This window comes from Hemiscyllium ocellatum, chromosome 12 (genome assembly GCF_020745735.1).
Source record: "Hemiscyllium ocellatum isolate sHemOce1 chromosome 12, sHemOce1.pat.X.cur, whole genome shotgun sequence".
Lineage (NCBI taxonomy): Eukaryota > Metazoa > Chordata > Chondrichthyes > Orectolobiformes > Hemiscylliidae > Hemiscyllium > Hemiscyllium ocellatum.
Window position 1 is genome coordinate 52,245,438 of NC_083412.1, and position 288,358 is coordinate 52,533,795.

A 288,358-nucleotide genomic window follows, 5' to 3' on the forward strand; every position below is an offset into this window, starting at 1 on the left:
AAAAACCAGAGGTTGTCTTCCATGTCAGTACCAATAATATTTGGTATTTGCATGCAGAATATAGAGCTAGGAAATAAATTACAAAACAGGAACGCAAAGTTAGGAATTTCAGGATTACTACCAATACATCCTTGGTTAGAGACAACTAAAATTCAGAAGTTGGAATCCAAGGTAGACAAGCAGGAGGCTGGGAGAACACAGCAAGCCAGGCAGCAACAGGAGATGGAGAAGTTAACATTTCGATCCACATCCTAGCAAGATCAGGAAAAGGAGAATTGATTCTTTGAGGCTGATGTAGGAGGAAGGGTTTAAATTCTTGAGGCATTGGAATAAATTTTGCGGATAATCTGTCTAAACTGGACAGATTATACCAGGTTTGATTCCAGTGTGGCAGCAGGCTGGAGGATGATCAAACTAGAGGGTAGGGTGACAGGGAACTGTACAAGAAGACAACAGTGAGAAAAAAAGATTGAAGTGGAACATAGAAAGGCAGAAAGCAACAGTGAAAATCAGAATAGGTCAGGACAAGCAGCAGACAGGAAAGATTGGAGGATAGCATATATTTTAAAAAGTAGGGAAGAAAATGGAATTACAGAGCAGTTAGCCTAACAATCGTGGAGAAAATAAAATGCTGGAGTCCATTATAAATTATAACTGGACAATTAGAAAATATCAGGGCAGCACGATGGCTCAGTGACTAGCACTGCTGCCTCACAGCACCAGGGTCCCAGGTTCGATTCCAGCCTCGGGTGACCGTCTGTATGGAGTTCGCACATTCTCCCTGGGTCTGTGTGGATTTCTTCTGGGTGCTCCAGTTTCCTCCGACAGTCACAAAGATGTGCAGATCAGGTGAATTGGCCATGCTAAATTGCCCATAGTGTTAAGTGCATCATTCAGAGGGAAATGGGTCTGGGTGGGTTATTCTTCGGAGGGTCGGTGTGGACTAGTTGGGCTGAAGGGAATGTTTCCACACTGTAGGTAATCTAATCAAATGGGATTACAGAGCGAACAATGACAGGGAGGTTGTGCTCGACAGACTTGGAGTTTTTTGACAACATAACTAGTAGATGTAGGGTGTGTCCAGAACAAGGACTTCTGAAGGTTAAAAATGTCAAGTATATATATATAAGATAAAGGGTCAGCGATGATCATGATCACATTGAAAGCTGGAGCAGGCTTGAAGGGCAGAAATGGCCTACTCTTATTTTCCATGTGGCTGTGACCCCAGACATCCCAAAGTAAATTAGAGCCAATATGTACCTCTGAAGGATAATCTCTAATGTAACGTAGGAAATGCAAAAGCTAAAAGGCTGCTGAAAATAGGAAAAGGGCCCCTTACTGGTAGTTAGTGAACAGAGTGAAAATCCATCTGTTAGTAGTGACCAGACCAACAAAAACCTAGACCATCCAGTATAAAACCAGACATTTGGGCACCTTAACTGTGGCAATGCAACACTTGCTCTCAGTAGTGCACTAAAGTGTAACGTCAAGATCATGTGTTCAAGACCAGTGAGACTTGCATTCTGATCCTTCTGATTTTAGAAGTGAGAGCAGTGTCAACACAAGTGACTCAGTGAAAAAGCAAGCTGAAGTTAAAGATTCAAAAATAAATGAAAGAAAACCCCTGACAACAAACTAGGGGTTAGATGCATACTTCACCCAAGAGAAAGGCTAACCTTCCTCCCACTAACCTTTCATGAACTCTAATGGTTGAAAATATGTTGATTCACATTAAAGGATGATACAAAACTATGCTAATTACAGGAGATTATCTTTCTAATGTAAATACTTATTTTAAATAATATAAAACCTGTAAAATTTCAGCAGAACATTCAGTTCATGAGATACATCTAGTGTTGCCCCCTTTCCATTTTGAAAACTTCAACCTTCTTTGAAAAGTTTGAAGATAATTTTATGCACTATGACAAAATAGCACAAAAATAAGAATGAGAATATGATATTAATCAGCACTGACAATCTGTTGGCTGAAACATCCTAAGTTTGGTCACCACCAACATCCCCCAGAGCTAGGACAGAGGATACATCAGGTCCAATTACCTGTGCTCTAGAGAGCCCATTGTTCTTGGATAGGAGCAATACCAGGGCACATTATTTCTGTTCCTGTCCATGCCACCACCAAAATCAGCTCCACAATCTCTACAAGCAGAAAAACACCAATACTTTCACCAGCAGCATTCAACATCTGTGGTACCTCACCCAGTGGCACCAGAGTCACTACCTCCACCAGCAACACTTCCACAAGTGGCACTTCTTCCACCACAAGCAACAATATCACCATTTTCTACACCAGTAGTAACACTGCATTTTAAACTACTAGTAGAGTAACACCCCATCTCCATCAGCATCAGCATCAGCACAACCTCCACCAGCGCAGGTGTATCACCACCTACAGCAGGAGCACCTCCAACAGCAGCATTGTCTCTTTAAGCCAGCAAAGAAGCAATGCCAACTATCTCTAGCATTAGCACTACCGCCACCAGCACCACTTCTTCCAAACTAAGCCACCAACAGCAATACCCTCACCTTCCCCCTCCACAGCAGTAGCTAGCCCTCACTTTTCCCCCTCCACAGCAGTAGCAGTAGCTACAGCAGCACTCCCCGCACCTCCCCCCTACAGCAGTAAATAAAACAGCAAACCCCCTCACCAGCCGTTGCTAGAGCAGCTATACCCTCCCCCTCTCCTTCAATAGGTAGAACTACACCAACCCCATTCACAGGCTGTCCTTGTCAATCAAAATAAAGGCGCAGTCTGTCGCCAGGGTTTCCAGTGACGTATCTGGCCTGGGGCCGTTGGCTACATTTCCACTTATTAGCATAATGATCTCACAAAGGGCCCACGCCACCATTGGTCCACACGGAGAGGGTGAGTGCGGACGTCACGACACCGGCGGCCCCCTGATTTGTTGCCTGGTGATAGGGCGTGTCCCGGAGAGCGCGCACGGACGCACGGCGTGGTCTGCTTTGCACTGCGCCTAGAGTTCCTCATTCACTCACTTCATTTTGTGGCAATGGGAGCATGAAAGCAGCGGAACCACCCGGAAGCAAGAAAGGGAGGTGCTTGTCAGATTTCGGTCAGTTTCCATCTTGCTTTGCAACGTAAAAAAAGAAGCCCCGCTGCCAAGCAACACCTTTATAAGTCCGCTGAGGAAGTGAGTCGGTTTGCAGTGTGAAGGGCAGGTCCACACTGCAGGAGGAAAGTTGCTGCAAAGCTCCAGCTGAAGGGATTCCATCCGGGAAGGGCGAAACACAACGTCAAGCAAGATGATGCAAATTATGGATACTTATAACCAGAAGCACTCCCTGTTCAATGCCATGAACAAGTTTATCGGTGCGGTCAATAATATGGACCAGACAGTCATGGTGCCCAGTCTCTTGCGGGATGTCCCTCTGGAAGATGAAGGCAAGAGTGAAGTCAACGGCGTCTCCAGCACCGGAGCGTCTAACTACTACTCGGATAAGCGAGACATGTATAACTACTACGTCTTGCTGAAATCCATCAAGAACGATATAGAGTGGGGTGTGGTGCAGCTGGACGATAGGAAGAAAGATAAACCCGTCACCATGGACATTAGAGTGGACGAGGCGGAAGGAGAGGAAGACTTGCAGAAGCAATTCCACTATCATCTCAATGGGTTATACACCGTTCTGTCAAAACTGACTAGAAAAGCGAACACTCTAACTAACCGCTACAAACAGGAAATCGGTTTCGGGAGCTGGGGTCATTGAGCTCTGATCGAGTTACCAGGACTAATGAAGTTAAGCCAAGCCTAACTGAAGTTGCCAGGTTACTTTCTGTTGTGCTCCAAAATCGGATTTAACATGATCACTTAATAAGCCCTTTTCTGTGTTTTCGTCTTATTGCTGGGAGAAGGGAAGGCTTTGTAGGACGTGCTTAAGAAATAAAACTTTCATGGAACTGAAGCGTGGTTGTGAGCGGCAGTGCCGGTGGATTACATCATTTTACTTTGCACTACTTTGTACGGTGTGTGTGTGATGTATAAAACTGTAACGTGTCTGTATACCGTTTACTTATTGTATAAACGCACGAGATAGACGCGTATCCTTTTACAATCTCCATGGTGTAAGAGTTTGTAAAATACGCCTCTCGATAGGGTTGAGATCCCTGACAAAATGAGGGTATCGAAAGGGCCAATGAAATGACTGAAAGCTGCATAGTTACTTCTGTGTGCAACTTACTGTATAGGAACCATCTGAAAATTTCTGCTGAAGAATAATGACGAGGTTCCTCCTGTGTCAATCTATTTTTCTTATTAAGCCCTACTTTTGTACAGGCTGGTATATTAAACCTATGTGGTAAAGATATATGAAACTCTGAGATTTTTCACGAACTTGTGATCAATTTGAAATTTACAAAAGACAGTCAATGATGAATCGTTCTACGGGCAGGGTTACGCCTATTTTCTCTCCGTACCATGTCAAGTATTAAGCTTTAATTCATCCGGTTGAGGAGAGAATACAGTATTTCTGTCTCATTACTCAGCACTGGGTTCTAGAAGAACTATTGCACATCCTGTCCCCCAGAAGCTTCAATAGTCTGGCTGGATAACTGCCGGATTGAGTAGATTAGTTCAGGGTGTGGAAGCAATTTTTCTGTTCCACCACATTTTTCCCCCGCCTTTTGCAACTACCATAAATTCTTGCTGGGCCACCTTTTTTTTTAATACTGCTAACCTTTCGCTGTAGAAGCTTGCTTTTTTTTGTCGTTTTGATCGTTAGTTTAATGTTTCCAGTTTCAAGTCAAGACTTATAATTTTTTTTACAAATTTAGAATCTATAGATGCACGTTTGATATGAAATTCAATGCTGACGTGCCAAGAGGCTGTGAGAAATTTAAGTGAAGCAGATACACTACACTTGGAAAATTTACCAATAGCAAAACATGCAAGATAAATAAAAGGAAAGATTTGTACGGAGTGTAACTACTTGTAATATTCAATATGGCTACAATATTTCATATGTAAAAGACATTGTGCATATCAAAACTAATTTTAAAATGGACGATATTTAGGAATTTGGTAATAAACGCATGGTCTTTAAAATGTGTCTGACAAAGGATTCGAAGTCTAGCTGCGATTTTCAGCGGTAATCGCAAAAAAAACTGGTAAGTTTTTAATTTCTGATTAAAACTTCAGTCATAAGAAATAATTGCCATTCGTTATTGTATCATGCCGTCTTACTGTATTAATTGATGGCGGGCCAGTAATAATGTCTTCTCTCTGTCCCAACTCCTCCTCGCCAGCACTGACGTGATTATCTTTAACCACACCAACCCCCATGATTAGAATTTTTGGTCAAATCTCTCCACCGCCCTCTTCATTCTTACACTCCTTCAAGTCCACCTCTTTAACGATTTATTTTGTAAGCAAAGAATATTTTAAGTGTATGATAAATAGAAGATGTTAATCTCTGTCGCTTTGCACAGATGCCTTCTCAAATACATGCAAAAGGGATATTTTCAATGAACAAAGCGTGCATCGAATAAACAATCTGCGTAAAATTTAAGCAGCGTACATGTACGAACTGTAGTATCTGTGTTATCCATTGCCTGCCTTCTGTTTCTAGTTTGTGTCCTTCCAGATTTGTGGCATTTTCAGTAGTTTGCTTTACAGATTATTTTTTTAAATTGCTGCGGTATTTTCAAAGTTTAATATTGCAGTTGCTAAAAACTAGTTAACAATTTCCGTGTTGAAATTTTTGTCATAAGATTGAAGTTATATAAACTGTTCCATTTAATTGTAATGTCGTACATTTTAACGAGTGCCATTTGGCTGAGTTGATCATACATTTAGTCCAGATGGGTTTGAGGGCAACAGGCTAATACTTTCACGTAATGCTAGGTGCTTTAACAAAGGTCTTGCCTATCTGATGTGATATTAAACCATGCTCTGACTGCCCACCTAAAAGTAAGATCCCATTGCACAATTTAAAGAGCAAGACATTCTCACAGAGTCCTAAACAACAATTCTTCTTAACCTATTTGGTCAATAAGTATTTTATTATTGTTAGTTCATTCACAATTGATCCTAATTAATTCTAAATCATTGTATGACATTACTAGAAAAAGTTGGGATTCAGACCCATCCCATTTGTCCCAATGAAGTGGTGTTGGGGCTGCCTTGAAACACTGCTTTCCCTGCAAATGACTGCTTTAACTGAACTCAGAGGTGTGTGGGCAGGCTGGCTCAGTATGAGAAATTTCCTCCATTCAACAATGTAACTGAACCAATTCAATATCATGCTACTTTTTAGAATTTTAAAACAGCTGTAAGATGGAATCTTAACTATTCAAATTACAAATTTAGTATCAGAATTACTTCACTAATATCCATCCTCTGCATAATAGTGATAGTACTAAAGTGGTGTTAAGTGTTTTGTGACATAAGGTTGCAATCTAAATGTTTTACTTTAATCATTTTGCAACTTTTCTTTAAGAATGAACAATTGAGTTGACAATGTAATTAAAATACTAAATTTTGGGGATTGGCTTTTTGTTGCAGGATAAATACTTTAAATGCTTCGCATTTCTTAAGTCCTGGGTAGTGAGTTTCTTGCAATTACTTCACTTCCTACCCCAATGAAGTTACCTCAAGTCTTCGATAAATCTCTTCTCTACTCAACTTCTCCCTGCTTAACTAAGTCCAGATCCTTGGTTATATCTGCTGAAGATGTACCAAGTTGTACTTTATACTGATCGTCGCCATCACCTCTTCTGAGATGACCCCTACCATGGCTTGTCTAAAGTTTCCTTTTCTTAAATAAACAATAGAAAGATTAAAACTTTTGCTAATGGCCCAATATGTTACGGTGAACAGCAAAAATAATCCATAAAGTCTTGAGTATCTAAGCTTCAGATTTAGGCCAACAATCCACTTGAGGGAATGTTACATTACTCCAAAGAAGTCTGTTTCTTCAGGAAACATCTGCTTGTTCCACCACTGAATAGAAATGGCATAACATTATTCCAAAAATATTAAATGTTTAAGACCATCAAACGTAGGAGCAGAAACAGGCCATTCAGCCCTCGAGTCTGCTCTACCATTCATTGTTTATCTGATAATCCCAAACTCCACTCTTCTCTCTCCTCCAGAACTCTTGATTCATTTACTGGTTAAATGGGTCTCTCAGCCTTAACTGTACTTAATGACCCAGCCCTCTGTGGTTAAGCATTCCACAGATTCCCTATCCTCAGAAGAAATTTCTCCATCTGTGCCTTAAATGTGCAACTCTGAGATTATACCCTCTGGTCTTAGACACTCCCACAATGGGAAACAATCTTTCTGTGCCTACTGTGTCAAGTCCTCTAAGATTCTTGTTTGTTAATAAGGTTGCCATTCCATTCTTTTATATTCCAATGAGTACAGGCCCAATGTCTCGTAAGACAGACACTTCATAGTTGATATCAGCCTAGTGTAGTATCTAAACTGCCACCAATACCTCTATATCTTTCCTTCAGATAAGGGACACAAACTGTTCACATTAATCCAGCATGGTCAACAACTGCCTTCCTTAGTTTTAGCAAAACTTCCCCACTTTTGTATTCTACTCCTTTGAAGTAAAGTCCAACATTCCATTACCCTGAAATTGGATGCTAACTTTGTGATCCATGCACAAGGACCTCCAAATCTCTCTCTTCGATAGTGAACTGCAGAAAGCTAATTAAATAATTTTCAGCTCCTCTAACCTTCTTGCATAATCTGCCATTTTTCCATATTATATCCCATCTGTCAAGTTTTTGTTCACTTGCTTAACCTGGTCTATATCCCTTTGCAGACTACCATCCTTAGTATTTGCCTTCCCACCTATTTTTGTTTCATCGACAAGCTTGGCTGTAGTCCATTTGATTAGACTTACAGTGTGGAAACAGGCCCTTCGGCCCAACAAGTCCACACCGACCCACCGAAGCGCAACCCACCCATACCCCTAACATTTACCCCTTACCTAACACTACGGGCAATTTAGCTTGGCCAATTCATCTGACCCGCACATCTTTGGACTGTGGGAGGAAACCGGAGCACCCGGAGGAAACCCACGCAGACACGGGGAGAACGTGCAAACTCCACACAGTCAGTCGCCTGAGTCGGGAATTGAACCCGGGTCTACAGGCGCTGTGAGGCAGCAGTGCTAACCACTGTGCCACCGTGCCGCCCACAATTTGCTTTTGGTCATTAATATATATTTGTCAATAATTGCAGCCCTAGCATTGATTTCTATGGCTCTCCACCAGTTGCATGTTTCTTTCCTGGAAAGGTCTTCCTCATCCCCTAACTCTGTCATCTGTTAGGTAACCAATAGTATGCTACCTCCAACACCATGGGCTTTCATTAGCCTAATGTGTAGTACCTTATCAACTGCCTTCTGAAAATCCAAACAAATCCACTGCTTCCCTTTAAGTTGCCTGCTTGTATCTCCTCAAAGAATCAAGCACGTTTTTTTTAGCAAGATTTCCATTTCACAAATCCATGCTTAGTCCTATTTTGCATTTCTAAATGCTCTGCAATTTCATCCTTTTTATAGTAGACATTTTCCCAATAGCAGCTGTTAAGCTAACAGGTCCATCGTTGTCTTGTTTTGTTTATCTCCTTCCCTTTTTAACTTGACAATTTTCCAATCCTCTGGGACTTTTCCAAAAACTAAAGATTCTTGGAAGATTACTACCATGGAGGGGGTAAACTGGTTTTGTTTCCCTTCACTCTGTTTGACTGCCAGCAGGTGTTTTGAGTTTTTAAGAGTCCTGACTTGATTATTCAGTATGTACTTGACTGTTTGCAGTTTATAAGAACTAAAATTGACAGGTATTCTTGAGTTAAACACAAGGAATTAGTAGAAAGTCTTGCTGCTGTTGGGATGTACTCGGTCACTCTCAGAGAAACAGAGCTCAGAACTTGGAAGGAATATTGTGGGGCAAGAGGACCATACTAGTGCAGTTAGTATTAATCTCTGCAAGTTCAAATGCAGTGCTGACAGAAGCAAAGAGCTGGGCCATGCAGTCTCACTCTAGCTTGGTCAATAGCAGTTCAAAGAAGAGTTGAAAATGTGTTACTGGAAAAGCAAAGCAGGTCAGGCAGCATCCAAGGAGCAGGAGAATCGACGTTTCAGGCATGAGCCCTTCTTCAGGAATGAGGAAAGTGTGCCAAGCAGGCTAAGATAAAAAGTAGGGAGGTGGGACTTGGGGAGGGGTGTTGGAAATGCAATAGGTGGAAGGAAGTTAAGGTGAGGGTGATAGGCCAGAGTGGGATGGGGGCGGACAAGTCAGGAAGAAGATTGCAGGTTAGGAAGGTGGTGCTGAGTTCGAGGGTTGGGACTGAGACAAGGTGGAGGGGAGGGGAAATGAGGAAACTGGAGAAATCTGAGGTTTTGTGGTTGGAGGGTTCCTAGGTGGAAGATGAGGCGCTCTTCCTCCAGCCGTCGTGTTGCTATGGTCTGGCGATGGAGGAGTCCAAGTACCTGCATGTCCTTGGTGGAGTGGGAGGGGGAGTTGAAGTGTTGAGCCACGGGATGATTGGGTTGGTTGGTCCAGCGTCCCTGAGGTGTTCTCAAACATTCCGCAAGTAGGCGGCCTGCCTCCCCAATATAGAGGAGGCCACATCAGGTGCAGTGGATGCAGTAAATGATGTGTGTGGAGGTGCAGGTGAATTTGTGGCAGATATGGAAGGATCCCTTGGGGCCTTGGAGGGAAGTAAGGGTGGAGGTGTGGGCACAAGTTTTGCATTTCTTGTGGTTGCAGGGGAAGGTGCCAGGAGTGGAGGTTGGGTTGGTGGGGGGTGTGGACCTGACAAGGGAGTCACAAAGGGAGTGGTCTCTTTGGAATGCTGATAGGGGAGGGAAATATATCCCTGGTGGTGGGGTCTGTTTGGAGGTGGCGGAAATGACGACGGATGGTACGATGTATATGGAGGTTGGTGGGGCGGTAGGTGAGGACCAGTGGGGTTCTGTCCTGGTGGCGATTGGAGGGGCAGGGATAAAGAGCAGAGGAGCGGGAAATGGAGAAGATGTGGTGGAGGGCATCGTCGACCACGTCTCGGGGGAAATTGCGGTCTTTGAAGAAAGAGTCCATCTGGGTGTCAGTATTGGAACTGGTCCTCCAGGGAGCAGATGCAGCGGAGACAAAGGAATTGGGAATATGGGATGGTGGTTTTACAGGGGGCAGGGTGGGAGGTGTAGTCTAGGTAGCTGTGGGAGTCGCTTGGTTTATAGTAAATGTCCGTGTTGATTTGGTAACCCGAGATAGAAATGGAAAGGTCTAGGAAGGGGAGGGAGGAGTCTGAGACGGTCCAGGTAAATTTGAGGTCTGGTTGGAGGGTGTTGGTAAAGTGGATGAACTGTTCAACCTCCTTGTGGGAGCACAAGGCAGCGCCGATACTGTCATCGATTGTAGCGGAGGAAGAGGTGGGGAGTGGTGCCAGTGTAGCTGCGGAAGATGGACTGTTCCACATATCCTACGAAGAGGCAGGCATAGCTGGGGCCCATGTGGGTGCCCATGGCTACTCCTTTGGTTTGGAGGAAGTGGGAGGATTGGAAAGAGAAGTTGTTCAGAGGACCAGTTCAGTCAGTCAAAGGAGGGGGTCAGTGGAAGAGTACGGGTTGGTACGGCGGGAAAGGAAAAAGCGGAGGGCTTTGAGTCCTTCATGATGGGGGATGGAGGTGTACAGGGACTGGATGTCCATCGTGAAGATAGAGTTGGGGACCGGGGAAGTGAAAATCATGGAGGATGTGGAGGGTATGGGTGGTGTCCTGAACGTAAGTGGACTAAGGGGGACAGGACTGTGTCAAGGTATGCAGAGATGAGTTTGGGGCAGGAGCAGGCTGAGACAATGGGTCAGCTGGGGAAGTCAGGTTTGTGGATTTTGGGCAGGAGGTAGAAACAGGTGGTGCGGGGTTGTGGGACTATGAGGTTGGAGGCGGTGGATGGGAGATCCCCTGAGGAGATGAGGTTATGGATGGTCTGGGAGATGGTTTGGTGGTGGGAAGCGGTGTCATGGTCAAGGGGGCAGTAGGAGGAGGTGTCCGTGAGCTGGCGTTTAGCGTGCACCAAACTACCACCGCGCCTCCCTTGTCTGCCGGTTTGATAGTGAGGTTGGAGTTGGAACGGAGGGAGTGGAGGGCTGCATGTTCCAAGGGTGAGAGGCTGGAGTGGGTGAGAGGGGTGGAGAGGTTGAGGCAGTTAATGTCACGGCGGCAGTTTGCTATGAAGAGATCGAGGGCAGGAAAGAGGCCAGCACGGGGTATCCAGGTGGATGGGGTATGTTGGAGGCAGGAGAAGGGGTCATCAGAAGGTGGGCGAGAATCCTGGTTGAAGAAGTAGGCATGGAGGCGAAGGCGGTGGAAGAATGGTTCGATGTCTCGCCGAGTGTTGAACTCGTTAATCAAAGAGCGTAGGGGAATGAAGGTGAAGCCTCTGCCGAGTACTGATCGAAGAAATCAAGTAAGATTTCTAGAACAAAGTTGATTGTCATAGAGATGTACAGAATGGAAACAGACCCTTTAGTCCAACCCGTCCACGCCGACCAGATATCCCAACCTAATCTAGTCCCACCTGTCAACACCCGACCCATATCCCTCCAAACCCTTCCTATTCATATATCTATCCAAATGCCTTTTAAATGTTGCAATTGTACCAGCCTCCACCTCCAATTTTGGTGTCATCTGCAAACTTACTAACTGTACCTCTTATGCTCGCGTCCAAATCATTTATGTAAATGACAAAAAGTAGAGGACCCAGCGACGATCCTTGTGGCACTCCACTGGTCACAGGCCTCCAGTCTGAAAAACAACTCTCCACCACCACCCTCTGTCTTCTACCTTTGAGCCAGTTCTGTATCCAAATGGCTAGCTCTCCCTGTACTCCATGAGATCTAACCTTGCTAATCAGTCTCCCATGGGGAACTTTGAAACCTTTCTTTGGGGTTTGGTCATTGTAGGCATAGTGGGTAATTTTCTATTTCCCTGCAATTTACACCCAAATGATCCATCCTCTACCTTAATGAGTGTGAAGTAATTCACACCTTCAGGGATGCTATTTTATCTTTGGGTTCTCTGTGGACTTTCTGTCTTGCTGGATAGTATGTGGCTTTACAGATGCAATTGAGTTTTGGACACGTTAAAAGTTTTGCCATTTTTTTTTCCCCAGTTCATTTTAAAATGTCAAATGTATGAAGCCAGTTAATATTTGATATAGCACATCGCCATGATATCTGTTACCAATTCAAGATGTGACTTCAGCTGTCTCAGCCTTAATCTTCAGAATTCTTTTCCACACCCTGGCTGCCTCTCCTTTTTTCTTCTCCTTCAAGATGCACCTTTTAAACCTATGTCTTTGGCCAGGTTTTCAGTTAATATCCCCTCTTAACATTTCCTACATCTTGGTGTCAGATTTTGGTTGATTATGCTGTTGTAAAGTTTCCTCATGTTTTACTGTGCTGAAAAGTATATTAAGAGGAGTACTGGATTGGAGAGATATGAAGGTGCAAATCTTTGCAGGTGGCGAGAGAAATTGAGCATTTAAAACATTACTTGCAATCAATGAATTTAAAAATGCATAGAATACAGAAAGAAGGAAGTTATTCTAAACATTTGTGAAACATTGATTTGGACCCAGCTGGAGTATTTTGTCTGGGAGCCATACATTAGGAATAATGCCAAAAATTCCAAGATGGTGACAGAGTAGCAGCATTCAGGCACCTGCTTGGCTGCTGCTTTCTTCTGTCAATTTCTCATTTCCACCCCCCCCCCCCCTCCTTTTTATTTCTATCTTTTTTTTGTCTGCCATTCTCTCTTACTTTTTGACCTTGAGGAGCTTGACTGTGGCGGTGAATGTGGGCCCTGCAGCAAGGGATGACACCGAACTTCGACTTTGGGTCTGGAACAGGACTTGAGGCAGCGAGAGGGAGATGGACATTTTGTTTATCCTTTGTTTCTGTTTCTTTAATTTCGGCTTTGGTTTTTAATCCTAACTGTTGTATTCTAGGATGGGTCTGGAGTGTAGTGACTCTTAACACTTTACACTGTACTCCTGTACTCTGGTACATATAACAAAAAAATCTAATCTAATCTAATCTGAAGAGAGTTAGCAGAACTACACCAGGGCTGAGGTTCTCCAGTTGTACAGAGAAACTACATAAACTGGGACTGTATCCTTTTTGCAAAGAATTTTAAGTGTAGATTTAGTGGAAATGTTCGGCATCAAAACCTGTGACAGTAGAATAGATAGGGAGAAATTGCTTCCAATGCCATGACCACTTGAATTTAAATGATACAGATACAAAATAATTGTCAATAAATCCATGGAGGAATTGAGATTGTTTTCTCTGAATAAGGTGGCTTATAGAGTCGTAGAGATGCACAACACAGAAACAGACGTTTTGGTCCAACTCGTCCATGCTGACCAGATGTCCTAAATTCATCTAGTCCCATTGGCAAGCAGCTGGCCCGTATCCCTCAAAACCCTACCTATTCATATACCCACCTAGATACCTTTTACATGTTGTAATTGTACCAGCTTCCACCACTTCCTCTAGGTTAGAGATAGAAAAAAACTGCAAATGCTTGAATCCCCTAATTCCTGCCTCCCCCCACCCCCACCCTACCACCGTCCTGAAAAAGGTTTACACCCAAAATGTTGACTTCTCCATTTCCTAATACTACCTGGCTTGCTGAGTTCTTCGTTTCCTGCTTGTTCACAACTTCCTCTGGCAGCTTATTCCATACATACACCACTTTGCGCAAAAAAAACTGCCCTTAAGTCCCTTTTAAATCTTTTCCCTCTCACTCTAAACCTCACTCTAGATCTGGACTCCTCCATGATAGGAAGAAGACCTTGTATATTTACCCTATCCATGCCCCTCATGATTTTATTAACCTCTATAATGTCACCCCTCAGCCTCTGACAGGTCCATGGAAAACAGCCCCAGTCTATTCAGCCTCTCCCGATAGCTCAAACCCTCCAACCCACTTTTTCAAAGTTCATTCCACATGTAAACCATCCTCTGTATACAAAATGTGTTGTGTCTTTTTTTAAGTCTCTTTCTTCTCGCCTTAAAAAATGCCGCTACTGTTGAAGCCCTCCGTCCTAGAGAAAAGTTAACCCTATCTATGCCTCTCTTTGAAGTCGCCTCTCAACCTTCGACATTTCCATGAAAAGATTCCAGCCTATCCAGCCTTTCTTTATAACTCAAACCTCCATACGTAGCAATATCCAGGTAAATCTCAACTGAACAATTTCTAGCCTCACATCCTTCCTGTAACAGGGCAACCAGAACTGGACAATTACCGCAGAAGAGGCATCACCAACATTCTCTCCTCAAAGGGCTGAGCAATGAAGGCAAGCGTGCTAATGCCTTTTAAATCACCCTCTATATGTGATGCAACCTTCAAAGAATTCTGCTCCTGAACCCCCAGGTCTCTCTGTTCTACACTACTACCCAACACACTACCAATAATTCTATAAGTCTTGCTATTGTTTGTATTACCAAATGTAATACCTAGCATTTATCCAAATTGAACTCCATCTGCCATTTTTCAGCCCATTGACCCATTTGATAAAGATCCCTTTGTAAATCTTTATCTTGAAGGTTCATGTAATTTCCCTCAGACCAATTTACATTTATATTGCAGCCCTCTGAGATTAACATGCATTTCTCCTCAGTGTACCAGGTATTCTTGGAGATTTCAAGGTAATCCATCCAATAGCTTCTAGTTAAGTGATTCTCTAATATTTCACAATTGAGTCAAGATTAGAGTGGTGCTGGAAAAGCACAGCAGGTTAGGCAGCATCTGAGGAGCAGAAAATCGATGTTTCGAACAGGAGCTCTTCATCAGGATTCCGCGAAACGTCAATTTTCCTGTTCTTCGGATGCTGCCTGACCTGCTGTGCTTTTCCAGCACCACTCTAAACTTGACTCTAATCTCTAACATCTGCAGTCCTCACTTTCGCCGAGTTGATTTCATAATTGTGGACTACTCAGCTCAAATTTAACCTTCACTGAATTGTCCAAACTAACTGCTTGCTTTTACTGTGTGGACCACAGTAGATTTCTTCCTGTCATTTCAAGCTAGGCAAATCTTCAAATTTCTTTTTCCTCACAAATTGTTAAGTGAATTGCATCCTACATAAGACCAAACTTTGTCTTTTGTGAGGTAAGTTCCAGATAAATTAAACAAAAAAAATCTTCTAACTCCTACGACCCATCTCCATTACAATGTGGTATTGTTGGGATGTACCGATCAAAAATGTAAGTTAACTATCTTTTACCTTCAGAGTAAAACCTTTTGGTTCTGTGATCCATATGTGTAAGTTATGCCTGTATTGGAAGCTTTACAACTCTCAAACCAGAGTTGTTAACTTTTAGTTTTGTTGTCTTCGAATAATGTAAATTACTATTTTTTTCATTGAGACAAGCATTCTGACTCCATTAGAAGCCTAAAGATATTGTTCATTAGTTCTTTAAATTTGACACTTCTGTCTGACCTACTAAGATAAACATGTTTTGGAGATGCTGGTGTTGGACTGGGGTGTACCAAGATAAACATAAGGTGCTTTTTAAAAATAATTAACTCAAACATGTTTAAGTTGCATTTGGGGTTATTTATTTTGCAATTACTGAGGTTTTCTGTTTATCTTATATATGACACGTTAATTTCCACTCTAAAATATATTCCTAAAACTAAAGTTTATACCACCAAAATGTGTGAATTATGGAATCAGACATGGTAATATTTCAAAAGACTACACTGTAATGATTAGGAACATGCATTAATTGTGTGAACTTTTAGAATAAATGAGCAAGTTGATTGTGAGCTAGTGTTTTATATTTTATAATTACTGAAATGAAACTACATTCTGGAAAGATGTATAATGGACAGTCTAATATTGTTTTATTTACAACAAGAGTTAAAATTATCTCCACACTTCTATTGGAGTGGAAAATGTTTTACATGGATGGGAAGCATACTAGATTGATTGCAGCCTTTTAATATGCACTAAATAACAACTGAAAAAGAAGAATGTTAAAGCACATGGAGAGATATCAGGAAAATGTGTTTTCAATATGGGTGCTCAGAGGAGGCTTAAATTGACCACTGAGTTAAAATGTATGTGCTTCTGTACTGTGAGTTACTTTTATAATTACATCACATATTTCACATACAATAGATTATTTTGAAATTTTGTATATTTTATATCAGCAAATATGACAACTATTTCCAAGCAATAAAGAGGCAAAAGAACATATATTTTGTCTTTGGTGATATTGGTTCTGAGAATGTTAGCTAGAACATCTTGTACTTCCTGTAAGTGCCATGACATTCTATCTTCAATTGCCACTGAATAGGCAGACAAGACCTTAATTTAAACTTATCTAAAGGATAGGATGTCTCTAGGGACAAAAATATTGCTTAATCATTGCACAGCTGTGTAAGGATAAACCAAAAGAAATGCCTTAGTAGACATTGAATCCAACAACAATTAAAAATTTTCCCTCTTATTTTAACAACTAGTTTTGATTTCTAAGTTCACTCTCTGTGTTGAGACCATGATAAATATGCATTCTGTTTGAGTCAACTACCTAAAGATCTTCATCTAACTAGCTTCACAAAATACGTTATTTGATTTTTCTGGTACATCCCATGAATATTATCTGATTGTACATATTTTTTAAACTTTTTTTTCTTTTACATAAGCTGATTTCAAATTTTATTAATGTCGGGTTGGCATAATAATCAAACTTTCACTACTAAGTTAGACACTTAAGCTTAAACAAATTAATTGGCTGCACACTGTGGCATCTTGAGATGATGAAAATAGCTAGAAAAGTGCAAATTTATTTTTTCATCAGAAACATGTTTGCTGTTATTTAATTAATATTTGATATTGTGTCAATTTGATTCTCTTATTTAAAATGGCTATTGTGCAAAACAGGAAGTAGAGACAGTGAATTTCTAGTGCACACATCAGCTTGGAAACACAGGAAATGTGGTCAACCCTTCAACTGACATTTTTTAAAAATGCTGTCATTTCCTTGCACAGTGTGCAGCAAACATGTAAACCTTATGTCGGAGAAAATTACTGCAGGTGCTGGAATCTGAAGTGAAAACAAAAAATACTGGCGGTCACAGCAGGTCAGACAGCACGCGTGGAGAGAAAGAGCAAGCTAATGTTTTGAGACTAGATGACTCTTGAGTGCTGAAGTGTGGAGGGGGCAGTATTTATGCTAGATGTTGTTGTGGCGGGGGGTTAGAGTGCTGGGGAGAAAGGATGTTGATAGATTAAGTGATTGGAATGTGAAAATGGAAGAAGAATAATGTGTCTAACTGACAAACTGGAAAGAACAGACCGTCGCACTGGGGTGCAGGGAGGACAGAGAGAACATGGTGACAGAGAAGGTAGCAAGCAAACCTAAAAGAAAGGGAAGGAATGGGTTCACCATTTGAAGCTGATGAATTCTACACCGAACCCAGATGGTTGTAAAGTGCCTGGTTTGAAGATGAGATATTGGTCTTCCAGTTTTCCTTACTCCACTCAGGGGGAAGAGTAGGTTGGTGCACACTATCAATTTTTCCACAACGGTTGCTGTAAATCCAATTTGTAGTTCGCTACACCTCATCCATCCAATCCCTCACAGCATTGAAGTAATTCCTACAATGACAGTTATGTGATGGCGTTTAGGAAATGCGGGATGCTGAGTTGGGGATGGGGGGAGTTCTTGGTGTTGATAATGGGGATGTTTGGATACATTGGCTGAAAACTGAATCATGGAATCTCACTTTTTGGCTATAGACCAGCCAAATTACTTCTATAAGTAATTTATTGTACTTAAGTTTTACTGTCAGTATTTATCACTTGTCTCAATTCTTTCTACTGATTTTCACCTCCCAGTCATTACTCTGCGTTGGCCTGTGATTCCACCTGAGAATGTTGATAGTGATAGTCAGTGAGTTTCAACGAAAGGGAGGACCAGAGCCGAACTCCACTCTGTCCTCGACATCCTAAGTGTACTATTAGTGTTACCTTTTACATGCCAGTATGGAATCTGACTGACTTTCCGGTACCTGACTCACAGCCATGCTGGGAGTAATTGAAGGAACGACCTTCGCTGTTACAAAGTGACACTGCACAAGTTGGAGATCAAGGCAGCAAAATTTACTGAAATCCACAGATGGCTGCTCGGATCACAACGAAAAATTAAACAATGCCTGCCCCTTCTGATTGCAGACAGCAATCTAACTTTGTGTTGTCCACTCATTTCTATGATTGTAGTAGCTGCATGTTGGATGCAGTGCAAGTTCCTGAGCAGCTAGCACCACTTCAAAGCCAACCAGTACCTCTGAAATAGGAAATGCATTTTGACTAGATCATGGGCTGAAGTTGGTTGGAGAAGAGCCACCGACCAGGAAGACGACGGAAAGAAGGTTCTGCAGGGAATGGTAGATTATCCAAGGTTCTGTGGCACAGTATTGAAGACTGTGGTGCAGTCTTGGTGAACAGGATGATCGATTTGACGAGTATCAGGATGCCCTGCAGGCACACACTGCAAAGACAGTGGAACAAGATAACTTTGAGGTCAATGCACCAGTCCATAACATATAGAAGCAGAATTAGGCCATTCAATCTGTCAAGTCTGTTCCGCTAATTCAATCATGGCTGATGTGCTCCTTATCCACAATTTCCTGCATTCTCCCCATAACCCTTCAACCCATTACCAATTAAAAGTCTGTCTAACTCCGCTTAAATTTACTCACTGTCCCAGCATCCACCGCACTTTGGGCTAGCGAATTCCACAGATTCACAACCCTTTGGAAGAAATAGTTACTCTTCAACTCCGTTTTAAATTTGCTACGGCTTATCATAAAACTATGACCTCTTGTCCTAGAATGCTGCACAAGAGGATGCATCCACTCCACATCAATTTTATTCATACCTTTTATCATCTTGAATACCTCAATTTGATCTCCACTCATTCTTCTGAATTCTAGAGAATATAGGCCAAAACTATATCAGCCTAAAATACAATGCAGCTCTGAGAACCAGGATGCAGTGCAAGACATTCATTAACCTCACACAAGTGGTCAAGGCAAATGAACACATTTTGAAATATCATTTCCTTACAACTGAACCACTAGCCTTGTAATTCTCAATTTCCCCATGCACTTCTCTCACCAAGCAACAACTGCTATCAACCACAACTCATATCTCATGAATCTCCTAGCTTCAGCTCACTAAGACATTTAGCACTGTTGTAAACCTCATGTGCAAATTTGCCAGCTTGCACAAGTTGCCAGCTATTTGACCATGACAGCCATATAATTTGGCATATTGCACCACACTCACTGACATGGTTACTGACATGGGTCTCTCTCTCTCTCTCTCTCTCTCTCTCTGTTTCTGGAAGGATTGGAGTTGGAAAGTCTTGTTGCAGCTGTACAAGACATTGGTTAGGCCACTTTTGGAATACTGCATGCAATTCTGGTCTCCCAACTATGGGAGGATGTTGTGAAATTTGAAAGGGTTCAGAAAAGATTTACAAGATGTTGCCAGGGTTGGAGAGCTTGAGCTATAGGGAGAGGCTGAATGGACTGGGGCTGTTTTCCCTGGAGCGTCGGAGGCTGAGGGGTGACCTTATAAAGATTTCTAAAATCATGAGGAGCATGGATAGGGTAAATAGATAAGGTCTTTTCCCCTGGATGGGGGAGTCTAAAACTGGAAGGTATGTGTTTTTGGTGCGAGGAGAAAAATTTAAAAGGGACCTAAGGGGCAACTTTTTCATGTAGACAGTGGTGTGTGTATGGAATGAGCTGCCAGAGAAAGTAGAGGAGGCTGGTACAATTACAACATTTAAAAGGCATTTAGATGGGTGTATGAATAGGAAGGGTTTAGAGGGATATGGGCCAAATGCTGGCAAATGGGATTTATTTTGGATATCTGGTCAGCATTGATGAGTTGAACTGAAGGGTCTATTTCCATGCTGTACATTGCTATGGCTCTATGATTAGGTAATACAAAATCCCAGGCAGCAGAATCTAACTGGAGGAGACAGGCATGTCATGCTGCTGGAAAGAAGTGTTCATCATCACTGAAACAGCCATGACTGAGTCTATGGACAGTTGTTGAACTGAAAGGATCAAAGACAACGGTACATTCATGACTAATCCACATAGAGCTAGACTGCCTCACTGTCTTGAATAATGAAATTAATATAGAAGGAGATAAATAGCAACATTGATTACAATATGAATATTTCGGAAAATGTTTGACTTTTGATGCGGTTTTAGGCATGATATTTATACATATGAATTTTGTCTCTTTGCACTAAGTGTGTACTGAAGCTATGTAAGTTAGTGAAGCTGTGAATATGATAGTTGCTATAGAGTGTAGAACATAAACTGAAGTACGCAAGCAAGTACCTGATTGTAATCTGCACCATGACAACCAATAAATTCATGCCAGCCATGGAACCTAACAACGATTAAAAAGAATTCAGAAATCTGTTATTAATGTAAAACAAAAGATAAGAAATTTGAACAGTCACTGTTGCAAACAGTCATCAAACAAGTTTATTTGCCACTTCATGCTTTTAGTAAACTTTTGTAGCATGGTTTAGATTTCATTATGCTTTAGAACTCATTTAATTACTGACAACAATCAATTAAAGAAAGTAATTCAAAACGTGATCTTAAAATGTTCCACTGTTTAATGACGTAAGCCTACAATGCACTACTCATTGCATTTGCCATGCAAACAATATGGCATTTCTGTTTAACTCAGCAGATTATTTTATTCTTAGGCAAAAATGCATTGCTTTCACAACTCCCACAATTTCTAGAAGCATCTTGGCTCAGCCGTGATAGCTCTGCAGCAATCCTAGGAGCTTACAAAAAAATGTTTGTGTGAAATCTGGAGAGCCTTTTTGTTCATTCATTAACCCAAAAGGATCTCCAATGTTTTATTTTGTTAATGCAGAATCTGTTCAATTGAATTGATGACTTTAAACAAATTACTTGAAAGAATTACAAATTTAATGAGTTGTGGTTCTAGCTCCACTAACTTTCTAATAACATTTCGAGAAGGCATCTCTAATACGAAATGCATAAAAGAACGCTGGAGGTTTACTCAACTACTAGTCAGATTGAAGTAAGTGGAAATGAAGTATTCAACTGACTACTGGTGAATTTGCTCCATGCAGTGTTTATTACTGCACCGTGCTGTGGTTATGATGACAATACCTGTAAATGTGGTTACTTCTGTGCGCTAAACACTATCAGTTCATATTAACACAATATAGTGGTGGTAGCAGGATGTGGCAGACAACTACGCAGATCACAGAGTACTTTTCTGATCATTCCACTATTACATCTTTAAATTACTTTGTGCTTTCAAATGAACATTTAGGCAGTTCTTATTTTATCAGAGAGCTTACGGAATGCATTACCTGCCTCTGCAGTTTGAAGTGGATCTTGTTATGCCTTCAAAAAGGTATCAGATAGTTCCTAACTGAGACAGAAATCATAAAAAGCTAAGTTGTTTATCAACTAGCATACAATTAAGGCTGGATATCAACATGGTGGCTGGGCCTATTTAATCATGGAAGATACTCCATAACAGTCTTCCAAAGCTAGCAAATCCTCCTCTAATTACAGAAGGTTCCTAGCTGCTGGGTGTTGCATAAAATGTTTAAGCTTTGACATTGCCCAATGATGATGTCTTCGAGCTTGGGTGGGTCCGGATCTCAAAGAAGACAGACCTACCTATCCATTTTTCCCTCATAGTCTTAGTAATAATGTCTAATGTATTAATATAACTTATATCCCCATGCAATAAACTACATGTTGTTTCGGGAAATACCATCTTCTTGTTATACTACCAAGTGTTTTTCCTTGACCACATTAGCCCTGTCAGGCCCTTTAGATCCCAATCTAAAAGGAGGTTGGTGGCAGCAGCAAATCTACCCTGTTACAGATTTCACCAAAGGTGACAGTGGTGAAGATCCATGATACAACACGCACAGCAGAAGTTCAGATGCCAGTGAGCTTTGAAGGAACTTTCAGATAGAGCTTTACTCGTGTGGTCAGTAAACATTTGGGAAGGTTGACCATTTAAAGAACCTGTAGAAGAGCAATTCATGGCAAGATTCAATGAGACAGAATCAGCAACTGATGGTAAAAACATTTCAGATTTGAGACATGCAGAAGTAAGTGTAAGTTCAAGGCTATGTGGTGCTGAAACAGTGGTTGCACTAGCCACTTATAGATTGCATTAAATGTCGATAATCTTAAGGAATAGTGCCAAGTTGAGGTTTAGTTGATGAGTGAATGGACATCAGAGGCTCCATGGGGAAATGTTGTACTTCCTATTAGGCAAGGGGAGTGCTTTTCACAATGGCATAATTACATGCTGAGTACCGTGAAGCGTGGTTACTATGAGGTAAATCAAGATCCACAGAAGGAAATGAAAATGATGTTGCAGACCCAAGAGTAACACTAGGCCAAAATTAAAATGACAAAAGGGGTGAATTTGAAGCCTAAGTGAATGAATTCTAATGGTAAGAAGAAATTTGGTAGACTGTTAAGACTCTGAAAAACACAGGAAAGCTAACATTTAAAACATGGTAAAAACAGGAGGCATTTATTCAAATATCAGACAGCAGGATTCATTTAGACAATGGTGATTATTTGTAGCACTGTAGACAGCAGGAATTGTCCAAGGAAATAAATTAAAGAGAACAGGATTCACCTTACAGAACTGTAAAGAATAGCATTCATTCAGTAAAGCTATTATAGAGAGTGGAAATTATTTATTAGGCCATGAAAAGGCAGAATTATTCATTGTGCCCATAAATGAGCAGGAATCATTAACTTTATTCGCAGAAGGCAGAACTTTACTGTTTTGACTGCATTTATCTGGTCAGCACAGTGGCTCAGTGGTTAGCACTGCTGCCTCATACTGCTAGGGACATGGGTTCAGTTCCCACCTTGTGAAGTTTGTATATTCTCCTTCTGTCTGTGTGGGTTTCCTTGCACAATCCAAAGATAGGCAGGTCAGGTGAATTGCCCATAGTTTTAGTTGGGGTAAATACAGGGTAGGGGAATGTGTCTGGGTGGGTTACTCTTTGGAGGGTTGGTGTGGACTTGTTTGGCTAAAGGACTTGTTTCCAAACTGTAGGGAATCTAATCTAAATGAAAGAAAATACTCCAAGATCTTTTTGAAATATGAGAATAAAGCAGGATTGTTATAATGCAGGACTAAAGTCCTTTAAAGCAACGAGAATATATATAGTCACATTAAAAAGACATGAAAGCAGAAGCAGTACTGCCAGGAAGATTTAATTTCAAAGATGGACAAAATAGAATACATAGTCAGATATCTTGAAATGAGCAGCTCTTAAAATACAGAGCTCCTTCCAAATTAAATACTAAATCAAGAGCAGAACAAGTAAATACATGTTTGCATTCATTCAGACTGTAGCTGATGATGTTATAGTTGACCAAGAATTTAGTCAAATTGTCTACAAGTAGAATATCACTGAACTCAATGCTAACAATGGGTTCTGGCAGATGCATTAGGCCAACAAGCAAGACTGCTTACCATGTTTCTACCTGCATTACATTAAGCAATGTCCAATGTGATGATGTAATAGAGATTTGGAAGGTAGAACAGCGCTGGATCTCAGAGGAGGTAGCCCTCCCATCAAGATCTTCTTCACACTGTCTGTCATACCAAGTAACTTGCAGCTGATTGCTACCATGCAATAAACTACATCCTATTTAAGATAAGAGCCTCTTCTTGTTAGATTAGCAAGTGGTATTGATCTTGTACCACAGTGGTAATGTACCTACCTCTGGACTAAGAGGCCAGGATCCAAGTCCTATTTGCTCCAGAGGTTTGTAATAATATCTCTGAACAAATTGATTTAAAATTATCTGCAAGACCAGTCAGACCATTTAGATCTTAACCGAAGAAGAATGAAAGCAACAAAGGTGAAAGTGGTGAGGATCTATCATACAATCCTGGAGGTGAATGTTATTCCGGCTCATTAATGAGTGAATGAGTCCCATTGTCCATGAGTCCACCACATTTTAATTTGTTTTTAATGCTCTGCCTTGCTCCCACTGTTATCTTTCTGTCTATGACCTGCTATAGTGTTCCACTGAACCTCAACACACAATCAAGGAACAGCCTGTTAGCTTCTGATATGGTACTCAACTTTTGGTTTCAACATTGAGTTCAACAACTTTAGAAAGCTGTCAAAAAGTGTGATGCTGGAAAAGCACAGCCAGTCAGGCGGCATCCGAGGAGCAGCAGGGTCGACATTTCAAACTTCAGTTACAACTTTGACTGACACAGGGAGAAATCTCAAAGTAATCACCCAACTCTGGTTATTATTTTCAAATTGACCAGCTCAGAAATGTTATTACAGGTGGAACCTGATCCTGGATCACCTGCCTCAGAGGAAGGGACATTACACCTGCACCACAAAAGCCCTGAACAATTCTGATGAGTTCCTCACAGGAATATTTCTTGATATCTCTGATGGATGGGGCATATGTTGTAACATCAGTTAACCTTTCAAATACTAATTGCTTTATCCACTGTTCTACAATAGGCCTGTGGTATTTATCTACTAGGATGCAACACGGTTTATCCTTTTTCTCTTTTTCTTCTTCCCAGTGGTTTTTCTTTTTTCTCTTTTTGCCTCCCAGCCTCAGGCGACCATTCCTGGCCTCTGGAATTTCTCCCTGCCAAATGACTCTGAGAAGCAAGGAATTTCAAGGAGTAACTGAATAAATTGATACATTTTAATTCAACTGACACCTTATATATTTTCTTACAAGGATAATAAAAAGATCATAAAGCAATGAAAACAACATACATTTTTTCAATAAACAATTCTGAGTGTTGTAATTGAATCACTGTTGTAAATTTCAAATAATCGCCAGTGATTTTTATTTTATTTCTAATGTTTTGACTTGTTTTTGATTCAGAAGAACAGAATACATTGCCCATGTGTGAAGTATTCAGAGTAATATTTCCCCAAATTAAAGTGTTACACAACATGGTATGTAAAGGGTTATTGGCAATGCTGATATCTCCAGCGTCTGCGGTTCTTTACTTCATTGACAATGTTTAGGATTTGTTTTAAAGAAGGGCGCGATTGTTGCACTCTTGAGTTTATAGGAAAGTTGAGAGAGAGAGAGAGAGAGTGCTGCTTGTTTATACTGAATGCCTCCTGCTCCTGCAGTGGGAGGCCGCCTGTGTTGTGTTCCGGTGCTGATCCCTTTCTCCCTTTCCACAGTAAGGGAGCGGCGGTAAAAGCAGCTTTCATATGCTTGGTTACCATGGGCAATGGGCCTTTGCAGATTACCAGTCCAGCCGCCAACATCACTGGAGTGCTGAATTCCCGCTGCACTCTGTTCAGTTCCGATTCGGAGGATTATAAATGTGTGAGTACAGTAATGCTGATCAGACACAAACAGCAGAGTCTGCAAGCGAGGCCTGCATGACCAGCCACCCTCAACATTAAAATGGATTGAATAAATGCATACGTCGCTTTAGATATTGCTTTACTGTATTTTATTTTGTTTAAGTTTCATTTTGGCCCTCGTGCAAATATTACTTAATTGTATAATGTTCAGTAATGGTTTTTTTTTCCGTAATACAAACACAACACCACTAGCTTAATGTCTGGGTTAAAATGTTAATATTGGTGCCCCACATGTAGAATTGTGGCCTTGAATATTGTTTCTTCGTTGGCAAAATGCATAATTCAGTATTAACAAGGCCGGGAATGGTACACTGTACCGTTTTGTTAGTGACTCGGTGTATCTTTTTATGTCCTAAAGGTTCAAGTTATGTCCCTTTTTGTCACATGATTTATCGGAAGAACAATCTAATCCCAGATGTGGTGATATTTTTGTGAGGAGGAGCCTGATTTAGAATAATTGAGAAGTGCCTGTTGCAGTTTTGATATATTGGTTCAATCAAGATTTGAAGATGCCGGTGTTGACTGGGGTATACAAAATTAAAAATCACACAACACCATGTTATGGTCCAACAGATTTATTTGGAAGCACTAGCTTTCGGAGCGTTGCTGCTTCCATCAGGTGGTTATGGAGTACACAATTGTAAGACACAGTTGTGTACTCCACAACCACTTGATGAAGGCGCAGCGCTCTGAAAGCTAGTGTTTCCAATTAAACCTGGTATTGTGTGATATTTAACTTGGTTCAATCAAAATCTTGAACGGTGTTAGCAGATATTGCAATCCACCTTCAAGAAAGGAAACTTAATGACAGTAACACCACATCTTAAAGTGATATTATTGTCAATTAATTGAACTGAAACAAACAACTCAGAATTATGTGGCAGGCTGATGGAATAATGCAGACATTTAATATTTTGCATTGGAATTCAGATTCCCAACAGGGTAATTTAAAATGTGTGTGTATACACTGCCATTATTGATCACTTGTAACTGGTGGAGAAAGGCAATGGTTAATTCATGCAATGTAAAGAAACATACAGTTTCAAAACTATAAGTGAAACATTGGAAAAGTTAAATAACCAGACAAATAAATGAACTATCCCAGTATAATTTCAAATCGCTCAACTTTTAAGCCCTCTTGTAAGCTCAATTTTTTTCCCTGTAAGCTCACCTTGCTTGAGGGACTTTGTTGCACCTTGACACAATCCTGACCAAACAGTGCAGATTCTGGTCCTTGTGCTAGTGAACCTGTAAATGGATTCTTTGCCTCAAGCACGATCAGCCTCCCTTTCAAAACCACCATTGTCACTCAGTGCTCAAGTCCAACATGCAACTTCTCCAACAGCTTTCCTGCCAATCTCTGAAAATGTTGGGAAGTTTTACTGACCAGTATGCTGGAAAAACTGAGGACAGGTGTTTTCGGGGGTTGTACTAGGAAATTCCAGAATTTAAATAAATTTATATGCTGTTTAGTTTTTAACTTGACAATGTATAACTTTTGGTCCTGACAGGTTTTCTGCCTGGAACTCAGCTTGATTATTGGGCTGCACTTCCAGTCATCAGGAGGCACTCTGAAAACCACATGTTGGTCTGATCACTAACCCCATGGAAATGTGGGAATATTCTTCCCAGAAATAGGCTCTGATCCCTAACCCCAAGGTGGGTGAGAGGCTGTAACATGGAGCTAAGGATGGTTGAGTAGAAGTGGGGTGGGGAAGCAAAGTTTCATGGTGGAAATGGTGGCTTAGTGTTTAGCATTGCAGACTCACAGCCTCAGGTGATTGTCTGTGTGGAGTTTGCACATTTTGTTCATGTCTGTGTGGGTTTCCTCTGAGTGCTACAGTTTCCATCCAGAATCCAAAAATGTGCAGATTAGGTGGATTGGCCTAGTTAAATTGTCCCATAGTGTCCAGGGATGTGCAGGTTAGGTGTATTAGTCATAGGAAATGCAGGATTACAGAGATAGAGTAGAGGTGTGAGGCTGGGTCAGATGTTGTTTGGAGAGTTGGTGTCGACTTGTTGGGCTGAATGGCCTGTTTCCACACTGGATGGATTCTGATTCTCTGAACTATTTCTACTCTTCCTGGCCCACACTCAAATCATTTGCAATCTCCCTGAGGCTGTGTTCCCCTTCACTGCAGACACCTGATTCCCCAAAGCTTGGGAAACTGGGCAAGCAACTATTAAACCTGCAAAGCAGGTTACATCTGAAGCCTCTAGCCTCATTAACATATTTTAAATGCTATCTGCCTCTCTCCTACCTCCTGTAATGATCTAGAAGTTGGCAGTTTGCAGCTTCCCAATGTTTTCTAAACTTTTGTTTGTTTTGTTAGCTCCTCTCCCATACAATCTGCTCACCGATATTAAATCAATAGCTCTCTGTAACTCTTTATTTGAAGCTCTCCAGTCAGAATTTTAACCCTGAAATAACATTGATCAAAGTCACAAATAATGATTTTGTGACCAACTATCATGTCTCATTTGATCTGATCCTCTGACACAGTTGGTCACACCATTGTTCTTGAATGGCTCCCTTCCATTGCCAAGGTAAATGGGATTCTTATCATGGCTGTAGTATTGACCAGTAATGGCTTCTTTTACCTCTGGAATCCCTCCCTTTATGGATCTTTCCTGCCCTCCCACCACCTCCTGTTCTCTCAATCCCCGCCCCAAAATTATAGCATAAATGCTGCCCTTCCACACTTCACTTCAGCTCTGATGAAGAGTCACCTAGACTCGAAACTTGCTGTCTCTCCATGGATGCTGCCTGACCCACTGTGAACTCTCCAGCATTTGTTGTTTTCTGTCCATATATACGTGCTAGTCTGGGGTGACATCATTCAAGTTTTGGGATTAACATGCAGATATGCACTGACAGCACTCAATTCTATCTTGTCACTACCTCCCTTGACCTTTCCACTGCCTTTGTTGTCAGACTGCATGGCTTTCTGCTGCTCTTGCCTTCAGTTGAACACTTGGAAGAGAGTCCTTGGATTTTGCAATTGGTGTTACAGTGTCAGCACTCACTGTTGATTTTGATTTAATCTTCGCACAAGCCTACTGAAATCCCCATGGTGAGAATTTTATTTGCTTTAAGTGAGGTTACCCTTCGAGAGTCGGCTGCAGTACAGCCGAGCAGCACTGCCTGGGACAAATGAAAGTGGCAAGCGGTTCCAGGCATAGCTTCACCATAAAGTATTGAAAGGCTCAAGGAAATAAAATGGTTTTGGTTTAGATGTGATTAATTTGCAAAGTTAAAAATGTAACAGTAATAATGGGTGGCACGGTGGCTCAGTGGTTAGCACTGCTGCCTCACAGCGCCAGGGGCCCAAGTTCAATTCCCACCTCAGGCATCTGTCTGTGTGGAGTTTGCACATTCTCCCCGTGTCTGCATGGGTTTCCTCCGGGTGCTCCAGTTTCCTCCCACAATCCAAAGATGTGCAGGTCAGGTTTTTTGGCCATGCTAAATTGCCTGTCGTGTTAGGTGCATTAGTCAGAAGTAAATATAGGGGAATGATCTGGGTGGGTTGCTCTTTGGAAGGTCGGTGTGGACTTGTTGGGCCGAAAGGGCCTGTTTCCACACTGTAGGGAATCTGATCTAACCTAAAAAGTTGAGTTGTCAATACTTTTTTAAAGTACCATAATTTTATTCAAATGTCAAATTCTGATTTGTGGGTTGAAGTGTGCATGCAATCCAAAAGTTGTAGGCTTCCTCTTACATTCAATCATGATAAATTCTGAACACATTTTTGTTACCAATGCCACAGTATCCCTGTCCATAGTAATTGGATCTTAGAGTCAGAGAGATGTACAGCATGGAAACAGACCCTTCAGCCCAACCTGTCCATGCTGACCAGATATCCCAACCCAATGTAATCCCACCTGCCAGCACCCGGCCCATATCCCTCCAAACCCTTCCTATTCCTATATCCATACAAATGCCTTTTAAGTGTTGCAATTGTACCAGCCTCCACTGCTTCCTCTGGCAGCTCATTCCATACAAGTATCACCCTCTGTGTGAAAAAGTTGCCCCTTAGGTCTCTTTTATATCTATTCCCCTCTCACCCTAAACCAATGCCCTCTAGTTCTGGATTCCCCGACCCTAAGGAAAAGACTTTGTCTATTTATCCTATCCATGCCCCTCATAATTTTGTAAACTTCTATATGGTCACCTCTCAGCCTCCAATGCTTCAGGGAAATCAGCCCCAGCTTGCTCAGCCTCTCCCTATAGCTCAAATGCTCCAATCCTCGCAACATCCTTGTATGCTTTCAAGTTTCACGACATCTTCCCGATAGGAAGGAGACCAGAATTGCACGCATTTATCTAACAGTGGTCTAACCAATGTCCTGTACAGCCGCAACATGACCTCTCAACTCCTGTACTCAATTCTCTGACTGATAAAAGAAAGTATACCAAATGCCTTCTTCACTATCCTATCTACCTGCGACTCCACTTTCAAGGAGCTATGAACCTGCACTCCAAGGTCTCTTTGTTCAGCAACACTCCCTAGGACCTTACCATTAAGTGTATAAGTCCTGCTAAGATTTGCTTTCCCAAAATGCAGCACTTTGCATTGATCTGAATTAAACTCCATCATTCACCTCTCAGCCCATTGGCCCATCTGGTCAAGATCCTGCTGTAATCTGAGGTAACCTTCTTCGCTGTCCACTACACCTCCAATTTTGGTGTCATCTGCAAACTTACTAACTGTACCTCTTATGCTCGCATCCAAATCATTTATGTAAATGACAAAAAGTAGAGGGTCCAGCACTGATTCCTGTGGCACTCCACTGGTCTCAGGCCTCCAGTCTGAAAAACAACCCTCCACCACTCTCTGTCTTGTACCTTTGAGCTAGTTCTGTATCCAAATGGCTAGTTCTCGCTGTATTCCATGAGATCTAACCTTGCTAATCAGTCTCCCATGGGGAACCTTGTCGAACGCCTTACTGACATCCATATAGATCACATCTACTGCTCTGCCCTCATCAATCTTCTTTGTTTCTTCATAAAAAAACTCAATCAAATTTGTGAGACATGATTTCCCACGCACAAAGCCATGTTGACTATCCCGAATCAGTCCTTGCCTTTCCAAATACATGTACATCCTGCCCCTCAGGATTCCCTCCAAATACTTGCCACCACCAACACCAGGCTCACTGGTCTATAGTTCCCTGGCTTGGCCTTATCACCCTTCTTAAACAGTGGCACCACGTAAGCCAACCTCCAATCTTCCGGCACATGAGACTATCGATGACACAGGTATCTCAGCAAGAGGCCCAGCAATCACTTCTCTAGCTTCCCACAGAGTTCTAGGGTACACCTGATCAGGTCCTGGGGATTTATCCGCCTTTATGCGTTTCAAGATATCGTTATTGTTATTTCTGTCCCCTCCCTCGTGCTGCCCTTGTATCTTACTGAACCCCAAGGTGAACCTCCAGTTCCATTCACATTTATGATTCACAAAAGTCTTTCATTCCATCTACATATGTACATTAAAATATCTTAGACACAAAAGTTTACCTGCCATGCTTGGTTGTGATACCTCCTCCATCATTATGAAAACACTTTATCTCCTAGATCTTTCTAGTTTCCTGGGAGAGATGCAAAAACCATAAAAGCTGAAAGCAAATTAGAGGGGAAAATGGGAAATTGTTTCCTAAATTCCCTCTATGATCAAAACTATTCCAGGAGCTAATATTGATTATTTCATATGAATTAGTACATGCTTCTTGTATGATGCTCTCGATCCTCATTTGTGTGAGGAACTGCCCCGGCTTTCTTTAGGACATACAAGGTGAGTTAACACTCATATTTAACTGACAACTTGTTTCAAATGCATACTATTATTTACAGAACCATCACTTAAAAAATGTGCATTGGCAGAAGTAGTTGAAGTATGACCTCAGTGGTTACCACTCAAATGATTTGTTACTATTAACTCAGTCTGGACCATTCACTTTTACAGACCCCAATCAAATTGTCTTTATGTGAAGTCAGGTGAATTGGGCATGCTAAATTGCCCATAGTATTCGGTGCATTTGTCAGAGGAAATGGGTCTGGGTGTGTTACTCTTCGGAGGGTCGGTATGAACTTGTTGGGCCGAAGGGCCTGTTTCCACACTGTCGGGAATCTAATCTAAAAAAATTTATTTCCTGAAGTGTGAAGCCACAGCATTTTAAGGTTATTTGAATTGTTAAAGTATTTTGAAACTGGGATCATATCTTGTGCCCCTTTTGTTAAAGCCTTATTTATCACCCTCTTGTAATGGGTCTAGAATAGGGGACACATTCTAAATAATGATCTGCCAATGTTGCATAAGACAAATGATTATGTTTGTATTGATTACAAATATTTTTTGTAATCAGTTTGGTGGTGACTTAAATGTCTCACACAGACAACACATAAGTAAAACATCTTTATCACGTGTGCAAGACTACAAAATAAATTTAAAGGGATAACCTATTTAAGTGTTTTAGCAGTCCTGTAAAAGAGAATGTTACTGAACTGCCTTGTTTAATAACAATACTATTATTAAAATAAGAACAGAAATTTATGGAGAAACTCAGCAGGTCTAGCAGTATCTGTGGAGAGAAAGTAAAATTAACGTTTCAAGTCCAGTGACCCAGTTTCTGTTTTTGTTTCAGATCTTCAGTTCTTTGTTTTATATCCCATTATTTGAATTGAACTGAATTTAATTTATTGTCATGTGTACTGAGGCACAGTGAAAAGCTTTGTCTTGTGAGCAATACATGTAGGTCACATAGTTAAGTGGCTTAGATAGTAAATAATAGGTAAGCAGCGGCAAAAACAAAAACAGGTACGGGTGAATGTTAAGAGTTTGTGAGTCCAGTCAGTATACTCACAACAGTAGGGTAGAAACTGTTTCGAAACGAGCTGGTGCGTTTATTCAGGCTTCTGTACCTTCACCCTGATGGTAGAGGTTGTAGAAAAGCATTGCTGAATGGGATGGATCTTTGAGAATGCTGGTGGCCTTTCCTTGACAGTGGGCATGGCAGATGGATTCTATAGTTGGGAGGTTGGCTTTTGTGATTGTCTGGGCCAAGTTCACCACTCTCTGTAACCGTCTCCAATCTTGAATGCTCCTCGGATGCTGCTTGACCTGCTGTGCATTTCCAGCACCACTCCAATCTTGACACCAAAAGTTGGCAAAGGTATTCGCTGTCATGCCAAATTTCCTCAGCTGCCTGAGGAAGAAGAGATGTTGTTGGGCCTTTGTAACTAGTGCGTCCACATGAAGAGTCCAAGAAAACTTGTTGTGGATGACCATGCCCAGAAGCTTGACACTCTCCACTCGTTCCACCTCAGTGCTGTTAGTGTGTGTGTGTGTGTGTGTGTGTGTGTGTGTGTGTGTGTGTATATGTGTGTGTGGGGGGGGGGGCGCCGGCGGCATGAGTAACATCCCATCAAAAGTCAATAATGAGTTCCTTGGTTTTGCCAGCATTGAGAGCTAGGTTGTTCTCAGTGCACCATTTTTCCAGGTCTTCCACCTCCTGTCGGTAATCTGTTTTGTCTCCATCTGAGATTCGACCGACTATGGTGGTGTCATCAGTGAACTTATAAATGGCCTTAGTCTGGTATTTGGTGACGCAGTCATGGGTATACATTGAGTACAGTAGGGCCCTGAGTACACACCTATGGGGGGCTCCACTGTTGAGTGTTAGTGAGGATGAAGTATAGTTCCCAGTCTTCACTACTTGTGGCCTGTGGGTCACAGCATAATTTAAGAGCATAGTTTTAAGATACTGATTGTAAACCTTTGAAGAATTATAATATCAATAACTTTCTTCATGCATCACAGGCTTCAGTTCAATTTCTTGTAAGAATTATGACATATATATCTTTAATCCATCCCAAGTGTATATGATTGCATTTATCTACATTAATTAGCATATGTCAAATGTCACCTTACTTCCCTAATGCACTGAGATATACTTTTAGTAATTCTGTCTCCTTTATAGTCCTGGAAAAGCACAGCCGGTCAGGCAGCTTCCAAGGAGCAGGAGAGTCGATGTTTCGAGCAGAAGCTCTTCATCAGGCTGGCTATGCTTTTCCCGCACCACACTTTTTGACTCTGATTTTTAGCGTCTGCAGTCCTCACTTTCTCATTCTTTATTGTCTTAACAATTACACACAGTTTTTTAATCACGTGCTGCCTTGCAAATCATTCCAGGACACACACGTTTAAGTTATGAATAAAGATAGCACAAAATAATGGTCTTAACACCACTTCCTCGGGATTGATGCAGGTAATCTTTCTCCAAGCAGATCCAAATCCAGAATCCAAATCTGTCTATGAAGATGCAACTGATTCTTAAATCACTATAACAAATCATGACTAATTTTCAAGATTCTACCTTGTAAAAATTCATTGTAATCCACAATCCTTATTCAAAACATGGGTATTTCCACAACATGGCCCAGTTCCACATCTAACCACGGCCTACCTGCTGCTGAGATTCTACTCCATTCTTTTGCTATCTCAGTATTTGACTATCTCAATGTTCTTCTGGCTGGCATTCCATCTTCTCTCTCCTGCAAATTTGACTCCAGTCTAGAGCCAAGAGTCAAAGTGTCCCCATAAACCTGTACAAGTGCTCGTACGTTGGGTACTTCCTATAATTTTTAAAAATCTTAAAGTGTGTAAGTGCTTTGGAGAGAATGCAGAACAGCTTTACTGGAATGGTACCATGCAAGAGGGATTATAGATATGTGGATACACTAGTGGAACTGGGGTTGTTCTCCATTCAGCAGAGGAGTCTAAAAGGAGAGATTTGATAATCATGAAGAGTTTATATTTTAGGTAGGAGTGATAAATAGAAATTCTTTCCAATGTTTGAAATGTCAAAACAAGAGGGCACAGAAGTGATTGACAAAAATAGGTAGAGATAATGATAGAAAAAACACTCCTTACCAAGATAGTTAGGAACTGAAATGAACTGCTTGATGTAGTAACCTTCAAAATGGGATTGGATAAATATTTGAAGCTATTAACATTGCAGGGACATGCAATCCGAGACTATCTGGGTAGCTTGTCAAAACAGCTGATCCAGACACGATAGGCTAATTGGATTCCTTAATCTTTTGCTGCACCACAGTAACTATGGATATCTTGGTTTCCATGGTGAAATGCTGGTCATGTTGCCAAATTTTTTTATCAATTCCATATGGGAGAAACTGGATGCACAGTGAACAGAATGATGGCTGATGACAGGATCTCCATGACCTATGCTTGAATCCAATCCAACTTAAAGTCAGAGGTGATAGAGAATGAAGCAGCCAACTGCTACACACTGCATTTGAGTAGGCATTGCCGGCCAAGTGTGGCCTTTAGTGTCCTTTCTGTCCCTTTCTATAATCACTCCTGTTCTTCCCCACACCTTACTCTGACAGTATGTGTACTACGTCACCTTTTCAGTATTCCCTTCTCTTTATATTGGTTCCTTTAGTCTCTGCACTGCCGAGCCTACTTTCTACAGTCGCTACATATTCAACATCTGTATTCTCCAACTGTATGCTCTCATCTCCCCACTCACTCTTTGCATCCTTGTTGTAATCACTAACGAGCAGGTAGCAAGAGGCCAGAGTCCCATTGTTCTTGTTATCTTCTTTCCGACACTTTCTTCCTCTTTATTTCCTTGAGGAGTCTTGATTGTTTTCAAAATTCAATTTATGCGTTTGAACACTTTCTGTCTCCTTGCAGCTGAACATAGCTTGGATTTGAAAATAAATTGCTGCAAAAACATAGTGTTAAAGGTTTAGATGGAGAGGAATTTCTTAAGTGTGTACAAGACAATTTTCTGATTCAGTATGTGGATGTACCTACTAGAGAAGGTGCAAAACTTGACCTACTCTTGGAAAATATGGCAGGGCAGGTGACTGAGGTGTCAGTGGGGGAGCACTTTGGGGCCAGCAACCATAATTCTATTCGTTTTAAAATCGTGATGGAAAAGTATAGACCAGATCTAAAAGTTGAACTTCTAAATTGGAGAAAGGCCAATTTTGACGGTATTAGGCAAGAACTTTCAAAACCTGATTGAAGGCAGATGTTCGCAGGTAAAGGGGCGGCTGGCAAATGGGAAACCTTCAGAAATGAGATAGCAAGAATCCAGAGAAAGTATATTCCATTCAGGGTGAAAGGGAAGGCTGGTAGGTACAGGGAATGGTGGATGACTAAAGAAATTGAGGGTTTGATTAAGAAAAAGAAGGAAGCATATGTCAGGTACAAACAGGATAGATTGAGTGAATCCTTAGAAGAGTACAAAGAAAGTAGGAGTATAATTAAGAGGAAAATCAGGAGGGCAAAACGGGGACATGAGGTAGCTTTGGCAAATAGAATTAAGGAGAATTCAAAGGGGTTTTACAAATATATTAAGGACAAAAGGGTAACTAGGGAAAGAATAGGGCCCCTCAAAGATCAGCAAGATGGCCTTTGTGTGGAGCCACAGAAAATGGGGGTGATACTAAATGAATATTTTGCATCAGTATTTACTTTGGAAAAGGATATGGAAGATATAGACTGTAGGGAAATAGATGGTGACATCTTGCAAAATGTCCAGATTACAGAGGAGGAATTGCTGGATGTCTTGAAACGGTTAAAGGTGGATAAATCCCCAGGACCTGATCAGGAGAATTCTGTGGGAAACTAGAAAAGTGATTGCTGGGCCTCTTGCTGAGATATTTGGATCATCGATAGTCACAGGTGAAGTGTCGGAAGATCAGAGGTTGGCAAACGTGGTGCCACTGTTTAAGAAGGTTGGTAAGGACAAGCCAGGGAACTGTAGACCCTGGTGAGCCTGACCTCGGTGGTGGGCAAGTTGTTGGAGGGAGTCCTGAGGGACAGGATGTACATGCATTTGGAAAGGCAAGGACTGATTCAGGATAGTCAACATGGCTTTATGCGTGGAAAATCATGTCTCACAAACTTGATTGAGTTTTTTGATGAAGTAACAAAGAAGACTGATGAGGGCAGAGCAGTAGATGTGATCTATATGGATGTCAGTAAGGCGTTCGACAAGGTTCCCCATGGGAGACTGATTAGCAAGGTTAGATCTCATGGAATACAGGGAGAACTAGCCATTTGGATACAGAACTAGCTCAAAGGTAGAAGACAGAGGGTGGTGGTGGATGGTTGTTTTTCAGACTGGAGGCCTGTGACCAGTGGAGTGCCACAAGGATCGGTGCTGGACCCTCTACTTTTTGTCATTTACATAAATGATTTGGATGCGAGCATAAGAGGTACAGTTAGTAAGTTTGCAGATGACACCAAAATTGGAGGTGTAGTGGACAGCGAAGAGGGTTACCTCAGATTACAACAGGATCTAGACCAGATGGGCCAATGGGCTGAGAAGTGGCAGATGGAGTTTAATTCAGATAAATGCGAGGTGCTGCATTTTGGGAAAGCAAATCTTAGCATGACTTATACACTTAATGGTAAGGTCCTAGGGAGTGTTGCTGAACAAAGGGACCTTGGAGTGCAGGTTCATAACTCCTTGAAAGTGGAGTCGCGGGTAGATAGGATAGTGAAGAAGGCGTTTGGTATGCTTTCCTTTATCGGTCAGAGTATTGAGTACAGGGGTTGGGAGGTCATGTTGCCGCTGTAAAAACATTGGTTAGGCCAATGTCGGAATATTGTGTGCAATTCTGGTCTCCTTCCTATCGGAAAGATGTTGTGAAACTTGAAAGGGTTCAGAAAAGATTTACAAGGATGTTGCCAGGGTTGGAGGATCTGAGCTTCAGCATGAGGCTGAACAGGCTGGGTCTGTTTTCCCTGGAGCGTCGGAGGCTGAGTGGTGATTTTATCGAGGTTTACAAAATTATGAGGGGCATGGATAGGATAAATGAACAAAGTATTTCCCCTGGTGTGGGGAGTCCAGAACTAGAGGGCATAGGTTTAGGGTGAGAGAGGAATAGATATAAAAGAGACCTAAGGGGCAACTTTTTCACGCAGAGGGTGGTACGGAATGAGCTGCCAGAGGATGTGGTGGAGGCTGGTACAATTGCAACATTTAAGAGGCATTTTGATGGGTATATGAATAGGAACGGTTTGGAGGGATATGGGCCGGGTGCTGGCAGGTGGGACTAGATTGGTTTGGGATATCTGGTCGGCATGGATGGGTTGGACTGAAGGTTCTGTTTCCATGCTGTGACTCTATGACTCTAAATACAATAAAAGGAAGCAATGTTTTGTCGAGAGGAAGCAACGTAGATAAATGTAACTAAAATTGATCTTCAGTGTTAGCATGTAAGAAGTGCTGACAGATGTTGAAGTTATTTTACACTCTGCTTCGTTATCATTTTTCCAGAATACATTAACATTACTACACAGATATTTTAAAAATGTTTTGAATATTTGTATTCAGTGTGAACTTAGTTTTGATACTCATAAAACAGTGAGCAAAAAAGGAAATTAAGATAGAAATATAAAGAATATTTAAGTGTATGATGACACTGATGATTACAGACAGCAGCTCAATGTGGTGTAAAATATCATGGCAAAGTAATTTTAAAAAAACTATAATTTACAGGTCACTATCATTGCTGTGAAGCGAGCCTCTGCTGCCTTCTCGCTACTTGGATGGTAAGTTTTGTTTAACATTTGTATCTGTAATTCATAATCAAACCTTCATAGTGTTATACTTGGCTGTTTCTATGACTAGACCCCTGGATAGGTTTCCCCTGTTATTATGATTTGAGATGGGCTTCCCCAAATTGTCATGCTCCCAGTGAGGAGGGATTGACTGGCTCCCTTTCTTTTTTCACCTGACACCTCGGTTCGTTGCAACAAGATTAATTTACAAAGAATCACTTCTCTTTTGGGTATCTTTTTTTCAGACCAAATGAATTTATGTTTTAAATGGAGTCAATTTAACCTGGCTGTCTTGCCTTAACAAAAGCGTGAGTTCATTTATTACTAAAAATGAGTAAAAACAATGACACTACACGTATTCTGTACAGATAAGGAATAAGAAGTCAATGTAAAAAAAAGTTTTAAAATGAAACACGGCTCAGTCTGAGTCATTTGTGAAGAGTTGATATAAGAATGTTGCACCTGTTACAGTTGTTGCTATCAGTAGCTTTGGTGTTGGTAGGTAAACAGATTTTGAGATTCCTGGCTTTGTGAGTTGATTGAAATTCTTTGGTCCTGCTTCCTTCTGACAATGATTAACTGATAGCACTCTGTGAAAGAAAGCCTTTTCCCTTTCTTTACTTATGCTGTAAGGGTTTTAATGGTTGTCTCAAAGCTGTGAACTTTATAGTCCACACTCTAGGACATCAGGCCTCTTACACACACAGATCAGTGTTGAAGCTAGATTTTAATTGTTGTCCCTATCTATTTTTGAAGGGGAACATGCTAAATTTTCCCTCACTCAGATTGCCCTTTTTTTTAAAGCCATTATGTCACAGTCACGTTTGCTGGTAATTACTGTCCAGTTTGTAGTGCATTTCACCCTTTGCAGCTTCTTTGACACTTGATCTGGTGTGACATTCCACTCTATCTCTCCAGACAGCCACTGAGTATGTACTGTTTAGCAATGATATCTGTAATTTTGACTGTATAAATCCTATTTTTAAAGGAAACCATGTTGGAATTTGAAAGTTCAATACGTTCTTTGATCCAGAGTTGTGATCTTGGTTTGTATCTTGATCTTATTATTGAATATTCAGTATATATTACTGAATAAGTGTATGGATCAATCATGCATGTAAGAATATCCAATGTTGTCCAAGCAGTGAAGTTCCCTACTTCCTACTGAGTTGGATTTTTCCATTCTTTCATGAGATGCCAACATTCTAGTTGTCTTTGAGAAGATGGTGGTGAACTGCTAGCTTGAACAGCTGTTTCCATATTGGTGTTAAGATGACCAAGGGCTGTTAGGCGGCGAGTTGTTGGATTTTGACCCATGGACACTGAAGGCACGGTGATGTTGTCTCAAGTCAAGATGGTGTGTGGCTTGATGGAGAACTTGCAGGTGTTGGGTTTTCCTATGTATCTTCAGCTCTGGTCCTCCTCCTGCTAGAGGCTGCAGATATAGAAGATGAAGTGCCAGTCAAGTGGGCTTTTTTGCCCTGGATGGTGTCCAGCTTCTTGAGTTACACTTATTCAGGCAAGTGGAACATATTCCATCACACTCCTAACTTCTGCCTTCTAGATGGTAGTCAGGCTTCGGAAAGGCAGAAAATGAGTAGCTTGCCACAGAATTCCCAGATCTGCTCTTGGAGCAACAATATTTATGGCTGGTTCAGGATACTAGCGATTAAACCCCCTCCTACTCTTCTTTGATATAGTGCTGGGAGATCGTTTTACATTCAGTCTGCAACGAAAGTGGCCACTATTTAACGTCAAATCTGAAAGATGGAAAAGTGTTTCTTCTTATACATTCTGTCATAACCCTTCATAATTGTTTTTAAAAATCTATAATATTTGGTGTAGATTCAATCTCTGGTAGAAATAGTCTTTGAATATCTTCTCAGTTAAATTTTCCATTCCTTGGCCTGTTTCTGATAAATATAAAGCGACAGGGTGTACAACTTATTTGGCTGCATGTAACTATCATCCAAGATTGTCAACAGTGCTCTTAACTATGACCGAAATGATCAAGTGTCAAAGTTTATCGTTCAAAATGTACCATACTCATAAACTTTGTAATTGCTGTTGTGCTTTTTATGAATATAAATCATGGAATTATGTATTTAAAACCTATGATCTCTCTCTTCATCCATAACTTTCAATGTTTTTCTGATAAATGTAAGTTCTTGGTCTTGTTCCTGAAAAATTTCCAATAAATCCACATTAACTTGCACTTGTCCCTTATCTGCTTTTGTTTTACACCTTCCTCACTTCTTCTCAGACCTCCTTGCAATTTTAGAATTACCTTCCCTAGATTTAATTCCAAAATATTTTTTTCTCTGTCAGAAATAAAAATAGTTCAAAATTTCTGAGATGAACCATGTCTAATCTTTCTCTGGTGCAAAGGACACACATTTAATCCATTTCCTTACTTGTTAGGTCAGTTTTTAAAATCTATAATGTAACATTTATTACACATTCACCTGAGTTTTCTTTACGTGCATACTCCTGTATTATTGAACCATAAAACCAGTGACTGCATGAGAAGCAATAAGTGAGTGTTTGCTTTATTGCTGCCTCTGAAAATGTTCACTAATGATTTTCTTGTTCTCATGTAGCTCCTTTATGCTTCTCGTGATATGGTTATTTCGAAAGTACAACTCTTTAGCCCAGGTAAGGAAGCTATTTAAAGTTTAAAGTACGTAATAATTGATAATGAGGGTGCTCTCGCAACTGGTTTTTCGAAAAACTGAAATGTCTTTGTGCTTTTTATTCTGATATGATCATTGAGATATATGCTCGTTGCCCTTGAATGGAAAAGATTGAATGGTTGCTGAAGAGAACAGACATATATCCACCAGAGATTCTATACTCCTAGTTAAGCATTTATCTATTTTATTTTGCCGGCATCAAAAATAATGGAAAAACTTTGATAGTTGATGTGTTGCTTGTACTGGTTTTTAGCTGAGGGTAATATCTTTTCTTTGTAATTTGTATACACTTAATATGCAAAATGCCGCAGGCAGTAATTGCTTATTCGGAAGGAAGATTTGCTCAGACAGAAGCCTGTGTAAATTCAATTTTCATAACACAAAAGCAAAATTTTATAGATGCTAGAAATCAAAAATAAAAATGGAAAATGCTGGAATATACTCAAATGTGGCAGCATCTATGGAGAGTGAAGCAGAATTAGTGTTTCACACAAAATAGGAGCAGAAGTAGCCCATTTAAACCTTTGGCTCCTACTCCATCATTCACTAAGATATGTCTGATCTGTTTGCATTGTGAATCGCAATGGCTATCCTCCGTAACTTTTGATTCCCTTGCCTATCTACCGTTGTCTTAAAAATATTTAATGAAACCGCTTGCACCTTCCCCTGAGGCGGAGCAGTCCAACAATCCTCTGAGAGTTTAAATTTCTTAAGGTCGATGACCTTTCATAAGAAACTTCTGATCAAAGGTCATTGACCTAAAACATCAAAGCTGTTTCCCTCCACACAGATGCTGCCAGACCTGGAAAATATTTGGGGAACATTATGTTTACCTTAAGTTTCTTTTAACAACAGCAGCTGTGAACAGTTATGTATCTCTCAATCAAGATTATAGATATTTTCTAATTAACCTGTTCAGAGATTATACACCTCAGAAGCAGGTGGAATTTGAGCCTGGGTCTCCAGGGACACTGCCACTGTGCTGCAACAGCTCCTTTATTAAGTATTTAATGTAACAAAGGTTTTTAAAACTGACTTATGCAGGTTTTTAATGTATAGGTCTTAGGAAGTTTATGTTGAAGTAACTATATGCATTCTTTCTATATTTTTATTATTTGGTGTTGATGGTAGATAAACTATTTTAAAGAAAATTTTGGTGAAGGAACATGATTAATCCATCCACTTGAAGTTGTATTGTCACAACTTGAGCTAAACTTGAGTTTAACAAGCTTAGTTCATTCCCTCTAATCTCCTCAATGCCATCAGCAGTCTCTATGTAATTGAAACATTAAGGAAGGTTATATTGGTCAAAGCCTTGTTGTCTTGAAAGCTGATCTCTGCTGGCACTGCTCATAGGGTGTTGGAGACAACTCTGTTGCATTGCATCAATAGTGTTACCAATAAAGTAAGGACAGGGAAAGTCTAACAGGAAGTCATTATGACTCATACAGAAAGTACTTCCTATGTACAAAATATTTATCTAATGGCATGCCTGAGTTGAATGATATAAGGATCCTTCATGGAGAAATATTGTTTCTTCCCAAAGTATTGTTCCCTCTTTAATGCTAAGTTGCCAGGGTTACAGCAGTGGTGCTGAGTAAAGTGTTTCCTGTGCAAAAGTGTAACTACAGTGTTACATTTGTCATTTGAATCATTTGTTTCGATCAAATGTTATCACTTTTTAAATCTTAAAATCCTAGTTTTAAACTTTTAAATCAGCGTTCAACTATTCAAGTCTGAGTTGAGCCTTAAAGGCAAGGAAGGTTCAAATCTAATCCCAGATTGTGTTTAAATCACTTGCCAAACTTCCAAGCAAGATTTTCAAATTAAATAATGATTACCCGATTGAGGTATTAAAGGGTGTTTAGCATGTGTGTCTTAGAGTCATAGAGATATACAGCATGGAAACAGACCCTTTGGTCCAATTTGTCCATGCTGACCAGATATCCCAACCCAATCTAGTCCCACCCCCAGGACCCGGCCCATATCCCTCCAAAACCTTCCGATTTGTATATCCATTCAGATGACTCTTAAATGTTGCAATTGTACCAGCCTCCACCACTTCCTCTGGCAGATCATTCCATACACGTACCACCCTCTGCATGAAAGAGGCCCCTTAGGTCTCTTTGATAGCTTTCCCCTCTCACCCTAAACCTATGTCCTCTAGTTCTGCTCTCCCCCACCCCAGGGAAAATACTTTGTCTATTTATCCTATCCATGCCTCTCATGATTTTATAAACCTCCGGGGCTCCAGGGAAAACCGCCCTAGCCTATTCAACTTCTCCTGATAGCTCAAATTCTCCAACCCTGGCAACATCCTTGTAAATCTTTTCTGAACCTTTTTCGAGCTTCACAACATCTATCCGATAGGAAGAAGACCAGAATTGCACGCAGTACTATATTATTACGTTCCTGCTGTTGAAGACTTTCAGGAGAAAACAGAAAGAAGCAATTAAGGAGAGTAGACAGAAAAGGTGCTGTGATGGTCTTCCCATTAAGATAGCAGGAATGTTTTTAAAAATCTTTTGTCTCCCAATGGAGAAGAATTTCTATTGGTACCTTGCCTGATACTTTAACTTAATTCAGAGATTATCTTTTGAAGAATTGAAGGTATTAATCTAAGTCCTGCCACTTCATATATTTTATAGCACATTGCTGAGCCCTAACTGGCAGATGGCTGCAAAATGTAATTTTTAACTCTTTGTTATGAAATATGAATGTACAAATAAAGACCAGATGATCCATCCAGCTTATCCCGTTTGTTATGGTTCAGCTTCCCATTAACAACCTCCCCTCTACTGTCTACTTCAACATGCTGCAATCTCCTGACAAAGGCAAAAACGAAGGAGTGGTTTTGTGAAAAATAACTGGGCAAAATTCCCTCCATCCCTGACGCTTCCACTTTGATGACAATAGACAAAACAGTTTTCCTTTTTGTAATAATTCCAGTGAAAATTTAATTCCTTTGCATACCTAACTATGAAAGGCAGAATTTGTTAATTCAAAACAAGCTTGATAATTTAGTCACGACTTCCTCATTCATCAGTGTGTTATCAGGTTCTGTCACCTTGTTCAATAAATTCCCTAGATAGCCAAGTCTGAGTTTGAACTGAGATTTCTAACAGTACTGATGGTTTTGAAAATAGAGACTAATTGTCTAGTTAAGTCATCACATTGGCATGAATATTACATAAGTATCTTAGAATATATTATCAAAATGGGTTGCAAACCTGAAGAGTTCCTGTCAACCTTGAGCTGGTGTTCGCAAATGACTTGCATTACCTATGAACTGAAAACTGAAAGCCTATGTATGATATACACCACAGAATAATCCAAGAACTATGCACTGGCGACTGTATGAGGCTGCCCACAATATTCACCACATTCGTATTGTAGGAGTTAAAAACTAATAATGAAATTGATTTAGAAAAAAGCTAATTAAACTAAATTACAAGGCCCACATGACAAGTAACTGGTAAAATAATTCACAGGTTGAAAAATATTAAGACCTTTTAAACAGAAATAACAAAGGTCAGCTTTTTGATGAGTGCCTATATGTCCCAAGGTGCTTTAAGGAAGAGGTGAAAACAATAGAGGAACAGGATCCACAATGACTTTTATTCCTATCCACACTTCACTGCTCAAGCTGTGAAGTTGAAAATCCCCCACTCCAACAACTTCCCTGTGTGCAAGTTTTAAGGCTCATAAACCTTGTGAACTTCAACCTTACCAGGTAATAAACAAGTTCCCTGACCTGTGCTACACATAATTGTGCGAAATAATTAGATTGCAGTTCCCAGGATGAAATGTGCATGCTTTCCAATACAGTGCATTCTTATGTTTTTGCAGAGAATACTGCCCCTGGCAGTCCCTGAATCCTGATATGCTACTTTGCTGTCTAAGCACATATCAGCACAGGGGTCTGGATGCAATGCATTCAGCACAATGGGAGCTGCCAGAGAATTCAATAACAATTAACTACTAGTCTGAGCACAGCTGTAGGTGGAGAAATATTCCTAAAACACTAAACCTTTTGTAGGTCTCCTGCATGTGTTCTCTGACTGGGCCTTTTAACTGCCAATCTGTGATTGCTGCTGCTTTCCCACTCTACAGAGTATTTCTGTCAAGTGTTTTCAAGCCACAGCTTCACAGCACCATCCCCCAACTCTGTCCCTCTCAATTCACCAGACCTTTGCAATCTATTCAATTGCAATCAAACCTAAGCCCCTCATACCTCATTAGGATGGATCTGCATTTTTGTGTACAAGGAAAATACTGATTTGTTAATGTTATGAGGGACTTTATATTTGGGAAAGTAAGGGTTCAAAATTAACATTTATTAATATCCTGTTGAAAAAGCAATCATGCGTTACATTCTGTGAATTATAGTCCAGTTATTTAACAGAATTTTTAGAAGTTTATTCAAAATGCAAAACATGTATTTTTACAAATGAACAGAGTTGTTCCAAATACTTTAGAAACTGTACAGCTCATTATTGTTCTTCTACTTGTCATTGAAATAAATTTTCCATATTTCCTAATGGAGAGCGGGTTCCTAATTGCACTGGCTCTCTAGATTCAATGGGCTGAATTCTCAACCGAAGTCATATTTCTTTCTTGAGGTTAGATCCCACTTCTGGTAAGAAACTGACTAACTCACATTTGCATGAGGATGTGCCAGTAATTGATTGTTTGTCCACGTAAAGCAATGGCTGAGAATGGAGGTGGGTCAGATGATGTGTCGGTCTTAATCAGAGGCCCCAGAACAGTCAGTGCTGAAGCTGTAAGTTGTCTTCAGCGAGAGGAAGTCTTTGTCTTTGACTTCACTCAAAGGAAGCGTAATGTCACAGGGGAGCCAGAGACCTGATACCTGGGACTGAGCAGTCCCTCATTTCATCAGTACCACACTGGACCTGGTGCTGGGGGCCACTAAGGAGGTCCTGTTCCTGGGTTTTTGGAAGGAAGTGTGAAGAATAAGAGGCAGAGAAAATTGCCAAATTAGCTTAATATGTCATAAACAAAAATTCGGGCAAATTTTCAAAATGAGTTCATATATGCCAGTAACCCATCTATCAAATACAATAGAATTACAAAAACAGTTCAAAAAACCTTTTCTCCAATAAAGAAATTGTTAATTTAAGTGCTGTTCATATGTAGTTTAAAATGTTATAATTGAGAGCACAAATACACTTATGCCTTGAAAGGGCTGTATTTAAAAAAAAGTTTGTTACATATTTGAAACCCAGGAGTACTTTATAGATTGTAATTGTTTTGAAATCTGAAGTTTGGCATTTGAACTCAAAACATTGGGTCCTATTGCTTAATTGTCATGTCATAATTCTGCATTATAATCCAGACATCCTCATAAGATGACAACATTATTATAGGTTTGGGATATGTGGGGCCCCTCAGGGACTGAAAATAAGAAAGGGACTGGGAAATACCAGCACCACGTGTCAAATTGATTTCAAGGTATCAAAGCTGTTTCTGTAATTCTGTTGTATTTTACAGGCTACCAACATCAATAAATCCATTTTGAAAATGCTTGAATTTTTAATGTTTTGTGTTAAACATGTAAAATTGATGAAGGAATTTTCTCTAATGGGTGTTGTTTTGAATATTGGGTAGTAGGTTTGGGTATTGGGGTGTTCTTGTAATTAATCATTTTGGATCAGAGTCAAACCCCCCCCCCCCCCCCCAATCACTGGAGCATTAGCCTGGCATTCTGCATTGTTAGATGACAAACAATGTAAAAGTTTGAATACACGTACAAACAGATTCAAAAACAGCTTCTTCCCGTCTGTTATCAGACTTTTGAAAGAACGTCTCAAATAGTAATTTTGATCTCTTCATATCTTCTCCATGGTATGGTATTCTACACTCTGTTCTGCTACCTTGATGCACATGGTATGGTACAATTTGCTTGTAGCATGCAAAAAAACATTTTTTGCTGTATCTCGGTACATGTGACAACAATAGATCGAGCTCAATGACATTCCCACTCCTCCACTGCACCACTTCATGTCCCATCTGAAGTATAAAAAATAGGATTCCTTTATCGTTAAAGCTGATGGTAACTGTGTTCCTACTTCTGTTACATTACTCATGTCTTCTGTGCTCTCTGCACCATCTTGTACACAATCTGCAAGTGATTCAGTAATCCTCTGAAGATTGTATTCATTTATTCCCCAACTCCTCTGCTCCAGCTGCACTCACCCTCTGGTGTCGCCTCAAAGAGATCCATCTCTTATTCTTTTGAACCTCTCTTCACTCTAATAGAACATAGAACAGAACAGGGCCCTTCAGCCCACGATGTTGTGCCGACCACTGATCCTCATGTATGCACCCTCAAATTTCTGTGACCATATGCATGTCCAGGAGTCTCTTAAATGTCCCCAATGACCCTCTTCATTACCCAGCTAAGCTTCCAAGACTTGATGTTTCCCAACATTTCTAGTGATTCCATTACTTTGGTGTTATCCCTATTCCCTTGCAAGTACAGAACTCACCATCTCAGAGAAATCTATCAGTGCTGTACAATCATGTCTATAATTTACTTTTCCTCATAAGGATTTTAAGTGTGTCCCCGAAAAGTTTGCATTTAAATTCTTTCAGTCCAGCTTCTGCCCTGTTCATGACATTAAAAACACTATGCTAAAGCTTCAAATGACTTTCTGTCACTGATTGTTATGTATCATTCCTGTTTGCCTTCTTTGGCTTTGCTGGAGAGTTTACATAATTGGCTATGCTACCTTCATCTAAGGATTGCCTTTGGTTTCACTATTACTTGCCAACCGTTACTAGCTTGACCATAGAAAGGATTTCTATTTTGAAACTTGTCAAGAGTGAATCCATCTTCTCTCCAAGTGAATGTCAGGAAGATTGATGCCTTGGTTATAGCTTCATAAATTTGCTGTATCTAGTTAAAATTAGACTCTTTGATTTCCTGAGTCAAGATTAGAGTGGTGCTGGAAAAGCTCAGCAGGTCAAGCAGCATCTGAGGAGCAGGAAAATCGACGTTTGGGCAGGTGCCCTTCATCAGGAATGATGAGGCTCTCCTGATGAAGGGCTCCTGCATGATACATCGATTTTCCTGCTCCTTGGATGCTCCCTGACCTGCTGTGCTTTTCCAGCACCACTCTTATCTTGACTCTGATCTCCAGCATCTGCAGACCTCACTTTCGTCTGTTTGATTTCCTGTTCAAACCAGAGTTAAGCTGTCACCAAAACAACTTCCTTCTACTTCATTGCTGTCCATAACAATCATCCACACTTTGGACATCTCTAGTCTTCAGAATTCTCCTTTTTCTGGCAATCCACTCTCATTAAACTGCCAATGTTCAAAGCTTGGCCAGTCATTATCTAGCCCCCAATACGAATCTCTTTTCTGTCCATTTTATCTTTGATCCACTGATGTTTTCTCTCCCCGAATAAATTGAATTTAACATTTTTGCCGCTATATCCAAATCTCAGTATAGTCTTGCCCACTTTGACCCTCCAACTGCTATAGGGTTATGTAGTCTCAGAACTTGGGTTTTTATGCAACAGGTCCTCCTTTCACCCAGCAATTATTTTATATTCCTCAGTCACATGGACTCCACTCCTTGGAACTGCTGCTTGGCTTTTCTGTCCACCTTTTAATATTCTTCTGGAAACACAAATCTTTGAAGACAGAGTTCTCAACTCTCCACCCAATCTGTATTCCTATGTGAGCTTTTTATTGTTCCTTCTCTAAATTCCATGATCTACATTAAAGACACTGTGTAAATGCAGGCTATTATTTCTGGTTATCAATGAGTTAAATTGTTCCAAGTCTTTTCTCATGACTGCTCACTGTATAAGAAATTAGTGGCACCTTCTCATGTGAGGACAATGGAAAGGAAAGGAGACAGTAAACATGTTTTTAAAAAGCATAACACCCCATGGGGCCTTTGAAAGCTGCAGATTTGAAGTTTGGCTTTTTTATAGGACAGTTGGCATAATTCCCTAATTACTTTTAAGTTGTGCAATTAGGAGAGTGGGAGGGGCAAGGAGGTCTTAACCAAAGATTTCGCCAATGCAGTCTTTCTAGCTTAGTTTCACAGGAGACAAAAGATCAGTTGTTGTTTCCTTTTGTTAGCATTGATGGATAAACAAATAGAATGAATACAACGTAGGAGAAATATATGTCTGTTGTACAGAGTGTTGTGCCTGAAAATATAAATCCTACCATGACAGTTTCAGGAGTTGTGAAGATTAGTTCTGTTAGAAAAATGCTTTGTATATTCATTAACAAAATTGGCTTAACTGTTACAGTAGGCATGCTCATTTATATGAACTATCTGTCTCCTAGGTTCAGTTTCAGATCTGTACTGGACTAAATGTTCAGCTGGGAAAGCTAAAAGAACTCTATAATTTGGTTTTATCATCCCTACGGTTTGGGAAGGAAAATTTGCCTTAGTTCCTGCATCTGATTATTAGCCAATCAATCATACTGTTGATGCCCATTAACAATAATTTGTATTTTTATTGCACCTTTAATAAAATAAAATGTTCCTAGACACTTCATTGGAGCACTATAAAGGAAAGTTTTGACATCAAGCCACATAAGTTGATGAAAGTACAGATAGCCAAAAGCTTGGACAGAGAGGGTAGATTTTAAGGAGTGCCTTAAGGCGGAAAAAGGGTGGAAAGGTATGGAAAGGGAGTTCCAGAGTTCAGGGCCTAGGCAACTGAAGGCATAGTAGTCAATTTCTTTATTTAAATTCTTTAATATGATATGAGGATTAAAAAGGTAATGAGTTGTCTTTTTAAATCACTGCATTTTATCTGCTGTTGGCACACCCATAATATTGTTGCTTTTTATTCATTCACGGGATGAGAGCATGGCTGGCTAGGCCTGTATTTATTGCCCTTCTGTAATTCCCCATAGGGCAGTGTAGAGTCAGCCACGATGGTTGTGGATCTGAAGTCAAATGCAGGCCAGACTGGGTGAGGATGAGTTTCCTTCCCTAAAGGACGTTAGTGAACCAGAGGGATTTTTCTAACAACCAGCAACAATCTCACAATCCTCATAAGACTCTTAATTCCAGATTTTTATTGGATTCAATTTTTACCATCTTCTATGGTGGGATTCGAACCTGAGTCACCAGAACATTATCTAGGACTCTGGAAAAACAGTGATAATACAACTAGTCATCGCCTTCCCACTGAAGGTAGTTATGAAAATAGTTCCAGCATTTTGACACAATAACAGTGATGGAAGAAATTCATTATTCCAGATTAGGATGGCTTGAAGGAAACTTATTTTGGGTGAAGTTAACTTGAATTTGTTGCCTTTTCTCATTGATTTTGAGTTTAGAAGCTGCTTTTGAAGAATTGGTGAGATGTGAGATGCGACGGTACCTCTTGTGTTTGTACAGACTTCTGCTACTGTGTGCGCGTAATGGGCGGATGATCAAGTGGGCTGCTTTATCCTGGATGATGCTGGGCTTCTTGGGTGTTGATGGAGTTGTGCCCTGCAGTCAAATGAATAGTGTACACTCTCACTCCTGACTTCTGCCTCGCAGTTAATCGATTTGTTTTGGGAAATCATGAAGTGAGTTAGCTGTCTCACCGATTCTAGTTTCTGATCCATTCTTGTCACAGTATTTAGATGGCTGGTTCAGTTAAGTTTCTGGTAAATGGGCATAATCTTTATGGTATGGAAGATGTGGCCATAACAGCAGTGAGTCTGGATGTTGATGGTGGTACAATTTAAAGTCAGATGCTGAAGAGGCCAGATTAGTTGAAAGCTGATATCTCTAAGAGTTCTGGGGCGAGCTGATGTAACAGCGAGGGGTTAGTATTTTCAAATCAAGGTTGAGATTGTGTTGCTTGAAAAGCACAGCAGGTCAGGTAGCATCCAAAGAGGAGGAAAATCAATGTTTTGGACCAGAGCCCTTCATCAGGAATGAGGCTGAGAGCCTCGCAGATGGAGAGAGAAATGGGAGAAGCTGGGGCTGGGGAGAAGGTAGCTGAGAGTGCAATAGGTGGATGGAGGTGCAGGTAAAGGTGATAGGTTGGAGAGGAGGGTGGGAAGGAAGATTGACAGGTGGGACAGGTCATGAGGGCGGTTAAATCAAGGCCTTGCTTAACTGATGTCAATATAGACCTGTGAATATAATGCTGATAGATGGTTGAAACCTGATGCGAATAAGGAGCAAAGTTTTACTTGCAAGTTGACTCAGGGTAGAATTTGGGAGTCTAGCAAGAAATATATTAGAACAGTCAAGTCTAACAAAGGCACGACTGAGATTTTCAGCACCAAATGATCTGAGGCAAGGGTTGAGTGGATTGATGTTATAAATGTGGAAATAGGTAAGCTCAGTAATGGGGCAGATATATGGTTATAAACTTATCTTGGGGTCAGATCTGATACCAGGGTTATGAACAATTTGATTCAACTGCTCACAGTTGTCAAGGTGGGACTTAGAACTTAATGCTTGGGACTGAAAACAGTCTTCCCTACAGTTCATCGCAGGAAACATCAGTACTGGATAAGCAGTTCGATAATTTAGTCAAAGCAGTAGAGTTGAGAGAGGTGATGATGAGGTAGATATGACCTACAACAAGAAACTTAATGCACTGTTTTTGGACATCTCACGAAGAATCAGCCTATTGACAAGAACTTATAGCAAGCTCAAGCAACAACTGAGGTAATGATGGGTGGATAGGAAAGGAAGCCCTTTCTGGTGACACTCTACTTAAGGCTGCACAGACAAAAATGGAACTAGGCAAGGGCATTTTGTTTTAGCTGAGAAATGGTTTTTATAGATGTGGTCAACATTGTCAATGGATGAAGGAGAAACTGAAGAAGTTGGTTTCTTTGTCAGTCACAAAGGCTGGTCATTTCTGACTTTGAGAGTTATTTGGCATTGTAAAAGGGTTGGGAGTTTGATTAGATGTTCTAGAAGATATGGTCATGAATTTGGATGGTGACAACATACTTAAAGACTTTGATAGAGAAAACAGAATCTGGAGAGATGGTCATTTGTCAGGATGGTGGAGTTGACAGTTGAGATTGGTATTACTGCCCTCCTTGAAGGAGGAAGGTAGCTGAGAAACAGGAGTTATTAACAGTATCAATTAACATAGGGACCATTTTGAGAGGTTGAATAGTCATAGGTTTTGTGGGAATAGGTTTGTGGGAAGAGGGAGTCGAAGGGTGGGTCAGTAAATTTGCAGACGATATGAAGATTGGTGGAGTTGTGGATAGTGAGGAGAGCTGTTGTCGGCTGCAAAGGGACTTAGATATGATGCAGTACTGGGTTGAGGAGTGGCAGATGGAGTTCAACCCTGTCAAGTGTGAGGTTGTCCATTTTGGAAGGACAAATAAGAATGCGGAATACAGGGTCAACGGTAGGGTTCTTAGTAAGGTGGAGGAGCAAAGGGATTTTGGAGTCTATGTTCATAGCTCTTTGAAAGTTGCCACCCAGGTGGATAGAGCTTGTAAGAAGGCCTATGGTGTATTAGCGTTCATTAGCAGAGGGATTGAATTCAAGAGTCGTGAGGTGATGTTGCAGCTGTACAGGACCTTGGCAAGGCCACATTTGGAGTACTGTGTGCAGTTCTCGTCGCCTTATTTTAGGACAGATTTGGAGGCTTTGGAGAGGGTACAGAGGAGATTTACCAGGATGTTGCCTGGAATGGAGAATAGGTCGTACGAGGATAGGTTGAGAGTGCTAGGCCTTTTCTCATTGGAACGGCGAAGGATGAGGGGTGACTTGATAGAGGTTTATAAGATGATCAGGGGAATAGATAAAGTGGACAGTCAAAGACGTTTTCCCCTGGTACAACAGAGTGTTACAAGGGGGCATAAATCTAAGGTGAAGGGTGGAAGGTATAGGGGGGATGTCAGGGGTAGATTCTTTACCCAGAGAGTGGTGGGGGCATGGAATGTGCTGCCTATGGGAGTGGCAGAGTCCGAATCATTGGTGACCTTTAAGTGGCAATTGGATAGGTACATGGATAGGTGCTTAAGCTAGGACAAATGTTCGACACAACATCGTGGGCTGAAGGGCCTATTCTGTGCTGTATTGTTCTATGTTCTATGTTCAAGGAAACAGGAGGAAGCAATGTACTAATGACTGGTCTTGACCCTGAGATGAGCTTACAACTGCATATCCATCCCCATCGCCAGGTTTACCTTCCACCCCTTACACCAGTCCCCTCCACCCCAACGCAGATCAGTTGTAACTGAAGTTTGAGAATTCTGAGGAAGATTGCTTACCTCTTTACTCTCAAGGCCCGCCAACCAACATGAGTCTGGAGTATGATAATACACTCTTCATGTATCTGGATGAGTGCAGCTCCAACTGTACTCTAGAAGCTCAGCTTGATTCAGGACAATAACCATGAATAATGGCAACTTTCAGCAGTTAATCTGTTTTGAGTTTAAATACTGTCTGAAACAGTTGAACATCAGTGAAGGTGACTTGTGCAGAATCTTTTATCCTTTAATGAAGGAGGCTGGTGCAGTAGGAGGAAGGAAGGCTCAGTCAGTGAGCAACTGATCTAAAGTTCTTCATTTTGAGTACATTGTAGTTTTTCAGATGAGAATATGATTTTAATTGAAATTTTAAAAGATTTGGATAGTGTTTTAAACCTGAGTATCATTGGTCAACCTGTCAGGTTTTTCTCTCTAATCATGTTGTGATTTGGACTTTTTATTCTGGCTCAATATCTACTGTTTGGCTTTACATACAAGTTCATGAGGGTTTCCATCAATATGGCATTCTTTGACGTGATCTTACAAATGGTAGTTTGTGTCACAATGATAATGTCTCTGCCTCTGAGCTAGAGAGTCTAGGTTCAAATCCCACCTACGCTGACGGTGTTTCATAACAAGACACAAGTTGTAACAAATTGTTTAAAATAGCTGTAAGTAATCCCAGTGTATATGGGGTTAGGCCCATGATCTTACTGAATGGTGGAACCGGCTTGAGAGCTTCTGTTTTTGTATGACAACTAATATTGTTTACATCATGAATTAATGGGGCAGTGTTACACTTTCAGCCTCCTGAAATACTTGGCAGAGGAGGGTGGCTTCCACCATACAAATAAGAAAATGTTAGCAGGGGACTAAGGAAAACTGCGAAATCTTATGACGTCTGTCTTCGTTTGTAATTTGTGAACATTTGCCCCAGGGTTGTTTTTGATTAGTATGTATTGCGATGGTTATTAAGTTGAATTCAGCACAGAGCCTTCTGGGATAGGTTTAGAGTCATGGAGTTATACAGCAAGGAAACTGACCCTTTGTCCAGTCCCTGATGAAGGGCTTTTGCCAAAAGGTCGATGTTCCTGCTCCTCAGATACTGCCCGACCTGCTGTGCTTTTCCAGCGTCACTCTAATCTTGACTCTAATCTCCGGTATCTGCAGTACCCACTTCTGCCTTCATCCAACTTGTCCATGCCGACCAGATATCCTAAACTAATCTAGGCCCATTTGCCAGCACTTGGCCCATATCCCTCTAAACCCTTCCTATTCATATGTCCATCCAGGTGCCTTTTAAATGTTGTAATTGCACCAGCCTCCACCACATCCCCTTGCAGGTCATTCCACATACACACCACCCTCTGTGTGGAAAAAAATTGCCGTTTAGGTCCCTTTTAAATCTTTCCCATCTCGCCCTAAACCTATGTCCTCTTGTTCGAGATTATGAAATGTTTTATGCAGTAATTAAAAATTACTGATGTCGTGCTACTTGTTTTAAATCTATGTTAATAAGCAGCCAGTTGGCTTAAAAATCTATCTTGTATCACTGGTGTTTATCAGTCCACTTTTCAGGAGAAGGGAGAAATGCACAGGATCTTGCCTGTTATTGTAAGGAACATCAATCTTTTGGCAAACAGGGTTAAGGAGAATCCAAAAAGATGCTATAAATACATAAAGAGCGAAAGAAAATCTAGGGAGAGAATAGGGCCGTTTCAAGATCAACAAAGTTGTCTATGTGTGGAACTGCAGGAGATGGGTGAGATACTAAACGAGTAAGTATTTACTATGGAGAAGGATGTGAAAGCTAGAGAGTGTGGAGGAAATAAATAATAATATCTTGACAGGTGTCCATATTACAGAGGAGGAGGTAATGGGTGCCTTAAAACACATAAAGGTGAATAAATCCTTGGGACCTGATCGAGCGTATCCTAGAACTTTGTGGGAAGCTAGGGAATTGATTGCTGGACTCCTTTGCTGACATATGTGTATCATCGAGAGCCACGGACAAGGTGCTGGAAGACTGGATGGTGGCTAATGTGGTGCCGTTATTTAAAAAAGGTGGTAAGGAAGAGCCAGGGAATTATAGACTGGTGAACCTAATGTCAGTGGTAGGTAAGTTGTTTGAGGGGATTCTGAGGGAAAGGATTTACATGTATTTGAAAATGACTGATTAGAGATGGTCACCATTGTTTTGTGCATGAGAAATCGTGTCTCACTAACTTGATTGAATTTTTTGAAGAAGTGACATGAGATTGATGAAGACAGACTGGTGGGCATTGTCTATATAGACTTGAGCAAGGCATTTGACAAGATTCTGCATGGTAGACTGGTTAGTAAGGTTAGATCACATGGAATCCAGGAGGAGTTAGCCAACTGGATCCAAAATTGGCTTGAAGGTAGGAGACAGAAGGTGATAGTGGAGGGTTGCTTTTCAGACTGGAGGCCTGTGACCAGTGATGTGCAACAAGGATTGGTGCTGGATTTATTATTCTATAACTCGTAATGTCATATGACGAATATTGATGAAAAACTGCTGTTTATGGGGATGTTGGACCGGCTTACAAGAGCAATCAATGCACTGAATGTGCAAGGATATCAAAATGTAGGCCAGAAATGTGAAATTATCTGAAGTGTTTATTATTGCATATCTTGTACAGGAAGTTTTAAAGGATTGTCATTTTCAATTGAAAGTCCTTGTGACCCAAAGTATCTAATTTATATTGTGTTTCAATCAATAAAGCTATCAAGTAGTCTATTAGAAAACTGATATCTGGTATCAGGCAATTGAATTACATGGTCAAACTGGAAAAGCGTGCTGCTTAGCTCTGATAGGTGATTTGGAAGTATATAAGTGTCATAGAGTCATAGAGATGTACAGCATGGAAACAGACCCTTTGGTCCCACCTGTCCATGCTGACTAGATATCCCAACCCAATCTAGTCCCACCTGCCCATTTCCTCCAAACCCTTTCTATTCATATACCCATCCAAATGCCTTTTAAATGTTGCAATTGTCCCAGCCTCCACCACTTCCTCTGGCAGCTTATTCCATACATGTACCACCCGCTGCGTGAAAACGTTGCCCCTTAGGTCCCTTTTATATCTTGCCCCTCTCACCCTAAACTTATGCTCTCTACTTCTGGACTCCAGCACCCCAGGGAAAAAGACTTTGTCTATTTATCCTATCCATGTCCTTCATAATTTTGTAAACTTCTATAAGGTCAGCCCTCAGCTCCGATGCTCCAGGGAAAACTGCCCCGCCTGTTCAGCCTCTCCCTATAGCTCAAATCCTCCAACCCTGGCAACATCTTGTAAATCTTTTCTAAACCCTTTCAAGTTTCACAACATTTTTCCGATAGGAAGGAGACCAGAATTGCATGCGATATTTCAACACTGGCCTAACCAATATCCTGTACAGCTGCAACATGACGTCCCAACTCCTGTACTCAATACTCTGACCAATAAAAGATAGCATACCAAGTGCCTTCTTCACTTTCCTATTTATCTGCGACTCCATTTCAAGGAGCTATGAACCTGCACTCCAAGGTCTGTTTGTTCAGCAACACTCTCTCAGATCTTACATTAAGTGTAAAAGTCCTGCTAAGATTTACTTTCCCAAAATACAGCAAGGTGAGGAATCGTGTACAAAAGGCAAGTTTGAAGCATAGATTCAAATTAAACTACAGTACAAAGGGAACGTTATTAGATATAGATATAATGGGACAGGACCCTGGAGCTCTGAATATTGGGATGGAATAGTTGGGTACCACTGAGAAAGACACAATGAGCCAAATTTTACTAAAGATCAGCGAAGGTGTGAATTTTGGGGAGCTTCATGGACAGTTTCTCTTCCTGAGCTGTAGTGACTTTTCTCAAGCAATTCTCTGCTGCTCACCTCATTATGTGCACACCACATCACTATGGTGCTGTGCTCTTGCTGTTGTGGATATTTAAAGCCCCATTGTACACCAGGTCGCTCACTACCAAACATTAATGGCCCTTCACTGTTGCACTGAGGGAAACTAAAGAAACAAAGGCTTCTGAAAGAGCATAGGTGGCACAGATATGCTGCATAGGAAACATCTCTTTGGAAGGCCTATTTTCAGCTCCATGATAGCTGCACTGTATCTACACTCAGCCCCGTGGTTTGCATCATCAGTCGCAGAGTATAGCCCTTGTCTCCAACAACCATCCTCGCAAGGTAACCAGGCCTTGAAATGAAGCCCTAACTTAACAGTTCACAAGGATATACGAGTTGCTCTGTAACATGCGTTTCGCCAACACAAATTTGCTGTAACATGATTGATGAACTGGGGGCACTGTTTCTAAGGTGCAAATGTTTCAAATGTGTGTTGGTTGTAACGTGATCACATCACGAACATTATAAGTGCTGTTTGTAAAACACAATTTTTCTATAACACATGGTTGCACAAAAATACAACCATCACATCATAGAAGAACATGACAGCTCCAAAGGTACCTGATTCAGGTTTCTAAAATGTGGTACCAATGACTTACACATTGATGGTATAGAATATTCTTCGGTGATTAAATTAATCACATTACAATATAGTATTCCTAATGCAATGTGTATACAGTCTGCAGTGCCCTACACCAGGATGCCAGCTATGTTAGTAAAGCTCACTGCCTAGGCTTCAGCACTGATCCCATCTCATGGAAGCAAGGTGAAGTGATGTGATCTGTCACTAATTGATTTGGTAACAGCCTTGATACATTTGTGGCTGACAATTGTGAAATCCCATGACAGCCATTTGTATAATTCCTGTGCACCTTTGTATCATCACAACCATATTAAAAATGACCCCAGCTGTAGCTGGATCCATTGGTTATGGTTCCGAAGAACCTATGTGGGAAATATCAGAAACAGAACAGGTTCTTCAAATATGGCAGTCCACATTCACATTACTTGCAAATGAATGTTCAGACATGGAGGACTCCAACAAAGAGGGCCAAGGGATGTGCCTATACATGGACCTTTTACACAAGTGGACACTATTCCAGTTTATGCAAGACAAGGTATGCCTGCAGTTGAAGTAGGAGATTGTAACGACAGTAGGTTTACTAAAAAGTTGCAAACACTGCCCACAATATCATCCAAGGGTACACAGAAGAGCATGGTGCCAAATGCTTACAATTCAAGGTAAGAGGAAATCAGCTTTGTGCCATTGTGCAGCCTAGAAACCTTACAAATGGTACAATGGTATTTTGCTGGATTAGAAATCCAGGGAGCCAGTTGGTACTCTGGGGACACAGGTTCGAATCCCAGTGCAGCAGATGGTGGAATTTGAATTCAGAAGAATGTGCAATTCAGAGTCTGTTGATGACCATTAAACCATTGGTGATTGTTGTAAAAAAAAATCTGGTTCACTAATGCCCTTGAGCGAAGGAAAACTGCTGACTTTACATATCTTGTTATCCCAGCCTACATGCCCAGACTCACCACAATATGCTTGACTGTAACTGTCCTTTGAAATGGTCTAACATGTCACTCAGTTGTATAAACCACTGCAAAGGAAAAAAGGGAATTAAACTTGGATCACCCGATATAAATTAAGATACCAGAAATGATTTAGGCGAACACACTCCAAACAACCCTCCAAAGATCTTTTTATCAACATTGAAGGTTAGTGCCAAATTTGAGAGTAATCAAACAGCAGCTTGACATTATCTGTCAGATATGATTTCATGAGTATAACAATGTCCCTGACAACACTATCACCATCCCTGGTATGTCCTGGACAGACAAAGTTGACCTATGTCCTCTATAATGTTTCCTGCCACTGCGGGCTCCAGAACGGAGAGAGACCCACGAGTTCAAGTACATAATTCTTTGAAATTTGCATCAACGTAGACAGAGTGGTTAAGAAGGTGTTTGACATGTTTACCTTCATTTCTCAGATCTTTAAGTATTGGGGTTAGGATATCATGTTGACGTTGCACAGGTTGTTCTGTTATAACGTACATTTTGTCAACGTGAATTTGCTGTGATACAATTGACGAATTGTGGATACTGTTTCTATAGTGTGAAGTTTTAAGATGTGCATTGGCTGGAACACCAACACTTCAAACACTGTTTCTAAAGAGTGGATTTTCTGTAACATGGGGTTGCACAAGAACGCAACCATCATATTATAGAAGAATTGACTGTACAAGATATTGGTGAGGCCTCTTCTGGAGTACTGTGTACAGTACTGATCCCCTTTTTATAGGAAGGAATTTAATAAAATTAGAACAGATTCAGAAAAGATTTACCAGGATGTTTCTGGGAATGGAAGGTTTGGGTTATAAAGATAGGCTGCATAGACTGGGACTTTTTTTACTCCAGGAGGTTGAGGGGTGTCCTTATGGAGGGTTAATAAAATCATGAGGGGCACAGATAATGTGAATGACAAGGATCTATTTCCTAGGGTGGGGGAGTTAAAAATATGCCCTCTAGTTTTGGAGGTGAGAGTGAGTTATTAAAGTTTTCCATTTCATCCCCATATCTCATTTCCAGATTGCCTCCTCTGCCTCCAAACATTTATCTATGTCCCAAATTCCACCCAGCAGCCAAATTTCATTTCCCAAATTTTTATTGAAGCATCCTGACAGACGCTTGAACCATTCCTCATTTTGGGGGTCATCCAGGCATAACCGATGCAAAGGGATCCTGACCCCTGATTTATCCAACGTTTGTGCCATTTTTTTGTTTTAAGGTCTGTACTTCCTACTTATTTCTATAAGTGTTTTTTAGTCTCTACACACACTCCAGGGTCCTGACCTTTGCATGGAGGATTTCCCCTCTTAAAAGCTGGTCTAAGGAAGGGTGATAGAATTAGACACAGCAGGTTTTTTTTGTCTTACACTATATGTTCTGGAGCCTCAAATCTTGTGTCTGTCGTCTCCACACCCACTTCAGCGTCCAGGCCTTCAGGAGGGAGATCTCCCCTCTTAACGACCAGTCTAAGACAGAGTGATAGAGGCAGACACCAGTTTTGTTTACACTATGCTCCTCATCCCTAGAAGACTCCAATCTCCTTTTTCCAGGGGACTTTAACCTCCGGATTCCCAGTAATTTATGATTCTGAAAGCAAACTCATTGGCATGCAAGTGCGTAAGTTACCTCAGAGATTCTGTCACCACAGAGTCCTAGGGGATGAGGGATCAACTCAGTGGTAGGTTAAAGAGAGAAATCAAGATAAGTCTTAATGTCTGGACTCCTCCGTCTTGCACAACCAGCACTCAAATGATCACTTATTCAGTCCACCTGAAAGTTCTGTGTATGTTGAAATCTCACTGCTGCCACCAAATGTTGAGTTCTTTTTCCTGAGATTCTTATAGACTTGATGCAACTGCAACATGCCAACTTCTGTAAACAACCAAAATTTTATTAAGCACAGTACAGTACAAACTTTCTTGAGGAACTTTTAGCACACACCTCACAGGGCTTGCAGAGTCGTGTCAAAGGTCTCCCTGAACAAAGGAAACAGTCCTTCCTTTATCCAAAATCTTTACATCACAGTCAGTAATGCCCACAAGACAATCCCCAGCCATGTCCCCACAGTCACATGCCACTCAAGACACAATGCAGCGACATGACCATCTCTAGAAACAACATAATGTAAATCATCCCATAATGGTCAAATCTGTTGTAAATCATTTTTTTTAATTACAGGGACTAGTCAAATTCCATCTGTAAAGTTCTTATTGATTTCTGAATAGGGGATGAAAATGTGAGTTGTAGGAGATGACTCTGTAAATGGCTTTTGAATAACTAGGAAATGGCCATGCAAATGGCTGTGAATGGCAAGGGATGGGAATGTAAATTCCTTACATTCTACTCGTAAGTCAGTGGCATCTCACTTGAGCCTCAGGATATCCAATTTCCTGCATCCACCAGAGCAAATTAACTCTAATATCTCAAAAGGAGAAAGATTTAAAAAGGACACGAGAGGCAACTTTTTTATACCAAGAGTAGTTCGTATGTGGAATGAACTGCCAAAGGAAGTGGCAGATTCAGATATAGTTACAACATTTAAAAGACATTTGAATAAGAACATGAATAGGAAAGGTTTGGAGGATTGTGGGCCAAATGCAGACAAGTGGGACTAGTTTAGTTTGGGAACATGGTCGCTGTGGAGTAGTTGGACCGAATGGTCTGTTTCCATGCTGTGTGACTTTATGGAAGTCTAGTCTTGCTAGCAGAAAAACTGTGTCCCTGCCATCACTGGCAAAGGTCATGGTTGTTTGTGAGCTGAGGATGTAGTTTTTGCACTTCCCAGCTGGAGAACAGTGTTAATGCCTTTTAATTTAATGTGGAGAATGATGAACTGAGACTATTATTGAACCAACTTGAGAACGTGTGAGAGAGAGAAAGAAGCAAAGAATTGGACAATGGAAAGTGCAGCAATTGGAGCTTGCCTAATACAGGTGGAAAGTAATACTACAGTGCCACTGAGAAAGTTTATAGCCTTAAAACTTGTCCTTAAACATTTAGACTAAATGTAATATTGAATTATAGAACCCATTTGCTGCACACTAGAAAATTAGCCGACAGGCAGGGAAGGTCAGGCCACAAAAAGGGGGAACCCAAGTTATGCAGAAGATAAAGACATTTGTTCTCACCAAGTGATAACAGGATGCTCTAAGGCAATTAAGAATTTTTGCCTTAGCATCAGTGAATCTGTGTAAACAGGACACCAAGTAATAACATTCACAGCTGTCCCCTTGTGAAATTAATGACCGTGTTTAATTTTGACCTCGAAACGAAACTCAGTACTATCATAGGACCTGACCATAGATTTACCAGGCTTATCAATGATAATGGATTCTTATTATCCCTTGCAAGCTAGGCAGTCACAGAAGGAAAAACATCTTTTCTGTTACAAGCCCCTGACTTGAGAGTTCAAGAGGACACTAGAGAGAGTGAGAGAGAGAGAGAGAGAGAGAGAGACAATCTTAGTGCTGGAGTTTAGATCAGAGTGGTGCTGGAAAAGCACAGCAGGTCAGGCAGCATCTGAAGAGCAGGAAAATTGACGTTTCGGGCAAAAGCCCTTCATCAGGAATCATCTGAGTGCTGGGGCTGCCAAAGCCAGTAGAAAATTAACTCTTTGTACTTACTTGCTATGGATTGAATTTAATTGCATTTTGAGACTTTATGATGATTTTGAGTAGCTATTACTGGTTATGAAATGCAAACTCTGTAAAAGTTTGCTGTTTTTACAGACCATGACTGCCCCACTGTCAATTCTAACTAATCAGATCTTATGTCTTATTTGAATTTAAATCACAACCCTGAAAAGAAAACATTTTTAATTCAAGACTAATGATTCAGTTTAAATGCAATCATACAGTAACATTTCAGCCTCAGGTACAAAATGGTTCTGTGCTTAAGATAAAAAGCAGGAACCTGCTCCCAGCTTAAAATTATTCTAAACTTAACATTGAAGAGATTCTGGCACAATCTGTTTGGAAGCCATCTTATGGTCAGAAGTTTGCCCACCTTGCTAAGAAACCATTTTGTAAAACAATGGTGTCAGACATGCGAGCTGTGCAAGGTTAACTGATGAATGAGGATCAGATCAGAACGGAAATGTTTGATGTCAGTGTTTCTATAGGAAAAGAATACCATATACTCTCAATGTTAGACAATAGAAATTTATTGTTACAGCGTAGAGATTAAAAACAAATGGAATTAAGTCAAAGTTTAATTGAGAAGGATTTAACACTTTATGATTACAATAGAAAATGTAAACCTACAAAAGTCTGTGTAGACCATCTGCTCTGCTACTGACTGACAGCAAAGAAAGGTTCCTGATGAGCATTAAAACATAACTTAGCAGCCTATTCATTATTCATTGGAACATTAGGTACAATTGACTGACTAAATTCATAGATGAATTCAAGAGCACTGAACATTTTAAAAAGTGAAACAATGTTCATTAGTGAATAATTAAAATAATGGAGAAGTGAGTACCAGTGAATTTAATAAGTGCAGAACAGATCAAGAGATTGGTGACATGGTAAGCATCCATGAATTAATACCATCTTCCTAACTTGGTAATGCTATCTCCTTGCAGAGTTAAAAATCACACAACACTACATTATAGACCAACAAGTTGATTTGGAAGCACTAGCATTCGAAGTCCTGCTCCTTCATCAGGTGGTTGTGGAGTATAGAAACATAACAATTAATGTTTTATTTATTTAGTCTAATGAACTGAAGTGTTTGTTGTTACTGTTTAAAAGTTAGAGAAGTGGAACTAGCTGAGTTGGCCTTTTCAGAGAATGGACATTGACATGGCAGGCCAAATGGCCTCCATGTGTGCTGAGACTATTCTGTGATTAATTGATGGCTTAACTGCCATGAAGGAAGATTTCTGTGAGGGAAGCTTCTAGGGAAAAGGATTGGTGTGGGCAATTTGGAGGATTTGATGGATTTGCACTCAGAGTGCTAGTAATGAAGTAAATAATGGTACTAAAGAATGACAGACCCCAAGACTAAGTGGTTTCCATCTCAGGGTTTTAAAGAAAGTAGGTGAGAATATTATAGCTGCACTACTAAACTACTAAGCTTTTTTAGATTAGACTTACAGTGTGGAAACAGGCCCTTCGGCCCAACAAGTCCACACCGACCCGCTGAAGCGCAACCCACCCTACATATACCCCTTACCTAACACTACGGGCAATTTAGCATGGCCAATTCACCTGACCCGCACATCTTTGGACTGTGGGAGGAAACCGGAGCACCCGGAGGAAACCCACGCTGACACGGGGAGAACGTGCAAACTCCACACAGTCAGTCGCCTGAGTCGGGAATTGAACCCGGGTCTACAGGCGCTGTGAGGCAGCAGTGCTAACCACTGTGCCACCGTGCCGCCCACTAAATCGAATTTGGGAACAGTTTCTTTAGAAAGTAAAATGGCAGGTCACTTGACTAATTAAGAAAGGCAAAAAAAGGAAAGGGAAAATAAACTGATTAGTTTAACATTTGTTTGTGTTAAATTTCTAGAACTATAATTAAGCAAGCAGTGACTGAACACCTTTGAAAGTTTTCAGCTGATTAAAAATCATCAGCAAGAATTTATAAAGATAGGTTATGTTGACAAACGTGATTGAACTTTTGAAACAAAGTAGATGACAACATAGACCCATAGAATCCCATAGTGTGGAAGCAGGTGATTTGGCCCGTTGAGTTCGCAATGATTCCTCAAAGAGCATCCCACCCAGATCTCCTCCCCCACCCCCCCCCTCCCCGATCTTATCCCAAATTTCCCATGGCTAATCCATCTAGCCTGCTTATCTATAAACACTCTGGGTAATTTAGCATGGCCAATCCACATTACCTGCATACCTTTGGACTATGGGAGGAAACCAGACAGACCAGAATGTACAAACTCCACACAGACAGTGAGGCAGCAGTGCTAACCACTGAGGCACTTCTTTTTTCTGTACCCCATTCAATCCCCTCCCACTGTCCCATGTACAGTGTCCTGTATCATAGTCTGTACACCACTTTTCGTAATGTTTATGCATGCTAGAAGAACTTCCAGAAAACCCCTCAACTTGAAACTTACTGAATTGAAGATAAATTATTAACCTGTTCAGGGAATATGCTAAGTGGTGGGACTCAGAGCAGACATAATGGTAGATACTCTAATTAACAAGTTGTGACCAGTAGTGTTCAGCAAGAATCTGTGTTAACATCTTAACTCATTGTATTTAATAAAGATTTAGATGGTAGTGTAAAAGGTGCACACCCAAGTTCCCCAATGCCCCAAAGATATGTGGCACTGTAAACAGTGTTGATGGAAGTAGAACATTACGAAGGGATAAAAATGGATAAAGTAGGTGGCAAAATTATGTCAAATAGTTTACAACATAGGAAATGTAAGACGAACTATTTCAGACCTTAAAAAAATGGATCTGTATGTTTCTAAATGATGCAAAGTTGGAGGCTGTGGAGATACACAGGTGCAAGTGGGTCCAGCTGCACAGATGATTAAAATGTCAGGTTTGAAAGTAACCGCAGAGACTCGTGGAATGCCAGCCTTTGTATAGAGGACTGGAGTACAAGGGAGTGGAAATAATGCCATGGGCATACAATACTCTAAAAAAACACTTGCAGTACTGTGAGCAATTCTGGGCACCACATCTTAAGAAGGATATAATAGTCTTGGAGGGAATAAAGTGTAAATTTACTGGAATAAATGTGAATTCCAAGGGTAAAGTTGTGAGGAAAGGTTACATAAACTAGGGTTGTATTTCCTGGGTTTTAAAATGTTAAGGAGTGGTTTCAAATAGACCTCTTGCTGTTCACTTCCAAGAATCTTGCCTTACTGTTCAAAACTTGATTTGAAAATGGGGCTGATTTCTCTTGACATCAAGAAGCTCCTTCCTGCCCATCTCACACAATTTTCACAAATTTCTTGCCAATGCCCAGTCATTCAATGCCTGGAAATACTCTACACAATGTGTTCTTAAAACACATTTCACCGAGAGAGCCATCATTTATTGCCCGTCACTAGTTGCTCTCGAAGATGCTGGTGGTCTGTTTGATTAACTGTTTGAAGGGGCTTCCATAATAATGTTAGGTAGGGAGTACAAGAATGTCAATGAACACGGTGACAAATTTCAAAGTCACAATAAAACGTAACTAAGGGGGGAATTTGGAGATGATGGCATTCCCATCCATCTATCTACTACTTGTCTTTATAGCTGATGGAGTTTGAAGATTTGCAAGTTACCACAAAAATGTCACTAACCATAATATTCCCCTTAATGATCTGGAACTCTCAAAGGACCTTCTTATTGCAGCAGATAAAAATGCAGGAAGAAAACTTAATCAAACTCAAAACAATAGCATGTACTCTCTTGGTGAAAAATAATTGTTTGAAGAATTCTTGGGAATGTGAGAAAGTAAAGGTTGTCACTGACAGTACAAAGGGATATTTCAGATGATGTTCAAAAGCTTAGTCAAAGAACTGGACTATTAGGGAGCCTCTTAAATGAAGAACGAGAGAGTGAAGTGAGAGAATTAAGTAGGGGATCCCAGATGAATTGGCAGCAGAATGCACAACCGCCAATTATGAAGCAACTATAATTTGGGATGGTCAAGAGGCCAGAATTGGAGGGTTGCAAATATCTCAGGATTGTGGGATGGAGCTGCCAAAATTGACACTAAAGTATACCTGTGAAGATGGAAGCATGCATCAATTAGTATATGGATAAAATGATGTGGAGGTGTCAGTGTTGGACTGGGGTGAACAATGTCAGAAGTCACATGACACCAGGTTATAATCCAACAGGTTTATTTGAAATCACAAACTTGCAGAGCATAACCCCTTTGTCAGGTCAAGTGAGAGAGAAGCACACAGACACAGAATTTATAGGCAGAGAGAGATCAAGGGCAGTGAGATCAAAAGATCATCTAAATGGAGTGTGAGTGGCATGTCAAATAATAAGCCTGTGATCAAAAGTATCAGATGGTGTAGGTAAAGTGTCACCAGCTGAGTGACAAGCTAAGATACGATCTAAACTCTAATTAAATGAGGCAGAGAGATAATAACAAACAATTAAAAATAAGGTGGTGTAGAGACAAACAAAATGCCGGGAATTACATGAAAGGTATAAAGTTGCATGCTGAAGGTCTAACCAAACTAATAAGTAATCCATAACCATACAAACTAATTAGGATAGAGAGATCATAATAATTTATCCAGGCGATAGTGTCAAAATAGGACTGTAAGGAAGATTTTACAGATACGGAACAGTATGATGAGGTGACATTTAGCACGACATGAACCCAAGATCATGGTTGAGGCCATCATTATGGGTACAGAACTTGGCAATCAGTTTCTAGCTTGGCGATTCTGTGTTATGTATCTTGAAGGCCACCTTGGAGGACGCTTATTCCATAGATCCGAAGTTTGACCGCTGATGTGTTCCCCAACTGGGAGGGAACATCCCTATCTGGCGCTTGTTGCACGGTGTCCATTCATTCATTGTTGTTGTGTCTACGTAATCTCACCAGTATACCATGCCTCAGGGCATCCTTGCCTGCAGTGTATGAGGTAGTCAACATTGACCGAGTCTCATGAGTATCTGCCATGTACGTGGTGGGTGTGTTCCTGTGTGTGCTGGTAGTATCCATGTTGATGACCTGACATCTCTTTTAGAGGCTGCCACGACAGGTTTGTGCAGTGTTGTTGTCGATGTTGTCCTGAAGGCTGGGTAGTTTGCTGTGGGCGATAGTCTGTTTAAGGTTTGGCACCACCTTATTTTAAATTTTTTGTAATTCTCTCTCTGCCTCATTTACTTGGATTATAGGTCATCCCATTGCTTGTTATTCAGCTGTCGATAATTCACTCACACATTCTAACACTTCTGATCACCAGGTGAGACTTACTATTCAACACTGTACTCAGATAGAGTCATAGAAATGTGCAGCATGGAAACAGGCCCTTCAGTCCAACCCGTCCATGCTAACCAGATATCCCAACCCAATCTAGTCCCACCTGCCAGCACCTGGCCCATATCCCTCCAAACGCTTCCTATTCATATACACATCCAGATGCCTTTTAAATGTTGCAATTGTACTAGCTTCCACCACTTCCTCTGGCAGCTCATTCCATACGCGTACCACCCTCTGCGTGAAAAGGTTGCCTCTTAGGTCTCTTTTATATCTTTCCCCTCTCACCCTAAACCTATGCTGTCTAGTTCTGGACTCCCCCATCACAGGGAAAGGACTTTGTCTGTTTACCCTATCCATGCCCCTCATAATTTTATAAACCTTGAGAAGGTCACTCCTCAGCCTCCAACGCTCCAGGGAAAACTGTCCTAGCCTATTCAACCTCTCCCTACAGCTCAAATCCCCCAACCCTGGCAACATCCTTGTAAATCTTTACTGAACCCTTTCAAGTTTCACAACATCTTTCCGATAGGAAGGAGACCAGAATTGCATGCAATATTCCAACCGTGGCCTAACCAATATCCTGTACAGCCGCAGCATGACTTCCCAACTCCTGTACTCAGTACTCTGACCAATAAAGGAGAGCATACCATATGTCTTCTTCACTATTCTATCTACCTGCAACTCCACTTTCAAGGAGCTATGAACCTGCACTCCAAGGTCTCTTTGTTCAGCAACACTCCCTAGGACTGCTAAGATTTGCTTTCCCAAAATGCAGCACCTCGCATTTATTTAAGTTAAACTCCATCTCCCGCTTCTCAGCCCATTGGCCCATCTAATCAAGATCCCGTTATACTCTGAGGTAACCTTCTTTGCTGTCCACTACACCTCCAATTTTGGTGTAATCTGCAAACTTATTAACTATACCTCTTATGCACACATCCAAATCATTTATATAAATGATGAAAAATAGTTTGATCTCGCTGCCAATAAACTCTGTGTCCGTATGCTTCTCTCTCACCTGTCGAAGGGGCTATGTGCCAAAAGCCTGTGCTTTCAAATAAATCTGTTGGACTGTAACCTGGTGTTGTGTGACTTTTGACTATGTGGATAAAAGAACAACATAACTTCTAGGCTGAATTGTTGCCAGTTTTGTTTGTTATAAACTGTCACAGGAATTTTAGTCGTTTTGCAAAACTAAAAGTTACAAAGTAATTAATTTAACCCGACCTTGTTCAAAAATATGATCTCGGATTCAAGTAATCATGAAAACAAGCAAAACCATTTGTGAAATGAAATATAAATATTTTCTTGCTTTTTAGTGAGTGAAAGCAGATCCACATCTTTCTCATGAATGTATGCAAGGATTGCTTTTCTCATCCCCAGTCACACTGGACAATTTACCTTGTTTACACAAGCTTTATTAACATATTATGATCGTATGCATATCTGTGAAGCTGATAAATTTGATATGTCATGAAATTGAATGGTCTGTCCCTTCAAGTTTTGGTTTACCACGCCTTCCTCATCTTCACCTCAAGGGAACTCCTGACTTCTTTGTCACAAAGACAGGGCTATTGATCAATGCCACTTCTGTCTTTCCCTTAATCCACTTAACCAATCTTTCTCTTAGGTTCCTGTTGCCCTTGTTTTGAGTTCAAATCTTTCTCTTGTTTCTTTCTTATCTTCCGTCATGCTCTTTCAGCTCATCTTGTCCACTCCTATCTAATCCCATATGTCAGTTTCTCTTCTTGGCTCCAATGTTAGCTCAAATTGTTAATTGATTTCTATCTTCAGATGCTGCTGGCTTTGCTTCACATCTGCTGTCACCACCTTTATAATAGAAAAAAGTTTAAGTGCTCTGTCCTTGTATCTTCAGCCCTCCCTTCTTTTCCAAAGTCCTTGAACATGTTGTGGTCTTTGTCCTTCTTTCCTGGAATAACATTGAGGAAGGCAGTGGTCTAGTGGTGGTGTCAGTAATCTACAGTTCCAGGTTCATGCTCTAGGGATTTGGATTAAAATCCTACCATGGCAACTGCTGGGATTTTGAAATGTTGAATTTTAAACATCTGGAATAAAAAGCTAGTCTCAGAAACAGGGAATTGTCAGCATTTACTGTACTGGGACTGCATGCAGCAGGGAACAGCTAATTTTTTAAAAAGTCTAACTAAGCAGAGGGTAATCATGTAGAGAGTGGTGCATGTATGGAATGAGCTGCCAGAGGAAATGGTGGAGGCTGGTACGATTACAACATTTAATAGGCATGTGCATGAGTACATGAATAGGAAGGGTTTAGAGAGATATGGGCCAAATGCTGGCAAATGGGACTAGATTAGTTTGGGATATCTGGTTGATGCAGATGAGTTGGACAGAAGGGTCTGTATCTGTGCCATACATCTCTATGACTCATCTAAGATTTGGTTGATGCATAAAGAAAGGTGGTTGACCACGCCTGAATAAAAATCAACTATTTAGGAGAGAAAGAAAAGGTGATTACAAAGCTGAAAATATTTCAATACCTTTACATCGTTTCAGTTTGATAAGATCAATTTAACCTTTCTGTGTCACAAATGGTACTACCTGTAATTGAGACGCATAGCTAACTATGAAGCAGTGGATATGTTAAAAATAATGACTTTTTTTAAAAACCTGTTACTGCATCTTGGTAAAATGGTAAGTAATTATCAGAAAAGCTGTCTCACTGGAGAAGCAGAAGGCTTATTCTGTGGTTTAAAGGTCCATGATTCTCCTAATCTGCTATTCACATTATGTTGGGATTGAAGTTCTGTTCAATGCCCAAGCTGCTATTCAGTTGAAGAAGAATGGGAATTGAACATCTCCCCATGGCTTTTGCCTGCTGCCATTGTTAATTGAGCCCTTTGAAGAAATTATTTTCCTACAACAACAAAATCTTGCATTTATCTAATGCCTTTAATGAAGTAAAATGTCCTGTGGGCAATTTTGAGTGTGATTGCCAAAATGGGACAGTAGTGAAAACCGAGGACATGACTTATCCAGAAACGGAAGAGCACAGATTATTTGGAGAGCTGCAATGCTGGAGGAGTTTACAGAGGTGGTGAGGGGCAAGTCCATTGAAAATAATGGTAAAATATTTAAGACCTAGGTGTTGTAGGACCAGAATCAAAATAGGTCAGCCAGTACAGGAGTGATGAATGAAAGGGCCTGGGCATGACTTAGGCAACCTGTTGCATATTTTTGGATGAGTCTAACTTTACATGGTGTGCTTGATTGTAAACTACTCATTATGGCATGATTTATGAAGAAGTGAAACTATACAAAGTCCATTTTAAAGGGCAGACTGAGTCAGTCTCAGAAGCAAGCACTGACTTTTTTCTTTCATGAGTATTGTTCAGCTGAGCTTCTAGCTCCTAATGTCTTTCAGTTGGAAGTATGGCAACAGATTATCCAATCACACAGCCCAAGGCATGGTTCTGGGTTCCTGGTGTCATGATGACTCACTGCCCTGATTGCCTCACGTTCCTCCCCTGAGGGTCAAATTGATCAAATGGAAGAACATTGGCTTCCTGCATTTCTGTGATGGCTACCAGCCTCTCAAGTCAGGTTTGTTCTTGAATTGACTTACTGATGATTTGTATCTTAAGTCCATCCACTTGACTTGATTCCAAACTCTGATATGTCCTGGCCCAGCAAAAGGTGTTCAGTTTCACTGTGGACATTTTCAGTTTTTTATTTGCACATGGGATGTGGATGTCACTGGCTTGGCCAGTATTTATTGTCAGTTCCTATTTACCTATGAGAAATTGGCAGTGAATTGCCCCCTTGAACCACTGCAGTCCTTGTCAGGCCTCAACGTTTTGGGGAGTTTTTGGGGGAGAGAATTCCAGATTACCACTACCCTTTGTGAATAAGTGTTTCCTGACATCAACCTTGAATGTCCTAACTCCATGTTTTAGGATTATACCAACTATACATGAGTCCTTTCTACTCCATTACAGCTCGTGTTTTAATGAAATTGGTCAAGTGAAATGAAAATAGAAAATGCTGGAGATGCTCGAGTAGTCAGGCAGAGCACCTGTAGAGAAAAAAGCAAAATTAACATTGTAGATCTGTGACCTTTCATCAGAACATTGAGTGAATTTAGTTTACCCATGGCACAGACAAGCTACAGTTGCGAGAAGTGAAGTGCAGTTTGAAGTTATAAAATTGAATTTCTAATCGAAATGTGGCTGCTTTCCATTTGGTGTTCTCTTTAAACATTTTGAGGTAAGGTGTATTCTCTTCTTACTGGTTAGTGGCCTGTAATAGGTGATGACGTTGGGTGTCAAAAAGCCCTATTATAATATCTGCCAATGAATGGTGAACTTTATAGTGGTTCTTTAATTGACTATATTAAATTGCCAAATATATCCTTGTGGGGTTTTAAGTTAGAATTAATTCTTCCAAAAGATAACTTTTTAACACATTGTTTGAATGGTGAAATAATTGAGTTGAATTGATTTTATAGCCATTTTATATAATTTAAGTCACTACTTTGCTGCCAAACTCATACCCGAGTTTAACCATTAAGAATAAATCTCTGTGCAGATTACTGGCCTGCTAAAAATTAATAACATTGGTGCTCAATGAATATGTTCATTGTAATTGCTGTTAGCTAGGTGCCGTTAAATTGTCCTTTTGTAAATCTGTTCATTGCAACAATATAAGGCTCAAAGAGCCCTGGTGTTCAGAATCTGAAACGACTTTGTGCTTCCATATGCACTCCACCAGATTAATCAGCACATCAAGAATTGCAAAATCGTAATGCAACTAATTAGAAAATTCAACAAATTTTGGATTTTTAAAAATGCAATTTCATTTTTTTAATTGTTTAATTCCTGATGAGGGGCTCTGGCCCGAAACGTCAAATTTCCTGTTCCTTGGATGCTGCCTGACCTGCTGTGCTTTAACCAGCAACACATTTTCAGCATCTTTTAAATATTGTAATTATACCCCACTCCACCACTTCCTATGTCAGCTCGTTCTATACACATACCACCCTCTGCATGCAAAAGTTATCCCTCAGGTCCTTTTGAAGTCTTTCCTCTCTCATCCTAAACCTATGTCCTCTAGTTTTGGATTTCCCCACCCTAGGAAAAGGACCTGGGCTATTCATACTATCCATTCCCCTCACACCTCTGTATTTGGATGTGATGAGCAGGAACTCATTTACTTATTTTTGTCATCCCCTTTCTATAAATCTTTCCGTATCTCTTTCTATATCTCAGCTTAATACCTCTCTCCTAAAGAGTCCAAGAGTTATGAAGACAGGATGATTGTTGAGTTGAATATTAAAAATTGGACAGAATTGTCATATGCAGTCCCAAAATATTAATAAAAATTACTTAGGGGGAGGGAGCTAACGGAATTTGAGTTAATCAGCCACCATAAATCACTGGCCTGCAGGTGTATTATGTAACATAGTAATTTGATGCAATAGCAAGCTGATTTATAATTGCAGATCTGTTGATACTATATTTAATATTGATTCAGAGTTTGCTGTAACTCTTATAAAATATTCCCTACTGACCTACGTTCAGTGTATCCTTTGTAGTCATTTCCTTTTGCCATTTTACAACCATGCACATTTTATACTGGAGCATGCCTAATTCTATGAGATTGATGGATTTTAAACATATAAGAATGGCATCAGGAATAGCCTTAAAGGTAATTCCTTACCACATGAAACCACAAGAAGTTATGTTATCTGCAAAACAGGGAAGAGCCTGTGTCTTTAACAGCCTAGTAAATATTCAGAACCCACATCTAAGCCTGTTAGGGGCCACAATGCTTACAATGCTAAAAGGCTAGATTATTAATGTTTGGGTGACCTGGGTTTGAATCCACACTCTGGCATATGGTGGAATTTGAAATCAATAGAGATCTGGAATGTAGAGTCTGATGATGACCTTGAATTGATTGTTTGGAAAATCCAGTCTGGCTCACTAATGTCCTTTAGGGAACGTCGTTACCTGGTCTGACCTATAGCTTCTTCCCTGCCATAAAACAGAGAATATAACAGCGCAGTATAGTCCCTTCGGTCTTTGATGTTGTGCCGACCTGTGGAACCAATCTGAAGCCTATCTATATTGCATTATTCCATTTTCATCCATATGTTTATCCAATGACCATTTCAATGGCCTTAAGGTTGGCAAGTCTACTACTGTTGCAGGCAGAGCATTACGTGCCCCTACTATTTTCTGAGTAAAGAAACTACCTCTGACAACTGTCCTATATCTATCACCCTGAATTTAAAGCTATCCCCCCTAGCACTAACCATCACCATCCGAGGAAAAAGGTTCTCGCTGTCCACCCCATCTAACCCTTTGATTATCTGATATGTCTCAATTAGGTCACCTCTCAATTTTCTTCCCTTGAACAAAAACAGCCTCAAGTGATAGAGTTGTACAGCATGGAAACAGACTCTTCAGTCCAACCCTCCATGCCGACCAGATATCCCAACCCAGTCTAGTCCCATTGCCAGCACCCAGCCCATATTCCTCCAAACCCTTCCTATTCGTATACCCATCCAAATATCTTTTAAATGTTACAATTGTACCATCCTCTGGCAGCTCATTCCATACACATATCACCCTCTGTATGAAAACGTTGCCCCGTAGGTCTCTTTTATATCTTTCCCCTCTCACCCTAAACCTATGCCCTCTAGTTCTGGACTCCCCAATCCCAGGGAAAATACTTTGTCTATTTTTCCTATCCATTGCCCCTCATGATTTTGTAAACCTGTATGAGGTCACCCCTCAGCCTCTGACACTCCAGGGAAACCAGTCCCATCCTGTTCAGCCTCTCCCTATAGCTCAAACCCTCCAACCCTGGCAACATCCTTGTAAATCTTTTCTGAACTCTTTCAAGTTTCACAACATCTTTCCGAGCCTTTCCTCTTAAGACCTTCCCTGCATACCAGGCAACATCCAAGTAAATCACCTCTGAACCCTTTCCAAAGCTTCCACATCCTTCCTATAATGTGGTGGCCCGAACTGTGCGCATTACTCCAAGTGCAGCTGCTCCAGAATTTTTTACAGCTGCAATATGACTTTGTGGCTCCGAAACTCGAACCCTCTACCAATAAAAGCTGACACACTGTATGCCTTCTTAATGACCCTATCAACCTGAGTGGCAACTTTCAGGGATCTATGTACATGGATCCCAAAATCTCTTGGGGTTGAGAGTATGTTACTGGAAAAGCACAGCAGGTCAGACAGCATTCGAGGAGCAATAGAATCAATGTTTCAGTCTTAACCCTTCATCAGGAATTATGCCTGTGGGCTGGGGGTCTGAGAGATCATTGGGAGGGAGGTGGGATTGGAAGGAGGTAGCTGAGAATGCTTCAGGACGTGGCTGAAGAGGTCTCTCTGCTTATCTACAATGCCAAGAATCTTACCATTGGTCTTTATTCCTGTTGCTCCTTCCAAAGCAAATCATCTCACATTTTTCCACATTAAACTCCATTTGCCATCTCTCAGCCTAGCCCTGCAGCTTATCTATGTCCCTCTGTAACCTGCAATATCCTTCGGCACGATCCACAACTCCACCGACCTTAGTGTCATCCGCAAATTGACAAACCCATCCTTCTACTCCCTCATCCATGCTGTTATTAGGTTGCTGAATGGACACTTTAACTTCAAATAATGTTGATCTTGCTAATGCTGATCTTGGTTTCTGCACCTCCTATACAATGTAAACGGTATGCTTTGCTCTATCTATGATCTGTCTGTCCTTATTTGCTATGGTGTGCCTGTACTGTTCGCAAAACAAAGCTTTTCATTGTACGTAGGTACATGTGACCACAACAAAGCAAATCAACTCAGGCCCACAGTCATGTTGTTGATTTTTGACTGCCCTCTTGGCAATTAGGGATGCACAATAAATGCCAGCCTGACCATCAATGCCCATATCCTGTTCATAATTTAGAAAAAAATGTGACACTGGACTTGAAACTTTTTTTTATTAAAAATGTTAAAGTTGGTTGTTGCACACAAGCTTCACCCCACAGTTTCAGCCTTGTATTGTTCTATATTGGTGAATCTATCTAGTGCCATATGTAGGACATGTTTGACACAAGATGAGCCATTAATAGTTCTTCCAACATAAATGTGATTTGTGTTACTATGATAGGTCAAATCATCTCACTTGTGTAGTGATTAGCCATGAGTTTGACTTTGCCTGCAACCTGGAGGAGCCTACAGCTTCCCCTTGAAGCAGAAATAGTGGGACAGCCCATGCTGTCCTCCTGTTCTCCCAGAATTCTGATTAAAGTGAAACATCAGCAAAGACTTGGACCAGTATATCTGTCAATACACTTTGTTTGAGCAGTAATGTGTTGGGGTGAGAGGGTTTGCCGTCTGACTTTACATTGAGATTTCTGTGTAGCTTTTTCTTTTTTTTCTGTGCATTCTGGAACCAATGGCATCAAATTCGTAAGATCTTTGTTCTTGCAATGTTTGCTCTGGATGTACATCATGTAACACTGCTTAGCTCAAAAACAAAAACGGAAATATACTCCCCATGAAAGTGCACACTATCCTAAGAATTAGGACCAGAGTAGGCCATTATTCCCTCTAGGCTGCTGTGTCATTAATTAAGAATATGGCTGATATGTTTGTGTTTTGAATTCCATTTTTCCATCTACCTCCATTATACTTTTGATATCCCTGCCAGCAAAAATATGTCTTCTCCTTAATAATATTTGATGACCTGGCCACCATTTTGTTTTTATTTAGAGTATGTGGCCATCACTGGCACTGTCAATTTTTTATTCATACCGAATTGCCCAGAGAATGTTTTAAAGGACACCTATCTTGCTGTGGATCTGGAGTTGCATATAGGCCAGGCTAGGTAGGGTCGGCAGATTCCCTTCCTTAAAGAACTAACCATGTTAGCTTAGATGGCTGGACAGTTGGTTTATGCTGCAGAGTGACACTAATCGTGCGAGTTCAATTCCCACACCGATTGAGATTACCATCAAGGATCCATCTTCTTAACCTTGCCCGTCAACTGAAGTGTGGTGACCCTCAAGTTAAATTACCATCAGTCCTCTCTCTAATGAGAGCAGTTCTCTGGTGCTGTCGGGCTATGGTTACTTTCCTTTTGAAATAAGCAGACCAAATCTGAACATAGTATTTGAGGTGTTGTCTCAACAGTATTCTGTATAAGTGAAACATAACATCCTTATTTCTATGTTACATTTCTCTTGCAATAAAGGATATTGTTCAAATAATCTTGATTATTTGCTGTACCTGTAAACTAACTTTATTTGATTCGTGCACGAGTTCATCCAATCCCTATGCATCTCAGAATTCTGCAGTTGTTCTCTGTGTAAATAATACTCTTTTTGTTAGTTTTCCTGCCAAAGTGACAAACGTCATATATTATAATATTATGTTCTATCCAGGAAATTTTGACCCACTGACACAACATATCTTATATTTGTCTGCATCCCCTTTACAACATGTTGTCCTACCTATCTTGGTAGGATCTCAATGCAGGTTCACCTGCAAAATTGCCTACCATGTCATTGCTCTCCTCACCTAAGTTATTGACTTAGTAAATTGTAAGAAGCTAAAGGCCCAGCACAGACTCCTGTGGGACTCCACGCATAGCATCCTGCCAACGAGAAGATCATCATCAGTTTATGCATATACTTTGTTTTCTTCCAGCCAGCCAATCTTCTGTCTGTGCTGATATAACAAGCAATGCACAATAAACTCTCACTTTGTACAATAACATTTGATATGGCAATTTGTCAAATGCTTTCAGGAAATCCGAGTAGCATTAACGTGACTTGCAAGATCCCAATCTCTGCATTAAAGGCTTTGAGGATTATAGTTATGTCTCCTCTAAGGTAGCAAGTAGAGTCATAGAGATGTACAGTACGGAAACAGACTGTTTGGGCCAACTTGTCGATGTTGACCAGGTATCCTAACCTAATCCAGGCCCATTTACCAGCACTTGGCCCATATACCTCTTAAACCATTCCAATTCATATACCCATCCAGATGCCTTTTAAATGTTGTACTTGTATCAGCCTTCACCACTTCCTCTGGCAGCTCATTGCATACATGTACTAACCTCTGTGTGAAAACGTTTCCCTTTACGTCCCTTTTAAATTGTTCCCCTCTCACCTTAAACCCATGCCATCTAGTTCTGAACTCCCCCACCCCAGGGAAAAAGACCTTGTCTATTTACCCTGTCCATGCCCCTCATGATTTTATAAACCTCTATAAGGTCACCCCTCAGCCTCCGACGCTCCAGGGAAAACAGCCTCAGCCTATTCAGCCTGTCCCCCTAGCTCAACCCTGGCAACATCCTTGTAAATTGTTTTTGAACCCTTTCAAGTTTAGCAACATCTTTCCAATAGGGAATCCAGAATTGCACACACTATTCCAAAAGTGGCCTAACCAATATCCTGTACAGCCGCAATATGACTTTACAACAGACATTTGGAAAATACTTTCTTACAAATGTCTTTGAGGGTGAGATTAGTTTGTGAAAAATATAGCCTAAAATGGACTTGTGACAAATTGGCAGCTAATTTCACACCATGTGAATTTTTGTTTCCCACTGAATTTTAATTTCACACCAAATAAAATTGAAATTAATCTCCAAAAGCGTTTGAAATATTGTTCTGTAGAAAGAAGACCAGGTGAGTGAACATTTGGCTGTTTGTTCATTTTGGATTTGTGCAGCTGGCTGGGTTCGATTTAATTCCCTTAATGTCCATATAGTTTAATTGAGAATGGTTTACACAAACGTCAGGAGAGCACTTTCAATCAATGGGTGGGAATTGGGACTCTTACCGGCCCCTCACTCCTTTTCTCCTGTTGTGTGTTGCACAGAACCCTTCATCAAGTCCGCCAGGCTCAGTGGTTAGCACTGCTGCCTCACAACAGTACTGAGGCCCTACCTATCTCCATTGTTGTAAAGGATGGATCTAGTGGTTTGTCAGTCCTATGGCAGTGTTGTACATGGACATGTCTGTACAGAGAAACACCAGGGAATACAAGTCCATCATGTAGCGGTCACTACATAAGGTCCTAAAGACCCTGCAGGAAAAGGAGAGGGTAGATCCTGTAAATTTGTTCCCAAACAGACTTGGTAGAATATTTCATCACCAGAATTTGCAAATAAGCACCGAGATGTAACCTGGCTGGCAGTGAGAAAGGTCCTTTCTGACAGATTCTTTCTACATGCCCAGAGTCTTAGCTCCTCTGCAGTTACCCACATGGTGGTTTTGTTCTCTGTTCTCCACCTCCTTATGGAATGTGTCTTTGCAAAAAATGTCTGAAGAGAGATGCAGTGGTTTCTCGTCAAGGCTTTATTTGAGCAGCTTCATGACACGGGACGGTGCGGTCTATGGCCTATTCCCAAGAGTGCACACCGAGACAAAATCTGACCTGAAGGACCATAGTTGAAAAGTGCACTTTGATCTTTTGATGTTTGTTTCCAGCATAAAGAGTTGCCCTGCAGATTGGCACATTACAATGTCCAGGACGATGTGCTGAGGCATGCAATAAAGCCTGGGGCAATCATTGCAAATGCCACAGTCATACCGTACCAAGATTTGGAAACTGTAGAACCCCTCAGGCTGTAGACCTATTAAAGATTATGCTTTGTGAGCATCAAGAGCATTGAAATTGTAATGAGATATCTCAGGGTGGAACATGGTGCAGGAAGAAAGATTTATTTCTGGTGCACTTTCTAAAGTCGTCCATTTAAAAGGTTTCTCCTTTGTGCGATATGCCTAACACGCAATATATGTTGTAAGTTATTAAGACTATTATAATTGTGTTGAGACACCTAAGAATGCAACATGATGAATGAAGACAAGTTGAGTTTTGTTATAAAATCTGTAATTTTCACATGAGAATTGTTTGCATTGTACTTTTACAAATTTTGTGAATAAAGTGATTATTTTGAAACAAAAGGTTACATTGGAATTTAGTTACAGCAAGTAGCCAATTGAAAGTGGAGGTCAAATAACAAAATACTGCACATGCTAGAAATCTAAATTTAAACAGATGTTGCTCGAAATGTTTAGTAGGTTAGGCAGCAGCTGAGAAGGTAGAGGTCAGTGGTGTTGGTAATGATTTGGTTGAATGACCTTTTGTCATTGCAATAATTCTTAATGTTTACTGTAGTAATGGTGCTTTAAACAGCTGATCAATCGATTGCTTAAATGTTCCACTTTTTTATGTCATAGTCATAGTCATAGAAATGTACAGCACGGAAAGAGACCCTTCGATCCAACTCGCCCATGCCGACCAGATATCGTAACCTAATTTTGTCCCATCTGCCAGCACTTGGCCCATATCCCTCTTAGTCGCTTATTATTTGAATGGTAAAAAGTTGCGGCATGCTGCTATGCAGAGGGACCTGGGTGTACTTGTGCATGAATCACAGAAGGTTGGTCTGCAGGTACAACAAGCGTGGGCGGCACGGTGGCACAGTGGTTAGCACTGCTGCCTGACAGTGCCGGAGACCCAGGTTCAACTCAGGCGAGTCTCTGTGTGAAGTTTGCATATTCTCCCCATGTCTGCATGGGTTTCCTCCAGGTGCTCCGGTTTCCTCCCACAGTCCAAAAATGTGCAGGTTAGATGAATTAGCCATGCTAAATTGTCCATAGTGTTAGATGAAGGGGTAAATGTAGGGGAATAGGTCTGGGTGGGTTACGCTTCGGCGGGTCGGTGTGGACTTGTTGGGCTGAAGGGCCTGTTTCCATACTGTAAGTAATCTAATCTAACCAAGTAATTAGGAAGGCAAATGAAATGTGTCCTTCATTGCTAAAGGGATTGAGTTTAAAAGCAGGGAGGTTATGTTGCAGCTGTACTCGGTGCTGGTGAGGCCACACCTGGAGTGCCACATGCAGTTTTGCTCTCCTTACTTGAGAAAGGATGCACTGGCACAGGAGGGGGTGCAAAGGAGGTTCACTGGGTTGATTCCAGAGTTGAGGGGGTTGGCTTAACAGGAGAGACTGAGTAGATTGGGATTATATTCACTGAAATTCATAAGAATGAGGGGGGATATTACACAAAACGTATAAAATTATGAAGGGAATAGGTAAGATAGAAGTAGAGAGGATGTTTCCACTGGCAGGTGAAGCCAGGACAAGAGGGCATAGCCTCAAGGTTAAAGGGAACTGATTTAGGACTGAATTGAGCAGTGCTTAGTGATTTGTTTTTGTTTCAGTCATTTCCAGCCCACAACCAGCACTTTTGTCAGCGGAATGCTACTTAGTGCTTATTTGGTGCAGCTCAGTGCCAGCTTTGGCTTGAAATTAAATGGGCTAGAGAAACACAGTACGGTCGGTAGGAAGGATTACGCAGTTAATTGATTCGCTGTTCACATCTCAGCTGCTTGAAAGGCCAGTGACCAGCACTATTCATTTCTGTTCTGAGAATTTCTGAAATACAAAACTGATCTGTACAGTTGATGAAATTTGTTGAATTAATTAATATTGAGCAATATAGAGGATTGGCATTTGCAAGATTTCCAAAACTACTCCACGATATAGGGCAAAGGAGATTCATTGGAAAGGTAACAAGGTGAGTGGCTTCAGTTATGAAAAGGCAATACCACATAGCTCTCCTTAGAGGAGAGAGATTTAGGAATTTTTGATGGAGGTATAGTTATTGAGAATTACGGAATGTTTTATAGAATCAGAATCCTACAGCACAGAAACAGGCTCTTCAGCCCAACTCGTCTGTGCTGACCAGACATCGCAATCCGACCTAGTCCCATTTGCCAGCACTTGACCCATATCCCTCTAAACCCTTCCTATTCATGTACTCATCCAGATGCCTTTTAAATGGAACTTAATATCATTTCTGAAAAATAGTCACACTATTGACCATCAAAAAGGCCCTTTATACCCAAACAGAAAAATGTACAATTAAGTACAATCATCAGTGCTTTTAACTACCCTAGAACAGGATTTAACTACACCAACCATATATTTTAATACCTGGCTGTTCAACTGAACTCCAGTTCAGTTTTGAAAAATATAGCCTGCATGCACTGTCTGTTATGAAACTCATTTCCTATGCCAGAGAAAAAAATCTGCATACTCTATGATTGACAGGAATAAGATCCAGTTAATGCAAATGTAAATGTAAATTTAAAAACAAATTAATTTTTTTAATTTAAAAGGGCTAAATGGAGTTTGTTCATGATGAAAAAAGTGTGATGTCCTGGGGAGAGTATTTGATGGAATGAATTGGGAGAAAAGCTTCCATGAGAAGAAAGGTGAATGATCAGAGAATGCAGGCTCAAATTGGGAGATTTCATTCTTCAAAGGAAGCTGCTGTCATCTCGAATACACCACCAGGAGTAGAATCAGATTCAGAAGGTAATGGGACATCTACTTAAAAGGTGAAAATAACAAAGCTATTCATGGGGAAAGCAGGAGAATGCAACCATTTAGATTGGAATCATAGAATCATACAATACAGGATAGGCACTTCGCCCATTGAGTCCACACTGTCAATAATTCACTACTACCTACACAGGTTTCACTTTCCCGCAGTACACTTCATGCTCTTTGAAAGAAGTAGCATAGGAACAGCTGGACAATCAAGTCAAAGAGTCCAACCCGTCTGTGCTGACCAGATATCCTAAATTAATCTAGTCCCATTTGTTAGCCCTTGGCCCATATCCCTCTATTCATATAGCCATCCAGATGCCTTTTACATGTTGTAGTTGTACCAACCTCCATCACTTCCTCTGGCAGCTCATTTGATACATGTAACACCCTTTGCATGAAAATGTTGCCCCTTAGGTCCCTTATAAATCATTCCTCTCTCACCCTAAACCTCTGTCTTCTACCTTTGAGCCAGTTCTGTATCCAAATGGCTAGTTCCCCCTGTATTCCATGAGATCTAACCTTGCTAACCAGTCTCCCATGAGGAACCTTGTCAAATGCCTTACTGAAGTCCATATAGATCACATCTACTGCTCTGCCCTCATCAATCTTCTTTGTTACTTCTTCAAAAAACACAATCAAGTTGTGAGACATGATTTCTCACGCACAAAGCCATGTTGACTATCCCTAATCAGCCCTTGTCTTTCCAAATACATGTAAATCCTGTCCTTCACGATTCCCTCCAACAACTTGCCTACCACTGATGTCAGTCTCACCGTTCTACAGTTCCTTGGCTTGTCCTTACCACCTTTCTGAAATAGTGACACCACATTAGCCAACCTTCAGTCTTCCGGCACATCACCTGTGACCATCAATGGTTCACACATATCTCAGCAAGAGGCCCAGCAACCACTTCCCTAGCTTCCCCAGAGTACTGGGGTACGCCTGATCAGGCCTTGGGGATTTATTCACCTTTGTGTTTTAAGACATCCAGCATCATCTCCTCAATAATATGGATATTTTTCAAGATGTCACCATCTATTTCTCCACATTCTGTATCTTCCATGTCCTTCTCCACAGTCAACACTGATGCAAAATACTCGTTCAGCATCTTTTCCCAAGTCCTGCCATTTCACATATAGGCTGCCTTGCTGATCTTTGAGGGGTTCTATTCTCTCCCTGGTTACTCTTTTGTCCTTAATGTATTTATAAAATCTCTTTAGATTCTCCTTAACCTTATTTGCCAAGGCTATCTCGTGTGCCTTTTTTGCCCTGCTCATTTCTCTCTTAAGTGTACTCCTACTGCCTTTATACTTTTCTAAGGATTCACTCAATCTTTCCTGTCTATACCTGACATAGCTGAAAATGTGTTGCTGGAAAAGTGCAGCAGGTCAGGCAGCATCCAAGGAGCAGGAGAATCGACATTTTGGGCACGAGCCCTTCTTCAGGAACCTGCAGTCCTCACTTCCTCCTATACCTGACATATGCTTCCTTTTTTTTCTTTCACCAACAGCTCAATTTTTCTTGTCATCCAGTATTCCCTACAACTACCAGCTTTACTTTTACTCTAACAGGAACATTCTGTCTCTGGACTCTCATTATCTCATTTATTAAGGCTTGCCATTTTCCAACCATCCCTTTATCTGCAAACATTAGCTTCCAATCGACTTTTGAAAGCTCTGTCTAAAACCAATTTAGAACTTTAATTTTTAGACCTCGTCTATCCTTTTCCATCACTATTTTAAAAATAATAGAATTACGGTCGCTGGCCCCAAAGTGCTCCCCCACTGATATTCAGTCACTTGCTTTGCCTTATTTCCCAAGTTTTGCATTTTACCTAGTCGGTACATACTGAATCAGAAAATTTTCTTGTCCGCACTTAACAATTTCCTCTCCATCTAAACCCTTAACATTGTGGTAGTCCCAGTCTATGTTTGGAAAGTTAAAATCCTCTGACATTACAACCCTATTACTCTTACTGATAACTGAGATCTCCTTACAAATGTCCCACTGACTATTAGGGGTCTATAGTATAGTCCGAATAAGGTAATCATCTTTTTCTTATTTCTCAGTTCCACCCAATAACGTCCCTGGCTGTATTCCCAGGAATATCTTCCCTAAGTATAGCAATAATGTTATCACTTACAAAAAACCCCACTCTCTCTCCTCTCTTGCCCTCCTTTCCATCCTTCCTATAACATTTGTATCCTGGAACATGAAGTGCCAGTCCTGTCCATCCCTGAGCCACACCTCTATAATTGCTATGATATCCCAGTCCCATGTTCCCAACCATGCCCTGAGCTCACTGGCCTTTGCTGTTAGGCCTCTTGCATTAAAGTAAATGCAGTTTAATTTATTTTGTTCTCTGTTTTGTTTCTGCCTACCATGACTGGTTGACTTGTTTCTTTTCCCAACTGTACCAGTCTCAGACTGATATTTCCTCACTGTCTCTTTTTGTATGGTCATAAAACTAGTTTTCTTCTAATAAATAACAAGTCATTTTAAATCTGAGGAATTCCACAACAGAATTCTGGGTAATCCAAGATAGAGGACAGGAAAAAATTGTAGCTGTAGGAGCTGCTGCTTTTTAATTTGAGGCATATTAGGATGTGGAGGTGATTTCCTCAAATTCCAGGATCAGTAATTACTGTTTTATATGCAGAGTCATTGTTTTGGAACTTTGGGGAAAAAGGATTAAAACAATGGCACTTTACAAAGGAGGAAGAGAACAAAGGTAGAGACCACAGAGTCAGAAAAAGAAACCTACACTGCTCTCTGACACAGCAGTGAATCTGCACAGCCACTGCCTTTGCTGTTTGAGTTCAAGTATTTCTGGACATTCGAGAGCGTCTATGAAAAAAATGGCCAACAATGAAATTCACAGCTGACCTTGGAGGAACCTATATGGGAGAGCTCATAGCACAGGAGCAGATAAGTGCATGGCTTTTAAGTGTAACCTTGCAGTCTTTTTTAACAGTGGGTAGAGTTGCTTCTTTTTGGTTATATACATTATTGAGATTTGTCTCTTGATTAAAATGTAAAAATAAAAAACATAGGTACTAAGTTAGGCTGGACTAGTGTTTTTTTTTACAGAGCAATAAGACTGCTATTTTCTGTAGATTGTTAAGGTGCAAAGATGGCCTTTAGTAGAGTGATGTGCTCTTCCTGTCAGATGTGGGAGGTTAAGGAGAATTTCCATGTTACTGATGGTTACGTCTGCGGTAAGTGTGTGGTTGCGATTCTTATCAGATTGCGTGGATCAGTCTGGGCAGCAGTTAGGGGCAATGAGGAATTTACCGGAGCTAGGGGGTGTAATGGATGGCAGTTATAGGAAGGAAAGAAAACCATACATACTGTCAGGTAGATAGGTTATCTCCAAGAAAAGTAGGAGGTGTAGGCAGAAGTCTCCTGTGGCTAGCCCCATCTCAAACAAGTATGTTGATTTGGAAAATATAGGGGGTAATGGACTGTCAGGGGATGTAGCACAAACAGCCAGGTTTCTGGCACTGACACTGGTTCTAGTGTAATGAGGGAGATGTCAGGTTCCAGACAGTTAATTGTGACAGGGGCTTCTCTAGTCAGAGGAACAGACAGATGTTTCTGCAGTTGACAGCAAGAAATCAGAATGGTCTAATGCCTCCCTGGTACCAGGATAAATGATATCTCTGATTGAGTGCAGAATATTCTCAAAGGGGAGAGGGACCAGCAGGAGGCCATTGTACACATTGGAACTACCGAAATAGAAAGGGTAAAGGATGACCTTCTGAAGGGAAACAATAGGAAGTTAGGCAGGAATTTAAAAAGGAGGTATTCGAGGGCAGTAATATCTGGATTACTCCCAGTGCTACAAGCTAGTCAGAGGAAATGAATGTATGGCTGAGGAGCTGGTGCAGGAGAGAAGAGTTCATATTTTTGGATCATTAAAGTGCTAATATCTAGAGTCTGTGTGATTTCTATGTATATGGAGTTACATTAATGGGATTCAGAAATATCATTGCACATGTTGTGAAAATGGGAAGTTTTGTTTATAATGTGCATTAATCAATTCTGTTAGATTTCTAGTTGAAACACAATCATACCATACTCTATCAATATATAATGTATTTTCCAAGTGATCAATAATGCCTTACCATGGTAGGTTGGTTATTCCTGATCTCAAGCTATGCATGTTAATTAAATTCTGTTTCTAATGGAGCAACGTTTGTGGAAAATCCCAGAAATATTGACCATGGGAAATTGCCTTAGGATTGTTTCTTTAGCAAAAACTTAGGGTCTGGATCACATCAGAACTAAACCATAATGGTTTATGGTTAATCATGGTTTGGTCATACAGAACCAGTCCTTTTTTTTAGCTATATACAACAGTCAAATCTTGCATTCATTAGAACAATTGACAAGAATGTCGAAGCCTGGCTTTGACATTCTGTGTGCTATGGCTGAATTGTTATCAGTCATTACCTCACTCATGTAAAATATTGTTCCCCTTTACATTAGTATTCTTATCAATTGATAAGTACAAGATGAAATGATTTAATAAAATGTCTTTTTCAGCAATAAATCATATTCGTCAATTTGGTCCTGTTTCTAGCTAGTAGCTGTACTATGCTTTAGTTGGAAACAGGCTGACTTTGAGGTATGTTTGATAGTGTGAATATAAAATATTGCATTTCCTCTTGCCTTGACAAAAGAAATCCCAAATATCATTAGGAGGGAGAAAAGCAGCCAAATGACTTTTAATATAATTTGTACTGTGTTCAGAAGGCAGTTGGGTAGAGAATAATGAATAGTGATTGCAATGTAGAATGCAATCAGAGATGCTTAGATGATGTCATCAACCAACAGTACTAAGTGTGAGTAATTTCTAACCATTATCTGAACTCTCAGCATTAGATTGCTACATTGAACCACTCCAGGGTTTCATTCATTATCAACTGTTGATTTTGTTGAGAATCTTGGGCTGCTTTTTATATCAGTCAGGTGGTATGGAGAGTGTACGTGTCTAATTTGAATTCTGTTGAACTAGTCAGCATTTCAGTTGTTCAGCTAATCAAAATAAAATGGGCAAGAACAAGGTTTGGTTGCATTTCCTGTCCAACTTTCGTGTGTATTAGGGGGTGGGGTGGGGAAGGGGGTGGGGGGTGGGGTTGGGGCTGGGGCGGCTGGTATGGAGTTACAGCCTGGTGTTGTGTGTGTAATTGAGAAGAGAATTTATTGTGAAATGTTGCTGCTGGTCGTGCAAGACTGCCCAACATAAAATGGGCATTTTCTTTTCACATTGGATGCTTACTAAATGGAAATAAAAGCTCTAGAAAATCCTTGGGAATCATTGTGACATGTTTTAAGGATGTATAAAACCTGCTTCAGCAGGTGCAATGCGAAAGGGATTTCTAGCATCAGTTGACTTTAGAAAGAATTAAAGGAATTAAAATAGTTTAATGGGATAACGCATTCCCTAATGTTCTGGTCTGTCTCTCCCAACAGAAGATGATCTTGAGCCTTACTATGGCTGCATTGTTTGACAGTATTGCCTATCTCATGGTAAGTGGATGAAAACACACATACAATCTAACAAACGTGTGTGATCTATTTAGTTTAAAATTTTCGAAATCATAGTTCTATAATTAAATGTTTTTGTTCTAGTGCATTATGATAACATCAGTTACATGATCACTTGCTTACTTCCCATTGTACATTTTACAGAAACATGTAAGTAATGTTTTAGTAATGTATCCTTTAACTGTATTCTTTAAACCAAAATTACTTAATATAAATGATTGCTGCTGACATATTTCTGGTTAATAATACTAGAAGGTAACTTCGATCAATATAAGAGACATAACAGGTAAGGCAGATGAACTCAGGGCATGGTTGGGAACATGGGACTGGTATAGAATTTAAAATTAGATTCCCTACAGTGTGGGAACAGGCCCTTCGACCCAACTGACCCTCTGAAGAGCAACCCACCTAGACCCATTCCCCTACCCTATATTTACCCCTGGCTAATGCACCCAACCTACACATCCCTGAACACTATGGGCACTTTAGCTTGGCTAGTTCACCTAACCTGCACATCTTTGGATTATGGGAGGAAACTGGAGCACCTGGAGGAGAATGTGCAAACTTCACAGACAGTCACCTGAGGCTGGAATTGAACCTGGGTCCCTGGCGCTGTGAGGCAGCAATGCTAGCTACTTAGCCACTGTGCCACCCTAATCATAGCAATTCAGAAACATGGCTCAGGGATGGACAAGACTGGCAGTTTAATGTTCCAGGGTATAGACGCTATTGGAAGGAGGGCAAGAGAGGAGTGGGAGTGACGTTTTTGATTAGAATTGACGTTAGGACTGTACTGAGGGGAGATATTCCTGGGAGTATGTCCACGGAAGTTATTTGGGTGGAACTGAGAAATAAGAAAGGGATGATCAACTAATTGGGATTGTACTATAGACCCCAATAATCAGTGGGAAATTGAGAAGCAAATTTGTAAGGAGCTCTTAGTTATCTGTACGAATAATAAGGTGGTAATGGTAGGGGATTTTAACTTTCCAAACATAGATTGGGACTGCCCAAGTGTTAAGGGCTTGGATAGAGAGGAATTTCTTAAGTGCATACAAGAAAACTTTTTGATTCAGTGTGTGGATGTACCTCCTCTAGAAGGAGCAAAGTCTGACCTACTCTTGAGAAATAAAGCAGGGCAGGTGACTGAGGTGTCAGTGGGGGAGCACTTTGGAGCAAGTGACCATAATTCTAATAGTTTCAAAACAGTGGTGGTAATGAAGAGACCAGATCTAAAAATTTAGGCAACAACTTTCAACAGTTGATTGGGTGCGGATTTTCGTAGGTAAAGGGACGGCTGGAAAATGGCGAGCCTTCAAAAATGAGATAACAAGAGTCCAGAGACATTAGGTTCTTGTTAGAGTGAAGGGTAAGACTGGCAGGTGTAGGGAATGTTGGATGACTAGAAAAATTGAAATTTTAGTGAAGATAAAGAAAGAAACATATGTCAGGTACAGACAACAAAGATCAAGTGAATCCTTAGAAGAGTATAAGGGCAGTAGGAGTACAAAGTGAGGTCTGCAGATGCTGGAGATCAGAGCTGAAAATGTGTTGCTGGTTAAAGCGCAGCAGGTCAGGCAACATCCAAGGAACAGGAAATTCGACATTTCGGGCATAAGCCCTTCCTAATGAAGGGCTTATGCCCGAAACGTTGAATTTCCTGTTCCTTGGATGCTGCCTGACCTGCTGCGCTTTAACCAGCAACACATTTTCAGCAGTAGGAGTACAGTCAAGAGAGACATCGGGAGGGCAACAAGGGGACATGAGATAGCTTTGGAAAATCGGGTTGAGAATCCAAAAGGATTCTCCAAATACATTAAGGACAAAAGGGTAATGAGGGAGAGAATAGCAACACTTAAAAATCAATGAGGCTGCCTGTGTATGGAACCGCAGGAGATACTAAATGAATATTTTGGGTCAGTGTTTACTGTGGAGAAGGTTATGGAAGCTAGAGAACATGGGGAATTAAATAACAACATCTTGAGAAACGTTCATATTCGAGAGGCAGAAGTGCGGGATGTCTTGCAATGTAAAGGTAGATAAATCCCCAGGATCTGATCAGGCGTACCCTAGAAATCTATGGGAAGCTGGGAAGTGACTGCAGGGCTGCTTGTTGAGATATTTGCATCATCGATAGTCACAGGTGAGGTGCTGGAAGATTGGAGGTTCGCAAACGTGGTGCCACTGTTTAAGGAAAGTGGTAAGGAAAAGCCAGGGAACTATAGACCGGTGAGCCTGTCCTCAGTGGTGGTCAAGTTATTGGAGGGAATCCTGAGGGACAGGATTTACATGCATTTGGAAAGGCAAGGACTGATTAGGGATAGTTAACATGGCTTTGTACATGGGAAATTGTGTCTCACTAACTTAATTGAATTTTTTGAAGAAGTAACAAAGAGAATTGATGAAGACAGAGTGGTGGAGGTGATCTATATGGACTTCAGTAAGGCATTTGACAAAGTTCCACATGGTAGGCTGGTTAGCAAAGTTAGATCATGTGGAATACAGGAAGAACTAGCTATTTGAATACAGAACTGGCTCGAAGGTAGGAGGCTGAAGGTGGTGGTGGAGGATTGCTTTTCAGACTGGAGTCCTGTGATCAGTGGTGTGCTACATGGATCAGTGTTGGGTCCACTGTTTTTTGTCAGTTATATAAATGATTTGGATGTGAGCCATAGGTGGTATAGTTGGTAAATTTGCAGATGACACCAATATTAGCAGTGTAGTGGATAGCAAAGAAGGTTACCTCAGAGTACAACGAGACCTTGATCAGGTGGACTGGTGGGCCTAGGAATGGCAGGTGGAGTTTAATTTAAATAAATGTGAGGTGCTGCATTTTGGAAAGGCAAATCAGGGCACGACTTATATACCTTAATGGTAAGGTCCTGGGGAGTGTTGCTGAACAAAACGACTTTGGAGCACAGGTTCATAATTCCTTGAAAGTGGAGTCGCAGGTAGACAGGATAGTGAAGAAGGCGTTTGACTTGCTTGTCTTTACTGATCAGTGCATTGAGTATATGAGTTGGGATGTTATGTTGTGGCTTTACAGGACATTGTTTAGGACCCTATTGAATACTGTGTTCAAATCTGGTCTCTCTGCTATAGGAAGGATGTTGTGAAACTTGAAAGGGGAGCGTCGGAGGCTGAGGGATGACCTTATTGAAGTTTATAAAATTACAAGGGGCATGGAAGGGGTGAATAGCCAAGGTCTTTTCCTCAAGGTAGTGGACTCCATAACTAGAGGGCATAGGGGTTTAAGGTGAGAGGGGAAAGATTTAAAAAAGACCTAAGGGGCAACATTTCCACGCAGAGGGTGGTGCATATATGGAATAAGCTGCCAGAGGAAATGCTGGAGGCTGATACAGTTATAGCATTTAAAACGCATTTTGATGGATATATGAATAGGAAGGGTTTAGAGGGATATGGCCCAAAAGCTGGCAAATGGGACTAGACTAATTTAGGATAGTTAGTCGGTGCAGATATGTTGGAATGAAGAGTCTGTTTCCTTCATTCTGCATTGGATTCTGTATCCAATCCTATACTACTATATGTAAAAACTGTTTGGAGGCCCGATATTATGACAAACCCTCATTAATCCCAAATATTTTTGTTGCAATTGTAATCATTTTAAATAGTTTATTTGTCAAAGTTCTTGAGAAGATTTGTCAAACTTATTAAAATACAGATTTTTTTGCCAAACAGAAAACCTGTCCTTTAGGAGTGTTTATTTTGCAGCATAGAAATATTGTTGATGGTTTTAGAAGCATTAATATGCAGTTTTCTTAGTCTTAATGTGTGGATTATCTTTGTTTTAATGCCAGAATAAATATGCAGGTGATGGAAAGTGTAATATTTTAAATAATCAAGTTACATATTTTGGAAATTGATTTGACTTCTGCTGAGCGATTTAAAATTTGCCTTTTGTAACAGGGAGAGGTTATCCCAGATGGTGTCCTTTGTAATTTTCAGGCTTGGTGGCTTACGTACTTTGGTGAGTGCTTTGTTTCTTTTTCTGTCTAGTAAACCCAAAACACATTATGCTGATTTCTAGGATGATGAATGCTGAACATCAAGCAACAATTGAGTATTTCCTTTCTTTGAAATAAAATTGTCCATTTATGCCACACCGTTCATAACCTTCGGATGTCCCAAGTGAAGTACTTGAAGTCTCATCACTTTTATTGGAAACTGCTAGTTTTGTGAATGTATTCTCCAATTTTGTTGGAAAGAAGCTGGCAGATGGGACTAGATTAGGTTGGGGTATCTGGTCGGTATGGACAAGTTGGACCGAAGGGTCTGTTTCCTTGCTGTACATCTCTAAGAGGCTTTTCAGATTCACCTTGCTTAATGTGTTTGTTGGAAACCTGCCAACGTATTCTGTACTATTGCCTGTCTAGCCTATCGTCATGGGTAATTCACATTCCTATGGTTGCAAGCACAAAAAGATTGGCATTATTAGCAATATATATAGCTCACACTAAATGTTTTCTCTCTGCAAAGAAGGTAGAGCTGAAACAGAGCACATCAAAATAATCTTGCTACAGTAATGGATACCATGATCGGATCATCTCTCACTGTATATCATAAAAACCTATGAATGGGATTTTGGTCCTGAAAATTACCCAGTGTACCTTGGGATACACTTGAATATAAAGTGTGTCAAACATTTGAGTAACTGGTGAAGTGAATTGTTTTACAGTGCTACTCTGCAGCAGCAAGCAACTCTCAGACGAAAAAAGCATTCTTCCTATCACGCAAATCAATAATGTGCCATATGAATTCCAGTGTCAGGGCAATATGAAGTATGCAGGCCATACATCCCAAAGACTGGTGGATTGTGTAAGACATCTTGTACCCTCAGCTGTTCACAAAAAACAAGGTACTGAGCATATTCAACCACATTCCACTCTCTGTCTCAGAAAATTGTTAACAGATGAGCACTCGTGAATGGAGAGTAAGAATGGTCCTTTTAACCTCTCGACTTTCAATCAATCACCTCTTCAATCAATGGGCTGAATTAAGTGCCCTCCCATGTAACACTATTGGTGTAGGAAGCTTTCAGTCAGTTGAGAGGATGTTGGGTGGACACTGACAACTTCTCCTCTCTGTCTCGATAAGTCAGTGGTTGGAAGGCATTGGAAAGGCCATGCTAAGGCCAAAGTACATGCCTTTGTTGCTGATATCTTTGATAACTACATATAAATGTTACAAAATAACAGCAAGAAACATTAAATATTCATTAGAAGCTGATATATATTAGCCTGAGCATAACTCCTCATCATGAATGACCATTTGAATATTGGAAATGTATTGAAAGAATAAAATATTTGGCAAAGAAAATCAGTACTTTTAAAAGATTCCCATGGTAAGTTTCACGTGAAGCTTAATTTAGAATAGATGCTTTTAAAAAAACACTTTTTAAAAGGTTGAGAATTATCTTGAATAATGTGGAGGCCTAGGTGATAGCACAACAGACCATGGAAGAATTCAAAGCAAGGATTGGAGTCTAGAATTAGGTTTGAAGGACTGACTTTCAATCAGACACTGCCACTGATCCAACACTGTCTGTTGTGAGAGCTTGAATTCTGGTGAATTGGATTTATTGGGCCAAAGGGTCTCCCCTTGTTCTTAGAATTTCCTAATTTCTTAGATAACCTATCCTTTGCCAATTAAAAGAAAAACATTTTATATCTGGATAATGACAGTATTAGAATTTCTAATATAAATGTATACTGTAAAATATCTTGTACTTATGAGTATAAGAATTCCATAATTTTAAGTTTTTATGTTAATGAAATACCTTTTGCACATTTAGAACATGGACTATCTATAATAAAATATATTCTCAGTTGTTATTAGTTGATATTAGAGGCAATAGTTTGGAACATTTGCTTGAATTCATTTGATGTCTTTGTGGTTCCCAGTCTTTGAAGGTGCAGTTCGAATTCTCAATGATCACTTCATTGACTAAATAGTTCCCAGTGTTCTCTAAGCATTTATCCAATTTCCACTTGAATAAGTGATCGACATCATGGCAAAAATAATTGAGACAGTGTGATTTGAGAGTCATCAAATAAAATTTTGTAATGAAATGAATTTAATTGTAACCCCTTCCACACTATGCTATGGAAAAACCTGTATGTCAATTGTGCCTTATAGAAACAGTTACTTTGAACAACTCAAAGTATAAATTCAGTGATCTCATGTTTCCAGCATGGAAATGACTGACAGAAGATCTGGGCTAAGCTGTAATAAATCTATTAGAAACCCATGCTAGCTTTGACCACAGTTCTTAAATGTTGCTGATGCGGCTGCTTCCACCATCTCCACTGCCACCCTCTGTGTGAAAACTTTTACCTGCACTTCTCCTTTAACCTTCCCCTGTCTCATCTTGAACTAGTATCCTCTTGTAGTTGACCATTCCACCCTGGAAAAAAGCCTCTGGTTGTCCAAGCTATCTATGCCGGTCATAATTTTATAGACCTCTAACAGGTCACCCCTCAGCCTTTATCTTTCCAGGCAAAATAAACTGAGTTTTGTATTATAAATACGTGATTACTAAATTCACTGTCCAATATGTATGATGCATGTGTACTGTTGGCTTTATTGTAATACATGCTGCAGTAGGATGTTGAGTTTTTGAACCAGTTGAGCATTTGATCATGTCAAACAGCTGTGTAAAAGCAGTATACGTTTACAAAATAATGGAAGTCACTCCCAACTCCCCATACGAACTCCATTCCTGTAGCCCAGTCCCAAATGGTGGGTTCCAGCTAAACATTTGGGGTCTGAGCTTTGATATAGAGGTGGAGTTCTGACTGTGTGCTGCAAGCTGCAAGGTCCCCTTTAAACCAGTGCAGTTGTCTTTCATAGTGAGTACAGCATAATGACCCAATCTTCTACGCCTGAATTCTGTCCTAAAACATCCTAATGAGAAAGTAGATGCTTTTTATTTAAAAGCCTTGTGGATTAAACATTTTATTTATTTCCCAGGCTACACTCACTGGTATCTCACTCTCTCCATGCCATCCTCACTGCTCTCATAGGCATTCCAGCCCCCTCCGCTCACAATCCCCACTGCCCCCTCACAGGCATCCCTTCACTCTTCCTCTCTCAAGCATCTTCCCCACCTACTGCTTTCACCTGCAGCCCCCTAGCCCTCTCACCCAGCTCTCATAACTCTGAGCTCTCGGCACATTTTGAGCACCGAAATGGAGTCAGCCTGAGAGAAAGATTTGGGAAGCAGTCATGCAGTATTTGCTAAATAATGTACTTCAAGTTTGTTTGACAACCATTGCAAGCAGCTTTTAGTATGAGATCCTCTGGCAAACTCACACAAAGAGGAAAAAATATAGCATTGTTTTATAAACTTCCAGTCGTCAAAATATATTGACTGCAAGAGTGTGTGCAGTATGTTTATATCCCCTGTCTATGTAATATCACCGCAAGTGCATTGAATGTTATATATAATTGTATCATGTACAAGTAAATAATTCAACTTTGGAGTAGGAATTATAAATCTAAAGTTTGGAAAGGTTTTTTTTTCTGTGACACAGTGATCTGAATGAAATTTAAAAAAAGGACATGACCCCTTGAATTCTGGGATCCAGATTTTATTAATCGAATTTAATTTCCACCAGCTGCTATGATGGGATATGACCCTGTGTCACCAAAGCATTAGGTTTGTCCCTCTGGATTAATATCCCAATAACGTTAACATTACACCTTCCTTTGTATTCCACAGAGAATACTTGGTGAAGATTAAATTTGAACTGAACAGTTCTGCACTAGGGATTGCTTTCTGGGGATTATTTTCAACTTGTTGGTGATCTGGTGGAGTAGATAGCCTGCCCTGGAGAGGATTCATCTGGTTTTCAGCCTGTTGTTTGAGAATGGGATAAAGTAAAAAAAAATCACTTTTTTGTTATCTTTATGCAGGATGCTTTTTACTGCACGGTAACCCTTATTTTAAAAAAAGCACACCTTTGTGTAACAATACCTACAAAGCTGCCTTTCTGCTGTGATAGAGTGCTTGCACTTCTTGCAGCCATTATGATTTATTATCCAGGAGCAGAGCGGCTTTAAAGGTGAACTGAAGCCTTTCAGAGCTGCCTGTGCCAAAATAGCTGCTTCTTAATCCTGTGATGTTGACTGCTAAGTGTAGGAAACAATGAAAATGTACTTAAATGAGTTGTGTGCGTATTTTACCATTTGCAGGGCATACTGAGTATTCAGAGCGGTGAATTAGCTATCTCTCTGCATTATCATTACTGGGTTTGTGTGTATTTGTACTGTTCTGAGAAGAAAAGACAGTTTTAACCTGAAAAAGACAGTAATTAAACTTTCTATTTTATAGAATACTATTAGTAGACCTATTACCCTCATTTAATTTGTATTTGCCATCATTTTTATGATCGTGTTGAGAAAATACGCCGGCCAATATTAAGGCTGTCTGTGAAGCCCTGCACTATTATTCCCCCGTGCTGCAACTGGAAAAATCAGAAGTCACATGACACCATGTTACAGTCCAACAGATTTATTTGAAATCACAGGTTTCAGAGCGCTGCTCCTTCATTAGGTGAAGTCACTTATAACCTGGTGTCGTGTAATGTCTGACTTTGTCCACCCCAGTACAACATCGACACCTCTACGTCATAGCTACTGAAAAGAGAAATGTCATTGTCGTTGTCTGCCGAGGACCTAAACTGACAATCTGGTCATAACTAGAACAACTTGTATTCACACTGCACCTTAATATAAGAAAATGTCCTGAGGCAGTATAGTACACATATTTGACCCAAGACAGTATAAGAAGTAATGTAAAAGAAAAGACGACACCATAATGATGAACATATTTTTGTCTAAAAGGTAGACTCTAGGAACTGTCTTCAAGGTGCGAAGTGAAATGAAGGGGTGGAGATGTGCAGGGAGGAAATCATGTAGCTTGATGCCTAGGCAATAGATGACACGGTCAGTGGTGGTGATTAAGGTTGGGAATGCTCAAATGGCAAAAATTATATATTTTGAGATACCTTGGAGGATTGTGGGGTTTGAGGAGATTACAGGGATGGGGAAGATAAAAATCTGCAGTGATTTGACAACATCGATCAGAATTTTAAAATGAAGATGTTGCTTTGCCAGGGTCCACAGTATGGGCCATCAGTCATGAGGTGGTAGAAGTGCAAGACTGGGTGTAGGTTTACACAAGGGCAGTAGGGTTATGGATGGTTACATTGGTTAGAGTGTGGGAGGTCAGCCAGGGGTGTATTGAAATGGTTGAATCTGGATTAAAACAGAGGCATGGTTTACAACAGGATCTGGACCAGATGGGCCAGTGGGCTGAGAAGTGGCAGCTGGAGTTTAATTCAGGTAAATGCGAGGTGCTGCATTTTGGGAAAGCAAATCTTAGCAGGACTTATACACTTAATGGTAAGGTCCTAGGGAGTGTTGCTGAACAAAGAGACCTTGGAGTGCAGGTTCATAGCTCCTTGAAAGTGAAGTCACAGGTAGATAGGATAGTGAAGAAGGCGTTTGGTATGTTTTCATTTATTGGTCAGAGTATTGAGTACATGAGTTGGGAGGTTATGTTGCGGCTGTACAGGACATTGGTTAGGGCACTGTTGGAATATTGTGTGCAGTTCTGGTCTCCTTCCTATCGGAAAGATGTTGTGAAAATTGAAAGGGTTCACTAAGTTTTACAAGGATGTTGCCAGGGTTGGAGAATTTGAGCTACAGGGAGAGGCTGACAGTCTGGGGCTGTTTTTCCTGGAGCGTCGGAGGCTAAGAGTGACCTTATAGAGGTTTACAAAATTATGAGGGGCATGGATAGGATAAATAGACAAAGTTTTTTCCCTGGCATCAGGGACTCCAGAATGAGAGGGCATAGGTTTAAGGTGAGTGGGGAAAGATATAAAAGAGACCTAATGGGCAACATTTTCTTAGAGGGTGGTATGTGTATGGAATGAGCTGCCAGAGGATGTGGTGGAAGCTGGTACAATTGCAGTATTTAAGAGGTATTCGGATGGGTATATGAATAGGAAGGGTTTGGAGGGATATGGGCCGGGTGATGGCAGGTGGGACTAGATTGGGATATCTGGTCAGCATGGATAGGTTGGACCGAAGGGTCTGTTTCCATGCTGTACATCTCTAGGACTCTATGACTCTATTAATGTTTACAGAATATGAGCTAAATTGGGTGATAACGAGGTGGAAACAATGTGATTTTAGGGAGGACACAGACGTTTAAGTGGCAGTTTATCCTGGTAGCAGATATAACACTGATGTTGCAAGCAGTTTGTTTTAGTTTCAGAAAATCAATTGTTGGGGGAGAAATAGAACAGGTAGTGAGGGAAGGAAATTTGCAGCGGAAAGCAAAAGCAATGACTTCCATCTTCCCAATGTATAATTGGAAGAAGTTTCTATTGATCCATGACTGGGTATCAGTAAGGAGGCTGATAATTTAGAAACGGTGAGGCAGTTGTTGGTAAAGTAGAGATTGAAGGCCCTCGGTGTCATATGATGCTGTGAGGGGCAGCATGTGGATGAGAAGTAGGTGTGCTCTCAGCATTGATGCATGAAGGAACACCAGAAGTGATGGTGTGGGAGCAGAAAGGGAAGCCATTTTAAGTGATAATCTGTAGGAGCGTGTGCACAATTCATTCAGTTGCATGCAAATTTATTTAAACCTTACCTCAGCAGATGTAGGGAAATCAAATGGAGTGCATTGGAACCTTACTCATTTAGCATCTATTTGGTTTGTCAATATAGAGAAAGTGGCACATTTTACAGCATCAGAAAAGTGGATGTATGTGCTGGTGTCTGAGGAGGATCAAAGGTTGACTAGCAAAAACAAAGTGTAGTGGTTGCTACGTATACAACTTCAATATAGTAGCTGTACCCCTGCAAGTTAGAGTCATGCTCATGAGAGGGACTTTCGAATGGGCAGTTCAATATATTCTGATAGGGGGTGGGGGAAGCGAAGGTAATTATATGCTTCTGCTTCAGATAAATCCAGATATTACAGTGGTCTGAGAGTTATTGGAGCAGTGCAGAAAGAATTCTGCTGAACTCCTATCACAGCTGACTCTGAGGGAATTCCCTGGGCAATTGAAAACTCCAATGGGCTTTCCCCTGCCTCTGAAATCCTTCAGAAAAGCCCCTCAGAGTTGGAGAATTCCAAGTTCTGACTTGCTTCTGGAAATTAACATTAAAAGCTTGCTCTAACTCCTCAATGAGTATGAACTGAATATCTGATATTCACCATTGTTTACCCCTCCTCCCACCAACACCATCACCCACCCACCAACCCACTACACCCTGCTGACCCCTGATGTCCCTGGACACAACACCTGCCCCCTCTGCTAACCTGACTCAACATACTTACTGCCTTCCCATCGAAACTGACACTTCCCAGGCTGGATTCAAAATCATTCCGACCACCTATCCCGCACCCACCCATTCTTTTCTAACAATCCTGCCTCTTTTCCCACGAGGAATCATACTTCCCCAACATCCCTCATCCATACTCTCTGAGCCACTGCTCCCATTCTAACCCCTCATGTACCTTATGTTCTTGCTGTCTCACAGTAGCTGTCAAAGTATCTGCTGGACATTGGAACTACAGAATTCAGCACTCAGTGCAGTAAAAGGTGGCATGGTTTCTATGGCGGTTTTGTGAGTTTCTAGATTCTTGTACAGGGGACTCCTGTCCAGAAATCCCAAGTGCAAAAGTCATCTAAACATAAGTTGGCATTTTCTAATCTGAAAAAAATGGGCCACTGGACTCTAAACACTAAATCTGCTTTCTCTCCATAGTCGCTGCCATACCTCAGTTTCTCCAGCAATTTCTGTTTTCATTTTCTAACCTGGCTCAGGTTTCCAACCCTGATTGGGACTTTAAAATCATTTTTAAAATTAAACGTTCAGGCAACCTTTGTGAAGTATTATTTGGTAGTAAGAAAGAAAGTACACACCTAATGCTGAGTTGGCAGGAATGAAGTAATGGAAGTAATTGTGTCTTGTCAGAGCAATCTACAGAAATAATTTTCCAAACTTCAAGTTCCTGTTTAGAAAATAGGTCTGCCAGTTCTATAGAGTGAAAATTCAAATATGTGCTGTGCACAATCTTCCAGCCATTCATTTAAAAGTGCATTTGAATTTTGGATATTTGAAAGATGTGAGAGAGAGAGAGAGAGACACTATCCCTTGGAATCTTGAAGTTGGAAAAGGATCCTTTTAAATCTGTGTTTTTGTGCAATTTATCTTCTAATATTAGGCTCCATTTCCTGTTCACATGCAGACTGGTGTTCCCTGGCATGGGTTTGTTGCATAACCGTCAACCTTTACTTCAACTTGGTGAAAGAAATCAGAACAGATCACTTTGCAGTGTGAGTATTGCTCCAAGTATTGTTCTCTTTTGGACTGTTCTTTGTAGGTTGTTGATTGAAGAACAACAAAACAAACCTTTCTCTGCACTTATTATGGTGCTGTATATAATATTTATCTAGAATATCTGAATAGTTATGTGCATCATTTGGAGATCTCTTGGTTGTTTTCTTCATCTTCTCTTCCGGAGTACTGTGACTAATAACTTCCCATTCAGTTTGATGTCACAATGAGTATTTGTAACACAGTGTTCTTGGCAAGCAGAAAGAACGTGTACAGGAATTGCACCAGTTTCAACTCAACAAAATAGGTGGCACCTATTCTCTGGTTCATTTCTCAGCATGATGTCTTGACCAAACATGCCAAGTTTAAATTTAAAGCCTGGCCTTTAACTGTCAATCATCATCAATGCAATCTCCATGGCAGTGCTTGTACCAATCAGCACCCACTTGTTAACATACAGTGCTGCCCTCTCATGCAGACAAACGCTGCAACAAAATGTATCTTTTTCCAACAAAATTTGTAAAATCTTATCCTCTGGCTTTTGCATTTATCAGTAATCTGTTTCCTTTCTTTAAAAACAAATTTTAATATCTAAATGAACTGAATGTGCAAATAGATTGATGAATTATTAGACAATAAAATTATCTGGTTCTTACTGATTACCCCAAGCCTGAGTTTATTAGCTCTCCTTGCCCTCTTCTTGTTAAAATATCTTCACAAAATATTCATATTGTTAGTGCAGTAGATAGGAATTCCTCCTTTCTGTATCCTGTTGAGTGCAATAATGTAAGGTGAGTCGGAAGTCCTATTATTTTCTATTCTCAGAGCTACTCTTTGCTGGACTCAGTTAACACCCCATTCTGAGATTTTTACAGTTTGTAGACCAGAACATTTAATATTTATGGTTTACCTGACCACCTCAAAAACTTGAGAATTTTAAGACTGAGATTTGAGTTTTAGTTATGTTCTGGAGCCGAAAGACTGTAATGCAGATTAGAAATCGCTACTATGTATCAACCAAAAGTGCAGAGTTGTATTATCCATTTCAAAATCGAGAACACTCCAAAGTGACTTGCATTTCAGAGAAGAGCTATATAATTTATTGATCAACTTTAATAGATTAAAATGTGTTAGAGACTCCTTGGAATTGTAATAGACCAAATTGCCGTCACCTTAGAGAAATGAGTCCTTTCGTTTTGCACTGAAGAACTGGTGAGTGACTGTAGCTTTAAGAGCCAGGACACCGTATGATTCCAGAGATAGATGTGAACAAGAGCTTAGTTGTGGTTTCAGCTGATGTACTTTATTGTTTAAAATGTGTTCTTCCTGTATTGGATTGTTAAATCATTACAAAATAGTTAATACTCACTGGAAGAAGATTTTAGTAGCTTATTGAAAAGCAGAATACTGTGGATGCTGGAAGTCTAAAATAAAAGCAGAACATGTTTAAATGTTCAGCGGATCTGGCAGCATCTGCGAAGCGAAATAGTGAATGTTTCAGATTGTTGAAATTTTTTGACTTAAGTCAACTACTCTCACATCAATCTTGTTGCTGTCTGCACTTAAGAATCAATTCTGGTGAAGTAATCCTTTTCTAAATTGGCTCTCCTTAAAGCACTGCATAATATTCTTTCCCCCCCCCCCCCCATTATGCCAACCCTAACCCCAATCCCAGTCTTCACCCCATCTCAGTACCCAGTAACCTTGTGGATAAGAATAGCATTAGAAATCAAGCTGTACAGCAAGGTCAGTGATACAGTTCCTACTGGACTCTGCTTGTTAAATGGAGAAGTGACTGAATGCTGTAATTGCATATCAAATCCCTAGGCTGGGGAGACGGAGCTAAAACTTTGCTCCCACCACTGTTTATAACTTTTTTAGAAAATACAGCTGTAGAAGTTGGGTGACAAGAGTTTGACCTGTCTCTGATAGCTTCCAGAGGCTGTTAACCTGCCAAAGATCACTCGATGGCTTGCACGTGAAGAATGCTGACTTGTGAGAGTTACAGGAGGCTTGATACCAGTAGAACCATACCCTCACATAAGCCTGAAGAGGTAGGGAACCGTGGTTTAGGCACTGCAATGTATTTTCAAACTTCAGAGTTGCAGTAATATTTTGACCGTTGAATACAGGAAGTCTAAATATGTTTGCTGTTTATGATCAATATTGGTGAAGTTGTAAACAGAGATAAGCACTGAAACCATTGGTAAACAATCCCATTGCTGATGTTGTAACAGAGGGCTATATGCAGCCTCTCAGGTGGATGTAATAAGGTGCAAACTACTAAAGTTAAATAGGCAGAAAAGTATTTGGTTCTGAAAATAAATTTGGCATTTAATCTATGTAATGATAATGCTGTCGAGCACCTTGAGATTAAACTTTATATTTTGAAAATGTCATCAAACTGTCTGGGTTTTAGTGAAGTATTGTTTAAGCATTATGATTTTTTTCTTTGTTGTTTATTACTTAGAAACAGAAATCTTTCCACGTGGATCAAGACTCCTAGATGCACGCTTATGCTTATGGCCTGTTTAATTGAAATTGCAGAATTATGAGCATTTTAATGCTTAGGGCTTCTGTCCAAGAGGAGCTCCATTGAAACTGACCAGTTCATTTTACACAGGGCCTTAGCCAGCAAGGATTGAAACTTGCATCATGTTATTCTTCACCAAGATACCCAAGGAGAAAAGATAGTGTGCTGAAAACACAGTGGGCCTGGCAGCGTCCATGGAAATAGAGCAAGCTAACATTTTGAGTCTGGATGACTCTTCAACAGAGCTGAAGCTGAAGTTCTGCTGAAGAGTCGTCTAGACTCGAAACGTTAGCTTGCTGTCTGTCCTCGTGGATGCTGCCTGACCTGCTGTGATCTCCAGCGTTTGTTGTTTTCAGTACAGATTCCAGCATCTGCAGTAATATGCTCCTGGAAAAGATAGTGTGGTGTGATATGCAAACCCTACTCTGCAGGGGGAGGTGACAGAATGTTCTGTAATCAATGCCAAATCCTGTTTCCTGTGCGGAGGTGAGTGTCACTTCTGGTCAGGTTGGATCAGCTTCTGTCAGGAAAATACTCAGTTCTCAACTCCTCACGTATACATGACAAATCATGTGGGGGGGTGGACAGAAAATTAACATCCCCACCTTGACCTTATGATGTTGAAGCTTCTGACATCATATTCCCTCCCAGTCAGGCTCTCGGTGTGAGTGTCAGCAGCTAAACTTGCTGGCAATTCCACCCTTCTCCTGTCTGCCTGCCTGCCAACCTTGGCCACTCAGGCTTCCAATCTTGACCAGCCTCCTCGACTGAAGTCCATTGCCCTCCAGGCTGTTTGCTTTGGCCATCCTCTGTGTCCCAAGCAACATAGACTGCTGCCATCTGATCTCAGTCATAGCATGGCATAGACTACGGCTTTTAACGAGTATGCTCTGACAACTGTCTAAGTGTGCCATGGAAGTTTGTACTAAGGTAAAAAATCAATGTAAAACTAATATTATTTCACCTTAAACAATATTTTATCCAGTAAAAATTCCAACTCCTAACACTCATGAAAATTAATCTTCAAATCAAATTATTGGTCAGCTATTGCTTTACTCTTCTTGTTACTGGCAACATACCTCTGCAAATTAGCATTTTCAGCCCTGGTATATGTAAAAACCAGCAGGAGGACATGTCTGTCAGTGAAACTGGTTTTATGGGTGACCCTTTCATCAATTCCTCCCCAGATTAAAAGGCTCTTTACGTACTGGCAGGTCCAGATTACCCACTAACCCGGTAAATTACAATTTATTCTGCCTTGCGGTCTGTTCAGTTCCATTGAATGTCAATTATGTCTGGCTTCAATTTTTTTTTTAAAAATTACTTTTAAAGTTGCAATTATGAAATGGCATCTGCAAAAATTCAGACTTCTGAATCACATGCAGAGTATGGAACAGACTCAGGCCATGAAAAGTTTGAAATCATTGAATTGAGGAGACTTTGAAAAGTATGTGTGCTTGCAGTTGAAGATTTTTTTTCACTGGGTCTCCAAAACAAATTAAATCTTTTGATCCTTCTTTAGCTTGTTGTTTGCACGGTATTGCGAACCCCTTCAGGAAGGCTGTAACCATAGTAAATGCGAGTAAATGTGATGTTTCCGAGAAATCAATTCAGCTGAAAAAGTGAGTGTGCTATGTAATTGTTTGTCTCATTGTGATATGCCATGTTACTGAAAAGGCTGGGAACCACAGGCATGGATCAACACTCCCAAAGGGAACAAGCAGCTACTCACTCTAACATCAGCAAGTACAGTACCACATCAGCTGCATATCACTCGTATGCAGTTAGAAATTGGAAGGTATGCATTATTCATTTAGGGAAACTTAATTGGGATTACGTCTGGTAAACTAAACTCTTAATCCGCATGCATAACACAAAAAATGCCCTCTGTCCCAAAACTTGATTTGCTTTTAAGATTCTGAGAATGTCATTGTAAATGTTCATCCCACCATTGGGAACCTGATTGTTGGCCTCCCAAGCGAGTTCTCACACTGCACATGCTTAAGAACACAATCACTTGCAAGTGGAGGGGACGATGGCCTAGTGTTATTATCACTGGGCTATTAACACAGAGACTGGGGACTTTGGTTCGAATCCCACTACAGCAAATAGTGGAATTTGAATTCAATTAAAAAAAACTAAGAGTCTGGAATTAAGAGTCTAATTATGACCATGAGTTGATTGTCAGAGAAACCCATCTGGTTACCGAATGTCCTTCAGGGGAGGAAACTGCCAGCCTTGCTTGGTCAGCCCTACATGTGACTCCAGATCCACAGCAATGTGGTTGATTGACATCAGTGGTGGGCAAGTTGTTGAAGGGGATCCTGAGAGACAGCATTTGCATGTATTTGGAAAGACAAGGATTGATTAGGGACAGTCAATGTCACTTTGTATGGGAAATCATGTCTCACTAACCTGATTGAGTTTTTTGAGGAAGTGACACAGAGGATTGTTGAAGGCAGAATGGCGGATGTGATCTATATGAACTTCAGTAAGGCGTTCAACAAGGTAGACTGGTTAGCAAGATTAGGTCATATAGAATATGGGGAAAACTAACCATTTAGATACAGAACTGCTTCTAAGGTAGAAACAGTGGGTGGTGGTGGAGAGTTGCTTTTCAGACTGGATGCCTGTGCCCATTGGTGTGCCACAAGGATCAGTGCTGGGTCCACTACTTGTGTCATTTATATAAATGATTTGGATGTGAGCAGAGGAAATGTAGTTAATAAGTTTACAGATGATATTAGAATTGGAGGTGTAGTGGACAATGAAGAAGGTTACCTCGGAGTACAACGAGATCTGGGTCAGATGGACCAATGGGCTGAGGAATGGCAAATGGAGTTTAATTTAGATAAATGTGAGGTGCTGTATTTTGGCAAAGCAAATCAGAGCAGGACTTATACACTTAATGGTAAGGTCCCCTGGGGTATGTTGCCGAACAAAAAGAACTTGGAATGCAGGTTCATAGTTCCTTGAAAGTGAGTCACAGATAGATAGGGTAGTGAAGAAGGCATTTGGTACGCTTGCCTTTATTGGTCAGAACATTGAGTACAGGAGTTAAGATTAAGTTACTTCGGAAAAATTGCGTTAAATTCTGGTGTCCCTGCTTTGGAAAGATGTTGTGAAACTTTAAAGAGTTCAGAAAAAATTTAGAAGATGCTACCAGGAGGGTTTAAGAAGAGGGTGATTAGGCTGGAGTTGCTTTCCGTGCAACATCGGAAGCTGAGGGGTGACCTTATTAAAGTCTATGCAATCATGAAGGGCATGGATAGGGTGAATAGCAAAGATCTTTTCCCCAGGTTTGGGGAGTCCAAAACTAGAGAGCCTAGGTTTAGGATGGGAGGGGAAAGATTTAAAAGGGGCCAAAGGGGCAATCTTTTTATGTAGGGGGTGCTGCCAGAGGAAGTGGTGGAGGCTGGTGCAATTAAAACATGGAAAAGGCATCTTGATGGGTAGTTGAATAGGAGGCGTTTTGTAGGATATGGGCCAAATGGGGATTAGATTAATTTAGGATGTCCAGTCGGCATGGAGTAGTTGGAGCAAAGGGTCTGTACCCATGTTGTACATCTCTATGATTCCATGACTCTTACCTGCCTTCTGAGCAATTAATGCTGCCTTGCCAGCAGCACCCTCATCCTGTGAATGATTAATGCTAAAATAAAATACTCCCCCTACAAGTCACAGACCATCCTATCTTTGAATTTTATAATTACTCATAGAGTCATAAAGATGTACAGCATGGAAACAGACCCTTCGGTCCAACCTGTCCGTGCCGATCAGATATCCCAACCCAATCTAATCCCACCTGCCAGCGCCTGGCCCATATCCCTCCAAACCCTTCCTATTCATATACCCATCCAAATGCCTCTTAAATGTTGCAATTGTACTAGCCACCACCACATCCTCTGGCAACTCACTCTATACATGTACCACCCTCTGCGTGAAAAATTTGCCCATTAGGTCTCTTTTATATTGTTCCCCTCTCACCTTAAACCTATGCCCTCTAGTTCTGGACTCCCCGACCCTAGGGAAAAAACTTTGTCTATTTATCCTATCCATGCCCCTCATAATTTTGTAAACCTCTATAAGGTCACCCCTCAGCCTCCAACGTTCCAGGCAAAACAGCCCCAGCCTGTTCAGCCTCTTCCTGTATCTCATTTCCTCCAACCTTGGCAATATCCTTGTAAATCTTTTCTGAACCTTTTCAAGTTTCAGAACACCTTTCCGATAGGAAGGAGACCAGAATTGCACGCAATATTCCAACAATGGCCTAACCAATGTCCTGTACAGCTGCAACATGACCTCCCAACTCCTGTACTCAATACTCTGACCAAAAAAGGAAAGCATACCAAACGCCTTCTTCACTATCCTATCTACCCGCGATTCCACTTTCAAGGAGCTATGAACCTGCACTCCAAGGTCTCTTTGTTCAGCAACACTCCCTAGGACCTTACCATTAAGTGTATAAGTCCTGCTAAGATTTGCTTTCCCAAAATGCAGCACCTTGCATTTATCTGAATTAAACTCCGTCTGCCACTTCTCAGCACATTGGCCCATCTGGTCCAGATCCTGTTGTAATCTGAGGTAACCCTCTTTGCTGTCCACTATACCTCCAATTTTGGTGTCATCTGCAAACTTACTAACTATACCTCTAATGCTCGCATCCAAATCATTTATGTAAATGCCGAAAAGCAGTGGACCCAGCACCGATCCTTGTGGCACTGCACTGGTCACAGGCCTCCAGTCTGAAAAACAACCCTCCATCACCACCCTCTGACTTCTACCTTTGAGCCAGTTCTGTATCCAAATGGCTGGTTCTCCCTGTATTCCATGAGATCTAATCTTGCCAACCAATCTCCCATGGGAAACCTTGTCGAACGCCTTACTGAAGTCCACATAGATCACATCTACTGCTTTGCCCTCATCAATCTTCTTTGTTACTTCATCAAAAAACTCAATCAAGTTTGTGAGACATGATTTCCCCCGCATAAAGCCATGTTGACTATCCCGAATCAGTCCTTGCCTTTCCAAATACATGTACATCTGTCCCTCAGGATTCCCTCCAACAACTTGCCCACCACCGAGGTCAGGCTCACCGGTCTATAGTTCCCTGGCTTGACTTTACCGCCCTTGTGGGCGGCACGGTGGCACAGTGGTTAGCACTGCTGCCTCACAGTGCCGGAGACCCGGGTTCAATTCCCGACTCAGGCGACTGACTGTGTGCAGTTTGCACGTTCTCCCCGTGTCTGCGTGGGTTTCCTCTGGGTCGGTGTGGACTTGTTGGGCCGAAGGTCCAGTTTCCACACTAAGTAATCTAATCCTAAACAGTGGCACCACTTTTGCCAACCTCCAGTCTTCCGGCACCTCACCTGTGACTATCGATGATACAAATATCTCAGCAAGTGGCCCAGCAATCACTTCTCTCGCTTCCCACAGAGTTCTCGGGTACACCTGATCAGGTCCTGGGGATTTATCCACCTTTAACCATTTCAAGACATCCAGCACTACTTCCTCTGTAATCTGGACATTTTGCAAGGTGTCACCATCTATTTCCCTACAGTCTATATCTTCCATATCCTTTTCCACAGTAAATACTGATGCAAAATATTCGTTTAGTATCTCCCCCATTTTCTGTGGCTCCACACAAAGGCCGCCTTGCTCATCTTTAACGGCCCTATTCTCTCCCTAGTTACGCTTTTGTCCTTAATATATTTGGAAAAACCCTTTGGATTCTCCTTAATTCTATTTGCCAAAGCTATCTCGTTTTGCCCTCCTGATTTCCCTCTTAAGTATACTCCTACTTTCTTTATACTCTTCTAAGGATTCACTCAATCTATCCTGTCTATACCTGGCATATGCTTCCTTCTTTTTCTTAACCAAACCCTCAATTTCTTTAGTCATCCAGCATTTCCTATAGCTATCTGCCTTCCCTTTCACCCTGTCAGGAATATACTTTCTCTGGATTCTTGATGTCTTATTTCTGAAGGCTTCCCATTTTCCAGCCGTCCCTTTACCTGTGAATATCTGCCTCCAATCAGCTTTTGAAAGTTCTTGCCTAATACCATCAAAATTGGTCTTTCTCCAATTTAGAACTTCAACTTTTAGATCTGGTCTATCCTTTTCCATCACTATTTTAAAACGAATAGAATTATGGTCGATGGCCCCAAAGTGCTCCCCCACTGACACCTCAGTCACCTGCCCTGCCTTATTTCCCAAGAGTAGGTCAAGTTTTGCACCTTCTCTAGTAGGTACATCCACATACTGAATCAGAAAATCGTCTTGTACACACTGAAAAAAATTCCTCTCCATCTGAACCGTTAACACTATGGCAGTCCCAATCGATGTTTGGAAAGTTAAAATCCCCTACCATAACTACCCTATTATTTTTACAGATAGCTGAGATCTCCTTACAAGTTTGTTTCTCCATTTCCTCTGACTATTGGGGGGTCTATAATACAATCCCAGTAAGGTGATCATCCCTTTCGTATTTCTCAGTTCCACCCAAATAACTTCCCTGGATGTATTTCCGGGAATATTCCTTCACTCTTTGGGGTCAGTATCCTGGAACTTGCTTCTTTGCACTGTGGAAGTACATTTACCAGGTGGATTGCAGCATTCAAGAAGATAGCATCATCTCAAGGCAATTAACTATGGGTTAAAATGCAAGCTTGGCTAGCAACACGCACATCCATGACCATATAACAATAAAACAGAGATTGAAACCCTTTACATCACATGATCAAACTTTCTCCAGTTAAAATGCAGTTAGACATTTCCACCAAGAGCAAAAAGAGCCAACTAAAAAGGGCTACATTTTATGGTGTATTTGACTGAGTGAACTGTTCAGTTTTCTGAAGGGATTCTCGTGACATTTAAGCAATATTTCTCGCCATATCTTGCTCGCTGTGTGCCATCAACTTCCAACCCTGGCCCTATGTCATTCCTCATATTTGTGATCTATCTGTCTTCTCATACGCCATCCTCAGAACAACTTATCACTCATTACATTGTTGGATATCTGCTGAAAGACCAGCATCCCTGGCACCCATGACATATTTCCAAGGCCACTATATGCACCCGGATGAACAGAGGAACCTGAAGCTTCCCTGCTTAGTCAAGGATGAAATCTGAACATATTGGTGAAGGGGGAGATGTATTGCAATAGTCCAATCAGGCCATTACCAAGGGGGTTGGTACAAAAGTGGACAAGCAGAGGAGGACACCTTACCAGACCCTGGCCACCTGGACTGAAATTGTTGTCCAGGTCAGTGGTATCTCAGTGGTACAGAGGAATGGTCAACAATAAGAAAGTCAATGACCATCTCTGCTCCATCTGCCACTTCACGCTCATTCTCTCTCAGTTACTGCACCCACCTCCCACAAGGCTCAAGCTCTGCCACTCTCAACGTACCTGCAGCATCTTCCCTCACTCACCCTCCCAACTTCCCTCACCACTGTGCTGCCTATGCACTTCCACTGAGCAGCTTGCCACCTTTTGACCACCTGCACCAGCACTAACAGCGATGCCACCCACTTTCACCTCACTCTCAGAGAATCGGCCACTCTGCCAGGAGCCACCTTTTCAACCTCTGAGAACAAGAGTATTGATGGCTCACAGGAAGCAACAGCCAGGCTGTCTCCTGCAACATTCTGCAGCTCAGAAATTGTTCCCTTAGAGGAAATATCAGGTTTAGAAAGTATAGTGAGCACCTCGCTGTGCCAGCTTTAAAGCAGGCCGAAGAGAGAATGTATCATAAATAAGGCAATTAACAAGCTATGATGCCCCCCCCCACCCCACACTTCATTGGCAACTTACCACTGCCCAGGAAGAGGGTCGCCTTGCTACTCAACAAAAATATACAAGATGCAGTGAGATGCTCTCGATGGCCCTCATGTGACTTTTCATCTGATTCTGCCACAAATTTCGCTGCAGTCTATTCCGTTAAGGTTTGCCCAAGGTATCCTACCCATTAAAGAGAGCAAGTTTTCACCTTGAGAAAAGTAATGAACAGAACATGTTCTCATGATGGTGTAAATTAGGTAGAGATGAGGAATTTTTTTGTGCCTTTTGAGGTGTTGACTAGTTCCATGGTCTCCAAATAAAATGTTGATTTTACCTCGCCTGCCTCTGATCTAAACTATGTTGGTTCTGTGGCACTTGGCTACTTGTGATTATTTTATGTCAGTAATTTTAATCCCTTCTTCAAAGCAATTTAGTTGGGAAAATGTTTGATTTCCAGCATCCGCAGTATTGTATCTTGCTTTTGTTCATTGTTAAAAATCCCAGATACAAAATCGGGCAGTTCAATTTGATAGTCAGTGGCTGATATTTTATACCGTTGTGACACCTTATTCTTAATGTGATTGTTTTGTTTAACTCGAACAACATAAGTGACATTTCACAACTTACAAAAATAGTGTTTATTTTCTAGAGATTTTCATGAGCTGCAAGTTCATTGCTAGAACCAATGACTCTACTCTTCTTTGCATTAAATATTTCTATTTATTTGTTCCTGAAAAACTGTCCCACTTGCTCTTTCTACTAATATTGACTGTCGCAGTGTTTCCAGTATTCTTTTTTTATTTCAAATTTACATAATTTGTGGTTCCTTGCATTTTACTTGATTCAGATCAATATGCATTCTTAAAGTGGCTTTAAAAGTGCCAATAATGTTCTTTGTTAATACACTGGCTGCTTGAATAGACTTCATGACAATCGTATTTTATTCCAGTCAAGTGTCAGTAAGCTATTTCTATGTAGGATAACCTTGATCTCCCAGGAGTCAATCTCATTTCCATTTGTTGCTCAAAAAGTGTTTGTATAATGAAAACTGCTTTGAAACAGTGGTACTGTGGTTGTTCCAAGGAAAGCAAGCATCCACGAGTATAATGTGACACTGCTACTTACATTATAGTTTACACGAATGTAAAATTCTTTCCTGTTGGTATAAATGATAACAATAAGTAAAGGATCATGTTGGTATGATTCATGATTCTTTGAAAATTCAGGAATACTAACATGTTGCCACAAATTGACTTCGACAAGGAGATGCAACATCTAGTGTTAGTCACTTATTACTTCTTGGACAGAACAAAGTTGCTACATGCATGCATGCATTATGATCTGCATTTCGCTGACTGCATTTCTGGTGTGGGAATACAAGATTTTTAATTGCTTCATGGGATATGATGTCACTGGCTGGGCCAGCATTTATTGCCCATCTCTAATTGCACTAGAGATGGTGCTGGGGAACTGCCTTCATGACCCACTATAGTCTTTGGGTAATCAGGCCTCCTGAGTAGCAAACAATCTCTTTATGGCTCTCTTGAAAAAAAATCAGGGGAATTCCTATTGTGAAACCCCTTATTGTTCTCCATGTGAATAGTGGAGAAAACCATCATAACTTATAAAAAATCAGCATTAATACAAAAAGCATAAAGAGAAAGCATTCATAGTATTTTGCTTTTACATAAGACAAAAGTGAAAGTAGTTGATGACAATGATAAATGCAAAAGCTTTCCTCAAAGACAGGTTGGAAGTGAGCATTAACTTTATGCTTTCTATGTTAACTCTAGCACTTGAATGCCTTCTATTAGGAAAGACCTTGCAATTATTTAGTCCCTTTGCTGATCTTAGAACTCCAGTAGATTGCAGATTATTGGGTCTAACTGACTGAAAGTACTATCCAAGTGATGCTCTCTAACATTATCTTGCACTAGAAAAATATCAAAAAAACTGCAGATGCTGTAAATCAGAAACAAAGGCAGAAATTGCTAGAAAAGTTCAGCAGGTCTGGCAGCATCTGTGAAGAGAAATCAGGGTCACCAGACCGAAAACATTTATATTGATTTCTCTTCACGGATTCTGCCAGACCTGCTGAGCTTTTCGAGAAACTACTGTTTTTGATCTTGCAGAAGAACCTGGTTTTGGAGTGTTCTTCACACTTGCAGTATTATTTTGTCTATCAACATAATCTTCAGCCAGTTTTGATTTAATTCTGAGAATATTGCCCATGTGCATGTGTGTGGTTCTCAATCTGATTTATATCGTTCGACTCCACTAATTCATGATACATGTTTTGTAGATTTAATGACTTATAAATAACGTGCATTTTGAAAGGCACCAAGAATACAGAAAGTTATGCTTATAACAGATGGTTACGCAGAAACTCAATTTTATGCTTTGGATAAATTGGTATTATCACTCAGTTTTATGGCATTCCATAACATGAGTGAACTTTATTCTCCTGCGTAATCTGTACAACTGCTGTTCTCATGCGTGTATTATCTCTTTTAGCATTATTCTTCCTGTGGAAATATCGTTATTATAAATTAGAAATTCTCCCAAGTCTGAAAGATCAAAGTTTCCCATTTAAGTCTGTGAATCAGATTTTCTTTTAATATCTTTCAATGACTGAGCAGCCACAGCAATCTGAGGTGGACAATTCCAAAGCTTCACAACTTAGAATGAGGAAATTTTGTCTCAGTCCTAAATAACTGATACCTTCATCTGGGACATAGTTTGGATTGAAATGCAATCATGTACATATGGCCTTCCACGTTTCTTATAGTCATGAGAGCTCTTACATTGACACACATGCTGCAAGCAGCTGCTTTACAAGTTCTTCAATAAAGATCGAGTAACAACATATCAAAATTAGGCAGGAGCTGGGAAATGTGGATTGGACACAGCTATTTGAAGGAAAGTCCACATTTGAGATTTGGGAGGCTTTCAAAGATAGGTTAACGGTTGTGCAGCATAGGCATGTACTGTTGAAGGCAAAGGATAGGAAGGGCAAGGTTCGTGAACTGTGGATTGCAAGAGAAATTGTACGACTAGCCAAGAGGAAAAGGGAAGCGTACATAAGGTCTAGGCAACTAAGAACAGAACGGGCCCTGGAGGAATATTGGAAGAGTAGGACAAGTCTTAAACAAGGAATCAAGCGGGCTAAAAGGGGTCATGAAATAGAGTTAGCAAGCAGAATTAAGGAAAATCCCAAAGCATTTTATTCTGATCTAATAAGCAAGCGAGTAACTAGAGAAAGGATTGGTCCACTAAAAGATAATGAAGGAAGGCTGTGTGCCAAACCTGAGAGACTTGGTGAGATTCTGAATGATTACTTTGCATCTGTGTTCACTGAGGAGAGGAACATTGGAGGTAGAAGTTTGATTAGGCTGGATCATGTTGGCATAAGTAGGGAAGATGTGTTGGATATGCTAGAGGTTATTAAGGTGGACAAATCCCCAGGACCAGGTGGGATCTATCTGAGGTTGCTGAGAGAGGAGATAGCTGGGGCCCTGACAGATATCTTTGTGGCATCCTTAAATACAGGTGAGGTGCCGGAGGACTGGAGGGTTGCTCATGTTGTCCCCTGTATAAGAAGGGTAGTATGGAAATTCCGGGTAATTACAGACCAGTGATGGGGAAGTTGCTGGAGAAGGTACTGAGAGATAGGATCTATTTATATTTCGAAAAGAATGAGCTTATCAGTGATAGGCAACATGGTTTTGTGCGGGGGAGATCGTGCCTTACCAACTTAATAGAGTTCTTCGAGGAAGTGACCAAGTTATTAGATGAAGGAAGGGCTGTTGATGTCATATACATGAACTTTAGTAAGGCGTTTGATAAGGTTCCCCATTGTAGACTAATGGAAAAAGTGAAGTCACATGGTGTGCAGGGTGTTCTAGCTAGGTGGATAAAGAACTGGTTGAGCAACAGGAGACAGAGAGTAGCAGTTGAAGGGAGTTTCTCAAAATGGAGAAAGGTGACCAGTGGTGTTCCCCAGGGATCAGTATTGGGGCCACTGTTCTTGTAATATAAATAAATGATCTGGGGCACTGTTGGTATGATCAGCAAGTTTGCAGATGACATGAAATTGGTGGACTAGCAGAAAGCATAAGTGACTGTCAGAGAATACAAGTGGATATAGATAGACTGGAGAGTTGGGCGGAAAACTGGCAGATGGCTTTCAATCCAGACAAATGTGAGGTGATGCAATTAGGCAAGTCTAATTCTAAAGCAAATTAGATGAATGGAAAAGCCTTGGGAAAAGTTGATGGGCAGAGAGATCTGGAAGTGCAGGTCTATTGTACCCTGAAGGTTGCTGCACAGGTGGATAGGGTGGTCAAGAAGGCATATAGTATGCTTGCCTTCATTGGATGGGGTATTGAGTATAAGAGCTGGCAAGTCATGTTAAAATTGTAAAAGACTTTGGGTCGGCTGCATTTAGAATACTGTGTACAGTTCTGGTCGCCACATTACCAAAAGGACGTGGACGCTTTGGAGTGGGTGCAGAGAAGATTTACGAGGATATTGCCTGGTATGGAAGGTGCTAGCTATGAAGAGAGGTTGAGTAGGTTAGGTTTATTTTCACTAGAAAAAAGGAGATTGTAGGGGGACCTGATTGAGGTTTACAAAATTATGAAGGGTATAGACAGAGTGGATAGAGACAAGCCTTTTTCCAGAGTGAAGGATTCAGTAATGAGAGGTCATGCTTTCAAGGTGAGAGGTGGAAAGTTTAAGGGGGATACACGCAGTAAGTACTTCACAAGGAGGGTGGTGGGCGATTGGAACGCGTTGCCAGCAGTGGTAGTAGAGGCAGGCAAGGTAGATTCATTTGAGATGCGTCTGAACAGATGCATGAGTAGGTGGGGAGCAGAGGATACAAACGCTTAGGAATTGACCGACAGGTTTAGACAGTACATTTGGATCGGCTCAGGCTTGGAGGGTCGAAGGGCCTGTTCCTGGGCTGTAAATTTTCTTTGTTCTTTATAGTTGTGACAGATTTACTTAAGCCACTGCAGTTAAGAGTGACTAAACTCCTCACTGTTAGGGATAGGCTATTTCAAAGCATATTCCACCCTACTCTCAGAAGAATGAAGAAAAACTGCATAAATGTTAAATGCCTTGAAAACTGTTATGGGCCAGACCAAATCCCCTCAAAATATATTAAGAAATGCTTAAGAAAATAATATATATAAGCTATTACAGATTAACTGTTCCAATATAGTAACATCCAATAAACATTACTTGGCAAAGGCAAATTCAATAAAATAGATTGTCTCACATGGAAATCCAGCAGCAGGACGAGAACCCCAGCTTTTAGCTGTAACAGAGAGGGGAATAAGAGCTTCCACATCCAGCTTCAAGACTCCAGCAACTGTTAAAAGTTAAAACTAAAATCTTGGTTGTGTGGGAGTTTGACTCCATTCCTTCAGGCTGCTGCTGTTCTTCTCACCTTTAACAGAACAAGCCCAAGATCTCACAAGCTATTTACTTTTTTGGCTTTGAGCAGACCACTCTATACCTCTGTCTCAACCTTGCTTCATAAATTAAACAGGACAAAATACCCATTTTAAAGCCATAATATCACCACAAGTGAACCCCTGATGAAAGTAACTTATAAACAGTATATGCTGAATTTTTGAACTCAAGCTGAAAAGGAGCAAAATGATTGATATGCTATTCTGTGAACACAGCATGCAGAAATCTATGAATTCAACAGCTGAAAGATGATCTCATCAAAGATAGAATTATTTTAGATATAAGCGATCTTACTATCAATATGTGACTGCTTAGAAAACAGAATCTAACTTGAACAAGTTATAGAACTGTGCAGACCCTGATCCTGTAAATCCAACAGTTACAGCGCATACAGGGGACAACGACAAGTTAGTCCACAATGTAGAAAAACAACCCAGACCTATCCATTATGTTGAAAAACAATCTAGAGATTTCAAATGTAACAATGTGGAAAAAAAGCAATGAGTATCCACAGAAAGGCCAACAGAACAATCGAGGCTGAACGACCAGTTATGGATACAGCAGATATCCATCATTCCATACACTAATGAAGGTGTGTCCCATGTCGGGAGAACAGGGTTTTAACTGCAAGAAGCCAAACCAGTTTTCAGGCTAGTGTTTAGCTAGGGAGCAGACAAACAAACGGATAACCTTATCGAGGAGATTGCTGCACAGATGCTGAATAACAATTCCATGAGAATTAGGCCATTCAGCCCATTATGTCTGCTCTGCCATTTGATCATGGCTGATATGTCTGTCAACCCCATTCTCCTGCCTTCTCCCATCGTCCTCGATCCCTTACTAGTCAAGAACCTAGCTATATCTGGCTTAAATATGCTCTGCGACAACGGGTTCTACAGAATCACCACCCTCTGGCTGAAGGCATTCCTCCTCCTCTGAGTTCGCAAAAGTCGTCCCTTCACCCTGAGGCTGTGCTCTGGGGTCCTAGTCTCTCCTGCTAGTGGATAATCCAGATCCAACATGTCCATGCCAACCAGATATCCTAAATTAATCTAGTTGCATTTGACCCAAATCCCTCTAATCCCTTCCTATTCATGTACTCATCTAGATGCCTTTTAAATGTTATAATTGTACCAGCTTCCACCACTTCCTCTGGCAGCTCATTCCATACACGCACCACCCTCTGCATGAAAAAGTTGTCCCTTAGGTCCCTTTTTCCCTAAACCATATTTAGAAAACCCATACAATCAGACTTGAATAATTTACTACATTAATGAATTTATTAAACAAATCAGCCATTCAAGATGAGAATGATATTAAATATTCATACAGATAAATGACTAATAATAAATGTCCTATCAGATAATTGATCCATTTTGCTTCTTAAACTTGGCTGGTTTTAACTGAATTGTTAAAGCTTTTTAAACATAGTTATGTTTTAAGTGAGACATTTAGTAATGGCACGTATCAGCTCCAGCCTCCCAGCCTGCCTTGGTCCACTACAATTCACCTACCATCACAACAGATCCACAGCAGACGCCATCTCCCTGGCCCTATACTCATCCCTGGAACATCCGGATAACAGGGACACCTATGTCAGAATCCTATTTATTAACTTTAGTTCCACCTTCAACACTATACTTCCAACCAAAATCATCTCCAAATTCTGAGACCTTGGACTCTGCTGTCCCTCTGCAACTGGATCTTTGACTTCTGAGCTGCCGACCACAATCAATGACAATAGGTGAGAGCACTTACCTTCATGATGATCCTTGGCACTGGTACCCTGCAATGTACTCAGGCCCCTTACTATACGCTTTGTGGCCAAGTTCAGCACCAACTCCATTTACAGATTTGCTGATTACACCACCATATGGGTCAAATCTTAGACAACAAGACAGAGTGCAGGAAGGAGGTAAACAGTTTAGTGGCATGGTGTAAAGACAATAATCTCTTCCTCAGTGTCACCAAAACAAAGGAGCTGGTAGTTGACTTCAGGAAGTGGAGTGAAGGACATGCCCCTGTCTGTATCAATGCTGCTGAAGCAGAGGTGGTTGAGAGCTTCAAGTTCCCAGAAGTAAGTATCACCAATGATCTATCCTGGTCCAGCTATGTTGATGCTTCAGTCAAGAAAGCACAGCAATGTCTCTACTTCCTCGGAAAGCTAAGAAAATTCAGCAAGTCTGCTGTGACTCTTCCAAATTTTCAAACGTGCACCAAAGAAAGCATCCTATTCAGTTGGATCACAACCTGGTGTGGCCACTGCTCTGCCCAGGACTGCAGGAAACTGCAAAGAGTTGTGAACGTAGCCCTGCTCCATTACATAGGCCAGCCTTCCTTGCATTGACTCCATCTGGACTTCCCACTGCCTCGGAAAAGCAGCCAGCATAATCCAGTTATACTGTCTTCCACCCTGTTCCATCAGGCAGAAGATACAAAGTTTGAAAACACATACTAACAGATTTAAGAATAGCTTCTTCCCAGCTGTTATCAGCCTTATCAACGAACCCCTCATACATTAGAGTTGGTCTTTCTCTGCAGCTCGAACACTATATTCTGCATTTTGTTCTGTTACCCTGATGTACTTATGTAAGTTACGATTTGCCTGGATAGCATGCAAAACAATGCTTTTCACAGTATTTTGGTTCATGTGTACCAATAATAAATCAAATCAAATCGAATTTGGATAAAATTAATTGTTAGTGGGACTATTTGGTTTGAGAACATGACCAGCATGGACCAGTTGGATGGAAGGGTCTGTTTCCATGCTGTGTAACTCTATGACACTAAATGCTCTTAGAAATGGTACACATTTCTATTCCAGAAGTTTGTGATTTTTATATTTGCATAAAGTTATAGTTGGCAGGAAAGACCTCTTAAACAAAGACATTGGAGTAAACGTAAAGTAAAAGTGCCAAAGTCCCAGGGGATGCTCTAACATTAAACTCACAATGGGGCTGCTCGCTCACCACAGAGAGAGAGAGAGAGAGAAAGACGACTGGTGATGGTCTAACCTGCGGGTCACCACACCCCAGCTGAGAGCGTAAATGTCCTCCCAACTGTTGCTATCTAGTGATGCAATATAGGGAGCTTGAAAGTTTTCTCCTTCGTCACTGGGCCAGTGTCACAAATGAATCATGATATTCTTTCACTCGCTTTTAGGTCTGCTTGGGTTTGGTGAATGTTCAGTTTTATGATGAGAAATGCTATACTTCCGTTCTATTCAATGTGTACTTTTTTTTAAATGAAAAATGTCATGGCAACAAATTCTAGTGACTAAGCTGCAGATTTTGAGGGGGAAGGGCTTGAAAGTTATTACGAATACAGTGTGCACCTGAGCTTGATCTTGTCCTCTGATTTACAGTTGATTACACAGAGCTGCTGAGCATACACTCATGTTCCTAGTAGCTGATTGGTTCCTTTGCAGGATCGTGCTGTGTACAATTCATGCTTAAATGGTGGGCAGAACCCTGAGTTGCCTCTAAAAACACAGGTAGCATGAACGAAGCTGAAGTCTGGTAATTTTCCTCCTGGGAAGCATGCCAGAAAAGGCATCTGTAATGCTGGGTGGGGAAATGACAGGTGTGAGCAGCTATTAAAATCACAAAAGTATTCTCTCCTGCATTCACAATGCTTGTTACATGTTGGGCAGGATAAAATGCAAGTGAAGAATTTCTGAGAGTTATTGCTTAAGGCATTTTCATTTGGCAACCATTCATGCAGTAAAACTGGTGGCACTCTAGAACAATCAATACAAATCGTTCAAATAACGTACATCTATCCTGTACTAATGATTCTAAAGTTTAACTGAACTTGTGAAGGCATTCATTTTGTCCTGTCTTTAATTATTTGACAAGATTATTTAATTGTTGAAATGTATGTGTATGGTTGTTTTAAAAAGGTTCTGTATTGTTGGAGAGGTTATCCGATGTCCTGTAATTGAAGCAGGGAGTAATGTGGGATTGAAGGGTCTCTGGTGAGAACACCAGTTGGCTGTTTTATGGGCTGCATTTGCCATTCCACTGGGCTGCAATATGACAGGGCCATCAGGCATGAGGTGGGGTGGTGGGAAGGGGTTTTGTTGTTGGGGATTGTGGATGGGAGGTGGGAGCTGGAGCAAGGCTCACAGCAGCTGGCTAAGGAGGTGCTCATTATCTCACAGCTTCCCAGCAGCAGTATAGGCTGGGTGACTGACTTATACCAGGCTGGTGGAGAGTAGTGAATGTGTAAATATTCTTATCCTGGTTTGTGTATCACAGAACCACTGTCCGTCTCAAAGCCAGTGCCACATCAGTGTTGATGGTCAGCTGTGACACAGGTTTCTGGGCTGCTGCCTGACCCTGCACAACCCTTTTGAGCATGTTTTCAGCGCCCAGGTAGAACCATAGAATCCCTGCAGTGTGGGAGCAGGTCATTTGGCCCATTGAGTCCACACTGTCCTTCCAAAGAGCATCCCACCCAGACCCCCAACCCTATCCCTGTAACTCTGCATTTCCCATGACTAAACCACTAAGCCTGCACATCCCTGGATACTATTGGGCAATTTAGCATGGCCAATCCATCCAACCTACACATCTTTGGACTGTTGGAGGAAACCCGTGCAGACACTGGGCGAATGTACAAACTCCACACAAACAGTCACCTGAGGATAGAATTGAACCCGGTTCCCTGCTATTGTGAGGCAGCAGTGCTAACCACTGAGAGGTGTTGGATAGTTTCTGCTTGTGCTGCAACAGAAGCTGAGACGTTGACCATTAAATACTCAACACTGCTAGATCCACTGTGCGCATCACTGGAAAGGATGGACCCCAAACTCTAAACAAAGTCCTGTGCCAAGTTAGAGACAAGCCCTTCCACGATTGTTGCTAGTGATATTAGGCTGTCTGACAGGTCTATTAATGCACCAAGTGTTTCTGTGTGTATGTCTGTCAGCTGTTTCCTGTTCATACCCCATTGAACTTCACATCGAAATCCTCAGCAACACAACTCAAAGCAGCCTAGCTCTCCAGGGTACATGCAAGACTCAGCCTCAGCTTTGCAGCTGCCACTCATGTCTAGTGCAGGACCTGCCTCAACACTGTCCTCAAAAATACACATGAAGCCAGTGTCTGAGCTGGTTCCTGAGATTGTTAGATCACATATTTAAAGCTTTCCACCAAGGTGTGCCTGCCATTTGGTAGCACCTCTGCTATCTGAAGGTTTAAATGCAGAGAGGCATGTGGGGCTGGGTAGTGTATAAGTGAATGTGTTGCATTGTGTTAAAATATCATTGACTGAATAGCTGGAGGCTTGCAGAAGTTGTGAAATGTAAGAATGTGGCTTGCTGCAGTGTTTATTTATGAGAGTGCACTGACACATGTAAATGGTGGGATTAGTTCCTAAGTGCCAAAGGTGAATCATGTGGCCAGGGTGCATTGAGCAACTTGTGAGGTTGGTAGTAGCCATAGTAGAATTGAGCATTTTAAGGTGCATTCATTGGCCTTGATTGCTTATTGTGACATCATTGAACTACATTTTTTATTTGTTCAGGTTATGGGCCATGGCTGGCATTAATTTCCCTTTCCCTTGTTACTCTGGAGAAGGTGGTGCTGTGCTGCCTTCTTGAGGTACTGCATTCCTTGGGGTTTATGATCACCCACAATGCTTTTAGGAAGGAAGTTCCAGGGTTTTGACTGAGTGATGGTAAAGGAATGGTGATATATTTCCAAGTCAGGATGGTTTGTGGCTTGAGGACAAGTTTGCAGATGATGGTGTTCCAATGTTTTTATTGATGTCCTTTCAGCTGGTAGAGATCATAGGTTTGGAAGGTGCTGTTGAAGGAGCTAGTGTGAATTACTGCAGAGTATCTTATGAATGGTATGTACTGCTGCCTCTGCACATCAGTGGTGAAGAGCAATATTATTCATGATGCTAGAAGGAGTACTTACTTATATTCATTCATTTGGGATTTGGGAGTTGTTAGCTGGGCCAGCATTCATTGCCCATCCTCAGTTGACCTTGAAAAGGTATAGTGAGCTACCTTCTTAAACTACTGCAGTTCATTAGGCGTAGTGAGAAAGTACTAGGATTTTGACCCAATGACCTATAAGATTGGTAATATATTTCTAAGTCTGGATGATAAATGGCTTGTGGAGGAACGTGGAGATGGTGATGTTCCAGTATATCTGCTGTCCTTGTCTTTTAAGATAGCAATGATCATGGATTTGGAAGGTGCTGTTTAAGGAGATTTGGTGAATTTTTGCAGTGTATTTGATAAATGCTACACACTGCTGTTACGGAGTGTCAATGGTGGAGGGACTGGATGTTTGTGGATGTGGTGCCACTCAAGCAAGCTGCTTAGTCCTAGATGGTGTCAAGCTTTTTGAGTGTTGTTGGAGCTATCCCGGAAAGTGGGAAGTATTCCATTACATTCTTGACTTGTGCCTTGTGGATGGTGGTTAAGCTTTGGGGAGCAGGACATGAGTTACCCGTTACAGGATTCCTAATGTGCTGTTGTAGGTATAGAACTTAAGTGGCAAGGTCAGTTCAATTTCTGGTCAATGGTAACGCCCAGCCTGTTGTTAGTGAGTGATTTCAGTAATGCTCGTGCCATTGAATGTTATGGGGGAATGGTTAGAATCTCTCTTGTTGGAGACAATTATTGCCTCGCACTTGTCTGGTGTGAGTGTTAGTTGCTACTTGTGTATTGTCCAGGTGCTCCTACATTTGAACATAGACTGCTTCAGTATCAGAGAAATCATGTATTGTTCAATTATCACTAAACTTCTCCACTTCTGACTTTATGATGGAAGAAGGTCATTGTATGAAGCAACTGAAGATGGTTGGCTTCCTTTTTTTTGATAGTGTCAAGCTTCTTGAGTGTTATTTGAACCACACACATCCCAGGCAACTGCTGATTGTTCTATCACACAGTTGACTTCGAGTCATGGATTCATAGAGCTGTACAGCATGGAAATACACCTTTCAGTCCAACTCATTCATGTCGAACTGATATCATAAATAAATTGAGTCCCATTCGCCAGCATTTAGCTTATATCCCTCCAAATCCTTCCTAATCATATACTCTTTCAGATGTCTTTTAAATGTTGTAATTGTACCAGCCTCTCCCATTTCCTTTGACACTTCATTCCACACATGCACCACGCTTTAAGTGAAAAAGTTGCCTCATGATCCCTTTTAAATCTTTCCCCTCACATCTTAAATCCATGCCCTCTAGTTTTGGACTCCCCCACCTTTGTGGAAAAGATCTTGTCTATTTACACTATCCATGCCACTTTATATTCATCTATAAGGTCACTCCTCAACCTCCGATGTTCCAGGGAAAATAGACCCAGCCTATTCCACTAGCTCAAACCTTCCAACCCTGGCAATGTCCTTGTAAAACTTTTCTGAACCCTTTCAAGTTTCACAACATCTTTCTGATAGCGGGGAGTTCGGACCTGAAAACAGTATTCGAATATTGACCCAACCAATGTCTTGTACAGCCGCAACATGACCTGCCAACTCCTATACGCAGTGCACTGACCAGTAAAGTAAAACATACCAAACGCCTTCTTCATTATCCTATCTGCCTGCGACTCCACTTTCAAGGAGCTATGAACCTGCACTCCAAGGTCTCTTTGTTCAGCAACACTCCCCAGGACCTTACCATTAAGTGTATTAGTCCTGCTAAGATTTGCTTTCCCAAAATGCAGCACCTTGCATCTATCTAAATTAGACTCCATCTGCCACTTCTCAGCCCATTGGCCCATCTGATCAAGGTCCTGTTGTAATCTGAGGTAACCTTCTTTGCTGTCCACTACACCTTCAATTTTGGTGTCATCTGCAAACTTACTAACCATACCTCTTATATTTACATCCAAAAAAGTAATATAATTGACAAAAAGCAGTGGACCTAGCACTGATCACAGAGTCGTAGAGATGTACAGTGTGGAAACAGTCCCTTCGGTCCAACATGTCCATGCCGACCAGATATCCAAACCCAATCTCGTCACACCTATCAAAACCCAGCCCATATCATTGTACTAGCTTCCACCACTTCCTCTGGTAGCTCATTCCATACACGTACCAACCTCTGCATGAAAAAGTTGCCCCTTAGGTCCCTTTTATATCTTTTCCCTCTCACTCTAAACCTATGTCCTCTAGTTCTGGACTCCCCCACCTCAGGGAAAAGACTTTGTCTATTTATCCTATTCATGCCCTTCATAATTTTATAAATCTCTATAAGGTCACCCCATTAGCCTCCGACGCTCCAGGGAAAACAGCTCCAGTCTGTTCAGCCTCTCCCTATAGCTCAAGTCCTCCAATCCTGGCAACATCCTTGTAAATCTTTTCTGAACCCTTTCAAGTTTCACATCTTTCTGATGGGAAGGAGACCAGAATTGCACGCAATATTCCAATAATGGCCTCACCAATGTTCTCTACAGCCACAACGTGACTTCCCAACTCCTGTACTCAGTACTCTGACCAATAAAGGAAAGCATACCAAATGCCTTCTTCACTATCCTATCAATCTACAACTCCACTTTCAAGGATCCTTGCAGCACACTGCTGGTCACAGGCCTCCAAGCCAAAGAAACAAACCTCCACCCGCACCATCCTCTGTCTTCTATGTTTAAGCCAATTTTGTATTCAAATGGCTAGTCCTTGTAGAAATTGGACAGGCTTTGGGGAGTCAAGATAAGAGCTATTTGATTGGAATTTCTAATCTCTGTCCTGGTTATTTAGCTTTAGTATGACAACTCATGTTTAGCTAATGATCCCACAACCATTGGATCTGATCTCCGCTCTGCATTCCTTCCTGATCTAGTTGTGAATGCTGTTGGACAATTAACCAACTCACTGGGGGAGGGGGCTCCACAAATATCCCCATCGCCAATGGAAGGGCCCAGCATATCAGTGCAAAAGACAAGGTTGAAGCATTTACAGCATCTTCAGCAGAAGTGCTGAGTGGACGATCCATCTCAGCCTCCTCCAGTCGTCCCCAGTATGACAGATACCAATCTTTAGCCAATTTGATTTACTCCACTTGTTATCAAGAAACAGTAGGAGGTGCTGAATACTTCAGAGACTATGAGCTTGACAACATTCTGGCAATAACTTGTGCTCCAGAACTCGCTGCTCCCCTAGCCAAATTGTTCCAATACAATTACAATGCTGCTATCTACTTAATAATGTGGAAAATTGCTCAGTTATGTCCTGTACATTTAAAGCAAAACAAATCCAACCCAACCAATTACCACCCCATTAGTCTACTCTCGATAATCAGTAAAGTGATGAAAGGTGTCATTAACTGTGTTTTCAGGCAGCACCTGCTCAGCAATAACCTGTTCAGTGACGCCCAGTTTGGGCTCCACCAGGGCCACTCATCTCCTGAGGAGAAAGTGAGGTCTGCAGATGCTGGAGATCAGAGCTGAAAATGTGTTGCTGGAAAAGCGCAGCAGGTCAGGCAGCAAAAAAGGAATAGGAGATTCGACGTTTCGGGCATAAGCCCTTCTTCAGGGCTTATCTCATCTCCTGACCTCATTACATACAGCCTTGGTTCAAACATGCACTAAAGAGCTAAATTCTAGAGGTGAGATGCAAGTGATAGCCCTTGACCTCCAGGCCAGATTCGATCGAATATGGCATCAAGGAGTCCTATCAAAACTGGAATCAGTAGGTATCAGGGGTAAGTCTGCTCATTGGTGTCATACCTGGTACATAGGTTGTGGTTGTTGGAAGTTATTCATCTCAGCTCCAGGATATTTCTACAGGACTCCCTCAGGCTAATGTTCTAAGCCCAACGATCTTCAGCTGCTTCATCAATGATCTTCCCTCTATCATAAGGTCAGAAGTATGTATGCTTGCACATTGATTGAATTGAACTGAATTGAATCATTTATTGTCACATATATTCAATGTAAAATACAATGAAAAGTTCCCATCACCATGAATCGGTACAGTTCTCATTAACTTAAAGAGAGTCCAACTTTTCCTCCTCCACCACAATAGCATCTCCCACCTCCCCCCCCGGATGTTGCCTCCTTCGCCATCATCATCTTGAAGGAGAATTTCAGCATAATTCATGACTCCTTAGATACTGAAGCAATCCATATTCAAATACAACGAGATCTGGACAATATCCCAGTCTGGGCTGGCAAGTGGCAAGTAATATTCACGCCACGCGAATAACAGGCAATGACAATCTCCAATAAGAGATAATCCAACCAATGTCCCTTGACATTCAATGGTGTTACCATCAATGAATCCCCGACTATCAACATCCCAGGGGTTACCATTGATTCGAGATTCAGCCAGATTCACCACGTTAACACAATGGCTACAAGAGCGGGTCAGAGGCTCGCAGTACAGTGGCAAGTAACTCACCTCCTGACTCCCTAAAGCCTGTCCACCACCTACAAGGCACAAGTCAGGAGTGTGACAGAGTATTCCGGACTTGCTTGGATGAGTGTAACAACAACAACAGTCAAGAACCTTAACATCACCCAGGACAAAGCAGCCTGTGCAATATGATTTGCATCATATCCACAAAGATCCACTCCCTTCACTGCCAAAGCACAGTATCAGCAATATGTACTATCACCAAACTGAAATGCAGAAATTCACCAAGACTCCTTCGACAGCGTCTTCCAAACCTATGACCATTTCCATCTGGAAGGGCACAGTGATAGATATGTGGAAACCCCACCACCTGCAATTCCCTGGCACACCACTCACCATCCTGACCTTGTATTATTGTTTCTTTCATGTCACTGATCAAAATCCTGGAACATCTTACCTAGCAACATTGTGGGTTGGCTTACACCAAATGGACTACTACTGTTCAAGAAGGCAACTCCCCTCCACTTCTCAAGAAAAACTAGGGAAGGGAAATAAATGTTACCCAACCAGCACTGTGCGCATGCCATCAATGAATGAAACATAAAGGAAACAAGCTCTGATTTTAAACAGAGCAAGCTATCAACAGAATAGTTCCGACCAATTTATTCCTGGGTACTGCTATTCCTCTAAACAATTGGATGCAGAATTCTATCATAAAATCTCTCAATGTGATAGCGATTAAAACTACATTGAATACATGAAAAACAATAATTGGCAGAAGGCACATTCATTGATGAATCAATCCATGTGTAGCCACTCCCTTGTAAATGTCAATAATGAACTGCATCAGAAAAGGCTATTCATCTATCAGATCAGCAAATAACCTGTGACTTTATCAAGGAGGAAATTATTAAAGGTACTTTCATAATGAACGCCACATTTTTTTAAAATCTAAAACTACTGCAGTGTCACCTTCTGACAATAAGAGGTACTGCAGCCAGATACTGTACTTGCAGCAAGGGAAGTTGCAGGCCCATTTGGGCAAGTACCAATTCCACTCAGAACTTTCATTGAAACTTCAGTTCGCCTGTTTATTGGCCAGTATTGAAAACTGTTTCCAGAGCCACTTAATGAAACGTATGACTGCAAAATTCTCCACCCTCAGGTGGTGAATTATGATCACACTTTTTTTGATTCCATTCACAGGAAATGGGCATTGCTGCCAAATGTTTATTGCCCATCTGTAATTGCTCCTGAAAAGCTAGCGATGAGTCACCTTCTTGAACCACAGTACTTCATATGGTGCAGTTACACCCAAAATGCTGTGAGCGAGGGAGTTCCGGGATTTTGAACCAGCAACAGTACAAAAAAACAAAGTTAAAAATCACACAACACCACATTATACTCCAATAGGTTTATTTGGAAGCACCAGCTTTTGGAGCACTGCTTCTTCATCAGGTAGCTGTGGGGCAGGATCATACAACACAGAATTTATAGCAAAGGATTACAGTGTCGTGCAACTGAAATAATATATTGAACATTGGCAAGACCAAGCAGATGCTACAACAGCTGATGAATCGGCACTGTAAATCGCCAGACAGGGGTGTTCCCTCCCAGTCGGGGAACACTTCAGCAGTCCAGGACATTCGGCCTCGGATCTTTGGGTGACCATTCTCCAAGGCAGACTTCTCGATATGCAACAACACAAAGTAGCCGAGCAGAGGCTGATAGCCAAGTTCGGTACTCAGGGGGATGGCCACAACTGGGACCTTGGGTTCATGTCACACTACAGGTGACATCACTACACTATACACTCTCTCTGATACAACACATGCAAGCACACATACACGCACATGCTTACATAATCTCACACTCACGCCGACCCTCTTTCGTACTAATGCTCTCTCTCATACACGCACACATATGCCCCCTCTCACTCACACCCATGCATACACCCTTTCACAGGCTTATACTCCATCACAATCGCACACGCACTTTACCAAGTCTGACACATGCAAATGTACACTCTCTCACGTGCACTCACACTCACATGAACACACTCACATATAAGTCTATGGGGTGAATTTGCATTTGCGGAATGCAAAAGTGCACAATCTGCAGGCAGTCAATCCACGTAATATTTTATAAATTGTACTTTGGAAATAGAACCAGTCTGACTCAAGATTGGGATGCAGACAGACTTTAACCTCGCACCTTTAGTGCATTGTCTGGGCTGAGATGTCACCTTTTTAAAATAAAATCTTAAGTTATCTCAAGAATGTGACTTAAAAGAAGTTCTGGGATTTACATATTAATGAACCGAAACTGGCAACCCCATTCTAAAAGATGAAAGACTTAACAGCAATCTAGGTTTGTTCAACATATCATTTCAGTTGTATGACACTATAATCTTTTGCTGTAAATTGTATGACTTATGGTCCTGCTCCACAGCTACCTGATGAAGGAGCAGCGCTCCAAAAGCTAGAGCTTCCAAATAAACCTGTTGGACCATAACCTGGTGTGTGTTTTTTTAACTTTGTCCACCCCAGTCCAACACCAGCTTCTCCACATTATGGCTAAAAGAACAGTGATATAATTCCAAACCTGGACAATAAGTGACTTGGAGGGGGACTTGCAGCTGGTTTTTGCTGCCCTTGTCCTTCTAGGTGGTAGAGGTTACAGGTTTGGAAAATGTTGCCATAGGAGCTATTGTGAACTGCTGCAGAGCACCTTGTAGATAGCACGCACTGTTTCTAATGTGCATTAGTGGTGGGAGTGCATATGGATGAGATGCCAGTCAAGCTTGATCCTTTATGGCATGGAGCTTATTAAAGTGATGTTGGCTCTGCACTCATTCAAGCAATTGGTAAGATGTTCCTTCACAGTCCTGATTTTTACCTTGTAGTTAGTGCGCAGGCTTTGGGGAGTCAGGAGGTGAATTACAGTTGGTAGGATTCCTAACCTTTGACCTGCTTTTGTAACCACAGTATTCATATTATTGTCTAGTTCAGTTTATGGCCAATGGTCACCCCTGGAAGTTGAAATTGGGAGATTCAGTGATGGTAATGCCATTTAATGTCAAGGAGTGGTGGTTAGATTCTGTCTTGTTAGAGGTGGTTATTGCTTAGCACTTGTCTAGTGCAAATGTTACTTGCTATGTCTTAGCTCGAACTTGGATATTGTCCAGATCCCTCAGCATGTGGGCACATACTTGCTTCAGTATCTGAGGAGTGATGAATGGTGCTGTGAAATGTGCACTCATCAGTAAACATCTCACTTCTGACCTTATGGTGGAGAAAAGGTCATTGATGAAGCAGCTAAAGATGGTAGAACCTAGGACAGTACCCTGAGGAACTCCTGTAGCAATGTCGTGGGATGACTGACCTCCAACAACCATGGCCATCTTCCTTTCTGCGAGATATAACATCAAGCAGTGGAAACTTTCTCCCACTTCTCATTGACTGCAGTTGTGCTAAAGTCTGTTAACATCCCACTTGGTCAAATGTCGCCTTGGTGTCATGAGCAGGCTGTTTCATTCCACAGCTGGAGCTCACCTTTTTTCTGTCCATATTTGGGATAATGAAATATGGAGCAAAAAGGTCCCAGTGGGATGTGACTTGATTTGTCAGTGAGCAGCCTATTGAAAGCAGATGCTATTTGATAATGCAATGAAGGAGATCATCCATCAGGTTGCTGATGATCAAGAGCAGGGTGATGGGGCTGTAATAAGCCAGGTTGAATTTGTCCTCCTTTTTACAGACAAGGCATGGGAGGTGCTTGTGTTCTGGCTGTACTGAACAGCTTAACTAAGGTCGCATCTGGATCTGAAGCACTAGTTTTCTGTAATATTACTTCAGTGTTGGCAGGGCTCATAACCTTTGCAGTATCATGTGCAATGGGTGGTTCCTTGAAATCAAATTGAGTAAATTGATTTGGCTGAACAATGGCATCTGTGATCTTGTAGACTTTGTGGGGAGTCAGAGATGGATTAGTCAATCAGTACTTCTGGCTGGAGATGCCTGCAATTGCTTGAGCCTTACGTTTTGCATTGATGGGATGTAGATGCCGCCATTTGTACAAAGATCTACCTCAGCAACTGGTTTGCTCATGATGTAGAAGGTAAATAGCATTGAGAAAAAAAAACACGTGATTACTGCCACTGAACAGTATCAACACTTCCCCTTTTAGACCCACACTGAGTGACATTTTCAGAAATTCTGTTTCATTTGGGACTTTTACCAGACAGTGAGACAAATCAGAAGCTTCAATAGTTTCAAACATGCGCATTTCAAATTTAGTTGATGAGCAATTTCTCCTCACCAATCATACATCAAAATATATAGTAGAAAAAGAGGTGGATCACGGAATGACATGACAACTTATACAACCAAGTAATTCTGTAAATAGACAATACTGTCATAAATTCTGAGAAATGTGAAAATAAAACACTGGGAGAAATTGCAAGTGGAAAACAGAAGAAAGAGAACTGCAGAGTTATTCAGTGTTGAATTTAAGTGTTTTTGTGGAATGTACAATGTGTTTAATTCAGTAAATGTTTCAATTTCTAGTTAAACTTGTATCTCATGTGGACAACATATGTCCATTTTCAGCTAAAGCTTGTGGTACACTCAGGTCTACTCAGTGCAGAGGTGCACTCACACATCTCCCACTCACACCCTGAATCTGGGCCATCGCTTTCAAAGCAGATCTGGGGGAGTGTTTACAGTCCTCCATGGCGTGAGGGATTCTGAAGTCCAGCAATCTTTGAGTAAAGCAATAGACTAGCTGGCTTTCTGGGAAGGCATTATTCCCATGAGGACTAGAGCTTTGTGGGAGTTTGCCTGGGCTATCCACACATCAGGCAAACTCTCCCAACTGGCAGGGCTCTGCAACAGGAGTTCCCTGTTGGTTCTGCTGCACCCTATGCTGCTTCATCCTTCTGTGAACTGATCCAGTGGAGTTGTCCAAGACCAATGAGCTTGCCTTTGGCTTCTTGCCTCCAGCTTTGGAGAGATCGATTTTATTGCGATGAGAACATGCTGGCTCTTGGTGGGCTGCAAGAAAGTTTGTTCTGCACCAACAACAAAAACAGAAGTTGCTGGGAAAGCTCAGCACGCCTGGCAAAATCTGTGAAGAAAAATCAGAGTTAACGTTTCATGGCCGGTAACCCTCCGAACTGGACCCAAAATGTTAACACTGATTTTTCTTCACACATTCTGCCAGGCGTGCTGAGCTTTTCTAGCAACTTGTGTTTTTGTTCCTGATTTACAGCATCCACAGTTCTTCTTGGTTTTTGTTTGTTCTGCACCCTCTGGGATGGAAATTTCTTCTATTTGTCCTGTGTGTCTGTCAATGCCAGTGGGGATGGGCTGTAAAGGAGTGTTCCCCTCGGATTTCCAGGCCTATAGCTGATTTTATAACTACTACAACAACGACTGTGAGGACTGCATTTTCAGTCTGCGGTCTAGGCATTTTTATCTTTTTCCATCAACATCTGCTTGTGTAATATATCATGGGTGCTCTGAATTTTTACAGATTGGATGCACCAGTCTTCCTTTGCCTTTTTAAACTGCAGCTATCTCTGCATGGCTCCTAAATTGCTGGTAATATGCTGCCAGTTCGTATGCTGTAAGGATGGGAGCCTCAATCCGTTCATAACTTCGGCACATTTCAAGCATTAGCCTGGAATAAACCTCTTGACGAATCCTGGTAATTGAACTCCGAATCATGAGGATCCACATTTCTTGTGAATATCTTAGCTGCCCTGCTACCTTTTCAGAGATGACGAAAAAGATTCCGGTTTCCCCTCTTTAAATTTAGGCGCAAACTTAGTGTCTTTTGAAGTCTCAAGTCTCAGTTCCAGATTAGGGAATTTGTTGCCAGAGGTGGGGGAGGGATATCCGGAGCAGCTTCTCATTGGTTCATTTTTTTTTGCTCTGGACGTATAATTTCAGTTCCGGTTTTCAGAGCCAGAGCACCTGCCCTTCTCCTCTCATTGTATCTGAACTCTAGCTGCAGCCTTGGCTTTGCAGTTTTAGCTGGGTGACGCAGCATTGCTCAGTTTCCATTGTAAACCTCCTTGTAGCTGTTCCGATTGTAAACTGAGGTTAAGATGCCTGAACAACATTTGTGGTGTTTCGATCCTTTTGGCTTGACTGGGTAATTTTAACTCTGCTGTCTAATGCAGGCCGTTCAGAGGCAGTAGCTAAGCGATGTTAGTGTTTAGAAAGTCAGTCAGTTTTAAAATTTTGGACAAGGATCAAATGTTTGTACATTTGATCAACTTTTTGACTGGTCTGAATGGGTCAAATCTCACACACATATTCCCAATTCTGTTGTAGGCAAAGGGAGAATGAGGGCTTTGTCAGCAGATGATTTGCTGGAGTGGAATTGAGTTATGTTGCAGAGGTGAAAATACATGGTCTTAGTCATGGTGTGTTGAAAGTGTTAAATATGGTACCAAGATTGCAGATAGTCTAGTTTGACGTCAGGCAATCACCAGTAAAACTTTTCAACCTGAATGTTATGAGAAAATTAATAATGTTCCTTCTCTGTCAAGTTTCCCAGTGCAGACTTGTACACGTTCTGAAACAGCAGTTTGTAGATTTGGTATAAAAGAGGAAGGAACAGGAAATGGTAACTAACCTATCCAGTCAAAACAACTACTGTATTTGGCTCAGATTGATTTGAGCAGACCATATGTGGGCTGTTCCATTGTGCAACCTGATAACACATACAGACGTATGTACAAACACATTAATCAGGAGCAGGAAAAGGCCACTCAGCCCATCGAGCCTGTCCTGCCATTCACTAAAATCATGACTGATCTGATTGTAACCTCAAATCCATGTTCCTATCTATCACTGATAACTTTTCACTTCTGTCTAAAAAATATTCAAGGACACTGTTTCCGCAACCCTTTCAGGAAGAAGGTTCCAAAGTTTCATGACCATTAAAAGATGGTCCAGTCACTGTTTTAAATGGGTGACCCCTGGTTCTTCATAAGAGGAAACATCCTTTCCACATATACCTGTCAAGACTCCTCAGGATTTAATATTTTCAATCAAGTCACAGCTTACTCTTCTAAACCTCAGCAGATACAAGCCTGTGCTGTCCAAATCTTCCTCATAAGACAACTCTTTTATTCCAGGTATTAATCTAGTAAACTCCCTCCAACACATTTATTTCCTTCCTTAAAGGAAGCAATATAATGATCAAGTCCCACCAATGCCCTTTGTAATTGAAACAATACCTCTCTACTTATATGGTTGAAAAGTGTGGTGCTGGAAAAGCACAGCTGGTCAGACAACATCCAAGGAGCAGGAGATTCGACGTTTCAGGCAAGAGCCCTTCATCAGGAATAAGATCTCCAGCATCTGCAGTCCTCACTTTTTCCCCTCTACTGCTTTGTTAATTTCCCTTTGCAATAAATAACATTCTATTAGCTTTCCTAATTACATGCTCTACTTGCACACTAACCTTTCATGATTCATGCATTGGGGACACCCAGGTCTCTCTGTATCCAAAGTTTTGTGTACTCCCACCTTTTAGATAATATGTTTCTTTCCTGCCAAATGGACAGTTTCACCTCTTTCCTAATCTTACCTAATGGAGTGAGAAATGAAAGCTCGTATACAGCCCAAATGTACAGATGTGAGTGATCATTTTAAGTTAATTAATTACACATGGGGAGAATATTGATTGAGTGATACAGAGATTAAAAATGGAACTTCATATGCTGTTAAACTTTGCCAAAGCAGGTGATAACATTGGCTTTGGCAAGAATGAACTATTAGATAAAATTGAAGTTAATGGATGCCATAGAGTCTGTGGCAAATGGTGGAGAGGCACAGCCCTGAAACTCGTTCTTGATAATGACCATGGTAATTGTAATGCAGTTTATAACAAATTTTGCAGCCTGAGGCTTCATTCCTGGTCCAAGCCTCATTCATGCCCTATCCTGTTACACTGTGCTTACATAATAGAAACATAAAAACGTGGAAAATAGGCACAGGAGTAGGCCATTCAGTCCTTCAAACCTGCCCCACCACTCAGTACAATCATGGGCTGATCATGTAATTTCATTATCCCATTCCCACTTTCTGTCTGTACCCCTTGATCCTTTTAGCTGCAAAGGCCATGTCCAGCTCCCTCATGAATATATCTAATGAACCATCCTCAACAGCTTTCTGTGGTAGAGAATTCCACAGGTTCACAACTGTCTGAGTGAAGAAAGCCTTCCTCATCTCAGTCCTGAATGGCTTACCCCTTACTTTTAGACTGTGAACCCTAGTTCTGGACTTCCCCAACATCAGGAACATTCTTTCTGCATCTAGCCTGTCTAGTTCCATCAGAATTTTATGTTTCAGTAAGATTCCTCCTCATTCTCTTAAATTTCAGTGAGTACAAGCCCAGTCGATCTTATGTCACTCCTGCCATCCCAGAAATTGATGAACCTTTGTTGGACTCCCTCAAAAGCAAGAATGTTCTTCCTCGGACTAGATTTAGATTTTTAAATATTTTATCATCACATATACTCATGTACAGGAATACAGTGAAAAATGTATAATTTTGCCACACACAGCATCATCTTAGGTACCAAAGTACCTAGGCATAAAAACATCTTAGGTACAAAGTAGTAAGAGAATCAGATGTAAAAAAGTTATGCATTACTTCATAGGATAGGAGAAAATTGAAGGGATAGGTTATAGTTTACATTAATGTCTTTCGTAGTTTAAACAAGGAAAATAAGGAATAAATTAAAAGTTCAACAGTCTTTGATGGTCCTCCACTTATCATGATCTGCTGTCTGTTTTCGAAGCTGCTGTCAGATACTGTTGCTGACACTGCCATCTCTCTGATCTCCCCGATGCCTCAGGAACATGCCGAGGTGAGACCCACTCACACGCTGAGCTGAAATACCGCCAGGAGCTGACAAGAGACAAGGCTGTGACCTGTCACGGGAGCCGCTGAGAGACCAGGCGGGCAACTGCCATGAGCTTACAAGAAACCAGACTTAGAGCTGCTGTGAGACCAGACCAAGACCAGGCGAAGACCCACCATGAGCCAATGAGAAACCAGGCTGAGAACTGCCGAGAGACCAAAGAGGGGATAGAAGAGAAAGAAACAGAAGGAGTGAAGGAGCTCCAGTTGGAGCATCCTACTTTACCACCACCTTGACTAGAAGAGACTAAAACTGCACACAATACTCAAGGAGTGGCCCCATCAAGGCCCTGTATAACTGCAGTAAGACATCCTTACTCAGATACGCAAATCCTTTCATTATGAAGGTCAGCATGCCATTAGCTTTCCTCACCACCCACAGCACCTGCATGCCAACCTTCAGCGACTCTTCCACCATGACACCCAAGTATTGTACCTTACCTTTTCCGAAACTGTCACCATTCAGATCATAATCTGCTTTCCTGTTTTTCGGACCAAAGTGGGTAACCTCACATTTATCCACATTATATTGCAGTTACCAAGCATTTTCCAACTCAGTCAGCCTGTCCAAGAAATCCTGAAGCCTCTTAACATGGTCCTCACAGCACACACTGCCACCCAGCTTAGTGTCATCTGCAAATTTGGCGATATTGCATTCAAATTTTTTGCCCAAATTGTTAATGTGTATTGTGAACCGCTGGGATCCCAGCACTGAACCCTGCGGTAGCCCACCCATCACTGCCTGCTGCTCTGAAAAGGATGTCCATAATACATCCATAATGTCCCTGCACTGTTGTTTCATCCTTTCTTTCTAACTTTCTAAGTCTCCTCTCATTTGAACCCTCCTTCCTGGAACCCACCCAAACCCAGGTTAGTTAAAGGATTCTCCACAGCCCTTGTTGTATAATTTACCAATACACCGTTCCCTAGTGAATCAGTTAGCTCAGTTGGTTGGACAACTGGTTTGCAATACAGAGTGATACCAGCAGCACAGGTTCCCACAGCCAGCTAAGATCACCTTCTTGACCTCACTGCTCACCTGAGACATGGTGGCCTTCTGGTTAAACCACCACCAGTTGTCTCCAACTCTCTCTCTAATGAAAGCAGCCCTATGGTCCTCTGAGACTATGTAGGTGACCACTGCTTTACTGATCCTAGCACAGCTCCTGATCCTCGGATGCTGCCTGACCTGTTGTGCTTTTCCAGCACCGCATTCTTGACTCCCATGAATTAAAACCTACTACTTCCGCACAAATCTCTGAATCACGCATTCAACTCTTTATCTCATTTCCCTATGCCAATTTATTCATGGTTCAGGTAGTAATGCTGAGATTATTATCTTTGTGATTCACCTTTTTTAATTTCATTGCTTGCTGCTCATAATTCCTCAGCGTGACCTTTTACTTAGTCCTAATTATATCATTGGCACACATGAGGACCATGACAACTGGATCTTTCCCCTCTCACTACATACTTGACAGGATTTCCTTAACCTTGACACCGATCAGGCAATACAGTCTTCAGAAGTCTCACTCTTGAGTGCAGGAAATAGTATCTACCATCCTAACTGTACCACACCCTCCTACAACCATATTCCTTTTAACTCGCCACCCCTCCAGTTGAATGGTTCCCCACACAATGATGTCATTGTCAGTTTGCTTATCCTTCCTGTAGACCCTGCTCTAATCAACACACTTTGCAAAAACTTTAAATTTGTTGGATGATTGAAAGGTCTGGAGCTCCTCCATTTCTAGCTTTAGATTGCTGTATGTGCCTCACATTCAGTCACGCTCTCCTATCTCAGACAGAGACCAGATAGAAGTACCTTGTCCTTAAGCAAGCGATTGCCTCCTCAAACAACATCTGTGTAATTCTACCCCCACCTCCCCATCCCCTACAATGCATCTGAAGGTCAGACTCCTGCTTATCTTGCCAGCACAAAGCTTAATAAATCCTGTGTTTGACTTTGAGTTTTATGCCCTTATGTGGGTGTTGTAAGTTCTTGGAAAGGCCAGTAGGATAAAACGATGTTAATTTGGTGTGATTCATCATTGCTACACCCACTAATTGTTAATATTGCTATCTACAGTTCTTAAAGAAAATTGCTGCATACATAGGGCAGTGGTTTAGAATAGACTTCTGAGAAAAATGATCAAAACTGATAGCATCTACAGTTTTAGAATATTCAGCAATTTAATTTCACAAGGACAACGAATAGAGGAATGCAGATATCGAACATTGTATTCTGTTTTTGAATCTAGGCTCAGTTGACACATTATCGAAATGGGTATTATGGATATTTTGCATTCCTTTGTTCCCACAATTACTTACTGCAGCCACAAACTTATTTCTGTAGACGTAATGGAGGAGGCAATTTAGACATACATACAAGCTGCTTTATGCTCTCTGATGACTAGCTCTGCATATCAGTGGCACAGAAAATATTGTACTTTTTGTAAGTGATACATTGGCTGACGGTGGAAGAAACTGACAGAATCAGTCACATCAAATAGAATCACATCTGTTAAAGGTGAATGTCAGCTTCACCTTTAATTCGACTGGCCCAATACTCATTGAGAAATGCACCCCAGCTCCAGGAGTTGCTTGGCTTTGACAAAAGACCACACTCAATGTTTGCTTTGGGAAGAAATCTGATTTTCCTCACCTATGCCATTTTCCTCTGGGGTTTTTGCAGATCCAGAATGACTGATGTGCATAATACATTCCCACTGCCGCTCCTCATTTGGGTTCCTCATTTTAATTTTTAGATGGTGGCAGTGTTTTGGAAACTCATTAAAAGTACATCAGATTTGAGTTTGTCAAGAAAATGGAAAATCTTCAAAGGACTCTGGAACATTCTGGAAGTTAGGTGTAAAGTGGTTTCACACTTTCAGCTGTCTCTATTAGTTGCTGTATTATATTTTCAGTGTGGTGATTCATTATTGAAATCTGTCTTTTAAACATAAGTTGACCTTGACATTAATCAGTGATTCCTGATGACGGGCTTATGCCCGAAACATTGATTCTCCTGCTCCTCGGATGCTGCGAGACCTGTTGTGCTTTTCTAGCACCACACACTTGACTCTGATCTCCAGCATCTGCAGTCCTCACTTTCTCTCTTTATATTAATCAACTTGTGTACACGCTCATAACACATCACAATACTTTCTCCATGGAAAGAAAACACAGTCATGTAGTCAAAGTGTTACAAAATGACCTGTCAGCCTGTGCTGTCATCTTTTCAACCGTGACTTAAATGGTTCTTGTTTTTTTAATGGAATGATTTTGACACTTGATTAAAAAAAATCTACATTTGATCGGAACTTAACTGCCTATCTGCTCTTTTGTTGATAGCCAGATAATATCACTAAAGGAGTCTGTTGCCATATTTATGACCGATTAACAATAAGATTCAAATTACTTGGAGAAGCTAATGTAAATGTACACTTGTGATACCAAGAGTACAAGGTTATGGGTGAAGTATTGGATCATGGGATTAGAATAGTTGAGTGGTTGATTCTGACTGGCGTAGATTCAGTGGGGCTGAAGGGCCATGTTCTGTACTGTAGACCTCTATGACTATGAAATAGGAACTTAAAAATTCTTTTTCAGTATCAGCGTTTAATTTAAATGTGGTTTAATTCCATTTTTTTAACAAGTGAGGATTTGTTAAATGATAATTTCTTTTCAAAATTAAATTGGAAATAGTTATTTTTAAATGATTTTGTGTTTTATTCTGTTTTTTATTACAATTTTATGCAGTTCCACGAGCTATGTTTATGGAGGGCATTGGTCATTAAATGATTTTGTGTCTGACATGTAGTTTGATATGTTTTGTGGGGTGTGATCATTGTAAATCAAGACAGGCAGTGTTGCAGCACACAGAACCTTGCATTAAATTGAATTATTATTAAAATAAGGTATGCAGTATTTCACAATTCACCATACCCATTTAAAACAGACATGTAACAGCTAGGCATATATAGTTTGCTTTAACTTAATCCCTAAGATGAAATTTGTTTGCATTTTGATGGTGCATATTAATCTACCTAATTTAGCATATGATGTAGAATATTTAGTATGTGCCTTTCTGCCATGTTATTAAAGTTTTAAAATTGTTAATCAACACATATCTGTCCCAGTTCGTATTGTTGTTTGAATACAAGTTGTAGCTATTTAATTTGAAATATTCTCATTGCACTACATGAGCTTGCTGTGGACAAACTCCTATGGGGATCAGAATTTTTAGGACAAGTTATACCTTAAACCAATTAAGTGCAAATAAAAATACTGCCAATGCTGGATATCTGAAACAGAAGCACACAAAGGGCAAACAAAAGTGATAGGAGAACAGTTTGTCCACATTAGGCCACCTTCAACATCTTCTATATGTCAAGTGTGTTCATGTAAAAAAGAGACACATTCATTCCCTCCAAAGATAAATTAATCTTTTGTGTGGTTTCAGTTTTATTTAGACAAAATATTCAGTCCTGTCATTACTCAATGATGTATCTTTATAAAACCCAGCTTTCTTGCCTGGATATAGAGCAAGATGCTAGTTGTTGCCAAAACAGTGACCAAACTGCCTTCCTAATGCAGTTGGACTCTCTCCAAGGACCATGGTGGTTCTCCCTTTAGCTGTGAAGGTCACAGCAGCATTAAATTAGGATCATTTGCCAGATTAACCTATCTATAATACACATCTCTAATACAAGATGACTGATGTCATGTTTGCCGAGGGAAATGCCTGTATCAATTTTCAAGTGTAGAAGAGAATCTAATGTTGGAGAGAGCACAAAACCTTTACTGGCTAACAATTCTGAATGGTGTCAAGAATTATTGAGGAAACCCATAACTCATCAGTGTTTCAACTAACAGTCTAACAGTTGGATAGTATATTGTTTTGTAGGTGCTTTTTGGTCATAAAAATTGAACAGGAGGCTCCACAGTATTGAGGATTTCACCTAGAAAAGCTGCAAACCAAATTCCCAGCTTGGCAAACATACCCACAATAATTATAACCGGCACCTGAGCTACAAATTTTCACACAAAAATTGAAAAATTAAATGATGCACATTGCTCTGCTGGTTAAGGGAGCAACAATTATGCTTTTATCCTGCTGCAGTCTGCCAAAGCTCCATCATTTGGAGATCTAAAAACAATGAATGATGGTTGTTGGGAGATCAAACCTGATATTTGCAGCCATAGCAATTAACCAGAATTTAAGTCCCTGTTTAACAAGACAATGAGAGGCCATTCAAACTTTCAAAAAGGATAGGGATTCACTATGAGAGAATCCCTGTTTAAAAGATTGTGATTGAAATCTACTTTCAAAATGGACACCGTGCAATTGACAAAATGTACTTTTACAGTGAGATCCATGTATAGTCCCACAGTTCTAATGTTTTGATGATTCTTTTTGCTCTGCACATTTCCTAAACCTATTTGGTGCAATATTTGGATGAATGCTGATGTCTTGAGCAGATAGCCTGCCCTCTGCTTTCGCATGATACTCATGTATTCATATGTAAATGAAGGCAATGAAATGATTTTGGATCAACCTGAATTGTCGATGAATGAGTTATGAATGTGTGAGTGTCCATTATTTTACTTCTGATTGGGAGGAAGCAGTAATTGACCTGGTTGGAGGTGTTGTGCTTTGGTTTTAATATGGTGAGAATGCACCTAGGCAATGTGCCACATTGTTGGTAGGTGTCTGTGTTGATCAATCTTAACTATGAGACCAGCATCAGTCACAGTGCATGAATATTTTCCTGTGTTTTGAGACTGCTTTACAAATGGCTGTGAGAAAGGCACTTTCACAGAGCCACTGTTGGTTTTGTGAAATCCCTTGTATGGTTGCATTAATATTGAAGAAATGCAGTCACACAGCCTTTAAACACTGCTGCAATCTGGTCATCACAGATTCAAAGATGTAGAAAATGCCTTCTATTCCTACATTCATTTATGTCCAAAAATAAGTTAGTAGATTCTACTTCTTTGCCCGTGCAGCCATTACATGTTGGGAGCATTCAGTCCGATTACATCTTTCCAATTTCACGTCTGTTCCTTTACATCTCATTTGCGAGTGAGAAATCCCGGGTGATGTGTTCCTCCAAGCTAGCAGCTACTTTCTCTGGGGTGTTGATATTTATTCTCATTGCTGGGCCCCTGGGATACTTGATGCATCCTGCTGAGAAGCTCCAGACTCTTTGATTCTGCTTGCACTGGGTTTTTCTTTATCTTGGAAAAATCTTTAAGAAGAACAAAGGAGGACTATCAGTAATGCTTCTGCAAGACACTGCCTTCAAAGAGATCATAAGGCATTGTATGTGTTCTGCACCTGTTTTGCAAATGCAATCCCAGATTAAGAAAGTAGGTCACTGAAAGAGGGATCAACATAATTGGAGTATACATAATGGATGATGTTATCAATGCTCCAAACACATCTGAGTTAATCTCTTCTAGAGATTCATCAGCAGAGAGTGAGGGCTATATTTTTTGTCGTGAATGAACTATTCAGTTTGGATGGTCCCTTTCCTGTCATTTTTCAGTGGTTGCAAAGCACATTTAATTAGATGGTGGCAATCACATGAACTACCTTAATGACAAAGCAACATACATGTCTCCAGATCACCTTCCTCCATTCCTAGGCATGAACATTTCAGAGTAAATTTTTGAGAGTTGAATTTGGTGTTATTTTGCACAGGGTATTATTGCGCTTCACTGGAGCTGTCTCTGCTGCTCCAGTTACAGAAAAGAATGAAGCACTGTCGCAAAGAGCTTGGCATATGGCTACCCTGACACTGAGAGATAACAAATACCTATATATGGGGTGGAAGCTTCCCAGCAACTGAATGACAAGGGCCTTGATGAGAAAATTGGATGGATCACATGAGATTGGCAGTAAGGGGCTTCTGATGTCAAGAGCAAAATTGTGCAATTTCCAAACAACTGTTGAACAGCCAGGTGTGATTCTCACGAGTGAGCAGCAAGATGCCTACTTATACATGATATGCATTAATACCCTAATTATTATATCATTGTGCCTCATTTATATGCTGCTTCCCATTCTCACACCTTTTGAATAGAATCTAAACATGACAATTCCCACCTTGCTGCTTGCTGCTCTGAACCGCTGTCTTACACCCCAAATACCAATGTCTCAGGGCACAGTCCCATGGACGGCGATCACACACTCCCCCTGTTCACAGACCCTCCAGGTCCCAGTTGGCAAAGAGGGGTGCTGGTTTCCCTCTGATATATCTGGGGTAACTGACAGGAACCTTTGCAAGACAACAGTGGACTGCCAGCACTTGACTGGGTATATGGCTGGTTGGCACTGGCATCAGGAATCTTGGGAGGTCCCAGCAGTGGCCAGTCCTCCCACCTATGGTGAGTGTGAGAGTATGTCATTTGGGTGCCATGGGGCCCTGGTGCAGAGGTATGCAGCAGGTTTAGAAAGGTGGTGTGAAAATACTTGCTAACTCTCACGGAGAGAAAAGTTCCATGAAATGCACCAAAAATAGACACTTAGCTGCTTTTTGGTCAAATTCAATCATTGTATTCATTCCACCTACAAGCTGACAGTAAACTCTTTACAAAGTTGGATTCTGCTTTATGGCTTTTCCCATAGTTGGCCTACACAGATTGGATGTGGGATTTAATAGATTATGGTACTAGCGGTTGAATATCCTACACGCTTATGACTGCACTTATGACTGTAAGATGTTTTTACTTAATGAGCAGGTTTTAGCCACAGCCTTCACTAGTCTATTGTTTCATAGTTTGTTGTTAAACTGAATGGCATGGGGATGCCAGAAAATTCTTGTGACTCTAACTGTGGTCAGAAGCTCTTTGAAATTTAATACTAGAACCTTATTGTAATATATAACAGTGCATCTGTTCTTCACAGACTGGTGGAAATGGTCTTTCTCTGTATTCTTCATCATGATGTTGCTAACATTTATTTAGCTCTGCATTTAGAATGCTGGAGAATATTACTGATTTAATAATTTACTTTTATTTTTCAGTTTAATGTTTCTAATCAAACTTTCAAACTGGGAAAACAAATAAAAAGTAAATGTAAAAATTAGGTTCCAAATAAAGAAAGGAAAATAAATATGTGTACTATTGAATACTATTTTCAAATTATTTTCCAGAAACATTCTACAATTTTCACAATTCATTCTGAATCAATAACTATAGTTACAAAATTTAGATTCTGCAGTTGGACACAAAATTGGAAACACTGTTAATCAAATGCACTGATATTCAGAAATATCACTCCATCAAACAAAGCTATGCACCAGGATTAAATGTCACCATTTTGAGGGTCAATGTGTACCCAATTTAAAGTGTACGACATAAGGACATAGAAATGGGAGTAGGCCATTCAGTCCCTTGAGCCTGTTCCACCATTCAATGAGATCGTGGCTGATCTGTGGCTTAACTCCATAAACCTGCCTTTTACCTATATTAAATGATCTACCTCAGACTTGACCCTAACAAAGCTGATCCAGCATCCACTGCCATCTGTGGAAGAGAGTTCCAATCAACTACCCTTTGTGTATAGAAGTGCTTCCTAACACCTTTCTCGAACAGTCTGTCCCTAATTCTCAGGCTATGCCTCCTAGTTCTAGAATCCGCAACCAGTAGAAATAAATTATCTTTAGGAACCCTGTCTCTTCCTGTTCAATCAGAACACTCTTTAACCTTCTAAATTCTGGAGAAAACTAGCCTCGTTGTATAATTTTTCCTCATAATTTAACCCCTGAAGTCCAGGTATCATTCGTGTAAACCTACTTGGAACTCCTTCCAAAGCCAATATATTCTTCCTAAGGTGCGACGCCTAGATCTGCTCACTGTACTCCCAGTGGGATCTATCCAGAGTTTTGTATAACTGCAGCATAACCTTGTACTGCAGTCCTCTAGATATAAAGACCAGCATTGCATTCGCTTTCTTCATTATTTTCAGCATATGTTGGTGACATTTTAAAGATCTATGCACCTGAACTCACAAGTGTCTTTGGATATCCTGTGTATTTAACTTTTACATCATCAAGGAAGTACCCTGATCTATCCTCAATTGGTTCAAAATGGATAACATACATTGTACTCCAGTTAGCATAAAAGCATATTGATAGACTATCATTTACAGTGCCTGCAATGCTACTTAACTTAGTGTCATCAGCACATTTGCAAATATGACTTTCTATGCCATTATCTGAGTTGTTAATAAATAATGTGAATAATTGAGGCCCTAACACAATCCTTAAGGGACATCACTGGTCACATCCTGCCAATTTGAGTACCTACCCATTACCCCTACTTGGTGTCGCCTACTTCTCAATCAATTTGCCAGCCATGTCAGTAATAAGTTTATTTTACCAGTCATTGTTTGTCAGAATTAATTTTACTCTCCTTGCATTATTTCTTGCAGTGCATATTATGTTGCAGCGTGGGGTGTGCCTTTCATTCTGTCCTGTCTTCCACTCTTTGGTGATTATTACGGCCCTGCTGGAGCATGGTGGTAAGAACATGGTTGCATCAATTGATGATGTAAACTTTATGCACAGGAAGTCAACTTTCTTTTGCTTTTTGTTGCAAGGGAATACTTTCGTTCATTCAGAAAATAATTCCAGGGATTGGGCTATATTTTTAATTGTAAGTTTATATCTAATCTTTATTTGTGGAGTGTTTTCCAGAATGGTTAAAGTGTAGAAGGAGTCCATGTGGTCCATCTTGCCTGTGTCTGTTGTTTGTAAATGTGATTCACCTAATTCCATTCTGCTGCCTTTTCTTGTAAACCTGCAGTCATTTTACTCAGATATTTATCAAATTTTTATTTAAAAACCACAATTAAATTGCCTGCATCACAGTCTCAGGGCAAAGTATTCCAGATAGAGTCATAGAGATGTACAGCATGGAAACAGACCCTTCTGTCCAACCTGTCCATGCTGACCAGATATCCCAACTCAATCTAGTCCCGCCTGCCAGCACCCGGCCCATATCCCTCCAAACCCTTCCTATTCATATACCCATCTAAATGCCTCTTAAATGTTGCAATTGTACCAGCCTCCACCACTTCCTCTGGCAGCTCATTCCATACACGTAACACCCTCTGCGTGAAAAAGTTGACCCTTAGGTCTCTTTTATATCTTTCCCCTCTCACCCTAAACCTATGCCCTCTAGATTTGGACTCCCCGACCCCAGGGAAAGGACTTTGCCTATTTATCCTATCCATGCCCCTCATAATTTTGTAAACCCCTATAAGGTCACCCCTCAGCCTCCGACGCTCCAGGGAAAACAGCCCAGCCTGTTCAACCTCTCCCTGTAGCTCAGATCCTCCAACCCTGGCAACATCCTTGTAAATCTTTTCTGAACCCTTTCAAGTTTCACAACATCTTTCCGATAGGAAGGAGACCAGAATTGCACACACACTATGGAGAAAGGTTTCCTCAAATCATCATTGCTTCTTGTGTGCCAACCAACTTGAATCTGCATCCTGGCTTTCAATCCTTCTGTCAATGGGAACAGTTTCTCTTTATCTGCTCTGTCTAGACCTCCAGCATTTTAAATGCCTCTTTCAAATCGCCTCATAACCTTCTAAAGGACAGCCCTAGCCTCTCTAATCTATCCACATAACTGAAGTTACTCATCCCTGGAAGTATTCTTCTGAATCCTTTCTGCAGCCTCTGCAATGCTTTCATCTCATCCTGAAGTGTGGTACTAAAACCTTACCACCATACTTCAGTTGAGGTGAAACCAGTGTTTTATACAGGTTTATGATAGCGACCTTGTCTTTGTACTCTGTGCCCCGATTTATATATTTTATTAACCACCTTTCCAACCTTCAATGGCATTGTGTAGTTTATTTTGATTCTGAGAGGCGACACATGAATAAGAGAATGATAAAGAACACTTTTATCAGTTCACAGGATACAGTTAGTTGTCAAATAAGTTCTGAAGAACAGTTATACGGGACTCAATGTTAACTCTGTTTCTCTCTCCACAGATGCTGCCAGGCCTGCTAAGTTTCTCCAGTGCTCTGTTTATAAAATAAGAACTTGTTTGATGCAGGGTTGTGGGTGGGTGAATATCATACTTTGCTTTTTTCAGTTTTCTTCCCATCCTCTCTGAAATCAAATCCTTATCTTCTATTCATGGGTTCATAAATTCCTTTATAGTAGTGCAACTTATTACTTTTGGTATTGTCTCAAATGTACATTCCGACTAGATTAGATTAGATTAGACTAACAGTGTGGAAACAGGCCCTTCGGCCCAACAAGTCCACACCGACCCGCCGAAGCGAAACCCACCCATACCCCTACATTTACCCCTTACCTAACACTACGGGCAATTTAGCATGGCCAATTCACCTGACCCGCACATCTTTGGACTGTGGGAGGAAACCGGAGCACCCGGAGGAAACCCACGCAGACACGGGGAGAACGTGCAAACTCCACACAGTCAGTCACCTGAGTCGGGAATTGAACCCGGGTCTCAGGTGCTGTGAGGCAGCAGTGCTAACCACTGTGCCACCGTGCCGCCCACTACTGAGTATTAAATTAGTTGAAGGAATGATAATAGATAAATGCTCATAATAAGGTATCTTAAGAGTATTATGTGGAATTTTTAAAAATTAAGGTTTCTGTACTTTTTCACTGGGTGTGGGCATCAATGGCATTTATTGCCAATCTCTATTTGCTCTTGAACCACTGCTGTCTTTGGAGTGTAGGCATGCGCACAATACTATAAAAAAGGGAGCTGCTATGTGGGTGCCCCTACCATTCTTTCCAGCCTTACAGCATGAGAAGAGTAAGTTGCCAGGTTTCACTCTGTGATGGTCCTCCCACCTGGCTCAACACTGAAATGTCCATCTACTGGTCGTTTTAGTGCTTCAAGAGGGCTGATCTCCGTGTTTGAAGTGCAATGCATTGCTGAAAGTTGCATTTTCTTTCCAGTACAGCAGCCTTGGCAGAATTTAGCAGTCCCCAATTGGCGAATCTGCAGACAGGAGAACGCACAGAATTCTGTGGATGGCACTGCCACAGTGTGTCAGGTGAGGCCTTGGGCAACCTGTCTGCCTCAGCCCACCATTAAATTCTACCAAGGCCACTGCACTGAAATCAACGTGCAATGTGCATTGCTTTTCTTATGCTGAGAACAGGTAATACCTTCATGTGATAGGTACAAGGAACCTCTGAGTTGACTGCATAGATCAGAAGCTTCTTTGTGCAGATTACACTTTTACTTTTCCTGGAGGATGACCATAGGTTGTAAATGTAACCACTATGTGTCTATGAAATCTCACTGCTGCAGCACTTCCAATACTTCCCTGCTGTGCCTCTGTGGACAATTAGTCCTGTTTTTATTATCCCAACTTGCCCTTTTGATTATGAGCAGAAATCATGTAATAGCTGATCCCTCGCCAGTTTTTCTACTCTTGATTCAAGTGTGCTGCAGATCAAGCTTTTTGGATGGATGTTTCCTATCCCATTTTTCATTTAAATTAGAGTGAGGTGCATCCATCGCAAAGCCCAGTGCAGCTCTCATTGTCTGTGTAGGAATGCCAGGACTAAGTTTCTAAGGTATTTCAATTGTGTCTAGGCTACAGGCTTAGTATCTGGTGGATGTAGGACTGATGTTGAGAAGAGATGCTTCACATAGTGAAGATCTTGATCTTATTACAAACTTGATCTAAACATTTGCAAGGGAGCTGAACTCCAGAAGTGAGGATGACGTGAGAGTAACTACCCTTGACCTTTGACCAAGCTGTGGCATTAAAGAGACCTAGTATAACTGGAGTCAACGGGAATTAGGTGGAAGTCTCTCCACGGTTGGAGTCATAGCTGGAATAAAGGAGGATGGTTGTCTGCCGTAGTTGCAGGACATCACTGCAGGATTTCCTCAGTCTGCTTCATCAATGGCCAAATCCCCATGCTAAGGTCCAATGTGGGAATATTTCATAATGATTGTACAATTTTCAGCATTGCTCGTGACTCTCCGATCACGAAGTTGCCCATGTCCAAATGCAGCAAGACTTAAACAACATCCTGATGTGGAATTTTAATTGTTAGTCGCACCTGCACTTGTTGTAGATTTCTGGGCAAGGAAGGGACAAAATTGTTGAACCATTCCAACACTAGTTAGACACTTCTCCGGGATCAGTAGTGCTTTCTGTTGAAATGGATGAACTAAAGTGAATTTGAATTTAAAAAAACTCAAAGATTGTGGATGCTGGAAATCAGGGACAAGAACAGATGACTGGAAAAACACAGCAGGTCTGGCAGTATCTGTGGAGAGAAAGCAAAGTTAACATTTCAGATCCAGTGACCCTTCACAACTTTTTCTTCAATGTTCTCATCAACTTATCTGGATATATCTTGTGATTATGGGGTTGTGAAACACATATCATTGATTTCAATCCATTATGTTGTAACAATGAGACATTTAGAGTGAAGTGTTCTTTCCCAATACTATTTATCTGGCTCCATAACAGCAGTGTTGAACTGTCAAGTTAAGGGATGGGCACACCTCAAGCAAATCATGTATTATTCTATTTTCTGCAACGTGTTATAATTGAATGTGGTAACACTGATAGAGCATCCTCAACCAACCAGTTTGGTTATTGTGAAATTATGCTACTGTTACCAATACTTTTGAATGAGAAAAGTATGTTCTTTATGACTCATCTATTTTGCAAATTGAGTTTTAAGGCCCATTCATTCCATGAAAAACCTTTGTAGAAAGGGGAAAGAAATTTGTTATGGTGAATTCCCCATTGCTTACCAGGACAATACATTGGCAATATGAAGTTACTCTCCCTCCTATTTCTTTCTCCATTTTTCCATTGCACCAAGATTTAAAACATCTTGATTAAATGAGATTGTTGTAAGATATGGTCTGATCTATTGCATACAGCGCAGAAACAGTATAGAATTTCATTGTGTTTCAACTTGTGATGTCCTGAAAGACTATTTTCATCTTTCAAATTAGACTTGGGGTAAACATAATTTCTTTGATTTTTTTGATTTACTGTGGTGAAATAGAATTGGGAATTAAAGTTCATTTGATTTATAACAATCTCAAAATGTACATATTTTGTTATGACAATGTATAGTATGTTTTTATTCATGGACATATGAATATCTTCATACTCTAAATTACAAACTTGTTTCTACTATCCCTGTGAAGGAACAGTTCACCTAATGGCACTCCCCTCCCTTTTCCCCGTAGCCCTGCATTTTCGTTTCTTTTTATCTAATGATTGCATATCCTTAGCTTTAGTTGGTTCTGCGACAACTACGCTATTAGGAAGTGCATTCCAGACCCTAACTACTCACTGCATGAAAAGGTTTTTCTTCATATTACTCTGCTTCCTTCTAAAAACGATTTTAAATCTGTGCCACCTGGGTCTCAGTCACGCCATCAATGGGAAGTTTCTATTGATTGCTGCTTTACAGAGATCCTAACCTGTTTCACAGACCCACCAATCTGCTCAGTAACCCTGACCTGTTTCACTGTAACCCATTCCGCTTCACAGTGCTTCTTATGTCCTTCTCAGTCCTCCCAGTGTGTTTCACAATAATCCCAAACTGCTGCTCAATCCTCCCAGTCTGCTTCACAGCATTCCTGATTTCCTTTGCTGTCTCTTGATTTGCTTCACAGTGATAGTGATCAGCTTCCCTCTCCTCCTGATCAGTTTCACTGTAACCTGGACCTGTTTTCACAGATCCTGGCCTCTTTTGCAGTGCTCTTGATTTACTTCACAGTGATCCCAATCTGCTGCAGACTCCTACAAGTCTGCTTCACAGTGACTCAGGGTCAAAGAATGTCTCAGTGATTCAGACCTGTTTCACTGCCTTCCAGTCTGCTTCACAGTTGTCATGACCAGCTGATACTTCCGGTCTGCTTCATAATTATCCTGATCTATTTTACAGTCCTCTTCCTGGCCTGGTTCACAATGATCTTGACCTTTTGCACTCCTCTTCATCTGAGATGTATTGATTCTGAATTACCGCAAACTCCTCCCAGTCATTTTCACAGTGACCTCAACCTTCTTTGCATTCCTTCCAGTCAGCTTGCCTATAATCTGGACAGGTTTCACTGTGTTCCCGGACTATTTCATGGTGATTCCAACTGGCTATAAGCGTTTCCCAGTCATCTTTCCTATGATCCTGACCAGCTGCATATTTCTCCCTGTCCTGCTAGCAATTTCTAAATTCTGACTGTCGGATCACAGCCCTCTTTCTGCCTATGTCATTGACATTAATGTGCACCATGCACATTGGCTGACACTCTAGAAGTGTGGCTGACCTGCAGCTATTCAGTGATGCATCAACCCTCTAATGTAGAGCATTACTCTGTCTTGGCTTCCTCACTAACTTATTGCCCTACTCTATGTCTGCCCAGAAGTCCATGCTTTCCCCCTTCAAGAAGAACTTTTGTCATTCCCTACTCCTCAAAATACCCTTTCACACAACTCTGTCTTCTCTAAATACTGCCCAGACTTTAATTTCCCTTTCCTCTCCCAAGTTTCTCTGTAGTTTATGTGCCTGACTTACTGCAAGTTATTCCTGATGTTGCAGCACTTCTGATTCAATTTAACTGGCAGTGCTGCTGTGAATGTGAGATATGGACAGGAATACCATATAATGAATGGGAAAAGGATCACTGGAACCATGTGGAGCACACCTGACCTTGCTAATTGCACTCGCATGGATTGAGCGTTTCTGGCCCAGATAATGCTGCAGTAATGAATGGCAAAATTGTCTGTGTTCTGTTAACATAAGATGTAGGGACAGAAGTAGGCCATAGGCCATTCAACTCATCACGTCTGTTCTACCATTCAATGAAAGCATAGCTGATCCTGCGATCAGCCTGCGATCTGCGAATCCTGATCCTATAACTGTCAACTCCAATTTCCTATCTTTTCTCCATAACCCTTCATACCCTTACTGATTAAACATCTATCTCAATTTTGAATAAACTTTATAACCCAACCTTTATAGTAAAGAATTCTACAGGTTCATACCCTTTGAGAGAAGAAATTCCTCTTCATCTCTGTCTTAAATCTGCGACCCATTATTCTGAGATTATGTCATCTGGTCCTGGATTCCCACAAGGGAAAATAATTAATCTGCATCTATCCTGCCAAATCCCCAAGGAATCTTGAATGTTTCAATAAGGTTGCTTCTCATTCACCTAAGTTTCAATTCCAACAGGCCCAACCTTTTCATAAGACAGTCCCTTTATTCTAGGGAGCAGCTTAGTGAGCCTTCTCCAGACTGCATCTAAAGCCAGAGTATCTTTACTGAGATAAGGGGCACAGAACTGTTCATAGTATTCTAGCCATGGTCTGACTAGTGCTTTGTTTTAGCAAAACTTCTTTATTGTTATACTGCATTCCCTGTGAAATAAAGGCCAACATTATATTTGTCTTCACTATTACCTGCTGAACTTGAATGCTAGCTTTTCATGGTCCATGCATGAGAACTCCGAAATCCCTCCTGTGTCACTTTCTGCAGTCTTTCTCCATTTAAGTCATATCCTCCTCCTCTGCTTTTCCTGCCAAAGTGTATAATCTCACATTATATTCCATCTGCTGAGTTTTTGCCCACGCACCTAACCTGACTGTATTGCTCTGTCGGCTCTTTGTGTCATCCCTCACTATTTGCCTTCCTGTCTGTTTTTGTGTCTTCTACAAATTTAATTAAAGTACACTGATTTACCTCATTCGAATCATTAATATATATTGTAAATAATTGTGGCCCCAGCACTGATCCTGTGGTACTCCACTAATTGCAGGTTGCCATCCTGAAAATGATTCCTTTTCCCATCTCTCTGTCTTCTATCAGTTAGCTAATCTTCTACCAATGCTACCTTTTATTGTGCCACTGCAACTGACAGAAAGTTTGCAAGTATACAGTCTAGTGCTGAAATCCAGAACTTTCTGTCGTTGAGAATATCCTCCTCTGCATGATGTACTGTAAAGTTTTGGGAGACTGCTATTTACCCTTATAGTGGTGAGTTGATGAAAACTTCCATTGTAACATTATTTGTCATGCTGTAAAAAACTGGAAAATATTGCATTTTGCTGAATAGGGTGTTAATTGGGTTTTAAAAGCCTCATTTATTACAATTTCATAATTACTTATGTCATAATCAAATCACAGACAAGGTTACTGAATATTATTACAGTTCCAGGCAGGATACCTTAAATTGTTAAGCTCCTGCATGAGGAAAGGTGAACTGGCTCCTCTTGGTTATTCACTCACCCCCTCACTTGGTAACAGTGAGGTTAATTTTAAGAGGATACATTTCCTTCTGGATAGCTTTCTCCAAAACCAGATTAACTTATAGTGTCATAGAGCCATACAAAACAAAAGCTGACCCTTCAGTCCAACCAGTCTGTGCTGAACATAATCCTGAATATTTTAAAAGGAGCTGATTCAACCAGACTTTCTTGAATTACCACAAGGTGCGTAAATGTGAGAGTAATGAAACACACAGACTCACAGTTTAGAAATAAATCAAAACAGATAAAAGTTAAGAAAATAATATATGGATCTATCTCTGAATTGAAAAGAATGGGTAATTGAATATTGTGCCACTGTAGTAGAGGTCAACTGTAGCATTGATGTGGATCGTTGGACAATCAGTTTCACAACTTTTATTTCCGTGGATTGGTCAAGATTCTGTGGTTCTGAGTCCTTACATCATTCAGGCTGACAGAGAATTCTTCATTATCCTGTCTTTTTAACTGGTTGACAACACTTGGAGCGAGAGACAGTCTTTACCTACAACGCAGAAGTAACTAGGGGATCGTTCTTTGTCTGTGACCTTCACAGCATTCTAACACTAGAACCTAGGGTATTGAGTATTGAGTTCTATGATTACACTCAGTAGAGTTCTAACTGCCCTTTTAACTGTCGTCTTCAAAGGGAAAATCACAAATTATCTCTGCAGTTTGGACATAATTTGCAGAAGAGGGACTGCTGATGAGCAGGAGTTTGTGACCCCTCATTATCTTTAAAGACACAAGAGATCACAATCCAGTCTGTTTGAAGTTTCTGTTTAGGTGCTGTGTTCCTTCGGTCTCTCTATTCAGGCATCCACTTAATTGACATCTGCAGCTATGTTTGACTGTATCGGTCCTGGTTTAAAAAACACATCTTGTAATTACAAGTTAAAAATGTCCACAGTGTTTTGTGGTTCTGACCTGTGATCATGATACCAATGAATAGCTTTACTAGCCTTGAAAACCTAATTGTTTATTTGTGGAATGTCAAATTTCTCCACAATTATGTAAAACACACATACTTTGTTTCCTATGCATAACTCAACTTGATTGGCTGCCTAAATGCTTGCTGAGATGTCTGATGCTACGTGCTGAAATGTCTCCTTGATTTGACAGAGGCATGAGGGAAATTCCCTCTGCAAGTGAGCTCTCTTGTTTTGTTGCTGCCTGCACAATTGAGGCCAACATCCAATTGCTCTGAACAAACAATCTCAAAGCTGCTCTGTCTTTGATGGCTTATTTTCTATTGCTAGTAAGGAATGTGTTATTTGTAAAGGGCGTGTATGTTTAAATGACATTGGCTATTTTTATTCCTGGCACTCAGTGTGATTATTGGCTCTGTTTTGATGAAATAGTTAAAGTGATAATTAGAAAATTGAAAATGTATTCAAAGATCACCCAAATTAAACCGACTTTTTGGAATATTAGTATTTTGCACATCTGCCGGGATTTCAAAGCAGAATATTGATGACACTCCCTGTGATTTACCTCTCCATTGTTAAAGCTACGTAACATGGAAACACCCAATTGTGGGAAAATAAGAACAAAGTAGAAGATATAACTTGTCAGTGATCAAATATTCAACCAAATTGAATAGGACAGATTAAAGTCTTATTGTGTTGCAATTTTTTATCCATCTACTTATATAATAGAATTTTAATTGTGCCATTGCCCACTCTGTTGCACCCAGTTAATGCACTTCACAAGCAGAAATGTACACAATTTATGGATTAGGTCAAGTGATCAAGATAATTCAAAGGAGATGGTCTTAACAAACATCTTAAAGGAATTGGGAGAGGTGGTGAGGCAAAGAGATTGAAGATGTCAATTGCAGACCTAAATGGATGCCAAATAGAATAATTGGATCTGTACTTTTCATCCAAATCGTTTATAATAAGGTATTTATAACAACCGATCTAGGGCACAGCTTTATAAAGTTTTCAGATGGTAAGAAACTTGAAGGAAGAATGTGGTTATTTGCTGACTATTGGATGACTTGCTGCCATGGAATGGGCAGAAGCATAGCAGCTAGAGTTTAATTGTGGAGTGATGTACTTTGAGAGGATTTGTAGGTGATCAAGAAAGTTGTTAAACTGATTTTTAAAAAATGGGTTACTTGGGTTTAGAAGTTGAATAGATTGTGAGGGCAAAGAGATCATGCTTAGATCTCAGTTTGAGCATTGTGGATAGGTGTAAAGCATCAGAAAGAGAACAAACAAAGCTTGCCAGGATGAGGGACTTCCTCAGTGTGGAGAGATTGAAATGTTGGGGCTGTTCTCCTTGTGACAGAGATGATTAATATGTGGTATACAAGAGCTTCTCAAGATGAGAAGAAATTTTGGTAGAATAGATGTGGAATAAATTTTATCTCTGTGAGTATGTAAATCATCAGATGCCATAAATTCAAAATGATTGGAAAAAAATCTAGAGAGAAGTTACTGGCTTGTCAGGCTTTGGAATGCCCCTTCATTTTGAGCCCCTTCCCCTTGTTTCACCTCGCCTCCAACATTATGGCTGACCCAGACTGTATAAAACTTTGTACTTCAAATCCCACAACCCATCAGCAGCAGTTCTTATTTCTACCTCCATAATATTGCATACCTCTGCCCCAACCTTACTCCTGCTGCTGCTGCTGCTAAAAATCCCCGTTTTTGTTGCATTTTGGCTTGATTTTTTTCAAAGTCCTCTTTGCAGACCTCTCTTCTAGCATTTATAAATCCAGTTGATCACAAGAATGAGGCTCTTGCAGGATTAAAAAAGGTTTTCTCCTCTATAACTCCTTTCAAAACTAGTCTGAGTTAAAAACGGTTTTGTAAAAATATAGCATCATCAGTACTGGGGATGTCAGTTTGATTTATTGAGCTCCCTTGTCTTTGGGCTAACATCTCCCTGAAACAGCACACTGGTTTTATCAGATACTATCAGATTGCAAGCTGACACACACACACACTATGTACTGCAAGATAGAAACTCACTTGGGATTTGAATTGGCCATTGGCTAGGCTTTAGTCAGTTTAATTTCAACTGATTAAAAGCATCAGCTAGAGCCCAACAATTTATACTGAGCTGGAATCATTGCAGCAAATTAGTTGGCATAACTTGTGTGCTACCTCTTAATGGAGAAAGTGAGGACTGCAGATGCTGGAGTGGAAGAGAGCTTCTTCAAGGAAGGCATCCTTGTAAGAGGATTCACAGCAGGTTAACATCTTCTAGGAGAAAGTGAGGACTGCAGATGCTGGAGATGGAAGAGAGCTTCTTCAAGGAAGGCATCCTTGTAATAGGATTCACAGTAGGTTAAATCTTCCTGAAGAAGGGCTCATGCCCGAAATGTTGATTCTCCTGCTCATTGACTGCTGCCTGACTTGCTGCACTTTTCCAGCAACACATTTTCAGCTGCTACCTCTTAATGCCAATCAAGTAAAATATCATGAACCTCTAGTCACATTTGAATGTTTAAGACTCTATTCATCTTGTTTATTTTCAGGACTCAATGAAACAGCACTGTTACAATGGATCTAAGTTGTAAACTACTGTTTTCTTTAATGAAAGATAAAGTGTCCTAATTTCACACCTAGAAAATATACCTTGGTTTTACTGAACAGAGAATAGCTGGTACACTGGATTTGCAGTCTGCCTAATGTTGATCTCTCAGGACCCATCCCTTTGATCTCTCCCCTTCATCTACATCCTGCTCTCACAACACACAGTCAGTTTCTGATGGCATTTAGTTGCACCTTCCTGCCACTGCCTTTAATGTTTCTGAGGGTTCTGCACTGTTAGATGCAACCTTAGCCCAAACTGGATGGGAATAGCTCATGTCGGGAGCTCAACTTTCAGGCTGAATGATGTTCTTGACTGTTGCCCCTTCAATTGTTTTCAGATTTGCGACAGGTGCCTCTGAGGCAGATTGGAATTTCTTTATCATCCAAAAATCTCACTTTAGTGATGACAGTGAGATTGCAAAAGGATTTTAACTGAAAATTGCAACAGGCCTGCCTAGCCCTGAAGCTGATATTCATACACAACAACTACTTAATACATAGGGAAAGAAACACAAAGCTGCAGCTCTCAGGATCAGAAGATCCACTCACAGTCATGTCTGCCAGGAACATTTCCAGCTTACAGATTGCTGCTTTCCCCGTATTGCAGTACAATCTATAGTAAGCTTATTATTCTTATTATGGGGGTCCTCTTGGTGGGTAAGCCATCCATCACCTTAAAGAATTATTCCCTCACATGCAGAAGCAATGTGTACCCTCTCCAAGAGGTACTGCAGGAATTATCAAGTCTCCTCTGACAGCACCTTCCAAACCTGCAAACTCTGCAACCTAGAAAGTTAGAAGGAAGATGATGTTGTAGGTGGTAATATAGATCTGAATTAGTAATCCATAGGCCGTAGCTAATGCTGTGGGGACATGGGTTCAAATCCCACTACTGGTGGAGTTCAAATTCAGTTTACAATTCTATAATTTCAAAGCTAGGTCCAGTAATTCTGACGATGACAAGTGTCATCAATAGTTGTAAAATATTCAATCCTTTCCAATTACATGCACATCCCATGAAAGTTTTTTTCAGAAGTGCAGCAAAGGCATAGGAGCACCAGCTGCAAGTTCTCCTGAAAGTCCCTCACAATCCTGACTTAGAATATTGTCACCGCTCCTTCATTGCTACTGGATCAAAATCCTGGAATTCCATCCCTAACAGCTCTGTGCATGTGTCTACACAAGCAGCAGTTCAAGAATGGAGCTCACCACCACTTTCTCAAGGGCAGGGAAGCAGGTTAACAAATACTGGCTTTTCCAACTCTGCTCAGATCTTATGAAGGAATGTAAAAGTGCAATTGCTGCATTATTCAGGTGCAGTCGTGTCAATTTCTTCGAATGCATAGACGACAGCAATGAATGGTGGCAGCTCACACCCCCAACTATCTGTCGATCAAGAGTGACCTCCTTGGACTTATCTGGAGGAATACAACAGCAGGATGCATTTTTCCAGACAGGAGATGTCTGCAGACTTCTGCAACAAGAGCTGCTGATTGCGAAGGAAGCTTCTTGGGTGATAGGTAGATTGACTTCATTGCAGATAAATATGAAAGGACTAATAATAAGAAGAAATTAGCAGGACTTATACACTTAATGGTAAGGTCCTCGGGAGTGTTGCTGAACAAAGAGACCTTGGAGTGCAGGTGCATATCTCCTTGAAAGTGAAGTTGCAGGTAGATAGGATAGTGAAGAAGAAGGCGTTTGGTATGCTTTCTTTTATTGGTCAGACTATTGAGTACAGGAGTTGGGAGGTTATGTTGTGGCTGTACAGGATATTGGTTAGGCCACTGTTGGAATATTGCAAGTAATTCTGGTCTCCTTCCTATCGGAAAGATGTTGTGAAACTTGAAAGGGTTCAGAGAAGATTTACAAGGATGTTGCCAGGGTTGGAGGATTTGAGCTACAGGGAGAGGCTGAACAGGCTGGGGCTGTTTTCCCTGGAGTGTCAGAGGCTGAGGGGTGACATTATAGAGGTTTACAAAATTATGAGGGGCATGGATAGGATAAATAGGCAAAGTCTTTTCCCTGGGGTCGGGGAGTCCAGAATGAGATGGCATAAGTTTAGGGTGAGAGGGGAAAGATATAAAAGACACCTAAGGGGCAACTTTTTCATTCAGAGGGTGGTACATGTGTGGAATGAGCTGCCAGAGGAAGTGGTGGAGGCTGGTACAATTACAACATTTAAGAGGCATTTAGATGGGTTTATGAATAGGAAGGGTTTGGAGGGATATGGGCTGGGTGCTGGCTTGTGGGATTAGATTGGGTTGTGATATCTGGTCAGCATGGACGGGTTGGACCGAAGGGTCTGTTTCCATTGCTCTACATCTCTATGACTCTATAAATAAAAAAATGAAATGACTGTTCTTATGAGAGTGCAAACATGGATTTTCACAGAAGGACAGAATTGTTACTGTGTTGAAGGAGGTCACCCATCCATTGTGACCGCACCGTCTCTCCAAATGAGGATTTCATTTGGTTCCATTCTCTCACCATCTTCCTAGAACCCTGCGCATTCTTCCTTTTCAAATAACAGTCTACTTCCCTTTTGAATGTGAACTTGGCAGAAAAATTTCCTAGATCTGTTAAGAAGTAGATGGCATGTCCTTGGCTTTATCAATACTGGGATAGAGTGCAAAAGCAAAGAAATTGCACCAAACTTAAATGGTTAGGTCTCAGCCAGAGGACTGTGGCCAGTTCTAGACACCACATTTTAGGGGGGTGTATAGGCCTTGGAAGGGTGCAGAAGAGATTGACCAGACTGATGCTTGTGCTAAGAGACTGGTGCGGAGAGAATAAAGAAACTGGAGTTAATATCCTGACAGACTAGTGTTGTATTTCTTGTGTTATTGATAAATAATACACTAAATAATATGCAGGCACTTTACTTGAAAAGCAGGTTTATGTAACAGCCCAAAGCACAACTTGTAGTTATAGATAGTTATGAACATCTCCTTTCATGCTTCTGTGGGACTACACCTGGCCCTTGGTCATCTGATTTCATCCTTGAGCTTGGAAAATGATAAGGGCAGATTTCATACAAGTGGGCAAAATCTGGAGAGGCTTTAATTGAATACAGACAGATGAATTAAAAGCAGAGATAGGTCATTTGGCCCCTCAAGCTGCTCCTGATCATGGTTTCAAATTCCTCTTTTTCATTCCCCCCGGTAGCCTTTCGTTCCTGTGCCAAATCAGTATCTAACAACTTCTGGCTTAAAAATATTCAATGACCCAGCCTCCACTGCCTTTTGAGGTAAAGAGTTTCAAAGTTGCACAACCCTTTGAGGGTAGAAATTCTCCTCATCCCTGCCCTGAAAGGGAAACCCCTAAGTTTTAAACAAGATCCCCTAATACTGGATGGACTACATGAGGAAACATCATCTACGTACTTCAATCAAGTCACCCTCGGTCTTCTAAACTCCACTGGAAATAAGTCTGTCAAAATCGTTTTTCCTCTTTTTCATTCATGGAACGTGGGAATTGCTGGCTGAGCCAACATTACTTGTTCCTAGTTGCCCTTGAGAAGATGCTGGTGAGCTGCCTTCTTGGACTGCTGCAGTCCATTTGCTGTCGATAGAACAATCTCATTGGGAGGGAATTCCAGAATTTTGACACCGAAAGAATACTTCCAAGTCAGGATGGTAAATGACTTGGAGCGGTATGTTTAGATGTGGCGTTCCCATGTATCTGCTGCCCTTGTATTTCGAGATGGTAGAGGGTTGGAAGATGCTGTCTAAGGATCTTTGTAAATTTCTTCATAAGACAACCCATTTATTCCAGGTATCAATCGAGTAACCTCATTTGAACTGTGTCCAAAGCATTTGCATTCTTCCTTAAATAAGACCAAAGTACACATAGCATTTTAGATGTGGTTTTAGCAACTGAAGTATGAAATCCTTAATGTTATGTTTAATTTTTCTGGTAACACAGGATAGTGTTCCAGTAGCCTTCTTAGTTAGCTGTTGTACCTGCATCTTAATTTTTTGTGACTTGTGTCCTGAAACACCTAGCTCTCTCGGAATTCTGCAATCATTCTCCACTTAAGTAACATTCTGCTTTTTCATTCATCCTGCCAAAGTGAACAACTTCACATTTTCCCACGTCATGCTCCATTTCCCAGATTTTTGTCTACTTCCTCAACCTATGTGTGTGCTTCTGCAAACTTCCTATTGTCCCTCTGACAACATACTTTCCTACCTATTATTGTCATCTGCAAGTTTAGCTACCATACCTTCACTTCTCTCATCTAAATAATTGCTAGAAATTATAACAAGCTGAGATTGCAACGTGGACCCCTGAAGGATTCCACTCATCAGATCCTGTCAATCAGCCAATTACCCATTTATGCATACTCTATGTTTTCCGTCAGCCAGCCAATCTTCTATTCATGCTAATATGTTACCCTCACATCATGAGCTCCTACTTTATGCAATAACCTTAATGTTGCATCTCGTCAAATGTATTCTGCTAGTCCAAGTAGAGTAGATCTACAAGCACCCATTTACGCATAGCATGTATTATTAATTCAAAGAACTCCAACAAATTGGTTAAACATGATTTCACTTTCACAGGGCATTGCTGACTTTTCCCAATTGTCTTGAGCTTTTCTATGTGTCCAACTATAACCGCCTGAAAGATCAATTCTAACACCTTCCCCATGACAAATATTAAACTAACTAGGTTATAGGTTCCTGCTTTCTGCTTCCCTCCCTTCTTGACTGAAGGAATTATATTTGCTATGTTCCAGTCTGATGAATCCTTTCCAAAATCTAGCAAACTTTGGAATATTAAAATAAACACATGTCATGCTGATCAGCCACTTCTAGTAAAACCCTCAGATGAAATCCATCAAGAGCCAGGGGCACGTCAGCCCGCAGCATAATCAGTTTGCTCAGTACTGCTTCCCTAATGATTGTAATTTTACAAAGTATCTCTCTCGTTTCTCATTATTTACAACTATTACAGAAAAGGTTTTTGTTATCCTCTGAGGTGAGGGCAGAAGCAAAGTATTTATGCATTTTATTCATTAATTTCCTTATTATCCACCATTAGTGTCCCATTCACACTTTCTAGTGGACCAATCCTCACTTTGACAATTCATTTCCTTTTAAAATATCCATAGAAACTCTTGCTATCCATTTTTATATTTCTAGATAGCTCTGTCTCATATTCCACTTTCTAAAGTTATTGCTGGTGGGTGGATTGGTGAAAGTTGCTGTTATATGAACAATTGTAAAAGAACCAAAGAGGAGATCATAGAATGATTACAGCTGTTTACAGCCCATCATGTTAGCTCCTTGAAAGAGCAACCTAACTGATGTCACTCCCTTGCCTTTTCCTTGTGGGGCTGCAAATCTTTCTTTTTCAGATAATGATCCAATTCCTTTTTTTAAAAGCCTCAATCAACCATGCCTCCACCATACTCTCAAGCTGTGCTTTCCAGATTCTAACCACTTTTCCTCATGTTGCCATTGGGACGTATGCCCTCCTTCCTCTACTCAGAACAGTTTACTGAGACAAATACTGATTTCTGGGGAATTTCACTCAATATGTTCCACTAATCCAAAGAGGAAGTGGTCCCCATCACCTTTTGTTTCCTGACACTCAGCTACTTTTATATTCTGTGGGTATTCCACGAGCTATAACTTTGTTCGCAGTCTGCTGAGCAGTGTTTTAATGAATGCCTTCGGAAGCCCAAATATGCCACATCAATAGCATTACTCTCATCAACCCTCTCTCTTACCACATCAAGCTAGCTAGTTAAATACAGTTTTCCTCAACAAATTCATGTTGGCTTTCTTAAATTAACCATATTTTCCAAAATGCCTATTAATTTTGTCTTGAATTATTGTTTCTAAAAGTTTCCAGACCACTCTCATCACACAGTGAGTTATTATCTGGAGCTCACTGCCTTTAAATAGATTCAGTAGTAACTTTTCAAGAGAAAATGGGGCATACACTTGAAAAAGAAAGACATCTAGTGCAGCGAGGCAAAAGCAGAGGAATAAAGCTAATTTAATGGCTTTCTCAGAGAGCTACCACAGGCATGAATTGATTGAAGAACCTTCTCCTCTGCTGTCCTGTAAGATTTCATGATTCTTGCACCTGGAGGTTATGGCTGAAAAAATGCTCTCCCTGAAGTCAAAGGGGAGTGTAATATGTTGTTTCACTTTGAGGCACAGAAAATTGGTGTTCTGTTTAATGCGTCTGTCAACTGCAGAAATACAACTAATGTTCCTTATAGCTGGTTGTAAGCAGGAGACTGCAAAATTTTCAAAAGCTTATCTGTATTTTTCACAAGCTTTCTTTTTCTATTTCATTTTAATCTAATTTCTTTAATCATTCAGGAATTACTAGCCTGTCCTCCTCATTGTTATTCTACATCTGAATTTGCCTTTCCCAGTGTTCCTCCCATTGCTCATTTACTATTTGACCTGCTGATCTTTGTTTCCAATCTACCTGGGCTACATTAACTGCACACATCAGTGCACCCGAGTTCCAACCAGCATTTGTGACTGCGGGAAAAGAGATCATCCCAGCACTGGAAAGCTAGGAACTCCTTGGTAAAGCTTCTTAAAAAAAACTTGTAATTTCACAGGACAAGCCAGTTCTCTGGCTTGCTAAAACTATACCATCCTCAAGCTGTTTTGCTGAAGGCCAGATCTGGACTGGAGTAGCTGCCCATCTGGAAGTAGATAAATGTGTGGTGCTGCTTTTTGGAAAGGCAAATCAGGACAGGACTTATACACTCAATGTTAAGGTGCTGGGAATGTTGTTGAACAAAGAGACCTTGGAGTACAGATCGGTAGTTCCTTGAAAGTAGAGCCGCAGGTGGACAGGATCGATACACTTGCCTTGATTGGTCAGTGTATTGAGTATTGGAGTTAAGAAATCATGTTGAGGCTGTACAAGATATTGGTTATGCCACATTTGTTCAATTCTGGTCTCCCTGCTATTGAAAGAATGTTGTGAAACTTGAAAGGGTTCAGAAAAGATTTAAAAGAATGTTGCCAGGGTTGGAGGATTTGAGCTACAGGGAGAGGCTGAACAGGCTGGGGCTGTTTTCCCTGGAACGTTTGAGGCTGAAGGGTGAGCTGATGAAGGTTTATAAAATCATGAGGGGCATGGGTAAGGTAAATAGTCAAGGTCTTTTCCCAAGGGTGTGAGAGTCCAAAACCAGAGGACATAGGTTCAAGGTGAGAGGGGAAAGATTTAAAAGGGACCTAAGGGATAATGTTTTCACGCAGAGGGTGATGCATGTATGGAATGAGCTGCTAGAGGAAGTGTTGGAGGCTAGTACAATTACAACATTTAAAAGGCATCTGGATAGGTACATGAATAGGAAGGGTTTGGAGGGATATGGGCCAAGTACTAGGAAATGGGACTATATTAAGTTAGGATCACTGGGTGCGTGGACGGGTTGGTCCAGAGGATGTGTTTCTACGCTGTACTTCTCTATGATTCTCTGACTCAAAGTGGAGGATAGCTCATTACGCTCACTCTCAGCCTGATTTAAGACTCTGAATCAATGACTGACTGGCAGTAACATGAGAGCAGACTGGGCGTGACCTTCCAGTGCATACCAGGGGGCTGTCGGAACTCCAAGGACCACTCTCCTCTGTCACATACCTGGCCATGGCTGTAGCCACATATATTGTGGAACAGTTTCCCAGCGACAGTGCTGGTCCTCAACATTGGTTGTCTTTTTAGTCAGGTATGTTAAAAATGCTGAGAAGGTGGACATACCTCCCATACCTGCAATGGTAAGCTGTAGCACCCTCTCAGCTGGAAGGTCTGCTATTCATATTCCTGCCTTGTCAATCCACCCACCATCTTTAACTGCTAGGCTTGTGCACTGTTTGGAAACTAATTGGCCATTGACTCCTTTTGACAGTCTTTCAAAATCACAGTTCCTATTTTGTATGAGAGCTATTTAATTTGGGGAGGTTATTTCAGTTTGAGATATATGTTCATCCGCAGTTCACATGGATAATAAAAGTAGTGTGTACTGCGTTCTGAATCCACCAGGGATGGAAGGCAAATATTTTATTTCAGCCTTGGGCTAGATTTGAAGCATGATTGGTTAAGATAAAACCACAGACTTTCAAATGGGTTCTCACTAATTCACTACAGAGACAAATCATCAGTCAGGAATGGAACAACATAGTACATTGTCTGATAATCTCACTAAATGATATTTATATTACCTGGCAGAATCTCACATTTTGAAGTTTATCACTAGCAATCTGATAATTCAAAATAAATTGGGCACATGGACTTCCATTTTATTAATGCATTATTACTCTTGCAATACAACCATAATATTAGCTGAGTTTATCATGTTATTGCCATCAAGCAAGATCTCAGAGTACCTTTGTTTTTGTTTACATTTGTTATTGCGTCAACTGGTGTTAGTAACAGATTTCTGTTCCTTGTTAATTGAACTTCTCTTGTTTTATGCACTCGATATTGATTCTGTGCTTGTAATGGTCTCAGCTGCTCTATGTTTTACTTTCCTATTTAAAGCATGTTTTTCTTTTCCAGCTGGATCACAGATGATCATGTTGCCTGGAGATTTGGCATGTAAGTATGGCTGATTTAACTCTGAGCTCACAGTCCATTTCAGGTCATCAAAATTTTTTTTAACCTAAAATGTAGAAGAAGAACATCAATTAAAGCTAGTTCACCTTAACCCTTATTGTACTTGGACTACTATTAATAATAAGTGATTTCTTTTCTATTCTGAAAATTATGGAGTCCTATATCATTGCTTGTTTATGTCAATGACATATTTGGGTATAGTGAAAAACTTCCCTCTGAGTGACAGCATCTCTTAAATGCTGACCTGGAAGCACTGTATTTTCTCTAATCTTTAGGTTTCCCTTCAAAATAATTTTGAGCAAGGTCAAGTGGAGCAAGAAGTACATCAACACATTATGTATTAAAAACAATTAGTGTTCTTAAGATTGCAAAAGTATTGCATCAGTAAATACTGTGCTGCTATAAACACAGCCACCTGGTATTTTACTAAAAACTTGCATCATGTCAATAGTGTACAGAGGAATCTCGATTATCCGGAGGACACGGGTGGGCAGTATTTCGTTCGGCTAATCGAATTCAATAATCGAATGCTATCTAAGTCACAAGGCTATTTTCAGTTGCAATTATCCAACAAAAATGACTTAAGACTAACCTTTTAAATTCAGAAGCCGCAAGAAGTAATGCTAGTGGAGCCCAAACTGTGTACGAGTATTTCATTATTTCCATGGGATAAGCACATACTCCACTTGCTAAACACGTCCGAACTAGTCTGATCAGGCACACCATTTCAGCATTAAGCACTATATGACTGTGCAAAATAATCCTCCGTTAACGATGACAGCAATAATATGTATAAACCAGTGTTGTATCATTCAACATAAAATCCACTACTCAAACAGCCATCGTTTGTATTGAAGTTAATGTTTAAAGCTACAGTGTTATTTCTTATCACAGAAATGTCAGTCATTACAGCAACTGTCAGCTCTGTACTTTCTCATGTCAATTTTGAGGTCCTTCTTGATGTCCTCCTAATATCAGGAGAAAAAGATTGGCTTTTTACTCTCTATTTGTATCAACTTTTAAAGTGATCAAAAGTGCCGTCTCCTCCTAGCACCATTTTCTCTTCATTTTTCAAATATTTTCCACCAACTTCTAGCCTACTCACACTGATGACACCTCCTAATCATAAATTACACCTGCATGACTGTGACCACAATATATTATGCATAATGCTTTTTTACAACCTCTACAGCTGTGGTACAGACAGCACCGTCATCTCACTTCATTGTTTCATGTCTATACATCATTTGGCAAACCATTTTTACCCGTCTAACAATGGTTTTTGTGCCTGTGCATACAAAATCCTGCCCCCAGTTCACAAGGATTTCCCCTTGGCCTTTGTTTCCCCATGTAAATGTTGGCCGTCAGATTGCATTGTATCTCTCTTCAAATTCCTTAATCCCACAATAACCTGTGTGCTGTCAGACAGCCTGTAAGGTAGTAAGTTGTGAATGAATCAACATTTCTAGAGTAGAACATTAAGTAGAACATAGCAAATGTTTGTAGGAATTAACATTGCTCTCTTCTCACTGACTGCATCCCTTTCTGTACTTGCTTGCTCAGGTTGAACTAATCCATGCAAGTCTTGACACGCTTTTCAACCTGGAGCTGAGTTTCAAAACTCATGTTTTATCAATCACCACAAGTACTTACTTCATGTCAGCAGCTTCTAATTCAACCCTGTCTGAAAGCCCTGTTTATTTGTATACCACATCGAACTTCGTTTCTCCAGTATTCTCCTTGTTTGCCCCTCATCCACCGTTGCACAAAAAGGCCAACTTATTCAAGCCCCCACTACTATTTGCTTCCTGCTTCATGTAGATCTACCATTCTTGATCTTTCTGATGTACTCCTGCCCCATTGCCCTGAAATTAGGATCCATATCCTTGTATTTGAACTCCTGCGTGGCTTTGCCTTACACTACCACTACAAATGTTCCCAGTGATATATTTATCTTGGATCATTAATTTTTCTAATTCCTATTTTTTTTTGCAACTCTCTCTCACCCTGCCATTGGTTACAGACCTTGGGGCCTGTCCCTAACACCATCTTTGCCTCTGCATGACTCTCACTTATCTTTTCAAAATAGCTCTTGGTCACCATTCCTAACATTCTCATGCAAGCTTGCGGTCTATTCTGTATTTCCTGTCATTAATTTTATTGTTTCTCACCTCTCTGTTAAGTTTTCTGCATTACTGAACTATGTACAGCTGAGTTGTCATTATTAGAATTTAACTTTTAAGCATCACTGGAATTTGTCCACTAATGGATCGTGTTTCCTTCAAATGCCCTGTATTTCAGATGACAGTGAACAATTTGGCAGTGGTGTAAACAGCCAAGGTCTTTTCCCCAGGGCAGGGGAGTCCAAAACTAGAGGGCATTAGTTTATAGTGAGAGGGGAAAGATTTAAAAGGGACCTGAGGGACAACTTTTTCACGCAGAAGGTGGTGGGTATATGATTTGAGCTGCCAGAGGAAGTAGTAGAGCAGGTACAATTACGTATAAAAATCATTTGGACAGGTATATGAATAGGAAAGGTTTAGAGGGAAATAATGCAGGCAAATAGGACTAGTTTCGGTATATGGACCAAAGGGACTGTGCTATATGACTCTTCACCTCTGGGTGGGGAATTCTCGAGAGGTCTGTGTGCAAGGTTGCTTTTAATCCATTCTACCAGCTTCACTGAAAAATGTTAGTAATAGATTTCTAAGTTCTTACCATTGCAGCTTGTAAGTCATCTCTGCAACTTCAGAATTCACAGTCTGAGACTACATAGAAGCATTGAAAATAGGTGCGGGGTAGGCCATTGGCCCTTTGCGCTTGCACCACTATTCAAAATGATTACGGACTAATCGTGCAATCTCAGTATCCCATTCCTGCTTTCACTCCATATCCCTTTAGCCGCAAGGGCCATGTCCAGCTCCCTCTTGAATATGAATGAACTGGCCCTAACAGCTTCCTGTGGAAGAGAATTCCACAGGTTCACAACTCTCTGAGTGAAAACAGTTCTTCCTCATCTCAGTGCTGAACAGCTTAGACTGTGGCCTATAGTTCTAGACTTCCCAACACACGGAACATTCTTCCCGCATCTAGCCTGTCCAGCCCCATCAGTATTTTATATGGTTTCAATGTGATTCCCCCTGCCATTTTTCTCAATTCCAGTGAGTACAAGCCCAATTGATCCACTCTTTCCTCATACATCAGTGCTGCCATCCTGGGAATCAGTCTGGTGAACTTTCGCTGGACTCCTCAATAACAAAAATGACCTTTCTCGATACCAAAACTACACATAAAACCCGAGGTGTAGCCTCACACCTGTATAATTGCAGCAAGGTTATATTAGTTAAGTTGACAGAATCATGTTTAATTAGTTGTTTTGGGCCAAGCTGAAACCAATCCTACTGTCACTTAATTTCGTACCACTGAATAGTAGGAACTCTGGCTTAATTTTTCCCTTCCTTAATTGAGTGACACTGAAGCCAATTATAACACCACACTACTACACCACGTGAGTTTATTGCTGTATTGTACGGTACACTTTGTCTTTTTTTTGAGTTCAGCATTTGAAAAATATCTAATTGTGCATTTTGTATTTCTGACAGGCTAATAATTCAGCTTCAAACATTGATTGAGAAGCATCTGTATTAGCGATTTTGCATCTGTATTTTACTAGATGCTCAATTAGGAAATCCGTGTTTTCTGTTTCTCATCTCAATGTTTTACTCTCATGATGCCATAGTCATAACACAAAAATTGATTATTCATGATAATATAGTGATTAGTTGTTAACAAAGAACAAAGAAAATTTGCAGCCCAGGTACAGGCCCTTCGGCTCTTCAAGCCTGAGCTGATCCAAATCTACTGTATAAACCTATTGCCCAATTCCTAAGCATCTGTATTCCTCTGCTCCCCCCCTACTCATGCTTCTGTCCAGGCGCACCTTAAATGAATCTACCATGCTTGCCTCTGCTACCTCTGCTGGCAATGCCTTCCAGGAACTTACCACCCTCTGTGTAAAATACTTGCCGCGGAAATCCCCCTTAAACTTTTTGCCTCTCACCTTGAAAGCGTGACCTTACGTTATTGAATCCTTCACCCTGGGAAAAAGCTTATCTCCATCTACCCTGTTTAAACCCTTCATGACTTTGTAGTCCTCAATTAGGTCCCCCTCAATCTCCTTTTTCTAATGAAAACAAACAGAATCTACTCAACCTCTCGTCATAGCTAGCACCTTGCATACCAGGCAATAACCTCGTAAACCTTCTCTGCACCCTTTCCAAAGCGTGTTGTTGGAAAGACATATTTGTTTATCAAATACCTCTGCAATAAGGGACATTGTGATATATACCTTGAGAGACATGTAAAAACTATCACTTTTTTTTGCAGATGGTATATCCCATTGTTTGTCCTCATCTTTCTGATGATGTCCAGCTACATTCACATATTTTATGTGGCTAAACAGCGGGTAAGAATGCAGGTTTGGAAATCCTGAAATTAAGTCTGGCAAAATATCAATGCTAAACATATATGGTCATTTCTATTTGAATTGATTTTCTGTTTAGAGAACAGATGATCACTCTTTACCTTGTTCTTTATTTTCCAAATAGTGGTGAGGCTATTACATTAAATAACTATTGTGCTCTCCATTATGTTATTAATATAACATCTGAAATTATTTGCTTTTGTTGGTTATTTCTTTTTGGAATAATTTGCAGATTGTATCAACTTCATTTGCAATATCTACATGTAGTAGTTAACACTATGTTACTATTGCAACCAGTGAAATTCCTAGGAATCCAAGATTGAACTTGGGGAATATTTGAATCCTGAGTATAGTTTAGACCAGATGAAGGGCTTATGCCCGAAACGTTGAATTTCCTGTTCCTTAAATGCTGCCTGACCTGCTGCGCTTTAACCAGCAACACATTTTCAGCTCTGATCTCCAGCATCTGCAGTCCTCGCTTTTTACTTATAGTTTAGACCAGTTGAAATGAAGAAGAAATTAATTTGCATTTACATTGCCCCTTATTATTTCTCTCATTAATGTCCCTGTGTGCTAGATATCAATAAATTGTGTTGAAATTCAGTCACTGTGTTGTGTACGTAAACCTCTGTTTTATTAAATATGCTGCATAAAGTTTTTTCAATGGTCTGCCTTTCAAGTTCTTGAAACTGTGAATCACTATCATGATCTCATTTTAAAATCACAGAGGGCAACTGTAATGTGTTTTCAGAACTTGATGTGAGTTGTGCAGATATACAAGAACTTTAATATTAGAAACAAGAGCAGGAGTAGACTGTCTCTCTTGAGTCTGCTTCATTATTCAGTAAGAGCTTGCTGGTCTTCAATATCAGTTCCATTTATCTTGTGTCCCCATAACTGTTGATTCACCTAGAGTCTACAAGTTTATATATTTCAGCTTTGAATATGAGCATTTATGCCCTATGGGGTTAAATATTCCAAAAAGGCACAAATCTGTGAACTGAAGTAATTTATTCTCACCTCTGTCCTAAATGGCTGACAGTTTATCCTGAGACTGTGTCCCTAATTCTAGACTTGGCAGCCATGGAGTCTCTTGGCATTGACTGTGTCAAACCATGTCAGAATCTTGTGTTTCAATGAGGCCATTTACATTCTGGAATGTACAGGCCCATCCTACGCAATCTCTTCCCATAGGACTACTCTATCTTCCCAGGAATTAATCCAGTGATGATCCATTGTAACTCGCGTCATTCACGACATGTGTCCTGGCCTAAGTATGGAAAACAAATATGTGCACTGACTTCCAGGTGTGGGCTCATCAATTTGCTTCCAATTAAACCTGTTGGACTATAACCTGGTGTTGTGTGATTTTTAACTGGGCCCATCAAAGCAGTGTACAACAGCAGCTAGAACTTCTGCAGCAGCACTTTTGTGGTCGAGGACAACAAAAATGTTTGCCTTCCTATTTGCTCATTGTACATAGATGCTGGCTGTCTATGTTATATTCAAGAAAATCCACGTTCCTGAATACAAACATTTAATACTTTTTCACTATTTCAAAAGTACTATGCTTCTCTTCTACCAAAATGAATAACTTTACATTTCCCAACATTTTTAACATAATCTGTCAGTTTCTTGGCCACTCATTTACATGAATCATTTTGCAGATTTTGCAAATAAATCCACACCCCTCACAGCTTTACTTTCCCAGCAAACATTGCTATGTTTCAGTCAGTTCTTGGATCTAAGTTATTAATACATTTATATGCTTTTTACAATAATGACTGAGTGTAGACTGATGGAGCAGTAATTAGGGGCAGAAATTATCCTTTTTTTTGTCTGGAGAACTAAACTGGACAATTTCCAGTGTTGTTGAGTAAATGTCAATATTGTAGCTGCAATGGAACAGCTTGGCTACGGTTGCAACATACCTGGAGCACAAGTTTGCACAACTATTGCCAAAGTATTGCCAGTGTTCGTGTTCTTAGCAGTGTCCAGTACTTCCAATCATTTCTTATACCTTGTGTGTGAATTATGGCTGCTTAAAATGGCTATCTGTGATACTAGGGACATCCAGAGGGGGTTGAGATGGATCATCCACTCGGCATTTCTAGCATTATCTTTTGCACTAATGTGCTGGGCTCTTCCATCATCTAGGATGGAGATATATCTGGAGCTGTCTCCTCCAGTGAGTTGATTAATTGCCCACTACCCTTCACAGCCAGATGTGGCAGGGTTGCAGAGCTTAGATCTGCTCTGTTGGTTGGGGATTTGCTTAGCCCTGTCACATATTAATGCTGTTTGGAATGTAAGTAGACCCATGTTGTAACTTTCGCCAGGTTGTTACCTCATTTTTAGATGCTGTACCTGGGATGTCCCTCTGATCTCTTTATTGGACCAGGATTGATTTGTTTGCTTGATTTAGTGCTGCAGGTATGCTGGGCCAGGAGGTTACAGATTGTGCAGGAGTAAAATTCTGCTGCAGTTGATGGTGCATTGCGCATCATGGATGCCCAGTCTTGAATTGGCCAATCTGTTTGAAATTTATCTCATTCATGCTAATAGTACCATACAACATGATGAAGTATATGCTCATTGTGAAGATGGGTCTCCCTCTCCACTGTGCAGTGATCACTCTCACCAATACTGTTATGCCTCTGCAGTCAGCAGATTGTTGACGATGAGGTCAAGTATGTTTTTCCCTCTTGTTGGTTTCTTCTCCACCTGCCTCAGACCCAGTCTAGCAGCTTTGTCCTTTAGAACCTGACCAGATCAATCAGTAATGCTGCTGCTGAGCCACTCTTGGTGGTGAACATTGAAGTTTCCCCATCCAGTGTACATTCTAGTCTTTGCCATGTTCACTGCTTCCTCCAAGTATTGTTCGATATGGAGGAGTGCTGATTTTTCAGCCAAGGAAGGACAGTATGTGATAATCAGAACTAGGTTTCTTTGCTCATGTTTGATGCCATGAGACTTCATGGGGCCTGGAGTCAAAGTTGAGGACCTCCAGGGCAACGCACCTCTGACCCTATATTGCTGTGCTGCTACTTCTGGTGGGTCTGTCCTATATTGAACCATGTTGTACCCAGAGATGGTGATGGTGGTGTCTGGGACATTGTCTGGAAGTGATTCTGTGAGTATGACTGTGTCAGGCTGTTACTTGACTAGTCTGTGAGACAGCTATCCTAATTTTGGTACTAGCCGCCATAAGGAGGACTTTCCAGGATTGACAGGGCTGAGTTTGCCATTGTTGTTTCAGTGCCTATGTCAATGCTAGGTTATCTGTCTGGTTTTCTTCCTTTTTTGAAGCTGTTTAATAGTATGATATAACTGAGTGACTGGTTAGACCATGTCAGAGGGCAGTAACAAGTCACATTGCTCTGGTCCTGGAGTCACATGAGGCAGGCAGATTTCCTTCCCTGAAGGGCATTACTGACCCAGATGGGTTTTTGTAATAAGTTTTTTCTAACTCATTTGTGGGATGTGGATGTCACAAGTTGGCCAGCATGTATTGCTCGTCCCTAGTTGCCCTTGAGAAGATGGTGGTGAGCTGCTTTCTTGAACCACTGCAGTCCACCCGCTGTGAGTAACCCACAATGCCATTAGGGAGGGATTTCCTGGATTTTGACCCAGCAACAGTGAAGGAACAGCATTATATTTCCAAGTCAGGTTGGTGAGTGGCTCGGATGGGAATTTGAAGGTGGTGGTGTTCCCATATATCTGCTGCCCTTGTCCTTCTAGATGGAAGTGGTCATAAGTTTGGAAGGTGCTGTCTGAAGCTCTTTGATTAATTTCTGCAGCACATCATAGAGATAGTAGACATTGCTGCTACTGAGTATCGGTGGTGGATGGAGTGGATGCTTTTGGATGTAGTGCCAGTCAAGCGAGCTGCTTTGCCTTGGATGGTGTCAAGCTTCTTGAGTATTGTTGAACTGCATCCATCCAGGCAAGTGGGGTGTATTCCGTCACACTTCTGACTTGTGCCTTGTAGATGATGGACATGCTTTGGGGTGTCAGGAGATGAGGTACTCGCCACAGTATTCCTCGCCTATGAACTGCTCTTGTTGCTAGTGTGTTTATGTGGTGTGTACAATTGAGTTTCTGGTCAGTGATAACCCTCCGGATGTTGATATTGAGGGGATTCCGTGATGGTATCACCGTTGATTATCAAGGGGCGGTGGTTAGATTTTCTCTTATTGGGTGATGGGGTTTGTGTGGTGTGAATGTTACTTGCCACTTGTCAGCCCAAACCTGCATATTGTTGCATTTGAACATAGGCTGCTTAATTATAATGGTTTCATGGTCATCATTAGACATTAAATTCCAGATTTTTAAAAAAATTCAGATTTATCTGCCATGCTAGGATATATACCTGTTCCCAGTGCATTACCTGGGTCACTGGATTTCTCAATCAGTGAAAATATCACTATATCACTGACTCCTTCAGTTAACACTGAGGAGAACAGCACAGTGAAGCTCACTGTGTGGGTTTCCATCGAAGACTCCCTGTCCCCATATCAGTGATGTTAAATGGAAGGAGGGATTGAATATGACAGAGGTGGATGGCAGGAGAGATGATGAGGTATATACAGTGTGTGAGCAGGAAGCATTAATAATTTGGGAGGGTGTGGAGTGTGAGAGCTGTTGAATAGACATGCTGTATGTAATAGTGAGAGTTTTAGATCATGCTACCTTGGTGAGATCTTTGTGTAGTAGCAGAGTTGGTCATTGATGGTGATGTGAATGTGTGGTAGCAAAGAGAAGATGGTGGCAGTCACCCCAGTCACAGAGCACATTGACCTTATTCCTGCATTGCTGAGCATTCCTTTTAACCAGGGACACAGCACTAACCTGGGCCACTATCTGACTCCAATCTGGTTGTATTTGGTGATGTAACCTCCTGGATAAAGGATGACCCTCTTCCCCACTAGGCCACCTAGTAGCACCTCCAGTTATTCAAGTGCAAGTGATAAGGGCCAATGTTTCCCTAATGTGTGTGGTGTACTCCGAGATTCCACACATAGCAATTGGCCGATGCATTGACTTCTGGTTTTACAAGTTGCTGCCATGCATCAACCTTGGAGAACTGTGCACTGAGAAAGCATTTAGAGGGAGTGTTGGGAACTGGTATGGGGCTAAAGAGGCATATATATAACTTACGTGTAGGGAAAGGAAAATGAGTCCCTAAGATTGTTGCAAGCCTTTGCTTTTTGAAGTTTCTGTTTCCAAAGTGCAAAGATTGAACTTCAACTCAGATTCAGCAGGGACAGTGGCTTTTGAAGTCGAATAGTCAGTGTTTGCCTTTTCAGGTGGACTCTAGTTAAGCAGATTGTGGGAGAGGAAGAAGATTTCTATTTGCTCATTCTGTCTGTGATTGTAGCACCTGTAGCATTTACAAATTATTGAGGCACTCTGAACAGAACAGGAATCATCAGTAAATATTTTCAGCTTTGCCTCCATTGGCTAAGATGATGTCTCTCCAAGTTCCTCCTTGGGATCCTGCACCAAATGGCTATTCTCAGCTAGACTTTATACAGTTCAAATCTCACATTGACTGCTGTATATTTCTCATGAGTCATTGTTCCACAAAAGGTCAGGAAGTCAATCTTACTGGAATTCCTTTGGAGTATCGTCCTGGTTCCTCACTTCTATCACAGAAAATCATACTTTTAGAAGCTTCAACAAACATCCCTGGAGATTTTAATGAGTCTTCCATCAGTTCTGGCAATAAGAGTCAGGCAAGGTCTGAATAACCATCGTAACATGCAAAATGTCTGTCTATATCTCCACTTTGAAAAAGACTTCTAAATTCAACTTAAATTCTTGAGAGCAAAAATGTACATTTTAAAGCAGTTCTCCTTAATGTTGATAACATCGTATTTTAACATGGCATGTACATCTTTATATTATTGCCATTATCATTGACACCCTATCCTCCAAGATCATATCTTTGCAGTTTTCCTTCCCTTGGCATCTAAACCCACTGCTCCTGACTCCATTCACCCTCACCTTTGCTGGGACATGTCAGCCCGGTCCCATTGAAGCATCTCCCTCTGACCTCGGTCTCTGTCTTCACTGCCAGTCTCTATTGGGTTTACCTGTACTTTCAGCAGTAGGCACTGCATCTCTCTGGCACTGCGAGGACTACAGAGTCACATGACATATGATTGGCCAGCAGCTCTCTGAGAGGAGACTTCCTGTCTCTGAGGGGTGCAAGTCTCATGTTCAGCACAGAGCCATTCTGACCAACCTTTTACACCATGACATCCCATAGAGTCTAGCCCATAGCAAGTAATGTACCCATTTTCTGTTGCCATATTTGTGAGCAACTCACGGACTGTTATTTTTTCATGAGTCACTTTTATTTCTCCCCTTCCAACTTTGTTGTGTCACCGTAAGCGCAACTTTTGGACTGCAACTGGAGCATCATTGCATTTAATCAAACCATGTGCCAAAATAGTTGATAGCTGTGAAGTAACTAATTTTGTTTTGTGTTGGTGGAGAGACCTAGTCCTAATGGAAGGGGCTGGTAAGTGACATCTGCAAGATCAATAAAACTAACAATCCCTGGCCTGAGGAGGTTGTGCATTTTTCTGAAAGTCTTTTTGAAATAATAGATTGCCTGGGCCTGCAGAAGAGGATGTTTCTTGCTGAGGCAAAACTCAGACACATCCTCCCCACTGGCAAAGTCTGCAAAAAGTCTTGTTAGGTTCGTGTTTCATTTGAGTTTAATGATACAGACTCTGCTGCTATTGGTATAATGTTAATTTTTAAACAGTTGAGCATTTTACAAGTGCAGCTCTATTCTATTTTTAACCACAAACTAGTGTAATGTGTAACATAGTGCCATACAAGACTGATTGAAATATGTACTAAATATTGTTTTTTTTCCTGACAATAGATAGTTATTTAATTTAATTATACGTATTTGTTTATTATAGTGCATCTTGTTCTCTTGATAATGTTAAATCCTGAATTTATAAACCTGTATTTAACCAAATGCATGTGAAAAGATAGTCAAGTTCAGAGTGCACAGTCAATGTCTGAGACAGTCAGAGTTGGTGGGTAATTATTATGAGTCAATTTTAAATAATTGCAGTCACTTACTTGACTTGTGTCTGAACAAATTTAAATTGCTGCCATTTGGATTTTGGAAATAATGTAGATAGTTCAAATCTTCCAGAATGTTTATTAAGATAAAAGTGAATTTTATTTTGAAACAGTACTTTATTAAAAATGAGATTTGAAATGACTGGGTACAAACCCCAGAGTGAATATTTGAAGAGAACTAAAGCCACATTCCAATGTCTTGGGATCACAATAAGATAGGACTGTATATTTGCACTGCTGTACCTCTGACATTCCAGCCCTATCAAATCAGAAACAATCATGCTGGCAGCCTGTCTGTAAAACTGTACCAAAGGCTATTGAAGAAGCAAGAATGGGAAATAGCCTTCTATATCATTGGCAATGTACCTGGACAATTGCCTGAATAAAAGTAAAACTTTGGACATAATAACTTGGTCAATAGAACTCTGACTATGAAAGAAATGTGCTCAGACATAATCTCATGATGTATATCTGAAATATATCAGCAATGAACATGCTTGTGTCACTGGTCATTTGGAGAGAGAGAAGGTTCCGCCTAGGAACCCTCCAACCACAAGGGATGAACTCAGATTTCTCCAGTTTCCTCATTTCCCTTCCCCCACCTTGTCTCAGTCAAATCCCTCGAACTCAGCACCGCCTTCCTAACCCGCAATCTTCTTCCTGACCTCTCCACCCCCACCCCACTCCAGCCTATCACCCTCACCTTGGCCTCCTTCCACCTATCGCATCTCCATCGCTCCTCCCCCAAGTCCCTCCTCCCTACCTTTTATCTTAGCATGCTGGACACATTTTCCTCATTCCTGAAGAAGGGCTTATGCCCGAAACGTCGAATCTCCTGTTCCTTGGATGCTGCCTGACCTGCGCTTTTCCCGCAACACGTTTTCAGCAGAGAGAAGGCAAGCCAGATAGCACTTCATGTGTTTAAGCAATCAACTTCTCTGCATGATTTGGAGGTGTCGTGTTGGACTGGGGTGTACAAAGTTAAAAATCACACAACACCAGGTTATAGTCCAACAGGCTTATTTGGAAGCACTAACTTTCAGAGCGCTGCTCCTTCATCAGGTGGTTGTGGAGTGTAAGAGCGTAGAACACAGAACTTATAGCAAACGTTTACAGTGTGATGTAACTGAAATTAAATATTGAAAAAGACCTGGATTGTTTGTTAAGTCTCTCATCTTTTAGAATGAACATGTTGCTTTCAGTTTTTTCATATGTAAATTCCAGAACATTCTTAAAGTTACATTCTCAAATGAACTTTAACAATAGGTGCCATGCTGGCCCAGATAATGCATTGAAGATGTGAGGTGTCCTGTGTGAGGCTGTCTGTGCTCCAATGTTCAGACTGATTCTAAAAAGCAGATTTACAGAATCTTAGATGGGTTCATGCAGTTTTTGAGCAAAATATAATGGAATTCTGCAAGTACAAATTCACTCCACAAACGTGCGTGCGCGTGCGCGCATGTGTGGGGAGGAGGTTGTGTGTATGTGTGTGAGTGTAAAGGTGGTATAAGTCTGTAAGAGAATGCGTGTGGGAGTGTATGAGAGAGAGCTTGTGTATGAGAGAGGGTCTGCGTGAGTGTAGGAATGTGTCTGTGCGTGTGTGTCTTTGAGAGTGTGTCTGTGTGTATGTTGACACAAGCATACACACACATAAATATCTTGTACTCCACAACCACGTGATGAAGGAACAGAGCTCCACAAGCCAGTGCTTCCAAATAAACTTGTTGAACTATAACCAGGTGTTGTGTGATTTTTAACTGCTTTCTCTGCAGTACTGGCCAAGCAACTGAGGTGCTTAAGGAGCAAGACCCTGAGTGAGTCCCCCCCACTCCTTCCCCCTCCACCTCTGCTCAATATCTCTGTCTCGTTCTCCAGGCAATTTGCCAGTCTTGAACTCTAGCTGCTGATCCTGAGTATCCAGATGTTGCACACAGTGGCTTTTCAAAGAACTCAACCAACAGATGCTATCTCCAGAACTGCTAGATTCCTGCTATATCTTTAAAATATCTCACAGTGAAACCAGGAGCACCAAATTCAGCCAAAGGCCAGTTGTCACCAAAGCTTTAAAGCCTCTATCCATCTCGTCAATCTTATTGGAATTTAATTTACTTATCTGTCCTCCCACACTGTAACCTGTTTATAAATGCATGTGAGTGTGGGGGAAAGATAAAGAAAGTCACGGTGCTTTTTTTATTATTTACTTAGGCTAGGTTAAATACAATTAAAAATATCCTCCCTTTTTAAAAACTCAACGAAGTCCATTATCTTTTCATGATCACAGCATGTAAATAGTTCCATGGACTGAATTGGCAAGAATAGATTTCTTTAATCAACCTGTTCAAATATATTATAACACTGTTGTAAAGCAGGTCAGCTTTAAACCCAGGCTTCCTGGCCCAGAGGAATGGACACTACCTCTGCACCCAATTGACAAGTATATTCTTTTGGAAAAAAAACCCTGTGGGCAAACAAGGGATATGAAAAGAGGGGAACCATTTAACCCTCATCACCTAATCATGATATTATTTATCTGTTTGACATTTTCTCAATTGCAGCTGTGAAGTTTAATACTTACAGGCTATGGCAGTATTTTTATGACATTACCAGACATCAAGTAGAAGTAGTTTTTGTGATGTATTAACTAATTTATTTCCAATAAATATTCTCATTTCTTCTTCTTAAATATATATGGTTGGAATTAGGTATCTCTAAAATTGAAGCTTACATCACTTCCTATCCTTGTTTCAACCAAACCAGGTTTTCATTTGAATTGCACTAACATTGTGTTAGGTGCATTTTCAAAACCATTGCAAGAAAATTTATTTGGTGTGCTGCATTTGGCCTCTCTGACTATGATTTAACTGATTGATTTGTTATGGATTTAATTGATAATTTGATTGGATAGTCTCTGAAAATGGGTGCAGGAATGATGATACATGATTAGTCCAATCCCATTCCTTCTGTTGTAGGCAGCATGCCAACTTTGTGCTGCATTCTAGTTTGCATGATTGTTGTAGTCTGTCAGCATGAAATGCACTACTGAGCGACTACAGAATACCCGATTGCATATAAGGCTGGACCACCCTCAGCCAGTCGCACCTCTTACTGGGGAAGTGCAGCCTGCCTGGACCAAATGCCGAGCTATGTTAGAAAAGATGCTGCAACAAAGGAGAGAGGATTCTTTAAGTTTCTCTCAAAGTGCAGTGGTTGCCTTGATGGAGGAAATGAAGAGACAGAGAGATGTGACCAATCCACATAGGCCTGAAAGGCCTTCAGATTTACTTTGTGAAGGCCGGATTTACTTTGTGCTGGTCACTGCCAGGAACCCAGTTCCAAAGACCTGTTCAACTGAATGGTCATTATGGTTACGGGGAGAGTGCAGGTAAGTTGAAATGTCCATCAGCCATGATTGAAAGGTGGAGTGGACTCGATAGGCCGAATGGCCTTACTTCCACTCCTATTTCTTATGGTATTATTGTCTTACTGTACCACTAGCCTTGCGCATTGCCCACTCAAACAAAATTCCGTCACTCACAAATAAACCATCCCTATCAATCATGACTTATGCCTAACCATAATAGTTTCACATGATCCTCACTCATTAACAAACCAACATACTGCTAGCTATGCAAGTGTGATACCCACATCAACCAATTATATTGCATCACATGCATTGATGTACTTACCTTTCTCTTAGAACAGTTTGGCTAATACAGAGACAACAGGAGTTAATGGCTGAGATCAGACATGGCTGCATATTCTCACAGTGGTCATCATGTTTGGAGTGGACATTGCTGAGTCAGTGGCTAATGATGGTGCCATTGAAGCCACAGAAGATGACGCTGTCCTAATCCATATTTTCACAATCCACTACTGCCTTGTTCGACATTGTATTCTGACTTACAGTTGATTTAAGCACATACCTCCTGCTCCTGCCCCACCTACCCTTCTATAATTCTATAATTGTGCTTTTCTCTTGTCAAATATATCACGCACTGCACTGGGTCAGGCCATGGTGGAAGGGGTGGAAGTGCAGGAAGGCAGAGATGAGGAAACTCTGTCACACACTCTCAGTTTCATAGCAACTAGCTCAGATACTCACATTGCATAACTTAGGGTAAGCTTCCATGTGATGAGAATGCTAAACACAAGTGGTGTGTGGCCGGGGGTAAGGGGTATGAGCAATGTAAGAGGGCGAGGTTGCATACGGAGTGTTCTACTGCGAATAGATGAGCACTTCAGTAAGCCGATGACAAGCAAAGGCTGATGGGCATGTACAGTGAAATCCTTGTGCCTTGGCAGGCATTTCAGAATAAAACATGAAGGATTCTAAAACCAACTTGGCACAGGAGCTAGATGACTCAGAGCCCATCCTCTCTCCAGCATAGGGGTACTGGCCAATACCCTTAGCACATGCGGAAGAACAGTCATACCGGATTCAAGATGTTAACTCTGTTTTCCTCTCCACAAATACTGCCAGACCTGCTGAGTTTCTCCAGCATTGTGTGTCTTCTTTTCCTTAGCATATTTGTGGACCCAACATAAATGCACTATCTGATGACCAATGTGTGTGCATCCACTGCAGCACAAACAAAAGCCACTTATTGTCTGAGTGCTGCAGTAAAAACTCAAGTTTCTGTAACCCAGGCTCAGTTTGCTGCTGTCACAGCTATAGGTACCAATGCACAAAGGGCTTTCAGGGTCTCAGCTGTCCAACACGTCCTGCAAAACATTCCAAGGATTACCGTGCCCCAGGAGAATGGCACAGGCTGTCCAACTGAAACCTACTGTCCTCTTCCTGAATGATCACCTTTCTCCTCCCGCTACTAATACTCCACCCATATGCTAGATATTGCTAGTCAGCCACTCAGTCCAAACTGCTATAACCAATGGCAAAGGGTGCATTCTGAAAGCAGGCCTTTGAGACCTAGAGCCCCTTGAGGACAAATTCCAAAGAAGGCCAGCCATCTCCCACTAGATAATCTATGGCTACCAAGCTAGCACAGAATAGGAGCACAGGAATTCTCAGAATTGACAATAAGGGAACGCACAAGGATTGCTACTTGAAGATAGTGCACTATGTAGTTGGGTTTGATTTATTAATTTGGTTAAAATGCTTATTTTGTGCTGGTTTTTATTTTGGGGATATAGCTAATGAGCACTATGATGGCCTGTAGGGAAGGAAGGTAAGCTGTGGGACTGTTGACGAATAGAGAATTGCTGTGTTGACTGTCTCTTCCCATCCTTCTTTCTTGTTACCAGCTCATTGGCTGTCTTGGTGGGTGAAGTTATGCAGCAGACCACCCACGAATCTTGATACCCGCTTTGCCGAGTACTGTAGTTCCGCTCCTGGGTGGTACAGGCAGTAGAAGCTGGCTGTTTAAACAGCCTAGTTATCTGGTATACCACATCTTGTGCAGCAGAATGGTTTTGTTGTTCGTTGTTACTCTCCGTGGAAGTGTGTACATGTTGCACAGGTACCATTTACAGACCGATTGATCCTGGTATCTCTGAAGCGTCAGGCATTGGGGAGATATGTTATAGAAATTGTTTTTAAATTTTCACTCATTATTCTGTCATTTTTCCTTCATACAGGTTTTAACTTGGTCTGGCCCATATGATCCTGAAAGAGAAAGAAGCAAGGTACAGTTCAGATGAGATTACACCTTACACTGAGATAAGTTTCTATAAATTACTGGTTAAGATCTTCCAGATTTTGGGGACATATAAACTTTTAAAACAAGTCTTGGGCTCTATGCTTTTAACATTGGACTTACAGCTCTGAGAACAGGCTCAAAGCCAAGCCAGATTGGTTGAAAGAAGACCACTTCAGCTTGTTTGGATTAAAGATCCTAAGTAAAATTCTTTTTCTGTCATTTGCTGTTGGGATATGAGTTTTAAAAATGAACTCCTTTTCTCCTAAGCTGTGTGTGTCAGATCAACATTGAATATAGTTATGCAGTTTCAGGACATGAATGTAAAACGCAAGTGGGCCTTGCTCTGTGGCTTGAGTAATTGATATTCAGTTGTAATAAATGAGCACTGCATTGTTCTGGTGGTGCAACTGTAACTTGTAGCTGATCCAGATGTCCAAGTCTCTGTACTGCAGTGTTAAGTTTTGTGTTATAGATAGAGAAACTGCAATCTCAAATAATTTCAAATTGAAAAGTAACATACATCCTTCAATCCAGAATGTACAAAGAATATTATTGTGTGATTTTGATTGCATTAAAAGTAAAAATGCAGCTTCTTCTGAAAAAATGTCAACATCATCTTCAACTTATCTGGATCTGAACCATACTCTAAATGTGAATAAACTCATTTATTGTGATTAAGCTGAGGTAATTTCAGTGCTGGTTTCTGGGAAGTACCACTGGTAAGAGGATAAATGTGCAAATGTATGTGCTAGTAATAAGGATGAAGAATGAGAACATACAGTATTTCTGCAGTACTAATAGGTGAATGCTGCCCCTCTCTGGCTGATGGGATAACTACAAAGCATTTTTGTCAACAGATGGCTGGCATCTCATTTTCACAAGTAATTTCTGCAAAATTGTACAACTGAATGCAAAGTAGTCTTTTTTGTTGTGGATTTGCACTTTCAGCCATGATTCCTTTGAAGGATGACCTCACTACATAAATTTAGGCCCTCAAGGACATAGAATGATTTGTTTGATTGGATGATTGACATAAGGGTAGTTTACATTTTGGACAAATCTGTTTAATGATCAGAAGTCTTCTTGGCACATGTAATGGTCAAAATGTTATGTTGCTTTTATAGATTGTGTAAAGGATAACTGCATAGTTTAATGTTATCAAACATTAGCAATATTTAAAGTAAAATTAGACCAGTAGATATTGCAGTGCTGTTAGATTTACCATATAACTCCAATGTTGTCCTTTAACAAGACATCTCTAATCAGCTATGGGATCACGTTTTGTTTTACCTGCCCCAAATATTTCAACCTGAGCACACTGATTGACCGCTGCTATGGTTGACAGAATCTAATGACTCAAAAGAGAAGCTGCCTTTTTGATGTGCTTTTTGTCCATTCCATCACCATTGCAGGTTTCCTCTGAGTCATTGCATTTGCAGTCATTAATAATTTATCTTTTAATACAAGGATTAATTCACTACTAGCCAGATGCCTCGTGAACTGTGTGTGTAATTCGTTTAAAATACAACTACGGATTTTGCTTTCTTTTTATTTTTATTAATGAATTTCTTGTTGGACTACTTGTGTTTTGATACAGTTGTGAGAAAAGATTTAAAACTGACAGAAATGTACATGTTTACTATTGTTTTTATATATGTGCAGATTTTATTGACGCTGGAAATCAAGCCACTTAAGTGGTACCCATCCGTATACCTGGCTGTGTCTCTTTTTCCTCTCATTAACAGGTGAGTGAAAATAATGGTTACCATTGTGACTGTTTCTGGCAATTGTTAAGGTTATAGTCATTATAGTTTACTCTAGTCAAGAAGCATAACTGCTCTGTGACCATTGTCAGATTAAAAAAGAGTCATTCTTTATCTTCTGAGGGTGGGGGTAAAGATAGTGTTTGAATTTTTCTGTTCAGAAAAATTCCATCTCGTGTAGTGGTACCTTATTCAAAAATGACAGAATGGCAAAATTTATCCTTAATTGTATGATTTTGAATACAGTTCTGTCTATCCATTGTCTTGTCAGTAGTTAATGCAGTGAAATTGTTAACATACTGTTCTGTAAAGTTTAAATACAACAGTTTTTTGAAGTGGTCTTATGCACTTCTAGAAATAATTCGGTTTGGAAGACTTTATAGACTCAGCATATTTTCCTCTTTTATTTCTGGATCCTGAGTTTTAAGACAGTCCTGAGAGATTTGATTAAATGTCCTCACTTTGCTGATTGGAAAAGCCTTGAGTTTTGGGGCATGTTTATTTGTGAAACAATCTCTATTGGTGTTTTTAAAAACAGGCTGATCGGATACATGAAATATAAGGAAAAATAGTTGAATGATTTTAAAATAAATCCATGAGTTAATGCTCGATTTGATCATTGTCTTTTCCCTTGGAAAAAGAATAATGCCAGCAAATAAAAAGTTAAAAATCACACAACACCAGGTTATAGTCCAACAGGTTTAATTGGAAGAACACTAGCTTTCGGAGCGACGCTAGTGTGCTTCCAATTAAACCTGTTGGACTATAACCTGGTGTTGTGTGATTTTTAACTTTGTACACCCCAGTCCAACACCAGCATCTCCAAAGCAAATAAAAAAAAGGCTTAACATTGCAGGTTACTTTAAACATCAGACTTACGGGTCTGAGGATATCTCTGTGTAAATGAATTGGTTTTGAGTGAGTTAACATCTTGCCTAAAGGATCTAAAGTCTGGCTCCTTACAGTTTGAATCCAAGCTTAAATTATAAGGAATTCAAGTCCAAGTACAAGTTTAGCTGTACCATCCTCTAATCACACACCCAACATAGATCTCTTGGTAAAGTAAATTTTAAAAATTTATAAATGCACTATGAAAAAGCACATGCCAGGTAGTAAATGACTCTCAAACAACTCCATTAATTAAAAAGAAAAGCAACTGGTCCCAGTCAGCTTATACAATAAACATCACTCTCCTTTTTTTGTCTAACTTCTATACTTCAGTATGCTCCCAATTCAATTTCTTTTACTGCCATTCTTTTTTTCTCTGCCTATTTATTCTCTTTTTCTCTCTCCTCGCATCCTTCATTGTGTCTCCCAGAATCATATGTTTCACTTTCCCGTCCTTTCCTAGTCTATGTGGCTTCAGATTAAAGGCTCATTTGTTTATATGGCTTTCACAGCACCTCCTTACAAAGCATCATCCTCAATACCTCAGATGTTGATCATGGAAAGACAAATTAGAGAAACTCTCCTGATCTTGAAAAGTTATTTACAAACAAGACTCCCAGTGAATATATCTAGCAAATACTCTGGTTTTAAATTCAGTGTATTGATGTATTTTAATGAGATACATATTCACACATAATATTATAGCTTCCCAATAATTCTTTCTAAAATAGCACCACAGGGATGGAGATATTTTAAGAGATGTTGTGTTTTTTTAGGAGAATATTACGAACTGACAATTTTTCCTCAGCCACGTTATCTCCAGAATTAACTTTTATCACGACTTTTCACTGAAGGTTTGAGGTGTACCCTGTCAGTTGTAGGTACAGTTTGGAGCATTTTAGTGGAGAATTCTGTCATTGTGTACATTTGAAAGATGAAGAAGGTGATGAAATGTGGGTTGCAAAGCACATCAAACTACAGATGGGACGCTGTACACTGTAGGGATTCTATGAGATGAGAAATTTCCAACATTAACACTTCATAAATCAACATTTTTAAATATATCCTCCAACATCAGGAGCATATGTTAAGCAATGAGCTTAAACAGTCAGTCAGTCCATCCTATGTTTGCAACTTCTCCAATCTCAGATTCTATCTCCACTATGCTCGCTGTTCCTTCAAATCTCTCCAGAGACACCGTCAGTAATTGGAGGAGCAAGAAGGACAAGATGGATAGATGCCTTAATTGGGGGAGCTGGAACACCAGGCACGAAAGAGACAGAATTTAGGGGCTGGACTTTACATTGCCTGCTTGTGTATTTTGGGTACGGGATTGGAGGATATAAGAAATAGGATAGGAACCCAGTTCACAACCATCTCATCTAGCCCCAAGCTCATCCCCATTATGTGAAGAATGGTGAGTGTCAACATGAGCTGCCCAACCCACCATGATATCTAAATGAATAAGGAAAGGGCAATGGAACTTCCTCTAAGTTCCGTTGAAGCCATATTATCCTGTCCAGGCCATAATACAAAGGACAAGAATGGACAACAGTTTTTTTTAATAAATGCTAGGAGGCAAGGAGCAGGCTACTATATTTGAGGCACCTCCTTTTGTGCATCAGCATCAAAACTCCCCCACTAGAAGGTGATATACTCCCTCCCTCTCTCTGCCCTGCACTACAAAGCATACTTCACCCCATGTCGCCCCACCCAATCTCCAAGATGCCTGATCCTCCCCTGCCTAACCCCACGGTCTTAGCTGTCCAGGATCCGTGGGCATTTTGGCACTGGTTGCAAACCAGGCAGCACTCACTGCTGAGTTTAGCTCATGCCAGGTGCCACCCACACTGATTTTTTGACAGCTCCAGAGAGTGAGACTTCCCGCTACTGAGGGGCAGGATTCTCACTAAACACTAATTTAACTACCCGCAGTGCATCCTGGTTACGGGATAAAATTCTGTGTGACCCTGGCCACCAAATCCCCTCTGGGAGACTGGACCCACTGTGCCCCATTCTAATATTCTGCCATTTGACTGGAGAAACTGCTCCCAGTATCCTGTGTTTACACCTCCTCCAATTACAGCTCTAACTATTTCCCACTGGCAACTCAACGTCTCCCTGTGCATTGTCCCATTCTCCATCCTCCCATTCCTTCGGTACTTTGCCCCTGTTGTGCAGCTCAGCAGCACCTGGGATCAACGTGTCTACCCACTCTCGCAGCTAGCAGCCCCAATGAAATGCTCATGTCGCCTTCACATGTTAGTGGAGTTAAGGCCCTCTTTTTAACATTGAAGCAACTGTCTAACTGGGCCAAGCTTTTAGGTGTCGTATTCACACTCCATTCTCAGTACAGATTGGCAGTCAATCACAAAAGTTTGAATTCTGCTAAACCTGCTGCCCTGTTGTCAACGATAGTAACCAGAGTGAGACTTATATCCATGGAATTGGTATCTTAGCTTGAATCTTGAACCCCACCCTCACCACACACGCACACAAGGGAAAAGAAGCATTAAAATCACTGGCTATAATAGAATGTGAAAACTCTTTTGCATTGCTCACTTGGCCTGTCACTGTCTGTGCTTGTGTTTGTGGAAGCTTCTCTCTCCAAAGCAGTTTGAAAATAAATCCTGTGAGAGGGTGGGGTTGGAACAACTTTTGGGGCTTGGTGTGAGGAGACAGGGAATCTGATTGCAAGGAGAGCAGAGTTGGATCAGCACCAAAGGAAAGTTTTTTTTTAAAGTAATGTTAACCTTTCCTTTTGAGAGCAGCTGCTGCAGCATCTGCTCCACTCATCACAAACCTTCCCAGAGGGATTCTAAAACAGGCCTTGGCCCCTCATTACCATATGTAAGGGTGCCTGTTTTAGATGACGGCTCAACACCTAAAATATGGGCCATGTTAGTTTAACTAATCTCAAAGATGCACATGGATTAGATCCGGACTATTCCAAACTCAATTTGTCATTGCTACACCAGTTTTACACCACAAAAACCAGCCCGTGTAATAATTTGCACTCTATTGTGTTTTGAAGTTGCATAAACAAGAGCTTAAAATTAGTTGGCATCTTCAAGGCACCAGAAACAAAATGTTCCTGGACTTGTCACAGCCTGAGAATGATTTCAACTAACACTGTTAAAACATCTATCCCCTACTGAAGCTTGAAAATATTTCTCAACCTCGTGTTCTCATTCCAGGTACAAATATTTGATCTGACAAACAAGCGAAAGTGAACAGTCCTATAGTTCTCAATCATAAGAAAATACCTTTTCAGGACAAAATAAAGATGTGTTCTATTTTACCTGTAAAGCACCAGCATATTCATCATCCATTTTGCTGTTTTTGCTTTTTGTATAAGATTCTGTTCCATGTAAGATTCTGTTTCATATTTGATCCACTGACTGCTCCGAATAGACATTGGTTGCAGATTATTCCTTTGCAACTACCTTTACGAACAATATTTATCTTACAAAATATTGATAAGAATTTTGTTTATTTTCTGCTGCTTTGAGTGCCACTTGGCAGACTTACCTCAATTTCCTGCAGATCTGTTGGTCATGTTGTATTTTTACATGAATCCATTTCTTCCCCATTATTTTGTAATAATTTCTGATAGAAATTAATTTCATATCTCTGTGTGCCAAATTTTATCACCAAACCTAATGTAATTTCAAGGCCAGTCCTTACGCATTATATTGTCTGATTCCTGAATTTTTTATAATTCTGATCTACATATTCCTTAGGAGGTGTGCCTTTCATGTACAGTTGTTGATTACTGCTCGAGTGAGGGTGAAATTGCTTAAGTGTTCTAATGACTATAATCAGAGTAATAACACTTGCAAAAGTGTTTTTGAGAGTATGGTATAGTAACAGAGTGAAATCAGCCAGGAAACATTTTGAATAAGAATCTTCGCGCTATTTTTGTTTGTGGCTGTAAAGGCAGTAACCTACATTATTATCACTTAACACAAACTATATTACATTATATTTTTAGTCTTTTGTGCATATCTTGATTTCCAGAATTTTTTAATGCTGTGAAATCTGAAATTAAAAGAATTAGCCAAGTAAGATAATATTGTTAATCCTACATTGTTCTTGGGAAAACAAAAACCTGCCCTGGTTATGTACAAGTGCAGGGAAAATATCTAGATAAAATAGTTCAAGTATTTAAGTATTTATTATGACGTGCAAAACAGTATAAGCATTATTGTTCTGGAAAAGAAAATAGGACATTATTCACCCAGATTTATCAACAAGGAGTAGAATATAAACCGGTTTTTGGGAGTGTAATAATTTTGTCCTCAATCCTCTTAATGCTTCCAAATTCATGTAGAGAATGTACTATATTGCTTTGTATTACAGTTAATATAACATATTCTAACTATTTAAGATAGAGCTTTATTATGTCTTGATTTCCTCTTTGCTTTTGATGTTTTTCATGTAACAATTTTCTCTTAAACAGCATGCAAGCTATTTCATCCATGGACCATGATCCTTCACTATAGCATTATTTAAAAGAAAGTTTATCCGTTTAAGACAGCACGATTGTCTTTTCCTAAATTCCTTGTGACTGTTGTGGCCTATGTGAATTGGGAGGTTATGTTGAGGCTATGCAGGACATTGGTTCAGTTACTTTTGGAATATTGTGTGCAATTTTGGTCTCCCCTCTTTAGGAAGGATGTTCTAAACTTGAAAGGGTTCAGAAAAGATTTACAAGCTTGTTGCCAGGGAGGGAATGGCCTCTGCAGAATACTGAAAGGGGTTAGGTGGGAAATATGGTGGTGTGGTCTGACTGTAGGTGGCCGAAATGGTGGAGGATGATGTGTTGTATCCGGAGGCTGGTGGGGTGGAAGGTGAGGACACTGGGGGTTCCACTCTCCAATCCTCCACCCCTCCAACTGCAACAAGGATCGAAAACCTCCCCCCCAAAAAAAACCCAGTTCCTAACCCTATTTATCTCTCAGTCCTGTTCACCCCACCAGCCACATTCTTGATGAAGGGCTTATGCCTGAAACATTGACTCTCCTGCTCCTCAGATACTGCCTGCCTGGCCATGCTTTTCCAGCGCCACACCTTTTGACTCTGATCTCCAGCATCTGCAATCCTCACTTTTTCCTTCATTAGGTGTTTACATTGTCATGGAAATTAAATCGACTTGACTCAACTGCTAACAAGAGCAAAGAAAAAGCTTTATTTTTAACCGTCTGCGTGCAGGACCAATACACTTGGCAAAAATGCTTTGTGTAAGGGCAATGAACAAAATTGACATATTCCTTGTAAACCATTCTTATCACGCGCTCAAGGAAACATTCGAGTTCTTATTTTCTCATTCCCTTGCCGTGGACATAACTGTCTTTATGTTTTCCTTAGCTCTTTTGCTGAATTCAGCTGCTCTCAAGGCCGGATTGAATGTTTACAAAGTTCAGCAAAGACAAGCTGTCTCCTCGACTGCAGAATTCAGCAAAAGTGTTTGCAAAGTTCAGAAAAGTATTAAATTTAGCAAGGCATTCTCTTTCAGATTTCACAGTAAATGTTAATTCTGTTAATTTTCCACTACATTTTGTCATTTTATGACAACAAAGACAACAACCAAAAAAAAAGAGCCAGAATAGCTATACATCAAAAATGCTTAGGGAACATCAGGTCTTTCCTCAGACACCACCTACCTGTGTCACAGCTTGTTACTTGCTCATCACTTGCTCTGGTGTGCCGTGTACACAGCCCATGTTCACACGTCACACTTGTCAACGTCACGTAGGATGGGGTCCACGCAATTGGATCTTTCTGCCATGGGGCCACTGGTAGTTTTACCATTTGGTATCCTACTGCACTCATAAGCAAGTGGCGTAGGCAGGTACACAAGCAGGGTCCTATACAAAGCACTATGAGTAAGACCAGTCCTACAATAGTAGAACATGTAGGATCCAATACCCCCATCCTCCCTAAAGGGAGGTGAGCCATCGGAACCAGGAGTCGTCTGCTGGGGGAGGCAGTCGGATTGCTGCCATCATATGATTGATTACATTAGTGATATTCTGGAACTTATCAGGAATATTAAAACAGCATGAGGTACCTAACATTGTGCAGACACCCCCTCTCTCGGCCGTCAGTATATCTAGGCATTAGTCGATTTTGTATCACTGCTTTCTTAACCGCCATTAACTCAGTGTTAATGAGTGCTAGGCCTTCCTCCATCTCATTAGCTAACAGTAATACACTATATGCGAGGCCATTAATCTTGTTTATTGCTACCATTGTCCCTGCTCCCAAGAAAATAGACCACTCAATGTTCACTCCTGGTGTAGTCCAGGGGTCTGCAAGTGTGTACCCATTCCAATGCCATGGGGTGTCCCTTCGGGTGCGTCTAGTTACCGGCCCTTGGGACGAATGCTGTTGTGCCAGTGGACAGTACCGCGGGGTAGCAGCACCCCTTCCATCCCAGGGGAAGGTGTTGGTACCCTTTCTCTCCACAGGCCCATATTGTACCGGCCATCATGGTCTGATTATTGATAAAGGAACAAGCAATATTTATGATCATACCATTTGCATAGGTTGCTGAGCAAGTATCATTATTCGTCATAGTATACTGGGAGATCCCAAAATGGAGTCTCCCCCGATTGGTGCGAATACACGTTTCTCCCCTGCCTTTCACTATGTGGAAGGCTGTGATCAGAAGCGTGTCAGCTTTGGGACTGCAGTTAGCCTTGAGTTCGGGTGTTGGTGCAAGGTTTGCCCTAATTGCTTCCCCTATCAGAGCCAGGGTAGTCGCTGCCCATGGAAGCAGGCAGCTAGCATTTCTTGCCAGGATCTCTGTGATTGGTTTGGCAGTTCACCGTTGGGTTGTGTGCAACGTCTAATCTCCGGTGTTGTATTAGGGCCAAAGCATATGTTCTGTTCCCTTCACATCTAACAATGGCCCTTCGCACCTCCCAACCTATTGGCATCGCATTTCCACCATTTATCTCCTGAAGGGCCAATTCCACTAACGTGTTAGACTCGCTCTGTAGCCCCAGCCGACTCCCTTTGGGTTCAGGTGCGACATTAATGCCCTCTGCCCTACTTGGGGTTAGGTCCATGTTCTGGTTTGGTTGGTTGCCATGCCCTGGTGCTACTATCTTCTGTAGGACTTTCTGGACTGCATCTCGGTGGAAGGGGGCTGTGGCGGGGGCGGGGGTTGGTGGTGGTGGGGGGAGCGACTGTACCACTATATTCACCTGCTTATAGGTGTCGAAGAAGGGTCTATCTACTCCACACCAGCAGATTCCCTCATCGCTCTTCTGAGTCCTGGATATTATCATCCATGCCCCTATACCTTGATCATACCGACTATCGTATCAGGTGTCCCTTTGGCCGTGGTGGCTACTACTAAGTGTCCTTCACCGGCACTGCAAGGATCCCTGCATAAATATTTATTATCCCATTTATAGTCATCCTGGTTTCTAAATGGCCATGGTCGCATGTGAAGGTCCTCTTAGCACCCTCAGTTAAAATTACCGTCTGCGGCTGTACCCAGACACCCCTGCCCTAATGAAAAGTCCTACCAGGGCACATTGTGAGCTGGGCAGCCCCATATTTGTATGAGGCTTCTAATAACTACTTGCACTTAATTGGTTCTGGTGTTGTCCGATGTTTCCTCAGGACCAGCTTTATGTTTGCAATGACTGGCGTGTATCCACGTGGCTCTTTCGGCAATCTTAACAGCTGTCTGTGTTGTAAGGAGCACTTGAAACTTTAAAGCAGCATTACAACATTCTGCCCTGAATTGCCTTTCCAAAATGCAGCATCTCACATTTATCTAAATTAAACTCCATCTGACAGTCCTGAGCCTGTTGGCCCACCTGAGTAAGATTCCATTGTACTCTGAGGTAACCTTCAAGAGAGAGATGGGGAACTGGCATTTTTGATCAGGGATAGCATTATGGCTGTACTTAGGGATGATATTCCTGGGAATGCATCCAGGAAAGTTTTTTGGTGAAACTGAAAAATAAAAAAAAGAGATGATCACCTTATTGGGATTCTATTATGGACCCTCAGTGGGAAATTGAGAAACAAATTTGTAAGGAGCTCTCAGTTATCTGTAAAAGTAATAGGGTGTACAGAGTTAAAAATCACACAACATCGGGTTATAGTCCAACAGGTTTATTTGGAAGCATTAGCTTTCGGACCGACGCTCCTTCATCTTGTGTGTACAAGAAAATTTCTGATTCAGTATGTGGATGTACCTACTAGAGAAGGTGCAAAATTTGACCTCCTCTTCGAAAATAAGGCAAGGCAGGTGACTGAATTGTCGAGGTCAGCGACCATAATTCTATTAGTTTTCAAATAACGGTGGTAAAGGACAGACCTGATCTAAAAGTTGAAGTTCTAAATTGGAGGAATGCTAATTTTGACGGTATTAGGCAAGAGCTTTCAAAGGTTGGTTCAGGGTGGATGTTCATAGGTAAAGGGACGGCTGGAAAATAGGAAGCCTTCAAAATGAGATAACGTGAGTCCAGAGAAAGTATGATCCTGTTAGGATGAAAGGCAAGGCTTGAAGGTGTAGGAAATGCTGGATGATTAGAGAGATTGAGGGTTTGGTTAAGAAAAAGAAGGAAGCCTATGTCAGATATAGACAGCCGAGAGCCAGTGCATCATTAGAAGAGTATAAAGGAAGTAGGAGTATACTTAAGAGGGAAACCAGGAGGGCAAAAAGAGGACATGAGATAGTTTTGGCAAACAGGGTTAAGGAGAATCCAAAGGGATTCGATAAATAGATTAAGGACAAAAGGGTAACTAGAGAGAGGATAAGGCCCCTCAAAGATCAGCAAGGCAGCCTGTATATGAAACCACAGGAGATGGAGGAGATACTAAACGAGTATTTTGCATCAGTGTTTACTGTAGAGAAGAAGATATAGAATGAGGGGAAATGGATGGTGACATCTTGCAAAATGTTCATATTACAGAAGAGGAAGTGCTGGGTGTTTTGAAACACATAAAGGTAGATAAATTCACAGGACCTGATCAGGTGTACCCTATAACTCTATGGAAGCTAGGGAAGTGATTGCTGGGCCCCTTGCTGAGATATTTGTATCATCGATAGCCACAGGTGAGGTGCTGGAAGACTGGAGTTTGGCTAATGTGGTGCCACTGTTTAAGAAAGGTGGTAAGGTAAAGCCAGAGAATTACGAACTGGTGAGCCTGACATCGGTGATGGACAAGTTGTTGAAGGGAATCCTGAGGGACAGCATTTACATTATTTGGAAGGGCGTGGACTGATTAGGGCTAGTCAACATGGGAAGTCGTGTCTCACCAACCTTTTCAAAGAAGTAACAAAGAGGATTGATGAGGGCAGAGCTGTGAATGTGATCTATATGGATTTCAGTAAGGCATTCGACAAGGTTCCTCATGGTAGACTTGTTAGCAAGGTTAGATGACATGGAGTATAGGGAGAACTAGCCATTTGGATACAGAACTGGCTTAAAGGTAGGAGACAATGGACGGTGGTGGAGGGTTACCTTTCAGACCAATGATGTGCCACAACGATCAGTGCTGGATCCAGACAATTGAAAAAGCAGTAAGAGTGGAAAAGGATATATATGAGGGTAAGCTAGCTTGTAGTAAAGGAAAAGATTGCAAGAGTTTCTTTTAGATATATACAATGTCAGACAGAGGTAAGAGTAGATATTGGACTGCTGGAAAATGAGATTCGTGATGTTGTAATAGAACATAGAATCATATAGCACAGGAACGGGCCCTTCGGCCCACGATGATGTGGTGAGCATGACGCTAAGTTAAACTAATCCCTTCTGCCTGCCCTTGGTTCATATCCCTCTTTTCCGTGTATATTCATGTGCTTATCCAAAAGCCCCTTAAACGTCCCTGTTTTATCTGCCTCCAGCACCACCCCGGTAGCATGTTCCAGACTCGTACCACTCTTTTTTTAAAAACCTGCCCCTCATATCTCCTTTGGACTTGCCCCCTCTCACCTTAAATGCAGTACCCCCTAGTATTAGATATAAAAATTCTGACTGTCAACACGGAATGGCAGAGCAGGCTCGAGGGTGAAACGACCTGTTCCTGCTCCTATCTTTTATGTTTTTGTGCATGTAAGTTAGAAAAGATTAGAAAACGATACCCACTTTAGACAGTTACCTCCATTAGCTGGAGATGTTAGTGATTTGAATTTGACAAACTTTGTGTATGTCAGTGCACATCAGATCAAATGCCATGGCTGAAGAAACAGAGCTTACAGCTTGTGGAGATGAAACTACATGTGTAGCTGGGGTAAACTATAAGAAAATGTATGCTACAGGCAGCACAAGGAGTCTGAGAGATTTGGAAATGTGTACATTGTTCAAAATCAGCATTCCTCTATTTTAAGCCCACATGCACAGCCTGATCTCAGCATTCTTGTGGTAACATTAGGAACTCAGCTAGTTCTAAGCGAACAACTGATTTAGAAACAAACTGTTGCTGACCAACTGGTCAAGGCATAAGCAGTAGAAGATTTCATTGAACTTCCAGGACTCTCATTTCATGAGTGCTTGAATCGTCATAAGTCTCAAGGCTTTAGGCCTAGTGTGGGAAATTGGGGCTAGTAGTGTAGGTGGTAGTGTATTTTTGGAGGTCCAGACTTAATAAGCCAATGCATCTCCTCTACACTGTATGATTTGATGATTTATGATGGAATCCAAAAAAAGAAGGAAACTATTAGGATTTATGTTGGTAAGCTTAAAGGAATTGTTTCAGACTGTTAACAGAATGGAAGGCACAGATAGATCCAGAGTTGTTGCAAATATCTTCCATTCTAATCATCAGTGAAGAAAATTCAAAAAACATGGATCAGTGCAGTTTTTCTAGAAGAGGCAGATACTGAGAACAAGAATGTATACTCCACGTGAGCTCTTTGATGAATTTTTAACAGAAGTGGTTCAGACAGCAAAACAACTCGCTGAATAAATTGAAACAGCAGATTTGACTTTTAGACACAAATTTGAGAGCAACATTTCAATTCTGCAACTTGCAAATAAGGATTATCAGTGACATAGGTAATGCTAAGTAAGCAGCAGTCCATCCAGTAACACAGCTGAGGATGGGAATCAGTGGACAAACCAGGAAGAAAAGAGGAGGCTGTCAGTTGCTGAGGCAGTCTGGTGGAAAGTCTGTTTGGTGATTCAAGCATTATGTTCAAAATTAAAAATGGAAATTTAAGTATAAAATTTCCCTCCTTATCCTGCTCCCTGTACCCACCTCTGCAGCCATTTATAATCCCTGTGCTGACTGATACCCATCTACCAATCTCTCATGATCCCTCATATCTCCCATGCCAATTTACCCATCTCCATGGCATCTCATACCCGCTATGAACATTTCATCCCCATTGCCCTTTACAACCCCCAATGAGAAACATAGTCACCATCATAATAGCATCATTATTAAAGAAATACACAGTCTCCATGATACAAAGAAACATACAATGCATTGAAATTGCTCAAACTTATAAAAACAAATATTCACTTATGTTCTCAGTGCCTTATATAAACAAACAAGTATATTATTTAATTGGAGATAGTTCTGAGAAAGTTCCCCAGCATGACCTCCAGTATGGAGGGATTGCCTTAGGAGCAAAGGCTAAACAGATTGGGTCTCTACTTATTGGAGTTTAAAAGAATAAGAGGTGATCTTGGTAAGACATATACAGGATTCTTACGTGTTTTGACAGAGTAAATGCTGAGAGAATGTTTCCTTTAGAATAAGGAACTAGCACCAGAGGGCATAGTCTTAAATTGGCACTCCTCTTCTGAAACTAAGATAAGGAGGAATTTCTTCTCTCATAATCATAGAATCTTACAGTGCAGACCATTCGTCCCGTCAAGTCTGTAACGCCAAAAGTATACTAATGCCTGCACAAGTCTCATTTTCCGATACTAGGCCTTTAAGCCTTGAATGTTATGATACTTCAAATGCTCATTCAAATACTGTTTAAATGTTTCCCACCTCAACTACCCTCTCAGACAGTTCATTCCAGACCCCCACAGCCCTCTGGGTGAAAAAAGGTTTTCCTAAAATCACATCTAAAACTTCCTGCCTTTCACTTTTAAATTATGCCTCTTTGCTATTAACTCTTCATCTAAGGAGAACAGCTCTCTCTATTCATCCTGTCCATGTCCCTCATAATCTTACACACCTCTGCATGCTCCACTGTCAACCTTCTCTGCTCCAAAGAAAACAATCTAAGCTTATCCAGCCTCTCTTCATTAGCTGAAATGTTCCATCTCTGGAAACATCCTGGTGAATCTCTTTTGTATCCCACAGGAGGGTTGTGAGTCATTGGAACCCCTTGCCATAGAGATCTTTGGGGTCAGAGTAATTATATATATTTAAGGCCGACTAGGGGAATCAAGGTTTATGGGGAAATGTCTGTAATGTGGACGTGAAGAATGGCATGATCCTATTGAATGGGGAAGCAAACTTGAGGACCAAACAGCCTACTCCTGTTCCTATTTCTTATGTCATTCTACCATTTGCATTCTGTGATCAATTGGAGCTGCCCAGCAAATGCTCATTTGATTGGCATCTGTTGTGAAAATGATAGTTTGGGAAATCAGTCATGGAGCACTAATCCTCTAATCGCTTATGTTAACCAGCACTCTGAAATACCTAACACCTCTTTTACCTTTTTTTTGGATTGTTCTTTCACAATCTCAGTAGTCCCAATGAGTTTAATCATATTTTAGCTCAAGCATTCCCTTACGTCATAATATTGCCATCTGCACTCTACTGTGAAAAACTGCCTTGTCCAAGAAAAACAAGTTTTGCCCCTTCTCAAGGGGTCTTGACAAGTTTTCACATTTTTTGACAGGGTGACAGTTGTTAACACTCCTTGACAAATGTACATCTCTAGACAGCTTAGACAGTTCCTCACAATTTTGGCCACTGTAAGAGGTTTATAGAACCTTTACAGCACAAACTTTGTCACAATTAACAGTCCCAAAGAACATCTGACCCCCCATCCAAGCAATCACTGACTCCTGTCCCGAAGATGTCCTGGGACTTTATTCTCACAAATACTCCAGCTTTCCAAAGGAATACCCTAGTGCAGCAAAATCGACGTTTCGGGCAAAAGCCCTTCATCACCACTAATCCAGAATCTGGTTTCCAGCATTTGCAGTCATTGTTTTTACCACCACCAAAGGAATACCCTGGCTATCCAAAAGAAATGCACTGAGAATTGACGAACTCTTACCTGGTATGATCTCCACACTCTGGGTTCCAACCATTAGCAACTCCAAAGTAAAACTTCATTGGAGATCATAAGACCATAAGACATAGGAGTGGAAGTAAGGCTATCGAGTCCACTCCGCCAATGACAATTGGCCATTGGTCATTGGGGAACTATACATGAGCAAAATAAGAACTACCCCTCTGTGAAAATGAGCGATGTTGTGTTTAGGGCTAGCATAAGGTATTATGAAGATCCTCCTCATTGTAAAGGAGACAGTTTCCATAGTGGCAAAAATCAGGGTTTTGGTGGTTGATCCTATAGTTTCATTATCCACTCATTCCATTTTTTTTCTCATTTCTACAGTATTACCATTTCATATTGGCGTTCATGCAAACCCTAAATACACACAGTTAACTTAGTAACATTAGTCCTTGAGTTAAGAGCGTCCTTAAAAAGAATTATGTACTCTAAAACTAAATAGCAATAGTTTTCACTTTAAGCATGCAAATTTCCAGACTTGCAGACAAAAATAGAGCATTTTCAAATTTTGATTGCATTGATCATCAGTTCATCAGAGACAACATGAAGTACTTAGCAAAAAATATACATAAATCACTTTGTTGTTTAGAAGATACTTAGAGATAAACTGCATTAATAACCATGGGATAAAAAATCAAACAAACAGGAACCATCTTTTGTCTGGATGGGGATTTTACATTTAGTTGTTATTGTTGGATCCATGATTCCATAAATCAAGAGGAAATATTGTGTATGTTGGATATGTATATTCACATCAGATTTGTGTTTATTTGCAGTTAATTAAATTTAATGACCACACTAAACATGTATATTACTGATTGAGATACTATGTAATGTTTCAATTTTCAATGAAAAGTTGTGGCTTACAGCTGAAGTGATGTCTTTGAATTTCTGGAAGCAATGGACATTGAGCCTTTCCGTGTAGATTTTGATGACTTTTTTGTCAGAGCAACTGTTTGCCACATAGGAGAGCATGACTGATATAGTACATAAGTGGCTTTTGTATACCATATCTATCATAACACCACATTTGTGGCTTCACTATCGCTAAAGATTCTCCACTAATATAGTGAAACAGGAAAATTGAATCTGATTATTCAAAACTTACGACAAACATCTAACCCCGCTGCTCCCTCTGCTGGCTAGAAGGGTCATCAACTAATAAACCATCTAACCACTGCAGGAACATTTCAAGTTATCCTCTCATTATGGAGTTTTCATACTGATGAGTCAAAGTGAGTTCTTTTCAGCTTGAATTTTTTTATTCATTCACATGACAAGTGTGTCACTGGCTGGACTAGGATTTATTGTCCATCCCTAATTGCCCAGAGGGCGGTTTAAGAGTCAACGTCTAGATTAGAATGGTGCTGGAAAAGCACAGCCGGTCAGGCAGCAATGGAAGAGCAGGAAAATTGACGTTTTGGGCAAAAGCCCTTCATCAAGCTTTTGCCTGAAACGTCGATTTTCCTGCTCCTCGGATGCTGCCTGACCAGCTGTGCTTTTCCAGCACCACTGATTTCCAGCATCTGCAATCCTCACTTTTGCCTAGTTTAAGGGTCAACCACAAGTCTGTGTCTGGAGTCACATGTAGGCCAGACCAGGTGAGGATGGCAGTTTCCTTCCCTAAAAGATGTTAGTGGTCCAGATGGCTTTTGCTGACAATGATTCACAGTTATCATTAGACTTTTAGTTCCAGATTTTTTGCATTGAATTCAAATTCTACCATCTGCTGTGGTGGGATTCAAACCCGGATCCCCTGAACGTTACATTGGTCTCTGGATTAACAGACCAGCAATGACACCACTAGGCCATTGCGTTCCCAATGGTTTTGATTTTATTTAAATGCCTAAACTGAACCCATGCTGTTCATTTTTTCTCTGGATCTCAGCAGAGTTTAATCACACCGGATTATATTCGCTGCTGAAAATGGAATAGTTTTAACTGAGCCCAGTCCAAAAAGCAAACAAACACTCTATTCAGCATAATTGTGCTGTTTAAAAATATGACAATGATGCCACAGAGAACAGGAGTTTATTTTACCCTACATGGATATTAAACATTTGAATTGGTATTAATACAGTTTGTCCTTGCTGAAACTGATGTCTACCATCCAGTGTCATAAATGAGAAATTGGCATTTAATTGGAGAACTAGAAAGTACCAGAACTCTGTAAGTTTCTAACCAAGAAGGGGAGGAGGGGCAAATGTACCTCATTATAAGCGTCAAAGCAGTCATGATGAAACATTTCCTCTATGTCATGTGATTGAACAATTTTCTAATTTACAACTAACATGTGACTTAACCACTACAGCAAAATGAATAATTTCTTTGTGGAGTACTGGGATATACTGTTCAAGTTCTCTGTAAAAAATTCAATTCAGATCAATCAGTGGAGCAGTGGAGGGGAGCAGTTAGCACTGCTGCCTCACAGCACCAAGAACCTGGGTTCGATTCCAACTTCAGGAGACTGTCTTTGTGGACATTGCGCATTCTCCCTGTGTCTGTGTGGGTTTCCTCTGGCTGCTCCGGTTTCCTCCCACAGTCCAAAGATGTGCAGGTCAGGTAGTTAGGCCGTGCTAAATTGCCCATAGTGTCCAGAGATGTGTAGGTTAGGTGGATTAACCATGGGAAATACAGGGTTACAGAGATAGGATAGGTGGGGTGAGTTTGGGTGGGATTCTGTATAGAGGGTCAGTGTGGACTCAGTGGGCCAAATGGCCTGTTTCCATGTTGTAAGGATTCTGTGAGTCTATGATTCACTATTACATCAAAATACCAACCCACATATATGGGGCATTAAGACAACTTAGCAGAAGGTCTAGATTGTAAATCTGACTTTGAAGACTTGCCCTGCCCAATCCAAACCCTTCCATTTTTAGATTAAAATCATTCCTGTTGTGTACATGTAAAATGGATTTAAAACCAATGAGACTGAGTGCACCATCATCATCATCATCATCCTGCTGTATTGTAATGATAGACCTATCCGTCCGTCCATCTGTCTGCCTGTTAGTGCCAACACCGATGTAATTGAAAAGAATAATTTTACAGATTTTTAAACTTTGCATGGAACCTTTTTAGTTGATAAGTATCTTTTATTTTGAAACTGTGTTTATGGGGATATAATTGGAGAGCCAATTTAAAATGCCAAGTGTGCTTGTTCTTTCATAGAACGTAATAGAAATACAATGGAAGACTGGCATTTACTACTGACACACATTTCTACGATAAACGCTAATTGAGACATCTGTGGTAAAAAGAGTTCAGTGAATACAGGGAGGGAAGGGATTTATTGAGTTAGTGATAGCCTTATTACTAATGCTTCTCTGAACAACTTTTGAAGCATAATCCTTCAATTTTCCCTTGTGCCAGTGTATTTAGGAAGGGAGAATGTGTATTCACTTTTAAAAAGATCTAAATTCCACATTAAAAATTAGCAGGTCAATTTGGGAGGTGCCTTAGTGTATGACATACAAAATATGTGTTTCCACAGTTTTGTTTCTGAGTTGACAGGCCAAATGTTTTCTCTGTCTCTGGTTTTGTTTACTTACAGCCTGCATTCATCAAACAGTATTCAGCTGTGACTATTTGTCTGGTGTCCTTATCGTTCTGGCAAGTGTGAGTTGTTTGCAGAAGGGATTCTACTGAATTACCTCATGAGGATCCTCAGATCCTTGAACTTTTCTTCCCCAAGTGGCTTTTATAGAGTTTACATTATTGGAAGAATTTGGAACATTTAAGTTTGATGACTGTGGCTTATTTTGTTGAGTTGAAACAGGCACGGTTGCACGTACATGTTTTTTTTGTTTGCAAATGTATGTAGCTTCCAGTATATGCAACACTGTGAACGTGACTGATGGTTGATTGCCACTGTAATTCTTCATACATTCAGAATTATCTAACAAATACTGTCCAGTTACAGAATCACATCTAATGTTGGTCACTGTGTTGAGTTCTGCAAGCATAGCGAGTTGGGTACAGTTAAAACCCTTGCTTGTTGCTAATAGCTGTAGATAATGATGTTTTGATACAATCCGCCTGACTCTGGGAAGCATGGCCCACGCACCTAACATCATACTGGAATTGAAGTTCATTTACCACATTCGAATGAAAGCAAAATACCGTGGATGCTGGAAATGTGAATCACTCACAGAGGATGCTGGAGAAACTCAGCGGTCTGGCAGCATCTGTGGAGAGAAAGAAATAGAGTTAATGTTTAGGATCTGGTATAACACTTTTTCAGAACTGCAAGTTCTCGTCACAGATGCTGCCAAATCTGCGGAGCTTCTCCGGCATTCTCTGTGCTTGTTTCATATATCACAATGCTGATTTATGTGTTTTAGTATTGATGGCAGCATCCTGTTTGTGATGAACATCACTCATGTTGGTAACAGCAAGCTTCATCTGTTGCTCAAATGTTTTGAGCTATTTTACCTTTCCAGGACCAAGTGTGGCTGCCTTAGGGCCTTCATGGTATAGTGAGAAATGACCTGATCAGGGTAGCCACTATCCCACTAGATGATTTTGATGCACCTTATTTCAGCATCAAGTTTACTTGGTTAACAAATGTCCTGGGATCTTTTTACAAAACTTCTGAGAAGGCCAATCTATTTTTCCATTTTGGTTGGTCAGAAGCCAGGTACTTTCATTAGTCAACAGAGATGTTTGACCTCTTCATGGATACTTTGAGGACATCACTAAGGTGTGACTTCCTGGAGGACGATTGCTAAGTATGCACTCGGAGAAGTGCAATTGCTTCCTGACTCTGGTGTCAAGCCTAAGAAGAATATGCCATGCCCCCATAGCTCGTTTTGAGATAATTAGTGATTTTATGCTGAGCATTTTGTCTTTGAAAGGCTCGAAAATTGGACCAAATTTCTCACCAATGGACTTGGATGCTATTACAACAGCACCATTCATGATATTTCTCCAGCGTTTTAAGGCTGTCCAAGTCTCCAAAGCTATATGCATAAGAATGTAAATTTCGTCTACTTAAACAATCATGAATGTAGTTTTGCATCTAGTACGAATAATGTTTTAATATGGGCTGTGAATTCTATAATTGCCACCTCTAGGTGGTGCAAGGGGTGTGTCTGTGTAAAGAGAACGTCAATGACATTTATAAATGACAAAAGTATGAATACATGCAATAAACATGCTCTGTACATACAACAGGAGTTTACCATGCAAGTGCTTCACAGCACTGCAACTGGAACATACAAAATGTGATCTCTGATGGGAGCATGGGGAATCATGCCACTTTGTGCATGTGAAGCATTCTTTCCCCAGCAGTGACAGTGATGGGGAACAGCAGATGAAGGGGGAATTGGGCACAGTAACAGTCCTGACCCCTGATGCATGGCCACCCAGCTCCAGGAAGAGCCAGCAGAGAGTGGGGTGGGATAGGGGCGCAAGTGTGGTGAATCAGCAGAGGCCAAGGAGATCTACTTCACAGACAATGCCAAAGAGGGGAAGCTCAGTGCCAGCCTACACCTTGGCCTTGCCCCAATCTTCCTGGCCACCTCATCCATAGCCTGGTGACAGTGGCAGTGCATCCTGAGGCCTGACACACAAGCTGATGTCACAGGCCATGTCTGAGCATGTGCGGGAGCCATTTTGGTGTTCAGGATAATGACTGAACAATGCAACCCACATGAAGCTTTGGTTTAGTTAATTCCTGGGTGTGATGTTTGTAGAGATCGGGGGCGAAAACAAAAGTCCCATTGTATCAAGTGATGTAACAGTACAGAAGATAAGGCCCGAACATAAAATAGAAGGATTTTTCTTTCAGCCTGTTAAGTCTAGCATTGTAACGCTTGTGGAAAAATGAATTCAATGATCTCATTACAATGAACTCACTGCACACCCCCAAAGAGCTGGACTTCAAGAATTTGTAAAGCTATAATTGACATATATGGCAAAGGATCAGAAAGAAAAGAAATGGGGAAAAGGAATCTAAGTCCTGTCACAAGTTGACTGGAGATAGGACCTTGGCCTTTGCTGAGAAGGCAGTCTGTCTCTGACAGCTAATGGCCCAATCTGATTGGAGCCAGAAGTGGTTCCCAGAATGTAACTCCCACGAAGTGGGTGTCTCAGGGCAAGGAGGTTAAGCCTGTGGATATGGGAAAGGTGGGTATGTTGGTAGAGACGCTTGAAAAATGGGAGCATCACAGGCAGAACGCCTTTTTGGGGAGCTGGAAGGAACATGATGTTGAAAGGAGGCCATTGATGAACACTGATTTGATTTATTGTCACGTGTATTTTGTTACAAAATACAGTAAAATGTGTTAGATAGTGTCACCACTCTCTGTCGCTATCTTAAACACAGAAAAGCAAACCAACACATAGAATATAAAGGCAGAAAAGTAAAGAAAATGTATTCACCTTTAAGTCCTTCTTGTTGAGTGCTTCGCTATGGGCCTGGTGGCCAGGCACAAGTCCCCTTCACCATGCCATTGTTGCCCAAGTGAGTGGCCACTCTTGGGTGCCATTTTGGATGTTTCTTCTCACCTGAGGCCTGAGCAGGATCACTCTCTAGGCTCCTCTCCTGTTGCTGAACTCATCCCACCAGGCTGGAAATTGAGGCCAAGTGGGAAATGACCCTTAAGTGGGCATTAATTAGCCGCTAAAGTTGTCTCAGTGCAACAAGACCAGGCTAAGCAACTGAGGCATCATCCATCCCACTGTAAAATTGCAGGGTGATAGGACTGGGTGGGTCACCCACCGAATTTTACAAGGCTTCCTCCATAAACCCAATAATTGGGTAGCGTAAAATTCAGCCCTATATTTTGCTGCTTGTTACCTTTAAAATTCTACATAAATATCGGACTTTGAGAGCCATGAATCTCTCAAGATTTTCAGGCTAGGAGACTTATTCTTTGTTAAAGTCCCGTGACTTTAAGCTTTTGTTTTCCTCCTGAATGCAAAAGCTTTTCCAACTTCATCTTTTAATTTGCTTAAAGCATCTCATTTCAAAATGAGACTGATATTTTTATTCACTTTTATGCTCAATCATTGGTAATATGTTCCTGACTATCTTATCACAGTACCTATTTTATTAGCTATATGTGTGACATTGTACAGATCTTGAAATGTTCAATGCTGACTTCCATAAACTCTCAATACCATGGAGTGCCTGTCAAATAATTTAGTCGAGTATAGTTTCAGGAATATAGATATTCTTTTCCTTAGTGGTAATGACTCCCCTACTGTAATGGTTTCTAAGCAAAAACATCCATGAACCTCTGTTACTATGGAGACAATTTGAGCTAGCCTTGTTGGAGTCACACAAGATCAGGAAGGTGCTGTACCTCCAAGTACAAGCAAAACTCGGGCACTTAAATCTGATGGATCAGTTTTTGATTTGCCTCGAGTAAGGCAGACAACTTGAATCAGTGTCACCGAGCTATAGTCTCCCAGCCATACATAATGGGAGGAATTCTGTTGATCTGGCTTCCGAACCAGAATTGCTTGTTCATCTTCTGCATTAAATAGCCTTTTAGTCAAAATGCTTAGCTTGTGAAGTTAATCAGGGATTGCACCAATCAGCAGTGTCGACTTCATTTTGTCTGCACTTGCCCGCCCCCTCCCCCATCTCCACCTCGATTATTTGTTAACGGTTATTTTGTGGGCTCTGTTCAGTGGCTGAATATGATTTACAGAATGATTGAAAGTATCTTTTGCTGTGAAAACCACAACAAATGATTAACTATCTGTAGCACGTCAGCAAGATAGATGGCTTTGCCACACAAGACATAACTCAGAATTAATTTCAGACACCAGGTTGATCCAGATTTTGGGTTGCCTTATAATTTTTTGACTCAAGTTTCTCACATAGCCAATCCCACACTTCCTTTTTTAAAATCAATGAGCTACCATGATCCAACCTTGAAGAAAAATATGTTGTTTTAAAGAAATGTTTCCATGACAATAGAAAATCGATATGTAGCATTGTGCTATTAAAACTCAGGCTGTCATTTGAGTAATCTTTGCAAAATAAATCCTGTGGAATCATTAATACAGACATATGAACTCTCCAGACTGCTACCAGTTAAATTTACTGCTTTAACAAGTACAATAATAGTTCCAACTGTCTGAAGAGAACAATAATCACAGTATAGGGATAACTTGAATGTGCTTAATAACATTGAATTCTTTACTTATACTAGTTACTTGGACAAGTTTTAAACCTTTGTACTATATTTAATATGAAATACTGATATTAAACCGTAATTTCCAGTCAAGAATGTTTACGACTAACCTCAATTTTAAGCTCAAAGCATGATGAATCTGACTATTACTCCAATCTCGTTATACTGGCATTAACATTACAAGTTCAAAATCACATTTAATTTCTTTTCACAGTTTTCTCTTGTCATAACTACAGTCACGAGAAAAAAAATGATAAAATTGTTTGCATTTTAGCAGTCACATTGCAACTAGTACATTGACAGTTTTGCTTTGTACAGTTAAGTGACAATGCGTAATCAAAAATTTGAAACAAATGTGGGCATGAGCCATTGATGTTGTAAGAGATTGTTCAGGAATGTCTATATGTTATTGCATGTATGTGATATTCATCATTTGTCAATCAAAGATTACATTATTATGTAGTTCATTCATGGTCACAAAAAAGGCAAAGGCAACACAATTGTGTTCTTACAATGATTAATGAAATTAAATTTCACACGTCTGCTAACAGAATTTCTTACTAATAATAAGAAATATCACATATATATCACTTGTTAAAAGATTTTGCAGTATTCCACTGCCAACAAAGTACAACAGTCATGGTTTGAATCTTGTTAGTATCAAAAATAAACTATCTTGGTTGGCTTTAGAGACTATTTCTGCATATATCTTGGCATAACTGTATGCTAATAGTGAATAGACATGCAACGTCCTACCTATAAAAAGCTTGGTAAGTCAAAACAATTCTAATCAAAGCAATTTTGAATTGCTTAGAAGCTTTTTTATGGAGGTGGGGAGAATGCCAGAAATTCCATGGTAGTTTTAAGGTAACATGTACTTTAAATAAAAATGAAATACTGCATAGGTGAAATATCAATATAATGACAATCTGTTCATCATAATGTATTAGAAATTTTGATGTATTAAATATGTCACGTGAAAACAAATTTACTGCAGGATGTTTTTGAACAAGACCAGTCAACGATCCTGTTCCACACTCAAACCCATTTCGTGTTTTGCACATTACTCTTGAAAAGATCCAGTAGGGCGACACCATGGTGCTGACATTCAGTGCCCCTGAGTGGGATGAACATAGGTTTGACTCCCCACTCAGTCTTGCTTTGATCTGTTGTATACTGAGCAGAAGCTGCAGTGTGTGTCCCTTCAGGGGGAAGAAAAATCAGAATGGTGTGTTATGCCTCAGTTCCACCTACATCTTGTGTAAGTGCAATTACTTAAAGGACGAGGAGCAAAGATTTTGCAGATTTGATTATGGGATAAGTTACATGAACAGTTAAATAGAATAAAGTTTCTTTTTGAATTGCAATGCAAATAAATATTCAAATTTTGACTGTAGAAATTGGAAGAATATGGATGATTTTGCACAGTTTTCAGTGTTTTTCCCTGTAACGTATCCCCTTCTTCTGTCTAACCTGGCTGAAGTCAGGTTGCCAGCCATATTCTCTCTTTCTAAGCTGATACCTGTGGTTCCTCAGCTGACAACCAGCAGATAGCAAAGACTGTCAAAGGATATGTTTTCCTCCCATCCCTCAATTAGGAAATGTCTTCAGCCTCGACATTTATTTCCCACAAATATCAGGAACTGAGAAGGGTGTGAAGCTAGCATTTGCAAAGCATGGCGCAGCCACTGTACCATTTCAAATTTAAAAAGTCAATACATTAGAATGGTGTCAATATAATTTGCTACTTCAATTAGCTAGTATCGTACTCCTGTTTTCTGAGTAAGGAGAAACCATTGTGAAACTACTCTCAGTCATGTCAGTAGCACAGTGTAGTTGGGCATATTCTGAACAGATGTCAGTCATTAATTACAGTCCTGTAGGTCAGGACTGACTCTCACTTGCCTTCTGAAAGGGCCTAGCAAGCTTTTCAGTTGTATCAATCGCTAAGTCAGTCTCAAGAAAGAAATTAAACTGAACATATCACCCAGACAGATCACCTAGGCACTAGAAAACATGATGGCAGAAAAAGCCCTGTTGACTGTGAAGTCATCCTTACTATCATCTAGGAGCTAGTTCCTAAACTGGGAGGGCTGTCTCACAGACTAGTTAAGCAACAGCCTAACGTAGTCACATACATGGAATCATACCTTACCGACAATGTCCCAGACACCACAGTCACCATCCCTGGATACGTTCTGTCCCACCAGCAGGACAGACCCAGCAGAGGCATTTGCACAGTGATATATAGTCAGGAGGGAGTTGCCCTGGGTGTCCTCAATGTTGATTCCAGACCCCATGAAATCTCATGCCATCAGTTTAGACATGGGCAAGGAAACCTGCTGATTACTTCATACCATCCTCTCTCGGCTGATGAATTAATATCCTCCGTGTTGAACAACAGTTGGAAACAGTGAGGATGGCAAGAGTACAAAGTATACTCTGTGTGGGGAATTTCAATGTAAACCACTAAAAGTGGTTCAGCAGCTGTACTACTGATCAAGTTGATCAGGTCCTAAATGATATTGCTGCTAGACTGGCTCTGCCACAGGTGGTAAGGGAATCAATAAAAGGGAAAAACATACTTGATCTCGTCCTCATCAATCTGCCAGCTACAGATGCATCTGTCCATGATAGTATCGGTAATATTGACACCACACAGTCCTTGTGGAGAGGGAGATCCATCTTCACGATGAATGTACACTTCATCACGTTGTATGGTACTGTCAGCATGCTGAATGAGATAAATTTCAAACCGATTGACAACTCAAGACTGAGCATCCATGGGGTGCTGTGGGCCATCAACAGCAGCAGAACTGTACTCCAGCATAATCTGTAACCTCATGGCCTGGCAATATCCCCCACGCAACCATTACCATCAAGCCAGGGGATCAATCCTGGTTCAATGGAGAGTGGAGGAGGACATGCCAGGAGCAGCGCCAGGAATTCCTAAAAATCAGGTGTCAATGTGGTGAAGCCACCACACAGGACTACTTGCAGCAAGTAATAAACAGAGCTTAGTGATCCCACAACCAATGAATTGTTCCTGTCACATCCATTCATTAATGATGGTGGACAATGAAATAACTCACTGGAAGACGGAGCTGCACAAATATCCCCATCGTCATTGATGGAAAAGTGTGAAATGCTGAGTGGATGATCCATCTTGGCCTCCTCCGGTGGTCCCTGATCTTCAGCCAATTCTATTCTCACCAGGTGATATTGAGAAATGGTTGGAAGCATGGGATACTGTAAAGGCTATGGGCCCTAACAACATTCCAGCAAAAGTCCTGAAGACTTGTGCTCCAGAACTTGCCACTCCTCTAGCCAAGCTGTTCCAGTACAGTTACAACACTGGCATCTACCCGGCAATGTGGAACATTTCCCAAGTATGTCCTTTACATAGAAAGCAGGACAAATCCAATCTGGGCAATTACCACCCCATCAGTCTACTCTCAATCATCAGTAAAGCTATGGAAGGAGTCACTGACAGTACTGTCAAGTAGCACCTGCTTTGCAATAATCTGCTGAGTGATGCCCAGTTTGGGTTCTGCCAGGGCCACTCACTTCCTGATCTCATTACAGCCTTGGATGGGACATGGGCAAAAGAGCTGAATTCCAGAAGTGAGGTGAGAGTGACAGCCCTTGACATTAAGGCCGTACTTGACCGAGTGTGGCATCTAAGAACTCTAGCAAGACTGGAATCAGGGTATAAACTCTTGGCTGGTTGGAGTCATATCTGACACTTAGAAAGATGGGCTATGGTTATTGGACATCAGTCATCTCAGCTCCAGGATTCCTGCAGAGTGGTGTCCTTAGCCCAAACATCTTCAACTCCTTCATCAATGTCCTTCCCTCCATCATAAGGTCAGAAGTGGGAATGTTTGCTGATGATTGCAGAATGTTCAGCACCATTTGCATCTCCTCAGATACTGAAGCAGTCCACGTTCAAATGAACAAGATGTGGACCATATCTAGGCTTGAGCTGACAAGTAGCAAGTAACATTCACGCCACACAAAAGCCAGGCAATGACCACCTTCAATAAGACATCATCTAACTACCACTGCAAGACATTCAATGGTATTGCCATCACTGAAACCCCCACTATCAACATCCTGGGGGGTCACCATTGACCAAATGTTCAACTAGGCTCGCCATATAAATACAGTGGTTATAAAGAGCAGGATAAAGGCTAGGAATACTGCAGCAAGTAACTCATCTCCTGACTTCCTACCATCTACAAGGCATGAATTAGGAGTGTGATAGAATACATCCTACTTGCCTGGTTCAGTGCAGATCCAATCACACTCAAGAAGCTTGATACCATCATTCAAACAGCCGGCATTCACAAGTATCAACTCCCTCCACTGCCACTCAGTAGCAGCAGTGTGTGCTATCTACAAGATGCAATGCAGAAAATTACCAAAGATCCTTAGATAGCACCTTCCTAACCCACAACCACTTCCACCACTAAGGACAGGGCAGCAGATTTTTGGGAACACCACCACGCGCGTGCACACACGCACACACACAATCACTCTCCCCAGTGGCATTTTGGGACTACTGCAGTATGTGGACTACAGACATTCAAGAAAACAGCTCACCACTGCCTTCTCAAGGGCACCTAGAGCCAGCCAATAGCACCCACATGAGTGAATGAATAAAAACAGAAGTCTGATATGACTTCTTCAGAACTTATGAAGTATTGGTGACTGCCCGTGACTGCCAGGCAGCATTCAACCGCATATGGCATTAAGGAGCCTTGACAAACCTTAGTCAGTGGGAATTGGCGAAAACTTTCTGCTGCTTGGAGCCATACATGGACTTGTACCACATGGAAACAGACACTTCGGTCCAACCCAATCTAGACCCTGCCAGCACCTGTCCCATATCCCTCCAAACCCTTCCTATTCATATGCCCATCCAAATGCCTTTTAAATGTTGCAATTGTACCAGCCTCCACCACTTCCTCTGGCAGCTCATTCCATACACGTACCACCCTCTATGTGAAAAAGTTGCCCCTTAGGTCTCTTTTATATCTTTCCCCTCTCACCTAAACCTATGCCCTCTAGTTCTGGATTCCCCAACCCCAGGGACTTTTTCTATTTATCTTATCCTTGCCCCTCATAATTTTGTAAATCTCTATAAGGTCATTCCTCAGCCTCCAACGCTCCAGGGAAAACAGCCCGAGCCTCTTCAGCCTCTTCCCTGTAGCTCAAACCCTCCAACCCTGGCAACATCCTTGTAAATCTTTTCTGAACAAAAGAAAATGGCGGTGGTAGTTGAAGATCAGTCAGCCACAGAGCAACATTACAGGACCTCTGAAGGGAGTGCCATCGGCCCAACTATCATTAGCTACTTTGTCAATGACCTTTCCTCCATTTTTAGGTCAGACAGTGTGATTTTTCCTGAAGATTGCACAAGATTTAGCAAGTTTTATGGTTCCTCAAATACTGCAGTCTGCGTCCAAATGCAGCAAGAACTGGACAAATTTTAGGCCTGTGTTAATAAGTAAGATTTGTGCTGCACAAGTGCAAGGCAATGACCATCTTCAACAAGAAAAAAAATCACCTTTATGTTCAGTAATAATACAATCGCTGAATCCCCTTTGTTACCACCCTGCGGAATTATCATCGACTAGAAACTGATCAGCCATATAAATACGGCTGAAGGACAAATAAAGGACTGAGAATAACTCTGCTCTTGACTCCCCAAAGTTTGTCCACTGTCTACAAGGCACATTTCAGAATTATAATAGAATACTCTTGCCCAGATAAGTGCAGGTTCAAAAATACTCAAGAAGCTTGACACCATCCAGGGGCAAATTAGTCCACTTGATAGGAACCTAACACCCTCAGTATCCAGTCCCTCCACCAGTAATGCACACAGGCAGCAGTGTGTGCCATCTAGTAAATGTGACTATCTTCCCATTGTCAGTCGAAAGACCACATTCAGGCCCGCATAATCAAAGTGACCAGTAAACACCATTTAAATTTGCCACAGATTTCAGGCTCAAATTCTCCAAGTTCAAATAGCTTTTGACAAGGTGTCACACAAAAGGTGATTGTGCAAGGTAGGAGCACATGGTGTCAAGGATAACATTTGACACATGGACAGAAATTTGGCTGGTTGGTAGAAAATACAGCATGCACAATGGGTCTTTATCTGATCAGCAGGATGTGTTTATTGGAGTTGTCAGGGAACTTTGGTAGACCCTCAACTTCTTCCAATTTATATTAATGATTTAGATAAGGAGAGTAAAGTCAAGGGAACTAAATTCACAAATGACACCATGATAGGGTATTTTGTGAAGAAAACACATGGAAATTGCAGGTGGATATTGACCGTGAGTGGGCAAGACTGATGGAGGATACTGTAGGAAAATGTGAAGTTGTTCACTTTGACAGAAAGAATGAAAAAGCAGAAAACACTTAAATAGAATATAACTGCAGAATTCGTCAGTGTAGAAGGATCGAGGTGTTCTAGTGCGTGGTCATGTTACGTCACATGATCACTGAGGCTAATGGGATGCTCTTCTTCATTATGAGAGGAATTAAACATAAAAATAAGGATGTTTTGCTTCAATTATACAGGATGTGGAGGCGCCAGTGTTGGACTGGGGTGGACAAAGTTCAAAATCACACAACACTAGGTTATAGTACAACAGGTTTATTTGGAAGCACTATCTGATGAAAGAGCAGCACTCCGAAAGCTAGTACTTCCAAATAAATCTGATGAACTATAACCTGGTGCTGTGTGATTTTTGACTTCAGTTATACAGGGCATTGGTGAGATCGTATCTCAAAAATGTGCAGTTTTGGTCTCTGGGTGTAGGTTTGCTCGCTGAGCTGGAAGGTTTGTTTTCAGACATTTCGTCACCATACTAGGCAACATCTTCAGTGACTCGCTGAATGAAGTTTTGGTCTCTTTAAGGGAGGCTGGAAATGCATTGGAGGTAATTCGAGGAGGTTTACTAGATTGATAGTAAGGAGCAATTTGTCTTACGAGGAAAGGTTGGACAGACTTGACCTATTTCCTGTGGAGTTTAGAAGGGCAAAGGTAAACTTGATTGCAGCGTTTTGAAGACCTGAACGGTGTGAAAAGGATGTTTCCTCTAATAGCTTAATCCAGAACCAGGGAACACTGTTTAAAAATTAAGCTTCAACCTTTTAGGATAAAGATGAGGGAATTTCTTTTATCTTAAAGGATTGTGCAACTTTGGAATTGTCAGTCTCAGAAGATTTCCAAAATACAATTGGCTTTTCATCAGGCAAGAGAATCAAAGGTTATTAGGTGTGGATGGGAATGGAACATTTGAAGCTCGAACAGACAGCTTTGATCTTATTGAATGATGAAGCAGACTCAAGGGGTCTAATGTCTTACTTCTCCTAATTTGTATGTTTGCAAATCTTCACTTTCACCAGCTCCTGATCCAGAAAGATTTTATCCTAGGGAACCAGCAAACTTGGTCTCCTGTGCAGTTTTTAAGTCATAACGTTCCAGTTGCCCCAATACTAACTGGAAATACTTGGAAATTGGCAAGAAATTTTGTCCCTTTTTTTTACGAAATATATTTCACTAAGAGAGTCCAACACCTCTGCCGTCAATTACATCCCTCTTCCCAGCTATTATGTTAGCTTGAACCAAACTGTTCACAATTTCCTTTAACCTCGGGCCTATATTTCCTCCACCACAAAGATTGCCCACTTCCATCTGTTATTGAATTGCCAAACTCCACCTGGTCCTCAGCACATCAACTGCTAACAACCTCATAATGTATTATTCTACTCAGATGCTGCTATTCAATGTCTACTTTCAACTTGGCTCCCACTTCTATAACTGCATCCTAAAATTCCTGACCCATAGATCGCATTCGGCAAGAACAGGGTACAACACTTGTCCATGATAATCCTTAACACTAGTGCCCCATAAGGTTGTGTACATAGACCCCTACTACATTGAGTAAAAGGTGAGGTCTGCAGATGCTGGAGATCAGAGCTGAAAATGTGTTGCTGGTTAAAGCGCAGCAGGTCAGGCAGCATCCAAGGAACAGGAAATTCGACATTTCGGGCACAAGCCCTTCATCAGGAGTGCAGCCAAATTTTGTCCCAACTCCATTCACGTGTTTGCTGACAACACCACCGTGGTTGGACCACAAACAATGAGACAGATGCAAGAGAGAGACTGAGCATGATGTAAAGACAACAATGTCTCCATCAACATCAGCAAAATGAAGGAGTTGGTCATTGACTTCAGGAAGCGGTGTGGAGGGCTCGCCCTTGCCTGTACCAATGGTGCTGAGGTGGAAATGGTTGAGAGTGTTGAGTTCCTGAAAGAGATGATCACCAAAAATCTGTCCTGGTGCACCCATGTCGATGTGACGGTCAAGAAAGCACAACACAATGCCTCTACCTCCTCAGGAGGCTAAGGAAATTTGGCACGTCCACAAGGACTCTGACCAATTTTGATAGATGCACCATAGAAAACATCCAGATAGGATGCACCACAGTGTGATTTGCCAATTGCTGTTCCCAAGACCACAAGAAAACACAGCCCCAGACAATCACACAAACCAGCCTTCCATCCATAAGTTCTGACAAAGGGTCACTCATCCCAAAATGCTAACTCTGATTCCTCTTCACAGATGCTGCCAGATCTGCTGAGCTTTTACAGTAATTTCTGTTTTTTGTTGAATCCATTGACTCCATCTATACTTCCCGCTGCCTCAGGAAAGCAACCAACATAATCAACATACTTCCCACCCCCGTTATACTCTCTTCCACCCTCCTCTATCGGGCGGAAGATAAAAAAGTTCGAAAACATGTCCAAAGATTCAAGAACAGCTTCATACCCAATGTTATCAGAGTGTTGAATGGACTTCTCAAATGTTCATTCTGATTTCTCTCTCTGCACCTTCTCTGCCACTGTAACACTGCATTCTGCACTCTGTTCTGTTACCCGGATGCTCCTTGTTTGGCACGTAAAACAATACTTTTCACTGTATCTTTTTATGATACATGTGACCACAATAAATCATACTCAAACTCAAACATCTTATTCTCTGCCATCCATTTGTCTGTGCTTGATTCCACACTACTACACTCACCCACTCATTGCTGTCTGCTCAGTGATCTATGTTGACTCTCAATCTCCCGGCATCTCCAAAGCTTAAACTTTTCATCTTTGTTTTTGGGCGGCACGGTGGCACAGTGGTTAGCACTGCTGCCTCACAGCGCCAGAGACCCGGGTTCAATTCCCGCCTCAGGATTGTGTGGAGTTTGCACATTCTCCCCGTGTCTGCGTGGGTTTCCGCCCGGTGCTCCGGTTTCTTCCCACAGTCCAAAGATGTGCAGATCAGGTGAATTGGTCATGCTAGGTTAGGTAAAGGGGTAAGTGTAGGGGTATGGGTGGGTTGCGCTTCGGCGGGTTGGTGTCGACTTGTTGGGTTGAAGGGCCTGTTTCCACACTGTAAGAAATCTAAATCTTATATTCCTTCATGACCTTGCCCATCCCTACGCGTGTAACTTTATACATCTTACAACCCTCCCAAAACTCAGTATCTCTCGGTTTGGATTTCATGCATTTCCCACAACAAAACCAGATCCTAATCTGATAAAGGTACCCTGGGTAATGTGGATGGAAGGATTCAAAAAGGGCAAGTTTAGAATCAGCAATGAAAATGTCACGGCTTTAAGATAAATCAGCAATTTGGGTAAAATTAAGCATGTGGGTCAGGAAGAGACAGTGAGAGTATCAGATAATTAAGGTCAAGGAAATAAAAAACATTAAAGTTGAAATAGTGGGTGAAGCATGCACATCAAATTAGATGAATCCTGTTTACAATCTGATGGTAGAGTAACTGTCATATTATTTGATGACATAGCATAATTTCCATGCTTTGTTGGTTTAATAAGTTGTTCCATTCAGCATCATCTGTGCATACTATCCTCACTTTTGTAAAAGTTAGGTGTTAGGCTGCTAGGGGCAATAGTAAGTACAACGCAGTATTGTCAAAATCGTATCAGCTGAGACATTTAAATTATAGCATTTTTTTTTAACAGTTCTCTCACTGCTTCACTGCTGTTAAATGTTAGTAAATTTTTGGAACATTTTCAAATCAGCCTGTGTTGTAAAAAAGCACGGTGTGTAAAATGTAGATCTCATTAGCCAGAGGAAAATGTGTTACATGTTTCAGTGCTTGAAGTAAAGAAAGGCATTCCCACTAACCAAGCCTGCTATTTTGTTGAAGGGCTGTGCCATTATGACTGTTTTTTCTTGATCTGAATAACAAAGTACTTTGAGTAGCTCAGACTTAGAAAGTAAAACCCAAGCAAACATTTTGAAAATGGGCAGTTTATCCGTGACAAAAGGCCAGGCACTTAACTTAAAAAAAACTAATTTAAACATGTAGGTGGTCTGTCAGAAATAGATGTGTGTTTCGCTTTCTGAACTGACACGACAGTCAGCACTATTGATCAAACAGTTTTTGTGTTATGCATAAGTGCAAGAGCTTGATGCTGTTTATTGTCATCTCATTCCATTTATTAGTTTATATCAACTGCACATTAATTCTCTTACCATCTAGAAGTTTATTTGCAGCACAGCTTTACCCTAAAATTTCACAGCCGTTGTGAATTAAAATGCAGAGCATGCAAATATGCCTGAATTTATTTAATCCAATTTTACATTAAAGTAAAGACTTCCACCTCCTCATGCCACTTTAAATTTGCCTCCAAAGCTGATGGATTCAAACTGAATAGGTTACAAGTGCTAGATTTTAATGGAAAAAAATGCAAAGGTATTTTGTCTACCTTACCATTGAATTGGCATCAAGCTAAATACCTTTACCGGTTTCTGAATCAATTTATACAAAAGTAGGTTAACTGTGCAATACCAAAATTGGCAAATTTTTGCTTAAGTAAAATTGATTAAGCAAAACAAAAAAATTAATATATCAATAAAATTGATAGGGCTGAATCTTCTTTTTGTGGCTAAGTGCATGTAGACTTTTTTGGAGGGATTCTCATTACATGACCTAGTGAGATCTCTCACCAGATCTTGTTAACTGAAAATCCTTAGCTACTTACCCCTCTCAAATGTCCCTACCGTCTCATTAAGATAAATGTAGGTAATCTGGCATTGCCATTCAGTGGTACAGCAGCCACAAAGCCACACTGCGCATGGTTCATAGCTGACACTGTGTCACACATGAAATCATATTCTACCACTCTACTGTTTAACTACCAGACCGCACACTTTACATGCCCTTAGATACACCTTTCTCAGTCCCTGGTACTCTTTTCTAATTGCCCAGCAATTACCCACATCTCATCCTTGCCCAGTGGGGGAACATCCCAGACATGCAAGCAATTGGATAATTTTATTGACAGCCATCAAAGGGGAATACAAAGGAAATGGGAAAAGGCTGCAATTCACTCCCTCGGTGAAATGATGTGCTGGCATTTTGACCTTGACAGGCCCTGACGGTCTGCTGCACCCAGCTCTCATCTACTGGAACTGCGTGTTAACCAGGTCCTGTCTGCCTTGTAGGACTGACACAGCTGAGCTCTGTCATGCGTAAGGAGAGCTTCCTGCAGCTCACTGTCCTTATCCTTCTCATTAGACGATTGCTCCCGTTCCCCTGGTTTCTCAGCATCTATCACATCACCTCACAGCCTGCTCCAGTTGTGGTGACTCTGCGCAGACGATACTGAAGGGCCTCTGCGGACTGCTGCAAGCTGTGCAACTGGCCTTTCCTCACGGTGTCACCTGCTGCACTACAGCCCTGGTCAGAGCACAACTTAGTGAAGGTGCCACACTGGCTAAGTGACCAACACATTACATCAAAAAGGGAGCGTCTACTGTCTCTGACCCCCTTTCCATCTCAGACCCACATCAGTCATTCCACTTTTCATTGCATTCATCTGTCATCACACTTACATGACGTATGTTGCAGCCATGTTTCCCTCATCCCGCAACTGGAAGTGCCACACTTGAAGGATGCTTTTGGCCAGCATTCACATCCTTTTGAGTTTTTGCTACTAGCGTCTGCAGCACTGAAATGACAATATTAGTTTAATTAAAATTAGTGGGGTGGTGCAGTCTGCCTGTGACCAACATTTGGCATTTAAACGTGGTCACTCTGCATGAATTGCACGTGTCCGAAGGAATAATTCCAAATGAAATGTAACTGGAGCTTGCAAACATGTTTCATGTATTTGCCCTTTGTCCTAATGTCCAACAGAGGCAGATCCTGTCCTTTCGCCCATTTGCATCCATCCCCTCCAATGTGGAGGGCTACCACTTTGGACTTCCAACTGTCCTTTATTTAATTCATTTTCAGGACATGGATGTTGCTGCCTGGGCCAGCAGTTTTTGTCCATGATAATCATAACTTTACTATGGATCTGGAGCCATGTGTGGGACAGACTAGGAAAGGATGACATATTTCCTTCCCTAAAGGGCATTAGTGAACAAGATGCGTTTTTCCTGTAATCATGGTCATCATTACACTCTGAATGTTAGACTTTTCTTTAATGTATTGAATTCAAATTTCACTATCTGCCATTGCAGGATGCAAACCCAGATCCCCAGAATATTACCAGGGTCTCTGGATTAATAGTCTAGTGATAATACCACTAGATCATCACCACTCTATTACCTGACCCCTGAACTCTGACATTATATATTAATGAAGCCCACCCTGCTCTTCAGCACTTCTACTGTGGAGATTACGGTGGTGGTCACTAACAATAACCCCTTTCCGGTAGTCTACTGTACTTTCTGACACTGTACTGCATACCCTCCGTCCCATATACCTGGAGCTTCCCCCCCACCACCACCACCACCATTGCCATCCTTGTTCCCACCTCCACAAATGCTTCTACTTCCCCACTCCAGCCTTTGCTACGCCACCTCAGTGATCTTCTTGCTTACCTTACTGGCCTCGCTTGCACCCTCCTTAACAATTGATGGTTGGACCAGCAGGACTCTATTCACCCAGGCCTTTGACTGATATTGCTGAGCAGCCTTTAGACTGACTGATCAATCCCCGACCACTGTGATTGCAGCTCCTCTGATTGCTGCCGCTGGCCTCTTTGAGCACACTGTTGCCCATTCCTGGACTGTGCTACATACATGAATGCCCTGACAGTGGATGAGTGACTGTGGGTATGCCCCCTCACCTCTGACAAATCTCCATTGACAAGCAGCCGGTCAATGTGGGTCCGGCAGTGCCTTTGACTATGGCTGAAGTGCAAGTGCACCAACTGGCATGGCGAGGGAAGGCATGGATGCTGCAAGTATGCGGGTTGGCATTAAATGAGCAAGCATTAAAGGAGCAGTCGAGCAGCCCTGAGATGGAGCTTTGTCCAGTCTTTGAGTAGGGCCCCTACGCTGTGCGCAAATTGTCTTCACTGCAGCCTTTCGATACTATTTACTCGTCCGTCCTGCATTATAGGTTTGTATTTCCTAAACTGCTTCGAAATGGATCGGAAAGACGCCATGATGGTTGCGAAGGTTGACAAGTGTCAAATGCCAGTGTCCATTGGCCAGGATTGTGTGTGGCTGGTGCCCATATGTCATGCTTTGAGATCCTGGCAGCTCACAGCCAGAGGTGAGCTGAAGGTGTGATTTCCGTATCGAGAATTCTCAGTATCTAACTTGTTGGCATGTTTGATAAGGTAGGAAGCTAAATATTAATGAGGTGAGGTAGGCTAATAATAAGGCATTTAACAAGCGATAACCCCCCTCAATTGGCAACATGCCACTGCCAAGTTAAAAAACCTTCCTCCCCACCTCCCATGCCACTGAGCAAAAGATGGAGTGATGTGCTCCCTGTATCAAGGTAGGCCTTGCCAGGCTGTTTGTCTAGTTCTCATGATAGCCCACATTACTCAGACACCTATAAGATTCTCCCTATAGTCTTCTGGTTGCTATGTACCCTGTCTTGTAAGAACATTCCCAACCTCAACGCTATGTTTCTCAAAGACATTCAAATGTCATAAACACAATTTTGGGACTTTGTCAAAATGATAGTTCTTGTTCACTAATTGACAATGTTTGCAGGATTTATATTTTCCATGGGGAGTCCAGAACTAGAGGGCATACGTTTAGGGTGAGAGGGGAAAGATATAAAAGAGACCTAAGGGGCAACCTTTTCACGCAGAGGGTGGTATGTGTATGGAATGGGCTGCCAGAGGATGTGGTGGAGGCTGGTACAGTTGTAACATTTAAAAGGCATTTGGATAGGTATAATAATAGGAAGGGTTTGGAGGGACATGGGCCGGGCACTGGCAGGTGGGACTAGATTGGGTTGGGATATCTGGTCGGCATGGTCAGGTTGGACTGAAGGATCTGTTTACATGCTGTACATCTCTATAACTCTATGTATTTTTCATGTTTTTGTTAAAGGAACAAGAAATAAGTTATAAATAGATTACTGCTCATAAAGGAAAAGTTTTTTTTCGTAAACGGATACACATGACAGGTACAATCTGCTTGAGCACAGAATACAGCAGATTTAATGTTAACTCATGTGTTTTATCAGATGACTCACTGGGTAGTGGTGCTAATGAATAAGTTAATGTTTTACATAGATATTTTATAACAAACCTGATCAGGAATATTATTACACAACTCTGAATAAGGAGGGACTTGAACCTTCTCATCCAGTGGTAGGGGCATTGCCACCACACCACGAGAGCCCCTTCGTATTTTATATTAACATTTTCGAACATAGAACATAGAACAATACAGCACAGAATAGGCCCTTCAGCCCACGATGTTGTGTCGAACATTTGTCCTAGCTTAAGCACCTATCCATGTACCTATCCAATTGCCGCTTAAAGGTCACCAATGGTTAGATTAGATTAGATTACTTACAGTGTGAAAACAGGCCCTTTGGCCCAACAAGTCCACACCGACCCGCCGAAGCGCAACCCACCCATACCCCTACATTTACCCCTTACCTAACACTACGGGCAATTTAGCATGGCCAATTCACCTGACCCGCACATCTTTGGACTGTGGGAGGAAACCGGAGCACCCGGAGGAAACCCACGCAGACACGGGGAGAACGTGCAAACTCCACACAGTCAGTCGCCTGAGTCGGGAATTGAACCCGGGTCTCAGGCGCTGTGAGGCAGCAGTGCTAACCACTGTGCCACCGTGCCGCCCACTATGCCACCATGCCGCCCACTGTGCCACCATGCTGCCCACTCTGACTCTGCCACTCCCACAGGCAGCACATTCCAAGTCCCCACCACTCTCTGGGTAAAGAACCTACCCCGATATCCCCTCTATACCTTCCACCCTTCACCTTAAATTTATGTCCCCTTGTAACACTCTGTTGTACCTGGGGAAAATGTCTCTGACTGTCTACTCTATCTGTTTCCTGATCATCTTATAAACCTCTTTCAAGTCACCCCTCATCCTTCACCATTCCAATGAGAAAAGGCCTAGCACTCACAACCTATCCTCGTACGACCTATTCTCCATTCCAGGCAACATCATGGTAAATCTCCTCTGCACCCTCTCCTAAGCGTCCACATCTTTTCTAAAATGAGGTGACCAGAACTGCACACAGTACTCCAAATGTGGCCTTACCAAGGTCCCATCCAGCTGCAACATCACCTCACGACTCTTGAATTCAATCCCTCTGCTAATGAACGCTAATACACCACAGGCCTTCTTACAAGCTCTATCCACCTGAGTGGCAACTTTCAAAGAGCTATGAACATAGACCCCAACATCCCTCTGCTCCTCCACCTTACTAAGAACCCTACCGTTAACCCTGTATTCCGCATTCTTATTTGTCCTTCCAAAATGGACCACCTCACACTTGACAGGGTTGAACTCCATCTGCTACTCCTCAGCCCAGCTTTGCATCATCATCATATCTAAATCCCTTTGCAGCTGACAACAGCCCTCCTCACTATCCACAACTCCACCAATCTTCATATCATCTGCAAATTTACTGACCCACCCGTCGACCCCCTCTTCCAAGTCTTTAATAAACATTACAAACAGCAGAGGACCCAGAACTGATCCCTGCGGAACTCCACTTGTAACTGGGCTCCAGGCTGAATATTTACCATCTACCACCACACCCTGACTTCGACCGGTTAGCCAGTTCTCTATCAAACTGGCCAAATTTCCCATTATCCCATGCCTCCTGACTTTCCGCATAAGCCTACCATGGGGAACCTTATCAAATGCCTTCCTAAAATCCATGTACACTACATCCACTGCTCTACCCTCATCCACATGCTTGGTCACCTCCTCAAAGAATTCAATAAGACTTGTAAGGCAAGACCTACCCCTCATAAATCTGTGCTGGCTGTCCCTAATCAAGCAGTGTCTTTCCAGATACTCATAAATCCTCAAAGTTTGTGAGAAGATTTGTAGCTCGGGTGCTCGTTGTTGTGGTTCTGTTCGCCGAGCTGGGAGTTTTTGTTGCAAACGTTTCGTCCCCTTTCTAGGTGACATCTTCAGTGCTTGGGAGCCTCCTGTGAAGCGCTTCTGTGCTGATTCCTCCGGCATTTATACTGGTTTGAATCTGCCGCTTCCGGTTGTCAGTTGCTGTCCGCTGCAGTGGTCGGTATATAGGGTCTAGTTCGATGTGTCTGTTGATAGAACTTGAGGATGAGTGCCATGCCTCTAGGAATTCCCTGGCTGTTCTCTGTTTGGCCTGCCCTATAATAGTGGTGTTGTGCCAATCGAATTCGTGTTGTTTGTCATCTGAGTGTATGGCTACTAGGGATAGCTGGTCGTGTCGTTTCGTGGCCAGTAAGTGTTCATGGATGCGGGTTGTTAGCTGTCTTCCTGTTTGTCCTATGTAGTGTTTTGTGCAGTCCTTGCATGGGATTTTGTACACTACATTGGTTTTGCTCCTGCTGGGCATCGGGTCCTTTGTCCTGGTGAGTTGTTGTCTGAGAGTGGCTGTTGGTTTGTGTGCTGTTATGAATCCTAGTGGTCGCAGCAGTCTGGTTGTCAGTTCAGAAATGCTCCTGATGTATGGGAGTGTGGCCAGTCCTTTGGGTTGTGGCATGTCCTCATTTCGTTGTCTTTCCCTAAGGCATCTGTTGATGAAATTGCGCGGGTGTCCGTTTTTGGTGAATACCTTGTATAGGTATTCTCCTTCCTATTTTTGTAGTTCAGGTGTACTGCAGTGTGTTGTGGCCCTTTTGAATAATGTCCTGATGCAACTTCGTTTGTGTGTGTGGGGTGGTTGCTTTCATAGTTCAGGACTTGGTCTGTGTGTGTGGCTTTTCTGTATACCGTCATGGTGAATTCTCCGTTCGGTGTTCTTTGTACCATCACGTCCAGGAATGGGAGCTGGTTGTCCTTTTCTTCCTCTCGTGAATCAGATTCCTGTGAGTGTGGCGTTGATGATCCGGTGTGTGTTCTCTATTTCTGTGTTTTTAATGATTACAAAGGTGTCGTCCACGTATCTGACCCAGAGTTTGGGTTGTAATTGCGTTAAAACTGTTTTTTCTAACCTTTGCATTACTGCTTCTGCTATGAGTCTGGAGATCGGTGAGCCCATGGGTGTTCTGTTGATTTGTTCATATATCTGGTTGTTGAATGTGAAGTGTGTTGTGAAGCACAGGTCCAGTAGTTTAAGTATGCCGTCTTTGTTAATAGGTTCAGCATCCTGTTGTCTGTTATGTATGTCCAGCAGGTTGGATATTGTTTCTCTGGCTAGGGTTTTGTCAAAAGAAGTGAACAGTGCCATTACATTGAATGAGACCATGACACCGATCTCTGGTCTCATAGCAGAAGCAGTAATGCAAAGGTTAGAAAAAACAGTTTTAACGCAATTACAACCCAAACTCTGGGTCAGATACGTAGACGACACCTTTGTAATCATTAAAAACACAGAAATAGAGAACACACACCGGATCATCAACGCCACACTCACAGGAATCCGATTCACGAGAGAGGAAGAAAAGGACAACCAGCTCCCATTCCTCGACGTGATGGTACAAAGAACACCGAATGGAGAATTCACCACGAAGGTATACAGAAAAGCCACACACAGAGACCAAGTCCTGAACTATGAAAGCAACCACCCCAACACACACAAAAGAAGTTGCATCAAGACACTATTCAAAAGGGCCACAACACACTGCAGCACACCTGAACTACAAAAAGAAGAAGAAGAACAACGATACAAGGTATTCACCAAAAACGGATACCCGCGCAATTTCATCAACTGATGCCTTAGGGAAAGACAACGAAATGAGGACATGCCACAACCCAAAGGACTGGCCACACTCCCATACATCAGGAGCATTTCTGAACTGACAGCCAGACTGCTGCGACCACTAGGACTCATAACAGCACACAAACCAACAGCCACTCTCAGACAACAACTCACCAGGACAAAGGACCCGATACCCAGCAGGAGCAAAACCAACGTAGTGTACAAAATCCCATGCAAGGACTGCACAGAACACTACATAGGACAAACAGGAAGACAGCTAACAACCCGCATCCATGAACACCAACTAGCCACGAAACGACACGACCAGCTATCCCTAGTAGCCATACACTCAGATGACAAACAACACGAATTCGATTGGCACAACACCACTATTATAGGGCAGGCCAAACAGAGAACAGCCAGGGAATTCCTAGAGGCATGGCACTCATCCTCAAATTCTATCAACAAACACATCGACCTAGATCCTATATACCGACCACTGCAGCGGACAGCAACTGACAACCGGAAGCGGCAGATTCAAACCAGTATAAATGTCGGAGGAATCAGCACAGAAGCGCTGCACAGGAGGCTCCAAGCACTGAAGATGTCACCTAGAAAGGGGACGAAACGTTTGCAACAAAAACTCCCAGCTCGGCGAACAGAACCACAACAACTCATTAATCCTATCCCTCAGTACCCTTTCCATTTCTTTGCCTACCACCGAAGTAAGACTAACTGGCCTGTAATTCCCGGGGTTATCCCTATTCCCTTTTTTGAACAGGGGCACAACATTCGCCACTCTCCAATCCCCTGGTACCACTCCCGTTGACAGTGAAGACGAAAAGATCATTGCCAACGGTTCTGCAATTTCCTCTCTGGCTTCCTCCATAATCCTAGGATATATCCCGTCAGGCCCGGGGGACTTGTCTATCCTCAAGTTTTTTCAAAATGCCCAACACATCTTCCTTCCTAACAAGTATCTCCTCTAGCTTACCAGTCTGTTTCATACTCTCCTCTTCAACAGTACGGTCCCTCTCATTTGTAAATACTGAAGAAGAGCACTCATTCAAGACCTCTTCTATCTCTTCTGACTCAATACACAGTCTCCCACTACTGTCCTTGATCGGACCTACCCTCGTTCTCGTCATTCTCATGTTTCTCACATACGCATAAAAGGCCTTGGGGTTATGCTTGATCCTACCCGCCAAAGATTTTTCATGCCCTCTCTTAGCTATCCTAATCCCTTTCTTCAGTTCCCTCCTGGCTATCCTGTATCCCTCCAACACTCTGTCTGAACCTTGTTTCCTCAACCTTATGTAACCCTCCTTCTTCCTCTTTATAAGACATTCAACCTCCCTCGTCAACCAAGATTCCCTCACATGACCATCTCTTTCCTGCCTGACAGGTACATACATATCAAGGACACGTCGTATCTGTTCCTTGAAAAAGTTCCACATTTCAACGACATCCTTCCCTGACAGCCTATGCTCCCAAGTTATGCTCCTCAGATCTTGTCTTGCAGCATGGTATTTACCCTTCCTCCAATTGTAAAACCTACCCTGTTGCACGCACCTACCTCTCTCCATAACCAAGGTGAAAGTCACAGAATTGTGGTCACCATCACCAAAATGCTCACCCACTAACAAGCCCATCACTTGTCCCGGTTCATTACCAAGTACCAAATCCAATATGGCCTCCCCTCTGGTCGGATAATCTACAATTTTGTTAAAAGTACTTCTGTACAGTACCCTGTTCACTCCTAATTTTCTTAATTGTCATCCTTTTGTGGGAGTGATTCAAAGTATTGGGGAGTATGATGGAGGCAGACTCAAATTAAGCTTCAGGAGGGGCATCATATGATTATTTAGATAGAAATGGTGTGCAGGAATATGGGGAAAAGGCAGGAGATAGGCACTGGGTAATACTCCTGGTGCAGACAAGATGGGCCAAATGGCCTCCTTCTGTACTGTAACAATTCTGTGGTTCTCTTTGTGCTCTAACAAAGTGTTAAGTGAAAGATTGAATTGGCCTGTGCCTAGACTAGAAGTGAGTTACCTACTCATTCTTTGTTCTGAACCAGCTGAGGTAATGCAGTTCATGTCCTTGAATGAAAAAATGAATATTTAATTCTGAGTATGGACTTCTTACAATGAAACTACTTTCCTACAACACAGAAACTTTGCTTGCTGTTTTTTTAATGTTTAGTCATGTTTGTTTGTCAGCGTTTTTAAATAGTCAAGGTAAACATACTAGGAATTCATGTGTAAATGTTTATGTAGTGTTACAGAGAATGTACAACACAGAAAAAGGCCCTTCAGCGCATCCTGCCCATGTTGATCATCAAGCATCTTTCTATTCCAATCACATTTTCCAGCCTTGTATAGTACAGTATTTGAAATGCTCATCTAAATACTTAAATGTCTTGAGGGTTCCTGCCTCAAGCAGTAAGTTCCAGATTTCCACAACCCTCTGGATGAAAAAAATCCTCATATTCCCTTTTCTTACCATAAAACTGTGTTCCCTGATTATTAACCCCTCTGCTGTTAGACTGCTTATTTCTCAAGAACATCAAAGCTATAAGTGATTTCATCATCTTCATGGAGTCTTTTCATGCTTGAAGAGTCCGGTACAAGTTTGGCATTGACATCCACAGGAACTAACAAAGTTTCAGTGTTTGCCTCAGCTGCAGTATTTTCTCAAAGAGAGGTGGTCTGCAATCTAAGGTTCTCTTTTAGGGTGCCTTTTATATTTGATCACCCTTATGTCATTCCAGATACATTTATAGAGTTGGTTGTAGATGGAACTTGCTTTCTGTGTGCAGCACATTTATCAATTTCACCTGGAGTTCACAGAACAAAAGCATGAGAATTTTTCTAACCTTGAGACTGATGTCCTCAACAACTACATTTTTAATTCACTCAAGATATTGGTGTCACAGGGTGGGAGTTGCAAGGGAAGGGGATATCAGAAGACTATGAGGTAAGGGTGGGAGGCTGGTTTTCAGCAGTTAACTGCTTGCTCCCAGTTGCTGCTAGTGTAGGAAAAAGTGGAGCCCCTGACCTGGCAGGCAGGCTGCTGTGTTCTCTCACTTGGGGTTGCAGGTAATTAGACTAGTGGTGGCTTGAAGCTCTGAAGTGTCCACCAATTAACCACTAAAAAGCCTTAACTGATGGCTAGTTGAGAAAGTCTTCACATCTAGAATTTAATTGTTGAGGTTGCATGTAGGAAGCAGACATATTTCTGGCGCCACCCCGCCCAATTGTTTGCCTTTCCTACCACAAAGTAAAAATACCTTTTCTGGTGGTATGATGGTGTAATATGTGGTTACACTAACCCCAGTATAGTATAGCATTGATAGAGTTTATGTTTGATTTCATATTGAAATCCAAATCTTTGTAATCTTGCTGAATGGAGCTGCCAAGTAGAAGCCAAACATCTCCTTCAATAGGAACAGAGATTGTCTGGCTGCTGTATCAACAAGTCATGCTTCAGTGACTGTCATTGGAATATTTCTGTTTGCTCTTTCAGCCAATTCAAGATTAACATATGTAGGTAGCAGAAAGGAAACCATTCATCTGTTCCTTTGTCTGTTTCAGTTTTAAGGCCTGGAAGGGTCTTACTGGATGAAATAAAGTAATAATATATAACATTCTCAAAAAAGCATTTGCTTTCTGGCATATTGGATTTATCTGCGACATACATGTGTCTTGGCCAGAAAGATGAGTTAGCAATTTTTACCTTTGTTTTATCCAGCACAGATGCAATATCTGTTAAAAGGTGTGTAAGAGGTGCCCAACATGAGAGACTGCCAACTTACCTTTATATGGGCAAATACCTAGGCTCCACTTAAACACTCCCTTATGATTGAGATTGATAATTCTGTAAATAGAGAGCGGTGGTCAGCATGCCAGCACATACTGGGCAATTAGGAATAATTTGATGTAGCAATATATTTTACAATATTGTTGCCATATTGTAGTTAAAAATGAACTTTTATAACCACTATCACATCTGTTATTCTAAAACAAATTAAATACATTGAGCAATTAATTTTGACAAATGCATTTATTTTAAAAGTAATATTCAAAACTAACACATGTCTCTGCTTCTTAAGATAGCCCCAAAGTGTATAAAAGCCTTATTTTCTTCTGGCAATGTCCATTTCCCCTGGTAGCTTCATTCACTCTATGATTCACTGCATCAATTCATTCAGACTAAATGACATATAGTCCTATGAGTTGCTGTGGCCTAGAGGTTAGGCTGACTGTTTATTTGCTTTAGGAGTCCTGTAGATACTCTGCATTTGATTTGAAATACAAAAGTGAACATGGAAAATAATAAATATTTGTTAGGCAGAATGTATTTTAATATTGCAGTAACGTATTGGAAATTCAGACAATATCAGCATTTACAATAGCTTAGAACAACTTTGTTTCCCATTATGTTTTTCATATGTGTTCTCCGAAACCTGTAAAGCTCAAGGCCTGCTTATCTGCTAATTTATTTATTTTGTTGAGATGTGCACCCATCCATTCGAATGCTTAAGGGTCTCTACTTCAAGATTCTGTGAAATTTAGACTACTTCTAATAACTTGGGTGCACACTGGCTGAGCTGAGGTTTAGGAATCCCAAATGTACATATGCTGGAGTTTAATCAGCTAATCATGTAGCTAATCAGAACAGAAAAATGTGTTGCTGGAAAAGCGCAGCAGGTCAGGCAGCATCAAAGGAGCAGGAGAATCGACGTTTTGGGCATAAGCCCTTCTTCAGGAATTCCAGATCTCCAGCATCTGCAGTCCTCACTTTCTCCTAGCTAATCAGAACAGATTACTGGTGAGCTTCCTGCTGCTTATTCAGCTCGGTGCGTCCTACCCATTAGCACCACAGTCTGCAGGGTGACCTGAAGTAGAGAGAGAATTCCAGACTCCAGTGAAGGTGAATTTTCGCAGATTTAATTAGTGAACTTAACATGGCTGGTCAAGCACCAGGGATGCCCTGGAACAATACTGATCTTACAATATAGGCAATCCAGGCAGCGTTCTCAATGTCTACCACCACATATGTAAGTTTTCACAAATATCAATTGTTAACTTTAAATCTGAGAACAGCAGAGTTTTCTTAACCTAAGGAGTCAAGGTAAATGGAGCTAAGGAGTTAGGTTGTGGATCAGCAATGACCTAATCGAATGGAAGAATAGACTTGAGGGTCTGACTGGTTCATTCTTGTTCCCATGTTCCTATCTTGAAGTAATTATCATCCATTAAGCTATTCGTTGATCCATCTCACACTAATCCTGGAATGAGCCTGCTTCAGAAGAACAGCTCCCTATAAGAACCATTAGCATGGTGCTTGATGGATGTTGTTCTCAGCCACAATTTCAGTTCAATTGAGATAATCAGACATTTTTTTTGAATCTGTGCAGAGATTGGATCTCCTGGTCACAGTGAAAACCAGAAAATTACATGGAATTTTTGCATGCAAAGATTTGCATCAAATCTCCTGATTTCCACCCCACTGAGAAATCCAGGAAGATATTCCCTTTTGTCTTTGGCTTGTATAATTCTCTGCCACTCTGTACTGAAATACATTCAAAACCTTCTGATGTGAAATGCAGCTGCAAATTGACAGGGTAATTTAGTACTTGTGAATTTTTAGTTCTATTTTAATATAAGAAAACCGCATTTGTTTATTACTTTCTGTTCTATTTTCCCACATTAGGCTGCACAATGCATTTGATCCCAGTCATCCTGTTTTTGTCCTGATGCTCCTCCATGTTATTACTGCACCACTCCACGGACTGGCCAATGCCATTGTGTTTGGGTTGGACAGGGAAACATGGGGCCAGCTGAACTTCACATCTCTACAGGTAACTTTACTGATCAGTGGCAATTGCTTTTTGAGTTTAAAAATATGGCTTCCTTCTTTTCCCTATTTTATGCTGAAGAATTGCTTTGCAAGTCCTGCAGAAGTTGTGTTTTACCACAAACCTCCTGAGTTTGAAACTTGAAAAGTCGATTGTTTTATCCCTTTAAGTAGCTGCAAGACTTTCCCTTTAAATAGCTACAGGAAGTTAATATTTGAAGCAGCCAGTTGTTTCCTTCCCACCAGTGTATGAGTCATAGACATTCAGCCACACTATCAAAATTAGTCAGACTGCAACAGTGCTGGCCGATGGTTGTGATCCTGTTCTGTTTAGCTGCAATTGCACCAATCAGCTCCAGCTGCAATGTCATGCAGTACAGAGGGTTTGAAGATGGCACCGTGGTTAACCAGACAGCCATTAGGATGTTCATTTCTAAAGTGTTAATTATCTTTTACTTGCCTTCTAAAATTCCTATTCCGACCCTTTATCCTCTTTATCTCCTATACACTCTCCTGTCATTGTATCAGGCTTGACAAGTTCTTAGATAAGAATGAAGTGAGGACTGCAGATGGCAGAGATGAGAGTTGAAAAGTATGGCGCTGAAAAAGCACAGCAAGTCAGGCAGCATCCAAGGAGCAGGAGAGTCGATATTTTAGGCCTATGCCTGTATCTTCCCTCTGTGCCTCTCTTGTCATTCACTGAATGGACCTTTCAAACACATGTCTCGGCCTCCTTACAAGCAGCATCCACACAAGCCAATCATTCTCTCTTCTCAGCATTCCTGCCAAGCACTCTTGCTGAGAAATAATCTTGCCAATCTCCGTCAAACTCATCGAGTCCTGATCATGTGGACTCTGCCAGCAGACGGACTGTCATTGTCTCTCTCTCTCTCTCTCTCCGTCTCAGTTCACTTGTGAGCCACATGTGAGCTTACCACATCAACATTGTAAACTTAACACAAATCTGGCAGAGGCTTGGTGAGAGACTCTCCAAAGTGCAGCCTTCCTGTCTGACCACGTCTTCGTCGCAATTGCTACTCAATCACAATGTTACTGTGGCTGTTATCATCAAATCACACCTTGGTCTGTCCCCTTACTCCTGTGGCATCTTTTTCTCCTTTGAGCCCAACTGCCATCACCTCAAGCCTTGGTTTCTCAACATCGGTTTCCTCTCCAACATCCTTGAACATACTGTCACTACTCAAATGCGTGTCTACATTTCCTGGAACTCTCTTTAAACCCTTTCAATCAGGTTTCTGCTCCTGCCACATTACCAAAATGGCCTTTATTAAAGTTACAATGGACTTCATATTGGATCATGACGAAGATATAAATTGTCTCTCCTTGTCTTCCTTGACCCCTAAGCAGTCTTTGACTTAAATGACCAAGCTAACTTCCTTTATTACTTGTCTACCATTGCATAGGTGAGTGGGACTGTCCAATTCTTAAACATCCAGATGTAACCTGATGATCATGGTCAGTAGCTTCATTTCCCATTCCTGCACCATTACCTTGGATACTGTCCAATGATCTAACCTTAGATCTTTCAAATTTCTCATCTACATGTTAGCCCCTATATAACATTATCTGAAAGCACAGCACTAGGTTCCAAACATAAACAAATTTCTGGAGAGACTCAGCAGATCTGGCAATATCTTCTGACTAAGAGTCACCTAACTCAAAATGTTAACTCTTCTTTCTCCTCATAGATGCTGCCGGACATGCTGAGTTTCTCCAGCAATCTCTGTCTTTGTTTCAGATCTCCAGGTTCTGCAGTTCTTTGTTTTATTATATCAGTTTCCACTTGTATAATGACAACAGACAGCTCCACTTCTCAACCCTCTTCACTATCTTTAAAATATCAGACTCCTTGTCTGTCATCCAATTCTGAATGAGCAGAAATTTCCTCAAAAGTATTGGAACATAAGAACAGGAATAGGCCATTCTGCTCCTCAAGTTTGTTTTGCTATTTAATGAGATTGTAGCTGCTTTGTGGTCTAACTCTGTAAACCTGCCTTTGATCTATATTCCTTAATATCTTTGCTTGACAAAAATTTATTTATCTCAGATTTAGCATTAACAGCTGATTTAGCATCATTTGTCGATGCAAGTTCCAAACATCTACCAACCTTTAGTCTGGTCTTAATTCTCATACTATGTTCCCTTCTTCCAGAATCTCCAACTAGTTGAAATAATTTGCTACTACCTTGAAGACTGATCAGATCACCCCTTAACCTTCTGACTTCTTGAGAAAACAGGCCTCATTTGTATAATCCCTTCTCATAATGTGTTGTTCTTGTAAATCTATGTTACACCCCCTCCAAGGCCAGTATATCCTTCCTAAGGTGCGCTGCCCAGATCTGCTCAATGTACTGCACATGGGGTCTAACCAGATTTTGTATAACTGCAATATAACTTCCATGTCCTTGTACTGTAGCCCTTGGGTTAGAATTTAGATACAAATTGATATTGAAGACAGAAGTCTATATCTGCCGACCCTTCCAAATTCCAGACCCTTCCACCAAATCCACCTTCTCCCCAGCAGTTTCAGACTCATTGCAACCATGGTGTCACGTTTGACCTTTCGCTAAGATTCCAGCCATATTCTGTACCATCAGCCTATTTCCACCTCCAGAACATCAGCTGACTATGTCTCTGTCTCAACTCATCTGCTGATGAAACCCTCTTTCTTGACTTTGTTATCTTTAAGGTTGTCTATTACAAAGAACATAAATAAGCCATTTAGCCCTTTGAGCCTGCTCCTCCATTTAATACAATCGTGGCTGAGTGAACACTTCAATGCCTTTTACCCACAATGTCCCATAACACTTCATGCTATCGATAATCAAAAATGTATCAACCGCGACTTTAAACATGCTCAAAGTGTGAGCTTCCACAGCCCTCTGGGATAGAGGATTCCAAATATTCACCCCTAAGGTAAGGGAGTTCAAAACTAGGGGGCATAATTTTATGGTAAGAGGAGAAAGAATTAAAAAGGACCTGAGGGGTATCTTTTTCACATAAAGGGTGATTCGTGTGTGGAATGAACTGCCAAAGGAATTGGTAGATGCAGGCAACATTTAAAACACATTTAGACAGGCACATAAATAGGGAAGGTTTAGATGGAAATAATGCTAGTTTAGTTTGGGAAACATGGTCAGCGTAGGCGTGTTGGACTGAAGGATCTGGTTGACACTAAGTGGCATCCAATAAAATATCAGTATTTTGACCATTTGATCGGAATTGAATGGTTACGCAGATCTCCTCTAGAGGGCAAAGTGAGGGTAGCAGAAAGAGAAGTCAACTTAGGTGTAGTTGGTGATGGAGGTCACAGATTGGTTATACTGGATGTGTGAGGGTGGTGCAAAATGTACAAGCATGGCAGACCATGAGAGCAGATCTCCTGACAGGAGTAACTACAGCATTGGTAGCTGTGCCTTCAACTGCCAAGGCTCTAAGCTCTCAAATTCCCTCTCCTATGTTTCTCAACCTCTCCACCTCTCTTTTGCCCTTTAAGATGATTCTTAATATCTTTCTCTAACTAAACTTTAAGTCACTTTTCCTGATACCTCCTCCTACATCTCAATGTCAAAATTTATTTGCTGATATTCCTGTGATTCCTTTGAGACATTTGTCTATGTTTAAGCGATTTTATTTACAAGCTGTTGTGGTTGTAGTAAAACAAAATGTGAAAAACCTTTTAAAGAATATGGTTATCTATTCATGTATCAATAATCGTACATTAGTTAAAGTATTACTCTACCGCTATAATATATTAAGTAAATTTATTCAACATATTAAAACTGTGAAGTTGAATAAAGTAGAACAATTTCCTCATACCTTAAGAGTTGAAGAGTGTGGTGCTGGAAAAGCACAGCCGGTCAGACATGATCTGCGGAGCAGGAGAATCGACATTTCAAGCATAAGCTCTTCATAAGGAATGGGCATTCCCTATGAAGAGCTTATGCTTGAAACGACAACTCTCCAGCTCCTGGGATGCTGCCTGACCAGCTGTGCTTTTCCAGCACCACACTCTTCGACTCTGATCTGCAGCATCACTTTCCCCCTCATATCTTCATATTAACTGAAACACCAGATAAATGGCTAAATGTCCAGTTATGCCATTTGTCCAGGATTCCTGTCAGGTGAGAGAACTGCCACAAAATTGAAACTGTTGACTGGCATTGTACCCACGTATGTTGTATCCAGCTAATCTTTCAGTGCTGCTACAAGCCAAAATTACAAGGTCATTTAATAAACTGCCAATGATGGAGGGACCATCATATCTCAACATCAAAGAAATCACATGTTACACAATATGATTGGGCAACGAGAGACCATCATATTGTGTAACCTAGAAAGGACTATAGGTTGCCCTTATTGGCATGCCTTGTAAAAGGGTGTATTTAAATAACACATCTTCAAGTGATACCCAGGTCATAGTTGCATATTTCCTAGATGTAGCATTTTATTTTAATTCATTCTTTCAGAGCTGGCATTGCTGGCAAGGCCAGTAAATTGCTCTTGAACTGAGTGGTTTGCCATGCCATTTACGAGAGCAGTTAAGAATCAAACACATTGGGCTCAATTTTATAGTTTACAATTTGCAGGTAGATAGGATAGTGAATGTGGCGTTTGGTATGCTTTCCTTTATTGGTCAGAGTATTGCGTACAGGAGTTGGGAGGTCGTGTTGCAGCTGTACACGACATTGATTAGGCCACTGTTGGAATATTGCGTGCAATTCTAGTCTCCTTCCTATCGGAAAAATGTTGTGAAATTTGAAAGGGTTCAGAAAAGATTTACAAGGATGTTGCCAAGGTTAGAGAATTTGAGCTATAGGGAGAGGTTGAACAGGCTGGGGCTGTTTTCCCTGGAGCCTCGGAGGCTTAGGGGTGACCTTATAGAGGTTTACAAAATTATGAGGGGTATGGATAGGATAAATAGACAAAGTCTTTTCCCTGGGGTCAGGGAGTGCAGAACTAGAGGGCATAGGTTTAAGGTGAGAGGGGAAAGATATAAAAGAAACCTACGGGGCAACTTTTTCACACAGAGGGAGGTACTTGTATGGAATGAGCTGCCAGAGAACGGGATGGAGGCTGGTACAATTGCAACATTTAAGAGGCATTTGGATGGGTATATGAATAGGAAGGGTTTGGAGGGATATGGCCGGGTGCTGGCAGGTGGGACTAGATTGGGTTGGGATATCTGGTCGGCATGGATGGGTTGGACTGAAGGGTCTGTTTCCATGCTGTACATCTCTATGACTCTATGACTCTAAGTGCAAGTTGCATTGAAGCTTTTCATGGAATCTTGCCAAACCAGTCACATTATTTGCTGTTCCCATTCCTGAGGCATGTGTACATGCGATTTCCACACCATTGTGAATCTGGATGAGTGTTTTCATTCCAGATCCCCCTGCAGGGTTCAGACCTGGCAGATGGGGAAACTCGTGCCCTACTTTGTGGACAGGAACCTGGAGCTCCTGCTGTTTGGGATGATGCACAGGCAGAAACTCCTCATCCCTCAGGACCGGCAGTAGAGTCCATGACACCAGACCATGGTAGTCTGGTCCGAGGTTACCACTTGAGATAAAACCAAGGAGTTTTTTGAAGAAGTAACATGAGGGTAACACTGTTGATGTAGTATACGTAGGATTTCCAGAAGGCGTTTGATACTGACATGTGTAAAAAGGTATAGGTCATAGAATGAAAGGGTGGTGGCAGAGGGATAAGAAAGGGAGAGTAATGGAGGAATGGTTGTAGTGGAATTCTCTCTGGGTCAATACTGGGGCCCTTTTCTGATATTTATTAATTATCTGGATATTGGTATGCTGGAGACAATTTCAAAGTTTGCAGATGACACTAAACTTTGGAAAAACTGTAAACTCTGAGGACGATAGCGTGGCACTCCAAAAGGACATTACAAGTTGGTGGAGTGGACAGGTAGATGGCTGATGAGGTTCGAGTTGATGTACTTTAGCTGGAAGAACATTGAAAGACAATAAAAAATTGAGGGCAGAATTTTAATGGGGGGTGGGTACAAAGCAGTGGGACTTAGGTGTTTATCCAAAATCATTGAAGGTGGTAGGACAGGTGGGGAGAGCAGTTAATAGAGCATATAGCATTCTCTGCCTTTTTTAACAGGGGCATAGAGTTCAAGAGCAGGGAGTGATGTTGAACTTGCATAAAACAATTCTTAGAGCTCAGCTGCAGCATTGCATATAGTTGTGGCATCACATTATAGGATGGTATGAATACATTGGAGACAGCACAGAAACAATTTACAGGAGTGGTTCCAGGAATGAGAAATGATGAGGATGGATTGCAGAAATTGGGACTGTTTCCTTGGAGAGGAGATTTCATAGAGTTTTTCACAATCATGGTGGACTGGATAGAGTAAATAGGGAGAAGCTGTTCCAACTCGTAAAATAAAGAAAATCAAACGGGCATAGGTTTAAAGTGACATGCAAATGAAGCAAGGATGATGTGAGAAATATGTTTTGCACAGCAAATAGTTAGGGTATGGAATTCATGGCCTGAAAATGTGGGGGAGGCAGGTTCAATTGAGGCATTCAAGAGGATATTGGATATTGTAGTTCTGTTCACCGTGCTGGGAATTTGTCTGGATACTGGTATGCTGGAGACAATTTCAAAGTTTGCAGATGACACTAAACTTTGGAAACTTTCTGCCCAGTATATTGGGTCTAGGTCGATGTGCTTATTGATTGAATCTGTGGATGAGTGCCATGCCTCTAGGAATTCCCTGGCTGTTCTCAGAGTTGGAACTGACAACCAGAAGCGGCAGATACAAATCACTATAAATGCCAGAGAAAACATCACAGAAGCGCTTCACAGGAGGCTCCCAAGCACTGAGGATGTCATCTAGACAGGGGACGAAACATCTGCAACACAAACTCCCAGCTCGGCGAACAGAACCACAGCAATGAGCACCCGAGCTACAAATCTTCTCCAAACTTTGAGGATATTGGATAATTATTTGGATAGAAATGGTGTGCAGTAATATGGGGAAGAGACATGAAATTGGCACTAAGCACTAGGTGGAGGCATGATGGGCCAAATGGACTCCTTCTGTATCATTAAAATTGTGGGATTCATTCTCAGTCATCTGGAGGAATGCCCAGCAATATAGGAAGAAAGTCATTGACCTTCTACACTCTGCCTCCATAATTGCCACCATCTTCTCTCTGATACCTCACATTTACTCTTTCTGTTATAGCACCTACCTCCCTCCAAAGCTCATGCTCCGCCACTCTCACTGTTGCCTGCAGCATCTTCCTCACTCGGTCTCTCCGTCCCAAGACCAACAGCCCTGTAAGTCCTCTGTGCTGCCACCCACCTGAATCAACAGTAATAGCTGTGTCATCTTCCATTTTACCTGACTCTCTCTCATTCCAGGAAGAAAACAGCCTACAATAGGGCAGAAAGTCACAATATTGTGACTATGTTCTGCTGCTCATCATTAGGGCCCTCACCCTTTATATGGTGATGATTCTGACTCTCACCACCGTGAGCAGGACCTGGACTGTATCAGATACTGCCTTACCATGCTGAGTCTCCTGAGTGAAGGCTAGTCCCCTTGACTAAGGCCTGTTGACAACAAGGACAAGCTTTCCATCTTTTTGTCTGTAATAAATGTCACAGCAAGACCGCAGTAACATGAGCTCAGTGTCTGGCTGAGGGGGCTCAAGTAGAATATTAGCAGCAAATTTGCACAAACTGTATTTCCTGTCCCTGTCACTATTCATCAAACAGTATCAGTTGAATGCCAATTGTTTTCTATACAGAAATTCAAAAGCTGACTTTATCTTCACTCACTGAACCAAAATTGTTGAAGCATGCTTTAGGCTACAGGAAATCTATGGCTTGCCTTTTGGTAGATCAGTATGATTTCCGTGCTTCCAGCGAGCACCGGGGTCAAAGCCTTGAGATATCTATGCTTATTACAGTTGTCTGCAGCTGCACCCTGTTGTTGAGCCAGTTAATAATAATGTTACCAAAAAAAAACACACGTCAACACAGTACTTAACAGTATCCCATCATGCTGATGATCAGATTAAAGTATTTCAGCCAAAATTAACTTGAGTTTCAACATAGAAGTACATCTAAAGCTTTTTCATGAATGGTGTAGCTTTGATGTCTTGTCAGTGGCTCCATCAATAAATTAGTCTGTTATTAACCCTGACCTTGAAGGTAATACATTACTTTCTTTACTGTGCATTTCAACATTTCTTCAGTTTTTTTTTCATATTAGTACACTTTCTTTTAAATTTTTTTTATCGTTTATTTCCTGATTATTTCCTCCTGTTGTTTGTTGATCGTTTTATTTTGAGGTAACTTTTCAGAAAAAAATCATGTGGCTTGTAGATTGGAAAGATGACTCCAATGCATGAATGTTACCAGTTCCCCTTTTCACCAGATCAAAAATGCCCCTCTCAACTGTTCTTCAAAATAGTAGTAAGTCCCCAATACAGTCTTCTCAAACTGTTAAAAGGGTTAAGAGACCATTGTTGTAGGAACTGTTGTTCTGTTCATTTTGTTTGCTTTAATAATATATTTTATTTGTAATGATTTTTTTGACATTTTCACAAGTTACTCTTTAGGTAGAAAAACATAGCCCGACCAACTATGTTCCTAAAATAACACCTTTATTGCACTGCATGACATTTCATTCTTTTTCAGCTTGCTTTCCAGTCCCGATTTTCTGATACAACATTGATCAAGGAGTACCAGCCGGGGCCTGTGCGCTACATGGCCCATTTGGAAAGCGATTCCTCAGACTCATGTGATGACGGCACAGGAGCAATTTATTCATCGACCGTGACATCCAGGGACAGGAGGCCCTGACAACAGCAACACCCCGCAACTGAGCATGTGCACTGTTGGACTCTGAGACAAAGGAAGAACCCCTCCGTGACACTAGAGCTGAGCTGTCAACCCTCATTATTAATTCTAGGGTCTTAATATTTAATGTCATAAAACTGGAACAGAAGCTTCAGATTTGTGGAGGAACCATCATGCTAAAGACAAACACATAGTTAAAGAGGTTGTTCCTTTCAGCTGTCTCTGGTTTATGTTACACACGAAGGAAAAGGATAGTCTAAAGCAATAGAAAAACTAAGAACATAATGTTGAGTAAAAGGAAAGCATTTGATGAAATTGATGTAATGGTCATATATGAAAAGTTAAGTGCAGTGTTTTATTTCAAACAAATATCTTTACTTTATTTCTTTAGTGAGGGCATTGGATTTTTATGTTGATTTTGCTTTAATTGTATTTGAATATTTTCAGAACAGTGCATTCTCAATTTGGCTGACCTGTCTATTTGATTCAGGTTGCGTAGTGAATTATAATGAGTGAAACTATGACTTTGATCGCTGTACACTATGCTGTGGGGAAAGCAGACAGTTCAGGAGGGTAGGACAGCTGAAAAGGAGAGGAAATGCACAGTTGTAGAGCCCTAAGTAGACACAGACAAAATGATTGAGAGCCATAACTACAGGACAACTTTTTGAAAAATGTTTACAATTTAATTTAACGTCAGTTATTTAAAGTGTCCAAATTATTGAAGATAATTGTTTTCAAAGATCAAGCAAACATTAAAGCCATCTAACGATGTCCAAATCCATATGATTCTTATTAACTATTTTTAATTGTGTTTTGTTATCAGGTCTTGGCTTATGGACTGCCTTGTGTAATTTATATTTGCTTATAGGATTATTGTGCCTATATGTAGTAAACTAAAGCTTTCCTACAAAATCTTCCAGAAATGCTGTTAATTGAAATGGATGAATCTGCCTTAGAAACATTTTTTGTTTGAGTTTGTTCATTTTGTAGAATGTTGCAGAAAATATAAAATTAAGTGGCTTAACAAGATGATGCATCTTTGTGGCAGTGGTAAGAAGCATTTAGCTCTCACCATAAACTACTGTCTTTAATCCTGACAGTCTTGTTTGGAGCAACTGCATGGGAGCCTGTGTGCAGATAACCTTCTTGTTTTCATGTTTGCAGCTGATACTTGGTCACTGGCAAATATTAGAAAGAGTTTAGCATCACGCTTTACAAAATTGAAGCCTTTTCTAACAGAGACATGATTTACATTGTTCTGTGATCAATTTTACTGCTACTAAAGTAGTATTGTTTAGGCACTGCCCTCAATTTACTCAACCCATTTGTCCCAAAATGTAAAATCTCATACACTAAACAACTGTTTAGTGAGATCTGACTAAACCCAAGAATGGGAATGAGAATAAGAAAAGTCCATTGCAGTAACAAAACGCAACTATTAAAGCAAATTGGGAGTCTGAATTTGTATACTTGCATATTGGGCCATCCTGTTCCCTAGAATTTTATTATTGCAGCTTTAAACACGGAGTGGAATTAAAATTCACTTGGACTACAAATCAGCAGTGTCAAATCCGCTACCCATGATGAACATTGACCCAGTTCCTTTTCATATTCTTTGGTCTAAAGCAAAATCAGAAGAGTTAATCAAGACCACACTGTGGTTCATTTTATGCTTCCACCAGAGTCAAATTTCACCCTATAGTCAAATAGAGGAACGAACTGAAACCCACATCTGAACTTTAAAATGTGAATTTGGCATTCAAGCTGTATGAGGCCTAAAGTAGAATAACAGCCTGATAACTACCATTATTACTGACTTGCAAGGCAGTTAAAACAATTTTAATTTATACAGTGTCTTTCACAACCTCAGAATTGCAAAAACGCTGCTTTTCTCCAAATGATTTAATGTATTTTTTTAATGTCCATGAGAGTGGTTTGACATTTCTCTTAAAAGACAGTGTCTGAGATAGCATAGTCCTCCTCAGTAGTGCAGCAAAGTGTTCACCCAGATTATGTACTCAGATCTTGGGGGTGGGAGTTGAATTCTCAGCCTTCTAACTGGGAGCTGAGACTGTAACCCCTGGGCCACAGCTGATATTGAAATGCTATTTCTTAATCCTCTGCCACAATGCTGCATAGAGAGAATGCTGTCAGGACTAGCCTTCCCATCAAAAACAGACATCCTGTTTGGTAGTCAGAGTTGTATGACAGGAACTCTGAAGATGTGCTCAGCTCATTGTATTATAACCTAATGTTTAAAGGAAAATTATATTGGTAAATTATGTCCTTTGGTGGTCTAAAAAAGAATAAACTAGTGTGAATTTCATTTTTAATCAAGAAAGCATAAAGTATAATTCTTTTTTTTACTTTGTTACGGTGTTAATTCTCAAAAGGAAATGAGTGCTGAATGGCAATAGCAAAGTTGAGCATTTTTGAAAAATGCTGTGATGTTTTATCTTTATTCCAAGAAATAATTTAGACTATATCCCTATTTCAATTGTTTAAAGAACTGAGGAATTTTAATATTTTAATAAATATTAAATATAGGCCAAATGGACTGAAGTGAAATATATTGTTTGAATTGGTTTCGTAGTTGAACAGGGTGAGTGGGAGTTTGATGAGGAAATTCAGAAGCCCAGAGGCTGACTATTACATGGCTCCATGGAGTGTGCTTTTAATAGGGAGAGAGTGAGGGGGTGGATGAAACATTTAAAACAGATTGAGTAGCTAATCAGCCACATTTCCATGTTTACCTGACCTCACCCCAATAAATTAGGGTGTGGGTGGTTGCCAAAATTTGCAGCCTGCCCATCATATATCAGTAATAATTAAGGGTCAAAATATTACTCCAATATTATCCTGCCCATGCCATGATTCAATTGGCGCGGCTGACCTTTCTTTTCAAGTGCTTCTTAAAGCAGTAGGAATCAAAGGGTGTACTATCTTCAGTGTGCAAACCCTCACTGTGTTCTGCCTGACCAAAAAAAGTATACACCCTGCTTTCCTCCCTGGACTGCAAAACTAACCATTACTTCTTCCAATTCTTAAGACGCTTGAACCAACGGTTCTAATATTCCTTGACATAGAATCAATGATGTTCAAATGCACCTGCTGACCCCTCACCCCCTTCCTGGATTAAATGCAGCCCGAGGTGTCACAACAGAATCTCCCCCAGGAAGTCAGCCTGAGCTTCAGGCTTGCATTCCATTTGGACAGGTGAACATCAAAAGTAAGGACCTGATGCTGCTTTTGGGATCACAGGTGCACTTAGTGGTGGTATTGAATTCCCAACCTCAGCAGCTGATTCCAAGTTTGGGTGCCTTTCTTTGATGAATGATGAGAGTATGGATCATATCCAAGAGAAGAAAATATTCTCCCTTGGAGTGTCCCATCAAAATATTGAAATGACCAATCTGCCTCAGGGGAATGGGTTAACCCAGTTCCACTAAATCCAGATGTTGGCAGTGGCAAGTTGGAGAGAGTTTAAAATTGGATTTGAAATTTCTAAAATTTGAGCATCTCACACTACCATAACCCAATCCTTTCTGGGAAGGTTAACATTTTCTCATTTGAGTCAATTAGAGTCATAGAGATGTACAGCACAGAAACAGGACCTTCGATCCAACTCATCCATGCCGACCTGATATCCCAACCCAATCCAGTCCCACCTGCCAGCACCCGGCCCATATCCCTCCAAACCCTTCCTATTCATATACCCATCCAGATGCCTCTTAAATGTTGCAATTGTACCAGCCTCCCCCACTTCCTCTGGCAGCTCATTTCATACACGTACCACCCTCTGTGTGAAAAAGTTGCACCTTAGGTCCCCTTTATATCTTTCCCCTCTCACCCTAAACCTATGCCCTCTAGTTCTGCACTCCCCAACCCCAGGAAAAGACTTTGTCTATTTATCCTATCCATGTCCCTCATGATTTTATAAATATCTATAAAGTCACCCCGCAACCTCCGATGCTCCAGGGAAAACAGCCCCAGCCTATTCAACCTCTCCCTATAGCTCAAGTCCTCCAACCCTGGCAACATCCTTGTAAATCTTTTCTGAACCCTTTCAAGATTCACAACATCTTTTAGTTAGGAAGGAGACTTGAATTGACTGCAATATTCCAACAGTGGCCTAACCAATGTCCTGTACAGCCGTAACATGACCTCCCAACTCCTGTACTCAGTATTCTGACCAATAAAGGAAAGCATTCCAAACGCCGCCTTCACTATCCTATCTTCCTGCAACTCCACTTTCAAGGAGCTATGAACCTGCACTCCAAGGTCTCTTTATTCAGCAACACTCCCTAGGACCTTACCATTAAGTGTATAAGTCCTGCTAAGATTTGCTTTCCCAAAATGCAGCCACTCACATTTATCTGAATTAAACTCTATCTGCCACATCTCAGCCCATTGGCCATCTGATCAAGGTCTAATCTGAGGTAACCTTCTTCGCTGTCAACTACACCTCCAATTTTGGTGTCATCTGCAAATTTACTAACTGTACCTTTTATGCTCACATCCAAATCATTTATATAAATTATGAAAAGTAGAGGACCCAGCACCAATCCTTGTGGCATTCCACTGGTCACAGGCCTCCAGTCTGAAAAACAATCCTCCACCACCACCATCTTCTACCTTTTGAGCCAGTTCTGTATCCAAATGGCTAGTTCTTCCTGTATTCCATGAGATCTAACCAGTCTCCCATGTGGAATCTTGTTGAACGCATTACTGAAGTCCATTTAGACCACATCTACCACTCTGCCCTCATCAATCCTCTTTGTTACTTCTTCACAAAACTCAATCACGTTTGAGAGACATATTGTGATGAAGTTTAGTTTACTCCCTGTGTCTTCAAATATAATAGCATCAGGCACAAACCATTTCTTCTTGTTTCTCTTTCTCTTCCCTACCCACTACCCCCCCCCCCCTTCCAGTATGCTCACCCCACCAGGATAGATGGTGCTACCTGACCAATTACAGTCAGACTCAAACCCTTAGTAAGTAAATAAGAACAAACAAATTAGGAGCAGGAGTAAGTATTTCAGCCCTTGAGCCTGCTCCACCATTAGATACGATCATAGCTGATCTCATTTTGGCCTCATCTGCACTTGCCTATCTACTCTCCATAAGTCATCAACGCATTGCTAATTAAATATCTGGCTATCTGCTCTTTCGATTTGTTCAGTATCTCAGCATCTATTGCACTCTTCAAGATTCATTACCCTTTAAGACAAATAATTTCTCCTCATCGCTGTTTTAAATCTGCTACTCCTTATTCTAAACCTATGACCTCTCGTTCTAGATTACCCACATGAGGAAACATCCCTTTTACATCTCCTTTGTCAATCCTCTTTAGCATCTTATATACCTCAATTAGATCTCTCATTTTTCTAAACTCTAGAGAGCATGGACCTAAACTGCTTACTCTCTCTCCATAAGATAAACCCTTGATCTCTGGAATCAATCTTGTGAACCTCCTCTCAACTGCATTCAATGCAATTACATCCCTCCTCAAGTAAGGGAACCAAAATTATATGCAGTCTCACCAATCCATGTACTGTTGCGACAACACTTCCCTACTTTTATACACTATCCCTTTAGCAATAAATACTAAAATTTGATTTGTCTTCCTACTACCTGCTGTACCTGCATACTAGTTGCCTCCTATTGCCTCAAATTTAAAATTCTTGTCCCTGTGCTTCATCCCACTTTACCTCTGGAACATCATCCATGCTACAAAACCCCTCAACTCTATATTCTTTCTTCTCCATCCATATGCTTTTCCCCTTCACCCTGCCCTTAATTCAGCAGCCATACTATCAGCTGCTTAGATTGATCTCTGATGTTTCTTCCCTAAATCCCACTACCTGCACCTCCCTTTCCATTGTAAGGACTCTCCAAAAAGCATACCTCTTTAACTAAGCTTCAGATCACGTCCACTAATATCTCCTCTGACGTGGCATCAATTTCTTTGATTATGTCTCCAGGAAGCATTTCTGTCTGAAAGTTGTTATATAAATGTGAGTATTTGTTACGCTTAATATTATCCCTTCCAGATCCAGAAACTGCAATTTTACAAATCAGTTTGTGAGGTCAGCCCACTGTTAAACCATGAATCATAGAGCCACATAAAATAATATCGATTTGATATACCTTTCTCATCTAAACATCACTGCAAAAGCATGCTTGGAGCAGGAGGAAATTAATTTTTGAATAGTACTGTGTCACCTGGAGGTTATTGTAAAGGTCTAGTTGTAGAGATCTAGCAACAGAAATGAGAATCAGAGAAACTAAAGAGATACCTGATAACATAACATTCTGAAGTCATATTTTAACTTCAGCATTGCAATCTTTTTGATTGTATGTTGTGTAAAAAAAATTATTACAAGATCAATCGAGTGGAAAATTTCCAAAATATCTTGCATGATTGTTACTTCCCTAAACTGATGTGGAATTGACGGTTTGGCATGACTGTGCTGAATAAGTATAGCTGATTAACTTGGTGCTACTATTTTCACATTGGAGTGTAAGGTTGAAGCAAGAGAGAAGGAAGTGGTAATTGGATGATGTCAGGCTGGAGTTTTAAGAGCTGTTTGATAATGGAAATGAACGCTGAAGCAGTTCCACAGCTATGAGACCCTTGAAAAGAATGACTTACAGTGAAACGCAGCTTAATAAGCCTTGACTACAGCTAAGTAAAGATGCAGGGATGAGACAAAGCACATAGGATGCCCTAACTGACCACCAAGCTATTTAACTTTTAATCTTAAAAGCCCCAAAACATTAAAATCAAAATGCACAAGCTATTCTCTGTTAATACAGAGAATTATTCAATTTTATAGACTAAATTAGATTCTGATTGAGAGATGAACACCAGTTTACTCTGGTCATTTTTACAATGCATAGATATAAACATTTCTTTGATTTTTATTTGCTTTAATTCAAGGGAAAAGAATTGTAAGGAGTAAAGCCATGGAATTAATGAGCATGTGTCTAAACACAGTAAGCTACAAATTCTAAAGGCACAAAATAAGCAACATGGGCACAGCAGGAAATTTGTAAAATGAGAGCCACACATTTAAGTGCACAAAGAGGAAAGGACATTACCTTGAATATTATTGGGTCGGTAAAGATTACAGATGTCTTCGGCTCTTATTTTACTTGTAAATCAACATGACATTTTATGGTGATGTAATAAGGTGAACTGAGATCATAACCAAAAATTTTTAAAGCTAATTAAAATTATTTTAAACTTGAAACAAAACAGCCATAGTTGCTAAAATAATTGCTTTAACTATAAATCTGCCCACACTCCTCTTAATAGATGAATTGATATAGTAAGCTTTGTCGAACCAATTCTGCAGCCAGAACATGCATGTAAATCAGTGCTAATTGAATGACAGCCCTAGCTGGTCAAATCCTATGGTGTCAACTCGTTAGCAAAATCATAATTTGTGCTATTGTCTTGTTCTGATAACTGCTTAGCCATACCTTCCTCATGGCATTATGGCTGTACATACACCACATGCTGTACATGTCATAGACATATACAGCATGGAACAGACCCTTTGGTCCAACTCATCCGTGCCAATCAGATATCCTAAATTAATCTAGTCCCATTTGCCAGCAATTGGTCCATATCCCTCTAAACCCTTCCTATTCATATACGCGTTCAGCTGCCTTTTAAATGTTGTAATTGTACCAACCTCCACCACTTCGTCTGGCTGCTCATTCCATACATGCACCACCCCTTCTTCACAAAAAGGTTGCCCCTTAGGTATCTTTTAAATCTTTCCCATCTCACTTTAAACCTGTGCCCTCTAGTTTTGAACTCCCGTACCTTCTCCCTGTAGCTCAAACCCTCCAACCCTAGCACATCCTTGCAACTCTTTTGTGAACCCTTTCAAGTTTCATAACATCCTTCCTCCAGCAGGGAGACCAGAACTGCACACAGTAGTTCAAGTAGATGGCTTACCATGCTTTCTCAAGGGCATTTAAGAATGGGGAAATAAATGCTGGCCAAACCAGTGACTCTCACTTCCCTAAAAGAATTTTAAAAATGCAGCAAAGCATCAGGAACCTATATAGTATCATAGAGTTAATAGCAACAGCACAATGTCCTCGAGGTGTGTCCCCAAGTATAGTAGGGCCAAGACAAGATGTAGTTCTGTCCTCCTGATCCTCCAAATAACAGTGGTACCATCAAATGTTATAAAATGAGTACTTTATGGAGCTGTTGGAGCATTTTACAATCGCTTTCCTTTTTTCAGTCATGATAGTCTGTGACCACCTGACCATTAACAGAATTAAATCCAGTTTTATTCATGTACACTGAGGGTACCTTGATGGCAACAAGGAGTGTTGTCATCGCATCTACACTTGTTGGAGCCTAGGCACCTGCATGATATCATGCAACCTCCCTACCCCCCTGTCTTTCCCTTTTTTCTTATGACCAGACTGTAAATAATTCTTGAACAAACATACCAACAGGGAATTGTAGAAATACTCAGCACATGAGGCAACTTCTGTTGTGAGAAAGCAGAGTTAATATTTCTTCATCAAATCAATGCCTTATACATTCAACAGAATTCCTCTACTTTTATTTTCAAATAACTTAGAATTCCATTTGTCTTTTTCTGATCCTTTCTGTCTATATTTCCACTGTGTAGTCCAAGATCATGGTCCACAATGTTAACAGTTTTACAATTTATGATGTGCTTGCTCTTTATGTTCTTTCTGAAAATGTAGAACATTCTTTCTCTTCATTGAACTTCACAGACTGAACTTCATTTTCTAATTATCTACCCATTCTGCAAGCATTGTTTTTATTTCACAATTTCTTACTCCTTCTTATAGTTTGCCACATTCCTTTAGTTAAAGCTTAAATATGAATATACGTATCTCATCAAAACTTTTATCTATTTCTCTTATTCTAGAATTTGAATTGGATGTCATTTTAGGGTCTAGCTTGTTAATTGATCCTAAATGCTTCAAAATATGAACAGGAGTAGTCCATTCAACCCATTAAACATGCTTCAATTCTCAATTAGATCTTGGTTGATCATCCATCTTAATTCTGTTTTTGCGCACTATCTTCCTATCCTTTGATGTGATTAATCTGCAGAGATCTACTGATTTCCCAGTTAAGTATGCTCAATGACTAAGCTTTTAAATTCACCACCATCTGAATGAGGAAATTCATCTCAGTGGGAGAAAGTGAGGACTGCAGATGCTGGAGATCAGAGTTGAAGAGAGTGGCACTGGAAAAGCACAGTCAATCAGGCAGCATCCAAGGAGCAGGAGAGACTCTTCTGCTTCTTGGATGCTGCCTGACCAGCTGTGCTTTTCCAGTGCCACTCTCTTCAAATTCATTTCAGTGGCCTGAGATTGCATTCCATGCTCTAGGCCTGTTGACCAGGGGAAACATTTTATCTACATTCACCCTGTCACTCCCTGCAAGAATTTTATACATTTTAATAAGGTTACCCCCTCATTCAATGAAACTCTAAGGAATATAGACCCATCTATCTCTCTTCATAAAACAATCCCACCAGAGATTGATAAAATTTACTAATCCCAGATTAATGAGAATCTTCATTGTACTTGCTGTACGACAAGTATATCTTATTCAATAAGAGGATGAAAACTGTACAGTAATCCTGGTGAGGTCTCACTAATGAATAAGATGAATGTGTTTTATATATTCTTTAATGAGTTGTGAGTATCACTGGCAAGAGCAGTACTAGTGCCCATCCCTAAAGACCTTTAAATTGAGTGGCTTCCTAAACCATTTCAGAGGGCACTTAAAACTTAACCACATTACTTTGGATATGGATTCACATCTAGGTCAGACATATAAAGATGGCAGATTTCCTTTCTAAAGGGCACTAATGAACTAAATGGATTTTTACAGGTCTCCATTGCTTTTATCCATTTAACTTAAATTCCACCATCTGCTATGTTGGGATGTGGACCAATTTCCTAGGTCACCGAATTACATGTCCAGCATCTTAACTACTATCACTCTGAAGTACAGTTTTCTTATCACTGAAGCACCAAATCTGTTTAGTTGTTTTTCTAAAATCTACCCAAAGGAAAATAGTACAGAAAAGATTATTAGTTTTAATATGTGCCAAGAAGTTACCATTCAAGAAAAATAAAGAAATCTAATATCTCTACAATTACCTGAGTTTCCAGCACACAATCAGAGTCCAGGAACTTCAAATGAAGAATTCCTGATGAAGGGCTCCTGCCTAAAACATCAATTTTCCTGGTCCTTGGATGCTGCCTGACCTGCTGTGCTTTTCCAGCACCACTCTAATCTTGACTCTGATCTCCAGAATCTGCAGTCCTCACTTTCGCCTGCTTAGGAGAAACACCTTATTCTATTCAGCATTTCACATGGACTAACTGATTTTGATGGAAAATTGTAATTGACAGTATACATCTACTATTGGAAAACTACATGGACTGAGACCCTTGCCCCACTACCATTCCCCATCATCCAGTATAAATTGCTTGTTTGGATTTCCAACTTGGCTTCTGGTAAGCCCAGTTTATTTTGCAGATCACCTAAGTCAGCAGCTCAGGTTCAACATACCTATATATTAGAGGACAAGAACTTGTTTGCTGTCATGCTAATAGACTGAATCTTGCCATGAAAATAATAGCCTTAGAGTGCTCACTGTCATTTGCAAATCACACAGCAATTTCCTTAAACTGTGTATGCGCAGTTAAACACAGAAATTTAGATGTTATCCTCCACAGCTATGAGAAAGTAGCACCTTCTACTCCGAGCCATTGAAATATATTGAGTGCAATATACAGAAATTCCTGTACAGGCATCATCAATGCAGACTAATGTTGCTACAGAAAACTAAAGCATGCCTGTATGGTTTAAGTAGGAGAAAGTGAGGACTGCAGATGCTGGAGATCAGAGCTGAAAATGTGTTGCTGGAAAAGCGCAGCAGGTCAGGCAGCATCCAAGGAGCAGGAGAATCGACGTTTCAGGTATGAGCCCTTCTTTCCTGCTCCTTGGATGCTGCCTGACCTGCTGCGCTTTTCCAGCAACACATTTTCATATCTGGTTTAAGTACTCATTTAAAAGCATGCTAAGTTTTAATTACTGTAAAACAATCTCTTCTGGTTATAAAAATAGGAAAGGTTTGGAGGGATATAGGCTGGGTGCTGGCAGGTGGGACTGGATTAGGCTGGGATTTCTGGTCGGCAAGGACGGGTTGGGGTTGGACCGAAGGGTCTGTTTCCATGCTGTACATCTCTATGACTCTATGACTTTTCCTCTGCTTTTCAAAAAATCCCTGATCCTAATCCATTTCTTCCCTCTTCATTTCACTTTCCGCGTGCAATTTAACATTAAATTCACTATTCTAACTTACAATTTCTCGTTTAGACTCTGCACTACTCGTTAGCAATGATTCAATCTGAGTAGTTAAGTAGATTCTTATTTCTTGCCATGCTCACACAAGACTGATGTCCTGTAAAGATGTGCCATACCATTTGAATGGTCTGTTAATAATAACTTGGTGTGCAAAAACTGTTCACTTGCTACTTGCAGCAAAATCTGCCCAAGATTTTCACAGAGCGTTTCAAGAGTTTCATTTACAGGCCTGAGACCTTTAAGGCTTCTATCATCTGACCTTTCTATTTTAATATTAGACTTAAGATTTTAGATTTTTCATTTACTGTTCTTTATGCGCCATTGTTGTGTTAATGGGTCTGCTCCAATATATTTCTTCACGACCAGAATATGTACTGATGTTTATTGTTTCATATCGTGCAAACATCTTGCCTGTGCTGAATAGTAGGGAAGTGTTGCAATGATTAGCAGTTTGACTATCAGAATACTTGTCCTTGGTGTGCAGAGATGCTGCCTACTGAACCACAAGGTCTTGTTATACACCGATGTTCAATAATATCCTTTAGGGGAGGAAACTGTTGTCCTTACCTGGTCTGGCCTACACGTGACTCCAGACCCACTGCTTTATGGTTGACTCTTAACTGCCTTTTGGACAATTAGGGATGGACAATAAATACTGGCTTGGCTAGCAATGCCCACATCCTGTGAACAAATAAAAATATGTTGCCTAATTTAAGTCACTCTCTGAATTTTTGTCCTCTTCATTTTGAGAAAGATCTGCCATTTTCACTGAATCTGCTGCCGTGACTCAGATGACCATAGTGAAGTGCAGTGGAGCAACAAGTTGGTCTGTCACAATCCCATCCTTCACCAGAGCAAAATCCTCGCTAGCAAAAACAAACTTTTTTTTAACCACGATGCAAGGCATGTCAGTGATTTCAGGAATGAGTCTGAATAGCCCTGGGGTTAAGTTTATGGTGTGGGAGTTGGGAAGAAAACTGCTTCTACAGCAACATCATATTGAATGAGCCAGTTTTGGTGAACAAATTCAAAACAGTGCTTTGTTCCAGCAAAATTAAATGATTAAGGATTAAACACAATCAAGTGTTCTGTGAAATGTGTACCCACATTACAACTTTATTTGTATGGATTGGAAGTACAGTATTATAGAATACTTGGAAATCACTATTCTTTATAAATGTACTTGCCAATAATGTGAACACCAGTTAATTTTAGTTGAGCAACTGTGGAGTTTACAACCTTAACAACTTTCCCACTGCATCTGGTGTTTAATACTCTTGGTTTAGGATAGATCATTTCAACCCCAAAATGAATGGGTGAAGATTGGGAGTGCGCCGTACTCCATTTGCAATTCACCTATCTGCATTTCTGGTCAGTGAGACTCCATGCTGGGAACAAAGGCTAACAATTTAACAGCTGTGGTCTTGAAGCATTTCATTTTTCCCATGTGATTTCTCATAATTACAGCCATTCGCTCTCAATTTAACCTCAGCAAAATGCTACTTAAAAGGAGATTGACAGATTTCTAAATAATCAGTACCTGATACTTTGCAGGGCTCAAATAGTTGCTTTAGAGTTTTATTTTTCTCTAAGAATATTTTCAGGCCAGTTTAATAATTACAAATACATATATCCAGTAATTTGTATGGATGAGTTGAGCATTAGGTTAATACAAGCATTTTATTATTTTGTGACTGAAACACTTTAGAATTAAAAATTAGAATCTCTACAGTGTGGAAACAGGCCCTTCGGCCCAACAAGTCCACACTGGCCCTCCAAAGAGTACCCACCCAGACCCATTCCCGTACTCAATATTTACACCTAACTAATGCACCTAACCTACACATCCCTGGACATTATGGGCAATTTAACGTAGCCAGTTCACCTAACCTGCACATCTTTGGACTGTGGGAGGAAACCAGAGCACCCAGAGGCAACTCCCACAGACATGGGGAGAATGTGTAACCTCCACACAGACAGTCGCCTGAAGGTGGAATTGAACCTGGGTCTCTAGCACTGTGACACAGCAGTGGTAGCCACTTAGCCACCGTGCTCCACCCAAACCTTAAACTATTCTCAGATGATTGATGAGCAACATTCCACAATTCTTATTCTTGTATCACTATAGTGCCTTGAATGTGACTGCCTAGTTAGACTTGTGTCATCTATGCTGTGATCATCTTACAGTACTTTCTTTAAAAAACAATGCACTCCTCTGCCATAGATATCTATGGTGTGGGCTATACAACTTGTTGATGCCACTGGACTTTTATTTCAGCCTATTGGAAATGGAGTCTCAAGTTCTGAGACAATTAACTAATATAGTAATAAATATAGAATGTATTTTTAAATATAATTTCTTAATTCATTCTCAAGATATTAGTGTCTCTGGCTAGACCAGCATTCCACACCTATTCCTAAATGATAATTGCTAATATTCAATCACAATTTGGATCTGAATCCATAACTAAGCCAGACCATCTAAGAATGGCAGTTTCTTTCCCTAAAGAAGAGCCCATTACTGAACCAGATGAGGTTTTTTCCTGACAATCAGTGGCGGTCATTAATTCCAGATTGTTATTGAATTAATCTGCCATGGTGAGATTTGAATCCGGCTTCCAGAACATTACGTGGGTTTTTGGATTTAATATTTTAGTGATAATACTGCAAGGCCATCACCCTTTTTTTTAGCTATTTGGCTCTGAGGTGTATCTCACTGCATTTTTTAATACCATTTTATATGAAACCTTTTCCGTTGAAAAATGTTCTCGCCTTCCCACTTCTCCAGAATAACTGACACTTCATGGGTGCTGGCTCCTCTTGACATCTCACATAAGCAGCCATTAATTAAATGCAGGCTTTGACATTGAGTTATCAACATGCAACAGTGTCACATGTGCATTTCCAGCAGCTTTGAGCAGCAGATTCTCTCAATAATGTTTCCCTCCGTAATCCGGGCTAGGTGAAGACAGTTTAGTTCAAATAGCTCAGCACAGACTAGGAAATGAATCTCAAATCTTCATAGTTTCAGCAATTTACACTCTCTGATCAAACAGGGGCTTTCACCTTCTTTGTTTATCTGTTAAACTCCCCAAATTAGAACATTTCTTAAATGAATCCACTTTTTACTATATGAAATAATTGTGTTAATGTTTGACTTTAGTTTGACTTTTCCCAGTCATTGGATCTATAGCACTCTGTGTCTCCTCCTCTCTAAGAAAGAAAGCAAGTTCTCTGTAAATCCTCGTGCATAATAGATTGCAAAAGTGATCAGGGTCAATCAGTCCTCCAGTTTGAATTTTATTTATTTAGCTGTTTGCCCCTGACATGTATACTTAGATGGAATAGATTATTTTGTCATTTTTAAATCATTGAATGCAGTTAATCTATTCATTTTCTGTTAATAATTTAAATATTATGGCTGTTATAGCGTGTTTTTAGCACACTTTATATTTTTATTATGTATCTATGACTGTGACAATTATCAAAATTGTTTGCACCTCCAATATTTTTTCAAGTTTGTAGCTAGCTTTTCAATTTTAAGTCTGAAGTTAAAATACTTTGTAGATCTGTTTGATAGAAGTTCCTCTGGCTCCAGGCTTTGCAATTCGATGTGAAAAGAGGTTGGGGTTTCTAATTTTAGTTTTCATGTTAAATATGGACAAAGCCCCTAAATCAACACTAGGTCTATATTGGCAAAGTGATCCAGACCATAGTTGCCTGCTTTGAAAATGTCAGAAGTGAGATTTTGGGATTGCTAGATTTCTGAGGCAAAGTACAAGAATTTTACTTTGGTTTTAATATAGTAAACTGCAATGCAGGATTTTTGATACCAAACACAAGACAAAAATTGTTCTATTCACATCTCAAGGCACAACAAAATTCATTTTTTATAAAATGAGTTGTATCATGTTCAAATGAATTGAAAACATTGTGAGTTATTTAAATTATTCATGCAGACATATAAAAATACAACATCATTTCCTCATACCTTCAGTGCTAGGTGTATACTATGGTATGATGATTACCTGTATAGATTAGAAGGTCCCTGATTTAATTTCGGATTGTCCTGATTTAGGGGATATTCAGTAAAAGTGGCAAGTGAGAATAAACTTTGCACTCTGGATTAAAGGAAGAAACAGTCTGCCATGGCTTCTACTTCCAATTGTTCTCTCAGTCTAGGGGTGAAACCTCACCCCAATCTTTGCAAATGAAGAGCTGAATATTGTGAAGCAAAGATTGATTGTATTTTTAGATTATTGTCATATCCAACTCAAAATAGGCCTGATATTTGGTCTGTAGGCATTGAATTTTTTGGAGTGGGAGCAATCAATGGTCTGAGTGCAAATTTTCTGCCAAAATTACATCAATTAATGAAAAGTACTTTCCTCAAATTGCTAGTCAAACTCATTTTCATGGCTCATCATCAGTCACAAAATCTGACATGAATTAATGCAATTGAGCAGCATTTAAAGCATAACTTTAAATAAATGTTTCAAAACAATTACTTGATATATATGTAAGAGTGGTAACTTAGCACAAATCTATTACTACAACTGATTGTATGTTTTTCATAAAAAGTAAGTACAGTGTATTTGTATATGCATCAACCCACCACCTCTGAGTAATCCAATTTTAAAATGCTGAAAGTGACTTTAAAACATATATCCAAAGCTGTTTCCTAATTATATTGGGGTACAATAATCTGTTTGGACTGTTGTTTTAAACTTGTATTCAGAAGCTATTAAAACATAACCATTAGTGTCCTTGTGCCCAAAAGAACTGACTGAATTCCTAAAGCCTTCTGGAAAGCCAGCAAGTGAGTACAATATAGTGAAAACTCCTAGTGGTGATTAATGCATCCTATTGATGGTACCTAGCACAATGATTTCTAAACTAATGCAAAAGATTACAGAAATTCATTTTACACTGAATGCAATTTCAGTTTTACATTCCCCATTCCTTTGTTATGTTTTCTCAATTTCAAGCAAAGCAAATTGGAAAACCAGGTATGACTGAGTGTAAAGGTACAGCTCAGATTATTAGTGAACTCTTATCTAAGGGACAAGTAAGTACTTCTAGCCTAGAATATTTCAATTAGATTTTCTTCTGTCCGGTATAGATCTTGAATAGAATTTTGGTAGCTACTGCTGGGCACACTTCCATCATACAAAACTCTTCCTTCTACCAACTATTAAAATTCATACAGAGTGTTTTTATTGACAAGTGTAATTGTTGGAATATTGCTTTTGTATTTATGCTTAAGCCAAATGAACAAGTAAAATGTGTAAATTTTAAATTAAAATTGTGGAAGAAAATAACTGCTCTAAAGGAGATGAACTTTCTGTTCCTTTCTAAGATTATGATTGGTAAAGTCATTTTGTGAAATCAGTGTATTTATGATGAGTTTAATAAATGTTATTACCCAGTATATCAAATAGTTTTGACCTTCGCTCTTTGATTTTTATCATAGTTTATATTGGCAATAAGTTAAACAGTCATTGTGGTAAATTAATATTTATAACAAAAAACTTGAATGTTTGAAATTGTTGTAAAATACTTATAAAGAATATATGTTTTTAAATAAAAAGGTGAAGGATATGCAGAGAAGCATCTTAGAATGTCTTTAGGGGTGGCACTGTGGCTCAGTGGTTAGCACTGCTGCCTCACAGAACTAGGGTCCTAGGGTCGGGCAACTGGCTGTGTGGAGTTTGCACATTCTCCCCGTGTCTGCGTGGGTTTCCTCCCACGATCCAAAGACCTGCAGGTCAGGTGATTTGGCCATGCTAAATTGCCCATAGTGTTAGCTGCATTAATCAGAGGGAAATGGGTCTGAGTCGGTTACTCTTCGGAGGGTTGGTGTGGATTTATTGGGCCGAAGAGCCTGTTTCCACATTGTAGGTAATCTAAACCTCATGTTTTTAAGTAGTACCTGAGTGTTTCAGATATTTTGATTCTTAAATCATTTTTAGCACTTTGTTTTTGTTTATTCTTTTATTTTCTTTAGTCTTCCACACTGAAACATCATCCCCACTAGGCAGGCAACAGGTTTCCTGAGGCTTCTGCTGATGCTATTTTATTACTGGCCAGTCAGAGGTGCCCAAGAACAACCTGAGATAATGATTGATTGCCTGATCACCTCTTTTTGAGAACCTAGTTTCCTTTGTGTGCTCCTCCAAGAAAGGCTCATTATAAAGCTGGAGAACAGCAGGTTCGCACTCCAATATACTACACCATAGTGCCACCAAACGGTACAAATGTCTGTGGGATGGTGGGCATTTTTTTTGTGAATTGCGTTTTTGGTAGGGCAAGAATTTGAGACATTCACTGGATTTCAGTCTGGCGACCACATCATCCTTTCTGGTGGAAAGTAAGGGGACCTGATCAGTCCTCTATCCACTCCACTTTGGGCAGAATCTTTCAGAATATTTCAGGATTGTTCTTGACTATGCAGCAATACACTCCAATGTGACTTGTGCTTCCTAAGAGTTGATGTAGGTCCTGCACTGAGCCACAGAAAAAGCTCATAACTTCCAGCATGAAAAATAGCTTATTCTAGGCAGCAGCAATTACTTTTCAAAACAAGACCTTTTGCTTCCTTAAGATACTTGAGAAAAATAATTTTATTTAGTTGTTCCTTTATTTTGTGTTGCCCTATTGAAGTAGTGCAGTGTGTTTCACAGGAGTACGTTGATCTTGTTGCCTCTAGATACAGGGAACCCATCATCATTGAGAATGCTCCCATTCCATGATTTAGGATTAATTGAACATCTTGGAGAGTCAATGGCAGAGGTTTGCCATCACTTCACTTTCACTCATAACGTTAATGGACATTATGGCACTGGATTAAGTGATACAGATTTGATTTCCATATCAGTACCATGTTAACAACAGTCAGCTAGTACAGCAGCTTACATATTAAATCTATTGCCAGTCTGGCTGAGCTGTAAGGAGGAAAACAAAAAAGGTGAGTCTTAACCCTTCCTGCAGGATTGCATTCAGGAGTATGTGGTAGACATTATGGCAAGTTCAAGGTCAGCAATAATGACCTCCATCATTCAGCAGCCTACTGAAATTCATTCTCCAACATCACAAAGGAAAAATGGTCACGTGGATGAGGCAATGAGGGTCGCTTGTGTTTCCAGAACTACATGTGAGTTGGCATTTGCCAATGCTTCTTGAATGGTATAAATGGGTTCTGAACAGTTAAAACTATTACTAATTACACTATAATAGTAAAGTATCAGGAGAAGGAAAGGGTTAAAATACAGTTTGGTGGAAACTAAATAAAAAGCTAATGATGTAATTTATTGGTTTCATTTGATTTAATGGAAATCCAGCTGTTGGACAATAGCTTAATCGGTAATGATAAATAATGATAACCAGATCAGCACTGATCACACTTGAAGTTCTTGATTCAGCCAATTTGTATCATTACTTCTCAGAATGAAGATTTTAGCTGGGTTTGGATAGCACACTTGTGGTGAGAACTGGAAAGTTGTGCATAAGTGAAATTCAAAAGAAGTGCCAGAACAGGTTGACAACAATTCTGAAAGCCTTGAGAAAGGTTTTTTAATGCATCTCAACCCATTAGCAGCCTTTGTCAACACTGAGCGGTCTGGGGCCTGGCAGATAAAAAGGAAGTAAAAGGGAATTTTAGATATGCACATGAGTCAGCAGGCAATGGAGAGCTGCCTATCACCAGATGCATGTCTGATTGCTGCTGAAACAGTGATCTTGTACAAGGGTCATCTTTTGCTGGAAAAGCGCAGCAGGTCAGGCAGCATCCAAGGAGCAGGAGAATCAACGTTGATTCTCCTGCTCCTTGGATGCTGCCTGACCTGCTGCGCTTTTCCAGCAACACATTTTTCAGCTCTGATCTCCAGCATCTGCAGTTCTCATTTTCTCCAAGGGTTATCTATGCTCAGAATTACAACACATCTGCAAATCAGTGAAGACAGCTGATCAGTACTGGCACCGGTTGACTATGAGCCACATGGACATGCAGATGTGTGCCAGATTGTTTGTGGGGCGGGGCACCATTTCAGCGTTTTAAAGAGCAGTGTGAAAATATACTGGATGATTCCGTTGTTTGTTCATTTCTGACAAAAAAAGCTTCCATCCTCTCCTCTATGGTGACACAAACTGTGATCAGGAATATTACACCATTTTTTGACTCATCATTGTTCTCTTTTAAGCACTTCTCCATTAACCCAAAAGGACCTTTGAGAGGGGCAAAAAGACTGACAAAGGAAACAAGTTAATGCAGTGCTGAGAAAGACCCATGTACTGGGTGACCTTTCATTGTGGAAAAATAAAACTACCGATAGGACATATGAAGCTCAGTAAAAATTACTTCAGTTTCTGCTGTTGATCTATAATTTTATCTTACTTGGAGGTTGTATCTCATGGGAGTGTAGCATGGCAATAGGATATATGTAACTTGATCTGGAAGCGTTTCTCTCTCATCTGACGTAATTGGCAAAAGATAGCTTGGCCTTGCTATGGCAGTGAAAGAAAATATAAAAAACAGTGAAGGAAAATCTAACTTTCAGCAAAGAATAAATCAAATTTTAAAATGCTTTTGAATAGCCTTTACTTTTTCTAAAACTGCTTGTAGCATGCCTGTTCATGCACGTGACTAAAATCTTTCTGTAGTATTCCTAAAGATGTTTAGATCTATTCTTCTAAGTCTTGCATAATTTATTAAAATATGAATTCTACGAAGATCATACAATGTTGTAAAGTCCATTTGTTTTACTCACAAGAGGATACTGCTGAACTTTCACTGTGGATACTCATTCAATAAGAAGTTAGATGATGTAAGTAGATGCAGTAAAGTAATTGTGGATATTCACACTTTTTTTCGAGATCCCTATGTCTTGCCCCATTGTATGTCACGGCGGCGTGGAGCATATCCAATCTGCTGTTGCAGATTTTAGATGAACACTATAGATAGATGGCAGCACCGCTTGCTGTTCGTGCTGCTCAGTGCCTCAGGCAACTCCGAGCCAACGGCAAATTGCCACTCTTGAGTAATGACAGGCTCTTGTGCCTGAATTTCGCAGTTGACAGTTCAGTTTATTCAGATCCCTCCCTTAGATCTTCCCCGAACCTATCGGCCAACAGAAAAACTCTCAGATTTTCCATCCGTTTATTTTTTTTAAGAGCTGGAAATTAGTGGGGAATATGCTGAGAAATATCTGATGCATACTCACAGAGCAGCCCAGCCCAGCAGGAGTACATGTAAAATGAGGCTGGGTTCAGTCTGGGTGGACTGAGAGGCTGGTTGACTGAACTAGGTTGGGAAGAATAAGGAGGTGTAGCAACCATCTGCTGCGATTATGTTTCAACATCAGCATTTCTGTCAGTGTGACAGAACGACAAGAACTCCCACACAAACATGACAAGCTAATTCTCGGGGTTCAAAACGCAGGCAGTAATACGCTTTGCAATAGTGTGAATTGGGTGTTGTGCACAACAGTGCAGGCCGAAGAAGCCAGTATTGTGTGGAGAGCTGGGAACGCCTGTATCCATCACTGTCAGCTCCGGGAGCGATCACCACTTCCCTGGCCTCCCAGCCATCAGCAGTTAAAGGGGCGAGTATCCGAAATAAAAGTGAGATGTGAGGAAGTTTATAGAAGTGCTAATGATTGTTTTTGACGATTTGTTAGTGACATGGTGCATCTAAATCAGGAAACGCTATAGATTTGATCAGTTAACTCTTTAAGAGATATGTACACTGTAGTTGCCTACAGCGGGCGGCACGGTGGCCATGCTAAATTTCCCATAGTGTTAGGTGAAGGGATAAATGTAGGGGAATGGGTCTGGGTGGGTTGCGCTTCGGCGGGTGGGTGCGGACTTGTTGGGCCGAAGGGCCTGTTTCCACATTGTAAGTAATCTAATGCAACAGTAAGGAAGGAAATAGAAACTGCAGGGAGAGAGATTCAGCAAAGAGGGAGGAGGAGAAGATGTCTCGGCAGAAAGTTCTAGCCAGCACAGGTGTTAGAGGCACAGAGATCATAAAGATCTACACCACAGAAATTGGTCCTTCAATCCATTGAGCTTGCACTGGTCAAAAACAAGCCCCTAACTATTTGTAAGCCCATTTTCCAACTTGGCCCACAGCCTTCTCTGCCTTGGCATCACAAATGCACATCTAACACTTTGTAAGTGTTATGAGGGGGGGGGGGAGGATTACTAGCTCTCCCACCCTTACAGGCAGTGATTGCCACCACGGTTTTCCTCAAGCCCCTCCTGCCCTTTATCTCACATCTATGTCCTGGTCATTGATCTATCCATCAAAGGAAACATTTTTTTCTGTCTATAATTTTAACAGATTAGATTAGATTAGATTTACAGTGTGGAAACAGGCCCTTCGGCCCAACAAGTCCACACCAACCCGCCGAAGCGAAACCCACCCATACCCCTACATTACCCCTTACCTAACACTACGGGCAATTTAGCATGGCCAATTCACCTGACCCGCACATCTTTGGACTGTGGGAGGAAACCGGAGCACCCGGAGGAAACCCACGCAGACACGGGGAGAACGTGCAAACTCCACACAGTCAGTCGCCTGAGTCGGGAATTGAACCCGGGTCTTCAGGCGCTGTGAGGCAGCAGTGCTAACCACTGTGCCATACATAATTTCATATGTCTCAATCATGCTTCCCGTTAGTCTCCCCTGCACTATGGACAACAATCCCAGTCTATTCAATCTCTCTTCATAACTGAAACTCTCCAGCCCAGATTTTCAGAGAACGCTTCTCATACCTCCATATCCCCCAAAGGCAATACCTGAAATAACTCAGATTTGCTGTGTTATTTCCTTTAACATGACCTGGAGCCTTAAAGCAGGAAGACAATGGTGCAGCTTATGTCATTTAGACCACAGTCCCATTAAACTTCTATTCAAATGGATCATTCCAGCCTGGGGATATATCCAACATGTGCCCATACACTGCAACTGGAGGTAACAGAGACCAGGATTCCCCATAGCACAGGGAGACTGTGATTCTATGTCTCCCTATGTCAATATCCAAGCAGGAGCGCTACTCCCAGCTTTAAAAAGGTAGGCAAGCCCCAGGAGGACAGAGGAAGTGCTTCAGTGATACCCTCAAGGCCTCACAGGCAAAACGTGGCACTCCCACAGACACCCGGGAATCACCGGCCCAAGACTGTGCAAATGGAGGAGGAACACCCAGGAAAGAATCAAGCATCTCAAGACTTGCCATCAGGAGAAAGTGGAAGCCAGGTGAAAGCAGCATAAGGAGCGCGTTGCCACACCAAGTTCCCAAGCATCCCTTCCCACAACAACCTTTTGCCCCAAATGTAACAGAGTCTGCGGTAGCTGCATTGGTCTGTACAGCCATCTACGAACTTACTCGGAGAGTGGAAAAGGATCATCCTCATCTGAGAGGGACTACCAATAATCTATATCAATGGGGAGTGGTACAGTGAATGTCTGCTTGAAAACAGCCACAATACCCTCCACTCTGAGACTGTGCACCAGTTCTCCCATCCAAAGGCTTCCAAGCAGCATCATACATTAATCAGTTTGAAACATAGACTACTCTCTCTACACCTGGCTGATGATTCCCCTCAAGTACATGACCACATGGGGGCAATGGGTGGATAATGAAAGCCATCCAGCCACTAGACAGCTCATGGAGGTGACCATCAGCATTCTAGAATGTCCTTAGCATTGCCTTAATCATCCAGGCCAGAACACACCTCAGGAGGAGGAAGAGAAAGCAGGGAAGCTGCTTCTCACCCTCTTACTATGGACTATCTGTCTAAGAGGACTGGCTCATTTGTGGCTACCATAGGAAAACTTCCCTTTACCACCATGACTCGACCATTCCCCACCTGCCCATCCCTCTGGGATACCCCATCTCAGTGTCTTATGAACCAGGACCCATCAATTTAAAAACATGAACAACACAAGAACACTCTTATCCAAAAATAAATCTGCATACAAACAGGAATGAACCTTGTGCAGGTGCCAACCCGTCCTCAGCTCCTACACAGTGCTATCCTCCTGGCTGCAATATGCCTAATGGAAGGCTGTTGCTTTTCACAGGGAGGGCACTGCAAGTGACCTTTCAGCAGGCCCTCAAGCAGCTCAGGCAAGTGAGGACCCAGCTTCCGACTGCACTACCTCAGCATTGGCAGCAGCACTCTGGACTGGCAGACTGAAAGGTATCTGCAGGCAGAATGTAACACTGTTGGAAGAACGGATGCTGTCAACCTTTGAGAAAAATAGGTTCATGTTCTATTGGCCACCATCACTCCCATAGGGAAAATCATCACCACTCCTAACTGCTGGAGGATAGATTGCTGCAGCTATGACAGCAACACCCTGAAGCTGCAGGACAGCTAGCATGAACCTCCTGACCTCAGCCTGAGCTTCACTATGCCACTGAAATGTTATGTGGTTTCTGTTTAATTTGAGGGAATTTTCAGATAGTGATCGGCAAAGCAACAACAATAATATATATTTGCATAGTATCTTGAATGTCCTTAAAGGTGCTTCAAAAGTCCATTATGAAAGGTATGACACTGAGTCACAAGAAGAGATATTAGATCAGATAATGAAAAGCTTGTTAAAGTAGGTTTTAGGTAGTGCCTTGTCATAGGAAAGTGAAGTAGAAAGGCAGGCGGAGACAAACATTCCAGAGTTTGGGGCCCAGACAAATAAAGATGTGCCAACAAATGATGGAGAAAATCAACTCAGGAGATTGAAAAGACCAGAGTTAACAGTGAACAGACATCTGAGAGACATGTCAAGCTGAAGGAGGTTACAGAACCACAGCGTGGTGAGACAATAGAGGGAATTAAAAATAAGACAATGCATCCATAAGGGCTGTTGTGGAGTTAATCCCCATTTCCATTGTGAAACTTGGGTCTCCAAGCTCTGTGTGATGCCCAATGTTGCTTTGCAGCTGGACTGCCCAATGTTCCTTGACAGTCGCAGGGGCTAGCTAAATGCTCCTGTTATAGACCAGGCCAGACCCCCTCAAAATATTTTAGGAATGTTGCCTAGACCCTAACTTTCTCTTATTTTAAAGGTAATGTACAGTGGATATTCCAGGTGTGATACAGCTGGTCAAACCACTTGGCTTGAAGCAAAACAGAGTTTATTTAAACACTATAATTGAAACACAAACAAAAGAAAATAGAACTTAGAATAACTTAACCATTGGAAAACTTAACTGACCCAACACAAAGACCTAACTAAGGAGCTGTTCCAATTCCTGTAACGTTCCATAATCATGCCCTTGGCAAATTCAAATGCAGATTCTTACAGGCAGGAAGTATTTCAGAGAGAAAAGTCAGTCAAGAACATCCGCTGAAGCTTGGAACGTTTCTCTGGAATGAAACTGCCACAGCTAAACCAGTAGCTCCTCACTGTTACAACTAAACCAAACCAGAGGAAAACCTGAACTGGGAGAATTGGCCACTCTCCTGCCATTGTTCAAGTAGACATTTCTGCACCTCTGCCTCTACAACCTTTTTAAAGTGACAGTATCATCACACCCCAAACATCCCAATACGAATGGCTGTCAGAATGGCTCTGTCTGCTGATCTATTGAAATCCTTATCTAAACCCCATCCCCATTCCAAATCTCTTGTGACCTTGCCTTTCAATGATCTGACACACAGCTTATCCTCCCCTCCCAGGCTTATCTGTAGCCCGCTTGTGCCTGGTGATTCACCATGTGCAGATCAAAGCTTCTATATTTTAAAGTTTATGCCATTCCCAGTATCTGAGCTGATGACTGCAACTGTCAGATCAAGTAATAGTGTTTCTTTATCAGTTTCTGAACTTGAAATGGGGGCAGTTCTTGGCTGCTAAAAGCAGAGATTCAGGAGAGAGTTGGGATGAGGGAGGTGGGGAAGGAGGGAAAGCAAGAGACAAACAGTCACATAATCTGCAGCTTGCACTCCATGCCAGACAGTGGGATAAGGATGACGTGGGATTGGAGGGACATATCATCATCATCAGTGATCTCAGCCATGCTGGACACAGTGTTCCTATCCCAGCCAGATCCATGATTAGAAGAAGCATCATTTCTCGAAGAGAAGGTGTGTCAGTTTCTCTCTGCTTCTGCTCTATTCATTTCTATTTCATGCCAGCCTATCCTGCAGGAAAGTGGACTGAATGTCAGTAATTGCTTTGCTCTGTATTTGGCTGAATAGCTGGAGGAATCTGAAGGCAACAAGAGATGGTTGTGAGACTGATGTCTTTGAGTGTGTGTAGGTGAGGCAGAGTATGTGAATATAAGGCCTTGAGTCCTGGGTTTGCTGCTTGCTGAATAATGTGGATGTAGTGCTTTGAGCAACCTGAAAGGTTGGTGGGTAGAAGATGTCCTTTGAAAATATAGTTACCGACCTTGATTATTTGTATGAAATGATTAAGCATTTTCGGTGCTAGACTCCTTGTGCTGACCTCCCCAATAACTAGCTCCCATTTGCTTCAGAGGGCATTCCTTGATGATAGCCTTCAAGCAGTGCAGCTCCCTTTTAACTACTTTTGAAATCTAGAGATTAAGACCTGAAAGCATTGTACATGATAGGGCTCCCTGCTTACATGTAGCCAGCCAGGAGCAAGGGTTTTGTTTGGCCAGTATGTTGCAGTCAGACAAATGAGACAGCATAACATTTATGCAGTGGAACATCAATAGACCTAGCTGTAGATGGATGCTTAGCCCACAGGCTTCAAGTCAGTGGATAGGAACTCTTAACAGACACATACTTGTTACATAACAGAATGAGGCCATTCAGTTTATGATGTCTAGACCAGCTCTCCGGATAAGCAAATCCACTTGGTGGAAGAGCTTTGATAAGGATGTAATGGGTAAAATTCAAATTAAATCTAAAAGTAGGTCATGAAAGAACTGAGGGGGAATTCTAACAGATTGCTGTGGGGCCAAATATGCATCTGACCCCTGCTATTCTACTGGAAAGGCTGGTGCCCAATTTCATAAATTGTTTCTTTGGTAATAAAAAGGAATTTGTACTCACTAATTCCTGCAAATTGGGTCAGATCCTGTAAATGCTGAGTCTTTACTATAATGAGTGTACTGCTGTTTGTGGTTTCCAACAGCACTTGTGCCAGTATTACTGGGAGCTGACAATCATGTTAAAATGACTTGGAAGAATGCAGTAATGCCCAGCTCCATGATAAGCAACCCGGTTTCAACACAAGTTATTGACAATCAAATGTTACCACAATCAGCTGGGACTGCAAGATTTGGTGACTTTCTTTTCAAGAAAACTGATTGCTGATTGCTGGACTAAAAAGGGAGCCTCTGAAGAGGAAATGTTGCTTGGCAGTTACATCGTATTGGGACTCACAGCGCCAGGGACCCTGGGTTTGATTCCAGCCTCGGGCGACTGTCTGCGTGGAGTTTGCACATTCTCCCCATGTCTGCATGGGTTTCCTCCCACAGTCCAAAAACATGCAGGTTAGGTGAATTGGCCATGAGAAATTGCCCATAGTGTTCAGGGATCTGTAGATTAGATGTATGAGTCAGGAAAATGTAAATTGGATGCATTAGTCAGGAGAAATGTAAATTAATAGGTTAGAGGTCTGTTTTCAAAGTGGAACTTCTGCTTATGCAAACAACAGCATTTGTGGAAAATGGGAGAATGGTATCCAGTTTGGAGATTATCTGAACCCTTGAGAAATGCAATCAGAAAAAATATTTTTCATTTGTTAACTTGTGTTCCCTTTCAGAGAGTGGCTGAGGACACTATTAATGTCTTTCTAAAATGGAAGACCTGGCACACACTACCCCATAGTTAAACACTGTTGTTACAAAGTTTCCATTATGGTGGCCATCTGAGATAGTCCTCATTGTATGAGCACCCAGTATCAGATGCACTGTAGAATGCACTACTTGCAAAGATGGTGCATTCAGGAGGGCATTAGATGGTTATTCAGACAGTAATGTTTGCAGGAATATGAGGAAATAGCAGGGGATTAGTTACTAGATAATAGAGCTGGTGCAGACATGATGGGCCAAATGGTCTTCTTCAAAGTTTGCCATGTGGAGAATCTCAGTAATTGCCAGGATTGTAAATCTAGCACCTTTAGGGCTGAATTTGTTTGGTCCACCTATTTTGACCTCAGCTCAGCCTTGTATCTGCTCCAGAATTGAGTTTGAAATAAAATCCCAATGATACTCTGGCATCTAGACTACAAGAGACATGATTCAAACTGGATAACATTGCTATTGACAGTCTATGTGAAAGAAGCCCAGCTGTAAGTGAACTATATGGAGTTGAATAGACTGCTGCAAGTTTCCATTTTAGCTACTGGGTTGTTCATCCAAACTTTTCTCACCAAAGGCAACAGCCATGCACAAAATGAAAGTCCATTCCACTGGAAAAGGAATTTCACTGAATCCAAAGTTGACCTTGGCAGCCTGTGTTTCCAGCATACAAGATAACATTTTCAAGTAGCTACTGTTCCTTTAAGGTATTGCAGAGATTAGTTTTGCAATATCAGCATAGCCCTATGGAAAGCGACATTAATGATGCAGCATTTCTACCATGGTTTCAATTGTAGTTCATGATCTTATTTTGCAAGATGCATTAAGAAGATTTTCCTCTCAGGTACCTCTAGCAAAAATATGAATAAAATTATCTTTCTAAATACATTAGAAAATGTAAAAGTTATCAGGTAAATTACAATTTATTAAATTGCTATTGCATAGCTCACCTTGCCACTGGGAGGTTTTTCTGCTGGTTGACTGGTCACAGATACTATATGATGAATCACATACTTAAGCCATATACATTTGTCTGGATAGGGAATAAACCTCATGAGAATCTTCAGACTTGCCATCTGCTAACTTTAAAAGCTGCATTCCACGTCTCTCGCCAGACTGATGAGTGGCTGAGTGAACTGCAAACTGCTTTGTGCCAGTTATTTTGTTTTGGTTATTTTTGAGCAAAGGGGTTATTCTTCCTCATTAAAGAATAGATCATAATTTCAAATGATTGAATATTTTTGTATTTTTCCAGCCAGTGTTAGCATCAATCATTTCAAGCTCTAGTTGTAGCCTGGACTATATGTACCATTCTACATTCCTTTTAAACTTCCCTGAAATGTACCTCAACCCCAGAGGAGCACCCTGTGTACACCATGATTCTGTCTTCATTTTCAGTTTCCTCACTCGCCTTCCTTGAAATCTGTTTGAGTAACATCAACAAATCCATTATAATTTACTGACATCTTTACACTGTAAATCAACATCTGTCGGGAATTGAATATACACTGTCCAGATTTCCTTCATTTGGATATCTAACTTTTCTCCCACTGATTTGGATTCACATCTTGTTCTTGTGTGATCACACTTCATTTTTACAAGATCTGCTAGGTATTTGTTTCCCTGGCGCAGTCTCTTTAACTGTTGGCATTATGTTAAGATTGGGCCTTGGTCTCTGCTGAAATCCTAGTCCAGTACAACTTAGCTGGTTTTAAGAAAGGCTACAATGCTCATTATAATCTAGCAGGAGGAAAATGATTTTACTCAGTGATAACACTGTAATTATAGAGTAACTGCAAACTAATTTTTTTATATTTCAAAAGTATTCTTTATTCATAAAATAATTTGACGGTCTGTACAGTTGGTCATGCCATACATATGTAAACATTTACATACAGAGATCAGAATTTATCATTTTTATGTACGTTTATCAATCATATGTCCATATATTTAGCTGAGGCATCAGTGGAGCCCAAATGACTGCGTGGGCCCCCTGTTCTTCTTAGGCAGGCATAACTGCAAACTAATTCTGTAGTATAGGCCCAGCCTGATACCAGGAGGAAGAGGAATGAGATTCCCCAAAGGAGATGGTCTCAAGTCACTTTGATTTACTTCTGAGTCAATGACACCCAATTTACTTTCTGTGGTTCTGGCAGTTTTGGACTGCAGCAGAGAAAATAGTCATTTGTGATTTTGCTAACATGGAGAGACAAATTTAAATTAGACTTTACAGCCACCAGGAGTTGCCTCATCAGCATAAATTCCATCAGGTTACAGGGAGGCACAAGGAAAGGTTAGTCCTCTCGGTGGTACCATACATGGCATTCACATCGCCATTTGCCTTTTGTGATTGTAGGTCACCATGTAGCAGACAGAGCTGTCAGAATGTCTTATCAAGGCAGAGATAGTTGCTTAAAGAGAATCTCTTAAAGGTCTACTCGTTCTCCCAGACTTTAATACATTTGAAACAGACTTTGATTGATTACGTATCTGAAATACTGTACTCAAAGAAATACTAGACAGCTTTTGCAACATCCATGGAGAGCTTTGCAGTTGAATGGAGCTTTACATTTGGAGGTGAAAAGATGCGGATCCCACTTTACATTTACTTTTTAGGAATAGTGTAGGAAGGAGAGCAATGAAAACTCGCAAGAGAAAGTTGAATTAATGGAAATCCAGAGTATATTTGTGGAAAACAATCAGCAAGATCTGCAATGAAAACAAAAAATGCTGGAAATCAAAATGGGTCAGGCAGCATCCATGGACAGAGAGCAAGCTAATGTTTTGAGTTGAGAGGACCCTTCATCAGAGCTGAAGTGAAATATGGAGGGGACAGCATTTATGCTATAATTGTGGGGGGGGTATGGGAAACGGGGTGATGTTGGAGTGCTCGGGAAGAAAAAATGTTGATAAGTAATTAAGTGATTGGAATATGAGAATGGAAGAATAATGGTATAATGGTATAACTGCCAGACTGGAAAGAACAGACAGTCCCACTGGGGTGGGGGGAAGGGAGAGGGGACATGGTGACAGAGAACATAACAAGCAAAGCTGAAAGAAAGGGAAAGGCTTGTGGTATGCTTTCCTTTATTGGTCAGTCAGTGCACTGAGTACAGGAGTTGCGATATCATGTTGCGGCTGTACAGGATATTGGTTAGGTCTTTTTTGGAATATTGTGTGCAATTCTAGTCTCCCTCCTATCAGAAGTACAAGGTTAAAAGTCACACAACACCAGGTTATAGTCCAACAGGTTTATTTGGAAGCACTAGCTTTCGGAGTGCTGCTCCTTCATCAGGTGGTTGTGGAGTTTAAGGTCATAAGACACAGAATTTATAGCAAAAGTTTGCAGTGTGATGTAACTGGAATTATATAATGAAAAAGACCTGGATTGTTTAAGTTTCCCATCTTTTAGAATGAACATGTTGGTTTCAGTTCTTTCATTTGTAAATCGCAGAACATTTTTAAAGTTACATTCTCAAGTGAATTTTAACAATTGGTGTCATGTCATCCCAGATAATGCATTGAAGGTGTGAGGTGCCCTGTGTGAGACTGTCTATGCCCCAATGTTCAGACCGATTCTAATCTAAAAATTGATTTAGAGAGTCTTACATTGATTCATGCAGTTTTTGAGCAAAATAAAATGTAATTCTGCAAGGAAAAATTCACCCCACAAACTTATATATGTGTGTGTGTGTGGGTGTGTGTGTGTGGGGGGGGGAGTGGGTTGGAGGGGTGGCATGGGGATATGAGTGTATGTGAGAGAATGTGTGTATGTGTGTGAGTGTGAGTTTAAAGAGGTAGAAGTCTGTGAGAGGCTGCGTGGGTGCATGGGAGTGTATGTGTGAGCATATGAGAGACAGCTTGTGTATGAGAGAGTGTCTGTAGGAGTGTGTGTATCTGTAGGAGTGTGTGTGTGTGTAGTGCAGTGGGGTCACCTGTAGTGTGACATGAACCCAAGGTCCTGGTTGAGGCCATCCCCATGGGTACCGAACTTGGCTATCAGCCTCTGCTCGGCCACTTTGCGTTGTTGCCTGTCCCGATGTCCGCCTTGAAGGATAGTCACCTGAAGGTCCGAGGTCGAATGTCCTGGACTGTTGAAATGTTCTCTGACTAAGATGGAACGCTCCTGTCTGGTGATTATTATGCAGTGTCCATTCATCCATTGCCATAGCCTCTCTTCAGTCTCGCCAATGTACCATGTCTCAGGACATCTTTGCCTGCAGCGAATGAGATAGACGATGTTGGCTGAATTGCATGAGTACCTTCCACGTGCAAAACTAGTGCTTCCAAATAAACCTGTTGAACTATAACCTGGTGTTGTGTGATTCATAACTTTGTCCACCCCAGTCCAAAACTGGCACCATTAAATCATCCTCTCGGAAGGATGTTGTGAAACTTGAAAGGGTTCAGAAAAGATTTACAAGGATGTTGCCAGGGTTGGAGGATTTGAGCTATAGGGAGAGGCTGAATAGGCTGGGGATGTTTTCCTTGGAGTGTCAGAGGCTGAGGGGTGACCTTATACAGGTTTATAAAATCGTGAGGGGCAAGGATAGCATAAATAGACAAAATCTTTTCCCTGGGGTGGGGGAGTCCAAAACTAGAGGGCATAGGTTTAGGGAGAGAGAGGAAAATATTTAAAAAGGACCTAAGGGACAACATTTTCACACAGAGGGTGGAGCATGTATGGAATGAGCTGCCAGAGGAAGTAGTGGAGGCTTGTACAATTACAGCATTTCAAAGGCATCTGGATGGATATATGAATAGGAAAGGTTTAGAGGGATATGGGCCAAGTGCTGGCAAATGGGTCTAGATTAATTTAGGATATCTGGTTGGCAAGGATGAGTTGGACAAAAGGGTCTGTTTCCATGCTGTACATCTCTACGAGATGTCTGCAGGTAAAGGGCCAGCTGGAAAATGGGAAGCCTTCAAAAATGAGATAATGAGAGTCCAAAGAGAATATATTCCTGTTAGGGTGAAAGGAAAGGCTGATAGGTGTAGGGAATGCTCGATAACTCGAAAATTGAGGTTTTGGTTAAGAAAAAGAAGGAAGCGTATGTCAGGTATAGACAGCAGAGATCGAGTGAATCCTTGGAAGGGTATAAAGGAAGTAGGGAAAAAGAGGGAAATCAGGAGGGCAAAAAGGTAACATGAGATAGCATTGGCAAAAAGAGCTAAGGAGGAACCAAAGGGATCTTATAAATACATTAAGGACTGAAGGGTAACTGGGGAGAGAATAGGGGCCCTGAAAGATCTACAAGGCAGCCATTGTGCGGAGCTGCAGGAGATGGGGGGAGATACTAAATGTGTATATTACATCAGTATTTACCATGGAGAAGGACATGGAAAATATAGAATGTGAGGAAATAGATGGTGACATCTTGAAAAACATCCACATTACGGAGGAGGTGCTGGGTGTCTTGAAATGCATAAAAGTGGATAATTCCCAAGGACATGATTAGGTGTACGATAGAATTCTGTGGGAAGCTACAGAAGTGATGGCCCAGCCTCTAGCTGAGATATTTGTATCATTGATAGTCACAGGTGAGGTGCCAGAAGACTGGAGGTTGGCAAGCATGGTGCCACTATTTAAGAAAGGAGGTAAGGAAAAGCCAGGGGACTATAGACCGATGAGCCTGACATTGGTGGTGGGCAAGTTGTTGGAGAGAATTCCAAGGGACAAGATTTACATGTATATGGAAAGGCAAAGACTGGTTAGAGACAGTCAACATAGCTTTGTGCATGGGAAATCATGTCTCATGACTTTGAGTTTTTTGAAGAAGTAACAGAGGATTGATGAGGGCAGAGCAGTGGACATGATCTATATAGACTTCAGTAAGGTGTTCAACAAAGTTCCTCATGGGAGACTGATTAGCAAGTTAGATCTCATTGGAATACAGGGAGAATTAACCATTTGCATACAGAACTGGCTGGAAGGTAGAAGACAGACGGTAGTGGTGGAGGGTTGCTTTTCAGACTGGAGGCCTGTGACCAGTGGTGTGCCACAAGCATTGGTGCTGGGTCCACTACTTTTCAGAATTTATATAAATGATTTGAATGTGAACATGGGAGACATAGTTACTAATTTTGCAGACAACACCAAAATTGGAGGTATAGTGGACATCGAAGAAGGTTACCTCAAATTACAATCAGATCTTGATCAAATGCCCAATGGGTTGAGGAGTGGTAGATGGAGTTTAATTTAGATAAATGCGAAGTGCTGCACTTTGGAAAAGTAAATCAGAACAAAACTCATACACTTAATGGTAACTTCCTGGGGAGTGTTGCTGAACAAAGAGACCTTGGACTGCAGATTCATAGATCCTTGAAAGTAGAGTTGCAGGTAGATAGGATGGTGAAGAAGGCATTTGGTATGCTTTCAGTTATTGGTCAGAGCATTGAGTATAAGAGTTGGCAGGACATTGGTTAGGTCACTTTTGGAATTCTAGTCTCCTCCCTATTGGAAGGATGTTGTGAAACTTGAAAGGATTCATAAAAGATTTACAAGGATATTGCTAGGGTTGGAGGATTTGAGCTATAGAGATAGGCTGAATAGGCTGGGTTTGTTTTCCCTGGAACGTTGGAGGCTGAGGGGTGACCTCATAGAGGTTTATAAAATTATGACGGGCATGGATAGGATAAATAGACAAAGCCTTTTCCCTGGGTTGGGAGAGTCCAGAACTAGAGGGCATAGGTTCAAGGTGAGAAGGGAAATATATAAAAGGGACCTAAGGGGCAACTTTTTCATGCAGGGAGTGGTGTGTGTATGGATTGAGCTGCCAGAGGAACTGGTGGAGGCTGGTACAATTATAGCAGTTAAAAGGCATCTGGATGGGTATATGAATAGGAAGGGTTTAGAATGATATGAGCCGTGGTGGCAAATGGGACTAGATTAGGTTAGGATAACTGGTCAGCATGGACGAGTTGGACTGGAGGGTCCGTTTCCATGCTGTAAGTCTCTGTGACTCCCTATGATTCTATGAATGGTTTCACAATATGAAGGTGTTGAACTCAATATTAAGTCCAGAAGGCTATAAAGTGCCTAATCTGAAGATGAGATTTTGTTCCTCCAGTCTGTGCTGTGTTTCACTGGAGCATTGTAGCATGCCAAGGACAGGCAAGTGGGTATGCGAGCAGAATACTGCATTAAGAAGACCAGCTATGGGAAGGTCAGGATCATGCTTTCTCATGCACCGGAGGTGTTCCCCAAAGCGGTCACCCAGTCTGTGTTTGATTTCTCCAATGTAGAACATGCCACATCAATGAAATGCTTCTTCACCTGGAAAGTCTGTTTCAGCTCTTGGATGATGAGCAGGGAAGAGGCAGATGAAGGGGCAGTTGTTGCACCTTCTGCAGTTACATGGGAAGGTGCCGTGGGAAGGGAGTTGGTGTTGGTGGTCATGGAATGGACTAGGGTGGCCTGGGGGAATGATTCCTGCAAAATGCAGATGAGGAGATTGAGAGGAAGATGACTTTGGTGGTGGCGTTCTGCTGAAATTGTGCCCACCCCAATCTTCTCAGCTAAGGCTATCTCATGCCCCCTTTTCACCCTCCTGATTTCCTTCCTCAGTGAACTCCTGTATTCCCTATACACCTCCAGGGATTCCCTTGATTCCAGCTGTCTGAACCTGAGCCATACTTTTTGTTCCTGGTCAAAGCCTCATGATGTCTTGTCATCCATCGTTCCCTATTCCGGGCAACCTTGCCCTTCACCCTCACAGGACAGGAGGAGAGAACCATTACAGTGACATAGTTTTTTTTATTTCAAAAGTATACTTTATTCATAAAATATTTTGATGATCTGTACAATTGGTCAAGCCATACATCCGTAAACACTCCATTTCTTGGTATACAGAGACAGTGTAATCATTCATATATACAGGTCTGTACAATTACATATTTAGCTGAGGCGCCAGCAGAGCCCAAATGACTGTGTGGGCCCCCTGTTCTTCTTAGGCAGGCAGATGTTACACGGTGGTCTTTCCCCACTGCGCCTTGGCGACAGCTGCCCCAAGCTTCAGCGCATCTCTCAACACGTAGTCCTGGACCTTGGAATGTGCCAGTCTGCAACACTCAGTCGGGGTCAACTCCTTCAGCTGGAAGATCAACAGGTTTCGGACCACCCAGAGAGCGTCCTTCACTGAGTTGATGATCCTCCGGTGTGCGTCCCGGGGAACAGACCGTAGAGCACGGAGTCCCGTGTCACAGTGCTACTCGGGACGAACCTCGATAAACACCACTGCATTCCTCTCCAGACTTCTTCTGCGTAGGCACATTCCAGAAGGAGGTGTGTGACAGTCTCGTCCCCCCTGCAGCCGCTTCGAGGGCAGCGTGCGGTGCGGCTGAGAGTCCAGGTGTGCATAAAGGATCTCACAGGCAGAGCCCTTCTCACCACCAGCCAAGCCATGTCTTGGTGCTTGTTGGAAAGTTCTGGCAATGAGGCATTCTGCCAAATGGCTTTGACAGTCTGCTCAGGGAACCACTCAACAGGATCTGCCCTCTTCTTTTCCCGAAGTGTCTCAAGGACGCTACGTGCTGACCACTTCCTGGTGGACTTGTGGTCAAAGATGTTTTTCTTCATAAATTTCTCCATGAAGGACAGGTGATACGGAACGGTCCAACTACTCGGAGTGTTCTGTGGCAGCAAGGCCAGGCCCATCCTTCGCAACACTGGGGACAGGTAGAACCTCAGTACGTAGTGACACTTGGTGTTTGCGTACCGGGGATCCACGCACAGCTTGATGCAGCCACACGAAAAGGTGGCCATCAGGGTGAGGGTGGCATTGGGTGTATTTTTTCCCCCGTTGCCCAGATCTTTGTACAGCGAGTCCCTTTGGACCTGGTCCATCTTTGATCTCTATATAAACTGGAAGATAGCCCGGGTGACTGCAGCGGCACAGGTTCTGGGAATAGGCCAGACCTGTGCCATATATAACAGCAATGACAGTGCCTCACACCTGATGACCAGGTGTTTTCCCGGGATGGAGAGCGACTGTAGCTTCCATCTGCCCAGTTTCTGCCTCACTTTGCTGAAACGCTACTCCCAAGACTTGGCGCATGCCCCAGCCCCCCCTAACCAAATATCCAGCACCTTCAGGTGGTCGGTCCTGACGGTGAAGGGGATCGAGAATTGGTCGGCCCAGTTCCCGAAGAACATGGCCTCGCTCTTGCCTCGGTTAACTTTGGCCCCCGAGGCCCATTCGAATTGGTCACATATGCACATGAGTCTGTGCACGGACAGCGGATCCGAGCAGAAAACGGTGACGTCATCCATGTACAGGAAGGCCTTAACCTGCAGGCCCCCACTGCCAGGAATAGTCACCCCTCTCAGGCTCGCATCCTTCCTGATGGACTCGGCAAATGGCTCTATGCAGCACACAAACAAGGCAGGAGAGAGAGGGCAGCCCTGCCTGACTCCAGATCTTACAGGGAAGCTATCTGATTCCCACCCATTGATTGAGACTGCACTGACAATGTTGGTGTAGAGCAGTCTGATCCAATTGCAGATTCCCTCCCCAAAGCCCATTTTGGAGAGAACATCTCTCATATGCCTGTGTGATATCCTGTCAAAGGCTTTCTCCTGGTCCAGGCTGATCAGGCAGGCTTCCAACCCTCTGTCCTGCACGTAGGCGATCGTATCTCTGAGGAGTGCGAGACTCTCAGCGATCTTCCTGCCTGGCACAGCACTGGTTTGGTCAGGGTGAATCACCGACTCCAGAGCAGACCTGACCTGGTTGGCGATTACCTTTGACAGAATTTTGTAATCCGCATTCAACAGTGAAATTGGTCTCCAATTTTTGAGTTCCTTCTTCTCCCTCTTCCGCTTATAGATGAGGGTGATGATGCCTTTCCTCATGGATTCACTCATGGTACCTGCCCGAAGCATACTGACATACACCTCCAGCAGGTCCTGGCCAATCAAGTCCCACAGAGCGGAATAGAGCTCGACCGGTAAGCCGTCGCTTCCAGGAGTTTTATTCTTTTCGAAGGACTCGAGGGCCTTGGTCAGCTCGTCCAGAGATAGCAGCTGGTCCAGCCTCTCGTGTGTTCTGTCATCTAAGACCTCCATGATAGAGGACAGGAACAACTGGGAGGCCGCGCTGTCGGTCGGCTTCGTGTTATACAAACTGGCATAGAAGGAATTATTGATCCTCATGACATCAGCCTGAGATGACGTTATTGAGCCATCTTCTTCCTTCAGGCTGCTGAGCACAGAGCTCTCTTCCTGCACCTTCTGGAAGAAGAAACGTGAGCATGTCTCGTCCTGCTCCACCGAGCGGACCCTGGATCGGATGATTATCTTGGAGGCCTCTGAGACAAAGAGCGAGGCTTGCTGGCCCTTCACCTCCTGGAGGTCCTCCGTGACATCGACCCCCATCGTCTGCAGCAGGAGCAGGTTCTGCATACTTTCCTGGAGCTGGGACAGTTTTCCCCGCCTCTCTCTCACCTCCTGAACACCTTTGAGGATGAAGACATCTTGATTACAGTGACATAGTGCCTTGGCCTTAAGCTCATGATGACCTGCTTTTCAGTGCATTTGATTGCTTATCCTCAAAGGGTGTCTTTCTGAGGTCCTCTGTTTGGTACTGGTGACTGCGCTGATGCAAATCTTCACCCCAACAGCCAATCCATGTTGTTGCAGTCCTCTGCTAGTCCAGTGACCACAGCCCTTAGCTCTCATTTACTGATCATTTCAGTAGTAATTGGACACTTTTGCAGATGAAATAATTTACGAACATATGAACAAGTTGCAGGAAGCTTGTTGCCACTCAAGTTTGCTGTGCCATTTAATAAGATCATGGCTGATCTGATTGTAATCTTAAATTGAGAGTTTTGCCCAGTCCTAATAATTCTTCACCTCATTACCTACCAATAAGCTCTGCACCTCACCTTAAAAATATTTAAAGACTCTGCTTCCACCATCTTTTCAAGAAGAGAGTTCCAAACACTCACAATCCTTTGTGAGCTAAAATGTCATCTCATCTCTGTTTAAAATGTTACAAGCAATCCCAGGAGAACTTCTCCAGTTCATTAGGTTCCAAACAGGATACTCCAAATCACTGAGGTCTCAGATGGGAGATGAACCTATTCTCTATTCACCTGCCTGTTTAGTTAGCCACAACAAGGTTAATTGAAAAGGATCCCCACCTTTGTAGATATCTTTCTCCCAGATCCAATTAATTTATATTTTTAAAGGAGTCAATTTAAGTAGGCGTCCTGGAGCGAATAAAATGTGTGAGTTACTAAACGTGAGATGAAATAATAGCACAACACACCTTCACACATAAAAGGAATAAAAATGAGCCCCCAGAAAAGATAAAAGAATGAATATACATTTAAATAAATGTATAAAGCATCATATATATAGATTGGTCTCTGAAATAGTCATAAGAGTAATAGTAGAATGTTGGATGTCACTGGCTATATTGATGTTGGTAGTTGAACAGTCAGTTTTGAGATTTTTAGGTTTGCACGCTCAATGAAAATCTTTTTACCCTCTTTCCTTTGGCCAGGGGCTAGCTAGCCAGAAGCATGCAGAGGTGCAAATGCAACCTCACTTCTTCAAATGGCCTTAAGCTTTTCAAAAACTGACATTTCTCGTTCCATTTTACCTTTGCTCTGGTAGGCATGATAGCTACAGAGGGTAAAAACAATGACTGCAGATGCTGGAAACCAGAGTCTAGATTAGAGTGGTGCTGGAAAAGCACAGCAGTTCAGACAGCATCCGAGGAGCAGTAAATCGACATTTCGAGCAAAAGCCCTTCATCAGGAATAGCTACAGAGTTGACATTTGGGATGAACCTTTGACAGAATCCCTACATTTCCAAGAACTGCATGATTTTCTGTTTTGTGTGAGAATAATGAACTGTGCTCCCACTTATACCATTGCAGCCTTGGACAATATCTCTTCTTGTCTCACCACAGACCCTTAATAGGTCATTTGGACCTTAGCAAATGTGCTTTGTGCATAATTGACCACTATGTCAGCTAACCATATCTTCTGGGAAAGTTGTTCTGCCCCTAGTGTTGCTGTAAACTAGGAACATATCTCAGTATAATTTGTAATTAGATAAACTTGCCACTGTCTGCCTTTGAAAGATAACTGGGGGAATCTTACAGTCCAAATATCATGACTCAACACTGAAGTCATGAAGGCGGAGATTTGTGCAGGCTGTCAAGGAGCATTGACAATACCAGGTGAAAGTAAGTTCATGCCTTACCACAGCAGTACACATTGACTGGCCCCAATATCCTTCAGAGGTTTGTAGATCAGCTCATAATCGTCTGTCAGTCTAGCAACTTGCCTGAACCCAATCCATCTCAGTTCCTGGAGAGGCATTCCTTTTGAGAAGTAGATGGAGTTTTTGAACACCTCAAGGAGAAATATTTCACTGAGGTTTTTGTAAACTGCCTCTGCTTGAAGTGCCTGTACAAACTGGCTGAAAGCAAGCTGCTTAAGCCTTTCAAATTCCAGGTGTGTCTGGTCAGGCTGTTTCCTAAGGGCACTGAATTTCTGATAGTAACCTTCTGATAGTAACTGGAATCCATTTAAGATAGTCTATTTTAGTGCTTCAGAATCAGTGACACCTCCTCAAGCAAGCGGGAGTGCTCATGCAAATTTTCTTGGAGAACTTGCTTCTGCAGTAATAAGAATCAAGACATTTTAGCTTGTGTCCAATTATTTGAAAGAGATAAAGAATATCCTAATCTGCCTTTGCAAATTTACAAATTAAAGAAATAAACCCAAGTTGCATCCACCTTTAACGGTAACACAATGATACTCAACTCATATTGTTTTGTTCAGCCTCCCCTCTCCTGCTGTTTTCATGAAACACTCTCCTTTTTTCCTCTTTGCTCATTCCACTGTTTCCCATCTCTCTCCGCCACCTGCCACCCTTTGTCTTTATCTTCTTATTTCTGAGATACTCATTTCTTCTTCAGTTTTAGTCTTCTACCCCCACCCTATTCATTTTATTGTCCTCAGCTTTCATCTGTAAACTGTTGGCCATGTCCTTTCAAATTTATACGTGAACTATGTCACTAAATCTTTTAACTGCTCAGGGGGCCTCCAAACAGGACTCAGGGTACATCTCTGAGACACACACACCAAACACCCCCACTGCCCTGTGTTCGACCGTTTCAACGTATCCTCCCAATCCACCAAGGATATGCAAGTCCTGGGACTCCTCCACAGCCAAATCCAATCCACCTGATGACTGGAGGAAGAACGCCTCATCTTTCACCTTGGGATTCTCCAACTACACAGCATTAGAGTCATAGAGTCATAGAGATGTACAGCATGGAAACAGACCCTTCAGTCCAACCCGTCCATGCCGACCAGATATCCCAACCCAATCTAGTCCCAACTGCCAGCACCCAGCCCATATCCCTCCAAACCCTTCCTATTCATATACCCATCCAACTTAAATGTTGCAATTGTACCAGCCTCCACCACATCCTCTGGCAGCTCATTCCATACACGTACCACCCTCTGTGTGAAAAAGTTGCCCCTTAGGTCTCTTTTATCTTTCCACTCTCACTCTAAACCAATGCCCTCTACTTCTGGACTCCCCGACCCCAGGGAAAAGACTTTGTCCATTTATCCTCTCCATGCCCCTCATAATTTTGTAAACCTCTATAAGGTCACCCCTCAGCCTCCAATGCTCCAGGGAAAACAGCCCCAGCCTGTTCAGCCTCTTCCTGTAGCTCAGATCCTCCAACCCTGGCAACATCATTGTAAATCTTTTCTGAATCCTTTCAAGTTTCACAACATCATTCCAATAGGAAGGAGACCAGAATTGCACGCAATATTCCAACAGTGGCCTAACCAACATCCTGTACAGCCGGAACATGGCCTCCCACCTCCTGTACTCTATACTCTGACCAATACAGGAAAGCATACCAAATGCCTTCTTCACTATCCTATCTATCTGCGACTCCACTTTCAAGGAGCTATTATACCTGCATTCCAAGGTCTCTTTGTTCAGCAACACTCCCTAGGACCTTACCATTAAGTGTATAAGTCCTGCAAAGATTTGCTTTTCAAAAATGCAGCACCTCGCATTTATCTGAATTAAACTCCATCTGCCACTTCTCAGCCCATTGGCCCAACTGGTCAAGATCCTGTTGTAATCTGAGGTAACCCTCTTCGCTGTCCACTACACCTCCAATTTTGGTGTCGTCTGCAAACTTACTAACTGTACCTCTTATGCTCGCATCCAAATCATTTATGTAAATGACAAAAAGTAGAGTGTCCAGCACCAATCCTTGTGGCACTCCATTGGTCACAGGCCTCCAGTTCTGAAAAACAACCCTCCATCACCACCCTCTGTCTTCTACCTTTGAGCCAGTTCTGTATCCAAATGGCTAATTCTCCCTGTATCCCATGAGATCTAACCTTGCTAATCAGTCTCCTATGGGGAATCTTGTCAAACGCCTTACTGAAGTCCATATAGATCACATCTACTGCTCTGCCCTCATCAATCTTCTTTGTTACTTCTTCAAAAAACTCAATCAAGTTTGTGAGACATGATTTCCCACACACAAAGCCATGTTGACTATCCCGAATCAGTTAGGAGAAAGTGAGGACTGCAGATGCTGGAGATCAGAGCTGAAAAATGTGTTGCTGGAAAAGCGCAGCAGGTCAGGCAGCATCCAAGGAGCAGGAGAATCGATGTTTCGGGCATAAGCCCTTCTTCAGGAAAGGCTTGGATTCTGCCTGACCTGCTGCACTTTTCCAGCAACACATTTTTCAGCTCTGATCTCAAATCAGTCCTTGCCTTTCCAAATACATGTACATCCTATCCCTCAGGATTCCCTCCAACAACTTGCCCACCACCGAGGTCAGGCTCATCGGTCTATAGTTCCCTGGCTTGTCTTTACCGCCCTTCTTAAACAGTGGCACCATGTTTCCAGCACCTCACGTGTGACTATCAATGATACAAATATCCCAGCAAAAGGCCCAGCAATCACATCTCTAGCTTCCCACAGAGTTCTCGGGTACACCTGATCAGGTCCTGGGGATTTATCCACCTTTAACGGTTTCAAGACATCCAGCACTTGATATTCTGTAATCTGGACATTTTGCAAGATGTTACCATCTATTTCCCTATGTGCACATCTTCCATATCCTTTTCCACATTAAATACTGATGCAAAATATTCATTTAGCATCTTCCCCCATTTTCTGTGGCTCCACACAAATGCTGCCTTGCTGATCTTTGAGGGGCCCTATTCTCTCCCTAGTTACCCTTTTGTCCTTAATATATTTGTAAAAACCCTTTGGATTCTCCTTAATTCTATTTGCCAAAGCTATCTCATGTCCTCGTTTTGCTGTCTTGATTTCCCTCTTAAGTATACTCCTATTGCCTTTATACTCTTCTAAGGATTCACTTCATCTATCCTATCTATCCCTGACATATGCTTCCTTCTTTTTCTTAACCAAACCCTCAATTTCTTTAGTCATCCAGCATTCCCCATACCTACCAGCCTTCCCTTTCACCCTAACAGGAATATACTTTCTCCGGATTCTTGTTATCTCATTTCTGAAGGCTTCCCATTTTCCAGCCGTCCCTTTACCTGTGAACAGCTGCCTCCAATCAGCTTCCTCCCCTCCCCTCCCCCCATCTGATCTCCAATCCTACCTTCCAACTCGGCAACACCCTCTTGAGCTGTCCTTGAGCATCTTCCTTCTCAACCATCCACTCCACCCTCCCTTCCTACCTATCACCATGACCCCTACCTGCATCTACTATTGCCTTCTCAGCTACGTCACCCCCACCCTCCTATTTATCTCTCAGGGACCTTCTCCTTCCAGTAGTCAGGATTTGGGGTATAAGATACACCAAGACATAGAAAACTCATGTAAGGAAGGCAAAGTTACAGTGATCATAAGGGATTTCAATACGCAGGTGGACTGGGAAAACCAGGTTGGTCATGGGTCATAAAAAAAGGAAGTTGTGGAATGTCTATGAGATGGCTGTTTGGAACAGTTTGTGGTGGAGCCCACTAGGAAACAGTCAATACTAAATTTAGTGTTGTGCAGTGACGCAGACTTGATAAAGAAGCCTAAGATGGGTGGCACAGTGGCACAGTGGTTAGCACTGCTGCCTCACAGCGCCAATTCCCGACTCAGGCAACTGACTGTGTGGAGTTTGCATGTTCTCCCCGTGTCTGCGAGGATTTCCTCCGGGTGCTCCGGTTTCCTCCCACAGTCCAAAGATGTGCAAGTCAGGTGAATTGGCCATGCTAAGTTGCCCGTAGTGTTAGGTAAGGGGTAAATGTAGGGGTATGGGTGGGTTACGCTTCGGCGGGTCGGTGTGGACATGTTGGGCCGAAGGACCTGTTTCCACACTGTAATGTAATGTAATGTAATCTAATCTAAACCCTTAGGAGGCGATGACTGTAATATGATAGAAGTTACTCTGCAATTTGAAAGGGAGAAGGTAGAATCAGATGTAACTGTATTACAGTTGAATAAAGGCAACCACAGAGGAGCTGAACAGAATTGATTAGGAGGGGAGCCTAACAGGAAAAACAGTAGATCAGCAATGGCAGGAGTTTCTGGGACTAATTTGAGAAACACAACAAAAATTCATCCCGAGGAAAAAGAAAAAGGGAGGATGAGGCAACCATGGCTGACCAGGGAAGTCAGGGTTAGCATAAAAGCAAAAGAGAAAGCATTTAATGTGGGTAGGTCAGTGGGAAGCCAGAAGATTGGGAAGCCTACAAAGACCAACAGAGGACAATGAAGAAAGAAATAAGGAGGGAGAAGATTAAATATGAGGGGAAGGTAGCCAGTGATGTTAGGAAATATAGGAGAAAGTGAGGACTGCAGATGCTGGAGACCAGAGTTGAAAAATGTGGTGCTGGAAAAACACAGCAGGCCAGGCAGCATCCGAGGAGCAGGAGAATCGACGTTTTGGGCATAAGCCCTTCTTCAGGAATGAGGCTGGTGTGCTAGGCGGGCTGAGATAAAAGGTAGGGGGAGGGGCGCTGGGAATATGATAGGTGGAATGAGGTGAGGGTGAGGGTGATAGGCTGAAGAGGAGGTGGGGACGGAGAGGTCAGGAAGAAGATTGCAAGTCAATCTTCTTCCCGACCTCTCCGTCCCCACCCCCTCTCCAGCCTATCACCCTCACCCACACCTCCTTCCACCTATCATATTCCCAGCGCCCCTCCCCCTACCTTTTATCTCAGCCCGCCTAGCACACCAGCCTCATTCCTGAAGAAGGGCTTATGCCCAAAACGTCGATTCTCCTGCTCCTCGGATGCTGCCTGGCCTGCTGTGTTTTTCCAGCACCACATTTTTCAACTCATGTTAGGAAATATTGCAAGAGTTTCTTCAGATATACAAAGGACAAAAGAGGCAAAAGTGGACATTGGGCCACTGGTAAATGATGCTGGAGAAGTAGTATGAGGAACAAAGAAATGGCTGAGAAACCAAATAAATGCTTTGCATCAGTCTTCATGGTGGAAGAGAGTTGGGGGGTGAAGATGAGTACAGTGGCCATCACCAAGGAGAAGGTGCTAGGAAAACTGAAAGATCTGAAAGTGGATAAATCACATGGACCAGATGGACTACACCCGAGAATTCTGAAGGAGATGGTTGAAGAGATAGTGGAGGCTTTAGTAGTTATCTTTCAGGTATCACTGGAGTGGTCCCAGAGGACTGAAAAATTGCTAATGTACCCTCCTTGTTTAAAAAGGGAGCAAAGCAAAAGACAAGAAATGATAGGCCGATTAGCCTAACCTCAGTCATTGGTAAGATCTTGGAGTACATTGTGAAGGATGAGATTTTTGACTACTAGGAAGTGTATGGTAAAATAGGGCAAAGTCAGCATGGTTTCATTAAGGGGAGATCATGTCTAACAAATTTGTTATAATTTGAGGAGTTAAAGAGCAGGTTAGTCCAAGGAGAGCCAATTAATTTTATCTATCTGGAATCCCAGAAGGCCTTTGACAAGGTGTTACACAGGAGGCTGCTGAGTATGATAAGGACCCATGGTGTTAGAGGCCAGGTAACTAGTATGGATAGAAGATTGAATGTCTGGCAGAAGGCAGAGAGTGAGGATAAAAAGGTCTTCTCAGGATGGAAGCTGGTGACTACTGGTGTTCCACCAGGGTCAGTGTTGGGACAAAAACCTTTACTTTATACATAAATGATCTGGATGGAGAAACTGAGGTCATTCTGACTAAGTTTGCAGATGATGCAAAGATAGGTGGAGGGACAAGTTTTATTGAGGAAGTGGGCAGGCTGCAGAAGGATTTAGACAGGTTAGGAGAGTAGGTAAAGAAGTGGCAGATGGAGTACAGCAGATGGAAAATGTGAGGCCATGCACTTTGGTAGGAAGAATAGAGGTATGGACTATTTTCTAAATGGGGAGAAAATTCAGAATTCTGAAGTGCAAAGGGACTTGGGAGTCCTCAAGTCCTCATCCAGGATTTTCTCAAGGTAACCTTGCAGGTTGAGTCAGTAGTTAGAAAGACAAATGCAATGTTGTCATTCACCTTGAGAGGGTTAGAATATAAAAGCAGGGGTGTACTTCTGAGGCTTTATAAGGCTCTGCTCAGACCAGATTTAGAGTATTGTGGGCAATTTTGGGCCCATACCTCAGTAAAGATGTTTTAGCCCTGGAGCATGTCTAGAGGAGATTCATGAGAATGGTCCCAGAAATGAAAGGCTTAACGTATGAGTAACGTTTCAGGTGTCTGGGACTATACTCAATGGAGCTTAGAAGGATGAGGGGGATCTGATTGAAAATTTCAGAATACTGAATGGCCTGGACAGAGTGGATGTTGGGAAAATGTTTCCATTGGCAGGAGAGATGAGAACTGACTTAGGGCACAGACTTAGAGTAAAGTGAAAACCTTTTAGAAGAGAGATAAGGAGAAACGTTTTTAGCCAAAGAGTGGTGAATTTATGGAATTTGTTGCCACCTAAAGCTGTGCAGGCCAGATCAATGAGTATCTTTAAAACAGTGATAGATAAGTTCTTGATTCCAAAGGGTTCAAAGGTTATGGAGAGAAAGCTGGAAAATGGGGTTTAAAAACCTATCAGCCATGATTGAATGGCAGAAGACAAAAAAGCTACAGATGCTGGAATCCAAAGTAGACAGGCAGGAAGCTGGAAGAACACAGCAAGCCATCAGGAGATGCAGGGGTCAACGTTCCAGGAATAGCAGAGCAGACTTGATGGGCTGAATGGCCTAATTTCTGCTATTATGTCTTAGAGTCATAGATGGTTTTATGGTCTTATGGCAGAGGTTTTAAATTCTCAGAAATAACTTCTAATTCTGCAAGGAATGCACTGGCATCAAATCTGGCAATTTCTACAGAGCAAACACAAAAAATCCTTTACAACTTTTGTTTACAACATTGATTTCAAAGAGACAATTTACCTACTCTCAAACTTGCATTTTATCTGTGGGTTCAGATCTTGGACAATTGTTATTTCCAATCCCTTGGCAAATTCCCTAATTCTTTATGGCTCCAGATGAGACGCTCAAATCAATCATCTTCCAGGTGAGCTCGGATAAAATGGCTCTTCTTCTTTACTCACTAATTCCTTTAGTTGATCACATCAAGGTTATTATATAAAGGATCCCTTCTGTTGTGGATACCTTTCTCCTAAATCCAAATGAATTAAATGGAGCCAATTTTACCAGGCTCAAAAGATTGAATTTAATAATTACAAACTAGATAAGAATTAATAATACAATAAACATGCACATTGATTAGGAATAAGTGAGCCTGAAAAGATAGAAACTTTTAAAAAAATCAATCTCTGTGAAGAGTAGATAATAAAATGCTATGGCCATTACATTGTATGTTACCCATGTTGGTAGTTGAATATTCAGTTTTGAGATTCTTGCCTTCAGGAGGTTAACTGAAAGATTTCTGACAGTGGCTGGTTGGCAGCACACAGAGTATGAAAGTGCCTTTTTCCTTTCCTCACCTATAGTGCAGAGGTATTTAATGGCTGTACTCAAACTGCGACATTTACAACACACAATAGTCCACACACTGGGATGTTAGACCATTAACACACATAGACCAGGATTGAAGCTTCCTTTTCACCCTGTTTTTTTGTATGACCCTGAAAAGAAACACAAACATGTCTCCTGCTGAGAGAGGGTTGGGTATTCATTCTCTCGTTATCTCCTCTTTTTAACTCTTTCTGTTTGAAGTTTCCCAACTCTGTGCAGATGTGACTTTCCAGAATTCTTTTCCAGATAACCACTGAAGTTGCACTTGTCAGTCATCTTAGCTATATCAGTCTTCTTTAAAACTTAGAAGTTTGATATGTCTATAAGTGACCCAGGGTTATGATCCTCTCGTTTTTCATTAGTGACCACTAGTTCTAGATTCTGCCCTGAGAGGAAACATCTTGTCTATATTTACCTTGTCAACACCCCTCAGTTTTATATCTATTGCAATCAAATCACCTCTTACTCTTCTAAACTAAGCGGATACTAGCATAACCTGTCCCAGCTTTCCTTATGAGACATCCTGAGCATTCCAGGTATTAGCCTGGTGAACCTTCTCTGAACTGCCTTGAATGCATTTACATTATATTTTAAATAAGGAGACCTATACTGTGCACAATACACTAGCTGTGATCTTACCAGTGGACCCTATAACTGAAGCTTTGCTTCCCCACTTCTGTATTCGAATTCCCAGCAATGATAATAAGTATATAAACTTTCTTAATTACCTTCTGTACTTGGGTGTCCTGCTGGCACCAGGGCAGCTCGATCTCTCTGCATCGCACACCTCTGCCCTTTCACCATTGAGGTAATATGCTGTTTTTCATTTTTATTGCCAAAGATGCAATTTCACATTTTCCAACTTGTACTCCATTTGCCAGGTCTTTATCTACTTACTTAACCTGTCTATATCTTTTTGCAATCTCCTAACACCCACTTCACAACTTATTTTCTTACTTTGTGTCAACAGTAAATTTGACAACCATACTTTCTGTGCCTTCATCCATGTCATTTAATGTAAATGTGGACAATAATGTCCGAGCACTGATTCCTGTGGCTCACCCGCACATTGTATCTTACCAGCCATAAAACATTCTAATGTTTTCAACCTTTCATTCAACCCTGTCCTTTGCTTTCTGTTAGCCAGCTAAACTTCTAACGAATGTGCACTACCTACATTGTCATGTTTCTTATCCCCACGCAATATGTGCCAATATATCAAATGCTGTCTGGAAATCTAAGTCCAGTTCCCCGGTATGCACAGCACATGCTATTTCTTCAAAAATACTCTTATAGGGTGGCTAAACATGATTTCTCTTTCAAGAAGAAATGTTGACTCTGCCAGATTACCTTGTACTTATCCAAGTTCCCTGTTATAACTTATTTAACAATCACTTCTAATATTTTCCCTTTGACAGGTATTAAGTTACCAGGCCTGAGATCTCCTGCTTTCTGCCTACCTCCTTTTTTTGAATAAATAAGTTACACTTGCTGTATTTAATGAGTACTTCTCCAAACCTCGGGAGTTTGGGAAAACTAAATCCAATGCATCAGCCACCTCTTTTAAGACCTCAGGATCATTTACCAGATCTTCCCAAAATTAATCCCTTGCCCTGACTGGTTCATTTAAAATCCTTTCTACTTCCCTAGTTATGCAGCTCTCAGGAGCAACACCTCCAGAATAGTTCGTATGGAGACTATCCCATTGGTACAGATGCAACTTTCCACGATTTGGGTGCCAATGCCCCATGGACTGGAGCCCACTTCTCCCACAGAAATCTTGAGCCAGATTTTCCCTGTGCCAATTTGCATGTGGCTCCGTTTCTGATCCAGACCTTTCATGTTCTCCTTCTTGATTTAATCCCTAGCTCCTTTTGCTGATTATTTAGAACCTCATTCTTTGTTTTGTCTGTGTTGTTGGTACCTACATTGGCTAAAGCAAACTCTCTCCAGTCGTGAGCAGATATCTCAATCACTGCTACCAGCCAGACAACACAGTGATCTACTCTCATGCTCTTTGTGCAGCAAATGTTGTTAATCCCTCTGACAATACTGTCCCCTCCTACCACTACATTCTTTTTAAGCTCCCATCACCCTACTTGAATGTCTTCCAGTATTAGAGGAAGTTAGCACATCCCCACTGCAGCCCCTACTGTCATCCAAATAAGCTGGAAAAAAATAAAACTGTTGGACAATTTCACAAACTGAGGTTAATATGCACCTGTCCTCTATGTCCCCTTACCTGCTTCATTCACAGTGAAATTCTCCTGTCCTTGAGCTCTGACCACATCAGAAATCTGAACGCTAAAATGACTGATTGCCTCCTAGTACAAAAAGTCCAGGTAGCTTCCTCTTTCTTGATCTGACATAGCTTAAGCAGTTCAGCTACTAGCTCAAAAACTCTGAAATTTGTGGTAGACCAGTTTTCCTCAGACCAAACAAGCATCCAGGAGCTCTCACGTGCTGCAGTTATGACATATACTTGTCCTTCCATCCTTAGTATGTCCTAGTTAGCTACTTTATGATTCAATTATATATTTTCTTACATTTTTATGTATTTTATTAATGTTATTGTCAGTTATTATACTATTTGAACCTTAGGAATAAAATAAAACATAGTCACTTACCAGATAGTCACCAAATACCTACCTTCTTTTCCTGTAGCAGA

General features: G+C 41.2%; 2 protein-coding genes and 1 long non-coding RNA gene across 6 annotated transcripts; 2 read left to right on the forward strand and 1 right to left on the reverse strand.

The window, feature by feature from the left end:
• The first annotated feature begins 2,993 nt into the window (after positions 1–2,993).
• LOC132821044 (mid1-interacting protein 1-B-like) lies at positions 2,994–4,357 on the forward strand. The gene has a single exon (XM_060833539.1). The coding sequence runs from the start codon at positions 3,283–3,285 to the stop codon at positions 3,745–3,747; it is 465 nt and encodes a 154-aa protein (XP_060689522.1). The 5' UTR covers positions 2,994–3,282; the 3' UTR covers positions 3,748–4,357.
• A 12,692-nt stretch (positions 4,358–17,049) lies between these two features.
• Positions 17,050–240,895, forward strand: si:dkey-100n23.5. Of its 4 annotated transcripts, XM_060833050.1 has the most exons (14): positions 17,050–17,154; positions 25,323–25,470; positions 38,058–38,110; positions 40,720–40,774; positions 87,330–87,386; positions 91,332–91,392; positions 99,700–99,787; positions 144,294–144,383; positions 164,240–164,278; positions 168,683–168,761; positions 181,485–181,532; positions 183,209–183,291; positions 229,518–229,665; positions 238,362–240,895. In XM_060833050.1, the coding sequence occupies exons 2-14, from the start codon at positions 25,366–25,368 to the stop codon at positions 238,524–238,526; spliced, it is 1,071 nt and encodes a 356-aa protein (XP_060689033.1). In that variant the 5' UTR covers positions 17,050–17,154; positions 25,323–25,365; the 3' UTR covers positions 238,527–240,895. The 4 variants fall into 4 exon arrangements, with proteins under 4 accessions (XP_060689033.1, XP_060689035.1, XP_060689032.1 ...); XM_060833052.1 differs by lacking the exon at positions 25,323–25,470; XM_060833049.1 differs by lacking the exon at positions 17,050–17,154 and having other exon boundaries at positions 25,251–25,470.
• Positions 163,960–164,999, reverse strand: LOC132821045 (uncharacterized). Its single transcript, XR_009645283.1, has 2 exons — positions 164,889–164,999; positions 163,960–164,342 (listed from the first exon to the last, which is right to left on the reverse strand). It is a non-coding gene; the product is annotated as an uncharacterized LOC132821045 (long non-coding RNA).
• Positions 240,896–288,358: the final 47,463 nt, after the last annotated feature.

What these genes read in the sequence shown, in the direction of transcription:
- LOC132821044 (XM_060833539.1), top strand. Translation starts at nt 3,283, where the DNA reads ATGATGCAAATTATGGATACTTATAACCAGAAGCACTCCCTGTTCAAT.
- si:dkey-100n23.5 (XM_060833050.1), top strand. Translation starts at nt 25,366, where the DNA reads ATGGGCAATGGGCCTTTGCAGATTACCAGTCCAGCCGCCAACATCACT. An exon ending in AGAACAGATCACTTTGCAGT is followed by an intron (nt 99,788 to 144,293) that starts GTGAGTATTGCT and finishes TATTTCTTGCAG; the next exon opens with TGCATATTATGTTGCAGCGT. An exon ending in GTTGCCTGGAGATTTGGCAT is followed by an intron (nt 164,279 to 168,682) that starts GTAAGTATGGCT and finishes TTTTTTTTGCAG; the next exon opens with ATGGTATATCCCATTGTTTG.